Source organism: Lutra lutra, chromosome X (genome assembly GCF_902655055.1).
Source record: "Lutra lutra chromosome X, mLutLut1.2, whole genome shotgun sequence".
NCBI lineage: Eukaryota > Metazoa > Chordata > Mammalia > Carnivora > Mustelidae > Lutra > Lutra lutra.
This window is the reverse complement of record NC_062296.1, coordinates 28,571,469-28,824,555: the sequence shown is the minus strand read 5'-3', so window position 1 is coordinate 28,824,555 and position 253,087 is coordinate 28,571,469. Positions and strand designations below refer to the sequence as shown.

General features: G+C 44.0%; 1 protein-coding gene, 1 long non-coding RNA gene and 1 other non-coding gene across 4 annotated transcripts; 2 read left to right on the top strand and 1 right to left on the bottom strand.

Annotated features, from left to right (window-relative positions):
- Positions 1 to 27,664: 27,664 nt before the first annotated feature.
- Positions 27,665 to 27,770, top strand: LOC125092518 (U6 spliceosomal RNA). The gene has a single exon (XR_007124978.1). It is a non-coding gene; the product is annotated as a U6 spliceosomal RNA (small nuclear RNA).
- Positions 27,771 to 42,989: 15,219 nt separating this feature from the next.
- Positions 42,990 to 230,368, top strand: DOCK11 (dedicator of cytokinesis 11). Of its 2 annotated transcripts, XM_047715224.1 has the most exons (54): positions 42,990 to 43,318; positions 89,268 to 89,384; positions 89,470 to 89,559; positions 89,978 to 90,060; positions 91,336 to 91,405; positions 92,013 to 92,108; positions 105,898 to 106,032; positions 108,740 to 108,917; positions 109,332 to 109,411; positions 110,819 to 110,902; positions 114,499 to 114,639; positions 116,078 to 116,290; positions 122,345 to 122,467; positions 124,319 to 124,401; positions 127,816 to 127,938; positions 128,140 to 128,216; positions 130,731 to 130,915; positions 131,008 to 131,073; positions 133,039 to 133,131; positions 135,138 to 135,261; positions 138,610 to 138,731; positions 139,361 to 139,447; positions 141,252 to 141,341; positions 146,684 to 146,802; positions 148,302 to 148,371; positions 148,510 to 148,635; positions 149,541 to 149,612; positions 150,377 to 150,523; positions 153,148 to 153,231; positions 154,090 to 154,201; positions 154,709 to 154,747; positions 156,432 to 156,610; positions 162,126 to 162,242; positions 163,863 to 163,938; positions 165,182 to 165,291; positions 167,203 to 167,314; positions 172,994 to 173,060; positions 174,796 to 174,843; positions 176,638 to 176,780; positions 178,027 to 178,142; positions 179,477 to 179,614; positions 184,289 to 184,471; positions 187,777 to 187,890; positions 190,423 to 190,638; positions 190,724 to 190,781; positions 200,799 to 200,905; positions 209,160 to 209,282; positions 212,657 to 212,770; positions 213,448 to 213,594; positions 222,787 to 222,997; positions 223,313 to 223,503; positions 224,085 to 224,185; positions 225,792 to 225,930; positions 229,904 to 230,368. In XM_047715224.1, the coding sequence occupies exons 1-54, from the start codon at positions 43,217 to 43,219 to the stop codon at positions 230,024 to 230,026; spliced, it is 6,264 nt and encodes a 2,087-aa protein (XP_047571180.1). In that variant the 5' UTR covers positions 42,990 to 43,216; the 3' UTR covers positions 230,027 to 230,368. The 2 variants fall into 2 exon arrangements, with proteins under 2 accessions (XP_047571180.1, XP_047571181.1); XM_047715225.1 differs by lacking the exon at positions 154,709 to 154,747.
- On the bottom strand, positions 73,213 to 75,144 carry LOC125091596 (uncharacterized). The gene is made up of 2 exons (XR_007124715.1): positions 74,951 to 75,144; positions 73,213 to 73,483 (listed from the first exon to the last, which is right to left on the bottom strand). It is a non-coding gene; the product is annotated as an uncharacterized LOC125091596 (long non-coding RNA).
- Positions 230,369 to 253,087: the final 22,719 nt, after the last annotated feature.

The window sequence follows — 253,087 nt, the reverse complement described above, 5'->3', positions numbered from 1 at the left end:
CTCCTCAGTCTCCTCTTAGCCATTACGGTTTTTCAGATTTTTCATGCTTTTGATAACCTCAACAGTTTCGAGAAGTACTGGTCAAGTATGTTGTTGAATGTCCCTGGGTTTGGGTTTGTCTTTAGTTTTTCTCATCATTTGACTGGGTTTATGGACTGGGAGGAAGACGACAGAGGTAAATTGCTCTTTTCATTGCATCACAATAAGGAAACGTACTAAGAACATGACTTAGCACTTGGCTGAGGTTGTGTTTGTCAAGCTTCTCCACTACAGAGTTAATGTTTTCTTTCTTTCTATAAATCTGCTCTTCGGAAATGAATCACTAAGCACAGCCCAAACTCAAAGTGTGGAGAGGAGTTACGGCCTGCCTCCTCGAGTGGCAAGTAGCTCTGCAACTTACTTGGCATTGTCATGTGCAGAAGATAGGTCTCTTCTGTCTCATTTATACGTATTAACTCAACCCTTTCTTGATGTTAGCATGGGCTCGTGGGTATTTATTTTATGCTTTGAGTTGTAAACCAATACTGTATTATTTTGTTGTTTAACTTTTTCCAGCCCTTAACAATTAAGAATTCTTTCAAGGTGGCTTCTGTGTCCAGTTGACAAAGCCCCCCCCCCCTTTTTTGAGCATTTCCTTGCTTTCTGTCACTCCAAGATGCTCCAGGCTCCTCTTATCTGTTTCCTGCCCCAGCCATTTAATCAAGGAGCCCTGGTTCCTTTTATGGGAGAAGGGCATCAGAAACCACCATCTGGGTGGTAGATGTGCTCATCGCCACCAGGTGTCCTTTCTCTTAGGCCTTCTCAGCTGGCAGAGCAAGGACATATGTGTATATGCTAATATCTGTATATACAAATTACAAATATTTCTATGCAACTATCAGTATTTAATTAAATATGAGTTCTTATTGATGTCTCTGTCTAATCTATTAATACATAGATCTTTCTAGTTTCTTCTGCTTGCTTATCAGTAACCTCCAACAGTGAGAAACCTGGCTCCCACCATTTACTCTATCCATTTACTTATTTATTCAATCCCAGCACAGCACATTCAGCAGTTTCAGAATTGGTAACCCATACCCCATGAAAAACAACTTTACCAACAGGAGTGCAGTTTTTACGTATAGTCCTTTATCTTTGGTGTCATGGTTCTGGTCACAACACTGTCTTCTAAAGTTATGTAGGTGAGCACCTTTCTCTCCATCCACATTATCTTTTTTAATATTAGATTAAATTATCTGTCCCTTTATAAAATCACTTGGGATTTGATGACGTACATAGCCATCCTTATGTAATAAGCTGTGGCATTTTTTTTGTAGACCACTTCCTGCCTGGCTTTCAGATGCTTATTCCTAAATTAGTTACTGTTCTGTCCTGTTACACTGAGGTTCCACTCATTCAGCAAACATCAAGGGCTTAGTCTGTGTCAAGATCTTAAGGGAGTCTACAAGGAGAAACAAGAATGTAATTCTGTTAAGACTGTGTTTACATGATTAAAGTGGTCATCTCTGATTTTCTTGCCTCAATGTCAGCCCATTTATTGAGGGAGAGGGGAATATATATGTATTTGTGTATATAAATAACTTACATGAAGAAAAGAATTTATGGGGCGCCTGGGTGGCTCAGTGGGCTAAGCCTCTGCCTTCAGCTCAGGTCATGATCTCAGGGTCCTGGGATCGAGCCCCATATTGGGCTCCCTGCTCAGCGGGAAGTCTGCTTCCTCCACCCCCACCGCCTGCCTCTGCCTACTTGTGATCTCTCTGTCAAATAAATAAATAAAATCTTGGGGCGCCTGGGTGGCTCAGTGGTTTAAAGCCGCTGCCTTCGGCCCAGGTCATGATCCCGGAGTCCTGGGATCGAGCCTCGCATCGGGCTCTCTGCTCAGCAGGGAGCCTGCTTCCCTTCCTCTCTCTCTGCCTGCCTCTCTGCCTACTTGTGATCTGTCAAATAAATAAAATCTTTAAAAAAATAAATAAATAAAATCTTTAAAAACAATTTATAAGGAATACATAAGTCTCTACATATGTATAAAGAATGTCAGTTTCCTAGAAACCCACTTCTCGAATTCATCATGCAGGCAGGTGTTCATTACACTTGGCTTATATATAAGCAGGATTCTGAGTTGTCAAAAAGCAAACATTTGAGAATACATTATTTAGTGACATGAAGAATTAGTAATTCTTTAGAAGATAAGAAAGGCATTCTTTCCAAGAAGGTCATTTCTGACTTGGTTATGCACAACTTAATCCTCTCTCTTGATGAAAAGCCACTGAAGTACCCCCATTCTAAGGGACACTGTAGAAGTTGAGGGCGCTGGTGGTTGGGATTCATACTGTGGCTCTTCCTGGAGGCGAGCCTGACAGCCCATAACAGTTACAGATGAGTCTGCCTGCATTCATTTGCTTGTTCTGTCATAAAATACCACAGCCTGAGTGGCTTCAACAACACAAACTTGTTTGCTCACGGTTCTGGAGGTTAGAAGTCTAAGATCAAGATGCTGGCAGCTTCGGTTTCTTCGGAGGCCTCTCCTTGGCGGGCAGATGGCCGCGCTCAGACTACTCTTCCCGAGGTCATCGCTCGGTGCACACGTGCCCTGATGCCTCCCTTCATGTCCAGATTTCCACTTCTTAAAAGGCCACCAGTTAACATTGGATTAAGCCTCACCTGAAGGCCTGACTGTATCACCTCTTTAAAGGCCCTAACTCCATATAATAGAGTCACATTCCAAGGTTTTAGGGATTAGGGCTTCAACATAGGAACTTGGGGGCAACATAAATCAGTTCATGACACTGCCCTGACAGTCATTTTATTTAAAATGAACCTAAAAATTGACAAAGAGGAAACAGGGAAATTAAAAATACTAATGACTGGGCACCTGGGTGGCTCAGTTGGTTAAGCGGCTGCCTTTGGCTCAGGTCATGATCCTGGAGTCCCGGGATCGAGTCCCACATCGGGCTCCCAACCAGGGGAGTCTGCTTCTCCCTCTGACCTTCTCCCCTCTCATGCTCTCACTCTCTCTCTAAAATAAATAAATAAAATGTTTTTTAAAAATACTAATGACAGCCTCCGAGCTCAGAGTTATACATGAAATCCATCTAAAACAGAGATCTCAAATATGAAAGTGACTGTAAAATAGAATGTCAAGGCTTATAAATTTATATATATACACATTTATATATACACATATACATTATCTATACACACATACATAATGCGCATTTTGTATATACACACACAGTTGGCCCTTGAACGACATGGGAACACAAGTTTGAACTGTGTAGGTCCACTTATAAGCAGATTCTTTTCTTGAAAGGTTTTTTGTTTTGTTTTTTTATGTCAATCTCTACACCCAGTGTAGGTCTTAAACTCACAACCCTGAGATCGAGAGTCACATACTCTACCCACCAAGCCAGCCAAGCGCCCCTATAAGCAGATTTTCTTTTCCCCAGTAAATACAGTTCTGTAAATGTACTTTCCTTATGATTTTCTTAATAATTTCTTTTTCCTAGCTTACTTCGTTGTAACAATACGGTATATAATACATGTAACACAGAAAATACGTGTTAATCAACTGTTTATGTTATTAGTAAGGCTTCCAGCCAAGAGTAAGCTATTAGTAGTGAAGTTCTTAGGAAGTCAAAAGTTATAAGTGGATTTTTGACTGCATGGGGGTGCAGCCCCCCCAACCCCTGCATCGTTGAAGGGGGTGTGTGTGTGTGTGTGTGTGTGTGTGTAGTGTTTACACATATACAGATACTAAAATGTCTAAAATTCAAAGTCATTCCTTCTCGTGCACTTTTAAACATCTTTATTGATGTAAAATTCACATGCCATAAAATTCACCCATGTAGTGATGTGCAACCATCACCACCAAGTTTATAATATTTTCATCCCCCCAAGAAGAAATCTTGTGCCCACAGCAATCACTTCCCACTTCCCAGTTCCATGCACCCAGCCCCAGTCCCACTAGTCTACTGTCTCCGTGGATTTGCTTATTGTGGACATTTCGTATAAATGGAATCATTATATGTGTTCTTTTGTCTCTGGCTTTTCTTAGTTAATATTTTCATCCATGTTGTATCATATATCTGTATTCCATTTCATGTCTAAATAATACCCCCGTTGTACCTTTGTCTTATTTCCCGTCTTCGGCTACTATGAGTTTTGAACTTTGGTGTACATCTTTTTGTGTGCACATTTGTTTTCTTTTTCTTTTTTTTTTTTAAGGTTTTATTTATTTGGCAGAGAGAGACATAGCAAGAGAGGGAACACAAGCAGGGGGAGTGGGAGAAGGAAAAGCAGGCTTCCTGCTGAGCAGAAAGCCAGATGCGGGCTCGATCCCAGGGTCCTGGAATCAGGACCTGAGTCGAAGGCAGCTGCTTAACGAATGAGCCACCCAGGGGCCCCCTGGGCACTTGTTTTCAATTCTCTTAGGTATAAACCTAGGAATAGAATTGCTGGGTAACGTGGTAACTTTTTATTTAGTTTTTGAGGAACTGCAAAGCTGTTTTCTTCAGTGGCTGCACCATTTTGCCCTTCCACTAGCAGTGAGTCAGGGTCCAGTTTCCTCACATCCTCATCAACAACTGGTTATAGTCCGTTTTTTAATTACAGCTATCCTTGTGGAAGTGAAATGTATTTTCATTATGGTCTTGATCTGCATTTCTTTTTTTTTTTTTTGAAAGATTTTATTTATTTATTTAACAGAGGGAGAGAGAGATCACAAGTAGGCAGAGAGGCAGGCAGAGAGTGGGGGAAACAGGCTCCCCGCTGAGCAGAGAGCCTGATTCGGGTCTCGATCCCAGGACCCTAAGATCATGACCCGAGCTGAAGGCAGAGGCTTAACCCACTGAGCCACCCAGGTGCATCTTTTCATGTGCTTGCTCAGCATTTGTATGTCTTTGGAAAAATGTCTATTTAAATCTTTTGCCCATTTTTAAACTGAGTTATTTTTCTTTTTGTTACTGACTTGTAAGAGTACTTTATGTATTCTGGGTACAAATCCCTTATCAGCTATATGATTTGAAAATATATTGATTGACCATGATGTGCCCTTCGAAGCACAAGTCTTTCTAATTTTCATATATTGATTTTTTTCTTTTGTCATTTTTGCTTTTGATGTCGTATCTAGGAAACCACTGCCAAATTCGATTAGAGATTTATTCCTAAGTTTGTTTGTTTTTTTTATAAAAGTCTTACGGTTTTACTCCTTACATTTAGGTCTATGATCTGTTTTGAGTTTTTATTTTTTTTATTTTCGTTTTTATTTCTGGGGTCGCAATTCTGTTCCATTGATCTATATGCCCATCCATATTCCAGTGCCAAATTGTCTTGATTACTCCACCTGGGTAATAACTTTTGAAATTGGGAACTATGAGTTTTCCATCTTTGTTTCTCCTTTTCAAAATTGTTTGAGCTTGGGCGCCTGGGTGGCTCAGTGGGTTAAAGCCTCTGCCTTCAGCTCAGGTCATGATCCCAGGGTCCTGGGATCGAGCCCCGAGCCCCGCATCGGGCTCTGCTCAGCAGGGAGCCTGCTTCCCTTCCTCTCTCTCTGCCTGCCTCTCTGCCTACTGTGATCTCTGTCTGTCAAATAAATAAATAAAATCTTTTAAAAAAATTGTTTTAGCTGTTCTGGGTCACTCGCATTTCCACGTGAATTTGAAGATCCTCTTAGCAATTTCTGCAAAAACTTTTGGTATTTAATGGGAAAAGTAACCCTAATTTCTCTGACAAAATATATTTTTGATGTACTTCTGAAGAGCTCATCAGAATTTCAAAACTCCGTGTGCACCAAGTTTGAAGCAGCTAGTCGAGGCTAAAACAAGACCAGGAAAATTTCAAAGCAAAAAATTTTCAGATAATCACCTAGGTTGCCTTGAACCATGTGTAATATGAATGCTTTGGATCTTACTCATGAAAGAGTTACAATATATGATTTCAATTATTTTATTGCATGTTTTCTGAGTTCCTACTATATTAGGTACTGTAAAGGGCAGAAAGATAATAAGGTACAGCCCTTTCCCTCCAAAGTCACAATCAGAACACCCTTCATTAATTGAAAACTTTCCCACTGTTAGAATTGGTAATAAAGCCTTTTCAGATTAATGCAAGAACATAAACAATGTGAAGATCCGTGACATGTATACTCAAGTTTCCGTTTCATGAGAAACCTAAATCTTAAGAAGATTTAGTGAAAATCTATAATTTTAAAATCATATATTTTTAAATTTTTTTAATTTTAAAACATTTTTTATTTTTAAAATTTTTTAAATTTAAATTTTTTTATTTTTTTTTTAAGCCATGATTTAAGGATTATGTACATGCAAAATATTACCCTTGGGGCAGCATTTGTGGGACCAGAGTTGATTTCTATATGCTGACTGCTGGCTGGGACTAGTAGCAAGGGTTAGACATTAGAGATGATTCGGTCGTTGGCATAACAGGTGTATAAGCTGACACAAATTCGTAAGAAATCTTTTTTAACTTAAGATTTTATTTATTTCACTTTAATACTTGCTCATCATAGAAAACCTGACATATACCAAACAGTATAAATAAATAATCACCCGGAATATTGTAATTCAGAGATAACCAGTACTAATATTTTAGTGTATTTAATCTTATGCATATATATTTTTAAGAGCTTATACAATTATACAAGGTAACTTGAATACTATGCTACATATGGGCAGTTTCCGTATTTTTTATGGCGTATAAATGTTCTATCATATGGACACGGATTAAGCATCTATTAAACATTCAGGATGTACCTGTATTTTATTACTATGAGTAACAATGAGAGATATAGACATAAATATCTTTGTCAGAATTTCTAATTAGAAAAATAGGGCATTGAAAAAATGTTGGAAGAAAGGGAAGCAGAGGGGGTTGCCTGGGTGGCTCAGTCGGTTAAGCATCTGTCTTCAGCTCCGAACATGATCCCAGGGTCCGGGGATCAAGCCCCACATCAGGCTCCCTGCTCAGCTCAGCGGGGAGCCTGCTTCTCCCTCTTCCTCTGCCGTTCCCCCTGCTTGTGCTCTTTTTTTTTTTTTTTTAAGATTTTATTTATTTGACAGACAGAGATCACAAGTAGGCAGAGAGGCAGGCAGAGAGAGAGGAGGAAAGCAGGCTCCCCGCTGAGTGGAGAGCCCGATGCGGGGCTTGATCCCAGGACTCTGGGATCATGACCTGAGCTGAAGGCAGAGGCTTTAACCCACTGAGCCACGCAGGCGCCCCCTGCTTGTGCTCTCTTGATTTCTCTCTCTCTCTGTCAAATAAAGAAAAATCTTTTTAAAACAATGAAAGAAAGGGAAACAGATAGGGGAGATAGGAATTGCTTCTGGGGCTGGCTGTGCTAGACCCAGAGCAACTAGGAACCCCAACTGGGCCAACCCCATCACCCCGTCTCACCCAGCTGCCAGGACAGGTCAGGCTTTGTGCTAGTAACGTTTTTGTTTTTTGTTTTTTTTTTAATATAGTTGACACACAACGTTACATTAGTTTCAGGAGTACAACTTAGTGATTTGACAAGTTTATAGCTTATGCTCTGCTCCCCACAAGCGTAGCTCCCATCTGTCCCATTGCTCACTATGACAGCATCATGGACTTTACTCCTTTTGCTGTGCCTTTTATTCCTGCGACTCGTTCATTTGGTAACTGGAAACGTGAATCTCCCGCTCCCTCTCACCCATCTTACCCAGCGCTCCCCTCTGGCAGCCATCAGGGTCTGGTTCTGCTTTTTGTTTATTCAGTTGTTTTTGTTCTTAATGTCTTTATGTTCTTCTGATCTGTGGCACCAGAATGACATAATCAGTGACCTGGGTTCTAGATCTTGAATTTCCTTTTTTTTTTTTTTAACAATTTTTTTAAAAGATTTTATTTATTCATTTGACAGACAGAGATTACAAGCAGGTGGAGAGGCAGGCAGAGAGAGAGGAGGAAGCAGGCTCCCCATGGAGCAGAGAGCCCAATATGGGGCTCGATCCCAGGACCCTAGGATCATGACCTGAGCTGAAGGCAGAGGCTTTATTTTTTTTTTATTTTATTTGTTTATTTGACAGAGAGAGATCACAAGTAGACAGAGAGGCAGGCAGAGAGAGAGAGAGGGAAGCAGGCTCCCCGCTGAGCAGAGAGCCCGATGCGGGACTCGATCCCAGGACCCTGAGATCATGACCCGAGCCGAAGGCAGCGGCCCAACCCACTGAGCCACCCAGGCACCCTAGCCCTTGAATTTCTATTTACAACTGGTCGTGCTTCACATCAGTATACTGAAAAGCATTTTCCCTAATGTTTTTTCCCCAAACACATGCATCAGCAGGATCAATGAATATTGCCTCCCCACCTGGTATTCAGCATTAGTGTACAGTATTCATTATCTGGATGAGAAAACCAAAAGCATGACTTCAAATTCCTAGAAGAACAAGGGCTTAGATTTTCACCACCCCCAGCTGGCGAGGGGAGTGGGGAGGAATATCACAGCAAATGGCAGTACTTTGCTTCTCCTGGGACCAGACCCAACAGAAGGAGCCAAAATACAGGAATGAACTGAACCCCCAAACGAATTTCACATCTATTTTATTGAAGCGTGAAACTGACCTGTTATTTACAAAATAAAGTGTTTAGCAAAACAGTGCTTTACTAAAAGCAGAACCAGAACGAAACCGATTTTCTTAAAATGTTGGCTATGAGTAATTAAAATAATGGCCACAGAGAACTTAAATCGAATCTCACTTAGGTCAGAGTCCATAATCAGGAGAGCCTTCAGAAAGGTGAGTTTTGGATGAGGCAAAAAAGAAAGGTACACTTGGTCTTTATGAAGCTCCGTGTGTGGTAAGAGTGAACCCCAAACTATGAGGCCCGTGGGGTGCAGACTGCAGAGGCTGCACCAGCGGAGACAGACACAGCGGGCAATGGGACTGGAAGGTGGCGGAAAGCCTTAAAACCCTCTGGGAATCAAGTTGAATTAAACACAGAAAACAAGTAAATCATTCCTCTTCCTTGTTAATTATTACGGACTGACCGTAGGTGCATATGACAATTGATCCCGAGGCCTTATAAGTATGAGGGGCGCCACAAATGTTCCATCTGAATTGTGTCTGCTGCGTTGCACAGTACAATGTGGAAAAGGTTAGAATAATAGAAGAGAGATTGGAAACTACATGTGACTACTTTGGTTCGATTTTTGCCTTGACATGAGCATTCACTAAATGAAAGGAATAAACCATTAGAGGCAGAGTTGGGTCAGCCAAGCTCTCATGCATCTCCATTAGAGAAAGGGTTTATTTTAAGTTTATAAAATATAAACAAGTACATGAAAGCTTTTTGCCCTCATGCATTCATGTCAAGAACAGGACATTTTGTTTCTCCTTTTTCCAGTTCCTCTCCCGTTGCTCTGATGTTCTCAAATTGTGCTCTGTCTGGTTGGTTCACCTTCCTCTCCTCGGAAGCACCTGGGGGCTTGTTAAACATGCAGACTCCTGGGTCACACTGAGTCAGAAATGGGGGGAGGGGGGAGGAGGGTCAGGAATCTATTTTGGAAAACTTTCTAGAAGATTGTTTGGACCCTCAAGTTTAAAAACCCCTGAGCTTGGAATGGAAGTTCAAGGAACTAACTCAATTTGGTAAAGGCTAAGAGGCAGACAGGCAAGGCCACCAATTTGCCCAAGGCCAACAACCAGCGGTGGGCATGCAGAGAAGGGCTTGAACAGATGGTGCTCTAAAAGCGAGCCCTGATTCACAGCATATGCCATTTTTGTTGTGTAAATACGCTCACTGGAGCCCCTTTCTGTCTACCAGCGACCCAACCCTAATGCGCAAGGAGCAGAGGCACAGGGCAGAGCGCTTTTCTGTGGCATTTCCACCATACAGAGGTGATAGATGGAAATAATCACAAGATCGTAAGTGAGGAAAAAATTAGGAAGGGACATGTCCTCAGTATTATTTTTTACCTTCGTCTTTATTATATTTTTATTTTGCTGCAATTAAATTTTCTTTTTTCTTTTTCCTTTTTGCAATGTGAATGGTAACTAGGACTCTTGAACAAATGGCTTGCAGTTTTAATGACTGGCTCTCACAGGCACTGCAAGCCGACACCAGCTTAACGCCGTCCCAGCCATTCCTGGAGGACACACAACCTACGGTTGGCCTGTGGACCCATCATGGCGCATGACTAAACTCAGAGAAGCTGCCACCTGCCCGGCGACCAAAGAGCAGGGTGTCCAAAGAGCAAGGGTGTGGGGAGGGTGGAGGACGGGCTGTTTAGGGAAGGATTTTGCCAGCGGTCAGCATGCATGAATTGCTGTTGGTTTGTTCACTCCACTGGGACTTAACATGGCCCTCATGGAGCCCACTAGGCAGCTACCTGAGCCTCATTCAGAGCCCTGCCCTTGACCCTGAGCTAAGCGAAAAGGGCCCCAAGTGGTTGCGTATCTGTGCATGCCTGCAACCCACGAGCAAACTGTCCTCTGCCTCTTGAACTCTAGCCCAGGCTATCCTGAGTGTCAAGCCCAGACAACGCGCACCCTATGGGAAGGCGGCAGTCCGGGGGCGGGGGGAGGGGGCCCTCCCGATTATGCATCACAAGGAACCAGCCCCAGAATCTGCTTCTTTACAAACTCGCCAAGCCATTCCGGGAAGCCGTAAAATCTTGGAACTCCTGGGTTGCAGCTGCTGGGAAGGACACATGCCTCCACTTTCCTATGTTCTCGGAGTTCCTAAAATCCCTCTGTCTGAGGAAGAGGCAGCATGGAGACTCTACTTTCCCGAGCACCTGTCTCTCCCCTTGACAGACAAGAGAAAATCCTGCTTCTCCTCCAACCCAAGACTTACTGCAGGGACTGGCCCCAGGGCAGAAAAAACTCCCTACAGACAAACAGAGGGACGATTCCAAATACTGGTGCCAGGGGCCAGTCTAGTGGTTTCTGATGCTTTGCCCACGGAAAATTGAAGGAATACCTCGTCTGGGGCTCAGTCCCACCAGGCTCAGTTGGTAGGGCCCGAGACTCTTGATCTCGGGGCTGTGAGTTCAAGCCCATGTGGGGTGTGGAGCTTCCTTTGCAAAACTAGCTTTGATAATAGATCACTGCGTTCTTTATATATACTTGGAAAGGGTTCAAAGAACTGAGTGGCATAGCTCTAGCAAAATTGTCACCTACTGAAAATTGTGAATAAGGTTCCTCAATGCTTATATCTATAAAAGGAAAGAAAAATAGGAATAAAATTGAGGCTGAACCCCGTCTCCTTTTAGCAGCAAGAAAAAGTGATCCACAGGGGCGCCTGGGTGGCTCAGTCGGTTGAGCATCTGCCTTTGGCTCAGGTCATGATACCGGGGTCCTGGGATGGAGCCCCACATCGGGCTCTCTGCTCAGCCCGGAGTCTGCTTCTCCAGCTCCCTCTGCCCCCTCCGCTCCTCCCCGTGCTTGTGCATTCTCGCTCAAGTAAATAGATAAAATCTTTTTTTTTTAAGATTTTATTTATTTCTTTGACAGAGAGAGATCACAAGTAGACAGAGAGGCAGGCAGAGAGAGAGAGAGAGGGAAGCAGGCTTCCTGCTGAGCAGAGAGCCCGATGCGGGACTCGATCCCAGGACCCTGAGATCATGACCTGAGCCGAAGGCAGCGGCTTAACCCACTGAGCCACCCAGGCGCCCAAAATCTTAAAATTTTAAAGAAGAGTCATCCACAGAAATATGAACTAATTTAAATATAGTCCCATACACCTCATTTAGAGCTGTACTTCCAATAAAAATTTACTTCTCAGGGGGCCTGGGTGGCTCAGTCGGTTAAACGTCTACCTTCGGCTCAGGTCCTGATCCCAGAGTCCTGGGATCCATCCCTGAGTCGGTCTCCCTGCTCAGCGGGGAGCCTGCTTCTCCCTCTCCCTCTGCCTGCCCCTCTCTCAAGTAAGTAAGTAAAATCTTTAAAAAAAAATTTACTTCTCATGTTTAATAATTACTGGTTAAAACTGATCAAGTGTGCGGCAACAAAACTGTAAGACTAACTCGCTTCAAGAGACGTGTTGAACATTTAGAGCACTATGGTCACAGGAAATGAAAAATACAAGTTTAACGTGTGTATCTCTCTGTGCTGCACGGAAGTATGACGGGATGATCAATATAAACGCTTTCAAGAATAAAGATACATGGCATTAGGATACAAAGAGGAAGGGAAAGGAAGTACAGTCCATCCCCCCTTATCCGCGGGGGATATGTCCCAAGGTCCCCACTGGATGCCTGATAATGCAGATAGTAATGAACCCAGTATATACACTATTTTTTCCTATACAAACATACCTTTGATGAAGTATAATTTATTAATAAGGCTCAATAAGAGATTAAGAATAATAATTAATGAACTACATAATTATAGCAATAAACTGTAATAAAAGTTATGTGCATGCAGCCTCTCTCAACCTATCTTACTGTACTCCCCCTTCTTGCGATGAGGGGAGATGAGAAAATGCCTACGTGATGAGACGCAGAGGTGGGAATGACATCAGCATGGTGATGTAACATTAGGCTCCTAGTGACCTTCTGACAACGTGTCAGACCAACATCTGCTTCTGGACAGTGTCGACCGCAGGTAACCGAAACACAGATGAGGGGGACTACTGTATATATTCAAGGAGAAAAAGAGAACCAATGGTTTTCAACTGTTAAAGAAACTTGTCTATGTGTTTGTTAAAGAAATGGTGGTAGCTATCAAATTATTATGGTACGAATCTTATGATATATGAAATGTATCTTAATAAAGCTATTATTCAAAAAAAATTGGAATAGGATGGGATATATGGTATTTTGGAATAACTAATAATTGCCCCTCCATTCCTAAAACTAAATTTCTGGGGGCCCCTGGGTGGCTCACTCAGTTAAGAGTCCAACCCTTGGGGCGCCTGGGTGGCTCAGTGGGTTAAGCCGCTGCCTTCGGCTCAGGTCATGATCCCAGGTCGTGGGTTCGAGCCCCACATCGGGCTTTCTGCTCAGCAGGGAGCCTGCTTCCTCCTCTCTCTCTGCCTGCCTCTCTGCCTACTTGTGATTTCTCTCTGTCAAATAAATAAAATCTTAAAAAAAAAAAAAAAAAGAGTCCAACCCTTGATTTCAGCTCAGGTCTTGATCTCAGGGCTGTGAGTTCAAGGCCCGTGCTGGGCATGTAGCCTACTTAAAAGAAATAAAATAGGGGCGCCTGGGTGGCTCAGTGGGTTAAGCCGCTGCCTTCGGCTCAGGTCATGATCTCGGAGTCCTGGGATCGAGCCCCGCATCGGGCTCTCTGCTCTCTCGGGGAGCCTGCTTCCTCCTCTCTCTCTGCCTGCCTCTCTGCCTGCTTGTGATCTCTCTGTCAAAAAAAAAAAAAAAAAAAAAAAAAAAAAAAAAAAAAAAAAAAAGAAAGAAATAAAATAAGTCAAATGGGATTTCTGAAAAATATATATTGGATGACAAAAATACTACAACATTTAAATCAGTTCTTCTGCTTTCAACCGGACTAAGTTGCGTTTTGTTTTGTTTTGTTTTGTTTTTTTAAACAGAAAAGTTTCAAGGATTTCTTTAAAATGATGGTGGGGCGCCTGGGTGGCTCAGTGGGTTAAGCCGCTGCCTTCGGCTCAGGTCATGATCTCAGGGTCCTGGGATGGAGTCCCACATCAGGCTCTCTGCTCAGCGGGAAGCCTGCTTCCCTCTCTCTCTCTCTCTGCCTGCCTCTCCGTCTGCTTGTGATCTCTCTCTGTCAAATAAATAAATAAATAAATAAATAAATAAATAAATCTTTAAAATGATGGTGGATACCAGGAAAGAGAGTATATTCTGACTCTGCCATTAGCTTTATGACTGAGCAAGTAGCTTGCTCCCTCCCAGACCTCAGTTTCCCTATCTGCGAAAGAAGGGATTGGACACAAAGGTACTTCAAGTCCTTGCAGGTCTAGCTGGTGATCACAACACCCAGCTCACCTAGCTGGTTGTTTAGTCTTCAAGCCATTGTATCATTTCAGCTCATGTCCACTAGAGGGTAGCCAGAGAAAGGAGATCAGACTCCCAACACTTGCCTGTATTCTTTGCATTTAGTCCTGACCCCCCTCGAAACATCCCACCCACCGTGCAAAAAAAGTGATTCAGTGATGTTACACAAGCAAAAACAAAACAGGGATTTCTGTTGGTTTCCTTTATTTTAGCTGTTGTGCTGCTAGATTACACAAGGAAATTATGAGAGAGATGTTTTGCAGAATGTTCTTTTTATTCCATTTGAGGTAACCAAGAATATACCTGATTGTCAGGGCACCTGGCTGCCTCAGTCAGGGCAGCATGCGTCTCTTGATCTCAGGGTTGTGAGTTCGAGCCCCACGTTGGGGATCTTGAGGGGGGGAGAAAATAAAACTCTTGAGGGGGGGGGAGAAAAAAAGAATATACTTGATTGACAATGCCATGTCCAAACAGTCTATCCCCAGCCAAAAATGTCGATCTTCACCAAACCAGCCCTTCACATTTTTCTTCCTGGGATTTCCAATTGAGAATTCTGATCAGGAACTTACAGTGATTTCCGTTTGCTTACCACAAGAAATCTCAGCTCTCTAGACAACTTTCTAATCAACCTTGTCTCCCATCACTCCCCAGAAATTATCTTGGCCCCTCGAAAGGCACCTTTCCATAAAAATCTCACAAACATTGTCTTGGTGTTGGCAGGGCGGACCCTGTTGTGGTGTGATAGAGCCATAAATGGGGAGGCCTGGGTGGCTCAGTCGGTTAAGCATCTGCCTTCAGCTTGGGTCATGATCCCAGGGTCCTGGGATTGAGCCCTGCGTGGGGCTCTCTGCTCAGTGGGGAGCCAGCTTCTCCCTCTCCTTCTGCCTCTCGCCCTGCTTGTGCGTTCTCTCTCTTCTTCTCTCTCTCTCTCTCAGCTGAAGAAATAAAATATTTAAAAATAAATAAATAAAAAGGGGGCACCTGGGTGCCTCAGTGGGTTAAAGCCTCTGCCTTCGGCTCAGGTCATGATCCCAGGGTCCTGGGATCGAGCCCCACATCAGGCTCTCTGCTCAGCAGGGAGCCTGCTTCCCTTCCTCTCTCTCTGCCTGCCTCTCTGCCTACCTGTGATCTCTGTCTGTCAAATAAATAAATAAGAAAGAAAGAAAAAGGAAAGAAAGAGTCACAAACTGAACTCACAGAGCTCCTTGGAGAAATGGCTGATTCCGGACTGGGCAAGGTAGGCACAAGATAAGCCGGGAACACACTGTTATGCCAGAAATTAAGGAAGTGCTCAAAATAAATGACTGGGGGATGCCACAAGGACAGGAACCAGCTTGACAGGGCCGTCGGCCAAATCTGTGACAAACTGAGAATCAAAATAATTCAGTACAGTAATAAATTATGAAACATTGGAAAAATAGAACGCCATGAGTCTGTACCAATAAGAAAAGGAACTGAATAACTAACTAAACAAAATAGACTAGGAGGGAGGGCTCTCATTTACTGTGAATGCAGCTGGTGAAGCGAAGGCGTGTGGGAGTTGGAAAATCAGCATTTTGCAACCAGCACATTAAATATCAGACAAGGGCCATCAATGGCTTTCGATTAGGAGTAGGATATTTGCATGGTCTTAAAGCATTACCCCACAAAGCGCTTGTTCACTGCACAGTAAAACAATAATTATACAGGGAAAAAATGGAACAACACCTTCCCCGAGTGATCAAAATTACCACCACCTGTGTGGTGCAGATGGCCACGTATCTCCAGACGTGAGACCCCCAAGTAAGGACCCAGCATCACTGTCATTAGATTCCAGCTGGGACCACATCACCTGAATTAATGGTGAGGAAACTTCAACCAAACCCCAAATAAGGAATGTTCTGTTGAAGGAGGCAGGGGGGGGGGGGCGGAGAGGGGCATGAGGATGGTATTCTTCAAAAATGCCCATGTCGTGTGGCGCCTGGTTGGCCCAGTTGGTAGACCATGCGACTCCTAATCTCAGGGTCACGGGTTTGAGCCCCGCGTAGGGGGTAGAGATTATTTAGACAATTAAAAAAAAAAAAAAAACCTTTAAAAAATGTCAATGTCATAAAAGCAAAGCCTGTGGAAGTGTTTCCAGATTAAAGGAGATTGAAGAGACAACACCATTAAATGCATACCTGATCCTAGACTGGAGCCTGTAGGGGAGGGTGGGTAACGTTATAAAGAACACCATTGGGTCAGTTGACAAAATCGGAACATGATGACAGATTACATAAAATTGTATCGATATTAAATTCAATGAAGTTGGTTACTGTGGTCAAGGAAAAGCATATTCCCATTCTTTTTTTAAAAAAAGATTTATGTATTTATTTGAGAATGAGAGAGCATGTGCGGGGGGAGAAGGAAAGGGGGAGGGAATCTCATCAAGCAGACTCTGAGCAAAGTACGGAGCTGGACTCGGGGCTTGATCTCATAATCCTGAGATCACGACCTGAGCTGAAACCAAGAGTGGGAAGCTTAACTGACAGTGCCATCCAGGCCCTCCAAGAATATCCTTAAATTATGAAATAAACACTGAAATATTTAGGGGTAATAGGTCATACATTACTTAACTTCTCAAATGGGTCAGAAAAGAAGAAGAGTACAAACACACAGAAAGAGAGCAGGTACCAATGAGCTGTAAAGATAGTAATAGGAGTTTTCTGTACCATTCTTATTTTTGCAACGTTTCTCTAATTTTGGAATGATTTCTCAATTTCAAAGCTTAAAATAGAAGATGTGGTTGCCAATCCTGGCCATGCCCCTCAGATCTCTCCGACCACAGACAACATATATGAATTCTCAGCAGAGACAGTTACCAATCACTGAGCACTTACCATGGGTCAGGCGCCATGGTGAGCATTATCTCAATCCTAAAAATAGTACTTCAAAAGAGGTTCCATCTAGGTTGGGATCAGGAAACCGACGCTCAGAGAAGTTAAGCAGCTTACACAACATCACCCGGTTATTAAGTGGAAGGGTTGAGATTCGAACCAGGTCTGAAATTAATACCCCATTTCTCTTTTTTTTTTAAGGTTATATTTATTTATTTGACAGAGAGAGAGAGAGAGATCACAAGTAGGCAGGGCAGCAGGCAGAGGGAGAGGGGGAAGCAGGCTCCCCACTGAGCAGGGAGCCTGATGCGGGGCTCGATCCCAGGATCCTGGGATCATGACCTGAGCCGAAGGCAGCCACTTAACCGACTGAGCCACCCAGGTGCCCCTTTTTGCTCTAACTTTTTAAAAATATTTTCATTTATTTTCAGAGAGAGAGCGAGAACAAGCGGGGGGAGGAGCAGAGGGAGAGGGACAAGGAGACTCTGCGCTGAGCGCAGAGCCTGACATGGGGCTCGATCCCACGATCCGCCCAAGAGCCCGACCTGAGCCGAAACCAAGAGTCAGATGCTTAACTGACTGAGCACCCCCTCCCCAGGTGCCCCTGCTGTAACTTTTGAACGAGTTTGTATCTTTCAAGCAGAGACCCTATCAGTTCTTTCAAAGCTTGGGGAGCAATGGAAAGTCTCCCGCTCACAGAACAAAGGTGGGAGGGCTTCTAGCTTGCATGCTTGTGATCAGCTGGACAACAGCCAGGCAGGCCATAGGCACACTCTGCTTCCATCTACGAAACATCTTGAAAGCACTCAGTTACTGGAAAGTAATTTTAAAATATGGGTAGTTTCCAATCTTTTTTGGCTCTTGGACACTTGCAAGGAAACCCTTCATTTCCAAAGGAGACAGATTTTCTGTGCCATTGGAAATGAAAATTTCATGGTAATATCTCCGTTCTAGGAGCCCCAAGAAAGGCTAAAAAATCTTGGGGGACTGGCAGGAGGGGGAAACTCAAGACCAGACCAAACAACATGGAGATCTCAGGCATGTCCTTGGTCCATTGTGCTGGCTCCACCTTAAGGAGGAAAGAAACAGAAAGAATGAGAAAAAAAATATGTCAGCCAAACAAGAGGAAGAGGTAGCGTGTGATTGTCATGAGAACATGGTCAGATTTTGCTAACCCCTTAATCCCGGGACCTAGCCTAGTGCCTGGCATATAGTAGGTACTCAATAAATATCCATGAACTGACAGGCTGTCTGCTTTTGTTGCAGAAGCTGCCCCACACGTCTCAGATACTTACGACCAGTCTTGCTCTTTTGCAAGAAGGAAGCCCAAATGCAAGAACACAAAAGCCAAAATACAAAAATACAACACCTCTTACAGCCTCGGCTCAGAACATTGAATACGGGCCAAATGGAGTCCGTGGTCAAGATAAGACATGGGGGGCACCTGGGTGGCTCAGTGGGTTAAGCCTCTGCCTTCGGCTCAGGTCATGATCTCAGGGTCCTGGGATCGAGTCCCACATCAGGCTCTCTGCTCCACAGGGAGCCTGCTTCCTCCTCTCTCTCTCTCTGCTTGCCTCTCTGCCCACTTGTGATCTCTCTCTGTCAAATAAAAAAAAAAAAATCTTAAAAAAAAAAAAAAGATAAGACATGGGACCAAGGTCAAAGTCAATGGAATGGGGAAATGTATTCCACTTACACTACCGGGTGTGGTGTGCTGCGACGTTGCACAGCAAAGGATGCAGATGTATAATTTTATTGTAGGGAGAAGGTAGAGACAAGAAGAATCATCCCACATCCCAGGAACTCTGGTCCACACGCCAGAGAAGAGCTGAGAGGGCTGTGAAGGCCTCTTTATGTTATTCTGGTTATAATCATTCATGCATTGTGACTTAATTAAGACCTACCTCTTGCACTGGATAAGAGCTCCTTGAGGGTTGGGATGGTGTTAGGTTTGGCTCATCAGTGAATCCCCAGCACCTAGAACAGTACCTAATACATAAGAGATGCCTTCTTTTCTTCTTCTTTTTTTTTTTAAGAACAACTCAACAAAATAAAATTCCTTTTTACTGTTGGATATATAGTAGATACTTAATAAATATTATTAAAATAATGGACAAATGAATGGCACGCTGTGTGTCCCACTGGCATTTCTACATGATCCTCCACTCCTAAAATCTCAGTGTTTTCACAGTTCATCCCGAAATCCCCTGCAATCACTTCAGGGAACAAAGGTCACTGTGAGGGTTTGGAAGAAAATATTACAAAAGGACAAAGGTTTGCTTAAGAGATTCTAGAAGAGGAACCTACAAGCTGGAATTTAGGTCTGATTCTGCAATCATAGAATGTATCTGGAAAGCCTTGATAAGAAAGTCCTCTGGGGTGACACTTGATTTCTGGCATATATCGAGTAAAGTTGAATAGAGACAACATTGTTACCCAGTCTCGCACAAGAACTTGAGGACATAAACCATGTAGACAAGGAAGAAAACCTCTTTGTGCAAGCTTTGAGGGAGGAAAAGAAATCATTATTACCCATTTACTTAGTTGTGTTGAATGAATCTTTTTTTCCAGTTTTATTGAAAAAATCATTGGAGCCGCTGACTGGCTCTGTCACTAGAGCACAGGACTCTTGATCTCCAGGTCGTGAGTTCGAGGCCTACGTTGGACATAGAGCTTACTTTCTTTATTTCTTTATTGTTTTTAAAAAGATCTTATTGAGTTATTATTTATTTGAGAAGGGGTAAGGAGCAGAGGGAGAGGGACAAGCCGACTCCACGCTGAGCCCAATATGGGGCTCGATCCCACGACCCCGAGATCACAATGTGAGCCGAAATCAAGAGTCAGATGCCCAACTGACTGAGCCACCCAGGCACCTCAGGTATAGAGCTTACTTTAAAAAATAAAAAGGAAGAAAGAAAAAATAATTGACATATGTCACTGTATAAGTTTAGGGCCTAGGGCGTGATGGTTTCATTTACACAAATTGTGAAATGAGTGCCACAATAGGCTAATCTAGGATCCATCTTCTCACAGTCACAATGAAAGGAAAAGAGGAGAACCTGGCTGGCTCAGTCGGTAGAGTGTGCGACTCTTGATCTTGGCGTTGTAAGTTTGAGTGCCATGTTGGGTGTAGAGATTACTTAAAAATAAAAAAAGAGTCTTAAAGAATGAAGAAAAGGAAAAAAGGGGAAAAATCCTCCTTGTGATGAGAACTCATAGGATTTACTCCCTTAAGAATGTTTCTATCACACAGCAGTGCTAACCATTGTCATCACGCTGTTACATACTGTCCCTACTACTTATTTATCTTATAATTGGAAGTTTGTAGCTTTTGACCACCTTCTTTCAATTCCTCCTCACTCTTGCCCCCACCTGTAATTATAAATCTTATCTCTCTCTCTTTCTTTTTTTTCTAAAGTAAGCTCTGCACCCAATGTGGGGCTTAAACTCACGACTTCAAGATCAAGAGTCATGTCTCCACCCACTGAGCCAGTCAGGTGCCTCTGATCTCTTTTTTTAATTGGAATATAATTAGCCCAAAATAGTATGTTTAGTTTCAGTAGTACAGTATATTGATTCAACAATTCTATGTATTACTTATGTGTTCACCATGATAATTATAGTCACCATACGACATTACTATACTATTATTATTATTATTTTAAGATTTATTTATTTATTTATTTTAAAGAAAGAGAGTGCAAGCGGGGGAAGGGGGCAGAGGAAGACAGAGAGAGAGAAAGTTAAGCAGATTCCTTGCTTACACGGAGTCAGATACAAGGCTCGATCTCATGACCTTGAGACAGTGACCTGAGCTGAAATCAAGCATCGTCCATTTAACCGACTGAACCACCCAGGCACCCCTACTACAATATTATTAACTATATTCCCTATTCTGCATTTGTCATCTGATCTCCTTTTCTATGAGTCTGGGTTTTCTGTGAGAGTGGGGCTTGAACTCACAACCCTGAGATTAAGGGGCTCAGGCTCCACTGAACTGAGCCAGCCAGGCGCCCCTATGAGTCTGGAGTTTGTTTTGTTTTGTTTTAGATTCCACATATGAGCTTGTACTGTATTTGTCTTTCTTTGTCTGACTTATCTCACTTAGAATAGTGCCCTCAAGGTTTTACCTGTGTCACAAATGGTAGGATTTCTTCATTTTTTTAAAGATTGTATTTATTTATTCATGAGAGACAGAGAAAGAGAGAGGCAGAAGGAGAAGCAGACTCCCCACTGAGCCGACGTGGGGCTCGATCCCAGGGTCCTGGGATCATGACCTAAGCTGAAGGCAGACACTTAACTGACTGAGCCACCCAGGCGCCCAAGAGTTCTTCGTTTTTCATGGCTGAATAATATTCCAATATATATATACTATAATATAACATATAATATATTATATATAATAATATGTATTATTTGTATATATATGTGTGTATATACACACACACACATATCACAACTTCTTGACTCCACATAAATGCCAAGTTGTTAAATAAAATGAGCCTTATTCTCAGTTACTGCCCCTCTCCCACCCCTGGACTCACTACACAGTCAGACAGAGATGTTCTGTGAAGAAACCATATGGCTCAGATATGGGGAGAAATTAGATGCCTACCTAAGAGAGAAGTAGAAGTACCCCCTTCTGTACTTGCCACATTTTTCTATAGAAATAGTCCGAAGTAGAGGTGTATGAATGCTGTAAGCATAAAATTTCACTGAAGTCGGGTTTTACTTTAAAAATCCATGCAAACTGTGATTTATCCACGTGAAATATGTGGATAAAATATGAAATATCCAAGTTTGTTATAATGTAAAAATGTCATTTGGGACACCTGGCTGGCTCAGTGGAGCATGTGTCTCTTGACCTTGGGATTGTGAGTTCTAGGTCCATGTTGGGTATAGAGATGACTTAAAAATAAGATCTTAGGGGCACCTGGGTGGCTCAGTGGTAAAGCCGCTGCCTTCGGCTCAGGTCATGATCTCAGAGTCCTGGGATCGAGCCCTGCATCGGGCTCTCTGCTCGGCAGGGAGCCTGCTTCCTCCTCTCTCTCTGCCTGCCTCTCTGCCTACTTGTGATCTCTCTGTCAAATTAAAAAAAAAAAAAAAAGATCTTAAAAGAATTTTTTAAAATACTGTTTAAAGTTACTCATCATCTAATAAAAATGTACACGCCAAGAAGATGCATTTTGTTGACATTGTTAGCCATATCATAACATTGAGATCTGCCTCGATACATTTTTCCGCCTCATACAGGAGGGATTTCCAAAAATGGATGTCAGAAGGGAGTCCGGGGCTGCTAAGCAAGCAAAAAAGCAAACAATGAGAAGCCAAGTGAGATATTTCTCCAAGGGGCTTGGGGGTATTTTTCCAGAAGTTCTGTTGGGGGCGCCTGGGTGGCTCAGTCATTAAGCGTCTGCCTTCAGCTCAGGTCATGATCCCAGGGTCCCAGGATCGAGCCCACCTCAGGCTCCCTGTTCAATGGGGAGCCTGCGTCTCCCTCTGCCCCTCCCCCTGCTGGTGCTCAAATAAATAAATAAATAAATAAATCATTAAGAAAATAGTAAATAAATAAATGAAATCTTTAAGGGAAGAAAGGGAAGAAATTCTGTTGTGAATGACATCAAAAGAAGCAGTGAGCTCTTTCGCTATCCTGTTCTCGTGGCCTAACTCAGGATGTCACTCTAAAATTCCACTCCTATGGGGGCGCCTCGGTGGTGCGGTCAGTTGAGCATCCGACTCTTGGTTTTGGCTTGAGTCGTGATCTCGGGTCATGGGATTGAGCCCTGTGGGGGGCTCTGTGCTCCGTGTGCAGCCTGCTTCAGATTCTCTCTCCCTCTCCCTCTGTTCCTCTGGTTTGTGCTCTCTCTCTCTCTCTCTAAAATAAATAAATCTTTAAAAAAACAAAAATAGGGACGCCTGGGTGGCTCAGTTGGTTAAGCAGCTGCCTTCGGCTCAGGTCATGATCCCAGAGTCCTGGGATCGAGTCCCACATCGGGCTCCTTGCTCGGCAGGGAGCCTGCTTCTCCCTCTGCCTCTGCCTGCCACTCTGTATGCCTGTGCTCGCTCTCTCTTCCTCTCTTTCTCTGATAAATAAATAAAATCTTTAAAAAATAAAAATAAAAAAAATAAAAAAACAAAAATAAGGGGCACCTGGGTGGCTCAGTCATTAAGCGTCTGCTTTCGGCTCAGGTCATGATCCCAGGCTCCTGGAATCGAGCCCTGCGTTGGGCTCCCTGCTCCACAGGAAGCCTGCTTCTCCCTCTGCCATTACCCCCGCTTGTGTTCCCTCTTGCTGTGTCTCCCTGTCAAAAAGAAAAGAAAAGAAGAGAAGAGAAAAGAAAAGAAAAGAAAAGAAAAAAGAAAAGAAAAGAAAAGAAAAAGAAAAGAAAAAAAACTTCTGGGCGCCTGGGTGGCTCAGGGGGTTAAGCCTCTGCCTTCGGCTCAGGTCATGATCCCAGGGTCCTGGGATCGAGCCCTGCATCGGGCTCTCTGCTCGGCAGGGAGCCTGCTTCCCCCGCTCTCTACCTGCCTCTCTGCCTACTTGTGATCTGTCAAATAAAGAAATAAAATCTTAAAAAAAAAAAAGGAAAACACTTCTTAAAAAATATAAATAAAATAAAGTTAAAAATAAGAAAAATCCCATTACCATGGAATCCCCACCCCCACAGAAATCACCCAGTTTGTTTGCACAACACAAAGGTGTCTGCCCAGTAGGCTATAGATAATCCCATCGGGTTAGAGAAGAGATTTCTTTTTATGACTACAAGAACATTCTTTTTTTTTTTTTTTTAAGATTTTATTTTTAAGGGCACCTGGGTGGCTCAGTGGGTTAAAGCCTCTGCCTTCAGCTCAGGTCATGATCCCAGGGTTCTGGGATGGAGCCCCGCATCAGGCTCTCTGCTCGGCAGGGAACCTGCTTCCTCCTCTCTCTCTGCCTGCCTCTCTGCCTACTTGGGATCTCTGTCAAATAAATAAATAAAATCTTTAAAAAAACCCAACATTTTATTTTTAAGTAATCTCTACACCCAACATGGGGCTCCAGCTGTAAATCCTGAGATCAAGAGTCCCACGCTCCCCCCACTGACCCCGACAGGCGCTCCTACAAGAATAATTCTTACTCACGCTGTAACAAATCGAAAAGTATAAAAAAGCAGGAAAAAAGTAAGCTGAAAACCCAGAGCAACCCCATTTGGGCGTATTTTCTTCCAGCTTCTTTTCCTGCCTTTTTTGGTTGGTTTTACACACTAGAGATCATAAGACATATGTACATTTTTATCTTGATTTTGTCAGTTAATAGTATAGCATTTTCCATGTCCTTAAATATTCCTCTAACGATTCCGTTTAATGATTGCACCGAGTCCCTGTTTCTAGAACTAGATGTTTGAGTTAGATTGTTTCCAGTTGTTCCGTTTTCTAAATAACCCTTAGATGAACACCTCTGTGCACAAATTTTCATCCACAGTACAGAGCGTACACTTAAGTAAATGTCCTAGAATGGGGACTCAACGTGCACATTTAAAGATTTTCATTTATTTAGTTGACAGAGACACAGTAAGGAAAGGAACACAAGCAGGGGGAGTGGGAGAGGGGGAAACAGACTCCCCACTGAGCAGGGAGACCGATCTGGGGCTCAATCCCAGGACCCTGGAATCATGACCTGAGCCCAGGGCAGACGCTTAACAACTCGGCTACCCAGGCACCCCTTTAAGATTTTATTTGTAATCAATCTCTACATCCAATGTGGGGCTCGAACCCACAGCCCCGAAATCAAGCATCACAAGCTCCACCGACTGAGCCAGCCAGGTGGCCCCGATCAGTCAGGATTCTTGAAATCAGGAGCAGTAGATGCTGACTCTGGAAGGTCAAGCCGAAAAGGAGTTTACCGAAGGATATTGAGTTTTTCGCAGGATTGTTGGCAGGACTGGAAAATCAGATCTAAAATGCCAGAAAAGATGCCCCAAACCAGGTCAGCGAACAAGCTTGACGCAACAGATCATAGCCTAAGTAAATGGCACATCCCAGAGTTGTACATATACGGCGGCTTTGAACCTCACTATAAAAAACCCCACTGCCCTACACTGTCGCCAGCCCCAGAAAAAAGCAGAATCTCTCCTTTCATCATCCATGTCAGCAAAAAGAGAAGCTCCATGCAGAGTCTGGTTTAATTACCACCCTCACCGTCAAATCTCAGTCTCCTGAAAGCGAAGCTGAGGTCACCGGCTTACAGGCTAGCGGCAAGACACACTGAGAATCTGAGAAAGGGCTTATATAGACTTGGAATGTCCACAAATGTAAAAAAGGGGGTTGCCAGATAAAATGCGGGTTAAGTTCAAATTTCAAAGAAACGATGAATAATACTAAATGCGAGTCTATCTCGAACATGGATGGGACATCGTTACACTTCAAAATGATTTGTTGTTCGACGTGGATGGGACTAGAGGGTGTCATGCTGAGCGAAATAAGTCAATCAGAGAAAGACAATTATCATATGATCTCACTGGGATGAGGAATTTGAGAAACAAGACAGCGGGTCATGGGGGAAGGGAGGGAGAAATGAAACAAGAGGAAACTGGGGAGGGAGACAAACCGTAAGAGACTCTTAATCTCAGGAAACAAACTGAGGGCTGCTGGGGTGGGGGGACAGATGGGGTGGCTGGGTGATGGACATTGGGGAGGGTATGTGCTATGGTGAGTGCTGTGAAATGTGTTAAGCCTGACGATTCACAGACCTGTACCCCTGAAACAAATAATACATTATGTTAATAAAAAATGAATTATTTGTTGTTTATCTGAAGTGCAAAGTTAACCAGGTGTCCTAGTTTTGTATTTGCTAAATCTGGCAACCCTAACAGAAATGTTGAAACTGTTGAAAACGTGACGGGCAGCCATGAATGAGTATTTCAAACACCCACGTCGCTTTACTGAAAAGCAGCACAGGCAACGAATAGAAGTTTCCGACGGTCTCACTTCAAAAAAAATGTTTGCTAGTTTGATAGGCAAGAAATGACATTTAATTATTGTTTTAATTTACCTTCCTGGGATTTTTAGTGGGGCTGAACAACTTTTCAGTCCTTCATTATGTTTATCTCCCCCTTAGCGAACAGATCCGTCTTGCGCACGTCATTTCTCTGTTGTGTTCGTTACCAGAGACAGTGTCAGATCTCCGTGCAATGAGGACATTATTCTTGTGCCTGGCTTATTGTTAAACTTTTAATTCATAATCCTTTTATTTGCAGAGGTTTACACGATCAATCTCTTGCTTCCCTGCCCCCATACATAGAACAATCTTCCCCGTCTAGAGATCAGATAAATATTCACTTAGACCGTCTTCTGGATTTTGATGGTTTTTGCTAATTTATTTTTACTCTTTAATGTGCATGGAGTGGGACGATGATAAATAGACTTTCTTCTAAACAGTTAACTAGTGGAGGTGCCTGGCTGGCTCAGTCAGTGGAATGTGTGACTCAGGGTCCTGAGTTCAAGCCCCATGTTGGGTTTAGAGCTTACTTAAGAAAAAAAAAAAAAAAATATATATATATATATATATATGTGTGTGTGTGTGTGTACATATATATAAATTCAAGAGGATTCTATATACTAAGTAGGACTAATCAAAAAATAAAATAGAAAAAAACGTACTTATAATAGGACAAAAGCTATTAAACAACTAGATTTTTGTTAAGCAAATTTAACAAAAGATACGTAAAACCTTTCTAATGACAATTAGAAGATGACATTACTAAAGAGAGGGGTACACTATATTCAAAGATGGGAAGACACAATATCATAAAGAGATCCATTCTTGGGGCGCCTGGGTGGCTCAGTGGGTTGGGCCACTGCCTTCGGCTCGGGTCATGATCTCAGGGTCCTGGGATCGAGTCCCGCATCGGGCTCTCTGCTCAGCGGGGAGCCTGCTTCCCTTCCTCTCTCTCTGCCTCTCTGCCTACTTGTGATCTCTCTCTGTCAAATAAATAAATAAATAAAATCTTAAAAAAAAAAAAAGAGACCCATTCTTTCCCAAATGATGTATATATTTAATACAATTGCAGTAAAATTCCCTGCAGGGGTGCGTGTGCATGTGCGTGTGCGTGTGTGTGTGTGTGTGAAATCTGATAAGCTGGTCCGTCAAATTGTATGGAAGAGAAAAGAGTCAATGACTCCCACATTCTTAAGGACAATAAGAGTGAATTTTCCTTACCAGATAGGATGACTTGTTATAAAGATACAGGAATGGGGGCGCCTGGGTGGCTCAGTGGGTTAGGCCTCTGCCTTCGGCTCAGGTCATGATCTCGGAGTCCTGGGATGGAGTCCCGCATCGGGCTCTCTGCTCAGCAGGGAGCCTGCTTCCCCCCACCCCTGCCTGCCTCTCTGCCTACTTGTGATCTCCGTCTGTCTGATAAATAAATAAAATCTTTTAAAAAATTTTTAAAAAATACAGCAATGAAGACATTATGGTATTGGCCCAGGGACAGATAAGAGTCTCAATGGAATGGAACAGAGAAACCAGGACAAACACACTCATATATGGAGACTTGCTACATGACTAAGGTGACTTTATAAATAAGAGGAGAGAGGATGGACTGCTTATTAAATGGTTCTGGAAAAATTGGTTGTCCAAATGGAAGACATTGATAATGTTAGATCACTACCACGCGCCACGGACAAAAATAAATCCCAGAATAATGAAATTATTTCAGCATGAGAATAGAATGTGAATGCTTTTAGAAGGAAGTCTAATCATAACAATGATAAGGAATTTTCATAAATTGCTAGTTCATGGGAAAGGTGAGGCTGGTCCCAGCTATACCAACTCCAGAGAAACTCTTACCTGAGCGCACAAGGAAACATGTCTAGAATGGTCGTTCCACTGCTCACTTGGGCAACACATACACTAAAATTGGAACGACACAGAGAAGATTAGCATGGCCCCATGCAGGGATGACAGAGAAATTCACGAAAGTTCCATATTTTATTTTATTTTATTTTTAACAATTTTATTTATTTATTTTTTAATTTTTATTTTTGTTGTTGTTTAAAGATTTTTTATTTCTCTGAGAGAGAGAAAGAGCACACGAACCGGGGGGGGGGGGCAGAGGGAGAGGGAGAAGCAGACTCCCTGCTGAACAGGGAGCCCGACGCAGGGCTCAATCCCAGGATCCCAACACAATGACCTGAGTGGAAGGCAAATGCTTTATTGACTAAGCCACTCAGGAGCTCCTAAAGATTTCACTTTTTAGTAATCTCTGTATCCAGTGTGGAGCTCAAACTCACATCCCCCAGACCAAGAGTCGCAGGCTTCATTGACTGAGCCAGCCAAGTGCACCACGTTCCCTATTTTCAAAAAAAGTCACCCTAGTATAATTGGCGATGGTGAAAAAATGAAACAAACCTGTGAGTCAGTAGGAGAATAGGTAAATAAATTGTAGCATATTCATACAATGGAATCACTTACAACAGTTCAAAGGAATGAGCTATATATGCGTGTATTAATATGAACAACACTCAAAAATCACTGTTTTTTTTTAAAGATTTTTTTATTTATTTGATGGAGAGAGAGAGATCACAAGCAGGCAGAGAGGCAGGCAGAGAGAGAGGGGGAGAAGCAGGCTCCCTGCTGAGCAGAGAGCCCGATGCGGGGCTCGATCCCAGGACCCTGAGATCATGACCTGAGCCGAAGGCAGAGGCTTAACCCACTGAGCCACCCAGACGCCCCATAAAAATCACTGTTGATTGACACTTGGGCTCTTTCCATATTTTGGGTATTGTGGGCACTGCTGCTATAAACATTGGGGTCCCAGACGTCCATCGATAGATGAATGGGTAAAGAAGATGTGGTATATGTATGCAAGGGAATATTACTCAGACATTTAAAAAAATGAAATCTTGTCATTTGCAATGACGTGGATGAAACCAGAAAATATTATGCTAAGTGAAATAATTCAGTCAGAGAAAGACAAATACCATACAATTTCAATCATAAGTGCAATTTAAAAACAGATGAGGGATGCCTGGGTGGTTCAGTCGGTTAAGTGTCTGCCTTTGGCTCAGGTCATGATCTCAAGGTCCTGGGATCGAGCCCTGCACTGGGGGCGGGGGTGTCCCTGCTCAGCTGGGAATCTGTTTCTCCCTCTTCCTTGGCTGCTCCCCCTGCTTGTGCGCACACACACACACTCTCTCTCTCTTTCAAGTAAATAAATAAAATCTCTAAAAATAAAAAATAGATGAAAAAACAGATGAACATAGGGAAAGGGAAGGAAAAATAAAAACAGAGCGGGAGACAAACCATTAGAGTTTTTTTTTTTTTTTTAAAGATATTTATTTGACAGAAAGAGCGAGATCCCAAGCAGGGGAAGCAACAGAAGGAGAGGGAGAAGCAGGCTCCCTGCTGAGCAGGGAGCCGGAAACGGGACCCTGATCCCAAGACCCTTGGATCATGACCTGAACTAAAGGCAGACGCTAAACCCACTGAGCCACCCAGGCGCCCCAAGAGATTCTTAACTCTAGGAAACAAACTGAGGGTTGCTGGAGGGGAGCTGGGTGGGGATGGGGGTTACTGGGGGATGCACATAACTTGATGTTATGTGCAAATGATGAATCATTAAATTCTACCTTTGAAACTAATAATACACTATATGTTAATGAAATTGAATTTAAATCTAAAATTTTTTTAAAATCATTATGTTGAATTACAACAGCAATCTGTAGGACATTGGGTACAATATGCCATTTCTGTAAAATTTTTAAATACACAAAACAATACTCTAGATTGTTACTAGATAAATGCATATATAGTAAGAGTAGCAAACCTTGTGTGGAAGTTGTACACAGAATTTAGATAGTGGTTACCTCTAAGGGAGCGGAGAATAGGATTGAGGAAAGGGACAGAGGACATTTTGTATTAACAATGTTTTATTTCTTGAGAAACTCTGAAATTTTTTTTCATAACTATATGGTGAGATGGATATTAATTAAACTTATTGTGGTAATCGTTTTACAAAATATGTACCTCCAGTCATTGTGCCCTATACCCTAAATTTATCCAGAGATGTATATCAATTACAGCTCAATAAAACTGAAACAGGGGCTCCTGGCTGACTCAGTTGGAGAAGCATGTGACTCTTGATCTTGGGGCTACGGGTTCAAGCCCTGGCTTGGGTATAGAGATGATTTAAAGAAACAAAACCGTTATATATATTTAAAAAAAAAAAAACCTGGAACAAAAATTCTATTTATTTATTTTAACTTTATTTATTTAAGTCCTCTCTACACCCACGCAGTGCTCGAACTCACAACCCTGAGATCAAGAGTCATGTGCTCTTCTGAAGGAGCCAGCCGGGTGTCCGGTGGAACAAAAGCTTTAAGGAAAAAAGAAAAACTCTGAAACCTGTGTGGCAAAACATTAGGATTTGTCACGTCTGAGCTGTGGTTAAACAGGTGTTTATTTTCTGCTCCTTTCTATGTGTTTGAAATATTTCATAAGTTCAAGCCATTCTTTTTTTTTTTTTTTTTTTTTTAAGAATCAACAAGACTAGGTGAGTGTGGGTGTGAAGTCAAGAAAGGAGTCAAAGATGACTCAGGTTTCATGGCTGGTGATGATGTCATTGACAGAAGATGAGAAGCTAGGAAAGCTGGCTTTGTTGAAGATAAGGAGCTGTATTTCTGGCATGTTCGACTTAAAGACACAGCAGGACAACCAGCTAAGAAACACGCATTGGGATGTGAGCAGCCAGGGTGCCTGCGAACAGGGAGTGGCAAAGCAGGACCTGGGCCCCCGGCCTCATCCTCTCGTGTCGCAGGGAGCAGGCCATACCAGTATTTTTTTTTTTTTTTTCCTTTTTTCATAGGAGCCTTTAATGGAGAAGAGAGTCAAGAGGGAGCGAACAGGGGGCACCTAGGTGGCTCAGTGGGTTAAGTCTCTGCCTTCGGCTCAGGTTATGTTCTCAGGGTCCTGGGATCGAGCCCCACATCGGGCTCTCTGCTCAGCAGGGAGCCTGCCTGCCTGCCTCTCTGTCTGCTTGTGACCTCTCTCTCTCTCTCTCTCTCTCTGTCAAATAAATAAATAAATAAAATCTTTTTTAAAAAAATACCACAGACTGAATGGCTCATGAACAACAGCAATTTGTTGCTCACACTTTTGGGGGCTGGAAGTCCAAGATCAAGGTGCCAGTCAGCACGGGTGGGTGAGGGCCCTCTCCTGGGTGGCAGACTACTCATTGTATCCTCACAGGGAGGAAGGGGCTAGGGAGCTCTGTGGGGGTCTCTTCTTAGAAGAACACTAATCCTGGGACTCCTGGGTGGCTCAGTGGGTTAAGTACCTGCCTTTGGCTCAGGTCATGGTCCCAGGGTCCTGGCATCAAGTCCCCGCATCGTCATCGGGCTTCCTGCTCAGCGGGGAGCCTGCTTCTCCCTGCCTGCCACTCCCCCTGCTTGTGCGCTCTCTCACTATCTCCGTCTGTCTCTCTCAAATAAATAAATACAATCTTAAAAAGAAAAAAAAAGGAAATAAGAGCACTAATCTCATCTGTGAGGGCTCCACTCTCATGACCTAATCACCCCCCAAAATCCCCATATTCTAATACCATCACATTCAACATTAAGATTTCAACACATGAATTTTGGGGGACACAGACATTCAGACCACAGCAATAAATATACATAACGGACTATATCTTGATCACTGACAATGCTAATTAAGAGTATTCAAAATCTGCCACAGAGAACAAATAAATACAAATATACATACACATATATAATGATAGGTATGTATATTATATATCTGTGGGATTTTTTAGCTTGTGCAAGGAGGGTATGAAGAAAGAATTTAACATTTAGAATGACCCCAACCTCGAAATTTCAAATGAACTACCATTTTAAGTTGCAGAAAAAGAAAATTTCCGGGGACGCTTGGCTGCCTCAGTCGGTGAAGCGTATGACTCTTGATCTCGGGGTTGTGAGTTCGAGCCCCATGTTGGGTGTAGAGATTACTTAAACAAACAAACAGACTTCTTAGAAAAGTGTTTAAAAAAAGAAAATTGCAGAAAGCTTTTCACACGTACTACTCTGAGGAGGACAAGGAGTCAAAAATACACTGACTCTGTTGACATTTTTAGCCATTTCAAGAGAAATATGAAGCCAAAGTCAATAACCATTAAGGATTAGATACAAAAATAAATCCTCTCAGAGGGGAAAATTGAAAATTTCTCCCTAACTACTCGTGGAAAAACAATATAATGGCAGAACACTTGGTGTAGAGAGATTTGGGCTTTCTTACATTAACAAATCAGAACAGGGGCACTTCTCTGACTCAGTCTATGGAGCCTGCAACTCTTGCTCTCAAGGTCGTGAGTTAGAGCCCCGTCTTGGGTACGGAGACTACTTAAAATTTTTTAAAAATATTAAAAAAAAAAAATCTGGAGAAGAGCACACGACCATGTAAAGTCACCAACCTGAGGGACATCCAGAAAATTAGGTAAAGGACCAAGGAGATGGATTAGTTTCTATCTTTTCTTTTTTTAAACTTTATTTATTTATTTATTTTTAAAGATTTTATTTATTTGAGAGAGTCAGTGAACGAGAGAGCACAAGCAGGGGGACGAGCAGAGGGAGAAGGAGAAGCAGATCCCCCGCTGAGCAGGGAGCTGGACTTGGGTCTCAATCCCAGGACCCCGGGATCTTGACCTGAGCTGAAGGCAGACTCTTAACTGACTGAGCCATCGAGGTGCCCCTGGAGTAGTTTCTACAGTAGAGCAAACAGCACTTCCCACACGTATGTGAACAAGGGACACTCTTAAAATTATCGTGTGTGGCTGGGACTCCACCAGGAGCTCAAGATATAATACCCATTTGAATTCAAGCGGACAACCAAACAGCAGAAACATTTTCTGGCAAATTAATTGCTGCAAGAAAGGATTACGATTTGATTTGCATGCTTTAGAAATTTTATAAGATGCCAAAATGCCAATGCTAGCACATTTAGAAGATTAAATTATTATTATTTTATTTCTTTGTTTTTAAAAAACCCAGGGGACCCGGGTGGGTGGCTCAGTCAGTTGATTTCAGCTCAGGTCATGATCTCGAGGTCCTGGAATCAAGCCCCACATCAGGCTCCACACTCAGTGGGGAGTCCACTTTGGGATTCTCTCTCTCCCCCTGTCCCTCTCCCTCTTCGCTCACTCTCTCTCTAAAATAAATAAATACACTTTTAAAGATTTTATTATTTTTTTAAAGTAATTTAAAACATGGGGCTCAAACTCACAACTCCAGATCATATCCACATATGCTCTACAAACAGATCATATCCAGGTCATTAGCTCTACAAACTGAGCCAGTCAGGTGCCCCTATTTTTATTTTATTAAGAACAAAATATATTAAGCTTAGATATTTCTTTTTTTTAAGATTTTATTGAAAAAATATTTTATTGATTTATTTGACAGAGAATGAGAGAGAGAGAGCAAGCATGAGAAGGGGGAGGGTCAGAGGGAGAAGCAGGCTCCCTGCTGATGCAGGAATTGATCCCGGGACCCTGGGATCATGACCTAAGCCGAAGGCAGTCGCTTAAAACAACTGAGCCACCCAGGTGCCCCTAAGCTCAGACGCTTTTATTTTTAAGATTTTTAAAATGAAATCTGACATACAAGAACCAATGTTAAACATTGCTTAAATTAAATAAGAAATTGTAAGTTTTGTTTAAACACAAGAATAGTACGGGGTGCCTGGCTGGCTCAGTCGGTGGAGGGTATGACTCTTGGTCTTGGGGTTGTAAGTTTGAGCCCCGCGTTGGGTATAGCGATTACTTAAAAATAAAATCTTAAGGGGCACCTGGGTAGTACCATTGGTGGAGCGCCTGACTGTTGGTTTTAACTAAGGTCCTGATCTCAGGGTTGTGGGATTAAGCCCTGCACTGAGCCCTGCACTGGACTCCACGCTCAGTGCAGAGTCTGCTTGAGTGTCTCTCTCCCTCTCCCTCTGCACCTCCCCTCCCCTAAAATAAATAATCTGAAAAAAATCTGAAAAAACAAAACAAAACAAGGACAGTGCATTTGTGTCTTTGTTTTGTTTTATTTAAATTCAATTTAGTTCACATTTAGTGTATTATTAATTTCACAGGTAAAATTTAGTAATTTGTCAGTTGCCTCAAACACCTAGGGCTCATTCCATCACATGCCTCCTTCATGCCCATCACCCTGCTACCCCAGCCCCCCACCCACCTCCCCTCCAGCAACCCTCAGTCTGTTTTCTATAGTTAAGAGTCTCACATTTGTGGGGCGCCTGGGTGGCTCAGTGCGTTAAGCCTCTGCCTTTGGCTCAGGTCATGGTCCCAGGGTCCTGGGATCGAGCCCCGCATCGGGATCTCTGCTCAGCAGGAAGCCTGCTTCCCCCTCCCCCTCTGCCTGCTTCTGTACCTACTTGTGATCTCTCTCTCTCTCTCTCTCTCTCTCTCTCTCTGTGTGCCAATAAATAAACAAAAATAAAAGCTTTAAAAAAAAGAGTCTCACATTTGTGTTTTTTTAATTGCATATTTTCTTCATATTATAAGCAAGGTCTGCTGGATAGGAATTTTATTAGTTAGCCATTCCACAAATATTTGTTGGCCACCTATCACGTGTCAAACACTGTTCTAAGTGCTATGGTTACAGTGATGAATAAAACAGGCAAAAAATTGCTTGCATAGAGCTTATAATCGACCGGGGGAGAGACAAACACTAAACAAAATATTTAGGTAATAAGTGCTTTGGGAAGAAAATAAAACAAAGAAGAGAAAAATGAGTCTGGGGGGTGGGTATAGGTTGCAGTTTTAAATAGGATGTTCAGGGAAGGTGTCCCTGCGAAGGTGACATTTGAACAAAGCTGAACGGAGGGGAAGAAGGAGCCACGTGGGGGTCTGGGGCAACAGCATTCCAGACAGAGGGGACAGTAAGTGCAAATGCCTTAAGGTTGAAGCTTGCCTGGTATGTCTGAGAAAAGGCCAGGAAGCTGGTAAGCTTGGTGTGAGCTGCCCAGGGGGAGAGTACAGAGGAGGGCTGAGAGGTTGCTGGACGGCACAAATTGTTGTAAGAACTTTAGCTTTGGGGCCCCTGGGTAGTTCAGTCGGTTGGGTGTCTGTCTTAGCTCGGGTCATGATCTCAGGGTCCTGGGATTGAGTCCCATACTGGGCTCCTGGCCCAGTGGGGAGTCTGCTTCTCCCTCTCACTCTTCCTCTGTGCTCTCTCTCTCTCTCTCTCTTTAATAAATACATTTTAAAAAAAAATCTTAAAAAAAAAAAAGAACTTCTGAGCAGAGCTGCTATAGTTTGACTTTCGTATTACAGTTGACCCTCCCACAACACGGGTTTGAAGTGCACAGGTTCCCTTATACATGGTTTTTTTTTTCCAGTAAACACAGTACAGTACTGTAAATGTATTGTCTCTTCCTTATGACTTTCTTAACATTTTCTTGCTTGCTTTATTCATAAGAAGACAGTATATAATACATATCACATACACAATACGGGTTAACCGAATGTTCCTGTGGTCATCAGTAGCTATTGGTAGCTAAGTTGTGGGGGAGTCAAAGTTCTATGTGGATTTTCAACTTTGCGGGGGTCAGCAGCCTTGACCTTCACATTGTTCCAGGGTCAACTGTAACAGGGCCATGCTGGCTGAGTTGTTGTGAGCAAAATAAAGGAGCCAAGGTTACAAGCAAGGAGACCATTCGCTTTTTTTTTTTTTTTTAAGATTTTATTTATTTATTTGAGACAGAGAGAGCACACATGAGTGGGAGAATTGGGGGCAGAGGGAGGGGGAGAAGCAGGCTCCCCGCTGAGCCGGGACCCTATCACAGGGTTTGATTCCAGGATGCAAGAATCATGACCTGAACGGCTGAGCCACCCAGGTGCTCCCCCCCCACTTTTTTTTTTACTCTTTTAAAAGATTTATTCATTTATTTGGGAAAGAGAAAGTGAGAGGGAGGATAGGGACAGAGGGAAAGAATCCCACACTCCCTGCGTTCAGGGCTCCACCCCACGACCCACGAGATCATGACCTGAGCCGAAATCAAGAGCCGGACACCCAACGGACTGAGCCACCCAGTTGCCCCCCATTTTTCTTTTTACTTTTTGATTGTGGTTAGTAGAAGGTTTTTTAAAGACTCTTTTTTGATATGTGTTTCTTAAAGACTTTATTTTTAAGTAGTCTCCACACCCAACATCAGGCTCAAACTTACAACCCTGAGATCATGAGTCCCATGTTCTACCGACTGAGCCAGCCAGATGCCTCTTGGCTAGTGGGAGATTTTAAATGATATATGCCTTCAGGCATGCCAACATTGACACACATATCTCTGTGTGTGTGTGTGTTTTTTTAAAGAATTTATTTATTTGACAGAGAGAGATCACAAGTAGTCAGAGAGGCAGGCAGAGAGAGAGAGAAAGAGAGAGGAGGAAGCAGGCTCCCTGCTGAGTGGAGAGCCTGATGCGAGGCTCGATCCCAGGACCCTGAGATCATGACCCGAGCCGAAGGCAGAGGCCTAACCCACTGAGCCACCCAGGCACCCCTGTGTGTGTGTTTATATAAATACATATACAGTATATAAATATATATTGTACATACAGAGACACACTCAACTTCATTGAGCTATCATTGTAAGCAATAAAGCACACTTGCTTTTTATATATATGAATATATATGCAGATACATTTACCCGCTCCCCCAGTATATATATACTTTCAAAGATTTTATTTATTTATTTGGCAGACAGAGATCACAAGTAGGCAGAGAGAATGGCGGGGAGGGGAGCAGGCTCCCTGCTGAGCAGAGAGCCCAATGCGGGCCTCGATCCCAGGACCCTGGGATCATGACCTGAGCTGAAGGCAGAGGCTTTAACCCACTGAGCCACCCTGGCGCCCCTATATTTTGTTTTAATTGTAGCTTAATCTGAAGGAACCATTTTGAATAGATTCACTGGAGAAAAGGGAGGAACACAACCCCCCTGTTTCACAACATGTAGGTAGTCTTTAATTCAGCTGCTTCAGAAATCATTAGTATTTCGCTCTAGATAATTCAGCTTCTGAGTTTGGAGAAATCAAAGACTCTCGTTGTTCACGTTCACTTGTAATTACTATAACTCTGCCTCGGTGAGATTCATACCCTCTGAGCCCCAGAGGACTCTGGTTTGGGTTTATTTTCTTTGTTTGTTCATAACTTCTCTCTCAACCCCGGTATCCCTGGGGAGTCAGGTGAATGAGTTTATACAGCGCAAGGCCACTTGGGTCCTGCTGAACAGACTGTCCCTGCGTATCTCCAAGGGGGGGTGCCATTCACACAAATCAGGATGTCATCAGTGTTCTCTAGAGTCGCTCAGTACGCCAGCCGTGGCTGTGCATGTATTTAATAAGTATTTCTGAATGTCACAGAAACGGCGCTCACTGGGGAGGACTATACGGTTCAGTAAGATGTTTAGTTGGTCAACGTTGCTCATGCATTAATGCTCTGACGAACGTGTTTTCCTTCTCCTGGTGATCTATGAAGTTCCGGAAGTTTCTGGGCACAGCAAACCCTTTGAAAAGGCAGAAAGGTCATGTAATAAGAACAACTCTATGAACACGTTCCCTTAGACATCATGGTTCCCAACATTCTCTGGCTTGTCAGTCTTTTTATTTATTTATTTTTTTGGCCTTTGTACACCCTCCAAACCCGCACACAGAAGCAGTTTATCAGGCTGTGATTAACTTTTGACTTTCAGACTAAGGAAATTTCTGAAAACAGACAACATGTATAGTGTTGCTACAGTTTTAAGGAGCACAGTTTCTCTATTTTTTTTCTTAAGATTTCATTTATTTATTTGAGAGAAAGACAGCGTGTGTGTGCCTGGGAGGAGGGGCAGAGGGAGAGGGAGAGAGAGAATCCCAAGCAGACTCCACGCTGAGCACAGAGCCCTGTCTCATGACCCTGAGATCATGACCTAAGCTGAAATCAAGGGTTGGTGCTTAACCGACTGAGCCACACAGGCACCCCTCAATTTCTCTATTTTTAATTATGGAAAATGTTATATACAACATACATAAAAGCAAAAAAAATTGTATAACTAATCCTCATGTCTTTTTTCTGTGCTATTTTTTTATTTACCTGAAATCCACATAACATACAGTTAACCATTTCTTTTTTTTTTTTTAAAGATTTTATTTATTTATTTGACAGAGAGAGATCACAAGCAGGCAAAGAGGCAGGCAGAGAGAGAGGAGGAAGCAGGCTCCCCGCTGAGCAGAGAGCCCGATGCGGGGCTCGATCCCAGGACCCTGAGATCATGACCTGAGCCGAAGGCAGCGGCTTAACCCACTGAGCCACCCAGGCGCCCCCAGTTAACCATTTCTTAAATTAAAAAATTAATTCTGACTCTGGACCTCAAGGTCATCGGGTTCAAGCCCCATATTGGGCATGGAGTGTACTTAAAAAAAAATCAATTGTGAATAAAAGCACATAATATAAAATTCATCCTCTTAACCATTTTTAAGTGTACCATTCAATAGTGTTAAGTATATTCTCATTGTTGTGAAACAGATTTCTAGAAACTTCTTTATCTAGCAAAACTGAAACTCTATACCCATTGAACAACTCTCTATTTCTTCCTCCTTACCCCACAGCCCCTGACAACCGCCCTTCTACTTTTTATTCCCATCATCTTGACCACTCTAGATGTCTCAAATAAATGAAGTCATACAGTAGTTGTTTTCTTTTTTTCGTGACTGGCTTATTTCACTGAGCATAATATGTCAAGGTTCATCCATACTATAGCATGTGACAGGATTTCCTTCTTTTTTTTTAAAGGTTGAATAATACTCTGTGGTTAATCATTTAAAAATGTGCAATTCAGTACATTCATCACCACCTCTCTCTAGTTGCAAAACTTTTTCATCATCCCAGAAGAACACCTCATACCTGTTAAGTAATTACTCCCCATTTCCCCATCCAACACCCCCTGGCAACCACTGCTTTCTATCTCTATGGATTTGCCTTTTCTGGGTATTTCATATAAAAAAAAATCATACAGGGACTCAGTTGGTGAAGCGTCTGCCTTCAGCTCAGGTCATGATCTCGGGGTCCTGGGATTGAGCCCAGCATCAGGCTCCCTGCTCAGTGGGAAGCCTGCTTCTCCCTCTCCCTCTGCCTCTCCTCCCTGCTCGTGTTCTCTCTCATAAAAATCTTAAAAGAGAAAGGACTATACAATATTTGATCTTTTGTGTCTGGCTTCTTTCATTTAGCACAGTGTTTTCATTGCTCATCCAAGTGTAATATGTATCAGTAATTCATTCTTTCTTCCAGCTGATAATATTTCATTCTATGGCTCTACCATAATTTTTTTTATCTGTTCATCTACCGATGGACATGTGGGTTTTTTCCATTTCTGCTATTGCAAATAATACTGCTCTCAACATTCATGGACAAGAATCTATGGATATATTCTTTTATTTATCTTGGATATATACCTAGGATTGGAATTGCTTGATCGTATGGTAATTCTATGTGTGTTTTTCTCCTTTAAGTAAACTCTACACCCAGTGTGGGGCTCAAGTTCATGACCCTGCGATCAAGAGTCACATACTCTACACATCATGCCGGTCAGGTGCCCCTATATTTTTAATTTTTTTTTTTAGGAATTGCCAAATGGTTTCCCTCATAGCCTCTGCACCATTTTCTGTTCCCACTAGCAATGTATGAGGATTCCATTTCTGCATGTCCTGCCCAGCACTTGTTATTTTCTTTGTAGAAATGTCTATTCGAGTCCTTTGCCCATTTTCTAATTGGCTTGTCTTTTTCTTGTTGAATTATAAGAGATCTTTGTATATTCTGGATACTAAACTCTTATTGGATATATAATTTGCAAATACTTCCCCTATTCTGTGAGTTTTTTCTTTACCTTCTTGATGATGCCCTTTGATGCACAAAAGTTTTTAATTTTTTAAAAGATTTTATTTATTTGTTCGAGAGAGAGAGTGAATCCAAGTGAGTGTGGGGGAGCGGACGGAGGAGAAGCAGAGGGAGAGGAAGAAGCAGATTCCCCGCAGAGGATGCTGGGATTGTGACCTGAGCCGAACGCCGACGTTTAACCAACTGAGCCACCCAGCTGCCCTGAAATTGCAGATATTTCATAAATGTGGAAAAGAGGTCACCTCTTTGTCCTATTGGAAGCTGTAGGATTGCCTCTACAATTTCCCTTTACTGTGAATGTTCATGTCCGGACCCTCCTCATCCTCCAGGTCCGGCTCAAACACCTCCTCCTCCAAGGAGCCTTCCATAGACCCTTCTCGGGTGTGATCTCAGCCGCCTCTTTACCTCAAGCATAGTCTTTATTACATACCACCTTGTATCATAAGTACATTCTTGTCTGGATGAGCACGGGGTGTCCTATGTAAGGGATGAATCACTCAATTCTACTCCTGAAACCGACCCTACGCTATATGTTAACTAACTCGAATTTCAACAACAACAACAAACCATTACCCAAGATTTTGTAGGCACCTCCCCTACCTTGCTTTCATGTACTTCCCTCAGGTAAGGCTCTTGAGCTACAGAGAAAAATGTTCGAGTCCAGTGACAATAAACCAGCCAAATAATGTGTTAAAAATAAAATAAAATAAAATAATAAAATAAATAAAAACTTTCATTCTTTTTCTTGACTGTATCTTTCATTCTCCCTCTGTACATAGCACAAGGCTCCGTGTTTATGTAACTGAACAGAAGCTCTAACGCGGAAAAGTGAAACCTATGGCCTCAGGAACGAGTGTGGACCCCACAAAATGACCAGATGGTGTTTGCGCACCATCAGAGTGACAATTGCCCCTGATGGCTAGGGAGGTCCTGGAGAAACTGTTGGTCTGTGGGCTTGTCAGGTCGCCTCTCATACCACTCCCCTGCCTTCTGTGTTCTGGCCACCCTGGCGTTTTTTCTTTCCGCCTTTGAATGCACTGAGTGGGCTCCCTTTTCTGGGCCTTGTACCTATTGTTCTCTACTTCTGGGCACTTTCCGCGGCTACGACATAGTCTGTGGGAGTAAAGACGCTTTGGCTGAAAGTTAACAGAATTTCCACTAAAAGTTTCATAAACCTAAAGGGTTTACTTTTATCATGTAAAAAGGAAATCTGAGGCAGGCGGTATTGGGGTTGGTTCAAAAGGTCAATGCCATCCAGATTCTGGGTTGGCTTCTCTGCCATAATCTTGGCCTTCCCTCATGGTTGTAAAATGGCTGCCAAGAGCAGATGCATGGCAAGAAAACACCCCCCTCAGAAAGAAAAGGGGACAGAGGTCTCTCTGCCCGTCTCTTTGTATCAAGGGGGGGAACGCTTTCTCAGGAGGCTTCCTTTCACACTGCTCTTTTATATTCCACTGGCTGAAACTGAATGGGAGTCAAGACATTCCTCCTAGTAAAGGAAAGTGAGATTCACATGATTTTTAAAAAGATTTTATTTATTTATTTGAGACAGAGAGAGTGGGGGGGAGCAAGAGCAGCGGGGAGAGGCAGAGGGAGAGGGAGAAGCAGGCTCCCTGCTGAGAAGGGAGCCCAAACCAGGGCTGGATCCCAGGACCCCGGGACCACCACCAGAGCCGAAGGCCGACGCCTGACCAACTGAGTCACCCAGGTGCCCCTTAATATGAATTTTTTTAACCAGTCCTAATTCATCAGGAGCTGGACCTGCCTTCTCCAGCCCTGCAACTCTGCCCTATACCCAAAGCAAACCTGGGCTCTCGCAGCAAGGAGAAAGAGTTACAGCAGTTGTGCAAGTAACCAACAGTGTGGGCCACACAGCCATCCACGGAACGCAGGGCGTGATTTTGTGCTGATCTAGGTACATTCAACAGTGAACACCTCCTATATCCATACACAGTGCAAAGCCTAGACTGGTGACACAAAGCCTCTGCCTTTATGGGACTCCCGGTATCAAGCCCTCTCGGACCCTCTCTCTGTGCTTTATGGGGACTAATGGGATGGCTGCTGAAATAGATTTGCTGCTAGGAGACTGGACCCTTCCCAGGTTCCTGGAAACCATCACCCATGTCCTTGTTTTCGTAGCAAAGTCCTTTATGTAGGTGTCACTGCTTGGTCTCTGAAGTTAGGGAAAGTGCCCCAAGGCAGTGGTAGGAACCTTCTTAGAAAGGCTGCCTGGTTCACGAGAAATTGTTAGTTGTTTTTTCAAGCTCTCAACAAATAAAGTAACCAGACAGAAAACTGCCAAGGTCAGCGGGTCTTCTCACTTTACACTTGGGGACCTTTCTCAGGGTCCCCAGTACTTCAAGATTCCCATTCTTACTTCTGTCTTAAGCATTTTTGTTTTACAGCTGGCTAGAAGACGTTCTTTGATTCTTGGAGAATAATTTCTCGGAAAGTGAAGAGGATAAGGAAAGGAGTAGGAGATGGGGAGGTGATAGCTGGACTCATGTGAAAGCTTCTAGAAGACAGGCAGGGCCTTCCAGATACCAACTCCACCCCACCCCCAGCGCACAGCCGCTGCTGAACTAGACAACCTGCCACAGTCTCAGACCCCGCCGCCCAATTCTCCCCCGCCCTCGTGGGGGTGGGGTGAGGTGGGGGAGTGGGTTCGGCCGCAGCAAGTTTCCAACTCCCCAAGCCTGCTCCCTCCCCGGGTGCACCCGGCCGCAGGACCCCCTGAGCAAGAAAGCGGTGTGGGCGGGGGGGGGGGGGGACTCCGGCGAGCCGCTCGGGCAAAACACCCGCTCTCCACCGACAGCGGCGCGACCCCTCCCCGGCAGAGCACACAATAGGCGGCCGCTCACGTTCTTTCCCGGTCCCTCGCCGCCGCGGCCCTGGGGGCTGGCGGGGTGGGGCGACGCAAGAGTCCCCCGGCTCTCCTGCAGGCACTGCAGCCGCTGGGGCGGGATAGAGGCACTGGGGTGGAACACGCCCCACACTTGGAGATATTTCGTTGCACCACCCCCATACACACACACACACACACACACACACACACACACACACACAGGCGCGCGCGAAAAGCGAAGCAGCCCGATCTCCCCTCCCGGATGCGGCTGCACCAGCAACATCAGCTGCGGGCGGAGCCCGAGCGGTTGCCACTTCCCCGCTCTTCCCTCGTGACCCTCGCCCCCCCTCCAGTTCGCCCTCCCCCCCGGCACACACCCTTCCTCGCCGGACACACCCTCCTCCTGGGGCCCGCCGCGAGCCGAGCCCAGGCTCTCCAGGGGAGGGAGCGGCCCCGCCGTGGGGCAGGACGGGGAGCGCGCGGGCCAGCCGCGGAGGGAAGGAGGGAACGAGGGAGGAGCCGCGGCCGGGAGGGAGGAGCCGCGGGAGCCGCGCCGCCGCCGAGCTGCGATGTGGCCGGTCGGCCAGCGGGTAAACAGAGGGAGCAGCCGCGGCCGTGGCCGCCCCGGCCCGGGGCAGTGAGTGCGCCCGCCGCCAGCCGTCCGCCGCTGCCATGGCCGAAGTGCGCAAATTCACCAAGCGGCTCAGCAAGCCCGGCACGGCGGCCGAGCTCCGGCAGAGCGTGTCGGAGGCCGTGCGGGGCTCCGTGGTGCTGGTGAGTGGCCGGGGCACCGGGCGCCCCGGGGGGACGCGCTCCGGGCAGGAGCGACGGGGTGGCTTTCTGCGCGCGGGCACGGGCACGGGGACCGGAACGGCGCTGGCGGCGGCCGCCCGCGGCGCCCCGGGCTCTTTCTCCGCTTCAGTAAGTTTTCGCACCAGCCGCCGCCGGCCGGGGTCCGAGTCCCGGGCGCCCGCTGACAGCGCGGCGGCCGCCGGGTGCGGCGGAGGCGTGCGCCCGGTGGGACCCCGACGGGCGTTCGGGAGCTCGGCCGGCTGCGCGGGAGGCGGACGCTCGGAACCTGGCCCCGGGCCCCGGGAGGGGTGGGGGTGTGAGCTGGGGAGCGGACCTCGCTCTGCCCTGGAGCCCGCACAAAGAGCTAGGGACCAGGGCGCGACGAGATCCCGATTCCCTCCTGCGGACACCTGAGCCGCGGCGGAAGGATGCGATGAGCGTTTTGCACACACACACTCGCGTGCTCGCGCGCGCGCGCGCGCGCACACACACACACACACACACACACACACACACAGTGTACACACAAAAAGAGAACCCCACCCAAAAAGCCCCGGGCTCCCAAGCTCGGGCGGGCGGTGAGAACAGAGGAAGCAGAGCGACTTCCTCCCGCTACTGGGGAGAGGGTGGTGATGGGTGGCGAACGGGTGCTGCTGCTGCTGCCGCGGAGGGAGGGAATTGCAAACAACGGGGTTCCGGGGCGAGTGCGCGCGGGGTCGGTTGCCACAGGGCGAGGGTATCCCCTGGGACCCAAGAGCGCTCCAGAGGCGAGGAGATGGGGCAGTATTTGGGGGATGATGGTGTGTGCCGGTCCAGGGATGGAGGACGGCGGGGGTGGGGGGTGTCAGAGCCCGGGGGTGGCTCTGAGGCGGCAGGTCTGGGGGATGGGGATTTGAAAGCGCGTTGACCCTCTGGGAGCCCTCCATCGCACGCTCAGCCCCCTCCGGATTGTCTGGCTCAGGAGGAAAGCGGACGGTGCTAACGGGCACTCGCCCCTTCTGTTTTCAAGATACTCGTTGCCAATTTCCTGGACTAGAGAGCAAACCCCAAATAAGCCATCAGAGTGGTTAATTAGTGTTTGTTTTGTTACTTTGGGTTTTCGTTGTTGCTTTTCCTTCTCGTGTCTCCTTTCCCTCTACCTTACAGCGTCTCGTCTGCTGTGTTTAAATTTCACCATTTACGTGTGGGCTCTTTTTGTTCCAACAACTTATCATTGGAAGGGAACTTCACAGCTTTTCCTTGTGATTTTTCTGTTGATCTTGTAGAATCTGCGATAAAGCCAACATTAAAGGGAGGCCAGGGGCTTGATCCCAACCGTGGAGAAAGTTGACATTAGTGGGAGTTCTGGAGGAGGATCAAAGGTAAAATGTGTACCTTTGAGATAAAGATCTGATCCCTAATAGCTACAACTGTGCAAAGCCAAGTGACTTTAAAGAAATCTCTCTATCGTGGCTGGACCCTTGAAAGTTTAATCCTGCTGTTGAGCAGAGCTAAAACCAGACCTTTAATGTTGTTTTAATGGACTTGGCTTATTGTGTGTCTCACTGAATTTAGAATGAGGTCCTGTTAGGGTCAGATTGGAACCTTGGCTGTCATAACACCAGTTTAGAGAGGAAGGCAAGCCATGTGTAGGGCATTTATACCCGGCTCTCATCTTGGGTGATTGCTAACTAGTGATTCAATCTGCCTCGCTCAGGAGATGCTTTCCTAAATATGGGAAGAAAAAAACCATGCTTGAGCCGGGGTGGCTGGCCCTCTACTGCATGGTGCGAAGGGAGCCTGTGATGTGGACAGATGGTCTCAAGAGTAGAAATGGGCCCCAGCAAACCTCCACTGGGATTTGACCAGCCTTCAACCTGCTACCCTCAGCAGCAAAACGTTAATATTAACATTCTTGCTTTTTTTTTTAAAAGATTTTATTTATTTATTTGTCAGAGAGAGAGGGAGAGAGAGCAAGCACAGGCAGACAGAATGGCAGGCAGAGGCAGAGGGAGAAGCAGGCTCCCTGATGAGCAAGGAGCCGGATGTGGGACTCGATCCCAGGACGCTGGGATCATGACCTGAGTCGAAGGCAGCTGCTTAACCAACTGAGCCACCCAGGCGTCCGCTTTTTTTTTTAAAAGATTTATCTATTTATTAGAGAGAGAGAGAGAGAGAATGACAGGGAGGGCCAGAAGTAGAGGGAGAGAGAGAGAGAATCTCCAGCAGATTCCCCACCGAGTACGGCTCTAGCCCATGACCCTGAAATCACGACCTGAGCAGAAATCAAGAGTCAGGGCGCCTAACAGACCGAGCCATGCGCAAGTGCCGAAGGCTTTGAGGCTTTTAAAAGAATTTTGTGTAACACAGGTACAGCTACCTCTTCCTTACTGCTGGCTCCGTGGCAAAGCTGGAAAAACTGTTAGTGGGAGCAGATTTTTCTGGAAGCTGCTGCCAGCCTGGTTTACTTGGGACTGAGTGCACAGATGTTCACCAGGCAAGGCACCGGAATGGTATTTATTTACTACTCTGGTGTGTGATCCACATGGAGATTTGGGGAGCTGATGAGGGGTGACGTGGGGGACAGATTCTAGGAATCCAAACCCGTGAATGTCTATTGAGCCTTTCTCCCACATTCAAGAAAAATGGTAGGTGCCCTCTAGTTATATGGGAATGCAGGTGCCATTTTCTTCATTTGTTCTTATTAGTTGCAGCCCTGGTTGGGTCTTTGTATGTGTTTGTCAGTAGGACACCTAGATTATTCGCATCTTGGCGCATGCTGTTTGCAAGCAGTTCGGTCAATGAAGAAATAAGGAAGCAACCTTTAACGGGGTAGATTCTCCTAACTGGCTCTTTCTTTGGCTCCTGTTTTTCTGACACAAAGAGCCAGTCACCGGAGTTAGTAAAGCCATGGGTGTCTGGAACGCAAGTGGACCGTGTTGCAGCTGCCGCCACAACTTCTGATTTTTTTCTGATTTAAGCCCCAAAGTGTTTATTAGAGACAGCTGAAGTAGGATTTACACTTGCTGCTATAAACCCGCGACACTCGCATTAGGGCTTCAATACGGACTCACACACAGGAATACCTCAGAGGTCTGGGGGTTCGGTTCCAGACCACCGCCGGAGAGTGGCTGTCATGATAAAGCGAACCAGATGAAATTTTTGCTTGACCCGTGCGTCAAAAAGTTACGTTTACACTATACTGTAGTCTGTTAAGTGTGCAATAGCACTGCGTCTCAAAAACAACGTAGATGACTTAATTAAAAAAATAACTGCGGTGCTAAAAAAAAAATGCCAGCCATCATCAGAGCTTTCAGTGAGTCATAGTCACCGATCACAAATCACCGTAGCAAGTGCCGTAACAACAAAAAGGTCTGAACTCTTGCAAGGTGTAACCAAATCGACACAGATGTGAAGCGAGCAGGTGTTTTTGGAGAGATGGTGCCGATAGACTTTCTCGAGGCAGTTTGCAACACATCCCCACTTTGTAAAACACGCAATTACCAGCAGAGCAGGGCGAAGCGAAGTGCGATGAAAGGAGTTAGGCCTGTATTCGTGGGATTTCACGAGGGAGCCATTCCCACAGCAGGTCACGCCGTCCTCCGGTGGCTTTCCCACTAGAACTTGGAAAGCCCTCCAGACTGAACGCATATATGACAAATAACACAGTATTTCCCGTTTAGATGGGTGTTGGTTTTGTTTGTTTTTTTGGATTTTTTAAATTTATTATTATTATTATTATTTTTACAATCATACCCTTGTTGGCATGCGGCTACCATCATTCCGTTTTGCTTCCTGTCTGAAGAACTCTGAGGTCCTGGGCTGTAGGCATAAAGCATGTAGGCATGGATTCACACTTTCATTCAGTTATTAGTACGCCCACGCCTCTATTCACTAAATAATGAAGCAGGCAGGGAAAGAGACTGGTTGCTGCATTTTCCTTTAGGTTTGGCATTTATGTGAAGGTCAGTTTTAACCGAGGGAAAAGGATAATGATAGAATTAACCGTTGGCAGAGATTTCCCGGGAGAGGTTTGGGGGAGAATATTATAACCCGAGATCAAGATTCTGACACTTGGGGCTCCTGGGTGGCTCAGTGGTTTAAGCCTCTGGCTTTAGCTCAGGTCATGGTCTCAAGGTCCTGGGATCAAGCCCCGTATCGGGCTCTCCGCTCGGTGGGGAGCCTGCTTCCCCCTCTTTCTCTGCCTGCCTCTCTGCCTACTGTGACCTCTCTCTCTCTCTGTCAAATAAATAAATAAATAATTAAAAAAAAAAAAAGATTCTGACACTTAACCGCCTGAGCCTCCCAGGCGCCCCAGCACCATGCCATTTTTCGCAAAAACCAAAGAGACTTCCTTTCTTTCCTCTCTTTTTCATATGACTTGGTTTCAAAATTCTTCACCATCATGGTCATCCTGTTTGGGCTCTTCTCCAGAATTTCGCTGTCCTACTTAAAACATGGGAGGCAAGAGCCCAGGCTCAAGAGTCAGACCTGGGCCTGAACGTGGCCTTGGTCACCTGCTTGCTCGCCTTGTGAAACGAGGCCAGTAACCAGATCTTATTTTCCTCATCTGTGAAATGGGGTAAATAGTACCCACCTTGTGTGGTTCTTAGGGAGATGAAAGAAGATAGTGTATGGAAAGTGTCTGATGTATAAGTGGTTCATAAAGGTTTTAAAAAAAGAGGGAGCTGGTGAAACAAAGGTCTTCTAGAAGGGCCTATCACAGATGGGGGAGGGGGCAATGTTTCTTGCCCTTTCTAGATATTAGCCAGGAAGTCAGGGTCTGTGTATTCATCTCTACGCCCAGGGCCTCGCACAGTGCCTGGAATGCGGTGGGTACTCAGCGGAAAATCCACTGGCAGCGGTATGTAGGCTGGACAAGGTGTTGGGTAACTGGAGGCCAGGTCACTAGTTAACATATAGTTACATAGTTCTGGAGAGAGAGATAAGAAAGGCTTACCTGAGGCAGTGAGAATGGAGATAAGGGGGAGGATGTAAGAGGTGTTTCAGTGATAGAATCGGGGATTCTTGAAGGGGGAGGAGAAGAGAGGAAGGAAGAAGTGGGAGGGAAAGAGGAGAGGAGGTGGAGTCAAGATGGCGCTGAGGTTTCTGAGCTGGGGTGAATCGGAGGCAAAGTGTGTTTGGTGATAGGGGAGAGGAAAAGAAGAGCAACCTCATCCCGAGAGGGCTGTCAGGATAAAACCGGCTTTCAGTTAAGTCAGGCTTAATGTGGAGAGAACATTCTAGGGAATGGCTGAGCATGTCGTGTTGTGTTCTGGCAAAAGACTAGGGTTCCTTTTTTTTAATGCTTCGTTTTAAGTAAACTCTACTCCCAACGTCGGGCTTGAACTCATAACCCTGACATCAAGAGTCACATGCTCTACCAACTGAGCCAGCCTGGCGCCCCAAGACTAGGGTTCTTGAGGGCAGAGAAGTGTTCCAAATGGGATCAGGAAGGGGAGGAAGGGGGAGGGGGAGGGCTGAGATGAGATTGTAGGCCAGATTAGGCTGATTAAAGAGGTTTGCACCTTTGGGGGTGATTAGGGAAGTGGGAGGCAGGGCGTGGAGGAGTGGTCTGGAGGCTAGCCCCAGACTTCCAGTTAGAACAGAAATGGGAAGTCGGGTCACCCCCTGGGCAGCTCCCCCTCCCAGAGTTTGAGCTGGGGAGAAGAGGGGCTGCATGGGCTGTTTCCTGCCCTGAAGGGACTCACAGGTCCGGAAGGGAGATTAGATGTATGCAAATGACCAAAATGGAGAAGACAGAAGTTGGCAGAAGCCTAGCTATTCTGCCTTCTGCCTTCAGTTGGTGACGTCATCTCTGTCTTCCTTCCCCGCCCCACGTTCTTTTTTGGTGATCTCTACTGTTTTTCAGGGTTACATCCTTTAGGGGTTCAACAGTGTTAACCAGGCTTTTGCCCATGAACACTGTCTATGGCATTTCCCACATTTATTTGAGTGTAGAGGCCTTTTTTTTTTTTTTTTTTAGGGGATCGGGGAAAGTAAATGGTAACGTCTAACACTCAGATTTATCTACAGCGTACACGTGTGACTCACCTTGGCATTCCTTTACTGGACCTCCACAGACTGGAAGAAGTGCTTGCTACCTTCCCAAACCCTTAGTCCTCCGCTCAGAGGAGCGCCCCCCCTTACTTGTTGGTGGCATTTCAGTTCAAAGGAGTCATTTACCTACCTGGGTGTTACTTTCTTCTGAGATACAGAATGAGAGTAAGGCCTGTTGAAGAATTCTTAGTATTTTGTTGTTGTTAACACAGAAGGGAAGGCTGGAAACCACGGGAAGGAGAAGGAGCTAGAGCTGTTTCCCCTTTTCTGTAAATCCAGCGGCAGTTTTATGATCCGCATCTCTTCGGGGTTTAGATCTCTTGCTCTCCTTTAGCTTTTGTCAGGAATGTGGGTTGTGGCTGGGCTGGGGGGAGGCTGCTCACACGTGACATTGGCCACTTCTAGCCAGATGCCTCCTGCGTTCTTGCCGGGTCCCACCCTGGAGGCTCAGAGCGGTCACCGGGGCCAAGTCTCCTTGAACTTCCAAGCCTGGAAGCTGGGGTTTATGAGAACAGTGCGACGTCGTCGAGTGGGATCTGGAAGGACGTGGTCCAGGTTCAGAGTTCAGCTCGGCTTCTTACTGGGTGACCTTGGGTCAGTTATTTAACCTTCTAGTGTCTTGATAATCTCTCCTGTGGGTGTGTGGAGAGGCTTAAAGGAGGCGTGGCTTGCAAAGCACTCGACAGGGGCCTAGGCGTGCGATTCTGCCAAGTGCTCTTGGCTCTCATGAATATTCCCAGGCTTTCTGGTGGGCAAGAAGTCTTTTGGGTATGTAGCCCAGGTCACCAGACGAAAGAAAAATGGACGGAAGGGAAGCACGCCCCCCTCCTAGAAGAAGAAACTGGCAGGTGCAAGCTAGGGCTCTGGATCTTTGGCCATCCTTGCCTTCAGTCAGGTCTGATGAGTGAGTGGGAAGGCTGGTCCTCTGGTGGGGAGGAACACCCCGGCTCCTGCCCGTGGAGAAGCCCCTCTGGTCCGGGGAACTTGTGTGCAAAGCCTTTTGCAAAAGCGCTGACCTTTAGGACAGGACAGTCTGTTCAGAGTGGTTGACGCGAAAGGAGGGGTTAGAGGAGCTCCGTGTGGAAAAATAGAACTCCGGTGCTCTTTCCTTTCCCTCCCAAAACTTTATTGACATCCCTTTAATTCATGAATCGTCACTTTTCTTTTTTTTTTTTTTTAAGTGAATATTGAAGTTCAAATTCAGGTATCTTTTTAAAGGTCTATTTTGGAAACATGTATTTTAGTGGAAAACTCATAAAGCCTAAATGTCTCCTAAGAAATTAGTGTGTTGGGGGCGCCTGGGTGGCTCAGTGGGTTAAGCCGCTGCCTCCGGCTCAGGTCATGATCCCAGGTCCTGGGTTCAAGCCCCACATCGGGCTTTCTGCTCAGCAGGGAGCCTGCTTCCTCCTCTCTCTCTGCCTGCCTCTCTGCCTACTTGTGATTTCTGTCAAATAAATAAATAAAATCTTTAAAACAAAAAAAAGAAAGAAATGAGTGTGCTTTATATTCAGTTATCCTGGTTTTGTGCTAGCAGGATAGGTTCTATCAGGAATAATGCATACGGGTTTCCAGCATAGCCGATAGGACGGAAAATGTGGCAGCTGTTCGAGCGACATGTGGTTTATCTATTGTCCGCGCCCGACCTCGCGCAGTCAGGCCTAAATTTGCTATTAACGATTTCCTGCAGTTGTTCTCCACCTGATTCTCCTTGCCCATGGAGTTTCTCGTTCCCAGGAAGTTGTATTTTTGCTGTTCTTGACAGCCTAGGTCAGATCATATATGCTTCAGGCTGCTGAGAAATGTTCGAGGCTATTCTGATACCTAAGAATCAGCTTTCCCTCCCGACTGAACTGTTTTACCGGGTGAGATTTAACTAAGAAGTCAAGCGGTCTTCCGAGCCTCCGAGTCAGCGGGAAGTGTTTCCGTGAGGTGTGGCAGGAGGCTGGGGAAACGCAATTGTTGGAAATGGTTTTTAGATGAACGACCCCCAGGCTTACAAAGGGTTAAAAAAATGTTAGACCTGTGACCTAGCATGTTGTCACAGGTCATCATTGAACACGCACCATGTTGCCCCCCCCTCCGCCCCCGCGGTGCGGAAATGGGGAAGGAGAGGCCCAGGTAAGGCTGGGCGGCCATCTTGACCAAATCACAGAACAGGTTATGAACTCCAGGCATCTTGTCTCCTTTGGTGTCATCAGGTAAAGAAGCACTCGCTTCTGGCCTAGAGTCTCCAGTAGATCAGGTGGAGGAAGCTCTTTTTGTGTGGTTTTGGTGATGATCGCCTCCTCCTTCTCCTTGGGAAACTGTGTTTATTTCTGAGTGAGCTTGGTCTCCAAAGTGGGAAAGTAGGAGGTGAGGACAAAACCAAAACAAAACAAAAAAAGAGGGGTGGGGTTGCGATTGAGAAATGTGGGCAGGATCCGTATAGACTTTTCCTTGCCAAAGTAAGCCTAAGGATCTTGAGAACTGTGTGCAATTGGCCGTTCTTCCATTCTCTGCTATTTGAATAAGTATATGGGGAAAAAAATTCTCCAGAACACTGGCTCTGCCAAGGTACCTGGGATCGGAGTCATGGAACCGTTTTTATGATTTTTTCTTTTTTTGGTGCAGGGTAGTGCTGCCCCCAAAATAGCATCTATATGTCTCTCCAGGCCTTTGATATTAGTAGCTTGGTTTACCCACTTGAGAAACTGCCAGGCTCCAGCTTTGCGCCTAGCAGGACCCCGTGTCGGTACTCAAGGGGTGCGTAGAAGAGTCCTGTGGGCATAACCAGTTTATTTTCCTAAGTTAACAAGTTCCTCACGCTTCACCGCTGTGATTGGTTTCCTAGAGACCCGAAGGAGGGAATGTCATCTGTGAGGTGCCTGACTTCTCACCAAGAAATAACTTCAGGCCAGGAGGCCACTGAATTAGCTGTTGCAAAAATGGAACGACAACATTATTTAAAAGCTCCTAGGGGGCCAGGAGCTCTCCCTCTGGCCAGCAGAGGCTTTCCATCATGCCCTGCGGCTTGTGGAGCAAAGAAGTCTGGCTAACCTGACCCCAGGGGAGGGGGCTTCTCCACTACCAGGGGGCCACCGTTATTGTCTGTGGAGGAATTTTGCTTCTGTCTGCCCCCTGCAAATGAGCATTCAGGTACTGGGAGAGCCAGAAGAGAATTCTGTAAGGCTCCTGACTTCAGTTCTGTAATGGAAGCCCTGCTCTTTTCCCTGCCTCCTTCCTTCCTCCTTCCCTCCTGTTTCTGGAGCTACTCCGATGTCCACTGCTGCCTCAGCACCGTCCTGGGCTCAGAGACCAGCCCGGGCCTAAGAAGGTAACATCAGAGGATACTGAATGCAGAGCTCAGGTCTTGGGCCTCAAAGTCCCCTAGGCTGCTGGGCCTGCCCTGTATTTTAATATTCATTTCTGGTCACCAGGTTTTATCTTCTTCGTCCCCTTATGTCACTGTCCCAGTCATGGGGCCTTTGTTTTACCCCCCATCCCCTGATTCTAAGCCCCCTGCCTTGGCTTTCCAGCCAGTTGCCCATTTCCTCCAGAAGTGAGTTTGGTCTTCTTGCTCACCCTGAGGAGGGCTGCCCTACCCTCACTGGGACCGTAAAGCAGCTTGAGCTTGGGGTGCCTGGTTGCCTCATTCGGTTAAGCATCTGCCTTCAGCTCAGGTCGTGATCCCGGGGTCCTGGGATCAAGCCCCACCTCAGGTTCCCTGCTCAGTGAGATGTCTGCTTCTCCCTCTGCCCCTCCCCCCAGCTTGTGCTCTTTCTCTCTCTCCCTCTCGAATAAATAGATAAAATCTTTAAAACAACACCACCAACAACAATAAAAACCCAGCTTGAGCTCAGCATGGTGGGATTAGTGGGCTGGAGGGGTGAGCGTCTGCTTAGAGAATTCGGGGAAGGCAGAGTGCCCAGGATGAGGAGGCCCAGCCAGTGGCTCTACGGAGGGCTGGACTAGACACATGGCCTGATTCGCTTCCTATGGCTGCTGTGACATTGCCACAAATTTAGTGTCTCAAACATAAATTTATTCTCACAGTCTGGAGGTCAGAAGTCCAGAGTAGGTTTCACTAGGCTAACGCCAAGGTGTCAGTCAGCAGGGCCTCACTTCCTCCAGAGGCTCTGGGGGAGAATCCATTACCTCGCCTTTTCCAGCTTCTGGAGGCTGCCTGCATTCTTTGGCTCATGGCCCCTTCCTCCATCTTCCAGCCAACAATGGCCGGTCAAGTCTTTTTTACATCATGTCACTCTGACACTGCTCCTGTCATCACACCCCCTTCTCTGATTCTGACTCTCCCACCTCCCTCCTTCACTTAGAAGCACCCTTATGGTTACACTGGTCCTGCCTGGATAAGCCTGGATAATTTCCCCATCTCAAAATCCTTAATCACATCTACAGAGTCCCCTTTGCCACGGAAAGTAATGTAGAAACGAGTTCCAGGGATTAATATGGCAGACTTCTGTGGAAACCATGCTTCCTACCACACAGGCATTGCTGGAGGTTGAAGAGTGGTGGGATCCTGGGGTTGGGTTCACCACATGGATACTTGACAGGGTGGAGGAGGACCAGGGATCCGATGGGCTGGTAAACTGCCAGCCAGGTACGGAAGTCTTCACAGAATTCAAATGAGGAAGTACAATCCCTTTTGAGACTTTTGGCTGAAAGAAAGCCATACAGGTCTGCAGTCTGCAATTTCAATTTGGATGTTTTCTTAAATTCTTCATAATTAAAAAAAATTTTTCCCACACAAAACTCCCTCAGTCTGGAGTTCTTGTAAGTGGGCACTGCTCTCAGACTTGAGGTGTTTCAGGATACAAGCTGGCCAGACACTTAGCAGGCACTTAGCCAGCTTAGGCCTATGGAATTTTCCACCCCCAGCTAAAGCTAAAGAAAAGAGTAGTGAGGGGTGTGTGTGTGTGTGTGTGTGTGCGCGCGCGCGCGCGTGCACATGCGCGTGCACGCTCATGGGTGTGTGTGTATGTTTAAAAGAGAAAGAGATGGTTTCCCATCACGAGAGAATAACTCTTTGGTTGACTAGCCCCAAGACACCTCTCATGTGTGCTGTGTGAGAGACACTTCCCTCATCCTGAAGGTCAAGTTAGACCAGGCATGGCCTGCCTGCATTTCCAAGGTAACTGTAGGACCCTTTTCCAAAAACAGGTTTCTAAAACACATGGTCGGAGAAACAGCAAGAGGGCCTGGAAAAATCTCTCTGATCTCCTTCTGGTTTCATGATTTCAGTCGAGAGATAAATTGAAACTTCCGCTCTTCACCCAATCCAGTTGCTGCCATCTTAGAGACAGACCACAAAAACTCACTCACTGGCTGATCACGTGGGCACCAGCCCTCCTCACCCTGGCAAGCGTAATATCCCTGATGAGCTGGAGGCAGAGAGCTTTCCTGCACTGAAGGAGTGTTCTAGCATAGATGTGGATTGCATTTTCTAAATTTATATAGATTCTAATTGGCCATGGCTATATTTCTCTGAGGCCCGGCCTAGCTTTTCTCAGGCCCGTTGGCTAAGTGACCTGACTGTAGTGCATTGACAATTGTGTAAAAGGTTGGGGGACTCCCCCCTCCCAAGATTTTGTTTATAAAATCTATAGGGACAAAAGTTGCATTAACCGTCTTCTCTTTCTTCAGCTATGTTTTTTCCTTTCTTCCCCCCTTCGGTAGGAAAACAGCTCCAGTTCTCCTTATCAGCCAGCTCACTGAAAACATTCAGATGTTCTCAAGGAATTAGCTTAAAAATGGTTTCTGTACTACCAATCTATACTAATGTACTACCAATCTATACTAATCTATAAAAGATGGAAGAATTGTTTACTGGAGTCCTGTTGAAGTCTCCTCTGGAAATTGGTGTCTTCTCCAGATGATAGGCTCTTTCCCTTCAGCCCAGCTCATTTTATTTTATTCTGTTTTATTTCGTATTATGTTCTTGATTTATGGCTTTCTGTTTCAGGGGTTTCTGTTCTAAGGGATACCTTAGAACTCTGGAACGTGTGGAGCTGTGGTATATATCAGAAGGAACTAGAAACCAAGTGTGTTGTTGGAGAGGGAGATAGAGAGAGAGAGAGGTGTGCTGAGCTGTGGAAGGTAACTGCCTTAGCTGAGAGAAAAGATAGATACTTTCCTTTAGTGCATGCCAAAATCTCAAGGGAAGTGTTTTTAGAATGGTTGCTTGAACTGAAGCAGAGAATCTATTTCCACTGATTTCTTGTTAAAGGATTAAATCACTTAGAGCAAGGTGGGGGGGATGGAGGAAGGCAAGACAAAGACTTAATCTGAGGAAACTAAAGGATACAAAAAAAGTTCAGACTGAAAGGAGGTTCTTTTGTTTGTTTGTTTGTTTTATTTTCCCCATTATAATAGACTAGGAGACCAGAGATTAAAATATTAACAGTATTTAGGGGCGCCTGGGTGGCTCAGTGGGTTAATGCCTCTGCCTTCGGCTCTGGTCATGATCCCAGGGTCCTGGGATCGAGCCCCGCATCGGGCTCTCTGCTCATCCGGGAGCCTGCTTCCTCCTCTCTCTGCCTGCCTCTCTGCCTACTTGTGATCTCTGTCTGTCAAATAAATAAATAAATAAATAAATAAAATCTTAAAAAATATATTAACAATATTTAACAAGGGTAGCAGTGTCTTTTTAGATTCTGATAGGAAGAACTCAGACCCTTTAGAAGTTGTTCTAGGTAAATGGACTGGTTTTCTCAGAGCCCACAGGGGTGAGTAGACTTTGGTTCAGGGGATGGAGGCAATATACACTGTGAACTTGCATCATTCAGGACCCCCCATCAGTTAGTGAAGGAATGTAGTGGATACTCGGGGTGCTGGTCTCGAAGGGAGATGGAAGCTAGAGACTTGGGACTGCCGGAAACGTGTAGAGGCCACATTTCTTTTGGGAGTCAAGGGTGGAGGGCCTGGTGATCCGGGTCAACCTGCCCTCACTTCCACTGTCCTCAGGTGGAAGAGGAGTGAAAGGCCACCCTTGGGCCAGACCCACGTTTGTCAAGGCAGCAAACTCTCCCAGACGGGAGTGGTAACAATGGCGGCTTCCCCTCTTAGCCCTTGAGATTTTCTCTGAGGCTGGCCCCCTCTGGGCCCGGCTTCCTCTCTCTTGACTCCGTCCTCTCCCTACCATGTTGCTTTCTTTCCCTTCCCACCTTCTGCCACCCTCTAACTGTCCTCCCCTCCCTGTGATTTTCTTCAAGTGCTGCTCTTGGTGGCGTTCCCCTCCCTGCACTGCCACTGTCTGGGAAAATCTGTGTATTTGGCTCCCTGGTCCTGCCCGAGCACCAGAGCTCTCCCATAGCCAGCCCTTGGCTGCTCCCTTCTGCCATGCTTCTGTGGTGGGCACGCTCCCACTCTCCCTTTCTCCTCTTTCTCTCTCTTGTTCTCACCTCTTCCTTCCCCCTCTCCTCAGTGTTTGGCCACAAAGTGTTCTCCAGGGGACAGAGCCATGTTTATTTTTTTTAACCTTTTCTTTAGCCAAGGATGGAAAATTCCAGAGGCCTGAGCTAGTGATGGCCGGGTGCCTTTTCTGGAAATCCAGTGGCCTGGATGCCAAGGAAATGTCGTGGAGCTACACATCTGGCAAGGTTGTCCCCCAAAATGTCCTGGCTTTGGATTTAGTTCCAACTAAACGAAGTGGAGGTTCTAGCTGCAGAATTACGGACTAAGAATGAAGAGTTTAGGAAATGAGATAATTAAAAAAAAAAAGAAAGAAAAGAAATGATATAATTACAGATACAGAGCCCAGTTTACATCACTTTGTTTTTTTTCTGCTGGGTTTAGTTGGGAAAGAGTGGCCTTTGGCTTAGTAGACCTTCCAAAAGTGAAGCATGACAGAAGTTCCTGTAGCTTAATTTAACAGAGGATTGTGCTCTGTTGGGGTCGTTATTTGGTACATTTCAGAGTGGGTTTCCTGACGGGGGGGCAGGAACATCCCCCCGCTTTGACAGCAGATGGAACTGAGGAAGTCCATTCCATCGTCATGTTTCTTGCTCCCTCCCTGGAGGAACCATTTAAGCAGGATTTCGTCCACATGTCCCTAGTGGTATAACAAATCTGAGTGGATCATCTGGACAGTAAGCAACACAGTTCTTGTCTTGAAATAGCCAGAAAGCCACCGCCATTCTGCTGCCTCTCGGGAGAATGAGGGAAAATAACAGAATCCTCAAACCCAGAAAAACACTAAGTCTACCTGCATTGGTTCTACATTGCTCTAAGCAAGTACCCAGATTTCCTAGTGGGGCTTTCACGCTCTTTCCTGTCCACCAGTAAGGCCTGGCCCACCCTTGAATTCTCTTCTCCCGCCATATCCCTTCCTGTGGTCTGGATACGGGCCATGCTGGGCCACTGCTGCTCCCCAAGCACACTTGCCCCCTCTCTCCCCTCTAGGGCCTTTGCACATGCTGACTCTTCTTCCTGGAATGCCCTTCCAGCCCCTTCCCTGCTCAAGGGAATCCGATCTTTCCTGCAGGGTTGAGGTCAAATGGCCGTCTTCCCTCCCCTCCCCCATTTGGAGCACATTGATCCTTCTGCAGGCTGATCGCCTGCGGCTAGTTGTATCGATTTCCGGGGACCGCTGGAACAAGTTACCACAAACTGCGTGGCTTCAAACAACACACTTATTTTCTTGTAATTCTGAAGACCAGAAGCCTGAAATCGCTATCCCTGGGCGTGCTCCGTCCAGAGAACTTAGGGAAGGATTGCATCAGTCCCTTGCCTCTCCCAGCTTTGGGAGCTGTCAGCGTTCCTTGGCCTGTGGCTCCATCACTCCAGGCTCTGCCTCTGTGACCACATTGCCTTCTCTTCACCTGTGTCAGAGCTCCCTCTGCTTCTTCCCTATAAGGTCATTTGTGATGGCGTTTGGGGCCCAACCCAGTAATCCAGAATGATCCCCTCACCTTGAGACCCTTGACTTGTGTAAGGACCTTTTTGCGGTAAAGGTAACATTTGCGGGTTCCAGGGATGGGGATGGGGGCAGATCTTGGGGTGGGGGTGGGGGCATTTTTTCATCCTACCACACTAGTTGTCTCCAGCTCTGGGGAGATGATTTCATTCTGCCCCAGAGCTATGGCTCACAGCTTCTCCTGCCCTTGAGAATGTAAATGCTCAGGAGCCGGCCAGAAGTGAAAGGAGCTCCTGCATACCAGCCAGAGCTCCAGCAGGGCCCAGCGAGTCCCCTGACTGATCTGTGTTGCCTTGGGTCCCCAGTTTAACTGGGTGGAACTTCCTTGCGCTCCTTGCTCAAATGGAGATCATGGTGTCCACCCGCAGCGGGCCTGCAGAGTTGTTTCTAACAGCAAAACAAAACAACCCACCGCCACGTTTGAACACCCTCCATGTGCAAAGTAAGGGATTGCGCAAAGGTCCACCCATAGACCAGAAAACCATGTAGTCATCAAAATGACATCTAGCTGTATTATCGACGTGGAGAGAAGTTTAGGTTATGGAAACGCACGATCGGATTTTTGTCAAAGAGAGCACATGTGATATGTGTGAAGGTAGTTACTGAATCCCTCTGTGTCCTCAGTTTCCTCATCTGTAAAATGGAGATGATAGTTCTGACCTCAGCAGGTTGTTGTTAAGGATCCAGTAAAATACCACAATAAAGCCCACAAAACAAGGCCTGGAGCATAGCAAGCGCTGAATAAATGTTGTTAGATTCAAAGAAAACATTCTTCGAAGGTGTGTGGGATGGGGTGTGTGTATTTATAATGTATGGGTGTATATAGAATATGAGTAGTACGGGGGCACCAGGGTGACTCTGGCTCAGGTCATGATCCCGGGATCCTGGGATCGAGCCCTGTGTTGGGCTCCCTGCTCATCGGGGAGCCTGCTTCTCCCTCTGCCTGCTGTTCCCCCTGCTTGTGCTCTCTCTCTCTCACATAAATAAAATCGTTTAAAAAATAAAAAAATATGAACAGTATATATCTCTGGCTGGTGGGATTATAAGTTTTATTCTTGCTTTGCTTTCTGTTCTGTAAATGTTCATTTATTTTGTGTGAAGCATGTATTATTTTTATAATCAGAAAATACAGAATTCCAGACCTGTTCCATACTTACCTTGCTATATTTATGTGTCATGTATAAATATATATGTGATGTGTAATATTTGCATAATTAGCATGATGCCATTGTTATTAAGATAATTTCTCCACTAATCCTGCTTTTCCTTGCCCACTGTTGTTTTTTTTGTTTGTTTGTTTTAAAGATTTTATTTATTTATTTGACAGACAGAGATCACAAGTAGGCAGAGAGGCAGAGAGGGGAGGAAGCAGGCTCCCTGCCGAACAGAAAGCCCAATGCGGGACTTGATCTTAGGACCCCGAGACCATGACCTGAGCCGAAGTCAGAGGCTTAACCCACTGAGCCACCCAGGCACCCCTTGCCCACTGTTTTGTATACCTCACATTCTCGCTCTGTTGAATCAATACATTGAGGATGGTCTAGAAATTAGAGACTTCAGTTCCCATTTGCCTTCCATTTCCACCTACTGAATTATTCCGCAGTTTTTGATCACAATGCATTCTCTACAAAGTGAAGTTTCAAAAGGTGTATGTGTGTATACACGTAAACACACACGGTATATATGCCCATGTGACTACATAGATCTGTATAATGTTTCCTATTTGTTTTTAAAGATTTTATTTATTTGAGAGAGAGAGAGAGCCCAAGTAGGCAGAGTGGCAGGCAGAGGGAGGGGGAGAAGCAGGCTCCCCTGCTGAGCAGGGAGCCTGAGGTGGGGCTCCATCCCAGGACTCTGGGATGGTGACCTGAGCTGAAGGCAGCCGCTTCACCAACTCAGCCACCCAGGCGCCCCTGTTTACTATTTTTTAAATAAACTTTGAGAGGCAGAAATGCCTACCTTGAATTTCTTGCAATGTAAATTTAAATTGCTCTTAAACTCCTTGCATGGGAAATGTGCCTCAGGTCGCTGATAATCGCAGTCAGCCTTTGCTGCCATTAATAATACCAATCACTAGAGGGAATTACATTTCAAGGAAAGCTAATTAATAGGCGATATGCACGGATACTGCAGAGATTTCTGGGTGCAATTTTCCTGCTTTTGCCCATGCTGTATCTCTTTTCTTTTATTTCAAAATAATGGTAGGCTTCTTGTGGCTTTGAGAACACACGGATGCGAGAATGACCGAGAAATGAGGAGCTCTGAAAGGGAAGGTCTTGCCTCTGACATTTAGGATAATTAGATTATGGTGTGCAGCTTGGTGAACCGGGCCTTTTTTCCGGGGTACACAGTATGCCTTTCTTCTTCCATCCGCACGCCCATCCTTGAGTTCCTTTCTTTCTCGAGGCTTCTCTTCTTCTTTCTCCTCCCCTGCTCCCTTTTCCATCCCTCACTTCCTTCCCGGCCTCCGTCCCCCAACTCTGATCATGATGTAAAACTGATAGAGAAAAATCGATCAGTTGTATTTAAACTGGGTTTGGAATAGTTCATCGTCACTTAAAAAGGAGAGGGGTGGGAGGGCCCAGTCACTGGGCAGAGTGCAGAGGGTTTCTGAGGTCCTGGGACTGTTAACGTGTGACACTGTCATGGGTGATACGTGCCCTTGGGTGTTTGTTCAAACCCATAGAATGGACAACACCAAGAGTGAACCCTGATTTGAAGCGTGGGCTCTGGGTGGTGACGATGATGGATGACGGGCGAATGTGGGCTCATCGGCTGTAACCGATGTACCTGTGTGGTGTGGGATCGGTGATCACAGAAGAGCTGCTGCGTGGTGTGTGTGTGGGGGCGGGGAGTACACGGGAACGGAGCTCTCTGTACTTTCTGCTCAATTTTGCTCTGAGCCTAAACCTGCTCCTGGCAGGGAAAAACCTGTCTATTTTTTTTTTTAAAAAGTAAGATGCATAAAGCATGGTGTTTTTCCTTTTGTGAAAAGGAAACTTCAGTGCAGTTCTCTTGTTCTTCTAAGTGGACCACTCATTTCTCCTGCCCATCAGGGGTCCTCATTTTCTGGCCCCCATCCCTGCTAGGTCGGAAGGCTGTTTTCCCAGCTCTCTTGCCAGCTGGTTTGGCAGGATTGGGAAGGCTAGCCAAGGCGGACTGAACCCTTTGAAGGCTGGGAATGAAAAGTGCTAGGTAAAAGCGAAGCCATTGTGGCGTTAGAATGGGGGATGATGAGTCAGAAATTGAGCAGGTCCGGCTCCTCACTGGGTGACCCTGGTGGCCGCGCACCGCACCCCCACCCCATGGGTCCTGGAAGCTGAAATCAGGCCAGGGGCAAGCCATACCCGCTAAGGAAATTCAGGCTTTGGTACAGCTGTGTTTGCTCCGAAGCCCACGTGCCAATCAAATCATTTAGCATACATTAGGGGAATCTGATTTTTGAATAAACTTGATTGGAATCCTTTGGCAAGGCGAAGAATCCTTTTGTCATGTAAATGAGCACCCACTCACTTACACCTTTTGGAAGGTAGGATTTAATGGTTGAGGTTTTTCTGAGCTGCCTCGCTGTTTAAAATCAAACTGTTTTGGTGCCTGGGAGAGTAGCAGCGCTCTGGGAAGTCGCTTTAACTCCTTCAGCGCCGGAGAAGCCACTCAGGGATTGTTTCTGGGAACTAATAATACCCTTGTCACCTGAAAGATTTAAAATAGCCTTTGTAAGTGGCTCCTTCATCTCTGGAAGAACATGACTCATTCCTTCAGTGTAACCTGAAAGAAATCCAAGTGTCAGAAGACGCTTGGGGGCGGGGTGTGGGGTTGGGGACCTGGGTGGCTCAGTGGACTGGGTGTCTGCTTTGGCGCAGGTTTTGATTCCAGGGTCCTGGGATCGAGTCAGGCAGCAGGCTCCCTGCTCAGTGTCGGGAGTCTGCTTCTCCCTCTGCCTCTTCCTGCTGGCTCCCCAGCTTGCGTGCGCTCTCTCTCACTCTCTCTCTCTGTCAAGTAAATAAAATCTTAAAAAAAAAAAAAAAGGAAGATGCTTGGGGAATGGATTTGAATTATACTTGTAAGCATCAGTACTAGAAGTTTTAAGTATTAGGAAACCAATATGATGTGGGTTGGAAAGTTGATGGTTGGAGTCAGTGTATTAGGATTTGGCCCAAAGAGCAAAGGGTGAATTGGCAGTCCTTCCTAGAATACTCCTTGGGGAAATGTTTGCTGGCCTCGTTCAGGGTCTTGAGCTCCTGCTGTAGTCTGGGTACCATAGGTTGTCATATTCTTTTGTCCAGGGAGCCCTCCCCTGCCCTACTCCCCTCAAACTCCCCCCTCCCCCACCACCACCCTGACCCCCTGCAAGCAGCCTTTGGATCCATCTTCTGCAAATGACCGGTGGAAGGAAACAGTGTAGTAGAAGGAGTCTTGCATTAGTGCTGGGAGATAGATCGCATTCCTGCACCTCTTAAAACCCATGTTCTTGACAGTATAAAATGGGGCCATGGAGGGTGTGGTTCTCCAAGCCTGGGTCAGCCTTTGCCTTTCATTGACCTCAGTGGATGCCACTTAATGGAAAAATATGATCAGGGTTCACCCTATGGAATCATTGCTTAATATTGTAGATGACTCATTGGAACTGGTGTGTTAGAAAATCACTTCCAGATGTGTAGCAGAAACTTTTCCAAAAGGAAGAAATAAACTCTGGAAAACTGGGTTAGTTTTCTTTTTTCTTTTTGTGATCTTAGGGCGAGAATCAAATCTTCCTGTATATGGTTGACCAATATGTGCTTGGAGTTCTAAGTATTAGGACCCAGTTCACTTACTTTTAGACTGGCACCCACAGAGGTGGGGGGCTGCCTTCAGCCCCTGCCTCCCTATCCTCTCCCCGCCCCCAATCTCCCATCTCCCTACAGTGAATGGTCTGGAAGCCTTACTTGGTTCCTCAGGCACTGTCCTCATTCTTTATTATTATCAGCAAACATTTATCGAGCATTCCGAGTGTGAAGGCGTGTTGCTAGGTCCTGGGAAGGATGGGAGGACTACCCTGTTGGAGAAGAGCAGAAGTGCAGGTAAATACTGCAGAGCGACTGAGCGCGTGGCCTCGGGTGTCAGCATCTGGGCGGAAGTGTCACTTTCTGGTTGTGGACTATTGGGAAAGTTACTTAACCTTTCTAAGTCTCAGTTTGTCTATCAAACGGGCGTGCAGGTGGTAATAATGCCTACTTCCTAAGGGAAATGTGACACCTAATGAGATGGGTCACGGTAAACACTGGGCACTGGCTAAGTGTCAGACATTATTAGTTATCTAATTTGCATCCGCCTCCCGTGTGTTGTGTATGTGTGTGTGCATGCGTGCGTGTGTGTGTGTGTGTGTGACAGAGAGAGAGAAACCATGGAACATGCGTTATTGACTGACGCCCTCTGAGAAGCAACCAGCCTTTGATTTTTTGATTTCCTTTTAAATGGATTTTACTCCAGGGCACCTGGGTGGCTCAGTTGATGTCAGCTTGGTCTTCATCTCAGTGTCCTGAGATTGAGCCCCGTGTTGGGTTCTGCACCTCGGGTGGAGCCGGCTTGGGATTCTCCCTCTCTCCCTCTGTGCACTCCCTCCCCACAATGGGGCACATGTGCTCGCTCTTTAAAAAAAAAAAAAAAAGGATTTCACTCCAGCAAAGAATTCACTGGCTTCTCCTATTCAGTGATGTTTCAGTTGTTACCTCTTAAAAGAGGTAATGTGTTGTCATCTCCTTGGAGGCACCAGATGGCAGGTCTTCCAGCTCATGCTGCATAAGTCAAAAGGAAAATATTTGTAAGCAGCCCAGCCCGGAGCCCTTGCAAAAGCCAAACCTGCTTCAAACAAGGTGTTTTTAGGAAATACAATCCTAACGTTTTCCACCCCGCTTATGTTTTCACGACATACCTCTCACCGTCTTGTAGTGGAGTACACTGCATTTGTAGTTCTGTTCGTGAATTGCAAAATGCCTTCTGTATACTAGAGTGTGAGAACGACATTTCTGAAGCCTGAGAAAGATCATAACTCTTCCTGTTCAATGAAATGTATGTCTCCATTAAAAAATGGTTAGGAATTTGTGAAACTGCCACCAAAGAACCCCAGAGGTGGTGAAGAGTGTGCATGCCCGAGTTAGACAGCGCTGCATGGAATCCTGACTATACTAGGTATGGTTTTTTAAGAGAGAGCAGGCTGGGTTGGGGGGCAGAGGGAGAGCAAGAATCCTAAGCAAAGTCCCCACTGAGCACTGAGCCGACATGGGGCTCGATCTCACAACCCGGAGATCACGACCTGAGCTGAAATCAAGCATCTGACACTTAACCATGGTGTCCCCTAGGTGCCCCCTGACTGTATTCGTTTTCTGTTGCTGCTCAGCCCATTGCCACACATTTAGCAGCTTAGAAAAACTTTATTTCATAATTTCTCTGGGTCAGAAGTTTGGGCAGGGCTCAGCTGGAGTCTCACAGGTGCTGGCAGGGCTGTGTTGTCATCTGGAAGCTCAGGGGCCTTTTCCAAGCTCCTTCAGGCTGGCACAGCTTGGTTCCTTGTGGTTGTAGGACTGATTGATTCTGTTTTCTTGCTGGCTGTCAGCTACAAGTGACCCCCAGCCTGGCTGTCAGCTTGCAGAGGGACACCATCAGGTTCTGGCTGTGTGAGCCTCTCTCACCGTGTCAGTCTACTTCTAAAAAGCCAGCAGGTTGGGGCGCCTGGGTGACTCAGTCCGTTGAGCATCTCACTCTTGGTTTTTGACTACGGTCATGATCTCAGGGTTGTGAGATTGAGCCCCACCTGGCTCCCCACTCCCCTGTTTCTCTCCCTCTTCTCCTCCTTCCTCTCCCTCTTCCCCTCTCCCCACTCTCTCTCTCTAAAAATAGATAAATGGGGGCACCTGGGTGGCTCAGTGGGTTAGAGCCTCTGCCTTCGGCTCAGGTCATGATCCCAGGGTCCTGGGATTGAGCCTCGCATCGGGCTCTCTGCTCAGCGGGAAGCCCGCTTCCTCCTCTCTCTCTGCCTGCTTCTCTGTGATCTCCGTCTGTCAAATAAATAAATAAAATCTTTAAAAAAAAATAAAAATAGATAAATGAACCTTAAAAAAAACCAAACAGCAGGTGATTTACTCTTTCCAGGAAGGGCCCGGTCCCTTGGGTAGGGTAGGTCACCTGGTTAGGCCAGGCCCACCCAGGACGATCTCCCTTTTGATTGACTAGGCGTCAATTTGTTATTCACATACTCAGGGTAGTACCACCTCATCATCTTCCTATGTTCCACTTACATTCAAGGGGAGGGGATTTTACCGGGCAAGTAGACTCTGGGAAGGAATCTTTTTTTTTTTTTTTAAAGATTTTATTTATTTATTTGACACAGAGAGAGAGATCACAAGTAGGCAGAGAGGCAGGCAGAGAGAGAGAGAAAGGAGGAAGCAGGCTCCCCACTGAGCAGAGAGCCCGATGCGGGGCTCGATCCCAGGACCCTGAGATCATGACCTGAGCCGAAGGCAGAGGCTTAACCCACTGAGCCACCCAGGCGCCCCTCTGGGAAGGAATCTTAAGGGGCAATTTAGGATTCAGCCTACTGTGTTGACTCTATCACCCACTTCGGCAAGTTGCCCAACCTCTTTTGGTCTCGGTTTTCTCCCTGGTAAAATCTGAGTAGCGATAGCATTTTCTGCCTCATAGGATTCTTGTGAGAATTAAATGAGGTGTGACACGGGCAGGGGATTTAGCACAGTGCTTGGAGCTTAGCAGACTTGCAATAAGTGCGAGAATTGTGGCAGAGAAGAGCTACTTTTCCTTCCCCACTCTTACCTTTCCTCTTACCACCCCCTTAATGAAATGGCTTTGTAGGTAGAGCATGTGAGCATATGCTAAAGAGGTCGAGGGTTTTAGTTCCTTGATGATTTAAGTACCAAACGGGATGTCCTAAGAATAAAAGTTATTGGACGTAAGTTTCTTTTATTATTCTTATTTCTTTCATTTCATTCTATTTAATTTTAATTTTATTTTTTTTAAAGATTTTATTTATTTATTTGACAGACAGAGATCACAAGCAGGCAGAGAGGCAGGCAGAGAGAGAGAGGAAGAAGCAGGCTCCCCGCTGAGCAGAGAACCCGATGTGGGGCTCAATCCCAGGACCCTGAGATCATGACCTGAGCCGAAGGCAGAGGCTTTAACCCACTGAGCCACCCAGGCGCCCCTCTATTTTATTTTTTAAAGATTTATTTATTTGAGAGAGAGCGAGAAAGTGCTCATGCTCAGGGTGGGGGGAGCAGAGGAAGAGAAACTTAAGAAGATTGTGTGCTGAGCGTGGCCCCAGATGCAGGGCTCGATTCCATGATCCCACAACCCCATGGCCCTAAGACCATCATGACCTGCACTGAAACCGAGAGTCAGATGCTCAACCAACTGAGCCACCCAGGTGCCCCTGATTTTTTTTCTTTTTAAAGATTTTATTTTTTAAGTAATCTCTATACCCAACTCAAGAGTCGCCCGCTCTACTGGCTGAGCCAGCCAGGTACCCCCTAACACAAATTTCTCAGCCAACTCTCGGAAGGTCTAGGTGAAGGCCTCCTTCCAGATACCCTTCGGACTTGATTCTTTGCTAGATAAATGCAGGTGCACTACTCATTTCATGCTCTCCCCCACCCTGAGGTTTGAAGTATGTTTCTAGTTAAAGGAAAAGTTTCAGATATTAGTCTGCTTAGGAAAAAAGGAGTGATCTATGATCTAGATCAGGGATCGAGAGTTGAAATAGGTTTTGATAGCAAATACTTACTTTGTAGAGCAGGAAATAGCAATTTATAGGCAGGACCCACACAAGGTTTCTAACCTTTAGTCTGAAGATACTCAACGGTTCAGCCTCAGAACGGTCCTGAAATTTAATTTATTCGCAGGAACCACTGAAGCACTACTATTTCAGGGGGTTTGAGGATGGTTTCAGGGCCATTCTAGAAGAAAATGAGGATGTGTTACTTCTTCCTGTTGCCTGTAGAAATTGATTATACTTCAGAATACTTGCAAAAATAAATTCCTGCGTGACCAATAGCTGTTTAGAAGCCATAGTTTGCAGGTCGGAGTGGACGGGAGAGGGGAGGGGGCAAAGAACCCAAGGGCAGAGACCCAGGAAGGGTCATGTGTGCCATTGACAGATGCTGGGAATCACTTCCGGAGAGTTTGATTCTGTAGGATGGAGCTGATCTCGGATGTCCCTTTTCACAATGATGACTTACATGTTTCATTCCATTCAGTAGTACCACCCTGTGTGTTTCATTTCCGGGTGAGAAGTTTGGAAGTTTGAGTATATGTTGTCCAGAACCAGCTAGTGGGAAGATAGCTTATGGGTGGAAGTGGGGAACCTTTAAAGTCTGCAGAATTCTGCTGCCCCCCACTCTCCTGCCTGCCTGCCTCACCCTGGGCTCACCTACCACACCCAGCCTGAGTTCCCTTTCTGTGACTCCCTAGCCTATCAGTGCCTCTAGCATTAGCTGCCCAGGTTGGGAGCCATGTTGGGGGAGGAGTTATGAGTTGTTAACCTTGTTGAGAAGATCTTAGTTCTTGTTCCTATATCCACCCAGGGATGTCTCAAAAGACATGTAAGGATTCCCTTCCTTTTATCTATGCTTTAGGCTGCCTGCCTGCTCCCTAAAATTTTTATCTGTACAGCCTTTAAAAAATAAAGTTGATGGGGGCGCCTGGGTGGCTCAGTGGGTTAAGCTTCTGCCTTCAGCTCAGGTCATGATCTCAGGGTCCTGGGATGGAGCCCTGCATCTCTGCTCAGCAGGGAGCCTGCTTCCCCTCTCTCTCTGCCTACTTGTGATCTCTCTCTCTCTCTGTCAAATAAATAAAAATCTTTAATTAAAAAAATAAAGTTGGGGCGCCTGGGTGGCTCAGTGGGTTAAGCTGCTGCCTTCGGCTCAGGTCATGATCTCAGAGTCCTGGGATCGAGCCCCGTATCGGGCTCTCTGCTCAGCAGGGAGCCTGCTTCCTCCTCTCTCTGCCTGCCTCTCTGCCTGCTTGTGATCTCTCTGTCAAATAAATAAAAAACAAAAATCTAAAAAAAAAAAATAATAAAGTTGATGAAAAAAGCTTTTGTGTACCATAGGACACAAATTTGCTTTTGCAAAACATATATCTGATAAAGGATTAATACTCGGACTATATGATTTAAAAAGCCTCAGAGAACTTGAATAAACATTTCTCCAAAGAAGATGTGGCAAATGGCCAATAAGCATAGGAAGAGAAGCTCAGCCCCACTAAGCATTGGGGGAATGCAAATCAAAACCACAGCCGGTTACCACCTCACACCCATCAGGATGGCTATTATCTAAAAACAACAAAACAAAAGGGGGCACCTGGGTGGCTCAGTCGGTTTGGCATCCGTCTCTCGATTTTGGCTCAGGTCGTGATCTTGGGGTCCTGGGATTGAGCCCTGTGTTGGGCTCTCTGCTCAGCACGGAGTCTGCTTGTCTCCCTCTCCCTCTGGCGCCCCACCCCTGCCCCATTTGCTTGCTCTCTCTAAAATAAATAAATCTTTAAAAAATAATAAAAATTGGGGCACTTGGGTGCCTTAGTCGGTTAAGTGGCTGCCTTCAGCTTAGGTCATGATCCCAGGGTCCTAGGATCGAGCCCAGCATCTGGATCCTTGCTCAACAGGAAGCCTGCTTCTCCCTCTCCCTCTGCCTGCCACTCTACCTGCTTGAGCTCTCTCTGTCTGTCAAGTAAATAAATAAAACCTTTAAGGAAAAAATGAAAACTAACACCCAATAGATGTTAGAGAGGATGTGGAGAAATCAGAATCCCAGTGCCCCACTGGTGGGAATGGAAAATGGTGTGGCCGTTGTGGAACACAGCTTGGCAAGTTCCTCAAAAACTTAAATTTAGAATTACCATATGATTCGGCAATTCCCCTTCTAGATATATACCCAAAAGAAATGAAAGCAGGAACTCCTACGGGTACTTGCAGCGTTCTCCACAATAGTCAAAAGACAGAAACAACCCAGATGTCCATCCACAGAGACCCACAACCTGGTGTATATGTACAATGGAATATTATTCAGCCTTTGAAGGAATGCAGTTCGGACACATGCTACAACACGATGAACCTTGAAAGCATCATGCTAAGTGAAACAAGCCAGATGCAGGAGGACAAGTAGTGTTTGGCTCTGTGGATAGGGGGTATCCGGAACGCAAATTACAAAGAGACAGAGGCAGATTAGCTGTTACCAGCGATTGGGGGCTGGGGAGAGGGGGGGAAGGAGGGGTTCGTGTTTAATGCATGCAGAGTTTCTGTTTGGGATAATGAAAAAGACGCAGGGATGGACAGTGGTGATGTTTGCACAATAACGTGAATGTCCTCGATGCCACAGAAGTGTACACCTAAAGACAGTTCATGTGGTCAATGTTGGATCATGTCTGTTTCACCACAGTGGGAAAAAAAAACCCAATGCATAAATTTGATTATATGCTTTTGGATTATAAACAGCAATACTTGTCTGTGCTGGAAAAATGGGGGGAGAAACAGAAAAGAAAAAGTAAAGAAAAAAAAAAAGGCCCGTAATTCCACCACTCAGATTACCTACATTTTTCATGTTTTTCTTTGACTGTATTTATTCTCTCCTTGTCAGCACAGATGACAGTCACTTTCGGCCACTTCCTGTAAAGGCGGTTCAACAACACCTCCCGTTCTTCCCCAGCGAAATCTCAGGGCCTTAAGCAGTACACAAACAGAAAAGACATCAGAAAGGCCTCTCGGTAGAGGAAAGCATCCCTCCGCAGCAGCACGGTGCCTCCCCGGCTGTGACCACATCATGGGAGCAGCTGCTGGCCAGGCCGCAGGGACCTCGGGTCAGCAGGTCTGGCTGCCGGCCACGGTTTTATGAAAAGCATACAGAAAGGCCTTCAAAGTCCTTGCTCTTTCCTCCTGCTCCACAGTGAGCCCCAGAGCGGCATCATGTTTAGACATCCTTTCAAGGCCTCCTTAGACAAGAAACGGTGAGGGTTCTAGTCTCTTGCTCTCAGCCGGCTCTGTCCACTCACCGCCCCCAGGGCCTTGCAAAGGGAGCTCTGGCCTCAGGTTCCCCAGGGATTGGAAGATGCCGAGCTTTTGCCAGAGCCTTCCTCTGCCCATTTGCTCAGTGACTACATTGTAGGCTTGGAAGTGGCTGCTCCCGGGTCATATTTGCACAGTAGCAAAGGCCAGCCTTTGACCTGGCCTGAGGCTGCGGCTTCTACCATGCAAAACCAGCGTGTTCCAGAGTTCTAGGAAACTCACCCGCCTAGATGCGGATTGAAACCTCCGATGGTCACAGCAAGGAGGAAAAGACCTGGTGGTTTAGCAAAGGGTGACTGAGACAGAAAGCTTTTAAGCATTTCACTGGGTGCCACTTTGAATTCTGCCAAGAGATTGATTCGGTTTCCCGTGTAAAAATGACATATTATTTAAATGCAGGATGAAAATGGCTTTGGAGAGAACATAGACTTTAAGGGCAAGAATTCTTTCCCTGGGCCCATCCTCTGCCTATAGATTAAAGGAGAGAAGCAATAATCCTGTTTTGCCAGAACTATCTTCTTGGAAAGAATGTAAGCAGTGGCGGGGAAGTAATTACACTGATCCTACCCCTTAAACACAGCAGAAGGCCACATGCAAACAGTGGTGGCCTTTGAAAAGTCACCAGCATTGGAGGCCACACTCCCTCACTGCTCAAAACACAGGGAACGGTTCTCAGAATGAGTTCATGAGTCATGATGATCCCCGGACTTTCCTCTGCAGTCCCACCTAACACGTATTTATTTTCATTGTGGATGTCTTTTTATCATTAGATGAGAGTCCGCATTTTGGCTGTAAGGGAAAACTACCGTTAAAAAAAAAAACAAACACGGGGCACCTGGGTGGCTCAGTGGGTTAAGCCCCTGCCTTCGGCTCAGGTCATGATCCCAGGTCCTGGGATCGAGCCCCGCATCGGGCTTTCTGCTCAGCAGGGAGCCTGCTTCCTCCTCTCTCTCTGCCTGCCTCTCTGCCTACTTGTGATTTCTCTCTGTCAAATAAATAAATAAAATCTTTAAAAAAAAACAAAAACAAACAAACAAACACAAAAACACCTGACTTTGAATGGCTTATTGCATTTCATCAATTCTATAATTACATTCTTGTTAACAGCTGCCTTGTCTCCCCCGCACACGCCCCCCCCCCCCCCAGATGATACAGGTCCCGTCACTTTAAATTTTCCCTCTCCAGGGCGCCTGGGTGGCTCAGTCGGTTAAGCACCTGACTTTTGATTTCCGCTTAGGTCAAGATCTCAGGGTTGTGAGATCGAGCCCCTTGCTGGGCGTGGAGCCTGCTTAAGGTTCTCTCTCTCCCTCTGCCCCCCATCTCTAAATAAATAAACATAAATAAATAAATAAAGGGTTCCCTCTGTAAGGCTAGAGCTTCACATTGCCTATTGAAATCCCTAGAATTTTTAACACCTTGTGTGAGAAATTCAGATAAGGATTTACCTCTGACTTTTGGGGTTGTATGTTGTGCACAGAGCAGGTGCCCAGTAAATGGTTTATGGGTGGCTATGTCTTGGAAATCAGTGGGATTTTTGGACCCTAATTCCCAATTCTCTATACTCTGGGCTTTCTCTTATGTGATTTGGAAAACTGTAGCTATCAGAAATCAAGAGGAGTAGAATTCCAATTTGGAAGGAGAAAAATATAGCAAAGAGGTAGGGGCATCAAAATAGTGACGGTGGCCGTCTGTGGATGGTGGGATTCCAAGTGGCTCTTATTTTCTGTTTTATATTTTTGGATGGAAAATTCTTCAGTGAACATGCGTTGCTTTATAATGACATAAACCAACAAGTCTTCTCTAAAACGGAGGCAGCCTTTCTTGGGTTACACACTCCTTTGAGATTCTGGAAAACCCTTGGAGACTTTTCCTAGAAAAAAAGTATCTACACCGTTTTCCGTAGAATTTTACAGTTTCCCCATGCCGTCCAGGGATCACATAAGACCCCAGATTAGGAGCCCGTGTAGGAAAGGGGAACGTGGCACCCAAGTAGGCATTGTGTGCCAAATAAATGTGATATTCCCACATCAGTGTGGGGACATCTGCTTCTGTCCTAGAGCCCTTGCATCGGGCCATGCAAATCAATCCAGACGCTGCTGTGTGAGCAAGGGGATTTTCCCTTCGTGAAACTTCAAGTGTCCTGCCTGTCCTTGTAGAGGTCACAGGGAACTCACAGAAAGCCTTGAGGGTGGGGCTGAGTAGGATCTGTATCCTTATAAATGAACCCCTGCACTAAGCTCCCAGTCAGGATTTTCTCCAGCAGCAGCAAAGAAAAAGAGGCAGGGCGTCTGATCCGGGGCTGGGGAGTGGCCCCGGACATTTTCTTCTGAATGATCAGGGGGTTAGTGAGGGGGCTGTTGGCCATGGGGTCGAGGCTGAATTGAAAATGAAACCAAGGCAGGAATGCGCCATCGTATTGAGAGGGTGGGCCAGGGTTATGCTAGCTTAGCTGAAGAATGTACTGGGGAAGAAGGTCGAGAGGATGTTTGCTGGGAAGGACCTAGTGTCGTCATTATGATGGTGGTTCTGCCACCTGCTGTAGGTGGAGGTCTGTGGAGACGAGGCTGGTCTAAGGCTAAAGGCTCCCTGGCAGCATTTGCATGGGCTGAGGGCTGGCAGTGCCGAATGGGGGGCACTCGGTTAAGAGGGTGGGGGAGTGCTTCTTGCTAGGGCTTCTGGGCACGTGTGACAGGGCACAGTGCACTTTGGATTCGTTTTGGGGCGGGGTGGGGGGAGAAGCCTGAAAATCCACCTGCCCGTGGGCACACTCAGCTCCCAGAGTAATGAATTGGAGCTCGCAGGCGGGAGGGACGGCGAGAGAGAGACAGAGATCATTTAGGATGAAGTTCAGCAGTGGGGACACTGTCACCAGCACAAATGGCCTTTGACTTGAGTCATCATCGACTTCCAGGTTTAATTTTCGAATGCCTAACCAAAACGATGTTCTCCCTCCGGACTCTGTGTTTCTTCGGGTGGGTGTGTCTGGTTTTGGGAAAGTGCCCCCCTCCACGATGCTGTGAATTGACCAAAAGAGAAAGTCCAGAGGGATGATTCACGGTGTTTAAGTGTTCGGTAGTGGGACTCCTTTGGACAGCAGCTGAGACGCGTGTGTATTTTAGTGAGTGCTTTGCGGATTTCGGTCATCATCTGCAACCTGTGGAAGAGGCAGAAAACCTTAAGGCAGAGGGTCTGAGAGATGGGGCCAGCGGATTTGTGGTTTGCTCCTTGAACCATTCAAGACAGACTTGACACAGCTGTTAAGACAAAGACTAAAGGGCGCCTGGGTGGCTCGGTTGGTTAAGCAACTGCCTTCGGCTCAGGTCATAATCCTGGAGTGCCAGGATCGAGTCGGGCATCGGGATCCCAGCTCCACGGGGAGTCTGCTTCTCCCTCTGACCTCTCCCCTCTCATGCTCTCGCTCTCACTCTCTCTCAAATAAATAAATAAAATCTTAAAAAAAAAAAGACAAAGACTAAACACAGAGCTTTAATTCTAGTGGGAAGAGAGAAGCAGAAGGGGACAGGAACTGCCACTTAGTGCCTTGAGATGGGACTACTGGGGAAGGAAGTACAGGTGTTAGCCGTGGGTTTGAGGAGGTTGGAGGGCCTGGGTAGCTCCAGGTAGGAGGGAGCGGCCATCCGTGCCTAGAGAGATGGGCAGCTTCATGGAGTCAGGGTTTATGGTTGGGAGGAAAACTCGCAGAGGGCAAGGGTTAGCAGAGCTGGGGTAATAGGGCCCTATTGGGACCCTCGCCCACCCTGGCTGGGGGCTGGGTGTGGAGGCCAGATCTTAGAAGCCTCACTGCTAAACAGTTTGACCACTTGCTAAACAGCAGACTAGGTGAGCCGTTGTAGGCCTTTAAACAAAGAAATACTGCAATCCAACTTAAATTTCATCTGAAGTTGAACTGTTTTGGATCGGATTAGCCATTGCAAAGATGTTGGAAACAAACTGAGTGCAGACTGGCAGCTGATTTTTTTTTTTCCCCCAAAATGAAATGTTCAGGCTGATTTCATCTTTGTCACAAGAGGAAGACGTTAAGTATTGCTCTCTCTTTTTAAAAGAAGGTCTCTTCGCATAAACAGAACCCTCAGTTTTATTTTTCCTCCGTAGTTTTGTACGCAACTCTAATGAGTAGTTTTCCATAATTCAGTGTATTGCTCCTGGAAAATGTAGACAATGGGGCAAATTTTCAGCCTATGCTGTCATTTTATGGATTAATTTCCATTAGCGCTGACCTCCTGGCTTTCAGCGCATAAATATGAGTAAAACATCTGTTCGTGTCATTCCCCTGCTTCAGAGCCTCTGCTGGCTCCCCCTCACCTACACCAGGAAACAGTCCAACTCATTGCCTTCGTGCACGTGCCTTTCCAGCTCATCTCTGCCATCTCTCCCCATTCTGTCGGTCCCCCGACTCGCTGAACCCAGGCTTTTATTCCTCTGTGCCTTTACTTACCCCCTCTCCTTTGCCTGTAGCGCCTGTATTCGTCTTGTCTGCCATGGGCACTTTTATTCAGGGCTGGAGGCTGAGCACCCACTGGGGAGGGGAGCTCAGAGAGGAACTCATCTCTCCCTTACCTGGATCCCCACAGCACCCTGTGGCACCCATCCTAGCCCTTACCTCATCATATTTTAGGGGTCTCTCTTGCCCCCAAGCCCATGAGTTCCTGAAGGACAGGGCCGCCATCTTGCCGGTCTCTGTTTTCTGATTTGTAGCCCGCTGTGTCTCTTGTATTTCTGTTTAGAAGAGTTCCAGAAGAGAGACACCTGGGTGGCTCAGTCGGTTGGGTGTCTGCCTTTGGCTCAGGTCATGATCTCGGGGTCCTGGGGTCGAGTCCCGCGTTGGGCTCTCTGCTCAGCAGGGAGCCTGCTTCTCCCTCTGCCTGCCGCTCACCGTGCTTGTGCTCCGTCTCTCTGACAAATAAACACAATCTTTAAAAAAAAAAAAAAAGAGTTCCAGACGAGCCCTCAGGGAAGGATGGGGCCTCACTTTTGTAACAGGCCAGTCAGTGGAATCTACCCATTCTAGTGAGGAGCTGCTTGGTGCTTGTGTTCTGGGAGCTCATCTCTTGGTAAATACTGGAGGGATTTTTTAGGTATAAAGAAGTGAAACCGGATATGTTATTTTTTCCTCTTTTAGCTTTCTTTTTATTTTTTTTTAAAGTAGGCTCCACGCCCCACATGGGGCTCGAACTTACACCCCCGAGATCAAGAGCCTCTTGTTCTACTGACTGAGCCAGCCAGGCGCCCCTCTCTTTTAGCTTTCTTAATGACTTGGTTGAGATTTAATTCACATACCATACAACTCACCATTAGAGTGTGTATTTCAGGGTAGGGGGTCAGGCAAAAATGAGTGAAGGGGAGTGGGAGATAACAAGCTTCCAGTAATGGGAGTCACAGGACGAAATGGCACAATATAGGGAATGTAGTCAAAGATATTGTCGTAGCATTGTATGGTGACAGATGGGAGCTATGCCTGTAGTGAGCAGAACATAATGTATAAACTTTGTCAAATCACTATGTTGTACACCTGAAGCTAACATAACATTGTGTGTCAACTACTCAAAAAAAGGACAAAAAAGGAAAAGAACTATTAATAAACGAATTTTTAAAAAATGTAAACGCCCCACAATGGGTGAATAATTACACGAGTGATGCAGTGAATACCCAGGACTGAATATTTTGTGGTTATGAAAATTATATTTTTCAGTAATTTTAAGAAATGTGGAAAATGCCCAGGCAATGGTGTTACGTGAAAATGTGGGACACAAATTTTACACGAAATAACTCTCCCATGCATATGACGGTGCACCACTATTTATAATACGCATAGGAAAAAACACCAACAAAATTACAAAAGATAGCAGCAGTGGCAAAAAAAAAAAGTGTATGTTTCCAAGGCCATTGGTTTATTCACAGATATGTGCAACTGTTATTGCAATCAATTCTAGAATTTTTTTTTAATTCCCTCAAGGTCATTTACTTAAGACCTTCAGGAAACCTTTCCTAGAGGTCAACCCCTGTGATTCTTACTGTAAATGATATCTCTGGGGACAGAGTGTGTGTCATAGGGAGGGAATTGGTTTAGAGAAAGAAGCAAAGATTATGGATAGGGAAGGCAGGTGTTTGTTTGTTTTAGAGGAAGATGTGTAAGAGAGCTTGGAAAGCCACGGGATATTTACCCAAGGGATGCTGGTGTTGGCCTAACACCCTTTCCCAGGAGTTGAAAGAGCCCAAGCATTAGGAGCTATACGGATTACACTCGGCTAAAGCAACATGGGAGTGATTGTAGACCGCACACTGAGGACAGTGTGCTTGGTAGGGCTTTGGGAATCATCTGTAGACTCCTTCCTCACCTCACCAAAAGACAGAACATAGCTAAGGAAGGTGCCCCTGTTTTATCCAAGCAGGTAGATAGAATAAACATGAATCGGGTTGCCATATACTGGAATATTACGCCAAGCAATGAGGTGTCTCCTGACTTTTTAAAGATGTAAACCTTCAGAAAAATCAAAGGAGCTATCATTTCGTTTACTTGAAATAGCTTTTAGAATATATTCTCTCATGAAGTGGTACAGATGGAAAATACTGGTAGGTTCAAGAAGGCAGAGAGAATTTCAGTTAGCAGATAGATCCAATAGGACCGATTGTGAAAAATGAAAATATTTGGAGGAAGATGCACTTTTGTCCCTTTTCAAGGTTGATTTTCAGAATGGGGGTCTCCCGGTTTTCCTTACTTCATTGTCAGGAGCAAATTAATGGACTGGGTAGACTAATGGCCGGGTCCAGAGTCAAAAGTATCATGTGGCTGCTTTATAGATTCCAGAGATTTTGTAATGAAATAGGCTTGCATTGCTGTGTTAAATGACACAAACGGGACCTTTTTTTTTTTAAAGCTTCTCTGTATTTTAGAGAGCGAGGGAGTGAACACACACATGGAGCAGGGGGAGGGGCAGAGGGAGAGAACATCTCAAGCAGACTCCCTACTAAGTGTGGAGCCCTCAGGGGACTCGATCTCAGGACCCTGAAATCATGACCTGAGCAGAAACCAGGAGTCCGACACTTAACTGACTCTGCCACCCAGGTGCCCCTGTATATATTATTTTTAAGTTCGTGTATTTTTATTGAATATTATATTATTTGATGGGCACAGAATGAGGATAGTCTAATTTCTCCTTGCATTAATGATTTTTCTGCAATAATTTGGTATCTATGTGGACTCATTAAACTCTTTCATTTGTTGGAAAGCTGCTATGTACAATGAAGGCACATTTTTTTTCTTTGTGTCAACAGTAGTTTGCTAAAGAACAAAAACAAAATATTCTTCTGGTTTTAAAAAGGTACTTTGCCATTCTGTTAATTTATTCAAGCCTTTCTCTTCATTTTTACCCTTTTTTATCTTCTCTTTGAGTCATTTACATGCTTATTAGCACAAAGAAAACACAAAAAGTCAGGAGTGATTGAATGCAAATCAATTTTCCCAACTGTCAGCCAGCCAGTTGAGTTAAGTTATAATTACGGGATAAGATAAAATGAAGGGGGGGGATGGAGTGCAATAAAATTCTGTTTATTCATTTGCAAATAATCTAGATGATTTGCATAATAGTTGAGTTGGCTGTAATGAAAAACACTTGTTAACGAAGTGAACTAATCATAGTATATATACAGACCTGTTTATTTTGTCACTGAAAAAATATATAAATTCTTCGTAGGTTTTAAAAAAAATAGTTCCTGAGTTTACATGAATAGCTAAATAGACTTGGAAAAGGGAAGGACGTTGACATTTAAAAAGGTTTCCTCCCTGGGGCGCCTGGCTGGCTCAGTGCGTAGAGCACGTGGTACCTGATCTCCGGTTGTAAGTTCGAGCCCTGTGTTGGATGTCGAGTTTGCTTAAACATCAGGTCTTTAAAAAAGTACAAAAAAATTAAATAGTTTCCTCCCTAGACACAAACTCTAAAGAGGAGAGAAAATGAATTTATTCTAAAGAGGAGAGAAAAAAATTTATCTTTCCTCAGTGTTTTCTGTGTTGGATTTAAATACCTTTAAAATCTCACTTATTAGCAAGTTGTTCCTAAATTTAAAGCTGAGATCCGAAAATTCATCCTGAAAGGGTAGCTTTCCTCGTGTGCTGCCATTTTGGCTTGGAAGGCATACCGTCAGATCAGTCTCTTTGTATTATTCAGCTGGTTATCCCTTGCACGAACCACAGAAACTTCTGGCTTTGTAGTTCTCACGGCTCTCTCCTAGGTTCTGTGGAGGATACTCAGATGAATTAGATATGGTCCCTTGACAGTGTCTTACTGTTGTTGTTCTTGGTTGTTGTTTTTTTTTTTTTTTTTGTAATTTGATTCTTATTCACTTGAAGTTGAACCTGCCAACTCCTTTCCCCAAAGTAAAAGACCTGAGGTACTAATTCCTCCTCCGAAATTGGAAGCAACAGCTCAGAAATGCAAAACTCCTTATCCAGTTACATTGCCAGCTCTCCAAGCCAGTCATGCTCAGCATCATCCAGGCAATGAGAAGGCAAGATCTCACTTTGGTAAAAGTGATAGCATAGTTCGAGTAAGCTTTAGCAAATCCTAAAATGCAAAGTCTGTCCGAGGAAGGGAAATGTGGTGGGGAAATGTCTTGTGTTTGTTAAGTTCAGTGCACATCGGTTTATGTGTGTCATGGTTAAGACTGGTTCTGGGGGCGCCTGGGTGGCTCAGTTGGTTAAGTTGTCTGCCTCTGACTCAGGTTGTGATCACAGGATTCTGTGATGGAGCCCAACATGGGCTCCCTGCTAAGCAGGGAACCTGCTTCTCCCTCTTCCTCTCCCTCTCCCCCTGTGTGTGCTCTCTCTCTCTCTCTTTCTGTCAAATAGGTAAATAAATAAAATCTTAAAAAAAAAAAGACTGGTTTTGGGCTCCATTGGATAATAGGTTTGAATCCTGTTTCACTACTGTGTGACATGGGACCTACCTGAGCCCCAATTCCCTCATCTGTAAAATGGGCATCCTTAAAGACCCTCCCCTTGGAGATAACAAGATATAAAAGGAATCCAGTGAGATAACAAGATATAAAAGGTTGAACTTGGCATATGGTCGTGCTTAGTGTAAGTGGTAGAGAAATTACAAGGCACAGTTCCCCCTTCTAGGAGTTTATGATCTCGCTGAGGAGAAACCTGTGCAAAGCACCCACAAAGCAGTTCCATGGTATCTGTGAGTAAATGCCACCAGTGGTAGGTAAAGACCATCAGGGCTGTAGGCAAGAGAGGTTGGAGGTTGGAATCCCATGAGCCAAGGTGTGGATTAGGAATAAGCATGACGCGATGGGCTCATGAAAAGTAACATTTTCCCCTTAGTTGTTGGCTTTAAGAAAGGTTGGTGTCTTGAAGGCAATTTGTATGTGGATTTTTTGCGCCAAGATTGGCCCTGAGAAACAATCTTTATGAAAATATGTTCGTGTCTGTTTTGCCAAGTTGGGTTGTGCTAACTGGAAAGATGGCCATCCCTCCCCCAGCATAGTTGTCAGATTCTATTAATTCAAAGCTTCTTTGGTACTTGGGAGTTCCTTTGGGGAAAGAGGGGAAGAGAAGAACTGGTGAAAGGTAATCAAGGGATTTAGAGAAGACAAGGTCATAAAAAAGTCAAATACTCTTTATTCGAGCCTTATGAACATGTTTCTTATAGATAGGGTTCCTTTGTTCTGTGCCTTGTGGGGCCCTCTCGAAATCCCTAGTCTGCCCGTGGTGGCTCACCTGTCACTTCTCTTCATCCTCGTAGGGCCACTGTTGACAGTCACCTACTCTCTGCTGTTCCAGAGTTTTATCAACAAAAGCAGAAGACAAGATGAAATGGTCAGAGACCGCATGTACCCACCTAGGGAGATTTTTCTGATTGACACGAATGTGAATGTACAAGCTTATGCCCGAGAGTGTGCAAAAACACTTGCGCGGTCCCTTGGTTGGAAGATGTGGCTGTCAGAGGGTGTGAGGGGGGCACAGAAGCCAGGGTGGGGTTGAAGTTACAATAGCGTCTGGGATCAGCTTGAATGTTTTGGGTTTTACCTCCCTCCCCCATTAAACCGTGAACTTGTCAAAGGCAGGGGCTGGTTCTCTTTCATTTCTGCATCACCAGGTGCTGGCACGGGGCCTGGACCTCAGCAGGGACTCGAGAAGTGTGCCACAGAGCACACACTCACTCGGTTTCCTGCGTTGCCGGAAGTGGCTCGTCTCCGGTGGCCATTTTGAGTGTCAAGTGGGATTGTAAGATAACTGTGGAGCAAACCCTCTGCCCTCAGCTCCACGTGTCTGTAACCGAAGGGGAGCTGGCGGTCTGGGAGAGGGGTTCTGGAGCTGGGAGGAACGCTGGGAAGGAGAGATTCATTGAGTAGCCCCCCCCCCCCTTGAGGATGTTACTTCTTTCTGAAGATTGTTATTTTCAAAAAGAATATGGTCCAATGCCATTGCAGCAGTAGTCCGAACACAATGCTGTGGAAATGGGCTTCTGACTTTTGGGCTGTCATTCTGTTTCCTAAGCCACTTGTTGCCACGCTCCCTCTTGCACTGAAACTTACCTTGGAGAGGGGGGCGGTCGTGGTGGTAGAGGTTTTTGAAGGAGCGCTGGGCTCCACGGTGAAGCTTGCCCCTGGCTTTCTGGTCTCCCTCCCACTGTGCTATAGGAGGGATTCTGTGAAGCCAGTGTTCACTTTTAGACTTGCAGAAGAGACATTCTTAGAATTCTTCAGGAGAACTAGTTTCTAAAGTAAAAGATTTACCAGTAAACTAATGACCTTTGATGTCGTATCTAAGCAGAAAGCACCCAGGCTGATTCCTCATCGTTGCAGAGAAATATCATGGGATCATGATTGCTTTTTAAATACAGTTGAAATTATGTGGTTAAGTTTCTAATGATAATATAAATAGGCTTGCTAGTAATGTGAGCTTTTGAATACATGAGTAGTTGTATTTACAGAGGACAGACTGGTGGTTGCCAGAGGGGAGGTAGGGAGAGGTGGGTGAAATAGTAAAGGGGATTAAGAGTACATACTCCCAGTTATGGAATAAATAAGTCTTGGCGATCAAAGGTACAGAATAGGGAATATCATCCGTAATATTGTAGTAACATTATGCGGTGACAGATGGGGACTACTCTGCGTCATGTATAGCATTGTTGAATCACTATGTTGTACACCTGAAACTAATAGAACATTGTATGTTAATTACACTTCAATTACAAAAAAAAATACACCAATGGTTGGGTGGTTGAATATATACATGTGCATACATATTTACATATTTTAGAATTACAAGCGTCGTTTTTTTTTTTAAGATTTTATTTATTTATTTATTTATTTATTTATTTGACAGACAGAGATCACAAGTAAGCAGAGAGGCAGGCAGAGAGAGAGAGAGAGGAGGAAGCAGGCTCCCCACTGAGCAGAGAACCCGATGTGGGGCTCGATCCCAGGACCCTGAGATCATGACCTGAGCCGAAGGCAGAGGCTTTAACCCGCTGAGCCACCCAGGAGCCCCATACAAGCGTGGTTTTATAAAAATATATATACAGTTAGGATGATGAAAGATCAGTCCTCTTGGATAGCAGATGTGGAGAAAACACCACAAAATCATAAAATCTTAATATTTGATGCTGTCAGTGATTCCCAGTTAGGATCTGTTGTTTCTTCTCTTTGGACCAAGAAGTAGACCCTAATTGGATCTGTACTGATGAATTTCCTTTTTCAGTCTGTCCTTTCTCTCTCTGTTAGAAATCAAAATGTCATCTCTTTTTCCCCTTCATTTCTTCACTCTTCACTTCTTTACAGTTTTAGGGTTTACAAGTCTATTTAGATTTGGTCCTAAGTAAGCCTGGAAGAGTGTCCTGTGTCCCACACCATAGTACAAAGATTGATATTTTAAATTTTATTTTCTTGGTGGGGCACCAATAAATGGTGGCTCATTTGGTGGAGAATGTGACTCAATCTCGGGGTCGTGAGTTTGAGCCCCACTTTGGGGGTAGAGTTTCCTTTAAAAAAAAAAAACAGAAAAAATATTTTATTAGAGATTGGAAAATTACCGATTAGGGCGCCTGGGTGGCTCAGTCGGTTAAGCGTCCCAGAGTCCCAGAGTCCTGGAATCGAGCCCCGCATCGGGCTCCCTGCTCAGCAGAGTCTGCTTCTCCCTCTGCCCCTTGCCCTGCTCCTGTTCTCTCTCTCTCTCTCTTAAATAAATAAATAAAATCTTTAAAAAAAACGGTTTAGAAAAATACTGATTTATTTTCCTTTATGGGGAAGTGATTTATAGCTTACTGTTTCAATAAATACATTTCAATGAAGAAGAGATTTGATTGGGAGAAAAATACGAAGCATATGAGTGCAGAAGGTACGGCAAAGTCTTGAGGATTGTATGTGAATAAGCTGAGTCTGGAAAACTCTGCTAAAAAGAGAATCAGGAGTTGGATTACCTGGATTCGAATCCCAGTTCTCCTACTAGATGATGGACTGCTGAACTTCATCAGGCCTCTGAGCCTCTTTCTTCATTAGAAAGTTGAAATGATGGCATTTTCCTTGTCTACTTGGCAGGTTATAGTAAGACACAAGGTAGCATTCGTATTGAAAGTGTTTCCTGGGGCGCCTGGGTGGCTCAGTGGGTTAAAGCCTCTGCCTTTGGCTCAGGTCATGATCTCAGGGTCCTAGAATCAAGCCCCGCATCGGGCTCTCTGCTCCATGGGGAGCCTGCTTCCTCTTCTCTCTCTCTACCTGCGTCTCTGCCTACTTGTGATCTCTGTCAAATAAATAAATAAAATCTTTAGAAAAAAAAAAGGAAATGTTTCCTGAAGGCCGCAAAGTGATCTTCAAGTGAAATGATAAGATAAAAAAATTAATAATAAATCACAAGCAAGTTACTTCAAGAGAGCCTCCGAATCCATGAGCAAGAACATTCAAAGGCCGTTTGGGGGCCTTTTTTTTTCTTTATGGTAAAAACCGAGTAGGTTCCAAATTTAGGTTGACGGTTTTCCTGTCACTACTTATGAGGAGAAGGCAGAAACATATGCTTGCTTTTCTCCAGATTGTAGAAAAGCTTTTGCCTTTTACTGAACGGTGCTGTGGAGCCACACAGAGGTAACCCAGTGGGACCTTCCTATATTATTTGAATGTTTATGAAGTACCGTTTGTTATCACAGAGTTCTTTTTTTTTTTTTTTTAAGATTTCATTTATTTATTTGACAGACAAAGATCACAAGTAGGCAGAGAGGCAGGCAGAGAGAGAGGAGGAAGCAGGCTCTCCGCTGAGCAGAGAGCCCGATGTGGGGCTCAATCCCAGGACCCTGAGATCATGACCTGAGCTGAAGGCAGAGGCTTAACCCACTGAGCCACCCAGGCGCCCCATCATAGAGTTCTTGACTGAGGAAAAAGCACCTTCTTTGGCCAGTCGGGGCACAAAGTGGCAGGAGGGAAAACTTGCGAACCTGGGAGAGAGACCCTTTTTGTGTGTGAGGGAAGCTTTATTAAGGGAAACCTTGTGAGTCCTGTAGTCCAGTGGTAAAGTTGAATAGCAGTGTTAGACAAGAGACATGTTCTGGACCACAGGGCAGAGCCACCATGAAATCGTGATGATTCTAAGTGTCAAAGGTTTTCCTTGTCTCTGATGCCAAGAGAGTTACCAATGAACTGTACTGGAAGAGAAACTTAGGGTGTGGTTGTTGGGGTGCTGACTCCTAAAAAATCCTTTTTCCTCTACTTCCAGTTTGAATTGTGCTTTTAAGGCCTGTGAGGACTGGGATTGGAGGCGACTGGGTTGGGGGAGGGTTAGTCCTTCCTCTTTTTCTTCTGAAGCAGATGAAGCCTGACTTAACAGGCCTAGATCTGCCATTAGGGTAAGTTTTGTGGGACTCAGAACAGCCACCTCAACTTTTTCTACAATCGAGCTACCTCTGACAAAGGAAGTAAGAGTGAAGACCCAGAACGCTTAGTTTATTATTTTTTTTTCAAGATTTTTATTTATGTATTTGAGAGAGAGAGAGCGCACACACAAGCAGGGGGAGAGGCAGGCGGAGGGAGAGGGGGAAGCAGACTCGGAGCTCATTGTGGGGCTCGATCCCAGGACTCTGGGATCATGACCTGAGCCAAAGGCAGATGCTTAATTGACTGAGCCACCCAGGTGCCCGCAGAATGCTTAGTCTAGTCAGTTTTTTTTTTTTTTTTTTAGATTTTATTTATTTATTTGACACACACAGAGGGAGAGAGAGAGAGAGATCACAAGTAGGCAGAGAGGCAGGCAAAGAGAGAGGGGGAAGCAGGCTTCCTGCTGAGCAGAGAGCCCGATGCGGGGCTCGATCCCAGGACCCTGAGACCATGACCTGAGCTGAAGGCAGAGGCTTAACCCACTGAGCCACCCAGGCACCATTAGTTTAGTCAGTTTTAAATGAAAAGTGAAACCTTGTTTTCTAGAACATGAATACAGGGCTTTCAAAACATAGGGAGAGCTGAGGGTTTGTTTTTTGGAAGGCTTATATTCTGCTGTATGTTTAAACAAGAGATTCATTTGGGCATAGGCTTTTTCCAGCTTAATTTGACAACCACATTAGGAAGCTGAAGGTAGATGTTTTTTTTTTTTCTTTTTCAAAGTTACTTGGAGCAGGTATTTGTGAAATTATTGTAGAGAGAGATTAACAGATGCTAACTCAACAGGTTAAACATTGAAATTTGAGGGCTGTTTTTGCACTCTGTATTGAGAGGATAGTTGGCACCAAAAGCAAGACTTGGAAATTGTTTTCAGTGCCTAAGGCTTGCCTTCTTAGATGGGCTTTACTCATTTCTCTGAGCAATTGATCAGAGACTCAGAATGTTAGGCAGGAAGAGGCAGCCAGTTTCCTTGCGCTTGGGGTCCATGAATACATGGTAGATGTAGGACAAGGGGCTCAAATTTTACTATCAGGAAACCTCTGAGTTCCCCGAATAGGAATTGTTTCTTCTGTTTCAACTCATTTTGTATTCATAGACATGATAGGGGATGGTCAGCTGGATTTGATCTTGTGGGTCTACAAATTCAAATTTAAGACTTGAAGTATATCTTCCTTAGGATCTTCCCCCTCTCCCCCAGGTTTATTGAGGTATAGTTGAAAAAGAAACTTGTACATATTTAAAGTGTACACTGTGATAATTTAATATAGGTATACACTGTGAAATGACTACCACGGTCAAGTTAATGAACACATTTATCACCGTGCATACTTTATTTTTTTGATGAGGATGCTTAAGCACTACTGTCTTAGTAAATTTCAAGTACACAATACCGAATTAGTAACCGTAGTCATCATGTTCTGCATTAGCTCTCCGGAACTTACTCATCTGGTAACTGAAGTTTGTACCTTTTGACCAATCGCTCCCCATTTCCCTCATCTCCCAGCCCCAGCAAGTACCGCTCTACTTTTTTTAGATTTCACGTATAAATGATACCATACAGTATTTGTGTGTGTGTGTGTGTGTGTGTGTGTGTGTGTGTGAAGAGTACATGAAAGCCCAGGTACTCATCACCTATCTTCAGCTTCAACGATTATCAAGTCTTTGTCCTCCTTTCTGGCTCTATCCCAATGGGAGGTTTTTAAAAAATTTTTTAAAATTTTTAAAAAGATTTTATTTATTTATTTGACAGACAGATCACAAGTAGGCAGAGAGGCAGGCAGAGGGAGAGGAGGAAGCAGGCTCCCTGCTGAGCAGAGAGCCGGATGCGGGGCTCGATCCCAGGACCCTGAGATCATGACCTGAGCCGAAGGCAGAGGCTTTAACCCACTGAGACACCCAGGCGCCCCTTAAATGTTTAAATTATTTTAAATTGAAGTACAGTTGACACACAACATATTAGTTTGAGGTGCACAACATAGTGTTTTGACATTTATACACATTATGAAGTGTTCGCCGTGGTAAGTGTAGTTACCATCTGTTATAAACAAAGTTATTATAGTAGCATTGACTCTATTGCCTGTGGTGTAATTGACTATATTTTATAATATATATAAAATATATGTTATATATACTATATTTTGACTTATTTTATAACTGGAAGTCTGTACCTCTTAATCCCCTTCATCTGCTTTTACCCATCCCCCTACCTTCCTCCCCTCTGGCCACCACCAGTTTGTTCTCAGTATTTAGGAATTTGTTTTTGTTTTGTTTTTTAGATTGCACATAGAAGTGAAATCATACGGTATTTGTCTTTCTCTGACTTATTTCACTCAGCATCGTACACTCTAGATGCATACGTGTTGTGGCAAGTGGCAAGATTTCATTCTTTAATGGCTGAGTAATATTCCTCTGGGTGTGTGTGTGTTTACGTGTGTGAGAGAACAAGAGAGAGAGAAAGACCTTTATCCATGATACCCTGAGGTTTTTGTCTTTCTGTCTTATTTGACTTATAATGCCCTTCGGGTCCATCCATGTTGTTGCAAATGGCAGGATGTTCTGTCTAATGGCTGAATAATATTTCTTTTTTTTTTTTTTAAAGATTTTATTTATTTGACAGACAGAAATCACAAGTAGGCAGAGAGGCAGACAGAGAGAGAGGAAGGGAAGCAGGCTCCCCGCTGAGCAGAGAGCCCGACGCAGGGCTTGAACCTAGGACCCTGGGACCATCCTGAGCTGAAGGCAGAGACTTTAACCCACTGAGCCACCCAGGTCCCCCAGTATTTCAATATATGTATAAACCACATTTTCTTTATCCATTCATCTGTTGAGAGACCCTTAAGTTTTTTCTCTATTTTGGCTCTTGTGAATAATATTGCTAGAAACATGGGAATGCAGATACCTCTTTTTGATACTGATTTTGTTTTCTTCGGCTATATACCCAGAAGTGGGATTGCTAGATCATATGGCAGTTCCATTTTTAATTTCATGAGGAACTTCCTTTCCTTTTTTAGGGTCTTTTAGATTTGTTGAATACTGATGTTTATTGGTCAGAGTGGTTTAATCTAAGTAATCTTAGAGAGGAAACTCTGAAATGCTCTTCGGATATGGCATTGGGATATAGCAGTGACTTAATTGTGAACCATGTATAAAAACTTCTCATTTATGGCAGAATTATCTCCAATAGCTGAATTATGGAAGCAGTCCAAGGTCCATCGACAGATGAATGGATAAAGAAGATGGGGATGAATGTACACAATGGAATATTACTCGGCCATCAAAAAGAATGAAATCTTGCCATTTGCAACGATACGGATGGACCTAGAGTGTATTATGCTAAGTGAAATAAGTCAGTCAGAGAAAGGCAAATACCATATGATTTCACTCACATGCGGAATTTAAGAAACAAAACAATCGAGCCAAGGGGGAGAAAAGGACACACAAGCCAAGACTCAGACCCTTAACTCTAGGGAACACAAGGAGGGGAGAGGGGTGGGGGGATGGGGAAAATAGGGAACGGGGTCTAGGGGGGACATCACTTGTGTTGAGTACCAGGTGTTGTATGAGTGTTGAACCACCATATTGTACACCTGAAACTAATATTACACTGTATGTTGCCTAACTGGAATTTAAATAAAAACTTTAAAAAACCCTGTTTTCAAAGGACTGTGTGGATATGCCATACTAGAGACTGCCTCAAATACTGTGTAAGCAAATACAATTCCGATTCCATTATGATACTAAGTTTCAGTGTATGTTGTATTCAGGTTTACTTTCTGTTGTTTTTTAATAAAATTTTTAAGTAATTTTAATGTGATTTAATAAAACACTGTTATCAGGAAGCATTAATATACACCCACCTTGGTTTGGAATAGTGTATTGGGATGTAGCTCCGATGAATCTAAGTATCTCAGTATTTATCCAACAATTAACAGTGGGATGCCCACCGTGTGCCAAGTGCCGTTGCCGAGGCTGGAGTTAGAACAGCGACCAAATAAAAGGAAATCTCTGCCATCAGATGAGCAGAGCGGTAAAGTAGGTGTTATATCACATGGTGCTAAGTTCAGTGAAAGAAAAAAATGATAGGAAGGTGGGTGGTGGGATCCTCTTCCAAGTTCAGTGTCTTGTCTATTCCTATCTTTGTGTATCTCTGAGGGGGAGGAGAGGCTGTGTGAGGTAGAAAGAAGAGAGCCTTTGTAGTCACAGACCTGGGTTTGAATTATAGCTCAGAAGGCAGACAAGCTACGTAGTGTTGAGTGCAGTGGTTCCTCCTGTCCAATGGTGACAAAGATTAAGCCTGTTTCTACTTTTTTATTCATTCTTTCACGCATGCTCGCTGCATGGGCTGAGCCAGCCAGGCGCCCCAGATCAAGCCCATTTCCTAGGGTGGTTATGAGGCTTACATGAGAAAATATAGAGAAAGCGCTTGGCACAGTGTCTGGCACACTTGTAGAAAGGGCTTGGTAAATGCTCACTCTTGTTACTCTTATTAATAAATCATAGCCTGCATTTCTCCCGACACCGACCCTGCTCCTTGTAACCTTAGCCTCAGGCTGGGGCCCTCCTCTCAGTGGCCAGGTCCCCCGGAAGTCTGGCAGGGATCCCCTGACTTTGTCACCTAGGACCCCACCCTTTCACGCCTGCCCAGAGGCTCGAGCACCTCCAATAGCCACGCTTGGCCAGGCCCGGCCTGCACCAGGCACACAAATGTCCCTACTTTGTCCTCTTCGGTTACCCAGTGAACAGAGCCAGTTCCCTAAAAATCAACCGACAGGCTTCCAGACAGACCATTCTTTGTTTTACCTTACATTTTTGCAGGGCACATGGCAAAGCAGAGTACAGGGCTAGCTCTCCGGACCCCCTGGGCTTTAGCGGAGAGATCTGCATGTGTGTCCATATGTGTTTGGTGTCTGTGCTTTTTGTTTATGAAGGATGTTTCTCGTGAAAGCATCCGAAGTGCTCACTGCCGTCAGTAGTCCCTTCTGTCTTTCACACATGGACAGGAATTTATGCCTCATGAGTCTGACCATATTAACTTTGTTTTGTCTCTCATTAAGGAAAAGACAAAAATTGTTGAGCCCTTGGACTATGAGAATGTTATCACCCAAAGGAAAACCCAGATTTACAGCGACCCCCTCAGAGACCTGCTTATGTTTCCAATGGAGGATATCTCTGTGAGTTCACAAACACTACTTTCAAGGAAAACGCTTATGCTCTCCAGGCTGGTTCTTAACGGCAAGAATGTTCTTTGTCTTCTAGATCTCGGTGATAAGTCGTCAGCGCAGAACAGTGCAGTCCACTGTACCAGAAGATGCTGAGAAAAGGGCCCAAAGTTTGTTTGTCAAAGAGGTAAGACCCTCAGAGGCCACAAAGGGACATTATTAAAGTCAGAAAAATGTTCTTCCTTTAGCATTAATGGGAAACAAAATGACTAACTTAGTGGACCTCTGTGACAAGTCTAGATGATGGGGTAGAGAGGAGAGAGCTTAATCACTGTGACAAACAGCATGGGTTCTTAGTTTCTCTCTTTTAGATTTGAATCTTCTCTGAATTTGGAGTCAGAGTGTTCCAAAGTATGTATGCATTGGGATTTTTTGCTCCCAATTGGTTTAGGGAGACCATGTTAATCCCCAAAGGATGATCCCAGTACAAGTATTTTCCAAATGATTTTTACAAAGTCTGTCACCTTCCTTTACCAGACTTTTACAGACTGGATAGATGTATGCTTGCTTGATGTTTCAAATTAAAAATTCCTATTTTCTTTCAGTGTATTAAAACCTATAGCACAGATTGGCACGTGGTAAACTACAAGTATGAAGACTTCTCTGGAGACTTTCGAATGTTGCCATGGTAAGTATAGAATTCAGGGGAAGCCTTTCAGAGGAGAGTTACTCAACATTTTACCTTTTTCTAACCACTTATGAAGCTTCTCAGAGATAATTTATAATAAAGCAAGGCCTTAAAGTGACCGGCTTGTTTGGTAAATGTATTTTGGCCAATTGAATATGTTTTCACTTTATGCATTGAAATTCTTCCCAAAATGTATGCGTTCGCTTTTTGGCTTTGATGCAGCTATATTGACCATAAAATCTTTTAATTCTGGATAATGTAGTGAGCACTTTCCAGTGGTGTCCAGGAAAATGCTAGAATTGGGGCACCTGGGTGGCTCAGGCGATTACATATCTGACTTAAGCTCAGGTCATGATCTTGGGGTCCTGGGATTGAGCCCTGTGTCGGGCTCCCTGCTCGATGGGGAGTCTGCTTGTCCCTCTGCCCCTACCCCTGCTCGTGCTCTCTCTTTCTTTCTCTCCCAGATAAATAAATAAAATCTTAAAAAACAAAGAAAATACTAGAAGGTACTTGGTTCAGTTTGACAACCCCAGACATCCCTTGACAAAAGCACATTTCTTTCAGTTGAGTTGACCGACTGCTGAGAGCACACTGGCTCAGGAGCCAATTCCAGTCTTATTTGTTGAGGTTCAACAACCACTTACTCTCACTTACTACAACCACATCCAGCTGCTTACTTACTAGCTGGATGACCTTGGGCCAGTCACTCAATCTCTTTGAGCCTCCCTGTTCTCTGTTTCCTCATCTGTAGTACTACTAACCTCATAGGCCATCTATCATCTGGGAAATGTTTTAGAGAATAAGACGTTGTGTAGCCTCTTGTAGTTTTCAAAAACAATTCTCTCGAAAAGAAAACAGGCCTAAAGACGAACTTTAAAATTGAATCCCAAGATGGATGACCAGTCCAAGTTCATACAGCAAATGGATGAAAGAGCCAGAATTACACTGTGTTGCTTTTTCTTCTGGGGAAAGATAAGCTTCTGCTATCACTAACAACTCCGGCTCACATTCTCTGGCAGTTCTAGGCTGACTTAGTATTTGGCTTAGCTGTAGTTTCGCCACAGGCCGCACACGTAGGAGCCCTCACATAAAAGGTAATGTAAGTTTACTCAGAGAGGAAACTCTGAGTTTGGAAGGGGGAAAAGAATTTATCCTCCTCACGTCTTGGCGTTTCCTTGGTTGTAAAAGAGAGAAGTCTGTCTATTCATCTTGCTTTTATTTTATTTTTTTGTCTGTTCTCTTCAGTATCTGAGGTAATTCTCTTGCGTTTTTCAGCAAATCTCTGCGACCAGAAAAGATTCCCAGTCACGTATTTGAGATTGACGAGGACTGTGAGAAAGATGAGGTAAAAGTGGGGGTCACTGCGGTGGTGTCCTCAAGGTTGCTTCTGCCGGCACAGAACTCCTTGAGAAAAGCTGAGGGACAGTATTGTTCTTAAGTGATTGGTGGCCGGCTTTCAAGCTAACGAGCGTTTTTAAAAATTAAAAAAAAAATTATTGTGTTTCCAAGTGGAGTTTAGGGAAAATCAAGTGAAGTGGGCTGTGCTTTGTATATGAACATGTTTTCCCACCGTGGGAGATGCTCGTGGGGCTTGTTTTCTCTGCACCGGGAATGTGGCAGGGTGATTCATCTAGAACCCCCTGCGTAATAGATCCCTCTTGGGACAGATGGCCTGGATGTCTGTGCCATTTTGAGGTGCAGTTTGACTGTTTACTTCATGCAGAAGACTCCCAGAAGACAGCCCCTGAGATTCAGCAAATATTGAGCACCTGCTGTGTGCGTGGCACAGAGCCTTTCTTTATCTAGTTAACAATTTCAAGTTTCATCAGGCATCTTTGTGGGGTGGGGAGGTTGTGCTTTAATTAGAAAGTGGGGAAGGGCCTCGTTCGTGTCCCCCCAAAAGTTTGATTAGACGGCCTGCTGTTTCACTGACGGTTTTTGCCCTATTTCAGGATTCCTCTTCGCTCTGTTCTCAGAAGGGTGGCGTCATAAAACAAGGCTGGTTGCATAAAGCCAATGTAAATAGCACCATCACGGTTACCATGAAGGTAAGAAGTAGTCATTGTATTATCAGTTTAAGGATATTGTCATGAGTAACCTGTGTGGAAAACATGTTTCTTTAAAAGAATGTTTACAGGGACATGTGGGTGGCTCAGTCGGTTGGGTGCCTGCCTTCAGCTCAGGTCATGATCCCGGGGTTCTGGGATCGAGTCCCGTGTCCGGCTCCCTGCTCAGCGGGGAGTCTGCTTCTCCCTCTCCCTCTGCCTCTCCACCCCTGCTGCCCCCGCCTCCTGCTCACTCTCTCTCTCTTCCCTCAAATAAATTTTAAAAATCTTGAAAAAAAAATGTTTACAGTGAGCCCTAGCCAAAAAAAAAAAAAAAAAAAATTCTCTATTGAGATGATTTTCTCACAGATGTATAGAATTTAAAAACTCTGCAACCTCAGGATAAATTTAGACATGCAACTTTTTAAAGAAATGTAATTATTCAGAATCAGGAAGTTTACAAAGGAGGCTGTCATTCAACGATGCTTCCATTAAAAATGAAAAAAAAATTCAGGAAGGAGACTGTCAGCTGAATGAAGGTAATGGCATTGAAACAAAAGGGCATTACAGGTTCCTATGTGGAGACGGATATACTGAATAGAAGGATCGGGTAGCCCATTAATTTGGCAAATATTGATTAGGCACGTATTCTGTGCTGGTCACGAGGGGAAAGCTATGGATGTCTAAGATGAGGGTCCCTGAATGCCAATGGTCTCCAGATGAGATAAGGAACATACCAAATTTCCTACTAGACAAGGTACCTTGGTGTTGTCCGAGAATTACAGAGTTGTGTAGTTTGGCCAAAATATCTGCGTATGGGGTTTGTAGGAGATAAAGGTAGAACTGGGGGCAGGGGAGTTGGGGGGATCTCAAATGCCTCGGGCATGAAGCTGACTTTTGTTCCAGAGGCCGTGAAGAGCCATTAAAATCTGAAGGTGAAACTAACGAGCTACTTGGAAGGTTCTGAGCAGAAAGCCAAAGTATTGTCTTGTACCAAATATAACTGTTCTTGCAAATACTCAGTACAAGGTCATGTGGTTTGCCGAGGGTGATTCACACTGCCGTTAAGTACGGAAGGCCATTCTGTCTCTCACATAGCCTGCGAGCAGAAACCATGGGTGTCTACCAAGAGAAGACTCAAATTTTATCTTAATTTAATATTTGGCCCGCTGCTTTCCATTGAGTGGCTATGTCCGGTTCTCACTTTCATTTCCAAGTCCTGAGAATAATGAATCCAAGTTGTAGGATGCTTTCTGCGTGTCTCCTGCACTTAACGTTAACATGGGTTTTAGCCGATGGTGATGAATCCATTCGTGGAGGACCTCATTCGTATGTGCCAGGCACCTTACTGGGTGTTTTGTAGTCTGTATCTCATTTAGTCCTTGTGGCAGTCCTAGGATAGAGGGGTCTTGTTTGTATTTTTGGTTTAAGACGTGGGAAGTGAGGCACAAAGAAATGAATGGTTCACCCAAGGTCACACCGCCCCAGATTCAGACATGGGATCTGAACCTAGCCAGGCTGATGCCCGAGCCTCTGCTCTTCCTGGCACACAGTCAAGGCCTGCTAGCTGAGTGAGTGAGACTCGAGGCTTTATTATAATATATGTCCAATCAGAATTACCAGGTTCAGCAGGGCGCCTGGGTGGCTTAGTCGGTTAAATGTCTGCCTTTGCCTCTGGTCAAGATCCCACAGTCTGGGGATTGAGTCCCCTGTAGGGCTCTCTGCTCAGTGGAGAGTCTGCATCTCCCTTTGCCCTTCCCCCACCCCCTGCTTGTGTTCATTCTCTCTCTCAGATAAATAAATACATAAAATATTAGGGAAAAAAATTCTCAGGTTCAGAAATGCTTGTGTGAAAGTGTATAATTCAGTGCAGATTGCCAGAAAATGGTTCCATGGGTTTTTTTTTTTAAAGATTTTATTTATTTATTTGACAGAGAGATAGCAAGAGAGGGAAGACAAGCAGGGGGAGTGGGAGAGGGAGAAGCAGGCTTCCTGCTGGGCAGGAGCCTGATGTGGGGCTAGATCTCAGGACTCTGGGATCATGACCTGAGCTGAAGTCAGGTGCTTAACGACTGAGCCACCCAGGCACCCCGGTTCTATGGGTTTTGACTCCACTCTCAGCATACTCAAAATATTAAAATGTTTTCTCCATACTTACTGTAGCCCAACATGAATATAATGTATGGAAATCTGGACTCATAGAACAAGACATTGGGGAATTAATACCTTCAGAAAACAATTCACCATGGGATTCTTTTCAATAGTGAATTCCTCTAATGCCTTTAAAAGAGAATTTGCTTTGCATACAACTTTTTAGGAGCCCATTTATCATAAGTCAAAACACAGTTGCCTGTAAAAAGTACATGCTTTCCATTTTCCTCCATAGTTTGTGAAACACAGATTGGTTGATGCGGTGGGCAGAATAATTGTCCCCCCAAAGATGGCCATGTCCTAATGTCCAACATCTGTAAATGTTCCCTTACATGGCCAAGGGGAGTTCAGGTGGCTAATCAGCACACCGGGAGCGGAGCCTGGGTTTTCCAGGTGGGCTCAGTGTAATCACAAGGGTCCCTGTCAGTGGAAGGAGGAGGCAGAAGAGGAGAGTCAGGGAAGGAGGTGGGAGGACAGAAGCGGGGTCAGAGAGAGATGCTTTGTTGCTGGCTTTGAAGATGGCAGAAGGAGCCACTGGCCAGGAAATACTGGCAGCCTCCGGAAGCTGGAAAAGGCAAGGAAATGGCTTCTCCCCTAGAGATTCTAGGAAGGGACACAGCTCTGCTATAACCTGGATTTTCACCCAGAGAGACCCATCTCAGACTTCTGCTCTGTAGAACCGGCAGAGGATACATTTTGTTTTAAGCCACTGAGTTTGTGGCAATTTGTTCCAATGACAGTAGAAAACGAATTCAGTCAAGTAGTGAAAGATTGATTGTTTAGCTGATGTGTTGTCTATCCCGGAGGTTGCAAACAGCACCACTCATGGGGGCCAGGCAGGAGCCATAAATTCATGAAGCGGGTGGTGGGGTCTGAGGCAACTTGGTGACCACATGGCCCAGCTGAAGGGGACAGCTGCCGCCAGCCTCCAGCTTGTTGTCGTTCTTCCGCTGTGAGCTAGGCTCTTTGCGTTGTTGCCTCCTTTCGTCCCCAGCTGTTCATGTTTTGGCCACTTCTTCCTTTTTTTTTTTTTTTTTTTTTTTTTTAAAGTGAGATACAGTTCAAATAGCATAAAACCACTTACTTTCTTTTCTTTTTAAAACTTCTACCAAACAGTAGGCTAAGAAAGGAAAAGAAGGATAAATCAAAGTGATCCTGTGTGCCACACAGCTCTTAAAAAAACAAAACGAGGAGGAATAATGTGAAAAAGGCCATAACGAGATTTGGGAATTGTGCCTGGGCATGGATTTCATTTATCCCAGATCTTCTCCATTTTGGATTTCTGGGAGCTAGATATACGTCCCCTATTCTTCCTGTTTCATGTCCTAAGCCAGAGTGGTAATATTCTGTTTCAGGGTTAATCACAGCTGGGATGGACATGAGAGGAAGAAGGTTCGGGCAGACTCAGTGAAAGGTGTCTGAGGGGTTTTGCCAAGAGGTTTTTGTTTCCCTCTAAGAATTGTGTTTTTTAATTTTTAATTTTTTATTAACATATAATGTATTATTAGCCCCAGGGGTACAGATCTCTGAATTGCCAGGTTTACACACTTCACAGCACTCACCATAGCACATACCCTCCCCAATGTCCATAACCCAACCACCCTTTCCCTACCCCCCGCCCCCCGGCAACCCTCAGTTTGTTTTGTGAGATTAAGAGTCTCTGATGGTTTGTCTTCCTAAGAATTTGTGTTTTAACTATTATTGAGTTCAGCCTCGTGGAAGTTGGTTGAAACTCGCCGAGTTTACGGTGCCATCTCTATGTAAACAGAGGGCCTGTGACTGTAGGGAGAAGGGCCATGGTGGGATGGGGGTGGGGTGGGGGTGGGTGTTGGATGTGCATTTTGTTTGGCCAGCCTTGAGAACTTGGAGTGAGGGCCAAGGTAGAAGTCCAGGCCTCTGAACTGGGGTGCCCTGGGGGCTTTGAGCTTGCTCCCTCAGGTTGGGGAATCAGACATGTTCTTCCTGCGGCAGGCCTGGACTGGCCCGGACACAGGAGATAGTCTAAATCTAACGGTGTGGGGAGCAGCTGACCCTGCCCTTGGAGAGTCGGCAAGGGCAGAGGCAGATGAACTGAAGCAGAGGGCTGACGGTTCATGAGATGTTCTGAGAGGAAAATCCCTTCTATATTTGTTTCTGTGATGGTAGCCTTTGATGTGAAGAACATTAATGAGTCTCGTAAATGAACGGGAAGGTAAGTCGGGCATGCTGTCATTATCTTAGTCATTTTTCCTGATACTGGGGGTAATTATCCCCTTGGTATGTCTAGGGTCCCCTGCCTGCTAGGATGTCCAGCCCACGCTGGTGAGAAGCGTAGGTAGCTTGAGCAGTGAGCACCACAGGCCTAGAGCTGGCCAAGTGGAGAGCCAAGAACCTTTGCTGTCAGAAAAATTCAAGCTTTGATAGGCCCTCAAGCTCGCAGTAGACTAACCAGGAAGCTACAACAGAAGGATCTCGGTATTTCTCATGACTCAGTAGCACATAACAGCCTGCGGGAGCCATGTGCCTTCCCTTTGGTTTCATCTGTGACTCTTCAGTGTGCTGTGGCTTGACATGGGCCTGTGGATCCCTTTGGGGTTGACAGGGATTAAGGTAGGGTAGCTGGAACCTTCTTAGAGTGAGGTGTCACTTTCGGGGTCTTTATTCATTTAAAAAAACTTCTGGATTTAAAGGAAAAAATGTAGAATCGGTCCTTTGGAAAATTTTGAAATGATGGACAGCAACTCAACTCTCTTTTTTTTTTTTTTTCCAAGATTTTATTTATTTATTGGAGAGAGAATGAGAGAGCGCTACAGAGAAGGAGTAGGGAGAGGGGACAGAGGAAGAGGGTGAAGCAGACTCCCCACTGAGCAGGGAGCCCAACCACAGTGTGGGGCTCGATCCTGGGACTCCAGGATCATGACCTGAGCTGAAGGCAGACACTTACCTAACTGAGCCACCCAGGCGCCCCTTAACTGTCTTTGTAAACAAGGCCAAGTCCCTTTCCTGGATTCTTTGACTGTCAGAAATAAGGGAGTCTAAATGTCACGGAAGGGAGAAATGGAGTTGTCAGAGAAGGTGGAAAAAAAAAAAAAGCGAAGGAAAGAGGGTTAGAAAACACTGAGCCAAGGCCAATAGCTAAAAGGGAATCAGAAGACTCTTACTTTATCAAGTCTTTGGAGAAAGCAAGCACGTGATCTGTAATGTGACATAAATAATGTAGCCACAGTAATTCATGTATAGGCTGCTTTAGAAAGCAAATCCTCCCTTGCTAGCTGCCAGACGGTTTTGTAGGAACATTCAACTTGATAGTGATGGGCTTTAGGGCGAAGGGGCTAAGTTGATTTCTTCATATGGGAAGATGACAAGAGCCCATGTTTGTGGAATAAAAATTCGCACTTTTGCCTATACACGCCTTTCCACCAACTCCCAGTCAGTGTTTAAGAGAAAAGCCTGCATCATTTTCTGCCATCGTCACGATTTCCGCAGAGGTGCTGGCCGAGCCTCTCCGTGGTTGGCTGGGAAATTGGTCGTGAGGAACCCAGGCTCCGGGAGAGCTGGCGATGATGTGCATTAATGCCCAAGTCACGCTTTTCGGTGGCTGGACACTTCCTCTTGCCGAGGAGATGCTGGCGTCGTGCAGCTCTTGTCCTATCGTCTGTCCGCAGTGACTGTTGTACCCTGAGCTTATGATTTGCTTTGTTCTCGGTGTTCGTGTTAGAACAGGGCAAGCCTTGTCATAGGTGATTAATTTCCCCCATTTGTACTTTTCTAGTTAATCAGAACCCATCCCTTTGCCGGTCTGCAATTCCTGGGAAAGTTTTAGAGAGCAAGTTTAAGATCTCCTAGAGAATAAATGATTCCTTAGACCGAAACACCAATCTTGACAGAAACCTGTCCATTTACATTATCTCTCAAGTAGTTGCTGCGAAGCTCTGCTTTTTTCTTTGACTCTTTTTCACCTCGGTGAAGAAATTGAATGCAAATGACATAGCTAAGATATTGGATTTGACCTTCCCCTGGCGCTTAGAGCTAGTTACATCCTAGGGATATAATGATCTATGGAATAAGGAAGAGTCTGATGTTGAGGGTGGTTTTTCATTAAAAAAAAAATAAAAAGTCTGTTGCAGATTCTTGGCCAACCCCTGGGACACCCACCTTTATGCCTCTTCTTGGCTCCATTGGGGCACATTCCTCTAGCTTCCTCCTCCCCATTCCCAGCAATTAAATGTTGAAGTGTCTTGCTATGTTATCGGGGTTGTAAGTTCAACTGCTTGATGTATGACTCGCTTGGCCTGCCCCCTCCCACTTGTTATATATATCCAGAGTCAAACAGTCCTCACTTATTCTTTTGACTGTTACAGGAGGGTTTTTTCCCTTCTGTGTTGGGAGAACAACAAATCAAGGAATTTTACCTACGAAGGCACATGCGATATTAAAATAATTGCTGGGAAGGCCAAGGTCATTATGTTTATTGGAACAAAAGGAAGAGAAAAATTTTTAAATGTTGTTCTTAGGTTAGTGCATTGTGTTCTCAAGTCTACCAGACTGTCTCTCCCAGCTAACAAACAGATTATAGTCGTTTTATGGGTAAGGGATTTCTCATGAATTTGTTTTTATTTTTTATCTATTTTTTTTTATTTTTTTTAAAGATTTTATTTATTTATTTCACAGAGAGAGATCACAAGTAGGCAGAGAGGCAGGCAGAGAGAGAGAGAGAGAGAGAGGAGGAAGCAGGTTCTCCGATGAGCAGAGAGCCCGATGCGGGACTCGATCCCAGGACCCTGAGATCATGACCTGAGCCGAAGGCAGCAGCTTAACCCACTGAGCCACCCAGGCGCCCCTCTATTTATTTATTTTTTAAGTGGACCCCATGCCCAGCGTGTAGCCCAACACAGGGCTTGAACTCATGACCCTGAGATCAAGACCTGAGCTGAGATCAAGAGTTGGGCGCTTCACCAACCGAGCCAGCCAGACCCCCCCGACTTGTTTTTTATGTTTAGTTTTTCCTCATTCATTGGTGACTGTTGAAAACCATTTATTAGAGGATGCCCATGTGCCAGACACTATGAGGAATCAATGAATTCATCACCAAATATGTACTAAATATCTTATTAACTCAAGGTGTTAGTATTGCAAAGGGTAGGGAGAAGTTTCCCATGCAGAACTTAAAACCTCTTTGGGAAGATGGGACACAAAATGAAGATGGTTTAAGGGCACCTGGCTGGCCGAGTCAGTAGAGCATGTGACTCTTGATTGTGTGGCCGTGAGTTCGAACCCTACGTTGGGTGTACAGTTTACTTAAAAATCTAGTATACTGTTTAAAGGTGGTTTGGAGACCAAGTGCTGTAATGAGTCCAGGTCACTGATCTGAGGTCAGAGAAGGCTTCTTGAAGGAGATAGGGCCTTCATGGGAGAAAATCAGGAGGTGAGTGTTGGAAGCAGGTATGTATGGGGCGGGAAGTGTGTTAGGTGAAGTTGGGATAATAAATTTTGTTTGGTCCATCCTTATCTCCCTGCACCTCAGTTTCTCCTCTATAACACGGAGATGATAATAGTAATCACCATACAAGGTCATTATGAGGATTAAATGGTATGGTGTGAGGAAAGCCAGAGACTGGACGGTATTAGTAACCACTCCACGGATGTCAGCCATTTGTATTATATTATTTGTAGGATTGTGGGAGTGCCTCGAAGGTGGGATTGGTCATGGGAGCCCTGCCATGTGGGTGAGGGAGGGTCACTGAAAATTTGAGCAGAGCCATGATGTGCTGAGATAAAGCTAGCTGATAAGATCATCTGTCATAATGAGAAAGGCGGATTGTAGACCTTTCCTTCTAGAATTTGCTCCAAACTAAATAATTTAAAAATCTCCGGTGCCCACATATGGTGGAGTTATTTAAGAAGAGCTCTTTGAGGGACAGCCAGGTGGCTCAGTCGGTGAAGTATCCAACTCTGGGTTTCGGCTCAGGTCATGATCTCATGGTCATGAGGTTGAGCCCTGCATTGGGCTCCCCACATCGGGCTCCATGCTGGGTGTGGAGCCTGCGTAGGGTTCTCTCCCTGTCCCCCGCACCCCCGCCATGCTCTCGCTCAAAAAAAAAAAAAAAGACAAAAAGAAAACATAAAAAAAGCTATTTGCTTTTTAACCAGTTTCCCAGAAAGTAAACCTGTGTGATTTATTAAAACTTGGTAAGACTATAAAACGAGGGGCGCCTGGGTGGCTCAGTGGGTTAAGCCTCTGCCTTCAGCTCAGGTCATGATCTCAGGGTTCTGGGATCGAGCCCCGCATCGGGCTCTCTGCTCGGCGGGAAGCCTGCTTCTCCCTCTCTCTCTCTTGCTGCCTCTCTACCTACTTGTGATCTCTCTCTCTGTCAAATAAATAAAATCTTTAAAAGAAAAAAGACTGTAAAATGATACGGTGAGGAGAGATGAGTGATAGATTAGGTTGCCAACGCACTGGTCGGGGTTCTTCAGTGGGATGACGTTCTTGACATTCTGGTATAATTAACTGCTACTTGCTTTTTTGATAAGTCCCGGGGTTTTCTTCTTTATTATTTCTTTCATCTTTGCTTGGAACAGCTCTGAGACCCAGAACTTCTCTTGCTCTCCTGCTTTCTCCTTTTCCTTGCTGCCTCTTATTTTCTGCTCTGAGACGTGAGTCAAGTAAGTTTCTCCTGCCCGATCCTTCCTTGCCCCCAGCCCACCTACTTTGCCTGCCTACTTCTGTTAAATCCCGAAAAGTGTTCTTTCCCAGGTCCCCCGGTTCGTGTAACTTAGCAGTGAATACTTACCCTCTCGGTAACACATGTAAGTGAACCCTCTTGAGATTTGTTCTATCAGATGATAAAAGGCTCTCCTAATTTGTGGCTACTTGGTGCTCATACTTGCCTGCCTTCCAACTTTGATTCAGCTGAGTGACAGAAAGCCTTTGTTCTTGCTCCAGAAGGGGTCATGTGGTCAGTATTTAAAAGGTTGTCATCCAGGCAGCTCTGGGTTTTAAGGAGACTTGGCAGGACCTGATCCCTGAGAATGACCTCCTTTGGCTCCCTCTCAGTTTTATTCTTCTGGGTGGTCTGAGTAGGCCACTCATCAGGGTCCATGCTTCTCATCGAGTCAGGTGGGGAAATTTTCAGCTGTGTCCGCCATCTAGGAAAAATAATAAAGGGGAGGAGGAGGAGGACGACGAATATGGACATTACAGAAAAATCCCATTGCATTGGTTGGGACCACTGGGGAATTTGAACTGGAGAATGAATTATTCATCCAGGCATCATTTATCTTGCCAAATTTTCCTGAGTCCAGGCGCTGTTGTAGGGACTGGGGATATGGTAGTGGGTGAGACAAGGACCTTGACAGTCTTAAAAGAGACAGACAGCAAATAAACAGATGACCGAGTTATATTTGGATAGTGAGCACCATATGAAAAAGATACGATAGTGTGCCGTGATGGAGGGCAGGGTGGTCACAGAAGCCCTCTCAGAAGAGGTGAGATTTCCGCAAAGATCTGAGAGCACTAAGAGAGTGAACCATTGTCCATACGTGGAGGAAGAGGATTCCAGGCCAAGGAAATAGAAAGTTTCCCATAGCCACTTTCTTGGGGTGTTTGCAGAGCAGCTGGTAAGCCAGGGTAGCTGCACTAGGATGATAAGAAATCAAGTCCAAGAGAGGCACCTGGGTGGCTCAGTCGGGTAAGCATCAGCCTTTGGCTCAGGTCATGATCCCAAGATCCTGGGATCAAGCCCCATATTGGGCTCCCTGCTCAGCATGGAGTCAGCTTCTCCCTTTCCTTCTGCCTGCTGCTCCCCCTGCTTGTGCTCTCTCTCTCACTCTCAAATAAATAAATAAAATCTTAAAAGAAGAAAGAAAGTCCAAGAGGTAAACTGAGGCCACACAGGTACACCGTCTTAGGCTATGGTGAGGCTTTGTGGTTTTAGGTGGGAAGCCATTGGAACGTTTGGGCAAGATTCTCTTTTTCTTCCTCATCAGATTCTGATTCTAGTTCTATCCTTGACTTTCCTGTGTGAACTTGAGTGAGCTCTTGGTCTCTCGGTTTGCTGTTAAGTAAAATGATACTTAATGATACTTATCTCCGGTGACATTAGAAGAATAAGCTGTTGATTACGAAGGACTCGAGGCCTTCGAGATGAGAGGTATGATACGGAGTAATCACCTCAGTTCTATGTAGTCATTATTTGTAGCTTCCCAGAAGATGGAACCCAACGAATATCCTAGACCATTAGACTGAGAAGCAAACTTACAGTTCTTTTGTGGGGGCTGAGTCTGGTTTCTATGGAAATGATTTAAAAGTCCTTACCTGAACAAATGGTCTTTCATTTGTTTCAAGCCTGTAAGAAGTTGTTTGGGGAGGGTGCCCCTTAGCCTGGGAAGGTTGTCATGTTATCTGTTCAATTTCAGTACAATTCTTTGTAGATCATGAAAAAAAATGATCTCACAGATCGTCTGGCCCAATCCCATTTTACTAATGAGGAAACGGAGAAGCAGGGTCTTGAAGACAGCTTCCCTGCTGGTGGGCGGGAGTGCTGGACAGGAATCCAGATCGTGTGACTTTCAGCATCTGCTTTCTCCCCCAGATTCATGAGCGACCCACCTCAGCGTCCCATTTTGACATAATTGCAATGTTACAGGAAGCGATTTACTGTAATTTCAGATCCCTTTCCCTCTCTATTGTAATGATGTTCTTTGCTAATATTGGAAGTGGCGGCTGTCACGGAACATCTTTGCTTGGTGAGGCAGCTGTACAGGAAAAAAATTTCACAGACTCAAATTGGGCTCTGCGTCACAAATGTTTTGCTCCGTGTTCCGCGTTCTTCCGCCACTCTCTTTGTTGCTGGCTCTGGGCTCTGCAAGTGGCTCCGGCTTGAATTTTAGATTTGGTCACAGATCAGATTCAAATCGGTCGTAACTTTTGCCTGGAAAATGTATCTGAATTTTTGCCCTACACAATTACTATAATAACTTTCAAAAGGGGGAGTTTTGTGTGTTTGCGCACAGTATGTAATTTTAGGCCATCTGGTCTCATCATTTAAATAGCACGTGAACTACTGTCACAAAAACAAGCAAATGTATACGGTTGATCTTTGAACAATGTGGGGGTTTAGGGGCACTGACTCCCTGTGCAGCTGAAAATCCATTTATAAGTTCTGACTTCCCCCCAAACTTAACTGCTAATAACCTGTTGACTGGAAGTCTTATGGATAACATTAAAACAGCTGATTAACACATATTTTGTATGTTGTATATGTGATGTACTATGATTCTTGCAATAAGATAAGCCACAGAAAAGAAAATGTTATTAAGAAAGTCATAAGGAGGGGCACCTGGGTGGCTCAGTCCATTAGGCATCTACCTTCGGCTCAGGTCATGATCTCAGGGTACTGGGATCGAGCCCATCCTTGGGCTCACTGCTCTGCAGGGAGTCTGATTCTCCCTCTCCCTCTGCTCCCCTCACCCTTCCCTGCCCTGCCCATGCTCTCTCTCTCTCAAACAAAATCTTTTAAAAAGTCATAAGTAAGAAAGAGAAAATATGGTTACAGTATTGTAAAATGTATTTTTAAAAGATTTTATTTATTTATTTAACAGACAGAGATCCCAAGCAGGCAGAGAGGCAGGCAGAGAGAGAGGAAGGGAAGCAGGCTCCCTGCTGAGCAGAGAGCCCGATATGGGGCTCTATCTCAGGACCCCAGGATCACGACCTGAGCCAAAGGCAGAGACGTCAACCCACTGAGCCACCCAGGCACCCAAATGTATTTTTTTAAAAATCCACATGTAAGTGGACCTGAGCACTTCAAACCCATGCTGTCCAAGAGTCAATTGTGTGTATGTATGCGTGCGCGCGCACAGTCACCACTATGATTAACACTTTCCTTGTACATGAATCTAGATTTCTTTAGTTACAACTCCGGGAAACTTAAATGTGGGTGAATCAATAACGAGGAATATGTATTCTCATCTTGTGGGACCACACGCATTTTCTGTACCTGTGTAGTAGTATTGACTCGGTTGACATTACAAAACAAAGCAATCTTTTCTGTTTGGACTCCTTTCTGTTGGTACCGTTGGTACCGTACAAACCCACGCGACCACTCCCTGAAACGGGAGCTGTAGCATTTACCGGTCTAACCTGTTGGGATGTTCCTCCCGCTGGTATATTTTTGTCTTTCATTCCAAAATCGGTGATATTTCAACAAGTCGAAAATACCTACAAGCGTGTTTTTTCTCTTTCCCGGTTTTCCTAAAAAGAAATGCTTAACGTGTGATACATTTTGCTTATTCATGCTATGGGAAAAATAGATTGCCGATATTTCAGCTTCTTTGCCAGAAATTAAGTCATTTTCAAGAATGAAGTTGCCGAATAGTATTCTTTCCCTAAATGAAGTTCTTAAAATAGTCCGAGATTATACTGGATACTCAGATGGGTGATTGAAAGTGGCAAGCTTCAATCTTAAAGCCAACTTCTGTAAGACAAGATGTGTAGGAAAGTGCTTGCTCAGTCATCACCCAGAGCCTGTGTCCTGGTCCCTTTCCATTCCCACCCTGAAACGATTTTAGATCCATTAGCGGGGGAATTTTACTATAACAGATGCTTGACACAGTCTGCAGTCTGTGGCTTGTTTTTTTTTTTTTTCTTCAAGATTTTATTTATTTATTTGAGAGAGAGAGAGAGCATGAGCAGGGGCAGGGAGGGAGAGGCAGAGGGAGAAGCAGACTCCTCGCTGAGCAGGGAGCCCGACACGGGGCTCGATTCCAGGATCATGACCTGAGCCAAAGGCAGACACTTAACCGACTGAGCCACCCAGGGGCCCCCCCAGTCTGTGGCTTATTAAGAGAAGCATAGGCTCATCAGAGAACTCCAGATCCCCCTTTTAGTGTCTTTGATCAATCTGAGACTTTTTAGGGGACGCTTAGAGGGCTAGAATGAATGAATCCAACTGTCTTCCTCCTTTTCCCCCTTCCTGTGGGTTTCGCTGTGAGCTGTAGCCACAGGCTCCTCCTTAACTGTTGTGAATGCCTGATTTCAAATGGATGCACAAGCCTGGTGGGCTTATTGACTCAAATCTCAGCATTTGGGGTACTCAGTGACAACGGGGAGGCAACCAGTGACTCTCAGTGTTTCCCTGGGAGTGCGTTATTAGCTGGAGTTCCAGAAGTGCGGCTGTGGGACAAGATAGGTGAGGTGAGTATATATGTTGGGGGTATGAGTGTGTATGTGTATATATATAAACTTTTAATTTGATTTTTAGCTGTATAGTTTTCCTTTTTTTTCAAACGTTTAAAACATTTTTCTATTTATACTTGGAGTCGTGGTGACGTGAATGAAATGCTGAGAATCCAGTCATGGTTTTGCAGTTAAATGGGAAAAGGACGCTGTCGTGAAACGGACCGTGGTTCAGATACAGAAATGCTTTCTCAACTTTAAAGTGTTAAAAATGTCATCTTCTGTAGATTAACTGAGGGGAAATCACTTGACTTCAAATTTTTTGTCTTAAAGAAAGCGAAGCTAATTGTAATTCCTAATGACCTCTCAGAGGTGTGCAGAGGTTGTCCAGATATAATGGTTGGGGCAAGCCCTTGAAGGTTTTTTTGTGCAAAGAAGTTGTTTAAATGTTCAGACAAATGTATCATTGCCGATCTTTCCCCGTAGGTATTCAAGAGACGGTATTTTTACTTGACTCAGCTTCCTGACGGTTCATACATTCTCAACTCCTACAAAGACGAGAAAAATTCCAAAGAGTCTAAAGGTTGTATCTACTTGGATGCCTGCATTGACGTTGTTCAGGTAGGGCTATCGAAGTCACCTATTCTTCTCTTTCTTGGAGGGGGTTATTGATCAACTGTTAAGAACCTTCGCATTTTTCTGTCATGGTCAATGGCATCTCCATCCACCAAAACATTTATACTAGGAAACTTAGAATCCTCTTCAGTGCCCTATTCTTTTGGAGGCTGACTCCAAAGTGCTTTTTTTTTTTTTTTAAAGATTTTATTTATTTATTTGACAGAGATCACAAGTAGGCAGAGAGGCAGGCAGAGAGAGTGGGGGTGGGGAGCAGGCTCTCTGCTGAGCAGAGAGCCCGATGTGGGGCTTGATCCCAGGACCGAGATCATGACCTGAGCCGAAGGCAGACGCTTAACCCACTGAGCCACCCAGGTGCTCCTCCAAAGTGCTTCTTGATCTCTTACCTTGTTTCCACTCATACTGCCCTTCTCCTGGTTCTTTCTTTGTCCTCTTCTGCCTAGAGGCTTGCCTTCCTGCCCTCTGCTTTGTTGTCTTGCTGTAGTCCATCCTCCGAAGACAGAGATGGGGTCCTTCACTTGTCTCCTTAAAACCTTTTTGGCTCTTGATGTATCATCTCACAGAGGGAGAGCTAAAGCTCTTCCCATGACCTGCCCTCTGCCCTCAGCCTCCCTTCTAACTTATGTCCCCCACACCTCAAAGACACTGTGCTCTAACCACTCCATGGGTATTTGCTTTTCTTCCACTTGTTTCTCTGCTTGGCACACACTTTGTCCTTCTGTTCCCTTTTGAACCTTATCTTTCAAGACTCCATTCAGATGGCTCTTAGACCATGAGATGTTTTCTGTTTCTCTCCTCACCCTCATGCCCACTGCAAGAAAGGGAGCCCCCACTCCCCTGTGCGCCACTTTGCTTTTTCCTCAGTCCTAGACCCGAAATCATACTCCAGTTTGTGGTTCATTCTGCATATTCCTTCAGGGATTCTGGGGACCATGTCTTACTCTTGTCCACGTCCCCTGTAATAACTGGCAGTGTTGTGCACCCAGGAGCGGCTGGACAAATATTCGCGGATGTGAATTACCGAGGGGGCGTGGACAGAGGTGCAGTGGGAGGTAGGACAGAGAGATGATCTAAATAGGAAGTTGATTGGCCGAGAGATGGAGCCATTACTACGGAGCCTGGGTCGGGGCTGACTTTAAGGAATGCCTAGCTGCAGGTGAGGTGGGAGGTGCTGGTTCAGGGCCCTTGTCCTGCCTGAATCTTATTTTTAATCCTACTGAATCTCACTTATTATTAATCCCACTCAAATAAGATTGTCGTGTGGATCAAATAAAAAACACTTAAGGGGCACCTGGGTGGCTTAGTGGGTTAAGCCTCTGCCTTCAGCTCAGGTCATGATCTCAGGGTCCTGGGATGGAGCCCCACATCGGATTCTCTACTCAGCAGGGAGCCTGCTTCCTCCTCTCTCTCTGCCTGCCTCTTTGCCTACTTGTGATCTCTCTCTCTCTGTCAAATGAATAAATAAATTCTTAAAAAAAAATAAAAAATACTTAAAAAATAAAGATCTATGTGACTAAAAGGTGCCTATATATATATATATAAATGTATACTATAAATATATTTATTATATAAATATAATGTATAAATATATATATAAATATATACAAAACATAAATTTTATATATAAAATATAAAAAATATACAAGTATTTCTATAAATAAATATATATATATAAAACAGCCTTCTTAGCTTACTGGAAGAAAGAAGGCACACGATTCCATTTTTCTCAATTAGCTCTAGTCCAGATTGCCCTTCCTTTCTAGTGTTCCCAGCCTCTGCTTTCTCCATCTATTTATGATTCCTCCTCCCAAATATTTTCAAATCTATGAATCTTGAGGATTTACTACAGCCGTTTAATTTCATCCTTTACCTACTTTGAAGATGAGAAGGGGTCACTTCTTTGGGTCCTTCTTGGATGATGGCCGCGGAGTGGGAAGTTCTGGATTCGCAAGCCTTTCTTGAAATTAAGGCTGAGGTGTTTGGGAGGGGGAAGAGTGTGTCATTTCTTTTGGCACGACAGACAAGGTGGTAGTACAAGAGAGGACGTCATCGTCTTTGAGCAAAGGAGGCGGCTTTTGTTTTCCTTCTGTGCTAGCGTTCGGCATAGGTCATGTCCATGTTTTTTACCGAGAGCTGCCACGTCTTGTGAACCGACTTTAGTCCTTTTTTATGCTAATCTATGCGCTTCACATCACACAGGGGACCGTGAACTTGGTATCGATAGTGCGTTTTATGGTGCGATATGAAACAAATACCAGGTTTATTTCAAATCCCATTAGAGCTTCTTTTCAAGGGCTGAGTTTGGAAATCTATAAATATGCAAGACAAACTTGCAGCAGGGCAGAAATAGTTGCAAACGTTTGCTGATTTTTACAGTGGCAGTGGGATTCTCTAGATGTGGAGGATGGGAAAGGGCCTTACCCGGTAATACTTGGTCAGCAGGTAGTACCTCATGCCAACTTTGTGCACAGACCGCTTTGCTCAGTAGTGAGGGGGAATATAAAAGGTATGTTTGACACGGTCCTTCATCATCTGGAAGTTTCTGTTTCTTGTTGAAAGAAGCAATTCTTCCATGAGAGTACTGACGTACGTATGAGCTGAGCTGAGGTAAAAATAAATAAACGAGTGGAGTCTAATACGGAAAGGCTAACTAGACTAACCGAACACACACTTTTTCTTTTTTTTCCTCCAGTGCCCCAAAATGCGCCGTCATGCATTTGAACTGAAGATGCTGGATAAGTATAGCCATTATCTAGCCGCTGAAACCGAGCAGGAAATGGAGGAATGGTTGCTAACTTTGAAGAAGATTATTCAGATCAATACTGACAGTTTAGTGCAAGAGAAAAAGGAGCCGGTAGAAACAACCCAAGGTCAGAATTTTTAAATGGTTCATTATTGAGGTAAAGCTCTTATCTTCAATCGGTGGGAATGTCCTTTGCGTAGGGTGGGTCCAGAACTCTTAATCTTGGAGGTTGACCTACTTCTTCATTAGAAATAACTATGGAGGTTGATAGATTTTCTTTTTTATTATTTTTTATTTTTTGGTAAGAGTTGATGCTGCCTAGGGTTCTGACACATGAAATATAACCAGACTAAAACAGATAGGGAATTCATGGCAGATTGTCAAAAGTCCATTAAGGTTTTCCCTGTGCTTTCATAATCAGAATTCTTTGCAGTAAATCTAGCAGGAGAGGATGGGGTGGGAGAGATAGTTAGGCTGTTCCTCTTAGGTGATTAGTAATGGTCTGCATGGTTCGGAACATCTGCTTTTAATGAATTTGCAGAAGATGAAACTAGCAGCCAAGGAAAAGCCGAGAACATCATGGCCAGTCTGGAAAGGAGCATGCATCCAGAGCTGATGAAGGTACGTCTTGCTTATGCAAACTTGTTTTCAGCTGAGACAATGCAGGATTGGCTATTAAAGTTTGAACACTGGAGTCCATTTGGCAATGTCATTTCGAAGTTAAAAACCACAGGAAATTAGTGAAACAGGTAGAGATGGTAAGAGAAAAGTTACGCTCCTAAAGGTGGACCTGTAAGGGCCAACTAACGGTTTGGAAAATCTTATTATTTTTTTTCTCTAGGTATTGGGAGGTACTTCTAGATTTTTGTGACGTTACTGATGTTCCTTCTTACTCATCATAATTACTATATGTCATTCATAAGATAAATATTCTTTATTCAAGGGGATATTGATATAAATCAAAGAGGACATTCAATCTAATGATTTGCATATGTTAACTTCATATGAAAATCACATAGTCTGTCTATATGTAAATCCATACAAATATATATATGAATAATTTCATCAGATAAAGATTTTGGTGATTGGACATCGTTTGTGTTAATTACTCCTACTCTGCTCTTTGGAGTTCGAAATGAGCTAATTTAGAAAGTGTAGAGGCCATTATCATACCTATGTTAGTAGGTTACATATTTAACTATGTGGACTCCATACTATAGTAGAATAGGTTATAACTCATTTATTCATTTAAATACCTCATTAAACCTATTTATATTTTTTTACTTTGTTCTTCTTCCTAGATTACTAAGTTACACAAGCTTAGAAGTTATTTTTTTCTACTTTTTTTAATTTTTTTTTTTTTACTTTAAATTTATCCTTCTCTTAACTAAAAAATTACACTTCACGGTTGTTTTCCAAAACTTGGGAACATATTCACCATCCCCTGATCTAGGTTTTGTATGATTTTGTAGATGTTAACGTATCCTTTCTGAGTCTTCGACATTCCTGTTCCAGGCTGTACAGCCCACTGTGTTTTTCCTAAAGCGATGGAATTAGAATTATGTATAATATCTCATGGCTGGCACCCTGGTGATGGAAGAGACAGTGTTTTGTCATTTATTTTTCTTTTGCATTCATATCTCTTGGATTCCTTTTTTGTACTCCTATGGCCCAAGCAATATTCTTGTTGTTAGGAGAGACACATAGAAAGTGTTAAGAACCTGGTCTGTAGCTTATCATGGGTCCTAGTGATGGTGACTCTCACCCAGCAAGCCTATTTTTTATCCATCTCAAGTAAATGGAGATGGGGAGTAGTGTATTTTTGAAGATCTGTCCGATGGTAGTTTTCCAGATGAGATACCTTTTATTTTTAAAAGTAATCTTCACACCCAACATGGGACTTGAACTCACAACCCTGAGATTAACTAAGCCGGCCAGGTGCCCTGCACGAGCTAATTATTTAAATGTTATTTAGGACTCTTTTGAAGGGAATGAAGTAATGTTTGGTGTGTCTGTTTTTAATTTTAGTATGGCAGAGAAACTGAACAGCTGAACAAACTCAGTAGAGGAGATGGAAGACAGAATCTCTTTTCTTTTGATTCGGAGGTCCAGGTATTAATGACACATTTCTTTAAATAACCAGAGAATTGTCACTTATTTAGATAAACAACCTCTGGGAAATGTGGAAATCGCTGATTTCTGTAGCTCTGGGCAATACCTATTGCTTTCTATTTGTCCTGTTCACTTTGAACAGGTATTTTAACTGACGTCCGGCAAGAGACCGGCACAGGTGCAAATGGTTTAGGACTGATTACACATTGTTTTTTTTTCCCCCTCCATTGCCTGTATCTCTTGTCACCTGGTCTCCTCTAAAGAAATAAACGAGAGTGGGGCGCCTGGGTGGCTCAGTGGGTTAAGCCGCTGCCTTCGGCTCGGGTCATGATCTCGGAGTCCTGGGATCGAGCCCTGCATCGGGCTCTCTGCTCGGCGGGGAGCCTGCTTCCTCCTCTCTCTCTGCCTGCCTCTCTGCCTGCTTGTGATCTCTCTGTCAAGTAAATAAATAAAATCTTTAAAAAAAAAAAAAAGAAATAAACGAGAGAACATTTAAAGATGGTTCCTGCGCTTTTAACCCATTAAATACCAGCGCAGTCTAGTAGCAGCGGTATCTGCAGTATGAAGAACACCGAGTCATACGAGGGGTATGGTTTATTTCCTCCTCCTGAGGGAGGCCTCGGAACTGGGTTAATGTTCGTGTCCGGCTCAATCCCACTTTCAGTGGAAAGTGGTGCCGGGAAGTGCAGGTTTATGTTCATTTGTGTGTCTCAACCTCTTTCGGGACAGTGAGGCCCTCTTTGTGCTAAGATCTATGTGGTTCATATTTAATTCTGTATTTTCTGATCGAATTACTGATTTATTTAAATGGAGAAATTCAACTGTATGTAAGTCTTATGCCTGTTTTTCTGAGCATGTTTCACGAGAAAAATGAAACTATTTGGGGAAAGGTGAAATTTTTTTCATTTTTTTTCCTCCATGAGATTTGTAATGAAAATTTGGAGGTTTTTTTTTTTTTTGGAAATAGAAAAGCGTGCATTATACATACATTAATAGTTTTTTTTTCTCAGTGAAAATAGATTGTAAAAATGTAATGGAGGAAGACTGATTTTGTTGTTTCTTTGTGCTTCCAGTGGTTTTCTAATTAAGTTTCATTTTTTGAAATGGGAAAAGTATATAGTCTATATTTAATGCAGACATTTTTCCTTAATAAAAATACCACACAAGAAAATAAAATTATTTGGGGGAAAATATTTTTAATGAAGTTTCATGTCCTACTTTTTTCCATAGCAGTATGATACTGTTTTTATAAGTTAGGTGATTAAAAAAAAAAAGTACAGCTGGTCTTGAGACCATTAATTCTAAGACACTCATTCAGAAAGTTGCCCGTTCCAGGCAAGTCTGAGAAGTCTGAGCCTTTTATAGAACCAACCCCCGCACCCCCCCACCCCCAAACCCCTCCATGATTGGGCTTTAATTGGACATGTCAGGCTCTTTCACTGTATACAAAGAAGCCGATTGACTGTGGTTGAAACTCAATCCAGTGTCTTTAAAAAATTTGTGGTACAGTGTTCTTGTGGTCATGGAACTGAACTCAAACATAACATCACTTATCAGAGAGCTACGACAGCCAGTGAGGAATTCAGAGCTCTGATGAAACTTTAAAGCATGGAACAGTTGAATGTAATGTTGATTCCGGAAGGCACTGTCCTCGCAGAGAAATCCGTGCTGTACGCGTTGAGTGCCTTTTCTAGGTGAAGTGCCCTCCTAGGGTATCAGCTTTCTCTTTTGACCACAGAATGATGTTTAGAGAGAGATCTTTCTACCACAGACCTTCGAGAATCAGGAAACACCGGTTGACCAAAGGAGATGGCTCCAGCTCGGGACTCCTGGGGAAAGCCCGGCGTCCCAGCACTGGGACTCACGAGCCTCAGAAGGGAAAGGATTTGGGGGTTGGGGTAGTTCCGTTTCTCTTCACATTCCACTGTCTGAATAAGATAGAAGGGAGAGCAGATAAATGGGCGGAAATGAGAATTGATCTCCATGGCAATGACTGGCCTCTGCCAGCTGAAGAGGGAGCTGTCTAGTCCCACACATTTGTATTCAGTTTATAGATAAATAGACTCTGGAGGTGGGGGGCGATGGCGCGTTCAGGTACGAATATTGTACTTAGGCCTCTCTAAGGAGGATTTTGTCAGCAGTGCAGGCTAGGTCAGAACAGCTGTAATTTTCCAAGGCTCTTCCGGCACAATACCTGTTTTGGCTCGAATTACTTAGGCAGTTTGAGAAAAATTCTTGTGTTTCTCGCCTTGAATTTTCTGTATTGGCGGTATATTCTATTCAGATTCACCCAATCATTTCCCGCCTCCCTTGTCTCGGGTCTTAATATGTAGTAAGTGGCCCCACAATGTATGCTTTTCCTCCCATTTGTGAGCAGAACTTAAAATGTATTCAGATACTCAGAAGGAACAGAGGAACTCAGATCGCCTGAACTGTGTGAGCTGAGGAGGAGGATTCTTGAAGTTTCTTTGAGGATGGACAGATTCCTCCCCGCCTGAGAGGAATCCTTGACTCCTAATATCTGTTTTTAAAACTTTAAAAAAAAACTTTTTGGAAATACTAATAATTAAACAAATACATCTCTGGGGCAGTCAGGGCATACCCCCAGCTCTGTTAGAAGCTGAGCTCAGTGTTTATCCCTTTTTGAAGCAGATGCGTCCCCCTCAGGTCATCATTGAAATGTAGGTGGTCCCCAGGGTCTAGCTGCCACTGACTCCCTAATTCAGATCCCCAACCCAGACCTCTGCTGTTTTCCCAACCACTTAGTCCACCTCAAACTGGACACATCGCGAATGAAGCTCACCATCTCCACTCCTCCGTATCTGCCATTCTGTGTTACCTCACAACCAAGGTCGTGACACCATAGTTGAATTGTCTAAGTTAGAGACCATCGTGTTATTCTTGATGCCTCTATTGTCTCCACTCACGGCCGTTTTGCCTCCTGTAGACCTCCCAGAAGACACCATCTCCACCATACTGGAACATGTATTTTGTGGGGAAGACTGATAACAACTAAGGACATATGAAAAAGTCATGTCAGAAGACTTAAATCAAGGAAAGGGAGTATAGACTGTCAGAGTGTGCAGTCCCCTTAGGGAGTTAAGGAAGGTCTCTGTGGAAATGCCAGTTGATAAGGAGACATGAATGAAATGAGGGAGTGAGCCATGTGTCTGTCTGCCAGACCGCAAGTGCAAAGGCCCTGAGGTGGGAGTGTACTTAGTATGTTGGGGAAAGAACTGAGGAGGCCAGTGTGGCTGGAACAGAGAGTGGGGGTGGAGGGGAGGCAGCAGTTGTGGGAGATGAGGTCAGAGGAGCTGAGGGGGGTAGGGACTTCTGTCATATAAGGCTTCGTAGGCCAGGGTACAGACTTGTGACTCTTCCCTGCTTTAGATCAGAGTCTTATCATTTCCCTCTAGGATTTCTCTGTCAGTGTTTGAACTTTGGTATGAGAGCTCTAGAAAGACCTATTGAATGAATAAAAGGGTTCAAACAAAGAATGGGTAGAGAAACCGTAGGATTCTGCAGTTTTTACTTATAGATCTATATTAATATGAATCCTGGTTTTTTGACATGATTTATTATCATCTGTTTTGTAGAGGTTGGACTTTTCAGGAATTGAACCTGATATAAAGCCATTTGAGGAAAAGTGCAATAAACGTTTCCTGGTGAATTGCCATGATTTAACTTTCAATATCTTGGGTCAAGTTGGAGACAACGTAAAAGGACCACCCACGAATGTATGTATGACTTTTCCTTCCACCTTAAACCAGTGCATTAAGGAAACGCTTTGCTTTTTTTTTTTTTTTTTAATCACTGGAAGTAATTTACGGGATGAAAATTCCATAGCTATGTACTGTGATAAATTTGACATGGAGGCATTTCATACGTGTCTTTCTTTTGCCAAAATACGAATGGGTCTTCATCCTGAGAGGATTCATGGCCACATTAACCAATTTAAAATGCAGATAGTGTAGGCTCTTGACATTCTAAAGGGACGTGTTCCCTGAACCTGGATGGTCCTCCAAGTTGGGAATTCTGCCAGAGAATGTGACTTCTTCTGTGAGGTTGGCTCATCGCAATGAGTAAGGAACCCCAAAACCAGGCGGGGACACACATGCTGTGCAGTCGGCTGCCCTCTGTCCTCCTAGAGTGAATTCATTTTGTTCTTCACATCAAATTCCAACCTTGAGCTGTCGTGGATCATTTGAGTTACTCAGAAACACTTGAAACTATAAATGTAAAAATCGCCAAAGAGCCTGCATTCATCCATCCATCTACCTTCCTTCCTTCCTCCCTTTCTTTCCAAGATTTTATCTATTTATTTGACAGAGAGAGACTCAGTGAGAGAGGGAACACAAGCAGGGGGAGAGGGAGGAGGGAGAAGCAGGCTTCCCGCTGAGCTGGGAGCCTCATGCTGGGTTTGATGCAGGGTTCCATCCCAGGACCCTGGCTGGGATCATGACCCAAGCCAAAGGCAGACGCTTAACGACTGAGCCACCCAGGTGCCCCTGTGTTCATCTTTCTTTTTTCATTCTGGTTTTACCTTTGACAAATACCTGCAGTAATGACTTATTTTCTTCCAGAGCAGCTAAAATGCACTAGCAGACTTCCTGTGTATAAAGGGTTAATTTTTACACCATTTGGCACGAAATTTCTCTTTGTGACCAGCCTTCAAATGCTGTCTGTAGGGAGGAATTGTGTCTTCCGAAACCGCTGATGGGGCAAAGCTTTTGTCAAGTAATTTGATGTTGACTGATATTCGCTCTTATTAAAGGTCCAATCTAGTAAGCTGTAATGTAATAAAAGGGAACATTCATTTTTATTCGATAATATTGGCATTGTTTTTTGGCGATTTCAGTAAACCCGATTACATGTTATTCAGAGAACAATTGATGTCCTTTAAATGTGGCTTCTGATTTCTCCTCATTTAAAGAAAGTGTAACTTGCAAAATGACCTATACCCAGCAGAAGTTAACATTTGATAGGCTGTTACTTCAGAGCACTCTGTCTTATATGCAAACGAGCCCTAATGCAATTTTAGCCGAATGTCGAACTCAGAAAGGAACAGCAGTTACAGAGCCTTGTGGAATCCGGACACCGTTTTGTCATTTTGCATCCCTCCCCGACCCCCACTGAAAAGTCTTCGCTTCCAGATGTCATTGTTTTCATTCCCAGGTTGAACCCTTCTTTATCAATCTCGCCTTATTTGATGTAAGGAACAATTGCAAGATTTCAGCCGACTTCCACGTAGACCTGAATCCCCCATCTGTCCGCGAGATGCTGTGGGGCCCCTCCGCCCAGCTGGCCGGTGATGGAAGCCTGAAAGGCTCCTCCCCAGAGTCTTTTATTCACGGAATTGCTGAGTCTCAGTTACGCTACATAAAGCAGGTAAAGAGTCCTCTCGTAGCCTCCTGGAGAAGAAACCGAAACACACCCATGGGTTATTTCGCCCGCTCAGACCGATGTTTTCCCAGGCATTCCATCTCCCGTACGGTCTGTGGCTAAGGATTTTTCTGGGGACTGAAGCGGCAGGGACAGAATGGAAACCCCATAGGCTAGCTACGCCTCAGCAAAGGAACATTTTCAGTGGGACCGTGATGTGAGTCTCAGAGGAAGTGTTCTGTGAGCTGAATGTAGGTCACACAGAGACGCACACCCCCAACTCCTGTGTGTACTTGTGAGCAAGGCAGGGGAACGCCTGGAAGGCTTGTTTCTTTGAAGAAAAAAGTGGACCCTGCCATAGCCTGCCCCCCTTCCCGAATTCCCCACTCCTTTGGGAGTAGGTGGCCAGGTTTGGGTTTTGGCTTTTGTCTTGGTGCGCCGTCTTTAGTTCCAGATATTTGTTAAAACACCATTGGATTTTTCCTTAGGACCAGAGGAAAAAGCAACCCCTTGCAGAACTTTAGCCGAAGCCTGGCTGCTGACCAGAGAATGGAGTCCTGAGTGAGTGCAAGGAAGAGAAGGAAATTAGGCAGGGAAGGGAAGGTGCCCGTCTAAATGAAACTTCACCCCGTCGGGGCAAAGTCTTGTGACCCGTCACAGATTGGAGGCTGTATCTTTGCCAGATTTGAGTACAGGATAGGGGTTCTGTGTGTCTGGCTACACCCCTAGCTGAGGTGCCATTAGATCTGTGTCCCTCAAATTCCTGGCCTGCCTAGCCCCCCCCCCCCCACAGCAAAACGTCCCACATTGACGGTCAAATTCCTCCAGAATATCGTTCTTCCCAGTGGCCAAGTTGTCTGGAATTTGGGGATCTTCGTTTGTGAGCGGGCAGTGTTCATGCTGACCCCCCCATGAATAGGTAGTTTTAATGGAGCATAAAGGCTCTTTATCCGAGGAGTTCTGGTTGAAAAGCAGTGGGAGGGGACTGCTTCCGTCACATACGCAATGCTGTGCTCTCCGTCCTGTCCAGTGCAAAGAGGCCCCTTTAGAAGGAGCCTGACGCTTCCCTTGCATTTTGACCTCTGACCTCCCTGCAGGCCATGAGAGGTTAGGCAGAACAGAATCGGCAGTCTTCCTTCTCGACTTCTGCAACTAAAAGGAAACTAGACTGTGACAGAATTGAAACTGGAAAGAGGCACAAGAACAAAGATTTATTCCCCAGCCCCCCGATGAAAAGGTGGTTCTTTTTTTTTTCCTGATTATAAAGCTAAATGTATTAAGATGTAGAAGATTTGAACAAGACGAAAAGCATAAAGAAGAAAAAGTCGCCGCGCCCCATAGACAAGAAGTGTCAACATTTTGGCCAACCTCTTTCCAGACATCTGTATATATATAAACGCATAAATCTTACGTATGTTCTTATACAAACTAGATCCTGTTCATGCCATTTTATACCTGCTGTATTTGTTTCATATCACGTGGATCCTGGATCAGTATCTCTGGATCAGTGTCTCTGGATTGCTCACATTCAGAAAGGCTAATGTCATATTCCATGAACTTAACTCATTGGGATATTTGTCATTTTGGGATATCGTAAATAACACTACATTGGACATCCTTGTGTATGCTCATTAGCTCTCCTGTTGAATTATCTCCTTAGAGTAAATACCAAGCATTGGGGTTTTTTGGATTCAGGATTATGCTCATTGGTACAGATTGCTAAATGGTGGGGGAAGACTTTGCATGTGCAGTTACTTCCCTCCTTGGATTCTGGATCTGTGGTAGCTTTTTGTCACCTCTTTTTTTTAAGAAAATTTTATTTACTTATGTATTTGTCAGAGAGAGAGAGAGAGAGAGAAAGAGAGAGCATATGCAGGGGGAGCAGCAGGCAGAGGGAGAAGCAGACTCCTTGCTGAACAGGGAGCCTGATGCGGGGCTCGACCCCAGGACCCTGGGATCATGACCTGAGCCAAAGGCAGACGCTTAACTGACTGAGCCACCCAGGCATCCCTACCATATCAAATAAGCCCCTTTAAGCCAATGATGTGTTTACTTTATTTCTTCGGTGTACTTAGCTGTATGTTCAAGGCATGGAGTTTAACTTGTGGACATGGGCTTTATCCCACTTGTAATCTAGGTCAGGAAGAAAATCAACAGTTTTTTCAGTATCTCCGGTATGCTGGAATTTTCCATTGACATTTCATTTAATTGTCATAGTCTTGTGAAGTAGTGCACTTGTGGCTGTTTTGGAGGGGCGGAAAGCGCAGATCAGGAGGTGAAGGAAGCCGTCCGCCATTACACAGCCGAATGCGGAGAAGGCGGGATTGGAACCTAGGTCTGTTTCCAAGACTCCAGTCAGCAATGGCCAGCAGAATGAAATTCCATGCTGCAGCCTATTGTGCAATGATAGTGGAGGTGTTCAGAACACATGGGGGGTTTGGGAGGGCAGGAGTTAACTTAGAGGGCCACGCAGGAGATGTGGGGCTTGGGAGAAGAAGCCTGAAAAGAATAGAGGAGTGATTGGAAGGTGACCCGAGGGACAGTGGCCTCAGATGGCTTTATCATCTTGCAATCTTTTCAGACCAACTGATGAAACCGGGAAGTGGTCATTTACTTCAACTAGTTGAATATTTTATTTTGGAGAAGTTTTTTTTTTTTTTTTAATTTTATTTATTCATTTGACAGACGGAGATCACAAGCAGGCAGAGAGGCAGGCAGAGAGAGAGAGAGAAGGAAGCAGGCTCCCCGCAGAGCAGACAGCTCGATGCGGGGCTCCATCCCAGGACCCCGAGATCATGACCTGAGCCACTGAGCCACCCAGGTGGCCCTGGAGAAATTTTTCCCTCAACTCTTCCCATTTAGGGGGAGGAAGCAGTGCTATGTTGGAGAAAGACTGAATGTAGGTGGATCTGAACCCGGATCCCAGCTCGCCCGTTCTTCAGCAATGACGGCGAGTTCAGCACTTTTTTTTTAAAAGGCTTTATTTATTTATTTGAGAGCGAGAGAGAGCAGAGAGGGAGAGTACATGAGTGGGAGGATGGGCAGAAGGAGAAGCAGGCTCCCCACAGAGCGGGGAGCCTGATGTGGGGCTCGATCCCAGGACCCCAGGATCATGACCCAAGCTGAAGGCAGATGTTTAACCAATGAGATACCCAGGCGCCCCAAGTTCAGCACTTCTTACGTGCCACTGTATTTCCCTAGCTTCTTTATCAAGGCCCTTAGTTTCATAACAGCGTAGCAAAGTAGGTGGGTACTGTTACCATCCCATTATACAGATGAGGAAATGAAGGCACAGAGCTGTCCAGTAGCTTGCCCTGGGGTCACAGAACTTAGATGAGGAACAGGACCTGAAAGTAGGTCTAGCAGGTTTCAAAGCCAGGTGTTTACCCCTGTGGTATACTGCTTCTGTGTTACCCGAGAGAGGAGGAGAAGGCCCAGTTCCCCAGAGTTCCCAGAAAGGGCTGTCTTGGTGGCCGCAGCCCTTCCAGCAAGGCGGCTCGTACAGCAGCATAATCTATAGTAAGAGTTTGGTGGATGGTGGTTGTCTGGGGGCCATCCTAGGCCTTCCCCATCTGTTCACTGGAGTCGTTCTCTCCAGTGGCTTTCTGAGAACAGTGGGGTGGCCACTGGAAAGGAGGGAGTTGGATCCATTGAGTGATTTTGCCCCCTTGTGACCCTTATTCTCAGCTGCCTGGCATTTTCTTCCCAGAAGCCTTGATAGAGCTCAGCTCCCCCATGTCTCCCAAGGTCAGACCTGATTGACTTTAGGTTGGGCTTGTGGGGGAGATGCTGACTCTTGGAGGCCTGCCTCCTTGTGACTCCATGGGCTTCCCCCTGGGGGCAGCTCTTATTAGCCTGGTGAAGGGGTACAGCATCTCCCCCGCAAAGCCCTGCCATGCTGTGGGCTCTGTAAGTGTTGGGGACTGGGATGAGGGGGCCTCACCCCTTCTTTAGAGGGAGAGGGGCAGTCAAGGGGGTAAGAATTACCCTGAGGGTTGGGGCAGCCGCATCCGTGCTCCTAGGTGGAAAAGGATCAGAGGCCTTGTCTACAAGGGCCAGACTCCTGGGCCACATGGGGATTCCCGGGCGCTCTCTGGCTACCCTTCTGTGTTCTGGGGACAGGGAGAGTGCTAGAAGCTGACTGGGACAAAAGGCTGAACAGCGCTGATGGCGTCCCCTTACCCTGGAATCTCTGGTCGTTTCAAAAAATGAATGCTTCGATGCCTCAGCATTCTTATCTGTGAACAGGAGGAAACGATAGTACCTGCATGCAGGGGCAGCTATAAGGCTCTGACAAAGTGCACAGTTCCCAGAAAGGGCCAGGCATGGCGCTAGGCTGCCATGTTTGTTCAGCATGACATGACCAGCAATAGAGCGCAGTAATGGTGATCACAGATATCCAAGTGAAAGCACCTTGCTCTTAGCCATTGTCAGAGTTTTCAAAATGAGTGAACATTAGCTGTAGCAAAAATCAGTATTGCTGCTCTCATCTGTCCTCATCATGTGAAATGTCAGCTGCATGGGCCTCAGGGCTCAGAGGCAGCATAGTGTGGGCTGGATGTATAGTCTGGAAGCCCCGGCCACAAGCTTCTTGTCTGCTTGCAGCATAAACTTCTGTAAGCTCTCAGTTTCTTCATCTGTGAAATGGGTATATCCAAAGTGCCTGCATTCGAGGGTTTTTTCCTGAAGATCAAGGAAGATAATGCACAAAACCGTCTAGGACAGTTAGGTGACAATGTCAGTAGGGACTGGCTGCCAGGCGCATCTCCCCACCCAAGTGGCCTGCTCCTGGGAGTACCAGGAATCGGGTTCCGTGGCCTTGTGAGTGTTCCGGGCCACTCAAGTAATAACTGAGTGTTCCTAGTGTGCAGTACAAGGAATCCATACAGGACGTCTTTGGAGTAGCTAATACTCTCATCATCCCCATTTCTTTGGTGAGAAACCTGAGGTGTAGACACGGGATGGGGATTTGCCTCCACCCCTACATGGCAGAGCCAGAGGTTTGAACCCAGGACCTGTTAACTCCCGAGTAGTTTTTAACCACTTCCTTCCCTGCTCACTGCTTGGGAATTCAAAGGTGAATCAGCCATTCCAAGTGAAATATATATATAGATAGATATCTATATATATTCCAGATCCTTATATATATGGATTCTGGCGGGGGTGGGGAATGACTTGGGGTCCCACACGGGGTTTTCTCATCTTTCCTGGAAGCCGTGGAGTGCTTGCTCCAGGGCAGGTAAGATAATACGTCTGAAATATTCTGAAAACTGGAACGCAGGATCTGAACACAGTTGGTAATACACCAGGTAGAAAAATAATGGTTGGTCGAATCCCAGGAATGGGTTTTTCCCTTTGAATTCATTTGTGTGGTGCTCCTTTAAACAACAGACCTAATCAACTAACTGGCTCTTTGGCAAATAGTCTCCTTGGGAGGAGCTGGACAGTGGATGACACGGTGGTGTCACACGCATGCCCAGAAAGCATCTGTAACTCTGGCTGTATCTACGTTCATAACCCTTAAGTGGACTGTACAGGAAAAAAACAACTTTTGGACTCTCTCACCTCACCTGAAAAGCGCAGGCGCTCTTTAAGTGCAGTAAAGCGTTTGCTTCCTCTTAGCTATAATTAGTATTAATTGCAGGTGAATTGCTCTGGAGTTAACATGCAGTGACGTTTGAAAATGCACATTCAGTTCCACTTGAGAAATGCGCGCTATTTCAGCGCGGGCCCATGAAGCCAAACAATACGTGTCGTATTAATTAGGTATGCAAAGGCACCTTGCGAACACGGCCAAACACGAGAGGCCAAGTGGTAATGGCGACAGCTGTACCTCAGGGACAAATAGATGTGAAGTTGGTGACCAGAGCAGGTCGGTTTTGAAAGAAGCTTTAGGAGCTGTGTGAAAGGCAAGGCCGTCTGTTTTCAGGGTCCTACACACGACCCTGTGTCAAAGGTCACCCTTTGATGCTAACCACAGGACTAGGAGTCATCGACCACCCAACGGTATGCATGAAGTCACATAAAAATGTCTAACGGGAGTAATTCTTTCTCCCTCAGGGAATTTTCGCAGTGACGAATCCACATCCAGAAATTTTTCTGGTTGCAAGAATTGAAAAGGTGCTCCAGGGAAACATCGCACACTGTGCGGAACCCTACATCAAAAATTCGGACCCAGCAAAGGTAGTGACAGTGCTCGTTTGTGAACATTTCGGCGTAATGTAAAATTTGCCTTTTGCTGATATTTTAAATGGTGCTGTTAATGACCCCTCCAGGGAGCCTTGTTCTCTAAATACGGTGTGCCGTGTGAGTGTGCGCTACAGCTTGAATGTGACTCCCCCCCCCCTTTTCATTTATGTTCTGTTTACATGACAGTCTGATTGCTGCTTGCTTATCAAAGTAAGAGCAAAAGGCTTTTAGGCGACATCTGCTCATTGACACCATATCCTTGGCAATAGCTTACTCTTTATTTCCAGCCCTTCCATTCAGCCCGAGAATGTCAGAGCTGGGAGGTCCAGCCCTGTCTGTGATAAGCACACGAAAGACAAGAGAGCGAGCGATTCATGGAGCTAAGTGAATTCAATTCGAGGGGCCGTCCCTTTATTCTGAGATTTTTGTTCTTCCTACCTTTTTGAACATTACTACGCCTGTGTGTCTTTCACGGAATGTTGGCATATGAAATGGTAGTGACTTTTTTTTTTTTTTAAGATTTTTATTTATTTATTTATTTGACAGAGATCACAAGTAGGCAGAGAGGCAGGCAGAGAGAGAGAGAGATGGGGAAGCAGGCTCCCCGCTGAGCAGAGAGCCCGATGTGGGGCTCGATCCCAGGACTCTGGGATCATGACCTGAGCCAAAGACAGAGGCTTTAACCCACTGAGCCACCCAGGCGCCCCGGTAGCGACTGTTTTAACTGTTGGAATGTCTTCGGATGGCAACGTGAAAGTCAGCGACCCCTGTAACGTCCAAATTTCTGGATCGTGAAATCCAGACTCCTGCAAATGAGTGACCTGGTCCTTTCCTCTTGTTTTACAAATGAGAAAACGGAGGCCCAGAGAGCGAAAGCATGCGTGGCCTGCTTCATTAGCGGCACTGCAGCTACTGCGTATTTACGAAGAGTCGATCCGTCATACGTGGTATCTGGTTGTGTGTCCAAATAGTGTTTACTGAGCGGAAGATGCCGAGGGGACATGTGACTAATTTGTGTGGGAGTGAAAAGTCTCAATGATGTAGATAAGAGCCTCTAGCATTCTGCATCCCTGGGGATGAGCATCCAGCCAGCATTTCGCGGCTGGTTTCGGCTCTGTGGGCTGTTAATCTTCAATCAGCTCCCAGCGCCTTGCAAACAGCAGCTCCTTGCCCAACCAAACTAATTGTATTGACTCTTGGTCACTTGGCTTTTTATCTTGGGAGTAAAAAGGTCAACTGTATTCAGAACAAACTTCTCCCAAGAATAATGAGTGTCTGCCTGCTCATGTGCAAAAGGAAATATGCATTGAAAGTGCTCAAAATTTTCCCAGTAGAGGTCTTTGGTACAAAACGTGCCCTACACCTCTTTTCATCCATCTTTGGATATCCTGATGAAGGCTCTGTTAATGAGGAAACACAAAACGCTTTAAAAAGAACCCCACCAAACTCTGGTCTTGGGGTGCCTGGACAGGTTCAGTCGGTTAGGTGTCTGCCTTCGCCTCAGGTCATGACCTCAAGGTCCTAGGATCGAGACCTGCATCGGGCTCCCTGCTCAGCGGGGGGCCTGCTTTTCCCTCTCCCTCTGCCTGCTGCTCCCCACGCTTGTGCTTGCTCTCTGCCAAAAAATAAAATAAAATCCAATTAAATTTAAACAAAGGAAAGAAAGAGAACTCTAGTGGAAAGTGGGTAGCTGCCGTGTGGTGTTTGTTTTTATTAGGGGCTCTTTCTTTTTCTCTTTCGCCAGACTGCGATGTTTTGCATCGGTAAGTGGGGGAAATGACTGTGTGCTCTGAGTCTTTGGTTGTTCAAACACACACTAGTGTGTCTTCTTATTTCTGCCCCTAGACGGCCCAGAAGGTGCACAGGACAGCAAAGCAAGTGTGTAGCCGCCTTGGACAATACAGAATGCCCTTTGCTTGGGCTGCCAGGTTTGTACAGATATAATCCTGACCTTTCTGTTCGCACTCATCTGTAAAGTTCACGGCTGTCATCCTTGCCGGCAGTGTTTAGCGGGCGGTCTCTGACAAGCCAGGTCTGTCCTTGGACACTTGGGATGTGGCTGGGTCCTCTCAGGGACCAAGTGGCTCTGGCAGCAGACATTTCTCTCTGGGGGCTGGGAGTCGGAGGTCCGGGTGCCAGCATGACCGGGTGATAGCGAGGATCCTCTTTGAGGTTGCAGACAGCTAGCTGGCTTCTCCTTTATCTTCATCTAGCTGGCCTCTTCTAGGGGCACTAATCGCATTCACGAGGGCTCCACCCTCCTGACCCAATCACCTCCCACACGCCCCTCCTCCTAATGCTGGCACTTTGGGGTTTGGCTTTCCACGTGGGAACTTAGGTGGGAGGGCACAGACGTGAACTCTGCCACGGGATATGAGAATCCTTTCTCTTACAATTTGCCGTGCCTCAAGGAACCTTCCATTTCTTCATCTGTGGTGCTTCAGGGAAATTTGCTTTGGCCTCGGTTCCCGATCTGACCACCACTTAATTTTGTTGCATTTTATTTTTTATTTATTTATTTTTAAGATTTTATTTGTTTATTTGACAGAGAGAGATCACAAGTAGACAGAAGAGGCAGGCAGAGAGAGAGAGAGAGAGAGAGGGAAGCAGGCTCCCTGCTGAGCAGAGAGCCCGACGCGGGACTCGATCCCAGGACCCTGAGATCATGACCTGAGCTGAAGGCAGCGGCCCAACCCACTGAGCCACCCAGGCGCCCCAATTTTGTTGCATTTTATTTTATTTTATTTATTTTTTTTTAAAGATTTTATTTATTTATTTGACAGAGGGAGATCACAAGTAGACGGAGAGGCAGGCAGAGAGAGAGAGAGATGGGGAAGCAGGCTCCCCGCTGAGCAGAGAGCCCGATGTGGGGCTCGATCCCAGGACCCTGAGATCATGACCTGAGCCGAAGGCAGCGGCTTAACCCACTGAGCCACCCAGGCGCCCCTTTTTGTTGCATTTTAAAGCAGAGTTTATTTGCTACAGTAATGGAATTTTTTTGCTCTCCCCGGAAAACCCGAGATTGTAGCGAATTATGTACAGCGTGCCCACTGTTTCAAAGCTGGCTAAGTTTATGCTTCGAGAAGCTATCCTAGAATATTTCTGGAAACCGTACTAAAAATGAGAAGGCAAAAGAATGCGGTTGTTAAGTGCAAGCGGGTCATTCATGAATAGACTTGGTTTCTGATGACAAATGCGGGAAACCCGTCACGGGTAGTGTATTTGGAAGGGTGTTATCTCTAGTTCATCTCTTACGGTAGGTTATATTCTCCCCCCCACCCAGTTCTTGCAAGTCTACATACAGTGATGACTTAAAATATCTTTCTTGTACCCCACCCCTTTGAAGTCCAGATTCACCGGCTTGTGAGTGGTATAGCCTGTACAGCTCACTGAAACTTCTGGGGAAAGGGCACCATGTTCTGAGTAATTCAGTCTACTGTGTTCGGTGGGTGTTGGGGAGTAGCATGAGGGGAGGAGATTCTAAGCTAATTAACTCTTCTGTCACTGTTTATAATAATTTCATTTGGGGGAAGCTTTCAGAACATACTGGGTGTTGGTAGATGAAAAAGCATGCTTGTCCTCGTTTTGTGGGCTAGTTTCAAAAAAAAAAAAAAAAAAAAGAAGATAACCACGGTTGGGTGAATGGCGAAGAGTCTCGGAGGTTGGTCTGTTTAGGCACTGGCGGGGGTGAAGTGTGGCTTGTGGACAGACACGTCCTTAGTGGTGCTCTGGCCTGAGAAGTCTGTTGCTGCTGTTGGGATTATTCAGAGTTATCTGGGAACCCTGTACAAGGCGGTGGTCTAAGTGCTTTAACATGTACCTTCTTGAGAGGTGAGGACTGTTATTCCTGCCTGGGAGAGGAGGAAATTCAGCCCTGGAACGAGTAAAAAAAAAAAAAAAATCCTTGCCCAACTTCACGGAGCACATGGCCAAGCCAGGATCTGAACCCACAGCATGTGACCTCCGCCCACGCCAGACCACAGTAGCCCGCGACCCACTGTCGTGGCTGTTCGATGCTGTTTGGTCAGTAGAAAAATGAGTTTAAAAAGTAATTTAGATATTAATTTAAAAACCTTTGAACTAGACGCTCTGATTCCCTGTTCTGATGAGGAATTGGGCTCCCTTTTCCCTCCTGCATTGTTTCGGCTATCAGCAGCAGCAAGAACTCACTGTAAAGGCTTGCCTGGGGTATTTTAAAGATGTATGCTAAACCCCTGTTTACTGAAAGTAAAGGAGGTATGCTTAGAAGTGGGAACCATAGTTAATGCCTAGAAGCACATCTTAGGAGGCTTGGCCGAGGGGGATTATGTTTTTGGCTAGAACTGCTCCCAGTGTGTTGGGGGCTTGGGCATTACTGCCCATTTTAGCAGTAAGAAGTTGCCTAAAAATGGGAGGGGGTGGGGGATGCCTGGGTGGCTCAGTTAAAGCATCTGTCTTTGGCTCAGGTCATGGTCCCGGGGTTCTGGGATCGAGCCCCACGTGGGGCTCCCTGCTCAGTGGAGAGCCTGCTTCTCCCTCTCCCTCCGCCTTCTGCTCTGCCTACTTGTGCCCTCTCTCCATCGAATAAATAAATAGAATCTTTTTTTAAAAATGGGAGCGGGAAGAGGGGTAAGGAATCATCCACACTTGTATTTGGAAACTCTACGTATATCTTGTAAACTTTGTATAAATTGACCCTAAAGATTTAACTTAATGGTCATCAACTTGGAGACACACTTTACCTTTGATTCAAATGCGTGTGTTGTATATATCTAGCTCGGTGGATTCTCACAAACGTTTCCAGTCACGTGACTACCACGTCAACCAAGATCTGGAGCGTGTCTGACACTTCAGAAAGTTTCCTCCTGCCCGTGTCCAGGCAGCCATCCCACTCCCATCAGTCAGACACCATGCTGATGGGTACCACTACAGATGACCTTTTTCTATTCTAGACCTTCCTACATACGGAATCCTGCCGTATGTACTTTCACATTTGGTTTCTTGTGCTCAGTTTGGCTTCAAGGTTCATCCACATTCTTGTAACATATCCGCCCTTCACTCTGAGTAGTATCCCACTGTCTGAATACACGACTGTGTATCCGTTCACTTGTTGATGAATATCCAGGCTGTTTCCTTTCGGAGACGTAACAAATAAGTCTGCGGTGAACATTTCGGTGTCCTGTGGAAATATGCCCGAGAGCGGACTTGCAGGCTCAGAGGGTGGGTGTGTGCTGAATTTCCCGAGAAATTACCCAACGAGTTTTCCAAAGTGGTCGTACCACGTTGAATGCGCACCAGCAGTAAGTTCGTCTTAATTTGTCAACACTTGAGAATTAAAAAAAAAAATTCTCTTGCTGTTTTAGACCCATTTTCAAAGATACTCAAGGTTCTCTGGATCTGGATGGGAGATTTTCTCCTTTGTATAAACAAGACAGTAGCAAGCTTTCAAATGAAGACATTCTCAAGTTGCTCTCAGAGTACAAGAAGTAAGTGTGCTACTGTAGTAAATTGATAAAATAGATGAATTACAGTTTCTTGATATGATGAATGCGAGTCATATGTGGGAGAAACTGAACGCTTTGGAGCATTTTTGGATTTGGAAGCATTTGGAAGTTTGCATATAGGGTAACCAGTGCGTTCAGTAATCATAAACTTTAAGTATAAAATATTTCTTATTTTACACCTAGGCCAGAGAAGACCAAATTGCAGATTATTCCTGGGCAGCTCAACATCACAGTAGAATGTGTTCCTGTGGAATTATCAAGTAAGAATTCATATGTTACAAATAAACCTCAAAGGGCTACATTTGAATCTCAGGTTTTTAATCTTTTCAGTATATTTCTTTCTTGAGGTTTACACGGTGTTTTAAGTGCCTAGGGCTGCCATAAGAAACTCCTACAAACTGGGTGGCTTAAGATGACAGATTCATTCTCTCCTGGTTCTGGAAGCTGGAAGTCAAGATCAGGATGTTAGCAGGGCTGTGTTCCCTCTCAGTGCTCTAAGGCAGACTCCCTAGTCACTGGATTTAGGGCCCACCCTAATGCAGTATGATGTCATCTTAACCCATCACATCTGCAAAGACCCTGTTTCCAACTGAGCCAGCCAGTAAAGACCCTGTTTCCAAATACAGTCATATTCTGAAGTTCTGGTGGCCATGAATTTTTTGGGGGTGGGGGACACTATTCAATCCAGCACATATAGTGAATAGTTACAAATTAGAAAGGGTGTTAAGTTGATTTTATCAGATGCTGCTTCATATATAATTTATCCTGTCATGGCTCTTCCCTAGTCAGTTTCTGCTGCTTTTTGCCTTGGGTAAATCCCATCAAGGAATCCAAAAGGAAGAGAGTTTCTTTTCCTCTCTAAAGACAAGGATCTAAGATCTCAGAAGAAGAATGGGCAGAAGACAGAAAAGACATTTTGCAGGAAGTAAAATGGAGTGGCTAATTAAAAACTTGAAAAATGTTCAAATCTCTGTAATAATGCCACTAATGCAAATTAAATTAGCAAAATGCTTTTCTCCTCTGTCGCATTTACAAAAGTGTTTCAAGTGCAACTGTCTTAATGCTGGCCGGGTTTTAGCCAGGCACCATCACCTATCATGAGTAGGAACACGATGTGGTAATCGATGTTCACAGATGTCTAGAACTAAGGCATTTTGATTCTGAGCCTTTCTCTATCTGTTCATTTACTGAACAAACTTTGCAGTAATGGAGATTAACATCTAGGAGTGACAGACAGTAAATAAGAAAACAAATGAGCAATTTGAGTCGGTGATTGGGGTGGCCAAGGGAGGTCTTGGTCTGGCTCAGAAACTGAAGAATGAGAAGGAGATAGTATGTGGTGGTTGGGGACAGTATGTTCCAGATGGAGGGCGTTGCATGTGGAAAGAACGTGAGGCGGGAGCAAGCTTGGTTCATAGGAGCAGAAAGGAAGCCAATGTGGTGTGTGGTGGGAGCAATGAAGATGGGAATGAAGCAGGAGAAGTTCTGCAGGAAATTGGATAGACCACAGTAACTCTTTAAAGGGTTGGATCTTAGTCCACGTGCTGTAGGAGGTCACTAAAGGCTCATTAGCAGAGGTGTGGCACCTGATTCACACTCCAAAACACCTAAGAGTACAATGGATTATTTTTTCCCTAAAGAAATAATTTGGAACGTAGACAGGAGTTTATGCACAAAGGTGTTCTTTTTCACATCGTTTATTTTGGAGAGAGATTGGAAACAACCTAAGAATCCAGCACTGTCGGTGTGGTTAAGGCGTGATGGTACACCAGGAAACTTCACGCAGCCTTTCATGAATGATGTTGATCTAGAGTCCACAGAAGAAAACATTAGATCAAATGCCAAACAAAAAAACAAAAAACAAAAAAACCCCAAAACCCAACGCAGGATCAAGTTCCGTATATACAATAGAATTTGTGTATTATTACGTAAAACAGACATCGAAAGGAGATGAGAAGAGAATATGTCAAAATACTAACAGTAGTTCTGTCTGGACACTGGACCCATCACTTGTCTCCAGATAGTCCACTCTAAGTATCACTGTAATAATTAGAGAAACCCGAACCCAGCAGAAAACACTGTGTCCTCAGGTGTGACTCTTCCTGGGTCTTCCTGTTCCATCAATACCTCAGTGCAGCAGGGACAAGCAATGTTAGAGCTCCTTCAGTATACGAGTCACCTCTAGTCCCAGGGCTGCTTGGATAACCTCAGCTGCCACACTTTCCCGAGCCTTCGTGCTTTTCACCTCCCGGAGTGTTGAATTTATTATTGGCAACACATCCTAAGATCTGTCATTTCCAAAGTCCTCCCTTATTTCTTGGTGAAAATTGTACCTGCACCAAGTTAACTTTTTGCAGAGTGACCATCCATGAGCTAATTGGAGGCATACATTCACTGTTAGTTCCCTGATACCAATAAAAATTTGCAGTGAAAGCTAAATTGCAGCCACAGGAGGAAAAAATGTAATGGATTTCTCTGCAGAGTTTAAATTTGTAAAAATTATGATGTGTTATATTTGGCAAATCACTCTACATTGAGAACAAACCAGCAGTCGTGTCTGCTTTGGATGGTCCCACTCAAATCAGTACCAGGCTACGCCATCTTGTCCTTCTGGGTACTTAAAGTGGTTGTATGACTTTTTGTCAATCACTAAGAATTCTGTTTGTGAAATCACTCTTTGAGAACGCGGTCTGTGTATATTTTTATAAAGGCAGGAATGTGTTCGTGATTGCTAAATTGTATTATCTTTGCCTGTTTTCTTTCTTCTGGCATAGATTGTATTACTTCTTCGTATGTGCCCCTGAAGCCTTTCGAAAAGAATTGTCAAAATATTACTGTGGAGGTCGAAGAGTTTGTTCCAGAAATGACAAAATACTGTTATCCATTTACTGTTTACAAAAACCATCTGTATGTATATCCCTTGCAATTAAAATACGATAGCCAGAAAACATTTGCCAAGGTAAGCAGTATAAACTGTACATTTTGGGGTATAAAATGCAATTCATAATTTTCTGGTTTTAGGACTCATTTTGAGTGATTGATCATTTTTAGGCAAGGAACATTGCGGTGTGTGTGGAATTCCGGGATTCAGATGAAAGTGACGCTAGCGCTCTAAAGGTTTGTTTATAATCTCGAAAAGCATACGCTTTTAGTGTAAAGATAAAGATTTGGGGGGCGCCTGGGTGACTCAGTGGGTTGGGTGTCTGCCTTTGGCTCAGGTCATGATCCCAGGGTCCTAGGATCGAGCCCCGCATCGGGCTCCCTGCTCAGCGGGGAGTGGCTTCTCCCTCTCCCTCTGACCCACCCCCTGATTGTACGCACACACATGCCCTCTCTCAAATAAATAAATAAAATCTTAAAAAAAGAAGAAGATAAAGATTTTGGTACTTGGTGGTTTTATAGGCTAAGTTTAATTTCTTGAAGCGCCACAAAGAAAATGTACTCAAGAGCTGATGGTGCTATTGCCTTTTCTACTCTGACACATTAACTCTAAGGATAAAATATTTTAAAAATATCCAAACAAGGTAGGAGCTTGTGTAGCTTTAAAAATGGGTAAGCTTCATAGACCAGCATTTTTCTGGTCTTTGATTTTGCACTGCTCTAATGTGCCATCACAAGGTCGTTTTCTCCTGTGACCTGATAGTTTCTAATGGTATCATCAGGGGACTGTAAACTCTTTTCTCCTTGAAATCCGAACAGGCTTCGAGCTGTCAGAAGCACAGCATGACTGCTTTGATCTGAGACAGGACTTCTCCGCTGGTACCTCCAAACTTGGATTCGTGGTGGAGGCCAAGTAGAATCTTAGTGTTCTCTGATGGAACAATCCTTAAATACCTCTCACGTCACCGGGCCTCTATCTTTTCGCTCTTGAGCATATTAATCAGAGGCCTGAAAGAAAAGTTCCAAGAACATTTAGCTGTCACGATTGGTTTGGCTGGCCCCCTACTTCTCTAGCTTGAGCCTAAATCAGACAGATGACAGCTAGTCTTCCACTCAGATCTCCTGGGGAAAAAGCCTGGAAACCCTTAACTAAGCCATTGACTGTATGTTTAATACACCCCAGCTTTGAAAAGAGGTGTTTCGTTGTTTTTGGTTTTTTGTGGGTTTTTTTTGTTTGTTTGTTTTTTGTTTTGTTTTGTTTGTTTCACTGAGAAACCTTAGTTAAGAATTAGCTGGCTCAAATTAGGTGCATTTTCTCTGATTCCCTCCTCACTGGACATGAGAATGACTCTTCTTTTTCCCCCCATGCAATGTCCTTTCGTACCCTTAAAGAGTCTCAGCTTACCCCTCCACACAGTTCCCGCAAATTGCCTCCAGAACTGTATTTCAGGAGAATTGGCAGTGCATTCACAGTTCTGAATTTCATTTCTTAGTTGGCCTAGAGGCTGGCTCTGAAGTGACAGGGTGAGGCAATTAGTACTCCATATTTATCCTTGAGCTTATCAGGCCTGTAGAAGTGCAAAACTCACACCGGAAACGCAAATGGATCTTTCCGTGGAACCATAGAAAGCCTCGCATTTATTTTATGGGTTTCACAGAAAGCCAGTGACTTTTAAAACGTGGCTCGTAAAGTGAGCCAACAGTAAGCTTGTCTGTACCTGGGTGGACATGCAGTTTTTCATGCCTTTAGGCTAGGAATGTGTCTGTTGGTGTGTGTGTGGTTTAGCTCCTTACCTTGCCCGCCGCTCAGAGCGTCCAGCAAATGCTGCTAACTGCCTGGTGGGGAGCGTCTCCTAGGAAAAAAGGCAAATGGCACGAGACAAGTCAGCTTTCCAGATCTGGTTTCAGAGTGTTCCCCTCCCAAATGAGTAGCCACGTTTGACTTCTTGCTGTCGGCTAATGGGGAAGTGCATTTTCTTGAGGACGAGAAATTCGGAAGCATCCATGTGGCCAAGTTCAAGGGTGTCTGGGGTGGTAGCTGGAGTGACTGTAAATGATTCGGAATTTACAAGCTCACGGTGAGAGCTGGGTGGGCTTGGCCATGGCCATGGGTTCACGGATACCTCTAATTGTATGTGGTTCCATTGTGTTACATTTAAAGGCCTTCGCTGAGATGGGTGACTCCATTTCCTTCTTTTGCAGTGTATTTACGGAAAACCCGCAGGGTCTGTTTTTACCACAAATGCTTATGCTGTTGTGTCGCATCACAACCAGAATCCAGAGTTCTATGATGAGGTAAGAACGCATTTTTCTGATGTTCATAAAACACAGTGGTGGCTCTTCTTTTTCTCTTCATCTCCGTCATTTTCTCTGCCCTTGCGGTCCCTGAATGTTTTGTCCTGTGAAGATAGAAAGTGTCACACCAAGGCGAAGGGCTTGGCGCCCTTCGATGAAGGGGGAATTCGCCCACCAATGGAAGGGGCTCTGGTGAGACCTAAACATGTAGGGAAGAGACAGGAGACCAGAGCTAGGGTTCTAGCCTCACTCTGACAGCTGGCTCCGTGACCTTGAGCAAGTCAGTTCCTCCTTTTCTGAGTCTCCCATTTCCTCAGCTTTTGAAGAAGAAATTCAGACAAGACATCCTGAACGCCCTTCTACATCTTTCTTCCTGTGGTTTTGCATGGGGCTGGGGGTGTAGCCACTGTGGAAGTGAAATGCTTTGAGAGACACAGCAGCACAGGAGGGCCACCGGAACCCCGCCAGCCGCTCTAGTGCCTTAGTGTGGTGTAGACAAAGAGGAGTGGGACGGCCTGTCAAACTCCATGCCCCCATCCACCCCAGTCTACCTCTCTGCCCCTGCCTCTCCCTCTCTTTCCTTCTCCATCTCTTGTCTCTCTCTGTACTTGCCATTGTCTCTCTTAGTGTCTCTGGCACAGCCTCTTCCAGTCGGTGTGTCCCTGACTTGTCCAAATCTGCAGACCGCTTTTGATTCCCACGTGTCTCCGCGAACCTGGCTATGCATCCCAGGCCGGAAGCTTGGCTCTTTCTGCTTCTCAGGGCTCTTTGTCTGAAACCATCCCCACTGCTGTCATGGTTTTTCCCCATATCCACCTGCTGTCATGGGCGGGGGGGGATTGTAGCCCAGCTTTAGGCCACCTCCCTTTCTCTCTCCAGCGCTCTTGATGTGATGGGGGTGGGGAGGAGCAGAGCGGTGCCTTGCGGCTTTGTCCCCCCGGGGAGGGAGGATGCCCATATTTCTGTGCAGCAGAGCGTTAGGCACCCAGATGGTCTGACTGCCGTCAATAGGCGTGTTCATGGTAAAATATACCTACCACCGAAATTAGTCTTACACCAAAACCCTGCCTTGCGTGAATGATGATGAGGCCAGTTGTCCAGCACCAAGCTGTTTTAATATGTCCCCCTCCCTCATGGACACCCGTTACTCCAGAAGACTTGATCATGTAGCGAGTAATCCACATTATCTTGGGGGGGCCCGAAAGAAACGGGCTTTTCAGACATTCGGTCTATATTGACCAAGACAGAGCGAGAGATCGCAAGAGGTTGCATGTGTCTCGGGCAGGTGTACGAACACGCATCTGATCAGTTACATTTGCGATCTGTCTTTTGTATACTTCTGGGGGGCTATAAAGACATTTGTGGGGTCCTGATTGGAAAATCACTTGAGATGCTTGTATTAAAGTATCAGTTTCTAGGATTGAAGTCATGTACCAAGGGTGATGATTTTTACTTTTTTATTCAAGAGTTACCTTGCATTTTTCTTCAAAGGCTACGTATGTGAACTGTAATTGATGGATACCATAATACCATAGTGAGTTTTTGCATGTATATTTGCAAAGCTTAATTCTTTTTTTCCCCATGCAAAGGAAGGGAACAATTTAGAGAAAAGGAGCCTTTCAAATTCAGTACACATTTTAGATCGATTGTGTTCACTAACTCAGATTGAGTTCACATACTCTCCCTGGGCTGTGAGGCTGTGGTTTCGATCCAGTATTTTAGAAAATCTGCTGCAAAGCTGCATCCAGGAGAACCCTTTGGACTCACCAGCACAAGCCATAAATCACCCCTCACTACCCAGGAGGCTATTGTTGTCAAATTGAAACTGACTGGAAAAGCCTTTAGAGTACATTTAAATGATAACTATTATTTGATGACTTGGCTTGCTGTTTAGAAAAAAAACATGTCATCGGAAAAGTATGATGAAATTGAACTAAAGGTCTGACTGTCCAGCTTGACAACGAAAACAAAACAAAATGTGATGTGTGATTTTGCTGTCATTTCAGATTAAAATTGAGCTTCCCATTCACCTGCATCAAAAACATCATTTGCTTTTTACTTTTTACCACGTGAGTTGTGAAATTAACACAAAGGGAACAACCAAAAAGCAGGACACAGTGGAAACTCCGGGTATGTGTACTCTTTCACTTGTCTCTTTCTACAGCTATTTGAGGGGGAATTGTCTAGAACGTAACCTCTTTTCCTCAAGCTACAAACCACTTCTTCCCCTCACCAAAAAGTACATTTCCAAGTTAAAAAGTTCATCGGTGAAAGATGAATTATAGGTTCATTTGAGTATCATTTCTTTTAAGTAGAATGGCTCAGCAGCCAGAACTTTCCAGTTTGGCTCGCTAAGGAAGTAGGAAGTAAGCCCAGAGCCCAGGGATATATTTGAGCCAGAGGGAGATTGGGGACCCACCTGGTTCTAGTGAGAGCAGAACAGATTTAATGAATTTGAGTCAATTTGAGCTGGTAGTGAAGGGTCAGTCTTGGTCCCATCCAGCAAAGCTTGAGATAAATCAGTGGGACGCATCCTTAGGTGAACACAGAGGCCCTATAAACATGGAGTATGCCACTGCCACTAGATAAATGTCAGCAGCCCCTGGGATTCAGAGCTAAGCTAGCCTGGAAATTCATTCATTCATTCATTCATTCATTCACCAAATACGTCTGTGTATTTATTATGTGCAAGGCATTACAGTAGGTACTAAGGAGAATACAATGGAGACTCAAACACAGATCTTGTCTTCAGTGAGCCTGTGGTCTAGCAGGGGAAATGAGATCTATATAGACAATGATAGGACAAGACAGGAAGTAGTAGCTACCGAAAAAGCGGTGCTGTGTAATTTCAGGGAAGAGTGAGTTACTACTTCGACTGGTTGGAGGGACTAGTGACTGAGAGTCTGGGAAGGCTTCCAGGAGGAGGTAGTATTTGGGTGAAGCCTTAAAGGGGCAGGGTAGAGTTTGAGAATACAGTGATGGCAGGAAAGTAGATTCCAGAACAACAGAAGAGCTTGCCCAGAGGCCGAGTATTGAGGGATATGGACAGGGAACCATGTGTAAGTTCAGTAGGACCAGAGCACGGGGTATTGGGAGAGGAATCAACAGGATGTCAGGTTGAAGAGGAGGCACCAGATCATGGAAAGCCTTGAATGCCAGGCTGTGGATTTGTCTGTATTCTGTCACCAGCATGGAAATATCAAAGGGCTGTAAATGCAGGAAGTCCCATCGGGCAGCGATGTGACGGCGGAGGGAGTTGGAGCAAGAAAGAAGGAAGAGACGTCAGTTAGGGGCTACTTCAGAGGTCCAGGAGGGAAGGGGGCCGCCCTACGGCAGCAGCTGGGGAATGGAGAGAAAGGGATTGCAGAAGAAGAATATATTGGTTCTGGCAAATGGTTGGCAACTAGAGCGAGAATTTGGAGTTAGCGCTGAAGCGTCAACACTGGAAAGAAGGAATTTGCAAGTAGCAGAACCACGGGGTGGCGGGGAATCCTAGGTTTGGGACTGCCATTGAGTTCGTGCAGCCAGACTGAAGTGTTAGGAAGTTGGCCTTAAGGCTCACGTGGTCCTGTTCTCTGTCTCCACGGGAACTGCAGTTTGATCAGGGCAAGGGACCTCAGGGATTGAGAAGAAGTCGGGCTGAACAATAGGAACCCAAGATAGTGCACGTCCTGAAAGACAAATTAAATTACTCTTTCCTTATTTAAGTCCTAGACTGAAGTGGGCCAAGGGCCCGGTAGCCCATGGGACGGTTATTCCGTGGGCCCCTCATCATGTAGAACTGTCCACCTGTAAGTGGCTTCACCTCCCTGAGCCAGAAGGCATGTGCTCGGCACCGTACCTTTCCAGCTTTCAAGGGCTCTGAGTTTTGACCGAGAGACACCCTTGGCCATGCTCTGATTAATTCACAGTGCAAGAATGTTGCCGAAGCAATTCCACAGAGACCAAAAGTAGACTGGCAGTTGCCAGGGACTGGGGGAAAGGGGAAATAGGGAGTGACTTCTGAGGGGTGTGGAGGTACTTTTGTGGCTGTGATGGAAGAGTTCTGGAATTAGGTAGTAGTCGTGGATGCCCGGCTTTGCGAATATGCTAAAAACCGTTGATGAGTACGCTTGAAATAGACAAGTTGTATGGTATCTGAATTCTAGCTCAATAAAACATCTATGGGGAAAATTTTCACCCAAGAACAAGAAAGAGATTTTTCCTCTTTTTCTGGACTAGAAACCTTTGGTCACGTGTCTGATTTTTTCAGTTAACTACCCTGACAGAGTCCTTCCGAACAGCTCCGAATGTGCTCGTGTTAACTTTCGTCTGCTCCTTTTAAGAGAAGAGCTCTGGGTAAACCATTTCTGAAGTTATGCTAGTAAAGATGGCCTTCAGGCGCCTTTCAGAGTCTGAGAAAACTATTCAGTCTCCTTAGAGAAAGCAACATATTTGTCTTCTTTGAAGAATTAAAGCATTTGCCAAATGAAAACATTCTAACCAGATTTGTGTTGACTTCTGTGTTCACAGTATAAACACACACACTCACGCAAAGAATTTTAGTATATGTGCTGCCGAAGTGAGCACTACGCAAAGAATTTTAAAAGAATCAGAAGGCAGCGGCTTTCAAAAAGGGCCCTCCAGCCAACACCCTCACTCATGTGCCAAAACTTGGTCCCAAGCAAGCTTTTTTACAGCTGAGTTATAAACCCTTGAAGCCCAGAGTAGTAGGCTCTATAATGGAAATAATGACCCTGCTCCAGCTGAGGAATACAGATGGCTCGGGCTTTTTTAGCTGGAACGTGATGAGTTTTCTAATAGAAATCCAAGAAGCTCTTTTGAGCAGAACTGTTAGGAAATACAGAGATGGGGGAAATCACTCCGTGGATTCAAGTCTTAATGCTGTGCCCCATCTGAATTCTGCTACTACCCCTCTGCCTTCTGTCGTCAGGAAAACCTGACCTTGACTTGTGACCTTAATTTTCCATAATCCCTCACCGTTGGGTTGCTGAAAGAAAATGCGCAACACACTGATTGCTGGCTGAGATTGTCCCAGACCCGGGACTCTGTGCTCTCACTAAGGATGGGTGTGAGAGCTCCGACTCTTTTCAAAAAAATAACTCTACCATGAGTTATTCCCCAAAGGGTAAAGATAGTGGTACCGATGCCCTTGAAAAATTTTTCAGGTGTTCTCCTATATTCTCTCTCTGGGGTCTCTCAGTAACTAGGAAGTGGGAAGACTGTGTGTCATTCCCAATTTATAGTCCGGGAAGTTGAGTAGAGGACACGTTAGTGGACAGGGTGGGATTAGGAAGCCATCCAAGTGCATTGTTCCTTCCCCAGGGTTCAGATGCCCACCGCATGGACTCCCATATACAGACCCCTGGAAACATCATCACCCCGCCCTGCTCCCCAGCTGTCAGAGATTTATGTAGCTAATTGCATTTGCAATTTCGTCTTTCATCTCTCATCTCATCTTGATTATTGTCTTGGCAGTTGGCTTTGCCTGGGTACCTTTGCTGAAGGATGGGAGACTCATTACATTTGAGCAGCAGCTGCCAGTGTCTGCCAATCTTCCTCCGGGCTACTTGCATCTGAATGATGCAGAATCAAGAAGGGTAGGAAAATCACTGCCTTTGCTGAAGGCATTGCCATGAAATATTTAAAAAGTAGACTTCCGTATTCTAGTGGATAGCTGCACAGAGTCCGGTCTGCGGACTGGTCCACAAGAAAGGTAAGTATGGAAAAGGAGCGTTTGAAAACTTTGAGAGCAGTGTGACCAAGGTACCTCCTGTCTGTTGATTCTTCTTTTTTTAAGATTTTGTTTTTAAGGAATCCAACCCACCCAACACGGGGCTCGAACTCATGACCCCGAGACCCAAAGTCCACATGCTCTTCTGACGGAGCCATCCAGGCACCCCTTGTGTCTATTGGTTCTGAGGACAGTTTTAAGAGCTGGGGCTTGGATTTTGGACATCATCTTTAAAAATGCATTTATTTAGTAATTCATTTTTATTGTGATTTTTAAAAAAGTATCAGCCTGCAAAGGATTGGAAATTCAAAATGATTTAGGATCCGTTTACTCTCAAGGCAGGTTATTGTCTCCAATAATTCCCTATGTGTGAAACAAATGCATTTGTTTCTGGGGTTCCAAAAAAAGGGAAAAAGTTGAAATGCATGAAGGTGTCATGTGTCACTCATCTATCCATAGGTATGTTATGGAAACTTATCTATTTTCTGTTCACAGCAATCTAATGTGGATATTAAGTGGGTAGATGGTGCAAAGCCTTTGTTGAAGATTAAAAGCCACTTAGAGTCTACAATTTATACTCAGGTAAGTTTCGTCGTGTTAATTTTGTCAATTTTGATATTTGAATTTTTAGTTTGTTTTGAGGAATCTCTACACCCAGCATGGGGCTCGAACTCACGACCCCAAGGTTGAGTGTCACATGCTCTTCCAACTGTGCCAGGCGGGCGCCCCTGAATCTGTTTCTTGTTTTAGAATAGACTGTATTCTGCGACCTTAGAGAAATTGTGGACTCAACAACTTTCTCATTAGTAATAACATCATTCTTAATAGTTGTAACTCAAATTTTATAATCCCTTTCAAATCCCCAAATCTGTTTATTCCTTTTAAATGGATTCAAGCCTCACAAAAGTCTGAAAGGATTGTGGAGGCCCTTATCACCTCTTTAAAAAAATAAATTTTAGTTTTTGGGACAGTTTGGGCTTTACAGAAAAACAGGGTGGTACAGAGAATTCCCATATACCCTTTACTTCCTTTCCCTGTTACTTTTTTTAGTATATGTGCTGCCGAAGCGAGCACTGCCTGTTACTTTTTTGAAAGATTTTATTTATTTATTTGAAATAGAGAGATAGCACAAACAGGGGGAGGGGCAGAGGGAGAAGGGAACAGGGAGCCCAATGCAGGACTCGATCCCAGGACCCTGGGATCATGACCTGAGCCGAAGGCACACGCTCAACCAGCTGAGCCACCCAGACACCCCACCTAGTTAACCTCTTACATTCATTAGTATGGCACGCTTGTTACAATTAATGAACCAGTAGTGATACCTAACTAATGACTAAGGTTCGTATTTACTCAGATTGCCTTAGTTTTTGCCTATTAATGATCTTTTTGTGTTCCACAATTCTATCCAGGATAGCGTATGACATGTAGTTGTCCCATCTTCTGAGGCTCCCCTTGGCTGTGACAAGTTCTCAGACATTCATTGTTTCTGATGACCTTGCCCATGTTCATGAGTAGTGACAGTCGGTAGGCTGCCCTTGTGTTGGAGTTTGTCTGATGTTTTTTCTCACTGTTAGACTGGAGTTGAACCCAGAAATTTGCAGTCACTGGGTCATGGATGACTAGTACAGTTTGCTCTTAGCCTTACCAGGCACGCAGTTAGAATCAGATATCTATTAGAAGGCTCAGGGACCGTTCAAAATATCACCGATGGACAAGATGCAGTCCACGTTCCTTGGTGTGGCCTTTACGAGGTCCATCTTGACGCCACCCCCCCCCCCCCGCCCACTTCACTGTTTCATGGATGGAGAAACCAAAACTCAGGTTAGATGACTGACCCAAGGTCATACAGATGCTAATTAGAGGAAGCAGGTCAAAATCTAAATCTTATTCTCCCAGATCCAGATACAGTACATCCTGTCCACAGAGCCTGCATGTAACACCTAGATCCCATATAGGACAGCCGGACACTCGCCGGCCAAGTGCCGTGGTAAATTGAGCATCGAGTGCCTGTGACCTGTCTGGTAGCTCCCTGTGGCTCCAGACCGCTTTTCCTACTCATTTCATTAAAAATGTAGAAGCAGGCCAACTTCAGAGGCTTCACCCACCAAAACCAGAATTAAACGAAGGTTTGACTAGTTGCACAAAAATTGTGGCTTACCCGGGATGCTTAGGCACATGCTCGCTTTGCCTGGCTTTGCTGCTTTGTGTGATGGTCCAGGGGACTAAGGGTCATGGACCCAGATGTTGGTAGCTGTGGCTGCCCGGTCTGGGCGAGCGAAGACCCGGATAGGTAGGTTTGCAAGATGTGGGCGGAGGGGACGCTAGAGAGCCCATGTCCGAGGGTAAGGAATCACATTTCACGTGGCTATGTCCATCTGTTTTTCAGGACCTCCATGTGCACAAATTCTTCCATCATTGCCAGCTGATTCAGTCAGGCTCGAAAGAGGTTCCAGGGGAGCTCATTAAATATTTAAAGGTAAATGAACGGCTTTCTGTGAAAAGGTTTGGTTTTAGTGTCTTTCTTGTTGCCACCTTTTGATGGGGGCAGGGGGAATCACACTAACCCCTTACCATACTTGGGCCGTGTACCCTCAAGAGAATACTTTCCGTGTGCTTTTCTTTCAAGTGCCTACTTACGAGCAGACCTCAGAGTTGCGCCCTTAGCAAGGGATTTTGTAACCAGAATCTGTCGACATAGTTGTGAAAATCTCATGAGGATGTTTATTTCAGTTCCATAAATGGATTTTTTTCAGGTCTTTTCTCTTCCTGCCGACTGCCCAGGAGGGGTGCTGTGGGGAAAAGGGTCAGGATTGAAGTGGAGTCCCCGTTGCTTGGAATAAAATGACAATTCCTGGGTCTGTGGGTGAAAGAATGTTAGAAGGGCCAACTAAAGACAGAAAACCCTCGTTTCTGCGTGTTGTGTGGGAGTGAGCCTTAAGGAACACCACATTTTATCCAGTGTATCAAGAACCCAAGGCTCCTGTTTATTCCCTAACATCGTAGGACCGAATTGCACATCACGGGACCTAGCTGATGGCCACTCTCCTTTTGGTTGACCTACCTTTGGTAGGTCAGCCATCGTAAGCCTGAGGAATTTATTTAAAATAATAATTTATTTAAATTATGAAAAATTAAAAATGAAATAAAAATAATTATTTAAAATAAAAATTTTAAATGAAATCTCTACAGGATTTCCCTTTGGACATAGGTTACTACTTAATGCTGTTCTCAGGAAACAAAAACGTGCATTTCTTTCAGAGAGGTAGTGTGAGATGAGATAGCATTCGCTGAGTTTGTGTCCTAGACCTGTCCCTCATTAGCTCGGGCACTGGGCTTGGCCAAGTGACCAAGCTTTTCCAAGCCTTCGTTTCTTCATCTGTCACATAGGGAGAACCAGTAACACCAACCTGTAGGGTGGTTTTGAGGCTTACGTGAGCTAGGGCATCTGCTACGTAGTGCAGTAATCATGGAGTCTACACTGATCTCTTGAGCGCTTTCGATGGGCCAAGCATCATTCTAAGTGTTCGGAATGTAACTGAAGAAAACAAACACTCTCCCTGTTGTCAGGAGGCTTACTTTCTGGTGGAGGGGGATGGACAATAAACAAATGAATACATGAATATATACATTCATTCAGGTGGTAATAAGGGCCACAAAGGAAACTCAAACATATCAAAGAGAAAGAAAGAGTGCGAAGGGGGTCTCTCTTCTCGATAAAGTGTCAGAGAAGGTCTCTGGTAAAGTGACATTTGCCAGAGACCTAAGGGAAATGAGGGCGCCAGCTAGGTGGACTTCTGGGGGGGGGGTGGCGCTGGGAACAGCAAGTGCAAAGCTCCCCCCCCACCCCACAAGAGCTAGCTAGCTCGGCATGTTCAAGGGACGGTGGGAATTCCAGAACGTGGGGCTGGCACACTGAGGGAGAGACCCTCATATTGGAAAGGTAGTTGAGGAGCTAGCCAGGTCAGGCCTTGTAAGCCACGATGGGGAGTTTGAATTCTACCTTCAATGAGATGGGAAGCCCTGCCGGGCGATGAACAAAGGAGCCCCATGATGGAATTTGGGTTTTTAAAGTCTTATCCTGCCTACCAGATGGAGCATAAACTGTTGGAAGGGTAGAAGCAGGGGGATAGTTGATAAAGGATGGCTATTTTTCTTAATCATCATTAAGAAGTCTGATCGTCCTCTACATTCCAAATCCTTTCCTTGTGTAATGTCTAGAATGTCTTCTTTACGTGTGTATGCTTAGCCTACTAAGTTCTTTGGCTTTTCTTCCAGTGGGGAACCTTTGTAAAGTTTTAACGGAATGGAATAGAGCAGAGCATCATTTTCAAATGTACTGGTAGTCTTGAAATGAGAAAAAAATGTACTCATATTTGTGTGGAAATTAGGGTGTGGAAATTTCTGATATTTATGTGACCTTTGCTCGCCCTCTAGTGGCAGTCAGTGAAATGCCGCACGATTACAGAAAGTGCTCAGTTCCTGCAAGGGACTGTTAGTCCTGAGTGAGAGTCTTGAGATTTTTTTTTTTTTTTTACAAATGAGGAGACTGAAGCCCGAGTAGAGGGGACTTACCTGTGGTCGCTCACCTGGTTAGGAGCAGAGCTGAGCTGAGCCTGTGGCATGTGTCTCTTGACTCCTAGTCCCGTAAATGACACTCTTTCGCCAATTCACTGGCCCTGTACTTGTTGAGCTTTTACTGTGTATGTAATAGCTTCCCAGGTGTTGCGAGGCTTGCAGAGAAGAATAACTTCGGGTCATTGTTCATAGGGATCTTAAAACCAGTCGGAGAGACAAGACGATATAAGTAAGTGGTACCAGTGAGAGTCTGGGGCAATATGTGATAGGCAGCAAATGCATGATCCAGATTATAGTGCTAAGGGTCCAGGGAACTGAGGAATCCCTGAGACTAGACGCCTCCATTCTTTATTGTAATGCTTCGGTTCCATATTTTATTTGTTGATTCAGTCATTTGCCAAATACTTAACCGAGCACCTCGTCAGGGCCAGCTAGTGCAGTGGGCACTAGGAATAGGATGGGAAAGCAGTTCAGACCACATCCCTGCTCTAGCTGGGGGTAGAGAGGGTATAAATGAGTAATTTGAGATCAAGATGTATGTTGTGGAGAAAATAGAATGGATGAATGGGATCCGACATGAGAGCAGTGCATTCTAGATGGAGTTGTCGGGGAAGGCCATCTGAGGACATGATGGATGAAGCCAAAAAGAAATTGATGAGAAGAAGATAAGTGTAGGGGTTAAAGCTGTGGCAAAGGAGGACAGAATATCACAGCAGGCGTGAACACCTTGTGATGGCATTGGAAGGATGGAAAAGAAGAAAAGATGAGTAGAGCTGGAACGCAGTGAGCAGCTTGTCGGGGGGAAGGTGGCATGAGATGAGCTTAGAGGGGAAGGCGGGGTACTTGTAGGCATGGGAAGCCCTTGGCAGTCTTTTGTTCGTGGTGGTTTGTTTGGTCTATAACAAGGAGGAGAAAGAACACTCTAGTTGTTGTGCTGAGAGTAAATTACCAAGGAGTGATACTGGATCAGTTTTACCTTGAATGCCCATCTCTCTTTTCTACCTGACATTAACCCACTTTTTAATTCTTACTTATTTGAGAGAGAGAGAGAGAGAGAGAGAGAGAGAGCAAGCAGTGGAGAGAGGCAGTAGGAGAGAGAGAGAGAAGAAGAAGACTCCCCACTGAGCAGGGAGCCCAATGCAGGGCTAGATCCCTGCACCCGGAGATCATGACCCAAGCCAAAGGCAGACGCTTAACTGGCTGAGCCACCCAGGCGCCCCATCCACTTCACCTTTCACCTGCCTCCTCTCTGCAGCCTCATTGGACATCCCCTGCCCACATGAAGACTCCATTGCTTCTTCCTCCGTGCATTCATACATGCCACTATTGTACTGTTGACCATTGGCGTTATAGGTTTAGTTCTAGGTCTTTCCCCCCAGAGTCTCTGAACTGCTTGATGGGGGGAACCAGGTGTTTTTGATGTGCTTGGCCCTTGGAGGGTCATTTAGTATGCCTTTGTCGAATGACTGAAATGAGCGGCCTCACCAAATTAGGGGTTTCAACTTACTTGGAAGGATGGTTAGGATGTGACTAAAAACCGAACAAATGCACAAAGGTGGGCATGCGTAGGATATACTTCCAGAGCAGTCAAGGCACTGGTCTGGCCTCGTGAAGAATGAGGAGTGTTAAGGCTGGAAATCTAGGTTGGGTCTTAAGTAATCTTGGCCCTTAGGCCAGAGTTTCTCAGCCTAGGCCCTGCTGACATTTTGGACGGGTTCATTTCTATTTGGTGGGTGGCTGTCCTGTGCTAGGACATTTAGCTGCATCTCTGGCCTCCATCCACTAGGTGTCAGTAGCACTCGCTGTTGTGACAACCCCAAATGTCTGGGGACATTGAGGGATGTCCCGTTGGGGGGGGGCGCAAGTGGCCCCTGGTTGAGATCCACTGCCCTAGGTAATGGGGAAGCATCACAGGCATTTTGGGAAGAGGTGGTCTGATAGAACCAAATTGGGGGGAGATGAATCTGGAAATGAGAGCTGGATGTATGGAGAGTTAAGAGACCCACTATGAAATGGTAAGACTATTTTGGTTATAGGTTAAGAGGGGCAATGGCAGTAAGACTAGAAGAGAGGAGGGCAAAAGGAAGGAAAACCTCAGAGGATAGCCCACGGGTTCCTTGAGCTCGATCTCTTGCCTAGTGCATCTGACCAAAGAGAATCTGCCCAGACGGAAGAGGTCACTGCCAAGATGCTTCGCCTGTGTTCTGAAAAGTTTTGGTGGGGCTAAGGACGGTGAGACAGAGCAAAAGAGAAATAGACCGGTCTCCTCCATCTCTGCATTTCCCATCACGCTGAACCTTGAGCTTGTGTAGAAGGTGCCCGGTGAGACTTGTTTGTCTTCACCTTCTGGTTGGCTGGTTGATTAAATGATCGAGTGAATGTCTGAGTGAAGGAAGGGGTGGGGAGAAGGGAAGGAAGAAGAAGGACATTTTATAGATTTTGCTGCCGGGATCATTTCTGAACATATGAACACGTTGCCTCTCTGTGCTTGGCGTACCTGTGGCTGGAGACAGGGTGTTAGCCCTGGGAAGAAATGGACTGTGCAAGGCTACCTCAGTTTGTGGGTGGGGCTGGTGCGAAGCTAGTTACACGGCGAACTGTTCTTTACTGCATCTCACTTCCTTCTCAGCAGATTAGTGGATGGTCCACATTCTGTAGAACGTGCTCCATGCTGGGGGCCAGCAGGCCAGTCTCCAGAACCTTCAAACACATCTGCTCTCCCACTCCAGTGGAGTGCCGGTTTACCAGGAGTCCGTTGTCTTTATTCCCAAACCCCTTTATCCCAGTTACACTTTTTATCTTTGGTAGATGAAGTGTTTCATGTGAAATACACGAACAAAATCTGAGTGCTGAAATAGAGATGTGGTTAAAGTAATCAACAAAACAAAGTCCCCTGTTTTTCTTTTTATTTTATTTATTATTTATTTGACAGAGAGATAGAGAGCACAAGCTGGGGGAGCAGCAGACACAGGGAGAGGGAGAAGCAGGCTCTCCGCAGAGCAGGGAGCCCGATGTGGGACTCAATCCCAGGATCCTGGGGTCATGACCCGAGCAAAAGGCAGATGCCTAACTGACTGAGCCACCCAGGCACCCCCCAAAGTTCCCTGTCTTAGGAAGCTGCCATCGAAGTGGGTTTATATTCGAGTGAATGTACTTCTCGTTACTTAATTTTTTTGTTGCTTCACATTTGCAAGTTATAGCATATTTCTATGTGTTTTCATAACTAATAATGACTTATTTTAGTGTTTGCATGCCATGGAGATCCAAGTCATGATACAGTTTCTACCTGTAATTCTTATGCAACTCTTCCGGGTTCTCACCAATATGACCCATGAAGATGATGTTCCTATCAACTGCACCATGTGAGTTTTGGTGTTATAATACAAAGACGCAACTTTTGTTTCTTTTTTGTGTTTCTTCATTTTTCACTATAAATTTATCTTCCAGATAAGAACCCAAAAGTCAGATATCTAATATCCATTTTCTCTTGTTTCATGCTTCTCAGACTGGGGAACTTGTATCGCCAGGGATAGATGGTACCAGAAACCATAGAAGAAAATGTGTTTTTCTCCACCAGGGGTTCTAAAACCTGGCTGCATGTTAGAATCACCTGGGGAACTTTCAAAGAGGTCTGTGCCCAGACCACATTCATACCAACGAAATCAGAATATCAAGGGGTGGAACTCAGCATCTTTTTTTTTTTTTTTGAAGTTTTCCAGGCGATTCCATAATGCAACAGAGTTTGAGAACCATTGCCCTAGACCAGTGTTGTCCGATAGAACTTTCTCCAATCATGGAGTTGTTCTACACTCGGGCTGTCCAATATGGTAGCCATTAGCCACATTTAGCTATTGAGCACTTGACATAGGGCTAGTGTAGCTGAGGAACTGAATTTTTCACTGTTGTGAATTTCAATTAAATAGCCACAGGTGCCTAGTGGCTTTCATGTTGGACAGTCACCCTAAGCCATGAAGTTTTACTCAAAACAGTGAGGGAATATAATTTTTATGGAAACAAACAAGGATCTATGGTAGAGTAGAAGGCAAAATGTACTGATTTTGCAGTTCAAGTAGGATGCTTGAATGCATTGAGAACTCAGTGTGGGATGTTTCTGGCTTTGTTGCTTCTGCTGTTGCCATGACCTCTCCCACTGGGCCTTACACGACACCCCGGCTCTGCTGCTGGGGACAGTCTGCTCAAAAATTTACGAAGCATTCCTCTAGTCCCGTGGTTCTCAAATACAGCTCCTACCCCAGCGGCATCAGTATCACCTGGGGGTAGATGAAAAATGCTCATCTTTGAACTTCACCCCAGATCTCCAAAATCAGAACTTCTGGGAGAGGGACCCAGCCTCCTGCCCTCTAGGTGATTCTGATGCATGATCAAGTTTGAGAACCACTGCTAGTCTCGTAGATGAATTTTAGATTTCCTGCTGATCGCGGGTCACGCCATTATACCCATCCTATCTCTCTCTTCCTTTTCCCCATCTGTTGCCGTGCTTTTTATTTTATCTTTTATCTTTCCTTTCCTTTTACTCCCTGGAGGGGATTTCATTTTTCACCCCCCTGGAGGTCTGTTGGCCCACCGTAGCCAAGCTCCTACTTGACATGTGCACAGAGATTTAGAGCAGAGAAGAGTCATCTGGGCTGGAAACACACTAGCCTTCTTTTGAACCAGGAAGTGTTTTTGCAAGGCCCTGAGCACGTTAGATGCTGAAGTCTTTGTTAGGCCATCTTATGTTGTCTGCGGTCCGCTCACTTTTAACGCTTCGGGTGGTGTGGGGGTATTTTCAGGGCTAGACGCTCCAACTGTGGAAATTCACCATAGCCTGACATGCTGCCCTTTGCGAATGTGTTTTCAGGGTTCTCTTACATATCGTTTCGAAGTGCCATGAAGAAGGCTTGGATAACTACTTAAGATCCTTCATCAAGGTTTGTGGAGGAAACTTTGTTTGGGAGCCGTTTCTTTTCTGTGAGAATTTTGACTGACGGTTCACTTTCTTTCATTTGTAGGAGCCATTTCTTTTCTGTGAGAATTTTGACTGACGGTTCACTTTCTTTCATTTGTAGTATAGCTTCCGACCTGAAAAACCGAGCGCTCCTCAGGCGCACCTGATACATGAGACCCTGGCTACCACCATGATCGCCATATTGAAACAGTCTGCCGACTTTTTAGCAATAAACAAACTGCTGAAGGTAAGGAAATGGACACAACAGGGGAATAAAGGAAGCCAGAGACGTACTGCTTGATGCCCTCCCACTTGGGTCCTGGTCTTTTCGTCCTTTACCCCCTTCCCTTACACTCTGCTCAGGTATCCTTTTCCCTCACGCGCTCCACAGAACCTTCTTCATTCTCTTTACCCTTCCTACCCACTCCCTGTTCTCAGTCGAGCGTGTAATAGAATTGTGTAAAAGAAAGACCTGGGTTAAAATCCGCCAGCTAATAGTTCCGTGACCCGGAGTCTGTCACTGACCGTCTCCAAGCATCCAGTTCCTCATTTCTAAAATACAGGTGAAGCACTTAACACGTCATTTCTGGCATACAGACACTCAAGTGGTGGCTCTTATTTTTGTCATGAGTTTTACTGTTTCTGGGAATGATGGAATTTCAGTTGCAGACAGCTGAGGCTATATCTGCCAGAGGCTTCTCTCTACCCTTCAAATATACTCACGCAAACACCTGTGCTCCTTGGGCTGGCCCCAGTGATGTACCAAGGGCAAGGCTGGGCTCCTAACTGGGTGCAGACCCTAGTAAGATTCAATGTCTGTAGGGAATTGAAAAGCAATCATAAAATAAACTAAAAGTCGGTTTGCCGTCAGCAAATCAAAACAATGTGAGTGATAAAATGCCTCCCCACGATGGGCAACATTCCCAACACAGGCCCTTTGTACCTCAGCAGCCAGCCCTGAAGTACAATATCACGTCTCCGGCAACACGCTTTGGAGGTATTTTGTGGAACTGCAGTCGTAGAATTGCGATCACCTTAAAATGCTATTAAAGTTCAGAGATCAGACCCATATTGATTTGTCCAGCTTTGCTAAGCTTCAGGATTTGGATAACTATTAAACATTGATTTTATGTATTTGTTTGTTTATTTTAGTACTCATGGTTTTTTTTTGAAATTATTGCAAAGTCTATGGCCACATACTTGTTGGAAGAGAACAAAATTAAGGTGAGTAGGCTCAAGAATAATATTTAACACGGGCAGAGAAGGCTCATTTTATTCACTGGTAGCAATGACACGCAAATCCTCTTATGCTGAAAGGTGCTTAGCCCTTAGCTTTTTCAGTTTTGCCTTAAAACGCACACACACACACACACACACACACACACACACACACACACACACCCCGTCAGATGAATTACATAAATCTGAGGTCTGACAGTTCATGCATTTTCAGAGTCCTCACACACTCTTCCACGTACATTCTTTAGTTATTTGCCACGTAAAATGCATTTGCTTTGAAGCTTCCCCCTCATCTTGTAGCTTAAACATGTCTCTGTTGAAACATTTTCTCAGTTACAGGAATTCTAGGGTTCAGATTTGTGAAGTGAAAGATACTCACTTCGTACTTGCCATTTTTATCAGATTTTTCACAGGGCAGGTTTACCGAAATCGAGATGCACGGATAAATGAGTTCTTTGTTGTCAGGAGAATAAAAAAATGGAATGAAAGCATGGGGTGTGTCTACATCTCAGGAACGTGATGCTGAGGTTGGCTTGTTGATGATTTCAGTCAGTTCTATTATTCGAGGCCCAGGTAGTTCCTATAGTAACCTGAAGTGTACATTGAGCTAGCGATGGCATTTTTAAGTTGGGAGAAGAGTTAGACTCCAGTTAAACACGGGTATGTCTAGAATGTGTTTGAAAATAAGAATGGCAATCGATTTAGACCTTTTGCGACTCTGACTTTTTGCTATGCCTATTTCACTGAAGCTTCCCAGAGGCCAGAGATTTCCAGAGGCGTATCATCATGTCCTACATTCGTTGCTTCTTGCGATAATCCCCCACGTGACTATCCGCTATGCCGAGATCCCTGATGAGTCCCGAAATGTCAATTATAGTTTGGCTAGCTTCCTGAAGGTGAGTTAAAGGCAGCCAGAACGTGGTAAGGAATTATTCTTCACCAGTATGGCCTTTAAAGCCAAAGAAAAAATTGCCCACTTTCTAGAGACTTGGCTAGGTCTGCGTAAGCCTGCTGGAGAAACTTTTTTTTTTTTTTTAAAGATTTTATTTATTTATTTGACAGAGAGAGAGAGACAGAGCACAAGCAGTGGCGGGGGTGGGGGGGGGCGGAAGAGCATAGAAAGAGAGAGAGGGGGAGAAGCAGATTCCCCGCTGAGCAGAGAACCAGATTTGGGGCTTGACCCTGGGATCATGACCTGAGCTGAAGGCAGATGCTTAACTGACAGCCACCCAGGTGCCCCTGGGGAAATTCTTGACTAAATGGGTCCATCAGTTAAACAGCCCAGTTTGGGCGCCTGGCTGGCTCAGTCTGTAAAGCATCTGCCTTTGGTTCAGGTCATGATCCCAGGGTCCTGGGATCAGGCTCCCCATCGGGCTCCCTACTGGGGAGGGAGCCTGCTTCTTCCTCTCCCTCTGCCTGCCGCTCCCCCTGCTTGTGCGCTCTCTCTCTCTCTCAAATAAATAAATAAATAAATAATCTTAAAAATAAACAGCCTGGTTGGTGTTTTTTTAAGCCCCCCACTGAAATGGCTAATTAATTAAATCAAAGGTCCCACACAGGTGGCTTAGCGAGAAGGCATGTTTTGCTCATTTCACATGATGTTTTTTTCAAATATGTTAATTTGAGTACCTTTAGATGGGGCATGTACTTTCTATATTGCCACAGTCCCCGCCACTCCTTAGCATGCCCCTGACTCTTCTTATGCATTGAAATCCTTCTCTGACCCCTGCTGGTCCTTGAGTTTGTATCACTGGAACTGAAGCAACCTGTTTGCTGATGTGGCCACAGCCTCCATGTGGTTAATTCACATGAGGGAAAACTGTTAATCTCCGCCCATGAGATGATTTTGAGAGAGATGGAAGCTCCTATGTTGATGAAGGACCGCACATTTATTGTCGTTATATTTTGTCGTTATCTGTACATAAGGGGCAATGCTTGAGTGCAGCTGTTCTATAAAGTGGATGACAACGACATTTGATGTGTTGCAGAGAAGGGGCGTGGGAAGGTCATCGTGCAGAGCATTTAGGATGTATGGAGGTAGGGCTGGGAAGTTCGTCTGGTGCCTGGTGATGGAAGGCCTTGAACGTCAGTCTGAGGAATTTCGATTTTGATCTGTATGCCGTGGGGAAAGACCAGCAACTTACGAGGATAAGTTTGTTGCTGGAATGATGGAAGAAGTGAGGGCAGCACCGTCAGGGTAACCGGCTAGAACCTCAGTCCCTTTCCCTTGTCTGCCTGATAGAGTCCATTCATCTTTGAGGCTCAGCTCTGCCCTCACCTTCCCATGGCGTGTCGAGCACACCTTCTGTCTTTCAGCTGTGCTTTCCATACTTCCGTGGTACTTCTTACCACGCCATATTTTAATTATTTATTTGTCTTTACCATTGGATGAGTATAAAGACCATGTCGTATTCACCTTTGTATTTTTCTAGAACACTGTCTCAGTCGCTGTGAGAAATGAGATACAAACAGTTGGTTGATCAAATATCGAGTTCCTTGTATTTCACAGGAACAGTGTGGACCCCATGGAGAACTTAAGGGAAAGAGAGACTTTCTATTGTCCTATCTGGGTAAAAAGACAGGGAACTAATAAGTAAAACACACACTAGCATCGAAGAAAATGTTTAACAAGGGACTTGTGGGCCAACATGGCTCAGGAAGCTGGGATTTCATCAGAACATTGAGTAATGGGTAGGATTTGGCTGAAGTAGTGCTAGAATTACTAGGTAGGCCTGGCCTGAGCACAGACCCCGAGGTGGGAACACGCAGCGCTTCCGGAGCGGATAATGAGCCGACGAGCTGTACTGGGTGGTGAAACGGGTGAAGTAGGTTGGGACAACATTGCGAGTGTCCTTGAATGCCAGGCTAAGGAGTTTGAAGTTATATTAAAGGCAATAAGGAAGTAATGAAAGCTCTGGAAGGAAGGTGACCTGATTAGGGCTTGGACTTAGAGATGAATTTGGAAGCAGGTGGATGGGGAGATGACGGGTGCATGCTGGTTCATAGCCTTCCTGGACTTGTGAACTTGCCCAGGAATGAGAACCTTAACTAGGAGGAGACCAGCGGGCACCTCTGGACATCGGGAAAGGCTGTCACAGAGGAGGGCTGTATTAATGGGCCAAGACTCCGTAGAACACAGGAGAGCCTTCTCTTTGGGTCTGAAATTTTGCCCTAGCCCAAACCCCACTTATAGTAGTGAGCTGACCACCATACACTTCTCTTTGAGCTTTTAGAATTGACCAGAATGAGACAGAGTAGCTAAATAGATTACATGTATGTGTATGTATATGTGTTTGCATGTGTGTATACATACATGTACATGTATGTTTATCCATCTATCTCCATGTGAACATTGTATAGTTGGGACCCAATTCCAACAACACATCACTTGCCCTTTCCCTTCTTTAAGGTCACCTACTGTAAAACTCCGAAAGCCATTATTCTGTTATCTGTAAAAGCGAGAACATCATGCCAGACTTCCAGAATTATGTCACTGTTCATTTTCTTTTGGTTTCTGTAGCGCTGTCTGACACTAATGGATAGAGGATTTGTTTTCAATCTGATAAATGACTACATATCTGGATTCAGCCCCAAAGATCCCAAGGTAAGTTAGAAGGACGTCCCCGTAGCGGCCGTCCGACATCAGAGCGTGAGACCAGGGGTAAGACTTAGTCCCTGGAGGATTTGGAGCTGCTGTTTTTGCTTAGGTTCTCTGAGTACAGCTGTCGCTCAGAGATGGGGATGTTGGGTAGTGTGGGGGGAGTCCCCGAGACCACCCACATGTTCAGTGGTGCGCCGGCAAGACCCACAGGACTCATTGTAGAGTTATGGCAACCTTCGTCACGACTAAAGATTCGTGACAGGGACACATACAGCAGGGATACGCAGCTGGAACAATAACAGAAAAGCACAGCGAGTGGAGTCCTGGGCAGTGTTCACACAGGGTTACCGAGAGGCCACCCTCCCTCCCGTGAAGGTCACGCTGAGTACAGCCTTTCTCCAGCAGGGAAAATGCTGAACATGCAGCCACACGTGTTCAACATGGCTTTTCAGGGATGCCCATTAGAGACCTATGGTCTAGGTTGTTTCTTGGGGACTGGTCATATACTGGAGATGGGTGGAAATTCCAGAGGCAGTAAAGGGAAAGAAAGCAAGTGTTCACAGTAAATCACATTGTTTGTACAAACAGTCCGAGCAGGCTGACAGAGGAGGCACAACCTTATCGTGTAGGGAGCATTTCAAAATCCAATTTCCCAAATGCCAGCCAGCAACCAACCTCACCAGCAGCCTTGCTTTAAAAGGAGAGCCTGCTGGTGTTAACTCTTTCTTGCGCAGGTCACGCCTCAAGGTGTGCTTAAAACACCAAACACTTCCGTTTGGGAAATTAATGCCCTGTATTTAATTATTAAAATAGTAAATGCCGACAAAAAAGGGAGTTCTGTGTCTTTTTTTTTTTCTCTAGGTCCTGGCTGAATACAAGTTTGAATTTCTGCAAACGATTTGCAATCACGAACATTACATTCCTCTGAACTTGCCAATGGCATTCGCGAAACCTAAACTCCAGCGCGTTCAAGGTACGTGTTTGCATTTTCCATCATTCGAAACGGTGTTTTCCTTCTTGGGGGGCTAGCGCTAGCATAGCGTACTGTTTTCTAGGTAAACCGTGAATTGAAAGGTAACCTCAGAATCGTTAACTGTCCGAAGATACGCTCCTTAATGGTAGCCCACACTTGCTTTGTAGTGTCAGTGGTAGTAGTAACAGCATGGAGAAATCAGGTGTAATTACATCAGTGGCTGCTTAACCAGAGATGTCAGATAGTAGTACAATTACTTTCTGTGATAATGTTTGAACTCATACATGAGATCAAATTTAAAAATAAAACCATAGAAATGCATTTCCGCTGAAAGGAAGCTCGAGAAGCGTAAAAGCAGAGTGGAATTGTAATTTGTCTTATGTATTCAATGTATGATATGCCTTCAGTTAACTCCATTGCTAGTTTTATTGAATGCTTTGTTGTACAGCACAATTCTTATGTTACTATGTTTTTTATTTGTCCCTTTTCTTTTCATATATTAATTAGATTTTTTTTCATTTGCGGTGGACCGTTTGACTTCAGTAGGTAGGTTTAACTCGGTTCACTCTACAGTAGTTCACTGTCTTTAAAAACGATTTGATGAATGGCTAAGATGGACGGTGGGGGTGGGGGGAGGCTTTGTTTGCTTTTCGTATCGTCCCTGGCCACAGTGAGGTTTTAGGCTAACGGACTCAGAAAACCAAGGAGATGGTGTATGAGGCGGTATTTTTTGTTTCCTTTTAAAATAAGTTTACACATTGATTGCTCAAAGAATCCGTTTGAAAACCAGTTCCTGCTTAAGGCAGCGTGGGGCCCAGAGGTTGTATCTGTTCTTTAAGTGTGTGTCCTCTCTCCCAGGCTTGCCTCCCTTCTCTCTGACCCTGTCTAATGACTACTTGGCCACAGTTTTGAAGGTCTGAATGAAAGGACCCGATTGGATGTATTCAAATCAATGAAGTCAAAGCAAAGCAAAACAAAACAAAACTTAACTGCCATTGCAGAATCTACCCAGATAGAGCCCCCTGGGTTAGTCACGAGTGGCCCCTGTGCGTTGAAAGTGCTCGGCATTCCCAAAAGAGGATAACCCCAGGGCAAGAAGAAAATCAGATGCCTTGTGTCTCCAGGGGGTAGGGGTCTTAATCACTGAATTCGAGCCAGTGAAAGTAAAGAAAAAGTACTTAGAAAACCAAATACATCTGCTCAACCACTCCCATATTTAATTCTGAGCACGTAGAGCTCAGATGCTTCCCTGTTATTTATCGGTAGCCGCGAGGACATCAGAGAAAAGAAGGGGTCGACAGATGTTCAGGATTTTTGGGATTAAATCTGTCTACTCACAACATTTATTATGTCCTAACTGAATACGTAGCGTTATATGAACTGCTGAAGAGCGCCCTCTCCCCACCCACCCCCGAAAGATAGAAAACGTATCCTTTAGCTTTACGGCTTAATTAAATTCAAGGGTAGAGGAGAGGAAATAAAGATTGTGAAATCTATGGGAGAAATGACTAAACTTGGTCTCAATCCCTTGGGAGTAGTTCCAAGGCAGGTCCCAGCCAGGATATTAGCAGCTGGGAAAAGGGACTGAGTTCTAAAAGGGAGTGAAACACATAGTTTGGAGGGTGATTTTCTGAAGTCAAAGATCTGTGTTTGCCTGCTGATGAGTTGGAAGTGAGACGAAGCTATTTTTCTTACTGTTCCTGTACCCGTTGTATTCGGGCCAGTCTCTGACATTTACTAGAACAGTCCGTAGTTCACACCCTTAGAATGATTCAGTTGTCTTGTCCTCCTTTTCTTACTTTCACGAGTGTAAACAGATAAGTAATTCAAGTGTTGTTGTACAGAATCAGTCAGTCCATAGCTGTAACAAAATCTCCTCAGATGAAAAGACATGTAGATATTGCCACATATAGCATTGTTTCATTCTGGGGTCAATCTTCAGACTCCTGAGAGTTAAAAAGAATCTAGGAGAAAAGAGATCTAGGGACTCTCTTACTGACCGAAATGATCATTAAGGCTATCCTACAGCCCTAATTGTGAGCGCGTTTCTGTTGTAAAAATGTTGCATGCTTGTTCTACATGACCAAAGAATTGTCCACGTTCATTGAGAATAAAATTATAGCTCTTGCTAACATAAGCACATATTACTAAATAATAAATATGTGACTTTAATGATAAGGCCATTTTTGATTACTTTTATAAACGGGTTTTACATTTCATTGTACCGCAGATTCAAATCTTGAATACAGTTTATCAGATGAATATTGCAAGCATCACTTCTTGGTTGGTTTGCTTCTGAGGGAAACCTCCATTGCTCTTCAGGACAATTATGAGATCAGATACACGGCTATCTCTGTCATAAAGAATCTTTTGATAAAACATGCATTTGACACTAGATACCAACACAAGGTAAGGATGCCCGTCTAATCAGTGTCACATTAGTAAATTTCGGCTAAGATTTTACATTCAAGTGGACGTGTTCAGTAAGGCACATAATATGAGCATCGATGAACTTATTTTTACAAATAAGATTTGTTTCACCATCCAATGATTAGGTTTTCAAAATACTGTTCAGCTAACTGTTGAAGAAAAACAGTGGTTTCTCAAGTCGTGTGTAAAGAACAGCGTAACTGCCGCAGGAGTTGTTACATAAGCTAATTAGGCTTTTTAAAAAATCGTATGTGGTTGTAGCCATATGGACTCTTTCAAAGATATTTCTTAGTGTACGTCCTCATATATATATTCCTAAATCAGTTACAGTATTGATTAAGTGATTAATAGTAAGACATGTTAACTGGGTCAAATACGAAATACTTAATATGAAGATTTCCTTCTTACTGAAAAAATGCGGGTGTGGCTATAAACCTTATGGACATTGCACATTGTCTGTGTGTGAAGGCCATTGCTATGGCTGCTGCTCACTGCCCCCTTAACATATATATTCAGATCTTCTCACCATTAAACTCCATTGGGCTTAAAAATGTAGATTGCAAACTCCGTGGATTTCAAAAAACCTAACTTACATACCTAGAATCACAGGGCTCGAGGGGACATCATATTATTTCATAATTAATAACTTGTCCTTTGGTTTGTATATCCAGGTACAAATAAAAATTAGGATGTCGTTTAGTATTGTCATCACTTTGCAAAGCTGACTTGGAAATGGAGCTTATTCTTTTTTTTTCTTTTTTAAGATTTTATTTATTTATTTGACACAGAGAGAGATCACAAGCAGGCAGAGAGGCAGGCAGAGAGAGAGAGCTGGGGAAACAGGCTTCCCGCTGAGCAGAGAGCCCGATGCGAGGCTCAATCCCAGGACCCTGAGATCATGACCTGAGCTGAAGGCAGAGGCTTACCCCACTGAGCCACCCAGGCTCCCCGGAGCTTATTCTTTATTCAATATTCCTGTTTGTCCTTGATAAACAGAAGACGTCTGCCAGCTGCTTCCATTTATAGTTTTTTAATTCCAAAGGGTTTTCGTTACTACAAATTTTGCTGGTTTTCTTCAGGCGATTCTCCCCTGAATCTCCTTAAGTACATTGAAACTCAGTGTTAAGATGTTTTTTTGTTACTTACCACAATTTTGGCTTGGTTTCTGTCACGATATAACTGTAACAACACATTCCCATCACCCTGTTACGTGCTATTTTCTCTTTCTGTGTGAATGTCGATATTGACGTCACGCAAGATAACCAGTATGAGATACCTGAATGAAAAGATATCTCACAGGTCAGCCGTTCCACCCAGGCTCTGGCAAACCTTGAAAACTGCTGGTTACCACTGGGTCCTGGCGAACTGCTGCTTATGCCTAGAGGTGCAGGAAAGGATCTTAGGCAACGTGGAGGAAAAGGTCTCTAGCCGTGATTTCAAATTACACGTGGGAAAACGCAAAATGAACTTCTCCTCCCAGAAGCAGGAAGCTGTGTCATTTACCTCTGCCTCTTCAGATGAAAGTGCAGGAAAATGGGATTGCACTAGTGTCTTACCTAGAGGTGGATTTTTAAATGTTTTCTATCACACGTGTGGACATCATTTCCTTTTTAAAATTCTGAGACGTTATATATATGCGCACACGCATATAACTTCTCTTATCTGTAAAAGTCCAGCACTGCGCCTACTTGAGTATTTGAGGTTTGGGAGTGTGGGAAAGATTGAAATGCCAAGCCCATTACCTCTTCAGTGACTTCTGAAGCCCTTTTCTCTTTTGTTCAAAAGCTTTAAACAGGGGCGCCTGGGTGGCTCAGTGGGTTAAGCCGCTGCCTTCGGCTCAGGTCATGATCTCAGGGTCCTGGGATCGAGCCCCGCATTGGGCTCTCTGCTCAGCGGGGAGCCTGCTTCCTCCTCTCTCTCTGCCTGCCTCTCTGCCTGCTTGTGATCTCTGTCTGTCAAATAAATAAATAAATAAAATCTTTGAAAAAAAAAAAAAAAGCTTTAAACAGCTGTTATGTGGGTATGGGATTCTCTCTGCTAGAACTTTGCCTCATGGGCCTGCTTCACCAAAGCTTGAATTCCTTTCTCTGTTGGGTCCAAAGAATTCCCAGGTGGCCTGAGTAAGGGGTCATCTGTCAAATATGTTCAAGTAAAACATGTTCACCATGAATGGTGGCGCCAATGTAAGGGATAGAGATGGAAGCTTTAGGATCCCATAATTTTTGTGGGTCCCCTGAAGTGACCCCAGACAAATATACAGTCAAGGAAAAAAATGCTCCTTATGGAAATGCTATTTTTGAGATACCCTAGTCATAGCTCCCCCAACTATGTTGCTGTTCTTTGGCCCTCCTCTAATGAAATGATCGAGATGTCACTCATCCCTATTATGTGCTGCTCGTAAACTGCTTTGGGAGATCTCCTAACTGTGAGACCTCTTCTCTATCCAGAACCAAAATGACTAAGTGACTAAGGTGTGACTAAGGTGTGTCTCTGTGCCTGTACCCACCGGAAGTGATGTTAACCCCTGAAAGAACTGCAGTTTTGACTTGGGCTGTGGGCAGGGTGTTTTCCGTTATCCCCTCCCCCCGCTCCCCACCTCCCTTTTTAGTAATCCATGTACATAGTTAAAAAATGCCTCTCTCCCATTTCTTAACCCCATGTAAGTCGTGCATGCAGAAACATATATATATATGTATATGTATATGTATATATATGTTACATGTGTGTATAATGAGAATCATTATGCATTTTTTAATTAACAAGACATCCTGAAGATTAGAGCTACCACATTTTTAGAAATCTGCATATTATTCCATCATATGGATATACCCTGTTCTGTTTTCTTTCTTTCTTTCTTTCTTTCTTTATTTTTAAAGATTTTATTTATTTGACAGACAGAGATCACAAGCAGGCAGAGAGGCAGGCAGAGAGAGAGAGGAGGAAGCAGGCTCCCCGCTGAGCAGAGAGCCCGACGCGAGGCTCGATCCCAGGACCCTGGGATCATGACCTGAGCCAAAGGCAGAGGCTTTAACCCACTGAGCCACCCAGGCGCCCCTATTTATTTATTTTTTAAGTAGGCTCCACACCCAGTGTGGGGCTTGAACTCACAACCCCGAGATCAAGAGTCACACGCTGAGCCAGCCAGGCGCCCCTGAACAATGCCTTATTTTAAACTCTCTTCTAGTAATAGATTCCTAGGTGGTTTTTGGACTTTTGTGCAGGCAAAGCTTAATACACTATATGTTTTCCTGTGTTCCTGTTCCGCTGAGAGAGTTGTAGTATCTCCTTGCCTAGTGATCACTGGGGAATGAAAGTAAACTCCCATCCAGAAGCTGTAGTATTAATAATAGCAGCTAAAATTGACTGAGGACTCACTACATGTCAGACGCTGTATTAAATACCTTACCTGAATTAGTATAATTATTATTATCCCCATTTTACGAAAGAGAAATGTAAACTGTGGCTCAGTGATTTGATCACAGTCAAGGAACAGCAACAGGAGATTGGAAATTCATATATGTATAAAATCCAAGATCTGCGTTCTTAGCCACAAGACCGTAGTGGCTATCAAAGCCAAAGGGGGACACTGAAAAACTAGAGAACTGCCAAAAAAGGGTGACCACGATGGGGAAAAGCCTTGAAGCCAAAGCCATGTGAAGAATAAAGGAAGTCATGAGGGCCATTTAGCCTTGCGGAGAATGAATTAAGCTGATTCCTGGTAACGATCTTTTAACTATTTGAAGACTTGCCCTGTAAAAATGGGGCGTGGCCTTGCTCTTGTAGTACCAGAGGCCAGAGCTATACCTAGCAGGTAGAACTTACAAGGAGTAAATCAGCTAAAGGACCCTTCTAACAGAAACCAGAGAAGGGCTGGAGTGTGAACATGAACCCTTTGTTGGTTGCAGGGAAGGGCCATTCCTCCCTTGGGCGGGAAGCTGGCGATCCTTGGTTCTCAGACCTCTGTGCCCTTCAGCACAATCTGGGGCAGAGTCCCAGAAATAATGAACAATATGAAAAATTGTTTAGCCTAAATAACAAATGCGAATTCAGGCAACAAGGAGGTACTATTGGTCTTCTGTATTCTGTAGGTTGACTATTAAGCCCTAGAGACCTTCTCTATGTCTCCAGAAAAAACCTCCCAGAGTCATGAAATGTGAAGGGGCAACTTTTATGCCATTATATCCACTGGTTTTGCTGACTCAAGTGTATGTACGTGTCGGATGAGGAATGTCTAGAGCTGAGAAAAGCAATAAATACATTTTCAAATAAGAGATACCATGTTAAGACTGCTAGTAGCGGGGCGCCTGGGTAGCTCAGTGGGTTGGGCCGCTGTCTTCGGCTCGGGTCATGGTCCCAGGTCCTGGGTTCGAGCCCCACATGGGGCTTTCTGCTCAGCGGGGGGCCTGCTTCCTCCTCTCTCTCTGCCTGCCTCTCTGCTTACTTGTGATTTCTCTCTGTCAAATAAATAAATAAAATCTAAAAAAAAAAAAAAAAAAGACTGCTAGTAGCCAGGGGATAAATATATTTATTTACAAATTTATCTTCCAAGTCTTACAGTTGACTCAGGGGGCCAAGATCACATTATCTTAATTGCTTTGATCAAAACGACAAAAAAGGAGGCGACTGTGTGGTTCAGTCATTAAGTGGCTGCCTTCGGTCATGATCCCCGGGTTCTGGGATCGAACCCCGCCTCGGGCTCCCTGCTCAGCGGGAAGCCTGCTTCTCCCTTTCCCACCACCCCGTGCCTGTGTTCCCTCTCTCTGTGTGTCAAATAAATAAATGAAATCTTTAAAACAACAACAACAACAAATGTTTCTTTAAGGAATAGAGTAGCTCACCATTTTTAAAAAAAGATTTATTTGAGAGCAAGCAAGAGAAGAGGGCGAGGGGCAAAGGGAGAGAGAGAATCCTGAAGCAGACTCCCTGCTGAGTGAAGAGCCTGATGGAAGGCTCTATCCCAGGACCTTGAGATGCTGACCTGAGCTGAAACCAAGATTTGGCCTCCCAGCCCACAGAGCCACCCCAGGCACCCCAGTAATTCACCATTTTTGAGGCTTCTCCCATTGATTCATTTATTCAGCTAACGTGTACTGAGCATCTCCTATCTGCCCAGACACTGGGGTTGAAGTGGTGAACAAGGCAGACACCATCCCTGTGCTTGTGAAAACTCAGCCCTCACTGGAGTTAAAGAACAGAACTGATACTATCTGCTTTCTAGGTCAACCACTATTTTTCAGAGAATGAGCTTTCACCTTTTACTCTATGTCGTCATTGAGGGATTGTGATTTGACTCTGTAGGGTGTAGAAATCCGAATACCAAGAAGGTTCCGTGGTAATTAGTTTTGAGACTTGTGAGTATAAATAGCCTCATGGTTCACTAATTTGTTGTGGATATTAGCCCACTTTGAGTCTTGAAACTGATAGATGGGGGCTAGCTTTATTTGGGGTATAGACCTATTCTATCCCTACTGAGATTTGGATAATTATTTTTCAGAACCAGCAGGCCAAAATAGCACAATTGTACCTACCATTTGTTGGACTGCTCTTGGAAAATATACAGCGGTTAGCGGGTCGAGATACCTTGTATTCTTGTGCAGCCTTGCCTAATTCTGTAAGTAGTAATGTATTTCCGTGGGCGTTATATCCCCTTTTATTGACTGCGTTTAGAATTGGGGTCATATGCTATATGGGCTCTATCTTAAGCATTGCTCTTCATTCCATTTTTAGAGTTAACACCTTTTTTTCCCTACAGCAGTGCTTCTGAGCCACCCAGGTGCCCCTGCTTCTCATACTTTAATGTGCATACGAATCACCAGGGGATTTTGTTAAAACACAGACTCTAACTCAGTAGGCCTGTGGTGGAGTTCAAGACTGTGCTTTTCTAACACACTTTTGCCTGCTTCTAGTCCAAGGACCACACTTTGAGTAACAAGGTCCAAGAGAATACCAGGAATCCTTCGCACCCAGTGTTTTAAGATTTACCATTATTTGCCTTCCGATATTCAACTTGGAAATGGAATGAAGGATTCTTCACTTCCACAATGCAAGGCACCAGGGGTTAAACTGTATTCCTTTGCTTCTCCTTTCCTGGGACAGCCTACTTGTAGTTCTTCAGAGTTGCTTTCCGCTCGGCGCAGTTGGTCTGTGCTTTGTTCTCCCTTTAGAATCTTAGTGTTAAAAGGAACCTCGGATGGTGACCGGTCCCCCATTGGGCAAAACAACATTTTGCCTTTGTAGTAATTAAAACTTTCCTTCCCACATTAGACCTAAAAGGTTTTCTTATCTGCTTGTCCTAGTTTGGCCTTCTTAGAGAGACATGGAACACATCTTTTCCCACCTCCACATGACACCCCTTGCACAAGTGCTTTCTAAATTTTTCTCCAGACCAGAGACCTACCTCTACTTCATCTTTTGTCATTCCCAAACCCTTTGACAACCTTGGTTATGCTCTTCTGGATATGCTCCACTTTACCAGTCAGCCTATTAAAATGTGGTGCACAGAACTGTACCCTTTCTAGTCTGCCCAGAGGGACTGTGAAGTCCTGCCCTGCCCCCACTCCATGTTCTGAATGGCCCAAGATGGCCTTCCCACTTTCAGTTGCCGTGTCATGTTGTTGGGTGGCGGGATAGACTGTCCTTTACGGCTTCCTTTGGCAATTAGCCCTATCAAATGCCCTAGTCGATTTGTCTGGCCTGCCTTGGGTTCCCGAGAAAGCTGCTTTTAAACCTTCCTGATGGCTTTATTGCCTATAGCTCCCAATTACGTACCTCAGCTAAATGTGGGGGCCGCCTTATCTACCTGGGTTTTAGGCTGGCCTTTCTTCCCAAACACAGTTACTCCTGCTTATGCTCGCTCCAAAATATTCGACAGTGATCTTTGAAAGTATTTGACTTATCTGTTCTTTCTTCTGGAGCTCAAATTCATCTAGGGCTTCTGGTCACACCTCTCCTTCAAGCACTGCACCTAGTTCCTAGGGGGATTATTGGGTGGTGGTTGCCACTTCTGCCAGCCATCTCGGGTTCTATTACTCGGTCAGAGGTCTTGCTTGCAAAGTATCCTAGTGCCCCATCTTTAAAGAGATGTCACTGAAATCCCAACAGTGATACCTGATCTGGACTTTCACAGTGAGCTTTGTTTAAAGTTAGGAGATCCTCCCATTCTGTTCATTCCAATGTCTCATGCTCATGTACAAATTTGTTGAAATGACAGCGATGTCACCTTGTGTTACAGGCATCCCGGGATGAGTTTGCCTGTGGCTTCACTTCACCTACAAGTAGAGGGAGTCTGAGCAGTGACAAAGACACTGGTAATTAAGTCCTTTAAAGAGTATACATTGCATGGCTGTATTTCTATACAGAAACACACCTTGTACTTCTCTGTACTTTTGAAATACTTCATAACTATACATAGCATGAGCTTTTCTAAAGTTTAATTAAATCTGACTCACACTTGCAGCCCCCCCCCCCTTTTTTTGCTTAAGTTTCCTTATCCAAGCTTGTTTAAAATGTAGCTTTGGTATACTGACAAAATACAGGATAATGAGAAGAACACTGGTTTCCGATCCTATCTGTCTCCAGTCTTAAGACGCTTCCCCTTTTTTGGGCCTAAGTTTCCTTATCTACAAAACTCTCTCTTGAATTGTGTGGCCTTGGTTTATTACTTCCAGCCTCTTGTTGTTTCATAAGTAGTAAAGTATTTCAAGTGGTTAAAAAAAATAAGTCACCCTTTGTTAGGCTTCTTATGGTGTTTTGATATAAAATAGAAACTTCATGTTTTCTTTTTTTATTTTCTTTTTAAAGATTTTATTTATTTATTTGACAGAGAGAGAGAGAGATCACAAGCAGGCAGAGAGGCAGGCAGGGGTGGGGGGGATTTAGCTTCCCCGCTGAGCAGAGAGCCCAATATGGGGCTCAATCCCAGGACCCTGAGATCATGACCTGAGCCAAAGGCAGAGGCTTAACCCCACTGAGCCACCCGGGCGCCCCGAAACTTCATTTTTAAAAAAATTTTTTTTTGAAGACTTTATTTATTTGCTTGAGAGAGAGAGAGTGAGAGAGAGAGAGAGCATGAGAGGGGAGAAAGGGTCAGAGGGAGAAGCAGACTCCCCGCCAAGCAGGGATCCCGATGCGGGACTTGATCCCGGGACTCCAGGATCATGGCCTGAGCCGAAGGCAGTTGCTCAACCAACTGAGCCACCCAAGCGCCCCCTGAAACTTCATGTTTTAGATGACTAAGATCTATTCCCTAAAATCTGTCTCTAAATTAACCCAGTACTTACTTTTTTTTAAAGATTTTATTTATTTATTTGACAGACAGAGATCACAAGTAGTAGGCAGAGAGGCAGAGAGAGAGGAGGAAGCAGGCTCCCCGCTGAGCAGACAGCCCGATGTGGGGCTCTATCCCAGGACCCTGGGAGCATGACCTGAGCCGAAGGCAGAGGCTTTAACCCATGGAGCCACCCAGGCGCCCCAACCCAGTACTTATTTTTAAAAAAAATTTTTTTTGACCATTCTTCCTGTTGTTAATGGGGACTTGGCTTTTTTTTCCAGCTTATGGGGCTTTTCCAAATGGACATGGAATCAAGAGGGAAGATTCAAGAGGTTCCCTCCTCCCAGAAGGAGCAACGGGATTTCCAGATCAGGGCGGGACTGTTGAAAATGTAAGAACCTAAGTATGTGGGGTAACCTAGGGATATGTTAGGCTACAGCTGGCTGTCTTTTTATATAAGTAAAAGTCTCTCCACTAGAAAACATCCCTTAATTCTTGGATGTTGTATTGGTTCCTTCCTCTAATGGCAGCTGCTACTTGAATATTTAAAACTGTTTATGGAGGATAAGGCATTCATCCTTAAGAGTTCTAACTTTGAATACCTCCTTTAATCTTCATATACTGTAACCTGTTCTAGAGAGGGAAGGTTCAAGTTTAAAATATCTAATGCACCTTGTCGTATAAATCCCTTCTTGGCAGGGTTAATTCAGTCTTCCATTCTTTTGTGATAGAGTAAATAACCTGGGAGAAAAAAAGTTAGGCCTCCAAATCGATGATCTCAGTGTCACATCATTACTTAATCAGAATATATTCTCTAACATTAAAGTTTGAGTATGTCTGTCTTGAGACAGAGAAACCTCATTTTATTTTACTTTATTTTTATTTTATTTTGTGACAGAGAAAGGGCAAGTGGTGCGTGTGGGGGAGTGGCAGAGGGAGAGGGAGAGAAAGACCCTTTAAGCCCAATGCGGGGCTCAATCTCACCACCCTGAGATCATGACCTGAGCTGAAGGCAGACGCTTAACCATCTGAGCCACCCAGGTGCCCCAAGAAATTTCATTTTGACCAATAAAGCCATGTAATGCTGCTGTGTAAGATCACAGAATCATATAAAATTAGGGTTAGAAGGGTGCATACAAATAATAAATTCCAACTCAATTTACAAATGAAAACTGGGGTTGTGACTTAGGACAACCACACAGCTATGGCAGGCCAGACCTGAACCTGGATTTTCTGATTCTAGCAATATTTCTCTTATATCACGGCATTCTTAGTGTGCTTCAGAATCACCTGGGGGGTTTAATAAAAACAGATGGCTGGGCCTCACCTCCAGAGTTTCTAATTCAATCTGGGATGGGGCCTGCTAATTTGTGTTTCTAAGTTCTCAGGTGATGCTGATGCTGCTAATTGGGAAACACCCCTTGAGAACCACTGGAATATACTTCCTTGAGCCTTGGGGTAAATAGTAATTCATTCACAAAGGTTCCTATTTTATGGCTTTTAGAATTCTGTCAATAGACACTATCCTGGGTAAGGCAGATAAAAGACAAAGAAGTTAAATGACTTAATAATCAAATGAAAGTTCGTTCTTAGTAAATCCTAGTTTAGTAAATGCCTATTTCCAGCTCAGTTTAAGTCAACTGTAAAAGAACTGGTTTTTAATACGGTAAATTCTTTAGGTTATTAACATTCTATTCATGTAAGTCCCCAAATAAGTCAGATCTTGTCATGCTTAACAACTGAGATTTTAACAAAAATCATTAAAAGGAACATCACTAGTTTGTAGAAGCTGTGGTTTTAAAGTATTACTGGATTCTTCTTCATGTAATTATCTTGTCATATGAGCCCTTCTTAAAAAATACAGATTTCCTGACCTATGATTTGTACGTTGGATTTTAATTTATAAACTCTGAAAGATTCAAATGAAAAGAGCTTAAAATGTTTCTGTGCTTCCATATACCTTAGTTAAGTTCCTCCTGCATGTAAAAGCTATTTTTCCTGGAATAGCCACATACAGTAATTTAAATTTTTTACTGCTACTTAAACACAGAACTCACGGGAATGAAACACAGTGTTCATGGCTGTTATCTTGATGAAGACCCCCAGGTAATTTCTAGTGATACTACTCTGTGCAGTAGCAACAAAGAAAGATTCAGCTCATTTACCTTCCAAGTGTGATAGAAAATTGGATTTGGACTTAGAATTTTCCCAAGCAGGACCAATGATACAAATAGTTATTGAGTTCAAGGCTATGGGAATGTCTAGTACCAATATTGTTTGACAATAGCCCTTTCTATTACAGACCCGACAGGGTTCTACCAGGAGCAGTGTATCCCAGTATAACCGACTGGACCAGTATGAAATCAGAAGCCTCTTAATGTGCTACCTGTATATAGTGAAAATGATTTCTGAAGGTGAGTTACCAGCATATTAAGCGTGGTCTCTACTAGACATCCCCCCCCACAGGTTCATGCAACGAATATTTGATCGTCCCCTGTATGTAAAACACGAGCACATTAGAAACAGATCGTTGAAGACTCTGACCTTAAAACGTTCCTGTTTCTAACTTAAAATGGGTTTATTGGGGTCATCTGGGTTTGATTCTTCACACTTGTTTTTTTTAATTTAAAAATTGATTTTTAAAATGAAACTGTAGTTTTAAAAGTGCTAAACATATTTTTTTTTCAGGCAGAGCTTACATCGCATTAAATGACCAAAGTAAACAGAAGGAAATAATAACCAGGAGTCACATTTAATACTTTAGCTTTTATTTGACCCAGGATTTGGAAAACCAAAAGCAAACAAAAAGACAGGAAGTATTCTCGGAGGGTCGGGAATGCCGCTGTTATCTTCATAGTGCCTGCCTGTGGCATTGTGTGGTGTTACGTTGTTTTTCAGGCTTCATTTTTTCCCCCTTTGGTGTACAGTTGTATTATTTATTAGTTTTAACAATTCTTTATATGATAGACTAACCAAAGGGTTTTCATAAACTGCAAGTCCTCTGGAAGTAAAATCAGGTTATCTTATTCCCAAATATCACATTCACTTACACAACTCCCTCCCTTTTCTTCCTTTTCTCAATATTTTTACTTAAAAAAATGTATGCAGGAATGAAGAACATGAAAGCACCTGGGTTCTGATTATCATAATCATTATATTTTACTTACTTGCTTTATTTTTAAACATTTCTATATTTAAAATTTTAAAATATTTTTATATTTAAGTATTTTAAACATTTTTATATTCAAGTATTTTAAATATTTCTATGTTAAATATTTTTAAATATTACTCTAAATCTTTTTTAAATAATAATGCAGGATATAAAAACATAAAATAATTTGATAGTTAACCATCAAAGACCTTCAGAAAAGCTAGATATGAATAATAAATCCTAGAGTTTATTAATAAAAGTCAAAAAACAACTATAATCTTAAAGTTCTAAGACTATATAATTTAGAGTAAAAGTCAAAGATTATATTGAGACTATATGATGTACCTCCCTGTTTTGGGAAAGAAATAAAGGGAGATCATTTTTAACCCCAGTGGTATTTCAGTCTGAGAGATAATGGATCAGTTAACAATTACAGCCACAGCTCACTGTTTTTGTCGTCCTGCAAGATGGAAAAGTGAGCAAACAAGGTGGAAAGTGACTGCTAATGTATATGGGATTTCCTTTAGGGTGATGAAAATATTCTAAAATATTTAGATATTCTAAATATCTAATATTCTAAAACTGGGGTGGTGGTTTTACAACTCTTTAAAAATACTATAAACTGCTGTATTGTGCACTATTTAAATGGGTTTTATGGCCCATGAATTCTCTCAATAAATTTGCTTTTTTTTTTTAAAGGCCTAATGACACATGAGAAAAAACAAACGAACAAAAATAAGAAAAAAAAGTAGTTGAATACCACCACTGCCCAGGGAAAGTGAGTTGGGGGCAGGAGGAGGAAAAATGGAGGGGGCAGGGAAAGGAGTTGGGGAGATGCACTGCTGACTACTTTCTCCTTATCTCCACTCCAGCAGAGTGCATGTGCACACACATGCACACATGCGTGCACATGCACACACACATGCCCACTCTCACACCATATACTATAATTACCAGGGTTAAGCCTCTGGCAGCTTGTTTAATGTCCTGGATAAGACCATAACTGCTTTGTTTCTTGAGAACTTCATAGTTCTGCTCCACTTGTAAATGTTGACCTTGCTTGCTGAATTTTTGGTTTTTGCTCCTTAGATTTTTCTCTCTTCTGCTCTTGCTTTTGGATTCTTAAAAGCACATTTTAAATAACTAGTATACAGTCCGTGTCACATCTCCTCTTTATCTTTTGTATGTGTAAAGTCATATTCATTTTATTCTGAAAAAAATCTGCTTCTGGATCTTTCTCAGTGGATGTATTCTAGTTACTTTGTCTTGTCTGGTAAATATTTTAGTCACTCTGTATGCATTTAAATGTTGAACCCTTAGAAGTCCATACTCTTCAGGTCCTTTCTTGGCTTTATTGGTTCATAAACAGTAGCAACTTAGTTTCAACAAAAAGGTGGCAGACCTTTACACTTATATGTGGAAGTAGAGGAATTCCACAGAATGAATTTCCTTTTCTATTTGTGGCTACATTTTATTAATTGGCAATAAGTCACTGTTTCAAAGTCTTAGTCATTTGCCAAACTTTTTTTTTCTTATTGTCTCGTTTATTATTTCTGGAGAAATGGAATCAGAGTCAGGGGTAATCAGTTACACAGTCTGAATTGACAGGAAGACTGTCCTCTTGTAAAAGAAGAGCATTTTCCTTGAGAGGATGAGGCAAAGCTACTTTCCCTCTTTTTCTGTCTGTGTCCTGGCTTTTCTCTTTATTGCAGACCCTGAGATGAAACTTTGGGTATCACCGAGAGGCTTATTGGCGTCGTACTCCTTACCTGTAGACTCATTAATGTTCTTCTTCCCAGTGGATTGTTCAGTGAAAGGTGTCAGGTAGCTGCAGTCTCTTACAGAAAACCCAATGTTGTACTGAGTTATACCACTCTTCGATTTTCTTTTCCCACTAGATTTTACAGTATAGTCAAAAGGAAATACATCTAAAGAGGGCTTTTCCTTACTCTGTGTAAAAGGGGGAAATGAACTTCCATTATAATCAGGCATATTTTCCTCTGAAGTTTCAGATACAACTTGAGTAGCGGGGTTTCCTGTAGTAGAAATACTGGAAAGGCTCCAAGAGAAGTCAATCTGAGTTTCACACTTCTGGGTGGCGGTCCTTTGGGTGGAGGTCCTCTGGGTGAAGATCTGTTTCCTTTTCGGCTGGCCAAGCTGGTCTTCGTGGTTTGAAACATCTTGAAATCCAGGCCCCTTTTGAGGACCAGCTGTCGATGTTAAAGGAAACCCTGCAGGTGACTTCTGATTGGTACTGCTCTCTGTGCCAGGCTTACTGCTATTACCATAAGGCTGCTCAGGAGAGGTCTCCCGGTCCTCGAAGAGGTCCTGACTATAAAATGGAATCGAAAACTTTGGACTTCGTGGTCGTTCCTTTCGTCCAGTTTTCATCTCTTCAGTATTTGATTGCTTTATCAATCTGACAGGCAGATACACATGAGTTCCTGGGGAGGGCTCCCTGACGGAGAAAACTGGCACCGACCTTTGCGTACAGGGAATGAATACCTCATCATCGCTACTAGAAAAAGAAGGGGGCAAATGCTGCAGATTCCGTTTTAGTTCTGCAGAAAGCTTCTGATTTTCTTCCCTTAACTTATTCCTTTCTTCGGTAAGCTGAGTAATAAAGTGAAGATTTTGTTGTTGGATATCATAAAATTCTTGCTGTAGTGTGTTCCTGTAGCTTTCATTCAGCGAACAGCGTTCACATGTTTTTGCATTTAACTGATCTCGCAACTCCTGAATGGTGCTACTGAGGACTTTCTGTTGCGCGGTCAGCTCTTTAATTTTGGCTGTAGAGCCCGTCCACCTTCCATCGGCCAGTCGTTCTTTCCTCAAACTGGCTAATTTTGCCTGTAAACGGCGTAGCTCTTTGTCGTGGAGCTCTTTTAGCATTAGCCAGGTTTTTTTAAAATCATCAGATGACACATCACATACACTAAACTGTAATTTTTCTCTTCCTGAAGGTTTCTTACCACCTCCCCTGTCTCCTCCACCCATGTTCCCTGCCTGCATCATGTCTCGCCGATTTGGGATTTGGAAACGGTGGAGACAAGGCCAGCGGCTTGATAGCGCTACCGCCGTTGCCAAGAAAATGGCGGAGGAGCTGCTGATTAGAGCTAAGCCGCGGCTGGGATGAGGCCTTTCCCCCTTTTACAGACCTGCGAAGCTGTCTCTGGGCACAAGGCTGGCACCGGGGTGGTTCAGGGATGGGCAGAAAGTTCCGGAGTTTTTGGGTGGGAAGAAGGCACCAGCCTTTTGGCGAGAAGAGCCGATGCGTGTGAAGAGAGAGGATGGCGCCTACACATCGCTCTTCGACAGAAGGCCGAGAGGCCGGAAACCCAGTGGCTTCTGGGGGATCTGGGCTTCTCTGAGCCGCAGGGCAATCAAAGGCAGGAGTAGGGGAGACCGGAAGTCCCTGCCCGCTTTTTTTTTTTTTTTAAACAAACTAACAACGCCATTTTTAGCATTTTTATTCTTGAGGGACAGTGTTTTAGAAAGTATCAACACTTGTGGCTTTTAGAAACAGTTGGAAGTAAAGTCAAAATCCCTACATTCCTCCCTCTCTCCCCCTCTCCGCCTAGCCAACATTGCCTAGTCTTCCATCCTTATCTTGCCCGGGTTGTAGCTGGGTTGGCAGTTTTGTCATTTACCACTCTTGTGATGCCTATCACATTTTTACATTTAAGAGCTATGAGCACCATGAGCTATATCTGAGTAGCATAAAAAGGGAACGGAGGGGGCACCTGTCTGACTCAGGGGGTAGAGCATGCGACAAGATCTCGCAATTGAGTTCTAGCGCACTTTGAGCATAGAGAGTACTTAAAAATAAAAATCCTTTAAAAAGTAAATGAAAAATGAATGGAGAGTTAAGTGGCAGCAGTATTTTTTCTTCCTTTTTAATCTCGGTAAATCACTGTGTTGGAGTAAAGAAGCAGGTCAAAAGAGAAGTATACATGATAGATTTAAGGGACTTTTATATCTGGAATAGTTCAATACATGCGCCTGGACATACGGTTAGAAGATAAGCAGGCATGTTTTTAAGAGTGTATTCGAGCAAAAATTGATTAGAGTCAGGTAGCATCCAATCTAGCAGACAGAAAGTAGTCTTGAGGAGCTGTACAAAATGAAAGACTTTTAGAGGTAGAAGGGAGCTGGAGCAAGGAAGTTTATGCAGGGAAAGAAAGTGGGTTTGTTAGTGCAAAGTCACTTTTGTCTAGGGGATGCCAGGGCTCTGTCAGGCAGATTACCTTAGTAGTGCCCATCAGATGATTCCTAATTGACTGGTTTACAATTCCATTCCTGGGAGAGTGGGAACTGTAATTGTCTAGGTTTGGTGGTGGGAGGCTTAGCATAAGCAACTCCATTTTCATTCAGCCTGTTGTTTTGTTTTTAACTCTGTGTGTGTGTGTGTGTGTGTGTGTGTGTGTGTGTGTATTTACATAATATCAAGACTTCAGAGTTTATAATACAAAGGCAAAGGGTAAAAAAAAATCTCTTCTTCTAAAGTTTAAAGTTCTCAAACTTTTTGGTTCACAGAGCCCTTTGAGTAGCAGACAAAGGTGCTTGACCCTCCTTTCGGAAAAATACACCTGAGCATGCAGCATTATGCAAAATTTTAGGAAGTTCATTGAAAACACCCCTGGTCCTTTTCCCTTCCTCTGTCTTCAGGGATGATATGGAGATTAGTATCAGCCATCCAAAAGAATATTTACAAACTAAATAAAAATCATCATTAAATATTTATAGATAAAGCAATATATCTGGAATTAATTCACACAAATACAGTGTGTGCCTTGAACAATGAGCTGGGAGAGGAGGACATCGATGAAAGAACCGGCTGGGAACTGACGGTTGTTGAAGCTAGGTTATTGATACTTCGGGGGCACTGTGCTATTTACTGTACTTATTTCAAGATCTGCCACTTTGTTTATTCCATTTTCAGATACTCTCTTAACTTACTGGAATAAAGTCTCTCCTCAGGAGCTCATAAACATTCTCATCCTTCTCGAGTAAGTTATACTAATTTATTTTCATAAATTTTCTCCTTGTTTGGGGGTTAAAATATTACCTTTTTTTCCCCCCAACAGCTTATTTACTGATAATGTAGGAAATAGTCGACTGTTTTGGTAGCATCAAGGCCAGCACACAGGTTCTTCATACAGATGGGACAAAACATGGAGATGGAATACTTACAATAGCAGCAAAATTAGCTAATAATAGACCACCGTTCAGCCCAGCAGCAGTCTTTCTGTGATGTAGAAAACTAGAAGTGGCATCAGCTGTCCAAAAGCATTCATTTGGAGCCAATACTGGCTTAATGGAACAGCTTCAATGACTGGAATTTAGAATTTGTACTCCTCTGTAGAGCTGAGTAATTCTACCGGCATCAGAAATGTGCATATATATATATATATGTATATGTATACATATATATATATATTCACATGTATATATTTATATATATATGTATTTGTCTCCATTCCAAGGCAGTTGGGGAAAAATCCAGTCTTGTTTGGGAAGTTGGGAAGTTGGGAAGGTGGAGTTGGAAAGTTGTCCTAGATTGTTTGCTGAGCTATCTGCATATCCTTATGGAAAGCTAAAAGAAAAATTAGAATGAAATCTGAGGAATTTTTAGATAAATAACACCCAGGGGCTCCTGGCGGGCTCAGTCGGTAGAGCATGCGAATCTTGATCTCAGGGACATGAGTTCAAGACCCACGTTAAGTGCAGAGCTTGCTTTAAAAAGAAATAAATAGGGGCACCTGGGTGGCTCAGTGGGTTGGGCCTCTGCCTTCGGCTCAGGTCATGATTTCAGGGTCCTGGGATTGAGCCCCGCACTGGGCTCTCTGCTCATCAGGGAGCCTGCTTCCCCCTCTCTTCTCTGCCTGCCTCTCTGCCTACTTGTGAGCTCTCTCTCTCTTCTCTCTGTCAAATAAATAAAATCTTTAAAAAAAAAAAGAAATAAATAAAGAGCATGCATAAATGTGATGTTTTTGTGTGCATGTCTTTCAATACAAAAAGAGGATACTCGGTGCCCCTATAAAGTCTTCAAAGTTTTGCAGAAAACATCAGCAAACAAAATGGAGGTTGCAATTTTTAAAAACTATATCAAAATGTTTACTAATGAAAATATATGATGTTGGGGGTTTGCTTCAAAAAAAAAATATAGGAGGTAAGGAGAGTGGAGGGTGAGCAGGGCACCTGTTCAGAGTAGAGGATGAACAAGAATGGCCCTGTGCCGATAACCATTGAAGCAGGTGGGTGCTGAGTACATGGGAGTTTAGTATGCTCTCCTCCCAACTTCCGGATGTGTTTGAGATTTTTGAATAATAGAAGGTGTATTTCATGCCATTTTAAAAATATAGCAATTGCTCTAATTTGGGGGGCTTAAGAAACTTTTTCTTTAGGTATTAATGGCTAAAACTAGAGATCTTTGCTATGAAACATTATAGAGCACGATGTAGAATCATCATTTGCATTGACAAGCTTTTTAAATGTCGTTAGAATTGTAGGTGAAGAAACATGGAGCTTTTTGTTGCTAATGTAGTTGTAGCAAATAAATCTAGAAAGATATAATATGGCAAACCCACAAGTAGTTATGTGAATGTATCTGTATACCAAAACATATTGTCATAATATGGTTTAAATGGGCCATTCTTTGGAACACATGAGTTTTTGAATATTACTCGTTAAAATGCAAAGCGTGGCAATATCTCGCTAATGTGCTGTTGTTTTTCTTCCTAGAGTATGTTTGTTCCACTTCAGATACGTGGGGAAAAGAAACATAGCCAGGTAATTCCCACTGCAATTTCCACTTTTTTTTTTCCTTCTCTTCCAACAGATGGCAGTCTTGATCATGCCACATAAAAACCTAGATTCTTCATTTTGCATTCATGTGAAGTTACCTGGGCTTCATTTAACATGTCTCAGCTCAAACTGTAAATTAAACTAGTGTGAATGGATGTATTTTTAAGTTTTCCAAAGGGTAGCAGTTAGCCTGCTACGCAGAGTTTCTGTTCTAATCCAAGAACAGACACTTGTCTTTTCTGAAAGAGGTGAGAAAAGGCTTAGATCCAGGGGAAGGCAGGAAATCATAAAGTGGGAACAACTGTAAGGTCTGTACTTTTACCAACAACGTGTGAATATTGACTTCAGTTGCTAAGGTAAATAGAAGTCCTCAACAGCAGCTGGGACATGCATTCTCTGTGAGCTGTTCTCTTCTTTTTGCCACCTAAGTCTTGATGAAATAAATACTTTAGGCGTGTTTGAGGGACCCTAAGAAAAAGATCACTTATTTCAGTGAGATCTATTTATAGGGGTAGAGTTAAGGAGCTCAGATAGAGTCCTTTTTATAAAAGTGAAATTCCATGGCACTTCCAAGAACTAAACAGACACTTTGGATGGAGTTCATGGCTGAGTGTCAGGAACATCCTAATAATGGGTAATTCCGGTGACGATTTCCACTCTCTTTCCCTGTGGCTCAGAGCCAGCTCGGTAACTACCACTGTGAGCCTTCACCTCTGTGATTCTGCTGGCTCTCCCACTCTGTTTACTAGAGGATAGACAAACTCTTTTTTTCCTGGGTTCCCATATGACCCAGCTGTAATTTTTTTTTTAATGGAATCTTAAAACTGAAGGAAAGCAAAAGTTGGCATATCCTAGTAACAGACATGTCTGATCCAGGTTTAAGGCCAGCCCAGAAACATTTTAGATTGGCATTCCTTCTTGCACATCTAACCCCAGGAATGCTCCCCACCTCATTTCCACTCTGCCCTTCGAAAGTTCCATTCTCCTCATTCCACTCATTTCCACTCCTGCCCTTCGTTGCCTTTTGAGAAAAGACCAAGCCTTACGGAGTGTTGGCCACTTGATTCTGATTTTTTTTTTAGAGTAATATAAAATAGATAAATTTATAAGTAAAATAATGTGAAATAAATAAAATATATTTAAGAGTCAGTATCAGACATTAAGTTTAAAATACAAGGATGGATTCATGTATACATTAAGATGAGAATTTTAGTAAATATATAGAAACATATATTCATATGATATTTTACTGATATCACCTACTGCAGAGAATCACTATATATGTTAAATGAAATGAGATGTACAAAATTTAATCCATAAGATTCTGATTTTTTAAGGAGGAAAGGAAGAAGCTTTTTCTAAATTCCTTAATTATATTCTCGTAGCAAAAGCTCTTTTAAATATCCATTAAAACTTCATACAGTTTCCAGTGCTGCCTCGTTCAAGCTGAGTAATAGTAGATAGAATATTGAACACAGTGTACTGTTTATGTGGAAACCTCATCATTTATTTTATTTTATTTTATTTTATTTTTTTAAATAACATTGAGGGGTGCCTTCGTGGCTCAGTTGGTGAAGGGTCCTGGGATTGAGCCCTGCAGTGGGCTCTCTGCCCAGCAGGAAGTCAGCTTCTCCCTCTCCCACTCCTCCTGCTTGTGTTCCCTCTCTTGCTGTCTCTCTCTCTGTCAAATAAATAAATAAAATCTTTTAAAAACTTAAAAAAATAACATGGAGATATAGTATTAGAGTACTCCATTTCCTAACTTTAAAATATTTTTAGGATACATGATGCCTGGCTGTCCAAGCACTTTGGAATAGACCGAAAATCGCAAACCATGCCAGCTCTTCGAAACAGATCAGGAGTGATGCAGGCCCGACTTCAGCATCTTAGCAGCCTGGAAAGTTCATTTACACTTAATCACAGTAAGTGAAAATGTGGGTAGGCTACCCATTTGAAACATATACATAATGCTGTGGAACCTTGAAGGAATTCTAGCTTAAATCACCAATACAATCGGAAATGACCACACATCTATAGATGTATTTACGTATCTCGGTGTTTATGTACAGTCCTTTTGTCATCCAGGAACATCTAATAAACTATGTGTGGATTTTCCAGTGATTTTTAGGTAACCATGGTTTTTCTCTTAGTTCAGTATTAAAGAAATTGATTTTTCCCCACTGAATTGCTCTTCTCATCATATTATTTTACACTGCCTAGCCTTCGTTCCTACTGTTAAACTTCAGTGCAAACAATGGCATCTTAATATAATAGTATCTATAATATTTGTTCAATATATATAATATCTGTTCATTCAGTGATTTTAAGGGATTACCCCTGCTGAGCTGACTGCAGAAGTGAGAGAATCGCAAATACTGTTTTGACAAAGGCGCATTGCACATGTGTTGACATATTGACAAGGAGAACAGGGCAAGGAGAGAAATGTTGACCAGGCGGGGAAGGCTAGAGGGTTCTCTAAGTGGAAGTGATCCTCTGAAGAGCAAATATTAATAAAAAGTCAAAGAGAAATCTTTCCTTTCCATATAGTTCCCTGGAGGTTGCTGAAAAGGAAGCCAGCCAAACTGGCTTTGTCATGAGGACTAATAATAAAAACAAATGTCTTGGGTAGATGGACCCTGAGCTAATAATAGACTCAAGACCTTTAAAAAAAATGCAAGTTTTACGGACTTCGGCTTTGCTCTTGTCCCTTGTGAAAATATAAGGGACCTGCTGCCTTTGGTTGGCCTGGGTGCTTTCTTTTTCTTCTGATCTAGAAACAAGTCCCCTAAAATTGGCATCATTAGAAACATGTGGCGGGGGTCGGGGGCGCCACCATTGCTGTCTGCAATTTCTCATTTTTGTTCCCTAGTCCCATCATCTGAGTTCATCCCTGAGATCTTGTCTCCAAAGAAGCAGAGACACCTAACTACGTGTTGCAGGGCTGTTGATAACAGACCTGAAGTAAGAATGAGTGGCATTGATTAGCCAGGATATATTTGATTAAGGAATAAATAAATACAGCGAAGCTCATTAGGTCTGCGGATACTGAGAGCCCCCTTTCTTCTTGCTCGTCTCTCGCTGAGTCTTGCGGGGGAGGTGAATAATCATTCAAAACAGTCACGTGATTCTCTGCGTTGGTCTGTATTAACTTTTTTTCTGTAATCTTAGGCTCCGCAACAACTGAAGCAGACATTTTCCATCAAGCACTTCTCGAAGGCAACACTGCTACTGAAGTTTCCCTAACGGTGCTGGATACCATCTCGTTTTTCACCCAGTGCTTCAAGGTAAAAATGAGAAGTCACAATTCAGGTGGTGTCCTAAAGAAAACATTGTACACAAATTAATTAGAGGAAGCACAGCGTAGTAAAAAAGCCCCGAATGAATAGTCTGGAAACTTGGATGACAGACTTCGTTTGGCTACTGTGTGACGTTGGGGATTCACGGAGACTCCCTTGCCACATCCACGAAGGGAGGGGTTTGGACTCATTTGTCCTCAAGCTTCCTGCTACCTCTGAACTTCTGTTGTTTGATTTTTTTGTGTGTGTTTAAAGCCCGTTTTCCGTCACACTTTTAGTAATATATCCAGTCATGTTTAGCTCAAATTAGGATTGAACTGGTTTGCCCAGATACCCATGGTGATGCGGTGTTTTGTCAGGCTTGACGATGCCAAGGCAGGCTGGCTAGCTTCCCTGGCCAGACGTTCAGTGGTTTTTCTCAGATGTTTGCTTCTCCACACAAATCGGCATCATGAGGATTTTTTTTTAAAGATTTTATTTATTTGTTTGAGAGAGAGAATGAGAAAGAGAGGGAGAGCATGAGAGGGGGCAGGGTCAGAGGGAGAAGCAGACTCCCTGCTGAGCAGGGAACCCGATTCGGGACTCGATCCTGGGACTCCAGATCATGACCTGAGCCAAAGGCAGTTCCTTAACCAACTGAGCCACCCAGTTGCCCCTTCATTGTGAGGATTTTAAAAAGAAGAAGGTAAAAACCATGATCTTGCAAGGTTGTCGAGGGAGTAAGATGAGATAATAGGAGAGTGCTCTGAAGAGTAAAAATGACGTAACTGTCCCATAATGTAATATTAGCAGGAGAACTCAAAAGTAGAAAATTGTGCTTGCTTCCCCCTGAGTTAAAATCAGTCATTTTCTTCCCTCTTCTCTGTGTAATGCAGTTAATTGCTTTGGCCCTCCAGGTTTACTTTTTTTGAGAGAGAGAGAGAGAGAACAGGGGAGGGGACAGAGGGAGGGGAAGAGAGAGAATCTTTTTTTTTTTTTTTAAAGATTTTATTTATTTATTTGACAGACAGAGATCACAAGTAGGCAGAGAGGCAGGCAGAGAGAGGAAGGGAAGCAGGCTCCCTGCTGAGCAGAGGGCCCGATGTGGGGCTCGATCCCAAGACCCTGGGATCATGACCTGAGCCGAAGGCAGAGGCTTTAACCCGCTGAGCCACCCAGGCACCCCGAAGAGAGAGAATCTTAAGCAGACTCCACGCCCAGCAGGGAGCCGATGTGGGGCTCAACCTCACAGCCCTGAGATCATGACCTGAGCCAAAGGCAGATGCTTCCCCAACTGCGCCACCCAAGCGCCCCCAAAATGTATTTTTTTAAATGTTTTGTAGAGTCAACTTTTAAATAACGATGGCCACAACCCACTAATGAAAAAAGTATTTGATATTCATCTGGCATTCCTTAAAAATGGACAGTCTGAAGCATCGCTAAAACATGTTTTTGCCTCCCTGCGAGCCTTCATCAGTAAGGTAAGGACAGCTTTTGAGCTGCTTGTGGGGCTCCCTCCGTGGCAGGCAGGAAAGAGGGCACCGCGGGTCCCTGGAGTGACGTCCTCGAACCTCAGTTCACGAAGCTATGAAGTAGGGCCTTTGTAAGTACAGGTGTAGAACGGCAACGCACACGAAGACGGCCCAACGAGAACCCCGTAAAGTCTGAACATGCTTTCTATTTCACATTGCCATTCCTTCCCCTTTCCCACAGGCTCCTAGGAAAAGTCTCATTTTCAGGTGACCAGCTTTGCTGGGTTTTTTTCTAGTTTGCTTCTTCTCAAAGTATTCTCATGCCGAGGTTATAGAACTTAATCCACGTGCTCCTGTATGAGCCCCTGGCAAGCAAAGACCAGGTTGTCTAACCCCGGGGTCTCCTATCATAGCCTGCGAACAGTAGGCACTCAGTACGAGTTCAGGTGAATGATTTCTGCCTTTCAAAGCTAATTGTGTCTGCGGGCTCCAAATGTTCAGGCTGCTTACCTCATCTCAACGCAAACCTTAGCTCAGGCTTTTAGGAATGAATTGGATTCAAACAGATGGCCAAAATTTATTCCTGGTCTGTTTTTGATGGCTTTTAAACGTAATAAAGGGCATCATAAGCCAGGATGGAGTTGCAGTTATGGAAAGCTACAGTCAAGGCCTCTACGCTGGGATGACTCTCCAACAAGACAAAGAAATTCAATTAATTGATTTGTGTAGTGGAGTAGCTGGGCCTGGAGAACTTTTTTGTCATCACTATTTGTCCGCTGGCTTATTGCATTTACTCAATACAGAACTTGGGTGGACTTGAAGGTGGTTTCTTAATGGCCACTCCTTAATATAATTTTTTGATTTTTTTTTAAATTAAGATTTTATTTATTTATTGGAGAGAGAGAGCATGAGCAGAGGGGCAGAGGGAGAGGCAGACACCCCGCTGAGCAGGGAGCCCAATGCGGGGCTCAATCCCAGGACCCCAGGATTATGACCTGAGCCAAAGGCAGACGCTTAACCGACTGAACCACCCAGGCACCCCAATATAATTTTTTTTAAGATTATTTATTTATTTGGGAGAGGGAAAAGCAGAACAAGCAAGAGAGAACACAAGTGGGGGGAGGGGCAGAGGAAGCAGGAGAAGCAGGCTCCCGACTGAGCAAGGAGCCCGATGTGGGACTCGATCCCAGGAGAGCCAAAGGTGGGTAGTTAACCCACTGAGCCACCCAGGCATCCCTCCTTAATATAATTTTTGAATAAAGAAGTATTTGGAGAACTGAATTCAATACAAGCATGTTACAAGCATCTAAAGGAAAGAAATTCAGAAATAATTCACCAACCAAACAGTTTTCAGGTAGGAACTTCCTGGCGTTAGACACTGTGTCAGGGATACAGTCCAAGGGTTTATTGTACAGTAGAGGGAAACATACACACATATATGCACACATATCCACAAATACCACTAGAATAAAACAAGTCTATACAGGGAACTGAGGGTGGGGAGGAGGAGGGAAAATGTCCAAATTTAGCAAAAGTTTCTCCATTGCAGTAGAGATAGAACTTAGTATGGACTGAGCGAGAGATGAGACTGAAGAGGTCAGGGGGACCAGATGATTATTTACTTATATTAGGAGTTAGACTTCATCTTTTAGCCCTCAGGGAGCATGGAACCAACACAATTAGATTTGTATTAAAAGCAGATTGGTGCAGGCGGGGAAAACTCTCTCAAAAGTAGTGTGGAAGGTAGATTGGTGGCAATAATAAAGGCAGGAAAAAGACTTACTATAATAAGTTAGGTAAGAGATGATAAAAGTTAATGAGTTCTGTTTTGTGGACCTGTTGAATTTAAGGTGCCTTTAGGACATCCAGTTAGAGCAGTTAGGATTAGCTGTTGGATATATAGATCTTTGCTCTAGAGAGAGATCTGGGTTAGAAAACTAGATTTGGAATCATCAATCCATCCATCCATCTATCCATCCATCCACCCACCCATCCATCCATCCACCCACCCATCCATCCATCCATCCATCCATCCACGTATCCGTCTCTCCATCCACCATCTATCCATCTAGCCAGCCAGCCATCCACCCACCCACCCAACCATCTATCCATCCACCCATCCAGCCAGCCAGCCATCCACACATCATCCATCATCCATCCATCCATCCATCCACCCACCCATCCATCCATCCACTCACCCATCCATCCATCTATCCATCTACCCACCCATCCATCCATCCATCATCCATCCATCTACCATCTATCCACCCATCCATCCACTATCCATCATCCATCCATCCATCCATCCACCTACCCATCCATCCATCCACCCACCCATCCACCCATCCACCCACCCATCCTTCCATCCATCTACCATCCATCCACCCATCCATCCACTATCCATCATCAATCCATCCATCCATCCACCTACCCATCCATCCATCCATCCATCCTGTATTTATTGAACACCGTTTCTCTATCTGGCACTGTACTAGGTACTAGAGATACAGTGCTGGGGATACAAAAGAAACATAGTCTCTGCCCTTGCTAAGCTTCTAGTCTAGTGGGGTTGGGGGAAAGAAAATAAATGAGTAAATAAAATAGTAATTATAAGTTTTGGGAAGGAACCAAGGTGCTAAGATAGAGAATAATGATTTGTAAGAGATACCTTACCTTATTTTATTTTTTTATAGAGCACACGTGCATGTACAAGCAGGGTGGGGGTAGGGAGGACAGAGGAAGAGGGAGAGAGAAAATCTTAAGCAGACTGTATGCCCAGTGTGGAGCCAGACATGAGCCTCGATCTCACAACCCTGAGATCATGACCTGAGCCCAAATCAAGAGTTTGACCAACTGAGCCACCTAGGTGCTCCACAGATATCTTACTTAAATAGGCTTGTCCCTTTTAAAATGAGACCTGAAATATGAAAAGGGGTCAACTGTTTGAAAAACCCTAGGAAGAACACTCTAGGGAGAAGGGCATGCATATGCGAAGGCCCAGAGTTGGGAAAGAACTGAGAATTCTGGGCACTGAAAGGCCCAGTTTAACTGGAGCATAGTGAACTAGGGAGATCATCAGCATATGAGTGGTAATTGAAGCCATGGGAGTGGTTTTATTTCCCCTGGAGAGTATGTAGAGGAAGAACAAACAACAACAAAAAAAGGTCAAGAGGCATACAGTCGAGAAAAACAACCTAGAAAGGGCTGGAAAAGAAATCTGTGGAGATGAGAGGGGAGCAGCAGTCACAGAAGTGGGAAGAAAGGTAAAAAAAAGAGGGATATCATGGAAGCCAAAGGAGAAAAAAGTTTCAGCAGTATTATGAGGTATGGAGTAGTGTAATAAGAATGGGGGAAAGGGAGTCCATTGGGATTGACAATAAGGTCATTGATGATTTTGGCCATTGTCCACTCAGAGAAGTATGGTGGAGGTAGAAGCTAAGTGTGGTGGATTAACTGCGCTATTCCCATGCCCTTCCTCACACCTTTATTTTCATACTAGAGTATCTTGCCCAGCAAGATTTAGTCTCATCTGGTGGGACTGTTGATGAGATTTCCCAGTTGCCAATCAGAAAGCATGCATTAAACATTCATTATCTGCACAGCATTTCTATTTGGTGTTGAGGTGATAAAAGGAGTAGATTCCTGGGGCGCCTGGCTGGCTTCGTCAGTGGAGCATGTGACTCTTGATCTTGAGGTCAAGAGTTTGAGCCCCACGCTGGGTGTAGAGGTTACTTTAAAGAAGGTGGGGTGCAGTTCCTGTAACATGGGTTTAAACTTAAGATTCCCAAGGAATGATTTTGAAAGGGTGGCCCTCTAGCTTCACACTTCCTAAAAAACTCCATTGTGTATCCTTGAAGGAACTTACCACTTGCTTGCCTCGCCATGGAGGCATGGGAGATTGTAACCAGCCTTGTTATATGGACAGTTGATCTTCCACAAAGCAGAATGAATACATTTTCAGAGTAAGAGCCGCTTGGCAATTTGGAAGATTTGCATCACTTTTGCACTCTCTTTCTAATGCCAAAATACAGTTTACTCAACACTATTTATGAGTAGAAGATGCATGCGTGTCTGCTTGTTAAAAGATCAACTTTACTTGATGGATAGATTCCCACTATAATTTTCTCAGCGTTTGGGAGTTCAGACTATAAGCAACTATTCAAATACAGTTTAAACATAAAGCGAAAGTGTAAGCAATGCAGAAGGTCCTTCCTGTTTTCAAAGCCCAAACTGGCACCCATCAATCATTCATCATCTCAGCCATTTATTAATTTAATACCTGTTATCAAGAACCTACTCATCTTTTCCAGAGCATCGTGAGCTCTTCTTGGATCTGTTGCATTTATAATCAGTGTCGCACATTTTTGTGGTGACCTGTCTATGGACTTGAATTCTCCTGTTATTTTTTTAAAAGATTTTATTTATTTGCTTGAGAGAGAGAGAGCATGAGCAGGGCTGGGGGGGAGGCAGAGGGAGAGGGAGAAGCACAAGCCCGAGGCGGGGCTTGATCCCACGACCCCAGGATCATGACCCAAGCCAAAGGCAGATGCTTAACCGACTGAGCTACCCAGGTGCACCAGCAGCCAATACAGTTTTGAGCGAAAATATAATAGGCATGTGATAATGGATTGATTTTTGTGATTGGGTTTTCAGATACTTACTTATGTTTTTCCTGTTCTTTAGTTCCCTTCAGCCTTTTTCAAAGGAAGGGTGAACATGTGTGCTGCGTTTTGCTATGAGGTTTTAAAGTGCTGTACCTCGAAGATTAGCTCAACCAGGAACGAAGCATCTGCACTTTTGTACCTTCTGATGAGAAACAACTTTGAGTATACCAAAAGGAAAACCTTTTTGAGGACACATCTGCAGGTCTGTGAAAATCAAAGCTCCCGTTCTTTCTTTTTCTTTTTTTTTAAGACTTCATTTATTTGAGAGAAAAAGAAAGTTGGAGCTTGAGTTGGGGGGTGGGGAGTGAGGGGCAGAGGAAGAGGGAGGAGCAAGGAGCCCGACGTGGGGCTTGATCCCAGGACCCTGGGATCATGACCAGAGCCAAAGGCGGACGCTTAATCGACTGAGCTGCCCAGGCAGTCCACTCCTATTCTTTCCTCTGCTCAATCTTTAGCCTCTAAAAAAGTATCAAGTATCAAGACCTTCAGATACTCGGTCCAATACAATAGCCCTTAGCCACATAGGGCCAGTTAGTGCTTGAAACTCGGCTAGGCCAAATTGAGATGTGTTGTAAATACACAATACACATTGGCTTTTGAAGACCAAGTACCAAAAAAGTAAACTATCTCAATTATTTTATATTGACTGTACATTGAAGTGATATTTTGGACAGAGTTGGGTTAAGTGAAATTTATTAATTTTCACCCGTGTCTTTTTACTTTTTGATGTGGCTATGGGACAATTTAAAATTGCCTATGGGGCTCACATCCTATTTCTGTTGGCCAGCCCTGCTCTAGAGCATAGAGGTCAAGAGCACAGGCTCTAGTTCAGGCTCCAGGAGTACCACTTACCAGGTGACCCTGAGCAGCTTCCATCGTCTCAACGCCTCAGCTTCTTCACATGCAGACTAGGGGCAAATATCTGTGTCTACGTCATCGGGGTTTCATGAGGATTAAAAGAAATGATTAAGTACCAGCCAAAATCTGTTAGATGGCACAGCTGGTTAGACAACTGGCTGTTACTGTAACAAGGAATTTAGCTTGTTTTTTCATGGTCCAGCATGCCCAGTTAGCGAAAACTGAGAGACGGCTCCAGGTTTGTGGCAAGCCTAAACTTTGGAATCAGACTTACCTGGGTTTAGTTTTTTTTAAAGATTTTATTTATTTATTGGGGGTGGAGAGAGAAAGCCCGAGCAGGGTGAGGGGCAGAGGGAGAAGCAGACTCCCCGCTGAGCAGGGAGCAGGACATGGGCCTCAGTCTCAGGACCCCAGGAGCATGACCTGAGCCAAAGGCAGACGCTTCACCAACTGAGCCATCCAGGCACCGCCACCCCCAACCCCTCACACCTGTGTTTAAATCCCAGTTCAGCTACGTACTTACTGTGTGGCCCTAGGCAAGGGACTCAGTCTGTCTTCAACTCTCTGCCTCACCTGTAAAACGAGGCAGGTGTGGTTCGCCCTGCAGGGTTACCGTGAGGGTCCAACAGAAAGTGTGTGTAGTGCTGGGCACCGTGCCTAGCATGTGTGTAAGGGACACTTAGCGCGTGGTAGTTGTCATTGTCTACATTTCTTTTGTTTGTTGGATGAAACTGCTCTGAGCCAAACCACAGATGGGCCTTCTTGACTCACTAGGCATCTTTGCCTTCTGGGAGATCCTTGGTCATATTTCCGACTTCTTCCCTGCCACAGTCTGTTCCATTGGAGTTGTTTGTTGGAGACTGGGTTAGAAATGGGAAAGCAGGGCCACCTGGGTGGCTTAGTCATTAAACGTCTGCCTTCAGCTCAGGTCATGATCCTGGGGTCCTGGGATCAGGTCCCCACATCAGGCTCCCTGCTCAGTAGGAAGCCTGCTTCTCCCTCTGCCACTCCCTCTGCTTGTGTTCGCTCTCTCGCTGTCTCTCTCTCTGTCAAATAGATAAAATCTTAAAAAAAAAAAAAAGAAATGGGGAAGCAACCATCAGTGGCTTTCTAGAAACATCATCGGGAATGGGAAAATCTGATAGGGGTAGATGCTTTCTATAAAATCTACTACATAGTTACTTTGGGATATGAGGGCCAGCATTACCTGTTGGGGCTTTTGCTGTTTGCTTTTATGAGGCGCCATTTAAAGACTGCCTTCCCCAAAAAACACTTGCACGGTAAACACGCCCGTATGCCTGAAATTCCCCATTAAGGTCCGTTCTTCGGGGTCAGAGCATCTGTTCTCTCAAGTCATTTATTGAAATATAAACGCATTAATAAATGTGAAGACTTCAAACCATCTCCGGCCCATAGTAAGTGCTCAAAAAAGGGCTAACTGGTCTTGTGATTAGGCTCTCTTTCACTCTCATAACCGCGCTATCAGGCAGGTATTATTATCCTCCCCATATGACGAATGAGAACCGTGAGGCACAGGAGGGTGAAATAACTTTCCCCGAGCCACACAATGAATCATCAATAAAGCCAAAAGCTGAATCTAAGGCAGTTTGACTCTAGAGCCTGTGCTCACAGCTCCCACCAAACCCTGCTTCCCGCAAGTGAGGATAAAGCCCCCGGCCATCAGCACTAGAGTGTGAATCACGTAGGCGATCATCCGAGGGAACCTGAGTTTCAGACCACCCCCTAAGGCCTTTACGTGTCCTGCCATCACAACTGGAGAGAGCAGAGTCAGAAACCAGGAAGGGAGCTGAGGGGCCGCCACTGGGAGTCCAGCACCCTGAAATCAACTAGCGAAAGGCACTGATAAACCACCCAAGAAAAATGTCATCTAGTCCCAGCTTTGCCATGGCAACGACCTAGCCGGCAGAGTCGAAGCAGAGACCCGGCCACCGTTGTCTCAGTTAATGATCTTGCAAACCGTTTTAGATCTAGCTGTGCTAAGAGTTGTGAACAGTCGTTCGCATCTAACCAAGAAAAGGCTGAATAAACTTTGCCCTTGGGACAAGTTGCTCTTCCTCTAGAAGAATTCAAACCCCTCGTGTAGGAAGAAAACAGATTACGATGGAATGGTGTAGCATTTTTATTTCTTTTTCTTTTTTTTCAAAGATTTTATTTATTTGACAGAAAGAGACACAGTGAGAGAGGGAACACAAGCAGGGGGAGAGGGAGAGGGAGAACCAGGCTCTCCAAAGAGCAGGGAGCCCGATGCGGGTCTCGATCCCAGGACTCCGGAATCATGGCCCGAGCCGAAGGCAGACACCTATCCAACTGAGCCACCCAAGTGCCCCTTTTCTTTTTCTTTTTACAAGACTTTATTTTATTTAAAAGATTTTATTTGACTGAGAACGTGAGAATACAAGCGGGGGGCAGGGGGAGAGCAGGAGCCCGATGTGGGGCTCAATCCCAGGAGCCTGGGATCCTGACTTGAGCCGAAGGCAGATGCTTAACCAACTGAGCCACCAGGGCACCCAGTGAGGCAATTTTAAAAAGGAACATTTCATACGTGTGCTTACGGGCTTCCACAATGATGGAAGTCAGCAGCATTTGTTCAAAAGACATTGGAAAAACCATGTGTGCTTCTTCCCACAGATCATAATCGCCGTGAGCCAGCTGATAGCCGATGTCGCGCTCAGCGGAGGGTCACGATTTCAGGAGTCTCTATTCATTATCAATAATTTTGCCAACAGTGACAGACCCATGAAGGTATGTTCTCACTCCAAGGAGTAAACTAGAACCACCTTCCAAGTCAGAAAAGTTCATACTGCTCTAGTTACGCTCTCATGGGATTCACAACTCTTGATAGTGTCGAGTGTATAAGACGTGGGCTTTGCCTTGTGTGGCCCCATCTCTCCAGCGCCCAGAACACGGCCTGGTACATAGAGCATCTTCAAAATCATCTGTCTGGCTGGAGAAATGACTATACTGTGTACACGTAGTTATTATAGCTAGTAGGATTGGAATTTTTTTCTGAGCTTGATTTTTTTTTTAAGATTTTATTTATTTGACAGACAGAGATCACAAGTAGGCAGAGAGACAGGCAGAGAGAGAGAGAGGAGGAAGCAGGCTCCCTGCCGAGCAGAGAGCCCGATGTGGGGCTCGATCCCAGGACCCTGGGATCATGTCCTGAGCCGAAGACAGAGGCTTCAACCCACTGAGCCACCCAGGTGCCCCCTGAGCTTGATTTCTAAACTCGCTTCTTTTTTTGAGAGTTATTATCATCTATGATTTTGGTTACTGGTGCACTGGGTTTCGGGAATCCTCTGTTCACTGACTACGGCTTGCCCTAGGTACATAGGCAAACCTTAGCCTAACCCTGTTGTTCTTCCATACCAGGTGGCTGAGGCCAAGCCCAAGACCCTGACCGCCATCCCTCTTTCTTACCTATAGATGCACAACCTCCAACATTGTTAAAAATGCATTTGTCTTGTTGCACAGAGGACAGGTCCTGATGTCCAGTGATGCATGTGTTCAAGGGAGGAAGAATCTTTTGCCAGTAGAAGGCTTTCCCTCCCAGAGGGATCAACCCCATTCTTGGGAAAGGTCATCCTCCAGGATAATTTAATGAAATTGTGTAAAAAAAAAAAATGGAAGAAAAAAAAAGCTCCCAGTCACAGCATACTTGATGTTTGGGACATGTAGAATCTATGTACCAAAGAAAAAAAAAATATTCCCATAAGAATGTTGCTTAGACTGAAAAAAAAAAAAAGTGCCAGTGCTTCTCAGGCTGGGAAAGTTTGCTTTTCAGCCAGTTTTACTGGTTCCCTGAGAGATCAGTGTATGCTCCAACTAATCCCACGAGCATAGAAACAGTTTTTGTCATTAAGGATCTTCTACCCTGAAATTTATTTTTGTTGGTCATTACCATTCTTAATTCTATGTTATATAAAAATTGGATTAGCATCTTTTTCAAAGTAAACAAGGTCCACTGTGGCTGACCTTGATAAGAACTCTTTGTCATGACTCATTTCTTAGTTTTATTCTCATAGGGCTGTCACCACCAATAAAGTCATCAAGGTATGCCTTTACCCCAGTAAATGAAATTGCTACTGGGGTTTAAGAAGGAGCTTTAATGTGAAACTAAGGATGTACTGTATGTTGGCTAATTGAATTTAAATAAAAGTTTAAAAAAAAAAAAGAAGGAACCTTACTAGCCATACTTACTATTTTTAAAGGGATTAAGAAAGCACTTTTAAGAACTGTTTCCTCCACATTTGGTTATATTCACCTTGGAAAGCTCCCTAACCCCTGTAACTTGTCCCTCACTCATCTTCTCTGAATCCTACCGATAATTGTGATCAGTCCACTGGTGTTAAGAGGAAGTGATAGTACTTTCTTAATAGTGGCCAGGATAAAGAGAAAACTAACTTAGGAGGTTTGGAGAACAAAACAACACTCCGAGAGAAGCTAGTAAATTCTTTAGAGAATGTCCTGTGATTCACAGCCTTTTAGTTGGAGAAGTGGAAATGTTTGCAGTATGGATTCTACCTGAGTGTATGTGGTAATCAGCGGACGGGATAGGTATGCTTGTCCATAAGGAAGAGTGGCTGAGATCACTAGCTCTGGGGCCAGGATGTCTGGGTGTCAATCCTGTCCCTGCCGCTTAACCAGCTGTGACACTTTGGCCAAACTATTTAACTGCGGTGTTCCTCCGTTTTCCTATTGGTTAAATGAATTACAACAGTACTTATTTCATAGGGTTGCTGGAAAAATAAAAGATGTAAGGCACTTAGACCGTTGCTTGATACATAGTAAGCTGTCCATTTTTAGTTACTCTTGTAACTAAAATTCCACGATAACGGCCAATAATTCCCATGGCCGTGGGATTTACGGAGGACTAACTAGAGTTCAGAGCCAGGTAGTCTGGCTCCAGAAGCCATGCTTTTATGTATTGTGAGTATACTGCCATCAAGGGTAGAGCCTTTAAAAAGAATTAGTTTAAAGCTCTTCAGGGATGCCTGGGTGGCTTAGTTGGTTAAGTGTCCGGCTCTTGATCTCAGCCCAGGTCTCGATCTCAGGGTCATGAGTTCAAGCCCTATGTTGGGCTCTATCCTGTGCTTGGAGCCTACTTTAAAATAAAATAAAATGTAAAGTAAAATAAAATACTCTTTAGACATGTAATATACCAAGAACTGTTCCAAGGAATATAAATCATGTTATTCCCAGGATTGGATGCCAAGGCTTAGAGCACATTAATAATGTTAATGAACATGTCTTTTTTGTTTGTTTTGAAATCAGGCAACTGCTTTTCCTGCAGAAGTCAAAGACTTGACCAAGAGAATCCGTACCGTTCTTATGGCCACTGCTCAAATGAAGGAGCATGAGAAAGATCCAGAAATGCTCATTGATCTCCAGTATAGCTTAGCCAAGTCCTATGCAAGCACCCCGGAGCTCAGGAAAACCTGGCTTGATAGCATGGCCAAGATTCACATAAAAAATGGAGATTTTTCAGAGGTGAGGACCTAAGACTTTGTCCTGAGCACAGTCCTGCAAAAGCCCTGGAACGCAGGCTGACTGTTCTTTTTTTGTCCTCTTTCAGGCAGCAATGTGTTATGTCCATGTGGCTGCTTTGGTTGCAGAGTTTCTTCATCGAAAAAGTAAGATATTTCTGTTCTCAGACACAGTGGAGGATTTCCCCTAGCGCGCGAGTTTTCATGCTTATAGCTTGTGACTAGGAATGTCGTGTCATTGAGCTCCGAAAACTATGTTCACCGTTAGCCCCATTCCATGTTAAACAGAAGTTGTTATAAAAGAAAACTGGACTGTTCATTTTGCCTTCCATTAAGAGCACAAGAATAAGTTCAATAGTACAGGGCCAGGCCTGCTTCCCAATGTTTATTTTTCCAAGATTGTCTCCCTGGAAGACTGCCACCAATTAAATTCTTCTCAGGGCTCATGAGAAGCTCTGGTTAATAGAGATCATCTGTTTTCTGCTCATCTGTCTCAGATTTACCAAAACCTGCCACAGGTGATATCTCTGTAGCTACCTCAGTGTACCAGTACTTTGGTATTAGAAGGGGCTCAGCACATCAGCAAGATGGCCCAATGAGATATACCTTGTTTGTATACACCCCCCCAACAATGTGGCATCTGTCCATGGACAAAAGTGCCTCTGGGAGCTGCGGAATCCAGCAGTGTGTGCCAAGGGACCTGGGGAGGAATCTCACCCACCCAAGCTTTAGGCAGCAAGCAGACGAACCTTGGTCCCCTAGTGGGCCCCAGCCCCTCCCAGCTGCGGTCTGAGAGCCCCTGGAGAACGCTGCCTTAGACAATCGTCCACAGATGAGAGAGGATGGTCCTTGGTGCATGTCCAGGGGTCCAGCTGAGAAGTTCTGGCATGCCTTTGGAGCTAAACAGATACAAGTTCAGATGCCTTGGGGAGGCTAAGAGGAACAGTTTGACTTGACTCATGTCCCACCTTCCTTAAGGTGGCTTGGCTCAGTGCCAAGAGAGACCTCCTTGCATATGATTTCTTCAGTGGGAAAAAGTGAGAGCCTATGAGTGGGCACCTGGCTTCCCCAGCAGTACAGGACCCGCCAAAGAGGCCCATTTCTTTCTCGCCCTGCCGGAGTCCTGGCTCATGAGCCGCATGACTGGGGGTAGGGAGAGGGAGGGAGTGTGCAGGTAGGATTCCTAGATGGCTTTTAAAAGACAGGAATCCTACTGGCTGCATTGCAGGCTCTATCCAGAAGCCTGCCAGCAAGGCACGAGGGATACTTAGCTCATGGATTCTCCCCCCGCCATCACCCCGTCTAGCCCACAGATACTCTCCACGCCTTGCACATCTAAAACACACACTCCTTTATCCTCTAGCTGGGTCCCTGGGCTTTCTCCCGATAGGTGGTGAGAGCCAGCTTTCACAGATGACCAGAAAGCCATCCAGAATCTGTGGGCCCCTTGGGGACCATGGACTTGAGCTTCAGCACCAGCCTTGAGAGAGCAAAAGGGAGCTGTTAGCACCCGGCCTGGTGTGTCGCATGAGGGAGAGAAGGCATACAAGCTTCAGAAATCTGCCACAAAGGGGAGCAAGGAGTGTGAAGCAAGGCTATCCATAGGAAGTCGGGGAAAGCCCCATGGAAGTTAATTCTCTCCCAGAGTCAGCCAGTAAAGGTGGTTGGAGATGACTGCTACTTCAGATGCAAGACTTGAGAGAACAGGAAAAACAAAGAAAACATGACACCAACAAAGGATCCCAACAATCTTCCAGTAACCCGTGCCAAAGACTTGGAGCTCTGCAGTTTACCTCCTCAAGAATTCAAAATAGCTGTGTTAAGGAAGCTTAATGAGCTACAATAAAACCGAAAGACAACTCAATAATGTCAAGAAAACCATACGAGAACAAAACAAGAAGTTAAATAGAAATTTCAAAGGAAATACAAATTCTGGCATTGAAGAATACAATGAATGAAGTGAAAAATGCAACAGAGAGCATTGCCGGCAGAAAGGATCAAGCAGAAGAACTAATCTGTGAAATAGAAACCAGGACCTTCAATGGGGCGCGCGGGTGGCTCAGCTGGTTAAGCATCTGACTCTTGGAGTAGGCTCTGGTCATGATCTCGGGTGCTGTGCTCAGTGGGTTGTTTGCTTGAGATTCTCTCTCCTTCTGCCTCTGCCCCTCCACCCTAAAATAAATAGATCTTTGAAAAAAACAAGAGAAGAAGAAGAAGCCAGGACCTTTACAACGATCTCATCAGAGAAGAACAAAGGACAAAAGAATGAGAAAGAGTGAAGAAGCTTCTGTGGATGATCTTGGGGACAGCATCAGAGGAAACAATCTGTGAATTCTTAGAGTCCAAGAAGGAGACAGAAAGCTTTTATTTCAAGAAATATTGGCTGAGAACGTCCCAAGTCTAGGGAGAGATTTGGACACCCATGTTCACGAGGTTCATAGATCCCCAAAAAACTCAACTTAAAGAGAGCTTCTCTAAAGACGTGTTTATAGTAAAACTGTCAAAAGACAAGGAATCCATGGGGCATCTGGGTGGCTCAGTCGGTTAAACGTCTGCCTTCCGCTCAGGTCACAATCCCGGGGTCCTGGGATCGAGCCCCACATTGGGCTCCCTGCTTGGCGGGAAGCCTGCTTCTCCCTCTCCCACTCACCTGCTTGTGTTCCCTCTCTCACTGTCTCTTGCTGTCTCTCGCTGTGTGTCAAATCAATCAATCAATCAATCAATCAATCTTTTTTTTTGTTTTAAAAGACAAGTAATCCTAACGCAGCAAGAGAAAGTAAGTTTGTAACTTACAAGGGAACCCCCCTAAGTCTATCAGTGGATTTTGCAGCAGAACCTTACAGGCAAGGGAGAGCGGGGTGATCCACTCAGAGCACTGAGAGAATAAAACTGCCAATCAAGAGTACTCTTTCCAGCAAAGTTGTCCTTCAGAAATGAAGGACGGATGAAGGTATTCCCAGCAAACAAAAGCTGAACAAGTTCATCGGTGCCAGACCTGCCTTGCAAGAAGTGCTGAAATGAAAAGATGCTAATTAGTGACGTGAAAACGTAGGAAGCGGGTCCGTATGAATGGGTAAAGATGTGGCACATATACACAGTAGAATGTTATTCAGCCACAAGAAGAAGGAAATCCTGCCAATTTGGGTGATACAAATGGACCTTGAAGGTGCTCTGCTAAGTGGAATGAGTCAGAAAGAGAAGGACAAACACCGTATGATCTTACTTTCATGTAGCATCTAAAAAGTTGAATTCACGGAAGCAGAGAGTGAAATGGTAGTTGCCAGGGGCTGGGGGGGTGGGTGGGGAAAACAGGAAGATGTTGGTCAGAGGGTAGAAACTTTCAGGTATAAGATGAATACATTCTGGAGATCTAATGCACAGCATAGTGATCGTAGTTAAAGAAACTGTATTATATACTTGATAGTTGCTGGGAGAGTGGATCTTAAATATTCTCATCTCCCCCCAAATGGTAAGTACTTGTGGGGTTAACACCGCTGTGGTAATCGTTTCGCAATATACACGTGTGAAATCAACACACACACCTTAAACTTACACAGTGTTAGGTATCAATTATGGCAGTAGAGCTGGAGGGGAGGTCGGGAGCGGGGCGGGCAAGACAGAAAGGGGGTCAGTGGTCCTGAAGGGCTTCGGGATCCAGCAGGTCTAATTCGAGACTCTGCCTGAAAGCTTCCCTTTCCAGAAACGATATTGCTGGCTACTACTGTAGAAACTACTCGAGCTAGGTTTAAAAATTGACCAGGTATGGATATTGCAAAGAAACCTTCCGCTATCTATCATAATGGCCAAGCTACTTCCTCTAAGGCAGTTGAATGAGTAACATGAGGGTAAAATGAAACCATCTTGTGGGAGTCCTGTCACTCTGCCTTGGTCTGTGAGAACACAGCCATGTTTATTTTGTTTTTTAACTCCAGGATTCCTACAGTTAACTACATGGCTTTCATTTTACATCTAAGGCTCAGTGTTCGATTGCCTCATATAATACCACCCATGTGGGGAGAACCTCTTTCTTTCTTTTTAAGATTTTATTTATTTGTCAGGGAGAGACGGAGAGCATGAGCAGGAGAAGGGGCAGAGAGAGAAGCAGATTCCCCGCTGAGCAAAGAGCCCGAGGTGGGGCTTGATCCCAGGACCCTGGGATCATGACCTGAGCCGAAGGCAGACGCTTACCCGACTGAGCCACCCAGACGTCCCGGGAGAACCTCTCTCTAAAATGAGTCTTCCCAAGCATGGTGTCATAACTGAAATGGAGATTCATTTTACTTACATTTTAAATGAACCCTTTGTTTGGTACCAAAATATTTTTTTAACAATCCATGTGTTTGAAATTGGCATACTCTGGTTTTCTCCTTTTTTTAGTACATAGGTGGTTTTAAAATGGAAAAATCTTACTTATCAAAAGAAGGCCCCGTTTGAGGGTTTGTTTGTTTGTTTTTTCCTACATCCCTGGTCTGCCCATGAAATTACAGCCAAAATAAATACTGAACTTGTACACCTGTAATTCCAAGTAAACTGGTAGGAGAACTCTATACACACTAATGCATTCTTAGGTGTGTTTTTCAGATAAGTGAGGTTAATATTACCTCCTCTTTTTATTAGAGAAATCACAATTAGAGTTTTATGTCTACTGAAAATGGTTAGAAATATTAAAATATTTCCCTAGAATTTGTTTCCACAAGTCCAAAGACCCTACAATCAAGCAGAAATCAAGGATTATTCCTCTCCATTATCAGTCCTTAATCTTTAACACTATAAGACTGGACAAAATAGTAAGTAAAAAAAAATAGAAATATTGCTGTGGTTTTTTTGAACATTGGCTTGAGGCAGCTAGCCTGAACACCAAATCGTGTGGCACGTTTCAGTAAGTGTAAATGGTGCTTAAAAACATTTTTTTTTACTTGAGTATAGTTGACACACAATGTCAAACTAGTTTCAGGTGTACAGCATAGTGATTTAACCCTCTGCGTTATGGTATGGTCACGAGTCCCATCTGTCCCCATACAATGCCATTACAATACCCTTGGCTATATTCCCCACGCTGTGCCTTTTATTCCTGTGACTTATGCATTCCATAACTGGGAGCCTGTATCTCCCATGCCCCTTCACCCATTTTTGCCCATCCCCCATTTAAATATTTACTTCTTAATCCCTTCGAGGTTTTTTTAGCTTACCCTTCCTAGAACTCAAGGGGCCCCTCTCCAAGTAGGGAAAAATGTTTAGCATTTTAAAGAAAACATAATGTTAAATTGAGGAGTTTACATTCTTATTTATTTACAGCTGCCATCTATTTTTAGACTTGGAAAATCCTACTTGTTAAACTAGCAAAGCTTATTCCAAAATGGGGACAGAGTAGTAAAATCCTCAGGGCTCCCCCTTACCCTTGGCTCTGGTCATTCCAATGATCCAGAACACCCTCTTTTGGTGATTAGCTGATTGAACTATGCTAGTTACAGCAATGTGGACTGCTAAAACACATTGTGAAAACACAATAGCAATGTGGACTGCTAAAACACATGTGAAAACACAACTTAGAAACTTAATCCATTAACCTGTTACCTGGTCTGAGAACTTCAGGATCTAGATAAGAGCTGGGTATTTACTGGGCAAATAAAAGCACAGTTGAGTGCAGAACTAAAAAAAAAAGTTTTATTAACACTTAAAGACAGACTTAGTTCAAAAATATAGTTGAGCAATTCTACAACCTTTGGTTTTTTACTGTTAAGTGTCCTTTGATAATAAAAACAAAAGGGAAGAAGAGTTAGAATGTATTTTAAATCTTTGACACACCTGGGTGCCTGGGCGGCTCAGTTGGTTAATCATCTGCCTTTGGCTTGGGTCCTGATCTCAGGGTTCTGGGATCGAGTCCCTCATCGGGTCCCTGCTCGGGGGGAATCTGCTTCTCCTTCCCCTGCTCCCCCTGCTTGTGCTCTCTCTCTGCCAAATAAATAAATAAAGTCTTTTTTAAAATAACAAATCTTTGAAATATTGATTGTAAAAATTTTGTTTTCTCCTTCTATGCCATTTCTCTTGAAGTCATTATAAAGCACTTCTAATCAAGATGAAATGAAATGCTACTGACCAGCTCACATATTGGCAACAGATGTTTTCCTGTTTAGAGTTTTTAAGGAAAAAAAAAAAAACCTAATTTGTCCCATTGGGTGGTTTCCTAAGCAAGCAAAGGCTTGGCCCCTTCCCCGCTGGGGCTGACACCAGAAGACCAGCAACGGCCATTTCTAGATCCTTTTTTTGTGTGTTTCAGGCCTGAACCGGAAGGGAAAGGGGAAGGAGATGTGCATTTCTCCCTGTCACACCCACCCCACTTCTCTCAGTCAGCCAAAGCTCTTGCTGTTCCTACCAGAGAGACCTTAAGGATTATCGTTCTCTTCCTTTTACCTGTTACCTCTAAGTGGTGATGATTACTGGGTGTCAGTTACTCTCACCCCCACGGATATAAAAGAAAACCAGGTCTAAATGTCCCCATTTCTGTTTTATCTGAGAACCCCCAACTATTCTAGATCTCCTTCTTTTAAGCTAGACCTCATGTACCTCTCCCTCTTCTCTTCCTGAGGGCAGGCACAACTGTTCTCCCCGCCACCCCGTGGGGCGGGGGGGGTCGGGGGAGATAAGAGTCAAGTCTCTGCATTCTTCCACCACCACTTGGCATCCAAGGTTCGACAAAGCTGCCGTCCTAGAGGGCTCCCCCAACAACCCAGAAAAAGGAATTTCCTTTCCCATCGAATCTGTTCTTTTCATTTCTTATAGGGTAATGTTGCTCCCTTTCTCAAGTCTTCCTACCCTGAATCTGGTAGCTTAAGTCCTGTAGGCTTTTTATTTCCTGATTCCTTGCCAATCACAGCCTTTCCCCTCTTTTGCCCTCCTTTCAGGACTTTCAACCTCTTACCCTTCTGACCAGCAGTCTTCCTTTATCAAGGGTTCTACTGCTTCCCCATCCTCCAAACTCCTCCCCACTTTTTTTTACCGCCACCCCACCCCGATCACTTGTGCTCAGGGTGGTGGTCTGTCCCTGGGCAGTCTGCATCTTGCTTTCCCTGGGACAACAGTCAGGAATAGAGCAGCGATAGCTGTGAAGGGCAAGGTCAGGAACCCAGGTCGTATGCCCCGGAAGATCCATAGCGGACTCTGGAAAATCACCTTCTGCAGTGCTACACGGAGCTGCGTGAGGTTCCTGAAGTACGCGCCTCCCTCTGTTGGGGTGTAGACACGGGTCACTTCTAGATTCAGTAACTCGCTTCATCTGAAAATCTTTCCAGCATTTTAAAGACCCTCACAACCAAAAGGGCCCTCTGATCACTGGACAGTTTGGTGGGTGCCAATAACTTAAGGAAACAAGGGGATATCGTCTCCTCTGGGTAGAGTTACGTCAGGCATAGGAGTCAAGCTAAACACACTTAGTGTGATAGTGAACTCGGAGGCTAGCAATCCGTAACAGCCGTCTTGTCACCAGATGCAGCAGACCACGAGCTGACAGGTCAACACCCACTTCGGAAAGTGGGTGTTGACCTGTTAGTTTCTGAGGGAAAAAAAACCAACCCATAATTTGCCCTCCTCCTACTTACAACTTATACCGGGAGACTCTCTCCCATGATGCTTTAGCCTCATCAGATCTCTGGTATAGGAGCGTGCCTCCTTTTGTCCTCCCCTAAATCACAGCATTCTAGAAGAATCCTAGATTTGGGAATCCCTTAATAAATTTTAGATCAGACAGGAATTTTTTCCCTGCCTACGGACCTAGCGGTCAGAGGCCTTCAGGGACTGATGCTTTTTTCTCTGTCAAGGACTACACTGTATCGCTTTGCTCAATTTTGGGGGCCCTCTTCCATCCTGCCTGGCTCTTGACTTCACCGAGGTGCTCAAACGGGACATTTTCTCCTCAATTTCAAAACGTTCTCCGGATGCACTACCCAAAGAATGGCTGAATCAGACCTGTTACTGGTCCCCAGCAAGATAAGGGGTATTATCCTGAATGTAAATCAGCTATGTAACTGAGCATAGTTAATTCAGGGGACATTCCCCCCCCCCCCCCGTAGACTTTGTCGAAGAAGGAAATGATGTATTGATTCATGTTCTGGTGCAGGTTCCTTATCTTGTTGTGGTCCAGCGCTTTGAATAGAACACTCTAGAAGTCTATGACGGATCATTTTAGGCACGCTTATCTTTAGAAACGAAATGTGTCATGCCCTATCTTAAGTGTCTTTTATTACCTAATTTCTTTGAAAAAAAAATGGCCCTAAAGTCCATTGGGTCCAAGTAAATTTCATTGTCATTTCCTTCCCTCTCAGAAATCCACTGATTGCCCCCAATGTGTTTCTCCATTCTTGAAAAAGGACTTCAGAATAACCCCATCTTTCCTCACCCAAACCCCATTTATCTGTCTGTCTGTCTGTCTCTCTCTCTCTCTCAGAAGCATGGTGCTTCCTTGATAACTCATGCTCCAGCAAGCATCTTCCCAGGCAGCGTATGTCTAGTTAGCTTTCATGTAGACAAGAGGAGTTGGCAAAATCCAAGCCCCGATACGTGACCTTTTTTTTTTTAACCAAAATTCTGAGAAATCTCTTAAATATAAAGTCCGACTCTCTTAAATCTTCCTTCTGTTTTCCCCAACCTCTCACCTTGGGGAGCTTTCCCGGGCTTCCGCCATGAGTAGATCATGCTTTCTAAGCATCACTATCCCAGAGGTTCTAGAACGATAGATTGCCAACAATTTTTATTCTCTCGCGACCAGCCAATTTTCACCCACTAGCAGATTCTTTTATAAGGAGGCTGGATTTTCTGTAACTCTTAAATTCCAGCCCACCTACGGAAGGGTAAATAAAGACAGCCACTATAGGAGTTGTTGGGACATGTTCCCCTGTCCAGAATGTGGCTGGCACCCACGTGGCCTGCCCTCTGTACCTACATTCTTCACTTGACAGGAACCACTTGGTCCACAGTCCTACAGCAGCTGTCCTCAGCTTGAGCTCACTTGCTGCTTCTCCGGGGTCCAGCTATAGCTTCATTCACTGTACCAGCTGGCAACAATTGTCCTATCTTGGAAAAACCCATTTATTTATTGGTAGCTTTGCATTCAGCACTCCTTACATGCTAGGTTCTGTTCTAAACCCTTTGCGTTTCCTTTAATTCTCACGAAGTCGCTGTTATCTCTGTGTTACAGCTGATGAAACTTTTTACAGTTCTAGGGAGATGAGCAGAGCTCGAGTCACACAATTAGTGCTAGACCTGAAGCTATCGGACTCTGAAAGCTCTGATTTTCCCAGGGTCTGCCCCTTTTCTCCAAGGATGATGCTTTAGCCCTGTTATATGTTTTCTCTTTCTGCCTCTCTTACAAGTCCTGGGCTAGGCTTCCCCCAATGACCCACTTCCTTTCCCAATTCTACAGTGAGATCAGGAGCTAGAAATGGTTACAAAAATCCATTCTCTGGTTACCTGAAAAGTACATGGCCTCCTTGATTAGGTGACAAGCCAGAAACATACAGGATCAAAGTGTTAGATGACACTCGGGAAACAGGGACTCTACTGGCCCTTGAAGATGAGGCAGAGTCCCAGAAGGAATCATACTTGTTGGTAACCTGAGCTCGCGTTTGGGGGGAAAAGACTGGTAAAATGTGTAGTAGATGGGAACCATTTGTAAAATTGTTTACAGACTGAAAATCGAGCTTAGGACTTTGATCGGTACGAAAATATCCACATTCATTTTTAAAGGTAACCAGTCCCTGTAAGGCTGTTATTTACAAAATGCTTTTTTTTTCCCCCATGGATGGGACTGGAGGAGATTATGCTGAATGAAATAAGTCAAGCAGAGAAAGTCAATTATCATATGGTTTCACTTACTTGTGGAACATAAGGAATAACATGGAGGACATTAGGAGAAGGAAAGGAAAAGTGAATTGGGGGAAATTGGAGGGGGAGACGAACCACGAGGGACTGTGGACTCTGAGAAACAAACTGAGGGTTTTGGAGTGGGGAGGGATGGCTGAGCCTGGTGGTGGGTATTAAGGAGGGCACATATTGCATGGAGCACTGGGTATGGTACATAAGCAATGAATCCTGGAACACTGAAAAAAATAAAATTAAAAAAAACGCTTTTAAAAAAAAATAAATTCCTTTCACTGCTTTCTATTCATACAGAATTATTCCCTAATGGATGTTCAGCCTTCAAGAAAATTACTCCCAATATAGATGAAGAAGGAGCCATGAAAGAAGATGCTGGAATGATGGATGTCCATTATAGTGAAGTAAGATTCCAGGGCCTGCAATGCCAGTTATAGGAATTTAACTTCTTGAAATTTATATTAAAAAATTATTACAGCTAACTTAATTTGGAAGGGAACTAAGGACTGATGAACTGTAAACATGAAACCTTCCCAGGGCCAAGATGTCCCTATTTGGAATATGGAGCCCTGACTCTGGAACGGATCCTATCGTCTGGCTTCAGAGAGGCGATATTTATTATCTTCAAACTGCCATCCCAGTAACCAGATCAGGGTCAACATACTTTGGAAAAACCTCCTTTAAAAAAATATAGCTCACAATGTAGCCGCTCAGCAGAGTATGCCAAAGAGTCTGTTTAAACATGGAAAATTTCGCTGTAAATTTCATATGGCTACCAAACGGCTTCAGTTGTCAGTCAACAAACATTTATTGGCTTATGAGCAAGGCCCTGGACCTGGTGATGTAGGTGCTATAAAATAATCAGCCAGGGCCAAACCCTCACTGACCTCCAGTGCCTACCTGAATGGCTAATCCACCTACACAGAATGGGGGTGGGGTGGGGAGCAGGACCGTGCCATTTGAATGATACACACAGTGTGTTCCATGTAAAGTCAAAGGTGAGAGAGGTGCCTTTGAGCTGAGGTAGAACAGTGAGCTGTGATTAGAGAAGGGTGAAGAGAGAGGACACCACGAAAGTGGTCTAACAGAGAGGAGACTAGCAGGGACAAAAGCTACAAGGTGGGAAGGTATAAGGCTTTGGGGCAGTAGAATGGATCCTTTTGGCTAAACCCGGTTGGGTTCACATAGAGAAGAGAAGTAGTTGAGGTGAGATTTTTGAGAAACTGGGTGTTTGGGCTTTATTCAGGAGAATGTTGAATTGCTCTCAGACAATGAGGACAGTACGATGGTGGGATGAAAGCAAAGAAATGGAGAGGGTAGTTTGGCAGTAATGTGGGAGACGTATTGAAGATAGAGGCTAGAGAGAGGGCTGCCCAGGAGTCTAGATGTGAGGCAGTCAGGGCCGAAACCCACCTGCTGACTGAGTCAGGAAGCACTGTGAAGAAAGGAGGAAGGCCTGCTGGGAGAAGAACAGGAAGGGGAAGAGTCAAAGGTAGCTCTGAGCTTTTGGGTTTGGATATTCCAGAAAAACTACAGGTGGATGATTTTCCAGGGAAGATGATGAATTCCATCTTTGATGTATGTTGAATTTGGAGTAGGAGTGTTATCACGACGGAAGTAACCATCAGGCTTCTAGGAGTTTAGAACCAAATCTGAGGAGAGAGATCAGGGTCAGAGAGCCACATCTGGAAGTCATCTGTTGAGAACCAAAGCAGAGTGAGTATGGGAGGTAACAGAGCCAGTGAAAACCAGAGAACCAAAGACTGAAACACAAAGAAGTTTGCAAAGAGTGGGAAGATGAAAAAATGAATAAAACCAGAAATTTAAGGGGTTATAGTCCTATAGAAATACATTTTTGAGAGTTGTATTAAGAAACATCAGCAATCAGATTGAAGTGACAGAGATATACTTTATTATACTGAATGAATTGTTTTGTTTTGTTTTGTTTTTAATACAAGACAATCTCAAGTTAGCTGTAGTTCATGTAGCTAAAATGACATGTTTAGAAGCTTTAACTATTCCTATATGGGTCTCTTGCCTCATCAGTAACATAGGGACAATACCATCCTGGTCAATTCAAAACAAATGTAAAGCTCTCTATAGCTCATTAGGCACTACGGAAGTGTCAGGCTTCGTGGCTGATACACTTGACAGTGATGTTACACTTTACTCCAGAACCTAGAAGGGTAGATATTTACGACATGTTTGCTAAGTCAGTTATAACAGATACTCTAGAAACTTTCATTTTAATTCCAGCTCAGTGCTTGACTGTGAAGCCTTGGGGAAGTTAATTCACACTTTTGGGGGGCGGGGGGTCTTAGCTAGACTTAAATGATTTCCAAGAGACCTCCAGTTCTTATGGGCTGACAGGGGAAGAACTCAGGGGAGTTATGGAAGATAAATGGTTGAGCCCAACTGAAGTTACATTCTTGTCTTCCAAATAACAGCTACAGCTTATTCGTAGAAATAGCCTTGAGCCTGAGGCAGATACCTTCAAGGAGAACGGCAACATTTCCTATTAGTCAAGAACTATAATCTGTTTTCTATGTAAACACATTTGCTGGAACTCTCGTGTGTTCTCAGTAATAATTTATACATTTTATTTGATGTATACAGATAGAATCATGTTCAGAAAAGCCTTTGTATGTTTCAGCTTATGGAAGAAGGCTTCCTCCTCATGCTTGAGCCAAAGGAAAAATAACTGACACTGATTTATGAGTGAAGTATTGTGAAGTACAAATGGTTGTCTATTTAGTGCCTGTATTTACATACGTGAAAAACCAATAATAATGAAATTTAATTTGTTTCTAAAACTGCATGTCTGACCTTTGATTTGGAATAGTTTTTTTTAAGATTTTATTATTTGTCAGGAAGAGAGAGAGAGAACACAAGAGTGGCAGAGGGAGAGGGAGAAGCAGGCTCCTTGCTTAGCAAGGAGCCCAATGTGGGACTTGATCCCAGGGCTCTGGGATCTTGACTTGAGCTGAAGGCAGATGCTTAACCAACTGAGCCACCCAGGCATCCCGTGATTTGCAGTAGTTTTTTTGTTTGTTTGTTTTTGTTTTTTTTTTTAAGATTTTATTTATTTATCTGACAGAGAGAGAGACCACAAGCAGGCAGAGAGGCAGGCAGAAAGAGGGGGGAAGCACGCTCCCCACCGAGCAGAGAGCCTGACATGGGGCTCGATCCCAGGACCCCGAGACCACGACCCGAGCCAAAGGCAGAGGCCCAACCCCCCGAGCCACCCAGGTGCCCCTGCAGTAGTTTTTAAGGATGTAATTGGCACATTCCTAAGCAAACAGTTTGATGAATTTTGATAGTTGTATATATCCATGTGACTTATCAGCAGAAACAAAAAATAGAACATATCCATTCTTGCATAAAGTTCTCTTACGCCCATCTCCAGTCAGTCTCCCCTCCCTACCACCTAATTTCTATCACCATAGATTAATTTTGCCCATATCAGTGTCATAAAAATGGAATTATTCATTCCATTCAATAAATACCCCTCTGCCTCTGGCTTCTTTTGCTTAATCTGATGTTTTTGAGATACATCGATGTTGCTAAGTATATCAAAAGTTCTTTTTCATTACTACATAATATTCCATTGTATTGATAACTGATTTTTTTTTTCCTGAACCCATTCTCCTGTTGATGAATTTTGGCTTGTTTCTATTTCGGGGCTGTTATATGAATAAGTCTGCTCTAAACATTCTTAATCTATGACCTTTCGTGAACTTATACTTTCATTATTCTTGGGTAAATACCTAGGAGTAAAATTGCTGGATCCTAGGGAAGTTGTGTATTTAATCTTATAAGAAATTGCCAAGAGTTTCTGAAAGTGGTTGGACCATTTTATACCTCCACCAGGAAAGGACGAGAGTTTCAGTTGCTCCCCATCCTCACCAACATCTGACGTGGCTAATCTTTCTTTTATTATTGCCATTCGAGTTGGTATCTCATTGAATTTTTAATTTATATTTTCCTTTTTTTTTTAAAGTAGTCTCCATGCTGGGCATGGAGCCCAACGCAGGGCTTGAACTCATGATCCTGAGATTTAAGACCTGAGCGAGTTGGACCCTTAACCTCCTGAGCCACCCAGGCATTCCATTGTGAACCAAAAATGTTCTGGTTTTAAGTTCTTTGTCAGATACATGTGCTGCAGATTTGTCTTTGATTTGTTTATTCATTTCTTAATTGAGTCTTTAATTGTGCCAAAAGTTTTGGTTTTGATGAAGTGCAACTTACCATTTTAGTGGTTTGTTCTTTTTATGTCTGGTCTGAGAAATCTTTGCTTACCTCAAGACTGCAAAGGTGTTGTCCTACCTTTTTTTTTTTTTCAGATTTTATTTTTAAGTCATCTCTACACTCAACGTGGGGTTCAAACTCACAGCCCCGAGATCAAGAGTCACACGCTCCTCCGATAGAGCCAGCCAGGCACCCCCTTACCTTTTCTCCTATAAACTTTGTCTATACATGTTATATTTAGGTCTGTAAACTAGAATTCATTTTTGAGCCTGGAATCAGATAGAAGTCAAGGTCAAAGGCAGATAGTTAGATGGTTCACACCATATGGGGGAAAATGAAAAAATTTCCTTTCGCCTAATTGAATTACTTTGGCACTTTGGTCAAATTTCAGTTCTTTAGGTATGCACAGCCTATTTCTGGACTCCATTCCGTAGCACTGACTTGTTTGTCCATCTTTTTTTTTTTTTTTAAAGATTTTATTTATTTATTTGACAGAGAGAGATCACAAGTAGACGGAGAGGCAGGCAGAGAGAGAGAGAGAGGGAAGCAGGCTTCCTGCTGAGCAGAGAGCCCGATGTGGGACTCGATCCCAGGACCCCGAGATCATGACCTGAGCCGAAGGCAGCGGCTTAACCCACTGAGCCACCCAGGCGCCCCTGTTTGTCCATCTTGATATGAATATCACACCATCTTGATTGCTCTAAGTTGATAAGTCTTGAAATCTGATAGTGTTAGCCCTCCAGCTTTTTTTTACCCCCAAGTCATTTTGGCTAGTCTGCATCCTTTGAATTTCCATATAAAATTCAGAATCCTCTTCTCTAATTTCCTCAAAATCGCCTGCTGGAAGTTTTGGGGGCATTTTGTTACAATTATATATCAGTCCACGGAGAGTGATGTTTCATGATTTTTCAGGACAGAAGTCTTTTGCTGGATTTATTGGTAGATGATTGATGTTTTGCTGCGACCGTAAATAGTATTGCTTGATTTCTTTCTCAGTTTGTTGTTAATAGTATCTGTCCATTCGGTTGATTTTTGTATGTTCATCTTCCAATCTGCCGCCTCGCTAAATACGCGTATTTGTTTTAGGGGTTTGTGTACTCCCGAGGCTTTTCCGCCTACGTACTCATGTTATCTGCACACACAGGCGTTTTTACATTCACCAATCTAGATGCCTTTTCTCTCTTTGGGTTGCCTGGTTTCACTGGCCAGCACCTTCATCATGTCGAATTCAAGTGGTGAGAATGGACATTTTGACCCGTTCTCAAACTTACACGAGAAGAGTGTTCAGCCTGTAGGTTTCTCCCAGGTGCCCTTTATCAGACTGAAGAAGGTTCCTTCTAGTTCTTGTTTGCTGAGAGTTCTTTTTTAATATCATGAAGGGATGTTGAGTTTTTTCCAATGCTTTTTCTGTATCTATTGCTGGAGGCACAGTTTTCTCTTATCTCCTGCTTTGTTCTATTACCATGAAAATTTTTTCCCATTATAAGCCAGCTTTACATTTCTGCGACTCAGTAGTTTGTAAGAGATTTTTAATTCTCCCAAAGTCCTTCCTTCCCGCCGTTGTTAGGAATTCTAATTTGGCTAGTGAATCTTAATATACATTTTTTCAAGTAGCAGCATTCGATGCCACTATACTAATGACTGAGGAAACCAATATAAATAAGATAACGTTACTACTCTTGAAAACTCGCAGCCCATTTGGAAAGTCAGACAAAGATAATGGGCAAGTAGAGGGATATATATCCACCCAGTGAATTCTCAGAGCAGGATAAAAGGTATCTAGTGTTAAATAGGAGAAGGATCCCAGAAGAGGTGATATCTAAGCCGTCTTAAAGGGGTTAACCCCTGGAAGGGGAGTAAAGGGCGTCAGGCCCAGCATGGGCAAAGGCACAGAGTGAGGGCCACACTGTGGTGCCCCAAACTTCTGGTAGCTCTTTGCTGTTGGAGCATAAAGTACAAGGCTGGGCACCATGAATGATGAGATTATAGAAGCGTCGGCTGGACTATTGCAAGCCTCATGTGCCAGATGAAAGATCTTGTCCTTTGCTATGTGAATGAAGCGGCAGCCATCTTGAAATTCTAAGAAGGGGAGAGGGACGTGGTCTGGTTTGCCTTTGGAATCAGAAGCCTACAGCAGATAGATTTATAAGTAGTCAGGCTGGAGGCAGGAGGATCAGTGAGCAAAAAAATAATGCAGTCCTGAACCTTAGCAGTGTGTGTGGAAGTAGAGAGGAAGGGTCAGATTTAAGAAGCATTTAAGAAGTCAGAGTGGCAGGGTGCCTGGGTGGCTCAGTGGGTTAAAGCCTCTGCCTTCGGCTCAGGTCATGATCCCAGGGTCCTGGGATCGAGCCCCACATCGGGCTGTCTGCTCAGCCTGAGGAGCCTGCTTCCTCCTCTCTCTCTGCCTACTTGTGATTTCTGTCCGTCAAATGAATAAATAAAATCTTAAAAAAAAAAAAGTCAGACTGGCAGAAGTTGGCGACAAGCTGACGAGAGGATGAGTGGAGAGAGAGAGCACACTGGGTCTCCAGGGCTGCCATAATGGACCCACATGTATCGTCTCACAGCTCTAGCATCTAGAAGTCTGAAATTAGGGTGTCAGCAGGGCCATGTTCCCCTCTGACACTCTGGGGACAATCTTTCCTCGCCTCTTCCTAGCTGGTCTCTGGCATTCCTCGACTCCAGACTCTGCCTCTGTAGTCACATGGGGTCCTCCCCCGAGTCTCTGTCTTCTTGGGAGGATCCCAGCCATATTGGATTAAAGACCCACCTACTCCAGTGTGATTGTGCCATAATTAATTATATCCTAGGTAACCCTATTTCCAAATAAGGTCACATTCTGAGGTAACTGGGGGTTAGGACTTCAGCATCTCTTTTCAAGGGACACCCTTGAACCCATCCCAGGGATGGAGTCAAAATGACTCTTAAGTCTTCTAGCTAAGAGTTCATAGGATGTTGTCCTTGGCTGAATGGGAAAAACACAAGTGAAAAAAATAGTTTAGGAAGAAGCTGAGTTCAGAATTGCCTAAAGGGTATACAATGAGAGCCATTTTAGGGGCGCCTGGGTGGCTCAGTGGGTTAAGCCTCTGCCTTCGGCTCAGGTCATGATCTCAGGGTCCTGGGAGATCGAGCCCTGCATCGGGCTCTCTGCTTAGCAGGGACCCTGCTTCCCCCACCCCTCTCTCTGCCTGCCTCTCTGCCTGCTTGTGATCTCTGTCTGTCAAATAAATAAAATTAAAATCTTTAAAAAAAAGAAAAAGAGCCATTTTAGCATTCAGTTCTTTAAATCTCAAGAGCATCTTATCTCTTCAAGAGAGAAGCAAACTTGTTAAGACTTCTGGCTAGCCGGGGTAATGGGCTTCATCTTTTCATTGTTGAGAACATGAGATGGTCATAAAATTATTTGTTGCAACTGTTATTTTATGGCAAGGTCAGATATCTCTATCTTGAGCTATTATCCTCTCATCCTCCCCCAATTTTAGGGCCAACAGTCAGAAAGGAAGCATTCTTTACCAAAATCACTTCATTTTTATAAACACTCGTATCACTCCCACAAGAGCTTGAAAGTTGTCAAATCTTCTTTTTTTAAAAAATTTAATTATATATTTTTTCAGTGTTCCAAAATTTGTTGTTTATAGACCACACCCAGTGCTCCATGCAATACGTGCCCCCCTTAATACCCACCACCAGGCTCACCCAACCCCCACCCGCCCTCCAAAACCCTCAGTTTGTTTCTCAGAGTCCACAGTCTCTCAGATCTTCTCAAGACTCTGTTATATTATGCGTAAATACAGCTTCAGTATAAAAAAGAAACAACATTCAGAGGCTTAGTGGGATTTATCCCATCAGACCTTCATTCATTCTCCAGTCAGAACAAATAATGCATCCCCTTTTAAAGATACCCTTTCTTTTCTTTTTTTTTTTAAAGATTTTATTTATTTATTTGACAGAGAGAGAGAGAGAGATCACAAGTAGGCAGAGAGGCAGGCAGAGAGAGGGGGAAGCAGGCTAACTGCTGAGCAGAGAGCCCGATGCGGGGCTCGATCCCAGGACCCTGAGATCATGACCTGAGCCGAAGGCAGAGGCTTAACCCACTGAGCCACCCAGGCGCCCCTAAAGATACCCTTTCTTAATGGGTGACACTTTTAAGTACAGTTAACATCTTCATTGTGTGAGTAAATGAAATAAATAGGTACGCTTCACTATTGTCAGGGATTACTTTCATATTTTTGAGAAGGGTTTCCATTTCAAGTATTTCAAGTATTTGATTTAAAAAGTAGAGTTGCATAAGCCCTGCTCCTTTGGTGCACGTTCTGTTTGTTCCGTGTGTACTTGAAATGGCTCAGAATTTATTTGCCTAGAACCCTCAAACCATCTCTAATTCCTGATTGCGTTTTGCTCTTAATGCAGGAAGTGTTGCTGGAATTGCTAGAACAGTGTGTGGATGGCTTATGGAAAGCAGAACGTTACGAAGTAATTTCTGAGATTTCCAAGTTGATCATTCCAATTTATGAGAAACGTCGTGAATTTGAGGTAGGTCATTTAAACATGGGCATCATTGGCCTCAACTATGTTTTGGGGGGAAAAACAGTCATGTAGTTATGTCACTATCCCTCTACTGTGCATCCTCCGAAAACTAGAAGGTTCATTATATTAGGGCATTTGTATTTTATTATAGAATATAGATACTTAACTGTGTAGTTTTGAAATATTTGTCTAATTTGAAAGTTCCTGTCCTTCAAAATCCTGTGAAATCCTAAAATGAGAATCCGACTTTACATTCATAGAGATTTGCCAAAGGAAATTAAGGGTAAAACATGTAGAATATAAGTTTAAATTTCGATTATATAAGTGGTTCTTAAAACATTTTATTTTATTTTTTTTTTAAAGATTTTATTTTATTTATTTGACAGAGAGAAATCACAAGTAGGCAGAGAGGCAGGCAGAGAGAGAGGAGGAAGCAGGCTCCCCGCTGAGCAGAAAGCCCAATGTGGGGCTCGAACCCAGGACCTGGGATCATGACCTGAGCCGAAGGCAGCGGCCCAACCCACTGAGCCACCCAGGCGCCCCTGGTTCTTAAAACATTTTAATCCAGCCGTTCCCCCCCTTTCCCCTCAGGACGTAAAAAATTCAGTGTTGTCTTCACCAAACCTTCACTCAAAAAAGCTTCTGAATTTCCCTGTTGCCATGAGAAGAGGCATAAGCCTAGCCTATTCTTTTCAGTTCGATGGGGAGACTAAAGGTTCTGACAGCTGACCTGGGGGATGTAATTAAGACACTAGGAATAGTCCTACCATGAGCAGTTTTTCCAATTTAGTCTGCCAGCCAAAGCTGTTGATAAAGGGTAATTAATAAAGACTAGTAGTGGGGCACCTGGGTGGCTCAGTCAGTTATGGATCTGACTTTGGCTCAGGTCGTGATCTCAGGGTCCTGGGATCGAGCCCCATTCAGGCTCTCTGCTTGGTGGGGAGCCTGCTTCTCCCTCTTACTCTCCCTCTGTGTTCTCCCTTTCTCTCTCTTTCTCTCGAATAAAGAAATAAAATCTTTTAAAAAAGAAGAAAAGAAATGACATTGCTCCTTTCATCAAAGCATTACATCCTAAGACCCTTTGTAAAATATCTGTAGTACCAGGGCACCTGGGTGGCTCAGTCATTAAGTGTCTGCCTTCAGCTCAGGTCATGATCCCAGGGTCCTGGGATCAAGCCCCACATTGGGCTCCCTGCTCCGTGGGAGGCCTGCTTCTCCCTCATTCCCCCTACTTGTGTTCCCTCTCTCACTGTCTCTCTCTCTCTCTCTCTCTGTCAAATAAATAAAATCTTTTTTTTAAAAAATGTCCGTAGTACCTACTTTCATACTAGCTTGAAGATAAGGCTACTAGAAACCCAGGGAGCATTTTGCTGCTTGGTCAACTAATAGGGAAGAAAGAAAAATGTATCTTCGCTACACATGAAAGGAAATGATATTTTCTGTAGGGACACTACTCTTGTTTCCTTAGAGGCTTGTAAAGGTCTGTGCAGAACCCCTGACGTTCTACATGAGATGTAGGCATTGTTTCTAGGACACCGGTATGTAATTTTTCTCTGTATATTTATGGCATGGGCTGAAAAGTGTCAAGAGATAGCAGCCATAAAGATAAGGAAAATTTCCCTCCAGTTGAGCTCAATTGTTTCTGTGCCCCCCTTTTCTGTTGAGGTGAAATTCACAGAACATGCAATTAGCCATTTGAAAGTGTACAGTTCAGGATCAACGAGTGCATCTGTGATGCTCGGAACCCACCACCTCTCTCTAGTTCCCAAACATTCTCACGGTCCCAGAAAAACACCCCCACCCACTAAGTAATCACTCTCCACCCCACCTGCCATTCCCTGGTAATCACTGATCTGCTTTCTGTCTCTCTTGGATTTGCCTATTCTGGATGTGTCATCAAAAGGGATTAATGAAGATGTGACCTTTTGTGTCTGGCTTCTTTCACTTACCATGATACTTAAAAGGTCATCCAAGTCATAGTGTGGATCAGGACTTCATTCCTTTTTATGGCAGAATGATTTTCCATCACGTGGCTATCCCACAGTTTGTTTATTTGTGTATCCTGTGGCAGACATTTGCGTTGTTTTCGCCTTTTGGCTGTAATAAATAGTTGCTGTTACAGACATTCGTTTCTGTGTGGCCATATGTTTTCATTAATCTTGAGTATATACCTAGGAATGGAATTGCCAGGTTTCATGGGATAATTCTTTGTTTAACCTTTTGAGTAACCACCAAACTGCTTTCCCTTTTACCTTCCCACTGGCGACACATACATTCTGCATTCTGAACAACGCTTGTTACTTTGGGTTTTTCGTTAGAGCTGTGAAGCGGACATGAAATGTTATCCCATTGTGATATTTGGTTTGTATTTCCTTACGGCCAATGATTTTGAGCATCTTTTTATGTGCTTCTTCTCTGGAGAAATGTCTATTTAAGACCTTCGCCCACTTTTAAATTGGGTTGTTGGTCTTTTGTTGTTGAGTTGTGAGGGTTATTTTTGGTTAAGGTTTTTTTAAAAGATTTTTATTGAGAGAGAGAGCACGAGTGCGAGTGGAGGGAGGGGCAGAGGGAGAGGGAGAAGCAGATTCCCCTCTGAGCTCAGAGCCTGACAAGGGACTCAATCTCATGACCCTGAGATCATGACCCGAGCGGAAATCAAGAGTTGGATGCTCAACCGACTGAACCATCCAGGTGCCCCTGAGAGTTCTTATATTTTCTGATAGTAAACCCTTATCAGATCTGTAACTGGCAAATATTTTTTTTCCCATTCTATAAGTTGTCTTTTTACGTTCTTAATGTTCTTTGCACAACATGCTCCCTTTTTCTGGGTGTATAGATGAAAATGTTCTTTGAAAACTTCTGTAAGCTTGTGTAAACCCAGTCCTCACTGAGGCGTATACTCTTATTTTTATATATATACTCTTTATATATATATATATATACTTACATATATACTCTTTATATATATACTCTTATTTTTATATCTGCATTTTTTATTTTAATTTAAAATTTTAAGATTTTTATTTATTTGAGAGAGAGAGCATGCGTGATGGGGAGGGGCAGAGGGCAGAAGGAGAAGCAGACTCCCCTCTGAGTGGGGAACCCAACACAGGACTCAATCTCATGACCCTGAGATCATGACCTGAGCCTAAGGCAGATGCTTAAATGACTGAGCCACCCAGATGCCCCTCTGCCCTTACACTTAACATGGTTGAAGAATTTTGTCTAATTGTAACAAAGGGTCGGGGACCCCAACAAAACCATTTTGAACAGGAAATAGCATTGCTTCCCCAAACCTCCCCCTCCACCCCATGCATGTGTCTTAACCATTTAGTAATGAACCAAAAGACAAAGCTGATTTGTATATTCTCCTTTTTCAGAAACTTACTCAAGTTTATAGAACTCTTCATGGAGCTTACACAAAAGTTCTAGAGGTTATGCATACAAAAAAGAGACTTTTAGGGACTTTCTTCAGGGTTGCCTTTTATGGCCAAGTAAGTATACTTCCGCTTATGAAGTTGTTTTTCTTTTTAAATATTCACCTTTGAATTACTAGATTGCTACAGCAGCGAGTACTGGTTCTTGGAGTCTGTCTAGGTAGAGGGCGGATCACAGCAGCCAGAAGCCTCTGTGAGTGTAAAGTTCACTTTGGTGTCCATATCTGAATCCATTAATTCAGAGTACAACATGGAAGATTTGAATTTTTCCCTCGGTTTCATTTTCTGTTGAACTTCTTAAAGTGTATATTTAATATCTATTATATTAATTATATATTATATAATGTATATAATTATATATAAATATTATATATTATACAACTATACAATAAATATATTAATATTAAGTATTAATAAACATATTTATATATAAATATATATTATATTGATATCTATTATATTTAATATCTGCAAGCTTTCAAATAAACAGGGAAGTGTGACAGGGAATGAGAAAAACCATAGTGGGGAAATCTTCAGGCCAAGGATATGTCCCTGCGATGGCGAATTTGATAACTCTTAGTTATTCGAAATTAAAAGAGTGAATACACGCCACGTGGCTCTCAGTGCTATTGAAAACGTATTTCAAATATATTATTGCCAGTTACGTTGTGCGCTGTCTTTAAGTGCTCTGCTTGCTCCGGCTATCAGTGATCATGTGTTTCACTCTACAATAGTCTTTCTTTGAAGAAGAAGATGGGAAGGAGTACATCTATAAAGAACCTAAACTCACCGGCCTCTCGGAGATTTCCCTGAGACTCGTGAAACTTTATGGCGAAAAATTTGGCACAGAGAATGTTAAAATAATTCAGGATTCTGACAAGGTAAGGTATACCCTGCGTTTCGAAATCATTGTTTGTGAGTTCCAAATGTGGTACACTGCTGGCTTTTTCCTTTTTTAGTTGGTGGGCGAGAAGTATGGAAATAGAGCCTGTCCAGACAGTGAAAGAAAGGATGGGGGTTTTTTGGAGTCAGAGAGAGCAGGATTCAAATCTCCATTCGCCAATCTCTCTCTCTCTTTTTTTTTGAAGATTTGTATTTATTTAAGAGAGAGAGCATGAGAAAGAGGTTACGAGCAGGAGGGTAGCGTAGAGGGGGAAGCAGGCTCCCTGCTGAACAGGGAGCCTGACCCAGGGCTCCATCCCAGGACCCTGGGATCATGACCTGAGCCAAAGGCAGACGCTTCACCGACTGAGCCACCCAGTTGCCCCAAATCTCCATTCTCTTGCCATCTGCTAGCTAGGTGACCACAGGGAAGTTACTTAACTTCTCTGTGCCTCATTTTTCTCACTACAAAGTGGAGAGAATACCCATGCCTTTAGTGCATTTCCTTCAAGCTGTCCTTAGTTTAGTAGTTACATGTGCAATGAAGTACATTTAAGAGCGATCCCTTGGGCTTGCTCTAAAAGTTACCCATCCCACCAGGCCCTGGCAGGCCAGGATGAAAAAGGTTCCAGCAAGAAAGCCTCTTCCCCAGAGATGCATCCTTTCCCAGAGGCGACATCTGAGGAAGGCACTGTAGGAATGCCTGACTGTTCTTAGTCGCCATAGATGTGCCCAGAATGAGAGCCAGTTGTTAGGGCAGGAGGGACCTACCCAGCACGGGATCTGTAGGCCACAGTGATACTTACTGAGCGACGAGGATGCAGGTGACCTAGCAGCTAGTAGGCAATGTCAGAGCAAAACGCTCACAGCCATGGTAAAGACCCTTCACGGCCCGTCATGAAAACGCTCTCGGCTTTGGAGATTCACCTCCCGTGGAGATGGTTTTACCTTGACTCTACGCCTGAGACATTTTAAAAGCAGATCTGCCAGGAGGTTCCACGTTCATTAACATTTGACACCACCCCTCTACTTCCTTCTTCATCAGTGTCACTATTTTGTGGTGTTTTATTCAGTTAAGACAATGGAAGATTTTATCTCCCTATATCCAGATAGTCTCGGGCTCGTTGCCACACAACTGTTACTATAAATGGGAAGTTAATGGAAAGCCAGGCTTCCTGAACAACACGCAGTTTTTCTGCCTGACTTTGCCTCTGAAAACCTGGTGAGCCAGCCCTAGGGACAAACCACTCTCAGGCAGTTGGACTGCTAACATTATGTTACGCACAATATGTGAGTCATTCTCCATTGACGACAGACATCATAAGCAGTTGCTACTTTGAAAGTCCTTATTTCTGTCTTGATGTGTGCAAGTAAAGATTAAAAACACTCTTGTACCTTGCCAAAGAACAAAATCTGCTTAAGAGCACAGACAGTTCGGGGCGCCTGGGTGGCTCAGTGGGTTAAGCCGCTGCCTTCGGCTCGGGTCATGATCTCAGGGTCCTGGGATCGAGTCCCGCATCGGGCTCTCTGCTCAGCGGGAAGCCTGCTTCCCTCTCTCTCTCTCTCTCTGCCTTCCTCTCCGTCTACTTGTGATCTCTCTCTGTCAAAAAAAGAAAAAAAAAAAAAAGTCTTTAAAAAAAAAAAAAGAGCACAGACAGTTCGAAGAGCTGTTTGGCAATATTTTCCAATATTTTAAACGTACGTTTCTTTGGACACAATCATTTCACGTTTAAAGGTTGTTGTTTTTTTTAAAGGTAGGGAGGAGGACAGAGGGAGAGAGACTCTGAAGCTGGTTCCACACCCACAGCATGGAGCCCAGCCCGGGGCTTGATGTCACAACCCTGAGATCATGACCTGAGCCGAAATCAAGAGTCAGGTGCTTAATGCACTGAGCCACCTAGGAGCCCTTGAGTGTTTAAGATTTTATCCTGTAGGCATACACTACCAGAAAGATGGATGATCAAAGGTGTTCATGGTTGCAAAGTTTATAGAGCATGCTGGAAGCGATCTAAATGTCCATATGGCTAAAGAACTGGTATTACCCAGAAAATGGATATAGTGACCTATGCGTTAAAAAAAATTCACATGGATTTATTTAGAAGTGTCGATTTGAACCTGTCAAGATATATTCTTGAGCAGGGAAAAAAGTGAGGTACAGGAAATCATGGCTAGGATGATCACATTGGTGTAAAAAATGATGTTCACAATAACTTGTGTATTCTTGAGAAATTTCTGGAATGAGACACACGAAATGGTTAACCATGCCTACCCCTGAGGAGAGGGACTAGGGTCTTACACAGCAAGAAATTGTTGACTTTTCGTGGATACCCCTGTGTATGGTTTGAACTTTTTACCATATACATATTTTACTTTTATAAGGTTAAAATAAGGCTTGAGCTCTTTTTTTTTTATTTCCCTTCTGTATTTTGTCTTAGCCTGGGTAATTAACTCAACCATCTCCTGAGGTTCTCTTAGGAAAGGTCTAACTTTTTTTTTTTTTTCCGAGTCTAGTTGACACACAATGTTACGTTTGTTTCAGGTACACAACAATAGTGATTCAACAAGTTTATGCCTTAATGCCATGCTTAAGTGCAACTCCCACCTGTCACCACTATTACAGTGTCATTAACTGTATTCCCCACGCTGTGCCTTTTATTCCCATGACCTATTCATTCCATAACTGGAAGCCTGTACCTCTCCCTCTCCTTCACCCATTTTGCGCATGCCCCCCTTCCCCCCACTCTGGCAACCACCAGTTTGTTGTTGTTGTTGTTGTTTTTTAAGATTGATCGATTGATTTGAGAGAATGAGAGCATACAGAGGGAGTGGGAAAGACAGACTCCCCACCGAACAAGGAGCCGGACCCGGGGCTCGATCTCAGGACCCAGGATCATGACCTGAGCCAAAGGCAAACACTTAACTGACTGAGCCACCCAGGCATCCCCAGTTTGTTCTCTGTAGAGAAATCTAGCTAGTGACTGGGAGAGAAAAGAAGGTTAAGGTTTCTGGAGCTAGGCTTTTAGATTTTCACATAAGATCAAATAGAATGGGTTTGGAGAAGTTAAAAGATGCTAAGAAACTTTCTGTCCCCTGGCTGTCCTCCTGTATCTGCTGAGGAAAAAAAAAAAAAAAAAAGGATACAGAGACTACTCCCCAAGAGGTTTTTGTTGTCTTTTCATTTGTTTGTTTCCATTTTTGTTTTCCACACCAAACACAAAAAAGGGCTATCATCAGTTGCAATAACATTGACAAAGCCACCAACAGCGAAGGCCCAGGTCAAATTGAACTGGGAAAACACTGAAAGAAGAGCCTGGGCATAGCGTCGGGTGAATGGGGAGACTGATGGAGGGGAGGGTATCTAGGGCCCGCAGACAGCTGTCCAGCAGGGACCGCTCTGAGATTTGCCTCTGGCAGCGTAGCTTCTTAACATGGGATTTAAGCTTTTCACGAAATGGTCCATAACCACCGTAGGTTATGCCTCTGGAAGAGAACCATTCTGCTTTCCTGTGGTCCCTTTGGAGGACCAGAGGACCCAAGATAGGACTAATGTCATCAAGCGTGCCCACTCTCACCATGTCAGTCACTGCTTCTGGATGTACAAATGGGAAAGCTTTCCTGTAGGATAGTTGTGTCATGTATATCAAAATCCTTGCTACCGTGTAAATCCTTTAAGGAAGCCGCTTCTAGGACTTGATGCTGCAGAATAAATCCGAAAATAATGCTTGTAGTTTTAGATGCAAGGATGTCCCTCGGAGCATTGTTTGCAATGGCAAAATGTTGAGAAACAATCTAAGACTCTGTTGATAAGGGACTGATCCAGTAAATCGTGTCTATCCATATATCCATTAAAAGTCATGTTAATGAGCGGGGCACCTGGGTGGCGCAGTCAGTTAAGCATCTGCCTTCGGCTTGGGTTGAGATCACGCAGTCCTGGGATCGAGCCCCACATCGGGCTCCCTGCTCAGCGGGGAGGCTGCTTCTCCCTCTCCCCCTGCCTCCCCTTCAGCTTGGGCTCACTCACACTCTCTCTCAAATAAAGTCTTTTTTTTTAAAAAGTCATGCTAATGACCATGTAGAACTATAGTAACTAAAATACGTTTTTTGTTACACATACACAGAACTTTTTTTTTTTTTTTTTAGATTTTATTTATTTATTTGACAGAGAGAGATCACAAGTAGACGGAGAGGCAGGCAGAGAGAGAGAGAGAGGGAAGCAGGTTCCCTGCTGAGCAGAGAGCCCGATGCGGGACTCGATCCCAGGACCCTGAGATCATGACCTGAGCCGAAGGCAGCGGCTTAACCCACTGAGCCACCCAGGCGCCCCTACACAGAACTTTCTTAATTTGACCATTTTTATGTGCAGAGTTCAGTGGTGCTTACAGCACCATGTTGGAAAGAAGCAGCAAAAGTGGACATCCTTGCTTTGTTCCTAATCTTAGAGGAAAGGCTTTCAGCCTTTCAGCATTGAGTATAATGTTCACTGTGGGTTTCTCCTAGGGGCCCTTGATTAGATTGTGGAAATTCCCTCTGTTCCTGGTTTATTGAGTATTTTTATTATGAGAGATGCTGAGTTTTGTCAGATGCTTTTCCTGCATCAATTGAGATGTTCATGTAGGGTTTTTTCCCCCTTTATTCTGTTTATGTGGTGTATTACCTTGATTGATGTTCATATGTTGAACCGTCCTTGCATTCCAGGAATAAATCCTACTTGGTCATGGCATATAATTCTTTTAATATGCTGCTGAATTCTCTTTACCAGTATTCTGTTGAGGATTTTACATAAGGGATATTGGTATAGGGTTTTTTTGGTACTATCTTTGGCTTTGGTTTCAGAGTAATGCTGACATTATAGAATGAGTCAGGGTGTGATCCCTCTTCAGTTTTTCAGAAGACTTTGAGAAGGGTTGAGGTTAGTTCTTCTTTAAGTGTGTTGTAGACTTCACCAGTGAAGACATCAAGTCCAGAGATTTTTCTTCATCAGAAATTTTTTTTAAGATTTTATTTGTTTGTTGGTTGGTTTGTTTGTTTATTAGAGAGAGAAAGGGAGCAGACGGGATGGGACAGAGGGAGAGAATCTCAAGCAAACTCTACACTGAACGTGGAGTCTGACATGGGGCTCAGACCCATGACCCCGAGATCGTGACTTGAGCCAAAATCAAGAATCAGACACTCAATTGACTGAGCCATGCAGGTGCCCCAGAATTTTTTTTTTTTTTTTAGGTAGCCTCCATACCCAGCACGGAGCTGACATGGGGCTCAAACTCACAACCCTGAGATTAAGACCTGAGCTGAAATCAAGAGTCAGTTGCCCAACTGACTGAGCCACCCAGGGGCTCCCATCAGAAAATTTTTGATTACTGATTCAGTCTCCTTACTAGCTATAGAGCTATTCAGATTTTTCCATTTTTTTTCATGGTTTAGTCTTTGTAGGCTTTGTGTTTCTAGGAATTTGTTCATTTCATCTGGGTTATTTAATTTGTTGGCATTCAGTTCTCATAGTACTCTCATAATCCTTTTTATTTCTATAGAATTGGTAGTAATGTAATTTTCATTCCTGATTTTAGTAGTTTTGATTGTTCTTTTTTTATATTAGTCTTTCTAATTAAAGGTTGTCAATTTCAGTGACTTTTCAAAGAACCAAACTTTGGTTTCATTGCTTTTCTCTATTTTTCTATTCTCTATTTCATTTACCTCTGCTTAATCTTTATTTCCTTCCTTCTGCTAGCTTTGGGTTTAGTTCCTCTCTTTCTAGTTCCTTAAGTTGTAAAATTATGTTGTTGAATTGAGATCTTTCCCATTTTTTAATGTTGTGTTTATCACTATAAATCTCCTACTTAACACTGCTTTTGCTGTCCTATAAACTTTCCTTTATCTCTAAGGATGTTCTAATTTCCTTTTTGATTTTTTCTCTTTGAATCTTTGATTTTTTAAGTGTTTAGTCTCCACAGATATATACATTTTCCATTTTTACTTCTGTTATTAATTTTTAACTTTATCTCATTGTGGTTAGAGAAGATACTTTGTATGATATCTGTCTTTTTAAATCTTTTGAGACTTAATCTGTGGCCTAACATGCCATCCATCCTGGAAAATGTCCCATATGCACTTGAGAAGAAAGCATATTGTTGTTGGGTAGAGTAGTCTGTATATGTCTGTGAGATGTAATTGGTTTATTGTGTTCTTCAAGTCCTCTATTTTCTTCCTTACTTACTTCTGTCTGCTTGCAGTATCTAGTATTGAGAGTGGGGTATTAAAGTCTCCAAGTGTTACTGTAAAACTATTTCTTCTTTGAGTTCTGTCCATTTTTGCTTTGTTTATTTTATTAGTCTGTTATTAGGTATATAGATGTTTATGATTGTTTTATCTTCTTGCTGTACTGGACTTTTTATCAATATACAATGTCATTTTTGTCTCTTGTGAACTCTTAAAACTTTAAGTCTGTTTCATTCAATATTAATATATTCACCCCTGCTCTCTTTTGGTTACTATGTGCATGGAATCTCTTTTTCTGTTTTTCATTTTCAGCCCCTGTGTGTCTTTGGATCTAAAATAAATCTCTTGTAGACTGCATATAGTTGGATCATAATTTTTTAATCCATTCTACAGATCTCTTTTGATTACATTTTAATCCATTTACATTTCAAGTAATTACTGATAAGGAGAGATTCCATTCATTCTGTTATTTGTTTTTTTATGTGCCTTAGAGCTATTTAGTCTCTCATTTTTTGCATTACTATCTCCTGTTTAATTAATTTTTATGGTGAAATAGTTAAATTTGTTTCCCATTTCCTTTTGACAGTATTCTTCAACTCTATTTTTGTGGCTTTCATGGGGATTATATTTAACATCCTGAAGTTATAACACTCTAATTTGAATTTATACCCATTTAACCTCAATACCATACAAAAAATCTGCTGCTTTAATAGCCCCATCCCTACCATTTTCAGTTGTTGATGTTGTAGAATTATATCTTTGTACATTGTATGTCCAAAAAATAAGCTAATAATTTTTAACACATTTAGTCCCTTAAATTATATAGAAAATAAAATCATTACATGTGATGAGTCACTTCTCTCTTGACGCTTTCACAATTCTCTCTTTGTCTTTGGCTTTTGACACTTTGATTTTAGTGTGGTTCAATATGGGTCTCCTCGACTTACCTACTTGGAATCTTTTGATCTTCTTGGATTTTATAATCATTGGGAAGTTTCCACACAGTATTTCTTCAGATACTACCTCTGCCCCTTTCCATCTCTTCTCCTTTCAGGGAGTCCTACAGTGTGTGTGTGTTGGTCCACTGGGTGATGTTCCACATGATTTTTTTTTAAGATTTTATTTATTTATTTGCCACAGAAAGAGAGAGAGAGCACAAGCAGGGGGAATAACAGGCAGAGGGAGAAGGAGAAACAGGCTCCCCACAGAGCAGGGAGAGCCTGATGTGGGACTTGATCCCAGGACCATGGGATCATGACCTGAGCCGAAGGCAGTAGCTTAACTGACTGAGCCACCCAGGGGCCCCCAACATGATTGTAGTATCTTTCCGTTCTCTATTACCTCTGTCTGCTCAAATCCACCTTTGAATCCTTCTAGTGAATTTTCATTTTACTTATCATATTTTTCAGCTCCAAAAATTTGGTTTCTTTTTAGGTTTTCTCCCTCTTCACTGATACTGAATTTGTCCATACATCGCTTTCTTGACTTTCTCCACATCTCCCTTTAGTTCTTTGATCATCAAGACAGTTGTTTTAAAATCTTTTTCTAGTAGGTCTACTATCTGGTCTTTTTTGGGGACAAGTTTCCATTGGGTTATTTTTCTCCTTTGAATGTACCAAACTTTCCTGTTTCTTCACATGCCTTGTGATTTGTTGTTGTTGTTGTTGAAAACTGGACATTTGGATCTGATATGGTGGAGATCAGATTTCCCATTCTGGAAATCAGATTCTCCCCCTTTCCCAGGATTTGCTGGGTTTTGTTTTCAATTATTCTAGACTGTCTCTTTGCCATGGATCAGCCTGAGGTGTAAATTTAGGATCTTCTCAGGTCTTTTTGGAACCTGCACCTTACCCGGGTATGTGTGGTGAGTTTCCAATTTCCCTCCTGTATGCTGTTGCTTTTGAGTGTCCTTGTCTTCAGTGTCTGGCTCCCAAGAGGGAGAAAGAAAAATAAAGGGGAGAGGTCTTTTAAATCCCCTGGAAGTCACTTCAGCCAGGGCAGGCAGGTACAGCAAAAATGGCCACAGCAGGGGCAGCGCCTGGGTGGCCTAGTCTGTTAAGTGTCTGCCTTTGGCTCGGCACGATCCCAGGGTCCTGGGATGGAGCCCCACGTGGGGATCTCTGCTCAGCAGGGATCCTGCTTCTCCATCCCCCTCTGTCTGCTGCTCTGCTGCTTGTGTTCTCTCTCTCTTTCTCCCTCTGTCAAATAAGTAAATAAATAAATTTTTTTTAAATTTAAAAAAAAATGGCCACAACCTCTTTGTACCTCTATGATGAGAAACAGTGGTTGGAGCACAGGCCCCAAGATTAAGGAGATGTTGTCCTTCTTGCCCATTCTGGCTCCTGCAAGCTGTTCCAGGAACATGTGCCAAGCTGTTCCAGTAACATGTGCCAGCTGCCTGCCATGGGGCTGAGGAGTAGGAAAGGAGAGGCTGAAATTGACCAAGAGCTGAAATTGACTGAAATCAAAATTGACTGCAATTTTCTGTCCAAGCCTTCCCCTACACGTTGCAAGCTTTAGCTAGATTTCTGGTGCTCTACCCCCTTCTCAGAATCCTCTCCATTATCTATTTTTATCAAGGTAGAATTCAAACGTACAGTTAACCTTGTAATATATTTTTAAAGAATCAGATTACAAAACAGTGTTTAGTGTGACCTCAGCTTTGTAAATAATATGTGCCTGGAGAAAAGATTGGAAGGAAATATATGAAAATGTGAATAGTGGCACTCGCCAAGTGGTAGGATTGCGATTTTTATTTTCTTCTCCCATTCCTATAACTTCCAAATAGGTTTCTGTAATTTCTTATAACCAGAAGGAAACGATCCTTTAAAAAAGTACAAAGCTCTCCTCTGGGTGTGTATTCAGTTGGGAACACAATCATGACCATGTTCCTCAGTGGATACCAAAGGAGTTAGTGGCTTACCTGTCCCCACTTTTCCCTTCCACCGAGTAAAAGCCAGAACTTACTTTCTTTACAGGTAAACGCCAAAGAACTCGATCCAAAATATGCTCATATCCAAGTCACTTACGTGAAGCCCTACTTCGATGACAAAGAACTCACAGAAAGAAAGACCGAGTTTGAAAGAAACCATAATATCAGCAGATTTGTTTTTGAAGCTCCTTACACATTGTCTGGCAAAAAGCAAGGTTGCATAGAAGAACAGTGCAAACGCCGCACAATCTTGACCAGTAAGTAGGACTTTGCGTGATAACGTTTTGTTTGACTTGGTTCTTTGTGATGCACACCGGTAGCAGGTGGCGAGCAGGAGGACGTGACGTGTAGTTGTAATCCTTCACTGTTCTGCTGCTCACCCACTAGCTTGCACCAATGTGGCGATGTTATAGACCATTGTCACCCCTTATGTAATGGGTGACTGAATGCTTCGGGGTCTTAGAGAGCGCACAGTGGGGACAGTTCAGCATAATGGAGTTTTTCCTTTGACTTGGCTGTTGGAACAGAGGATTTGTTTCTGAGATAACAAATCAACGTGAACCTTTTAACAGCTTCCAACTCCTTCCCATATGTGAAGAAGAGGATCCCTATCAGCTATGAACAGCAGATCAATTTAAAGCCCATCGATGTTGCTACTGATGAAATCAAAGATAAAACGGCAGAGCTGAACAAACTTTGCTCCTCTGCTGACGTCGACATGATTCAGCTCCAGCTAAAGTTGCAAGGCTGTGTCTCGGTGCAGGTAGGTCCATTGCTGAATGCATCCTAAGTGGTTCCCGATGTTCTCACTTTCCTGAGGACACCGAGCAAGCATAACTTGCAATTATGTGTTCCGCTTTTAGCGAGTGCGAAAACCCATGCATTGTTCTCGGTGAACAGAAGGAAAGGAGGCTCAGTGTCCATCAGTTTCACTTTACGGTGGAAGACTTTAGCGTAAAGCCCTGCAACAGTAGCCAAGCTCTGTGTTTGCAGAGCTGAAGCCATTAAGTAACTTGTTCGAATAGCGTCTTTGCAGATTACTGGCTTTAGTCATTTTTTTCAAATAAACTTCCAGTAAGAAGAGTAAATATGGCCCTCAGATTTTTAATGTATTTAGGGTTTTTGTTTTTTTTTTTAAGAGAAATGCAGGGGTGCCTGGCTGGCTCAGTCAGGGGAGTGTGCATCTCTTTGATCTCAGTGTTGTGAGTTCGAGCCCCTTATTGGGAGTAGAGAGTACTTAAAAAAAAAAAAAGAAATCTGAAAAAAATAAATAAAAAGAAAAAGACAGAAATCTCTTTCTGATTACATTCTAACCACTCTCATTTTTCTCCCTTCGTGTTTTAGGTAAATGCTGGTCCATTAGCATATGCAAGGGCTTTCTTAAATGATAGTCAAGCTACCAAGTATCCACCTAAGAAAGTAAATGAGTTGAAAGACATGTTTCGGTAAGTGCTGTGTCCTTTTCCCCTTAGACCTCTATCCTTTTATTCTCATGTTCTTCACAGAAACCAAAATATTCACCTAGTAACATCCCTCCCAAAAAAAGGACATTCTCCATTCTCTTTTACAATATTTAGGTGACCTGCTAATGGTACTTTAAGCAGCGAGGAAACGCACGCTGTCTTTCTCACTGCGGGTCATTATAACGACGTCCTAGCGTCCCAAGAGATGAAACATGCCAGTTTCCTTTATCCCTTTAGATATTGTGACACAAAAGCAAGCCTGCATTCATTCTGTGCTTTCCTCCTCCGCCTGATTGACTTCATCTTACAGCATTTCAGACCGTTTAGGGTAGGAACAAAAGTTGAATTGGAAAGGTTGGAGAGGCTTGCATGTGTCCTGTGTTCTTACTTCCGCCTGGGATTCTGCCGGTCCAAGGCCACACGGTACCGTGGCTCAAGTGAGCATCCCTGTAAGCTAGGGCATGTCTGAATGGTCTTGCATTAGAAAACAGTCTGTTTAATATATTTGAAAAACTTACATTTGGAATAAGAGAGACAATTGAGTAAAATGGGCCAAGAGGAAAGATGATAACTCAGCCACTCGTTTGCTCTCGACTTATTTCATTTACTTTTCCTGTCTGTGTGTCATCAACTATTCCGGATTACAGAGTGACCAGTAGTCACTCATTCACCAGTATTTATTAATGCCTGGCACGTGCAGAGAGAGTGTACTTGTTGCTATGACAGGGATACAAACCAAATGGGCAATGAGGTACTTTGTCCCCTAAGACCTTTGCTCTCGTCATTGATATTGCACACAAACGCGTGAATGACGGACAAAGGCTTTTTGCTTTTTTAAATTATTTTTTAAATTACTTTAAAATATTGAAGTATAGTTGACAAACAGTGTGGTGAGTTCCAGGCATATGACAGACTGATTTGACAATTCCCATATCACGCAGTGCACACCATGCTGTGTGGTCACTCCATCTGTCACCATACAACGTTATTACAGTATTATTGGCTATATTCCCTATGCTGTATTTTTCATCCCTGGGACTTATTTATTTTATAACAAGAAGTCTGTACCTCTTAATCCCCTTTACCAATTTCACCCATTCCACCCCGCCCCCCATCTTTGTCCCCACTCCGAGCCCGGGACAGATAATTCCTACCTATAACACCCAGCACTGTACAGGAGACATAGTAGTCCCCAAATAAATTATTTTTGAATGCATGACTTATTATCTACAGATGCGAGTTAATGTTTGTACAATTTTAGCTGACTTAATATCATGATTTAATATCAGCTGATTTAATATCATTTAATATCATGAATTAATATCATCTGAGCAAATAGTCTCTCTGGAAGGTCAACTGTTTCGAGCCAGGTTTTAAAGGAGACAAGAAACCCGAGGGGAAAGGTGGGAAAGAAAGGAAAAAGGAATTTCAGACTTAGGAAATGGCATTAGCAAAGACGCAGTAAGAAAATACAGGATTCCGGTCTTCCCTCTGGGCAAGCCACAGTTAAAGTGAATATCAAATTGATAGTCAATGAGACTTTCTAGGAATAAACGATGAAACCCTTATCTTTGCTCTTTGTCCACAGGAGATTCATACAGGCATGCAGCATTGCCCTTGAACTAAACGAGCGGCTAATTAAAGAAGATCAAATTGAGTACCATGAAGGGCTCAAGTCAAATTTCAGAGACATGGTGAAAGAGTTGTCTGACATTACCCACGAGCAGGCGAGTAGTGACGTGGTTGAAAATGAAAACATGACCCGGAGCCCCTCAGGTGTACTTAGCAAAGTCTAGCCGGCCGAGATGCATCACCTTGCAATTAGTCCGTCTCTGTTTTCAAATTTGCTCCTATTATCTGCAGTCATTTAAATGATATAATGCAAATCGAATTTAAAATAATTACCTGAGGCAATTGCTAAGGCAATTATCAGTAATAAGCCATTTTGTTCTTTGGGCCGTGGGGCTGTTAGAAGTTAACTCGCTGAATGGATCTACTGGAAACACGGGTAAGAGTCTCTCAAGAAGGGTCCTAAAGGAGTGAGATGATTGGCACAGGAGCCAAACCCCTAAGGGTATCTCTTGTCTTGGCCGTAAAAAACTACAGATACTATCATTTAGGTGACATACTCTGAGGCTTCCAAAATTTGAGAAATGTCTTAGCATTTTCATCTGTGACGGAGTGTTCATGCCCATGCAGCTAACTGCAACCTAAAAATTCGGAAGCCAAGACCTGTTCACCACTTACAGCCACATTATGTCACAGTGAAGTAGTTAGAACTTTCATACACCTGAGCCTGCCAGCCCTCCGTCCCCCGCACCACCCAGGACTTCCATACGCCTGCTTGTCTTCAACGCAAGCACTCCTGGGTTATCCTGGGAAACTTCATTTTGATGCTGGAGTCCTGACCACTGTGTACATGGGTTGTCACTCAAGTATTTTAGTGTCTTCAACACGTTTGTACAAGTCCCAGCACGATGATCTAGTCCCTCAGCAACTGAGCCTGTGAAGCTTCATTTCCTTACTCATGGACACAGCCACCAAGATAAATATCTGTTTCAGAAACTCTTCAAACTCTGAATTTTGAAGAAAGCAAGTCTTCTTCAAAGAAACAAGGATAACTACAACCCTTTAGAGAACACATGTTAAAGCTCCTTCCAGAACCTTCTCTGTCCTGGTAGCTGCCTTTCAGCGATTGCTCGCTGCGGGAAATTGAGTTACAGTTAGCACAAGGTTGCACTGAATGACCAGGAGTCTCATTTTCCAGCCATTGTTATCTTCTCAGCATGAAGAAGTTAGCCAGCCAGACCTTCATCATCCCATCTGTTCAGTGAGACTGCTTACCCCCCGCTCCCCTCCTTGCCCGTTCTCCACATCTGGGAATCTTGTTGGCCCGAGGAGTCTGGAATCAGTGTTCCATTTCTTCTTTTGGCCATCTTTACTTCTATTAGCCCATTTAGGAGGGAGTACAAACTGTTCCAAGGTGCCCCAAGGTGGTTCAGTGTTCAGAGATCCTTTTTGGTCTCGAAGCAGCCAGGTGGTCAGGACGGGGAAGGCAGGAAGTCATGCCACTGCCTTTATTCCCCGCGTCTCAAGCTCAGCCCATGGGTAGCAGAGGGGCGTATACCTTTCTGTGCCATCACTGCTCTGAGGCAAATGGATGACATAGTTAGTTCCGAGGAGCTGTCCAGTGTTACGGATTTCCATTCTTCATATTCCATAGAAAATCAGCAAAAAATCCTTCACAAAAGATACAACAATGACACATGTTTTAAGCCAATGTGTAGTACATTGCAATTATCCTAGTTTCCAGGCAACTGCATGACTTAGCCTTAAACTCTGAAGTACTCAAATGGGAAACAAGTTATTTAGTTTACTGTTGTGACAGTGATCAGGATGTGTAGAGCGGCCATTTTATACAGTTCTTAACCCCCGCGAAGCATGACTTTTGCAGACCTGCTGTCCCATTTTCTGTCTGTCTCGTTTGTTGAATTGGAGAAACCGCTGTTGTAGACCCTTGAAATTATATGTTGTTAGATAAGCCAGGAAAAAATCTTAGATTCTTTTTTAAATTTAATTTTATTTACATTCAGTTAATTAACACAGAGTGCATGATTTGTTTCAGAGGTAGAGGTCAGTGATTCAGTGCTCTATCACACCCAGGGCTCATTCCATCATGGGCCCTCCTTAACGGCCGGCACCCACTTACCCCAGCTACCCCCCACTCCAGCAACCCTCAGTTGTTTCCCATGGTTAAGGGTCTCTTTTGTTTTGTCTCCCTGTGTGATTTCGTCTTGTTTTATTGAAAAGATCTCAAGTTTCTATTGGTTTATGTTTATGTAAGCTGTCCCATCATAATGCATCGTGTTTAGGTGTGCCCTAACCATTGACTTTATAGTGAATTTTTATAATTCAGTGTTTTCTATTAGATTCTCACAAAACAGAGCCTTTTTTCAGTCCTACACTTGGAGATACGTTATTTCCCAAAGGAAAATAAAATAATACAAAATAAAATAAAGTATACTGGATAGTGCAATATAAATTATTCTGTTGTGCCCCATAAATGATTACTTGACAAAAGATATATCTTATGTGTGTGTATATGTATATATGTTTATTGTGTGTGTGTGTATATATATATAATTTATTCTTCACCCTTTTCAGTGTAATCATTATAGTATATCGAAAGATACAGTCCTTTGTAAAACTTCTTCAAGCTTTTGACTTTTAGAAGGGGACTTAAAGGGGCACCTGGGTGGCTCAGTGGGTTAAGTCTCTGCCTTCGGCTCAGGTCAGGATCTCAGGGTCCTGGGATGGAGCCCCAAATCGCATCGGGCTCTCTGCTCAGCAGGGAGCCTGCTTCCTGCCCTCTCTCTGCCTGCCTCTCTGCCTACTTGTGATCCTTCTCTCTCTGACAAATAAATAAATAAAATCTTTAGAAAAAAAAAGGGGGGGGACTTAAAAAATTAAAAGGGAATTTATATTATCTTCAAATTATGAATTGCAGATGTCTTAATTACAGTTAGTGGTGGCTACTGTAGGGTCTGGTATGTTTTGTTTTCTACACAGTGAGTCCCATATTGTCTTGTCACATCTGACAGGTATGGATAAACAATTAGTCATCTCTTAAATCTCTGCTTGGCTTCCAGATTAGTGTCATGAGTTGTGATTTTTTAAGAGGAAATTTCTCTATTACAGACTTTCTCTAAGACCTACTTTGTAGCAACACAAATGATATGACCCATTACTGTCACCATAGACCAGTTTGTGGGCTTAATACTGAAGTTTCAAAGCTAACTTGAGAACCGGCTAGTGAAAGCTTGAGACCTAAGTTGGAATCATACAGTAAAAAGATGGGATGTGATGTGTATGGTATTCTTTTCTTCCATCTTTCTTTTTTTTTTTTTTTTTTAAGTAGGCTCCACACCCAACGTGGGGCTTGAACTCACGACCCCGAGACCATGAGTCACATACTCTACCGACTGAGCCAACCAGGCACCCCTTCTTTCCTTCCATCTAATCAAGAATATTTGATCACACAAAATGGAAAGTTTTAAAAACATCTATACCAATATGAATATATGTTTATATGCTTACGGGATATAAAATTTACATCTCGTATGTGTGAAGTTCTTCATTTCCATGAAAAGCCTTCTGTGTCAATCAGCTCACATAGTTCTCGTGTGCCTTTAGAATAGAAATAGGCACTTGTGACTTTATTTAAGAATATTTTCCAAATCATCTAACAAAGTATTCTAGAATAGTTTAAAAAAAAAAAAAGAATATTTTCCAAGTCTCCAGGGAAGCAGCATGGGTATCTGTGTGTTGGAAAAGCCCCACCAGTGATTCTGAGAACCACGGTTTAGAGCTCTTGTTACGATCACTGGTTTTAAATATATATGTATTTGAAAGATTGCATTGCCTCCCATTTTTTCTTGAATTTTGCATTTTACAATCTTCTGTTTTTCTTAATGAGTAACCAGATCTTCTCTGCTTTTTTGCTACGCTGCCTTTGTAACACAGCTTTGAAGACTGAAGTCGGTAATGTTATTCTTCGCTCTTTCTGTTTTATGTCATTTCGAATAGCTCCATGTCAGTGACAAATTGAAATTTGCCTGTAATTTCATATACACATACTTTTTGGACCATGGCTGTTTTGCTTTGTGATAAACATGCAGGCTTTTTTCCCTTTTGTTTTAGATATTACAAGAAGACACGATCCATTCCCCCTGGATGAGCAACACGTTCCATGTATTTTGTGCAATTAGCGGTACATCGAGCGACCGAGGTTATGGTTCCCCAAGATACACTGCTGAAATCTGAGGACATGTAGATCCCAAGTGACAATGAGACTGACCTTTCTCAGGAAAAATCGGAGCTGTGCAAATGTTAAAAATGGAAAGATTTGATAGACATGAAGTGTTTCTTCCTGACACCAAAATTTTCATGCTTTCAAACAGGGTGCTTACGTATTTGTAAATAGTTAAGCAACTTGAAAGTGCCTGGAAAATTGCACCACTGTGCTTGGTTTGTACTTTTTTAGGTAAATCTATATACGGAGAAGTAGAGCTCAAAACCATTCATTCAATTTGCTTAATTATTGCTTAAGATCATAATGGTACTGTGTAAAATTGTATAATGGAACACAATAAAAGGTTAAACTTATTTGTAATTAGAAGTGAAGGAAATAATACTTTGAACTTAGCATTTTTCTTGACAGGAAGCTCAATTCACGATCCTACTGATTCTTGGAGAGAAAAAAATTGATAAAATTGCCATAAAACATGGACATTTCAAATTGGGGAGGTAATTGGAACTCCCGCCTGCTAGGAGTCAAGACGAGGCTCAAGGAACCAGGATGGCTATACGTGGAAATACCAAACTTACTGTTCCTTCAAGTTTTGATGCAGTGACGCTGGGTGACCAAGTTGGTCTCTCTGTGCCTTCCAGGACAAGGGATTCGTGTGTGACCTAGCTCACCCTAGGAAGTGGCCTTTACCCCCCAGAGTTTCATCATCTAGGACTATCCACAAAGCTGAATAAAACATTTCTGAGAATTTACAGTCAGAACATCCTATGCAAGTTCAAAGCTTTCAAAGTAGAAGAGTCAGGGAGGCATTTTGTAAGGACTATTTTTTTGTCTGTGTACAAGATTAGCAAGTATTTTGGGAGAACTGGACAGCTGCAGCATTTGGGGGGAGGGGGGAGTCAAGATACGTACCCACCACCGATCTGGCGACTTGCCAGCTAGGGATTCCATTTCTAACTACGTAGACCTCTCAGACTCCCTACATCATTCAGGACCCACCGAGCTGTAAAGAGCTTTTTTTTTTTTTTTTTTTTTAAGCTTGAATTATCCCTATAATTTTGGCCACCTTTCATGTAAACTCTGAGTTCAAGACATAATTTCCTTATAGAGTTTAGCCAGTTTCATGTAGGAAAAAAAAAAAAAAAAAGACAGTGAAATCTAAATGAATTGCAAGGAGCCTTGGCTTTTCTCCTGCTTTGTGATCAAGGAAGTCTTAAAGACGATGCCCCTGGCTGGCCATTTTTCCTTACATGTCATCTTTTAAGCTTTTAAGGGGAGCAGGCCATTATTTATTGAAGTTTTAATTTTGTATTTTCACAGGGGATCCCGAAGTATTGCAGAAGCAGTTTGTAATTCCTTAATACCTTGGAGTAAGGCTGTAGCGTTCCTTTCACCTTCAAAGTGATTGGATTTGGTTTGTACGGGGAAGGAGCCATCACCTAGAGAGAATGCTCCCACCTGAGAATAAAGCATCTTGGGAGAACGGGAGTGCTCCTTAGTCAATAACTGTCCCTCCAGGGCCCCAAGCACAGCATTACGTACCATGGGTAATTTTTTGTCAAGTTTAGTAAGTGACCACTGTGCTCAAGGAGCTTGTCACGTAGTGGAGGCAAGATAGACACAGAATTAAATGTAATGCAAGAATCGACAACAGGAGCCGAGAACAGTTGTCTGGGAGCATCGCCAGGTGAAGGCCACTGGGCATAAGCCATATCGCCTCCAAGGACGGAGAGGTCACTGGATGGTAGTGTTCAGGGATGGTTTTGTGGATGAAAGGGAGTTCTGAACAGGCTTTCAAAAATGAGCAGGTAGCTTCGGCAGGAGGAAGATGGCATGCAAAGGCATGAAACGAATTAGCAGAAGCTCAGGAGTTGGCGAGGAGACGAGTTTTGTCCAAGGGAGTGGTAGACGATGGAAGTATAGAATGCAAACTTGGCCCTGGGTTGTGGAAGGCCTTGAATGCCAGACTAATAATGTTTGGACTTTACTCAGTAAACACAGGGGAGGCAGGCAAAGGTTTTTAGACAGACCACTTGATTAAATAAATGTTACTTTTAGGTGTTTAATCCTTTACGTTGCTGTTGGATGTTTTGGAGGCAGAGAGAGATGGAAATACGGAAACCAGTTTGCAGTAATCTAGCTAGGAGACTCTAAACCCCTAGATAAGAACAAGCATGAAGAAGAAACGACCAGTACAGGAGACACCCTGGGGAAAGACTGGACCTGAGTTATTGATGACTAAGGAGAAAACAAGGGAGCGTTAAGGATAATTGTGTGACCCATGGCCATTTGGATCTCCAGGTCATGACACAATTTCCCCAGGTTTCTGCCTCCAACTTTTAGACTAAGGGCAACAAGCTATAGAGGACGAGGCGGGCTAGACTGGAGGAAGCCAGAAACTTGTGTTTGGAAACATGGCATGTATTAGGTATCACTGTGTATAGAGCTGAATGATTTCATGAAGTGATTTAGCCTCTACAAATTAATTCATATCAAAAAATGCACTGTACCAACCATTTCACAGTTCTGCCTGAATCCAATTCCCTCTGGAAGCTTCTGTTTTGGTAGTCTTTGGCCATATTGTAAAACAGGAACAAGTCACCATCGCTAGTGTTTATCACTACAGTGACAACCCAGAGGGACAAAAACGATGCAACTTTTCCTAGTAACCAGCTGTCGCCAGTGGCATCATGTCTATGGACGGGATTGTTATTATCATCATATTTATGTGATCGGCCTGCCTATATAAACATTGTCAACATCTTTTTAAAAACAAAATAGAAAGCAGCAGTGGTAGCAACCGTCTTGGAACCTTGACCACCATATCATAGAACTGGAGGTGACTCATTGGTTAATGAAAAACTAAATAGGTCAGTGTAACAACCCAGGCTTTTTCTATATAAATACTAGCTGTATCTGAGATGGAGAATTCGAGCAACGTATTGGAAAAATAGGAATTTCTCAACTCTTCAAAATATTAATAATCAGATAAGTATTTCAGGTTTCCAACCCACAAAATGACGGACTATCTTCAGTCTCGGTCTTGCGCAAAAAGTACACAACTTCAGCTATCAAAACACAAAGGGAAAAGAATAGAATAAAAGTTGGTTGGGAATGGGGAAGGGGGTTGTGTAACAAGGCTCTTCCCCTATCCTCAGAGTTGGCCAATAAGAGCACTTTATTTATCTGGTTCCAGTTATAATAAAGGCTTTTTTTTCTACTCCCCAACCACGTAATGGTTGTGCTCTAAGCTTATGTATGTTCATCCAACTCCTGGTTGAAGTTGTGACTAAATTCAACAAGTGTTTCGCTTTTGTGTATGGCATTTGAAGACTTACCTGATGCTTTCCGTACCACCACGCCCCTGGCCATTTTTCCTCTTTATAGAGCTCTAATGCACATGCCATACAAGTCACTCACTGAAAATGCATGAGTCAGTGGTTTTTGGAATATTCAGAGTTGTGCAACCATCACCACAATTAATTTTGGAATATTTTATCACCCCAGAAAGAAACCCCATACATCTGAGCAGCCACTCACCATTGCCTATGAATCCCCCCCACCCCCCAGCCCCTGACAACCATGAATCTACTTTCTGTATCTGGCTTTGCCTATTCTGGACATTTCATATAAATGGAATCCTACAATATGTGGACTTCTGTGACTGGCTTCTTTCATTATGTCTTCAAGGTCCCTCCGTTTTGTAGCACGGATCAATCTTTTTACAGCTGTATAATACTCCTCTGTATGGATACACCACATTTTATCTTTTCATCAGTTGATGGACATCTGGGTTATTTCCATTTGGGGGCTATGATGAATGCTGTGAACACTTGGGTACAAGTTTTTGGGGAGACAGGCTTTTAGTTTTCTTGGGCATATACCAAAAAGGAGAATCACTGGGCCAGATGGCAACTCTCTGTTTAACCTTATTCTCTACAACACTTGCTATTATCTGCTTCTTTGATTATCACCTTCCTGGTGGGTGTGAATGGTCACTCATTCTGGTTTTCATTTGCAGTTCTCTGATGGCTGATGATGATGAGCATTTCGTGTGCTGATGAGCCGTTTTGATATCTTCTTTGGAGATGTGTCTATTCAGATCCTTTACCAATTTTTTTAATTGGGTTGTCTTTTTATTGTAGAGTCATAAAAGTTCTTTATATATGTTCTAGATGCAAGTCCCTTATCAGATCTAGGATTTCCAAATAGCTCCAATTCTTGGGGCTGCCTTCCCACTTTTGTGATGGTGTTCTTTGAAGCACTAAAGTTTTTAATTTTGATGAAGTCCAATTTACCTGTTTTCTTTGGTTGCTTGTGCTTCAGTGTTGTCTAAGAAGGTCATGGAGATTCAAGGTCATAGAGATGTACACCTGTGTTTTCTTCAAGTTTTACGGTTTTAACTCAGTTTCAGGTCTTTGATCCATTTCAAGATAATTTTTGTATATGGTACGAGGTAGGGATCCAAATTCATTCCTTTGTGTATGTTTACCTAGTTGTCCTTCCACCGTTTGTTAAAAAGACTATTATTCTGTTCCCCCACTGAACTGTCTTGGCAGCCTTATCAAAAATCAATTGGCCCTAAATGCATGGGTTTGCTCTGGGCTCTCAGTTCTATTCCATTGATTATAGGTCTATCCTTATTCCAGTACCACGCTCTTGATTACTATAGCTTTGTAGTAAGATTTTAAGTTGGGGAGTGTGAGTCTTCTAGTTGTGTTCATTTTCAAGAATTTTTGGTTATGCTGGGCCCTTGAATTTCCATAAGAATTTTAAGATCAGAGCAGCTTGTCCATTTCTTTTGGAAAAAAAAAAAAAAAAGGCAGGGTGCCTGGGTGGCTCAGTGGGTTGGGCCTCTGCCTTTGGCTCAGGTCATGGTCTCAGGGTCCTGGGATCGGGGTCCACATCGGGCTCTCTCTGCTCAGCAGGGAGCCTGCTTCCCCGTCTCTCTCTGCAGTACTGGCAGTACTGCCATTTTAATAATATTAAGCCTTTCATTTCTTTCAATAATGTTTGGAGTTTTCAGTATACAAGTATTTTGTTAATTTTGTTCCTTAAGTTTTATTCTTTTCAGTGTTATAAAAAGAGTTGTTTTTTATTTCATTTTCAGATTGTTCATTGCTAGTTTATAGAAATACAACTGATTTTTTTAATTTGACCTTGTATTCTGAAACCTTGCTGAATTCATTTATTAGCTTTAATATGGGGGGTTTTTTGTGAATTCTTTTGGGCTTTCTATATAACATCATGTCATCTAAAAATAGAGATAGTTTTATTTCTTTCTTTCCAATCTTAATTCTTTTTATTTCATTTTCTTACCTACAACCTGACTAGAACTTCTAGTAAAACACTGAATAGCAGTAGGGAGAGCAGACATCTTTTTCTTATTACTGATTGTTCCATGAAAGGGGGGAGGTATATGCAAAGTAACTTCCAAATGCCAAAGGAGCCGTAAGACTGAAGAAAAAAAGGCTGACAAATCCAGCCTGATAAGAAATGGTATATTAAGAGTACTTATAGTTCGATCTCTGCAATCCCACTTTCCCATATAAGACCAACTTTTATAACCTCTAGGTCCCTAGAGTAGGCTAAGGAGTCCATGTTAGGGGACCACCCAGGAGGAGTCCTAGCAAAGACCTCATTCCCCAAGGGTGTACTTAAGGGTATGGTTAAACAAAGAATGTGGGAGAAAGGGACTGGCTCAAGCAGGCTTTAGGTCACAGAGAGGTCACCGAGGCAGATTTGTTCAAGATGGCGTTAGTCTGGTTCACACACTAACTTTGGTTGAAAGTTTTCAGTCTTCGACATTTTTTTTTTAGTTTACTTTTTAAATAATCTATACACGAAACTTGGGGCTCAAATTCATGACCCTGAGATCAAGAGTCACGTGCTCTTCTGACTGAGCCGGCTGTCCAGGTACCCCCCAGTCTCTCACTTTTAAGTATGGTGTTTGCTATGGGTTTTTCATAGATGCTTTTTATCAGATTGAGGAAGTTCCCTCCAACATGATTTGCATCTTCTCTGATCCAGTTCTCCCAGTAACTATATGAGGCCTCTGACATACAAGGAAATCGATGACGAATGGTTAAGAAATGTACTTAAGATATCCATCAAATTAGGGATGAGGCCAAGGTAGATCATGACTCCCAGTCCACAGTGTTTTCAACTGGTTGATCTCCTCCAATTTCATGCAACTTTCCAGAGAGACACCAAAAAGTTTCTCTCTCCCACTTGTTTACTGAAAAGATAAGCTCCAGAAGGGTGAAGCCTCTGTCTGATTTTTCATCTGATGCCCCAGAACCAAAAAAGTTCCTGGCATGGAGCAAGTGCTTGATGAACCTCAAATAAATAAAGCCAGTTTAGATAAGCAGATACTTCTGAAGCCTTCCTTATATGCAAGGCAATGTGGGCAGCTATCTCAGCCCTCAGAGGAATTGTGGTTGAGGGAGATAAGACTTACATAAAAAGATTACATGAAGAGGTCTGATAATAGCAAATCGGTGGTAAGGACAAGTGCTTGAATAGGTCAACACTTTCTAGAGGTAGAACAAAAAAAGCTTTGCTGTTGGCTCATGATCACGTGGCTCATGGTCTTAGGTGGGTGGTGAGTTCAAGCCCCAGGTTGGGCATAGAATTAAAACAAATTTTTTTTTAAGACTTTGTGGAGGAGACAGGGCATGAACGTGGCCTTGAAGGATGAGTAGGAATTAGCATATGTGTGTGTGCATGTGTGTGTGCATGTGTGTGTGTGTGTGTGTCTGTGTGTTGAGAAAGGAGAGTGTTTAACAGGAAGCTAAGAAATTAACTTCTTCATTTTAATTGTTATATGAACTCTGACCACTAACACCAATTGCTACTACAAGGAACATGCAAATAGTGTATATAAAATCAGACAACATTCTTCGTCTCGTTTTGCCTAGATTCCTTTATCCTTCGGTCTGAGACCGAAATAGAATTGATCAGCCTTTTGTTGTTGTTCAGAAAAGGAATGCTCAATTTGCCTCATTCCCCGGAGAGAACTGTTTCAGCCAACCTCAGCGGATTTCTCATCTACAAGTCTCATTCTTTACGTACTGTAGTCTTTGGAATAACCACCGCTTTGGTAAATCTCATACGGTCAAGTCTTAAAGACTCTGGTCTCCTCCTGCCCACTGGCTGCATGTACCTTTTTTTTTTTTAAGATTTATTTTTTATTTATTTGACAGGCAGAGATCACAAGCAGGCAAAGAGGCAGGCAGAGAGAGAGAGGAGGAAGCAGGCTCCCCGCTGAGCAGAGAGCCTGACACGGGGCTCGATCCCAGGACCCTGGGATCATGACCTGAGCCGAAGGCAGAGGCTTTAACCCACTGAGCCACCCAGGTGCCCCTGCATGTACCTTTGATAGAAAACCGATGGAAGTTATCATATGAGCAGGTCAGGGCTGCACTGCAGTCTGGGAACCGTAGATCAGCCATTCATCACACGTGTGTTTGATAAGCCACTGTGAGCCAGGCATTTGAATGATCAAGGCAGGAATCTGGGGGTGGATGGGGAGATGGGATAGGACAATCTAGCACATAATCCAAGGGTTGTCTTTTCCTGTCGATATCTGGATTGAGTCCTCTCAATTCTTGAAGGGAAAACGTCCTATGTTTTTTGGAGGAACGTGAAATACAGTGCCTGGCACTGACACATTTGAGCATTTAATATGGCAAAACAAAAACAAAGCCAATATAAATGTGGAGTTATGTTCTATGCAAAGCTGGCCAGGTCCTATGGTCCTGGGGCAGTGCGTTTTTTCAGGATTTTTCCACAGCATAGTGAGGATCCACGATGCCTCTAGAGCCAGATAATAGCACTATGTCCTCCCTCCTTGTCTTGAACTAAATTTAAACACACGCACAAAAGAAAAAGGAGGATAAGAGGAAGAAGGGCTGAGTTGACAAAGTCATCCCCATCAGAACAAGTACAATGACAACAAATAACTTCCAGAGGGAAACCTTGCTGTACTTCGTTTCCCCACCAGCCCCAAGTAGTTACAGGAGCAGATGAATACAATTCGAGTCCCGTGTGAGAGTTGGTTTATCATGGGAATCATGTTGGATATTTACACAGAACGTTTTGTTTCTGAAAATAAGGACCCCCTCCCCAGTACCACCACCTCCTCTTCCTTTATTATAGGAACAGAACTCAATCCAAGTTTCAGCCCTCCAAGGAGAATCTTCAGGAGAGAAAATGCCAATGCTCTCCTCATTGGTTTAACTACCTCGTGATTTTTCTCATTTCCCTTTGAGCTGCCACTGCCATGATGGCCTCCAGGGATGAGTGAGGCTGAGTGAGAATCCCAGATCTCTGAGCTGTGGGACCTTGGACACCTCAACTCCTCTATGCCTTCCTTTTCTCATCTCTAAAATGGAAGGACAAGTTACACCTGCCTCCTCACGTGAAAATTCAACGAAGTACGTAAAGCGTAGAGAATGATACCTGGCATATCTATGTAATTGTTACATCCGTGTACATGTTAGCTAGAACTATACCTACCCCAGAGCATAGCACAGTTTTGCCAGCCACCATACCTTCCATATCTCTAGACCCATCCTTCCATTCTAAGTGGAAGTGGGCTAGGGACAATGGATGGGTCAAAGCCAGGCCATTTTTACCGTTTGATATTCCACAGACCACTTCTGGCCTCACTAGACCTTGCCATATGATGGAGATCTATGCCCTCATGCAGGGGCCTTATGTCCTTTGTGGTACAAGCGCTGACAATGATACACAGGTGCTGGCTGTTAACAAGGGCTGCCATATTGGTACCTCTTAGTGGAATATCACCCTTGCCCTGTCTGTCTTTCTGAACAGAATCCGGTTATTTAGAGGTTCCAAACACATCTGAGCACTGAGTAGTGGTCCCTTACGCCCCCACAACTATAGGGCCTCTCTGCTTCGGGGCACCTCCTCCGACCTTCCACTATGAGAACTATGCCAAAGTGATTTCGGACTTGAAATTGAACTTGTGCGATGTGCTCCCTCCGTATTCCCTCTCTCGAGTCTCTAACACACAGCCTCCTTCAAATGAGTTTAATTTATAGCTCTCATTTGGATTTCTGCTGTCAGCACTCACACATAACTATTTGGCAGGTCTCAGGGCGCCTGGAGGGACTCAAGTCAGTTGAGTGTCCCAACTCTTGATTTTGGCTCAGGTCACAATCTCAGGGTCATGCGACCAAGTCCTGTGTTGGGTCTGCTTGGAGTTCTTTGCCCCTTTCCCTCTACCCCTTCCCACCACATGCTTTCTAAATTAATAAATAAATGAAATCTTAAAAAAAAAAAAAACCTATTCTGTAGCTCTCTTGAAATAGATCAGAAAGGTTCTCAGAATTCCCCTTCTGCATCTCCTACTCATTTCTCTATAGCTATAGAAACATAGAAACTCTATAGTGGAAACTTTACCCAACCAACCTTATTAGAAGACGTTGTATTCTCACTCTGGGTGATGGGACTTGGAGCTGAGGTCTACTGATCCCTTGCTGCATTTTACTTATTTTTTAAAGTCATCTCTACCCCAGCGTGGGGCTTGAACTCACGCTGAGATCAAGAGCCTCAGGCTCGACGCTACCTAGCCAGCCAGGTGCCCTTCCTTGCATTTTAGTCCCGTGCTGGCCCCTGCCTCCCAATCCCCTCCTCAACTCTGTCCTCCCACACTCAGTTCTTTTATTTCTTCGAGGGCACCTCGTTACTCCGATGCTGGGTACTCTCCTCACGCTAGGCTCCCGCCATCCGCTGTCTGGATGACCCAGTTTCCACAACCACGACCCGTGAGTCCTGCTTGGCTCACCTATGGGCATTTCAGGAAGTCTGCAAGGGCTACAACTCAGGGACCCTGACATTTGGCCAAGTCTACACGAGGTATACACTTCTTGCAGTAGAAATGACCATAATTTCCCTTTCTCCACCCCAGAATCCGAAACAGTTCTCAGAGGTGATACCTTTCTGCCCTCGGGTTTCCTCCCTGCCATGTGTTCCCCAGCAAGGATTTCTTCCTTCACATGGCCGTGAGCAAATCTGTCTCGGCCCCCACTCTGCTTCTTCCTCCTGCGTGGACGCTGGGCCATCCTTAGGAAGTCGGCTACCTCATCATCCCACCCTCTCTGCCAGGATGTGGCGGAGTGGGGGTGGGGTATCTCACACTTCCCCTTTCCAGGAGGCCAGTGGCCCCTTCTTCACTGGCCCCCTGCTGGCTGACCTCACATGCTCACTTTGGCTATTAGTTTGTTTTACCGTCGCTTAGCTCTTAGAGCAGGAGTTCTTCATGGAGGAGGGATTGTGCTCCCCTGGGGACATTTGGCAATGTCTGGGGACATTTTTAGTTGTCACAGTAGGAAGTGGGCAAGCCTGCTTTGCAAGGGCAGCCCCCCTGCCCCAGCGGACGACAAAAGTCTCCCCAGCCCCTAACGTCAGTAGCGCAGGAGTTGAGAAATGCTGTCTGAGAAAGACTTCCCCGTCTCACTGGACTCCTTGATGGCCGCTCCACCAGATGGCTTGTCCTCAAAGCCCCTCTAGCTGGTCATCCCACCAAGATGGGGACAATGGATGGGAACAATCTGCTGAGAGATCCCTTTCCTACTGGTGACCGTTCTAATTCTCAGTTGCCAGGCCGCAAGCAATGGCCGTGCACCTGACCTTCAGGTGTAACCCTGCTCTCAGTCTGCAGGTTGGCTGTGCTTGAGGTCTGCCTCCCACTCTCTTAGCTACTCCTTCCCCTTTCTAGTGAAGCCTTTCTTGCTACCAGCAACCCTCCCAACAGTTCCAGTTCTCCTGTGGCTGCCACCGAGGAAGCAGTTTAATTCCCTTAATAAAACAACATCCAAGACCTCTTAAGATACTAGCCCTGAAGGAAAAGCAGTAGGTCGAGAGGACACTCTCCCGAAGGATATAAAAATCAAGTCCTTGGGGGCACCTGGGTGGTGCAGGGATCCTGCTTCTCCCTCTGCCTCCAGCTCCCCCTGCTTGTGCTCTCCCTGTCAAATAAATAAATGAAGTCTGAAAAAAAAAATCAAGTCCTCAATCAAGAGAGAAACATACCTTGTTACGATTATAAAGATGCAACTTCTTCCCTAAATAGCTGTAAATTCAGTTAATGCTACCCCCCCCATCAAAACCGCAAAAGGATTGTTTTCAACTTGACAAAACGATCCTAAAGTTGATCAGAAAGAATAAAGATGTAAGAATAGCTAAGAGAATACCCCGTAAAAAAAAAAAAAAAAAAAAAAGGAAGTCCTCTCCGACATCAAAAGGAATAATATAGCTAATGAAAACTGGACATTTCCAGAAGAACAAAGTTGGAGGACTGACATGACCCGACTTCCAGACTTACTATGAAGTGACAGTAATCAAGACAGGGTGGTATTGGGGTGCCTGGGCGGCTCAGTCGTTAAGCATCTGCCTTCGGCTCAGATCATGATCCCCAGGGTCCTGAGATTGAGCCCCGCATGGGGCTCCCTGCTCGACGAGGAGTCTGCTTCCCCCCTCCCACTCCCTCTGCTTGTGTTCCTTCTCTCACTGTCTCTCTCTCTGTCAAATAAGTAAAAAAAAAGAAGAAGAAGAAGAAGAAGAAGAAGGAGAAGAAGAAGAAGAAGAAGAAGAAGAAGAAGAAGAAGAAGAAGAAGAAGAAGAAGAAGAAGAAGAAGAAGAAGAAGAAGGGACAGATCAAAGGAACAGAATAGGGAGCTTAGAAATAGACCCTCATAAATAGAATCACCTGGTCTTCAACAGAGGAGCAAAGGTATTACAACGGAGTAAAGTCTTCTCCATAAATGTTTGAGGAATAACTGAACATCCACATCCAAAGAAACAAATATAGACCTATACCTTCCACCCTTCATAAAAATTAACTCAAAATGGATCCCAGATCTAAATGTGAAGGGCAAAACTGTAAAGCTAAGGAAGTTTCAAACTCTTAGGAGATAACATTGGAGAAAACCTCGATGACCTTGGGTAGAGGGAGGCCAGATCCATGAAAGAAAGAATTGATAAGCTGGACCTCATTAAAATCAAACAGTCTGCCCTTTGAAAGACAGTGTCAACAGAATGAGAAAACCCACTGGTTAGGAGAAAATATTTACCCCAAAACAAACAAGAAACAAAAAGCATTTACAAAGATTTTCCACATCCTGTATCAACACGAAAATACAAATTTCAACAGCAAGGAGATAACACTACACACCTCTTAGAAAGGCGAAATCCAGTACATGGACACTGCCAAAAGCTGGCAAGGATGTGGAACAGCACGAACTCCATTTTATTGGGCAGGCAAAACGCTGCAGCCATGTTGAAAGACAGTTGGGTCGTTTCTATAAACTACACATACTCTTACCGTGTGATCCAGCAATCATACCTCTTGGTATTTACCCAAAGGAATTGAAAACTTACGTCCACACAGAAACCTGCATGTGAATATTTACAGCAGCTTTACTCATCGTTTCCAAAACTTGGAAGCAACCGAGATGTCCTTCAGTGCACCCAGACAATAGGAGAAACTGTGGTACGCCAGACAATGGGAGATTATCCTGTGCTAAAAAGATATGAGCTATCAAGCCATGAAGAGACATGGAGGAACCATAAATGCTTATTACTAAGTGAAAGAAGCAATCGGAAAAGGCTGCATGCTGTAGGATTCCAGCTATGGCATTCTGGAAAAGGCAAAACCAGGGGACAGTAAAAAGATCAGTGATTGACAAGTGTTGGGGATGGGGAGGGGTGAAACTACTCTGTATGAAATAATGATGGACACATGTCACTACGGATTTGTCCAGACCCATAGGGTGGCCAACACCAAGAGGGAACCCTAATGCAAGCTATGGGCTTTGGGTGACAATGATGTGTCAAATGTAGGCTTAGTAGCTGTGACAAATGTACCACTCTGGTGGGGAATGTTGATAATGGGAGAGGCTATGCCAGTGTGGGGGCAGGGAGTACAGGGGAAATCTTTGTACCTTCCCCTCAATTTTTCTGCGAACCTTAAAATGCTCTTTAAAAATGTAAGTCTTAGCAAATGTTTTAAAAACTGGACATTTGCTAATATAGAAATGGGCAGAAGGATGTAACAGAATAGTTCCATGCATATGTAAAAATCTATATGACAAAGGTTGCGTTTCAAGAAATAAGTCAACAAATTGTGTGGGGATTATTCAATAAATGGTGTTGGAATAATTGGCCAAGTATTTGCACAAAATTTAAGGGATTCCTTCATTTACTCAAAAATAAATTCCAAGTTGATCAGAGACTTAAATGTGGAAAACCAGACTCTTAAAGAAATAGAATTGAACTTGTATTACCATGCATACCATCTTGAGGTTGAGAATATCTTGCTGGGGAAGACTCAGAATCCAGAAATCAAAAAGGAAAAGCAACTAATACATTCGATCACATCAAAGCTAAATTACAAACATAAGTAAAGTCAAAGGAAAAAAATGACTGAGTAAAATATTTTTTTTAAAGATTTTATTTATTTATTTGACAGAGAGATCACAAGCAGGCAGAGAGGCAGGCAGAGAGAGAGGAGGAAGCAGGCTCCCCGCTGAGCAGAGAGCCCGATGCGGGGCTCGATCCCAGGACCCTGAGATCATGACCTGAGCCGAAGGCAGCGGCTTAACCCACTGAGCCACCCAGGCGCCCCGACTGAGTAAAATATTTGTAACACATATGCTACATTAAGGATAAATATCCTTAATATGAAAAGAGCTCTTACAAATCAATAAAATGAATTTTCCAACAGGAAAATGGATAAAGGATGTGAATAGGCCGTTTGCAGAGCAGGAAAGGCAAACAGCTGATAAACATCCATGTTTACATCATTTTAGTTTGGGTACCTGCCCATATTACTTCCTGGCATGGACAGTCAAGCAAAATTGAAGTCTGCAAGGAAAGATTCTCAACAGCTATGGTACATGGAAATGCATGTGCTCCTCTTATTTTCTAGGTTCCTCACAGTGTGAAGCATAAGCTACAGATTAGTTTGCCTCTGCCTTCCTCTGGCACTGGAGACTTGATTTGTTAATGTATGCCCCCATTTCCTGCAATGGCCTGGGAGAGGAGAAGTAAATGGCCCTCTATAATCTAGTCCCAGTGAAGGACTACAGAAGGAAAGGGAAAGACAACTTGGGTGCCTGCTGGATCTGTCTAACCTCAGGGGCTGGCTGGACTGGGTCTGGCCTCTTTCTCTAGTGGTCTCCAGGCTGGACCTTCAGACCTGCTTTAGCTTGGAGCCCCCCATCTCCACGTGCCCAGGACACAGGTAATCTGCTAAGGACCTCTGAACATTTGCTCCTCCATTTCAAGTCCTCTGCCCTGTCTTGGTGTGGCATTGGGCAGCAACGTTCTCCTCTGGAAACACAACCAGAGCCCCAACATCCTGGGAGTTCACCCTGCCTGCATGACGGTCCCCAAGTCTTGGTGGGAGCAAGGAACATTCAGTAAATCAGTCTTCGGTGTCACTTCTCCTCTGTCAATAATGGGAAAGCCTTTATTTTAATTTGTTATTTTGTTTGATTCATTTGTTGGAATTTAAGAAACATTTTCAGATTTTCAATCGTTTCTTTCTCTTTTTTTCCCCCTATGTTGCCTAGTAAGTTAGTTTCTTGATAAAGCATCTTTTGGCTTCTTTTGGATAGGATGATTGTAAGTAGCTACATGTCTTTTAATTTAAATGGCCCTCGGGTTGACTGGGTGGCTCAGTCGGTTAAGCACCCAACTCAGAGTTTGGGCTCAGTCATGATCTCAGGGTCCTGGGCTCGCACCCTGCATTGGGCTCCACACTGAGGGCAGAGTCTGTTAGAAATTCTCTCTCGCTCTCTCTTTGCCCCCTCTCTGCTCATGCACGAGCTCTTGCACTCATACTATCTCTGTCTCTAAAAATAAATAAAATCTTTTCAAAAAAAGGATATTTTTCCTCACAAAAGTGAGCTATGACATCAAACTGCCCATTGGATAAAGCAAAACTCCTCCCCACAATAAACACCTCTAAATGTTTTATAAAATATAACATCACAGGGGCGTCTGGGTGGCTTAGTGGGTTAAGTGTCTGCCTTTGGCTCAGGTCATGATCCTGGGGTCCTGGGATCGAGCCCCACGACCAGCTCCCTGCTCAGCAGGGAGCCTGCTCCTCCCTCTTCCTGCCCCATGCTCATGCTCTCTCTCACTCTCTCTCTCTCTCAATAAATGAAATCTTAAAAAATAATAATAACATCACAATAAAATAAAATACAACGTCACAGGCACACCAGGCTGGCTCAGTCAATAGAACACGTGACTCTTGATCTCGGGGTGGTGAGTTGGAGTCCCACATTGGGCATGGGGCCTACTCGAAAAATCAATCAATCAATTAATTAAAAATATACATCAGATCACAGATAGACATTATACCATCTCCCCTGTCCTCAAACCTCCAGTGTCCTCTTCACCACTGGCAAACAATCTTTCACGGAAAAAAACCCAGGAGGAATCAGAAAAGAATGTTCTCGTCCTCCCTGTTACCAAATCTACCAATCTCCCTGCTGCCTTGCCCAGTGATCTCATCCAGGCTCATGGCCATGTATGTGCCAATGGCTCCCGAATTTGTATCTTCAACCCAGATTGCCCTAGACTCAAAAGTCCTGTGCACAGCGATATAATGCCCTCTCCCCTGGCATATGTCCTATTTAACCTGGTGGAAACAGGACCCTCGATTTCCATCCTCCAAACCTGCTCTTACCCCAGTTTCCCATCTCAGTAAATGGCATTGCCCCTCAATAGGTTGCTCAGGCCAGAAACCCAGGAGTCCGGGCTACGGCCTCTCCCCTTCCCTCACACCTTGCTTGGAATCCTTCAGCGAATATTCTTGACGTGCCTCCAAAATATAACCTCACCTTTTCTTGCCACCGTCCATTACTACCATCCTAGTTCAAATAACATGCTCCCCCTGCCTGGCCATCTACAGTGGTCTTTGAACTTATCTCCCTGGATCCATTTACTACCTCAGGGTCTATTCTCAACTCAACAGCTAAAATGATCCCTTTAAAGCATAAGGCGGAGGCACCTGGGTGGCTCAGTCTCTCAAGCATCCGACTCTCAGTTTCGGGTCAGGTCATGATCTCATGGGTGGTGGGATCCAGCCCCGCACTGGGCTCTGTGCTCAGTGGGGAGTCTGCTTGGGGATTCTCTCTCTCCCTCTCCCCCTGCCTTTTCCCCCTCCTACTCTCTTTCTGTCTCTCTCTAAAATAAATAAATAAGTCTTTTTTAAAAAATGAGGAAGATCATGTCATGCTTCTTTTTAAGTGCTCCAGTGGTTTTTCTTCTCCCTCCAGGAAAAACGAAAACCTACAAATCCCTAACTGATCTGGTCCTTGGCTACCCCTGGCACACCACTGCTATCCCTCTCCACTGTCGCACTTGCTTCAATCACACAGGCCACCTTGTTGGTCTTTGAACACTCCATGTCCACTTCCACCCCAGGGCCTTTGCACTTGCTCTTACCTCTGCTCGTGGCCAAAATAACCCCATAGCTTTCTTCCTCATTTCATGCAGGTTTCATTCAAATGTCATCTCACCACAGAGGTCTTCCCTGAAATAACTGCTCACCCCACTCCCAGGCCTCTCCATTCCCCCATAACCTGCTTCATTTTCCTCCATACCAATCCACACTCTCCCACATTACAGTATTGCATTTCCTGGTTCCTTTACAATCTGTCTCCCTCAACCATAATGCAAGCTTTGTGAAGGCAGGGCCTTTGTCTTGTTCACTGCTGTAACCCCAGCTCTGAAAACAGTTTCTGGCCTACAGTAGGTGCTTAGTAAATATTCATTGGATAAATGGCTGAAAGGCACAGGTGAGCATACAAGAAAATAAGATGCCGGGAAGAACAAGAGAACCAAAAACTAGAGTGGCATACAGGTCACCTGTGATCTACTGACTTGAGATTTGACCATTGTGGCCAAGACTACTATCCCCCAACATCCCGTTTCCTGTATATCTGTAGTAACAGAACTCCTCATTTTCAGCTGGATACATGGCTGCCTGGAATGAACGCTACTGTGACTAAGTTCTGACAAATGAGGTATAAAGACAAATGTCATATGGAGGCTACTGAGAATCTTCCTTAAAAGACACCTGCCATGTCCCTTCCTCCTCCTCCTCCTCCTCCTCCTCCTTCTTTCTTCTTCTTCTTCTTCTTCTTCTTCTTCTTCTTCTTCTTCTTCTTCTTCTTCTTCTTCTTCTTCTTCTTTCTTCTTCTTCATCAAGGGAGAGAGGGGAGGGGAGAGGCAGAGAGAGAATCTTAAGCAGGCTCCACACCCAGCGTGGAGCCCACCGTGAACCTCAATCCCATGACCCTGAGACTATGACCTGAGCCGAAATCAAGAGTCCAACGTGTAACTGACTGAACCACCCAGGCGCCCTAATGTCCCTTATTAACCTCTTACACTTTCCTGCTGGCTGGAATATGAAAATGAAGGCTAAAGTTGGAGCAGCCATTTTGGACCATGAGGTGACCTGAGAAACAGAGGCCACATAGAATGGAAAACTAAGATACGTGGGGTGCCCGGATGGTTCAGTTGGTGGAGCGTGCAACTCTTGATCTCAGGGTTGTGAGTTCCAGCCCCAGGTTGGGTGTAGAGATTGCCTAAAAATGAAATCTTAAAAAAAAAAGTGGGGGGGCATAAAGACCCTCAAGAGCATGGTTAAGACAAACACTCCACAACAGCCTAGACTGTTCTGGACTGTTCCATGAGACACATTTTTCTCTTGTTTATGTCACCATTATTTTAGAGCTCTGTTGCTCTCAGCTGAACCTAACACTAATCAGTAGAATGTACACACAGAGGAAAGCCAAGGCCTTGGATCCAAGAACCTTATCTAAATCCCAGACTCTGAATTAGCTGTCCCTCCCTGAACTGGCAATTAGGAAAACAGCAGTCCACTGGCAGAGGAGACTTACTAAAAGTTTGCGTACCCAGGCCTGGACTCTGGGCAGAGAAACAGAGCCCCCTTGAGAATTCATAACTGCTAATTGGGAAGGATTTTCTAGATAAGCTATAAAAAGCACAACCCAAAGGGGGATATGATAAATAGGAGTACGTTAAAATAAAAAGTATAGCTCTGAATGACAAAAGGCCCTGTAAATGAAAGCAAAGACACGCCACAGACTACAGAAGCAAGGATCAGTGCAAGAAAATATTTTTTAAAAAACCCTATAAATTGGGGCGCCTGGGTGGCTCAGTGGGTTAAGCTGCTGCCTTCGGCTCAGGTCATGATCTCTGAGTCCTGGGATCGAGCCCCGCATCGGGCTCTCTGCTCAGCAGGAAGCCTGCTTCCTCCTCTCTCTCTGCCTGCCTCTCTGCCTGCTTGTGATCTCTCTGTCAAATAAATAAATAAAATCTTTAAAAAAAAACCTATAAATTAATAAGAAAAAGACAAATAACCTCGTTAAAAAAAAAAAAAACAAAAACAATGGAGGAAGGAGACGAAGAGGCACTTCACAAAAGAGGAAACTTCAATGACCAGCAAGTACATGGAAAGGTGCCCAATGTCCACACTGATTACGGAAATGTTAATTAAAATAATAACTCAACCTTAATGAGACCCTACCAGGTGTCAGGCGACGTTCTAAAATGCTTTACGTAAGATGCCATTTCACACCCATCAAATTGGCAGAACTTTCAAAAGCACAACAAAGAAGCTTTGGCAAAGATGTGAGGCAATGGAAATTTCCAGGCACTGCTGGTAAGAGGCGAATATTACCTCTTGACGGACACCTCGAGAAATCTGCCCTTACACCCAAGAATTTTCACAGCAGATATTTTATTTGTAATAGCAAAAAACAAAAAAAATGGGAACAATATATACATCCTCCATCGGGAGAATAGCTGTGGAAACACACATACACAAGGGAAATGAATGAGCCAGAGTAGGCTATACGTCTCAACATAAATGAGTCTCATAGACAACATGCTACATGAAGAAGACAAGTTTCTGAATGATCTAGATACAGCTTACCATTTATATATAGTTTTAAAATATGCAAAACAGGGGCGCCTGGGTGGCTCAGTGGGTTAAGCCTCTGCCTTCAGCTCAGGTCATGATCCCAGGATCCTGGGATCGAGCCCCACATTGGGATCTCTGCTCAGCGGGAAGCCTGCTTCCCCCTCCCCCTCTGCCTGCTTCTCTGCCTGCTTGTGATCTCTGTCTGTCACATAAATAAATAAATAAAATCTTTAAAAAATATGCAGAACAGTTCTATATATTTATGAATATCCTCACTGTAGTAGTAGTATAAAAATATTCAAGAACATGGTACCTCTAGGGAGACATGGTGTGGGACAGACTCAAGGTAAGGGTTCACATGGGGTGTGTTTATAATGTTTTAATTGTTTCTTTTTAATGTTTTAATTCTTAAAGAAAGGAAACTCAGACAAACATGGCATAGGGTTATAGTTTACTAAACCTAAGTAATGAGTGTGTGTGTATTCCTCACGTTGTCTCTATACCTGTCTGTATGTGGGAAATATGAAGAATAAAAATATAAAAACAAAAGTAGTCACTTTGGGAAAAAATTCAAAAGGAGCTAAAATAATATAAACTCATCATCTAAAATTGTTAACATTTTAATCTAAATTTTTTCATTACCATCTAGTACTTACTGAATCCCTAATTTGTGCCCAATCAGGATACTGAACATTCTATTTTTTTGATGTCTCTTATTTTTAAAAAATTTTATTTATTTACAGAGTGCAGGAGTCGGGGGAGAGACACAGAGACAGGGAGAGAAAGAATGTCTGGCAGACTCCACTCTGAGCGGGGAACCCAATGAGGGGCTCGATCTCATCACCCTGAGCTCATGACCTGAGCCGAAGGCAGAGGGTTTAACCCCCTGAGCCACCCAGGCACCCCTGTTTAAGGTTTTTCACCACAAATACTCATCAAAGGGATTACCCATCATTTTCCAGAAACAGCAGAAACGACTACTTTTCTGCAGCATTTGCTGTATGCCAGGACCTGTTCTAAGCACTTGACATGCATGAACACATCTCATCCTCCCAACAACCATCTGACCTAGGTGCTCTTACTGTCATAATCATCCCCATTTTCCAAAAGAGAAAGCTGAGGCACAGTGAACTTCTGTGCCTGCTTCTCTGCCTGCTTGTGATCTCTGTCTGTCACATAAATAAATAAATAAAATCTTTAAAAAATATGCAGAACAGTTCTATATATTTATGAATATCCTCACTGTAGTAGTAGTATAAAAATATTCAAGAACATGGTACCTCTAGGGAGACATGGTGTGGGACAGACTCAAGGTAAGGGTTCACATGGGGTGTGTTTATAATGTTTTAATTGTTTCTTTTTAATGTTTTAATTCTTAAAGAAAGGAAACTCAGACAAACATGGCATAGGGTCACACAGCTAGAAAGTGGTAGAGCCACGATTCCCACCAGGCACTCTGGCTTCAGGGCCCTTGGTCTTAACCACTCTACAGTCTTATTTTCAGTATCACTAATTGTATGACAACAATAGTTTTGGTTGGTTGTATGGGACAAGTGGAATCATGAACATGTATTGATAATTGAACCCACATTATGGGGGCACCTGGGTTGCTCGGTGTCAGTTAAGCGTCTGCCTTCCACTCAGGTCATGATCCCAGGGTCCTGGGATCGAGTCCAGCATCTGGCTCCCTGCTTGGCAGGGAGCCTGCTTCTCCCTCTGCCTGCTGCCCTCCCCGCCCCGGCTTGTGTGTGCTTGCTCTCTCTCTCTCTGACAAATAAATAAATAAATAAAATCTTTTAAAATAAATAAATAAAATAAAGAACCCCAGCATGGCATTGCCTTGATTAATCTGATTTCATGTATGTCTTGCTTGTCCCCTTACTCAGGGAGCAAGCTTCTGAAAGGCAGATGCCATATTTTTTTAGTTGAAATACAGTTGACATACAATGTTATATTCGTTTCCATGTCCAATGTAGTGATTTGACAGTTCTATGTATTACAAAATGCTCGCCACTGTAAGTGTAGTCACCACACAAAGTTATTATTGTACGGACTATGTTCCTTATGCTGTACTTTTCATCCCCGTGACGGATTTATTTATAACCGCAAGTCTGCACGTCTTAATCCTCTTGGCCTATTTTGTCCATCCCCTCACCTCCCTCCCTTTTGACAACCCCCAGTTTGTATTTATGACTCTATGTCTGCTTTTTGTTTCTTTGTTCACTTGTTTCGGTTTTTAGATTCCACATGTAAGTGAAATCATATGGTATTTGTGTTTTTCTGTCTGACTTATTTCCCATAGTACACTAGGTCCAGGCATGTTGTCGCAAATGGCGAGATTCTATGCTTTTTTATGGCTGTGTAATATTGCAGTGTGTGTGTGTGTGTGTGTGACCTACACACACCACATCTTTATCTCTTAGGTTGCTTCTATATCTTGGCTATTGTAACTAGCACTGCAATAAACATAGGGGTGCACGTATCTTTCCAAATTAGTATTTTTGTTTCCTTTGGACAAATACCCACTAATGGAATCATGGGGTCATAGTGGCATTTCTATTTTTAATTTTTGAGGAGCCTCCATACTGTTCTCCATAGTGGTTGCACCAATTTGCTTTCCCAGCAACAGTGCACAGGGGTTTCCTTTTCTCCACATCCTTGTCAACACTTATTTCTTGCTCTTTCAATACCAACCACTCTTGTTTGTTCGTTTTTTAGAGAGGGAGAGGGAGGAAGGGGCAGAGGGAGAGGGAGAGAGAGAAGCTTAAGCAGGCTCCACGCTCAGCATGGATTCCAGTGTGGAGCTCAATTCCACGACCCTGCGATCATGACCTGAGTGGAATGAAGAGTCAGATGGCCAACCGACTGAGCCTCCCAGGCGCCCGATACTAAACATTCTGACAGGTGTGAGGTAGTATTTCATTGTGGTTTTGATTTGTATTTCCCTGATGATCAGTGACATTGAGAATGTTTTCATGTGTCTGTTGCCCATCTGCTGTCTTCTTTGAAAAATGCCTGTTCAGGTTGTCTGCCCATTTTTAGTCAGATTATTTGGGTTTTTTTTGGGGGGGGTATTTATTTATTTATTTATTTATTGGTGTTCAGTTACTTGAGTTCTTTATAATATTTTAGATATAATCCCTTATCAGGTATATATTTAATTTGCAAATATCTTCTCCCATTCAGTAGGTTGCCTTTTCAGTTTGTTGTTCACTTTTGCTGTGCAGAAGCTTTTTAGTTTGATGGAGTCCCAGTAGTTTATTTTTGCTTTTGTTTCCCTTGCCTCAGGAGACAAATCCAGAAAAATATTGCTAAGGCTCATGTCCAAGAGATTGCTGCCTAGGTTTCCTTTTAGTTTATGGTTTCTGGGCACCTGGGTGGCTCAGTTGGTTAAATGCCTGCCTTCGGCTTGGGTCATAGTCCCAGGGTCCTGGCGTGGTGCCCAGAATTGAGTTCCCTGCTCAGTGGGGACTCAGCTTCTCCCTCTCCCTCTGGCTCTCTCCCAAGCTGTCCTCTCCCTCACTCACTCTCTCTCTCTCAAATGAATGAATAAGATCTTAAAAAAAAGAGTTTTGGGGCGCCTGGGTGGCTCAGTGGGTTAAGCCGCTGCCTTCGGCTCAGGTCATGGTCCCAGGTCCTGGGTTCGAGCCCCACATCGGGCTTACTGCTCAGCGGGGAGCCTGCTTCCTCCTCTCTCTCTGCCTGCCTCTCTGCTTACTTGTGATTTCTCTCTGTCAAATAAATAAAATCTTAAAAAAAAAAGAGTTTTATAGTTTCAGGTCTTATATTTAAGTCTTAGATCCATTTTGAGATTGTTTTGTATATGGTGTGAGAAGGTGGTACAGTTTCATTGTTTTCCATGTAGCTGTCCAGTTTTCCCAGCACCATTTATTGAAAAGATTGTCTTTTCCTATTGTTTATTATTGCCTCCTTTGTCAAAGATTAATCCACTGGGCTCTTTGTTCCATTGATCTATGCAGACACCATATTTTTTTAAATTTTATTTATTAGAGAGAGAGAGAGAGAGAGCACACAAACACAGGGGGAGTGTTAGAGGGAGAGGGAGAAGCAGACTCCGCAC

Excerpts from the sequence above, each read along its gene's own strand:
- DOCK11 (XM_047715224.1), top strand. The coding sequence starts at position 43,217 with ATGGCCGAAGTGCGCAAATTCACCAAGCGGCTCAGCAAGCCCGGCACG. Across the intron at positions 130,916-131,007 it reads GCCAGAAAACATTTGCCAAG|GCAAGGAACATTGCGGTGTG; the intron begins GTAAGCAGTATA and ends GATCATTTTTAG. Across the intron at positions 148,636-149,540 it reads CAATAAACAAACTGCTGAAG|TACTCATGGTTTTTTTTTGA; the intron begins GTAAGGAAATGG and ends TGTTTATTTTAG.